We start from the raw sequence: 288358 nt of genomic DNA, 5'->3' as shown, positions 1-288358 counted from the left end.
GCAAAGTCGAACGTGTGTGTCCACACTAAGGACAGTAATTCGACTTTGTGCGTCCACACTAACGGTGAAAGCGTCGACATTCGAAGCGGTGCACTGTGGTCAGCTATCCCACAGTTCCTGCAGTCCCCTCTGCCCATTGGAATTCTGGGTGTAGCCGGCAATGCCTTCTGGGTAACAAAATGAGTCGAGGGTGCTTTTGGGTAACTGTCGTCATCCGTCCATCACTCCCGCCCTCCCTCCCTGAAAGCGCCGGCGGGAAATCAGTTCGCGCACTTTTCCAGTCATTGACAGCGCGGACGCCACAGCACTGCGAGCATGGAGCATGCTGCGACCATCGCTGCAGTTGTGGCCGCTCTCAACGCCTCGCAGCTTATCATAAAGGTTTCCCTGAGGCAGATGCAGAAAAGTCAGGCGAGGAGGCTACGGCACCGCGGTGATGTCCTGAAGTCTGAGAGTAGCACAGACCTCTCAGAAAGCAGGGGACCCAGCGCTGAGGACATCACGGTGGCAATGGGTCATGTTGATGCCGTGGAACGGCGATTCTGGGCACGGGAATCAAGCACTGAGTGGTGGGACCGCATAGTGCTGCAGGTCTGGGATGAATCCCAGTGGCTGCGAAACTTTCGCATGCGGAAGGGAACTTTCCTGGAACTTTGTGAGTTGCTGTCCCCTGCCCTGAAGCGCAGTGACACCCGCTTGCGAGCTGCACTGAGTGTACAGAAGCGAGTGGCCATAGCCCTCTGGAAGCTTGCAACGCCAGACAGCTACCGGTCAGTCGCGAACCAGTTTGGGGTGGGCAAATCTACCGTGGGGGTTGTTGTGATGCAAGTAGCGAAGGCAATCGTTGATGTACTGCTGCCAAAGGTAGTGACCCTGGGAAACGTGGAGGCGATCATAGATGGCTTCGCAGCGATGGGATTCCCAAACTGCGGTGGGGCCATAGATGGAACTCACATCCCTATCCTGGCACCGGACCACCAGGCCACCCAGTACATTAACCGAAAGGGATACTTTTCCATGGTGTTGCAAGCACTGGTGGACCACAGGGGACGTTTTACCAACATCTACGTGGGATGGCCGGGCAAGGTTCATGACGCTCGTGTTTTCAGGAACTCTGGTCTGTTTAGACGGCTGCAACAAGGTATTTACTTCCCGGACCACAAAATAACTGTTGGGGATGTGGAGATGCCTATAGTCATCCTCGGGGACCCAGCCTACCCGCTAATGCCCTGGCTCATGAAGCCCTATACTGGCGCCCTGGACACTGAAAAAGAACTCTTCAACTACCGGCTGAGCAAGTGCAGAATGGTGGTGGAGTGTGCTTTTGGCCGTCTCAAGGGGAGATGGAGAAGCTTACTGACTCGCTGTGATCTCAGCGAAACCAATATCCCCATTGTTATAGCAGCTTGCTGTGTGCTCCACAATCTCTGTGAGAGCAAGGGGGAGACCTTTATGGCGGGGTGAGAGGTTGAGGAAAATAGCCTGGCTGCTGATTACTCACAGCCAGACAGCCGGGCGATTAGAAGAGACCAGCGGGAAGCGCTGTGCATCCGGGAGGCTTTGAAAGCAAAGTTCCTGAGTGAGCAGGGTAACCTGTGACTTTAAAGTTTGTGTACTGAGAAGCTAAACCTGCCCCCGTTTCTTTACCCAGTTAATGTTGACTATCCTATCCAGTTACTATCCTATCCAGTTACATACCCCCTTCACCCCCCTTCCAACACACGTTTCGAAATAAAAATAGTTCTACTTTGTTAAAGCACACCATTTTCTTTAATACTGTTTTCGCGGGAATTTTTTAAAACTGGGACTCAGACTGTGGTGCGGAGCGGGTGTAGTGTAGTGACGCGAATGCAGCTTCTAAACTCAAGGATTGACAGGCTCCGCTGTGGTGGGATGGTTGTTTCAACGGAGCCTGTCACCCCTCCTGATCGGGACTGTGTGTATGGGGGGTCTATGTGACTTTGTGGCAGGGGGAGGACGGTTACAGATCCCCTGCTGTGTGGCTCTGTGATCCTGCCTAAGGACCGGCGCTTAAGATCTGTAACTGCCCTCCCCCGCCACAAAGTCACAGAGCAACCCACCCCCCCCCAACATAACATGAAAACAACCTCCCAGACTAACCAGGGTAACTAGTCACTGCATCACTGCACTGTGTATGTGCCCTGCTGCTGTGCCTGCCCCCGACTATGTACCCTGCCAAAGGTGACTGTCCTGTCCAATTACCAACCCCCTTTCCCCTCCTCCTCCAAAAGAACATGATTGAAACAGTAGTTAACAGAAACGTATTTTTTATTATCAACTACACATGGCATTGGGAGGTGAAACTTGGACGGGGGCTTGTGTCAGGCGGGAAGGAAAGAACTTTTCAAATTTTGGGAAATGAGAGCCTTCTGCTACTAGAGCTCTCTGCAGGGGTGGAGTGAGAGTTAGCAGGGACTCTGCCGCCTCTCCTTCTTTGCACTTTGGGTGAGGTGGGTATGGGACTTGGTGGCGGGGGAGGGCGGTTAGAGATGGACTGCAGCGGGGCTCTGTCCTCCTGCCTCCGTTCCTGCAGAACATCCACAAGGCGCCGGAGCGTGTCCGTTTGCTCCCTCAGTAGTCCAAGCAGCGTTTGAGTCGCCTGCTGGTCTTCCTGCCGCCACCTCTCCTCCTGATCCATGTTGGCTTGGTGCATTCGGGTCAAGTTCTCCCGCCACTGGGTCTGCTGTGCTGCCTGGGCTTGGGAACAGGCCATAAGCTCAGAGAACATGTCCTCCCGTGTCCTCTTCTTCCTACGCCTAATCCGCGCTAGCCTCTGGGAGTGTGATTCCAGGCAAGGTTGTGAGACAGTCGCAGATGGGGCTGTGGAAATGGGAAAAAGGGAGTGAATTCCTCAGAAAGATAAATGTAGTTGTGAACAAAGAACATAGTCTTTCTCTGTGAACAAGACCATGCACAGCACCTATCACATGCGCACTCAGCACAAGGTCGAATTCTCGGCCTTCGCATTCAGTGCCTGGGGTCTTGCACAGCACATTTGAGAAGCGGGGCAGGACAACGGAATTTCTGTTGCAGGCAGACATGGTAAGCCGTACACTTGTGGCAGTTTAAAACTTTTATATTACCACTGGCCTCATTTCACATTTAAAGCTATGTCAGTTCCTGCAGCCAGCAATCTGGCAAGCGGGAACTCTGCCCCTGTCCCACCCCCTCGTGGCTGTCCCCGGGAACGATCCCTGTAGGCTGCCCCTCTCCCGCCTCCACCGCGTGGCTACAAACCAGCGGTTACAGTTCTGTAAAGGAACGGGAAAGCAGTCCCAACACTAACATTCCCCTACCTAATTCAAAGCAGGTCACCATGGGCGACATCACCCTGATGAGGATCTCTGAGAGCGACAGAGAGAGAATGCTCCGGGAAAGCCTCCAAAGACCAGGGCCGTATGCCGCCCTGCTGTGCAGAGCAATGATTCCCGAGTACTTGATAGTCTCGTGGCGCGGCAACGTGTCGTACTTCGGAGGACCCAATAAGGCCGCTCTCCCCAGGAACCTCATGCAACGGCTTTCAAATTACCTCCAGGAGAGCTTCATCGAGATGTCCCAGGAGGATTCCTGCTCTATCCCCAGACATATAGACCGCATTTTACTGTAGCTGCAGTAGCAGGGAATAAACAGTAGAGCGGCTTGTGCAGGACAATCACTGATAACCGGACATTGCTAGATTTTTTTTCAAAACTTGCACTGCCCATGACTAAACCGTTAAGCGCCTAGGGCACACTAATCATGAACAACCCATTCTTTTAATTGTTAATATTCCTGTTTTGTTAAAAATAAATGTTTAGATGTTTACAACACTTACTGGCTGATCCTTCCCCAGATTCTGTGTCCGGGGTAACGGCTGGGGACGCTTCGTAGGGGATCTCTGTAAGGGTGATGAAGAGATCCTGGCTGTCGGGGAAATCAGCGTTGTGAGCGCTGCCGACTGCCTCGCCCTCCTCATCTCCTTCCTCATCTTCCCCGTCCCCTAACATGTCCGAGGAACCGGCCGTGGACACTATCCCATCCTCAGAGTCCACGGTCACTGGTGGGGTAGTGGTGGCGGCCGCACCGAGGATGGAATGCAGTGCCTCGTAGAAATGGGATGTCTGGGGATGGGATCCGTGCCTCGTAGAAATGGGATGTCTGGGGATGGGATCTGGAGCGTCCGTTTGCCTCTTTGGTCTTCTGGTAGCCTTGTCTCAGCTCCTTGATTTTCACACGGCACTGCGTTGCATCCCGGCTGTATCCTCTCTCTGCCATGTCTTTAGAGATCTTCTCGTAGATCTTTGCATTCCTTCTTTTGGATCGCAGCTCGGAAAGCACGGACTCATCGCCCCACACAGCGATGAGATCCAAGACTTCCCGATCAGTCCATGCTGGGGCCCTCTTTCTATTCACAGACTGCACGGCCATCACTGCTGGAGAGCTCTGCATCGTTGCCAGTGCTGCTGTGCTCGCCACGATGTCCAGACAGGAAATGAGATTCAAACTGGCCAGACAGGAAAAGGAATTCCAATTCAAATTTTCCCGGGGCTTTTCCTGTGTGGCTGGTCAGAGCATCCGAGCTCGCACTGCTGCCCAGAGCGTCAACAGAGTGGTGCACTGTGGGATAGCTCCCGGAGCTATTAGCGTCGATTTCCATCCACACCTAGCCTAATTCGACATGGCCATGTCGAATTTAGCGCTACTCCCCTCGTCGGGGAGGAGTACAGAAGTCGAATTAAAGAGACCTCTATGTCGAACTAAATAGCATCGCAGTGTGGACGGGTGCAGGGTTAATTCGATGTAACGGCGCTAACTTCGACATAAACGCCTAGTGTAGACCAGGCCTCAGTTTTAGTAATCTAAAATGAGTAATGCAGATGAATAGTAGTTAAAATTTATCAGGACCGGCTCCAGGGTTTTGGCCGCCCCAAGCAGCCAAAAAAAAAAAAAGCCGAGATCGCGATCTGCGGCGGCAATTCGGCGGGAGGTCCTTTGCTCCCAGCGGGAGTGAGGGACCGTCCACCGAATTGCCGCCAAATACCTGGACGTGCCGCCCCTTTCCGGAGCGGCCGCCCCAAGCACCTGCTTGCCAGGCTAGTGCCTGGAGCCGGCCCTGAAATTTATGCTCATGGACTTCAGTAGGGTCAGGGATTTCACCCAATGGGCCTGATTCTCCACTGCCTTACACTTTTGTGCAGTCCTTTATTTGGCAAAGTGGATGTAAAATGCTACTATTCTTATTTTGTGGCATGTTACACTCCCTTTGCACAAATGGCTACAGAAGGTGTAAAACAGTGAAGAATCATACTCATGCTTTTTAGCCTGCATTTGCAGTGGACTGGACTCGATAACCCAGAAGGTCCCTTTCAGTCCTGTATCATATGTTCCTATGTGTCAGTGTTGTTTATTAACATGAACAAAGAATGAAAGATAAAAATGTGAAATGCAGTGGAAAACCATATTTGAACAGTGATTTTGAAATCTGGAACACCTGGGGTTTTTTTAGGTGCTAGCTGGAATGTGAACTTTCAAGAATGAAATATTAAAATTTCATCAGTGTCTAGTGAGACATTGATGACCAACTCAATTTGGAATAATTGATCACATGCTCAAGGTAGTGGGCTTTGTGCCTATATGCATACTCTATTTCAAGGCAACATTTTTATAGTATATCCAAAGCTAGGTTAAGAATGTAAGGCCAAAACTCTTTTCCAAGTGACTGATTTGATATTCTATTGATTTGAAATCTGTTGATTATAGCTATTTTGAAGTAATTTATTTGTAATGAATCTGAATTTTGCAACAACAGCATGGCATCACTTGTAAACTTGATTCCTAGCCTACATGGTGGCTGCTTGACTGTCTTGAGGCCAATCTTAATTCTGTGATTATGTTATCATATTTTGAATATGAGGCTGCATTAATTTAAATGATTGGGGTTACATCACTCTTAACTCCCTTCTAAGGACATAGGTTAAAATCTTCAAAAGCACTGATGTCACTTAGGCTTAAAGTCTCATTTTCAAAAGTATTGTAACTTGGATACTTAGAAGTCTAAGTGCCCAAATCATTTCTGAAAATGGAACTAATTCACTAAGATACTTTGATAATTTTATCCATAGGTATATTTGCCCAATTTCTAATGCGACTATTGATGACCCAGGTTTAGAAAAGTGATAGAGCTGTAATCAAAAGGCTTTTGGGCATAGTCATATGCCTATTCCATCTTTAGCTTTTTCATATTGTAGAAACTACAGTAAATCATATTTGTGATGATTTAGGGCCTTCTCAATTTGAAACTGATGAGAAGTTTGAAATTGATGGGAGTGTTCATTTGATTAATTGTTCTGATTCAGGTGGACTTTGCCATAATAATACTTTTTTTATTCTTTATCAGCTATATTTGATATGTTCACTCAGTGGGTCATATTGTGATGGTTTGTGGCCTGATCCAAAACCCACTGCAATCAATAGGAAATCTCCCATTGACTTCAGTTGACTTAGGTTTTGTCTCTTAATTACAGAGTGAGGTTTCCATGAGCAGCTATTCTAGCTTTGATCTTATGTTGCAAAATCTCATCCACTGCAAGTGCATGGTTGCACTTTTAAATCGGGGATCACTCAAATGAGCACTGGAATGTTCTCCAGAGCTGAGTCTCAGGTTTCTCCCATACCTCAATTTTTTATTTTTACCTTTCATAAAGAATAGTTGTTATGTGAATTAAATCCAGATTTACTTTATTTTTTCTTCAAATATTCAGGGTGAAGACTCTTTTGCTGTTTCAGTGGCTGACTGAAGTAAATAACTAAATGTGTATTTTTGTATTTTATTTACAGAAGGATAGAGAATACACCTTCAGGAGAAGTGCAGAAGAAAAGTTTCTAGAGAAGTATGTGACAAGTTAGTTCCATCACAACACTGACTGAGAAGAAAAAATTGGACAACATGCACATGGCATTTTTTTAGGTCTACTTATTACAGCAAAATCAACCATTGTGTACCCTCTTTTTTCTCCTGTGGAACAAGCTATCCATAACTTGGCCCTGCGCTTAGTTAGCTGTGCTACCAACCTATCAGGAAGTTGATCTCAGCCTTAACTCTGCTAACATGCACAACCTTTACTGCCCACCAATCAGCTGCTTCCTCAGGCAGTTTCCTTCATGTTTTCTCCCTTGTGGTCCGTTGTGAATGGCAAAATCTCCCCCTAAAAATCCATAAGGCCATTTATTTATCCTCCTTGAAATCCTTTCTCAAGACTCACCTCTGTCATGCTGCCTATAATATCCTGACAACTGACCACACCTAGCCTCATTGTTAGCAATGATTAATGTTCACTGTACAATACTTGCTTGTGTCACTGTTATCCTGTCATCCTCTTCCTCCTCTTTTTGGAATCAGGGCTGGATTTATACCTTATGCATCCCTAGGCACAGCATCTTCAGCACCCAACTCTGCCTACAGCTGACCTTCATGTTTTCTGTAAAAAACTGTTAACACACTTTTAACTTTTAGGAGCTCCTAGGCACATGCCTACTGTGCCTAATTGGAAATCCGGCCCTGCTTGGAATGCATTAGATACACATTTTTATTAGAGAGGTGGAGATACTACTAGGAGAGAGGCTGTTCTAGATTTTATCCTGACAAACAGGGAGGAACTGGTTGAGAATTTGAAGGTGGAAGGAAACTTGGGTGAAAATACTCATGAAATTATGGAGTTCATCATTTTAAGAAATGGTAGGAAGGAAAACAGCAGAATATAGAAAATGGACTATAAGAATGCAGATGTTAGCAAACTCAGAGAATTGGTAGGTAAGATCCTGTGGGAAGCAAGTCTAAGGGAAAACTATTTTCGGGAGAGTTGGCAGTTATTTTAGAGAGACATTATTAAAGGCACAAAAGCAAACTATATCATGCATAGGAAAGATAAGAAGTCTGGTAGGAGACCACCCTGGCTTAACCAAGATATCTTCAACAATCTGGAACTCAAAAGGAGTCATACAGAAAGTGGAAACTAGGTCAAATTCCATCTGTACTAACAGCTTATTATTCATAGAGCCTCAGGCTATTTGAAATTGTTGGAATATTACACTCTGCATGGAAAGTCAACTCAACCTTAATTACAGGAGCACTACCTGCATTATTACAGTAACAATTTGCTCTGTGATTCTCTTCCCAATCATTTAAAGCTGTCAATCCATGGAGTTCAGAATTAAGTTAATAACAACATCTTACATAGCCACCTCTGGGATGAAGTCTGATAGTTTAACCAGATGCCGCAATGCTACTCAGCTATTTAATGCAAGAGTAAAGAAGAATATAATTTGTAACTGAAATTGTAGAAGAAATTTTAGAATTTAATTACCAAAAATAGAATTTGCTCAGGCCACAGGTGCTACATACCACCCTATTGTTACAAAAAAGTGCCATGGATTCCTTAATGATCACAAAAGGCCAAGACCTCAGTTTTACAGCTCATCTGAAAGACAGCACCATATTCCAATAGCTGTCCTACTGCTTTAATGTGGACTCAAATTAAAGAAAAATACCCAATGAAATATTAACATGTCATGCAGCACATAGGTGTTCCTGGAAGGTCTCTCATCTGAGCATTGAACAAGTCTGACCCTATTCCTCCTGTGACTCTCACATCAGTGAGGTACTAGGTCTTTCCCTTGTGCTGCCTCATTCCCTCCCAGGACAAGGTCTTGTCTACATTTGCTGCATCGTGTAGGGTACGTGTAGCTACATGGCACATTGAAAAACAGGCTGCATCCACACTGTGATGTGTAGCTTCACGTGGCAGTGAAGGGATCTGGCCGGGAGGATGGGGGGGGGGGGGGAAGGGGAGGCAGCAGGTCAAGGCTCCAGTAGTGGGATGCTACACTGCTTAAAATTGCAGTGTAGATGTGGGAGGCACTGCTTGCGCATGTAGAGAGCCATGTAGAATACATATTCTAAGGTTCGGGAATGTCTGTACTCCAGTCACCTAAGCAGTGCCTCACCATCTATGCTACTGTTTATACACGTGGTAGCTAAGTGTGCAACGTCTGTACTCTACACGCTGCTGTAAGTGTAGACATAGATACACTTCTCTTTACATCTCACTTTAAATCCTTCTGTTCCTCTAGAGGTTATGATTGTCTCTCCCTTTTATTTCATAATGTTTTGGATGAAGGAAGCTGTATGAAAATGTATTGTATATTGTAACATTTTTCACTAATGGAGGACCAGCAGAGCTGCACTCAGTACATAGGTTCATGGAGGGGCTACATTAAATTTGTGTAGGGATCAGAATTTCACTGCTGGTTGTCCCTTCCCCACAATGAATTTAGTGGGAAAGTCTGGTGCAGATGATTAAGGATGTTTTGACAAATTAAACTCAGATTTCCCCTTCTTTTGTGTGTTTCTCTCTTATGTGTAATGTCATGTTATTGTTGTTATTTGTGTTTAATTTATAATGAGATTACCACAAGAACCCTTTGGAAGTCCTTTTATGTTAATAAAAAGAGAATGTCTACAAACTGCAGTAAGAATAATTTTCACACCCAGGTGTCTTATGCAGCAGGTTCCTAACTACTTTTTGAAAAGATAGATTTTTTTGTACTGTCATTTCTTTAGAAATGGAATTCTTCTGTTCTAACTTCTATTAAGAAGCATGCTGTTTGACTTTCAAAACCAATGAAATTTATATCCAAGGAAGCATGATTTTTCATTTATACAATGAAAGCAAAAAACCCCATTTCCATTATTAACTCTTATTATGGGAAGGATTTGCAGGGGAAGATTGAGTACCATCATATTCTGCAACGTTGCATCTCCACACAACAGTTCGGAATTGTCCTTTAAGTGGTTATTTATTGTTTGTGTTATAGTATTGTCTAGAAGCCCACATCATGCAAGGCACTGGACCCACGCATAACAAAAAGATGGTCATGCTCAAAAGAGCTTACAATCTAAGTAGTGGGATAATTAAGTCAGTGGGGCAACTAAGAACAAATGTACATGAAAGGGGCACTTTCACTTAGCATCCAAGAAAAAAAAATATTGCCCCCCCAAAAGAGAAAATGTAATACCCTCAGAAAGTATATCCAAACAAAATTCTTCTTTTGCCTTATAAAGAAACAATAATAAATCTACAAATGTAGACTTCAACCCTACATTCCTTGCTTACCCCAAACTCCCATTGATTTCAGTGCAGGTGTAATGGGGTATAAGTTCCCCCCATCCTGGATCACTGCAGCAACCACTCAGACTCCATTCTTTTAGTGTCCACTCTGTAAAATTTATTCAAATCTCCTCCACCAACACCTGTACAGGGCACTATAACAATTCTAATACCTATGACCCTATTGCTTTCAACCCCTGTTCGTCAGGGCTCTGGAAGGAAAAGGAATCTCCCTTCCTTGGGATCTCCTTTAGTCTAGGCACAGCTAGCCCTGTCCTTCCATCTCTAACACGTCCTTCATGCCTTTTATCAAGCTAGTTACTGATGCACCAATTAATTCCTTAACTCGGCCAGCCTCCCTTTCTGATTGGCTAATTCCTCCCTAGTTCCTCAAACTAATTGAGGCCACAATGATCAGAGTGCTGATCCATCTGTTAGACCTCAGCATTCTGTCACACACTTCCCCCAGTTACCTAAAAGTGTTTTTTCCCTCTCATGCCCTCCCCTCCTTGTAGAAAGTGCTCGCTTGGTTACATTCCCATTTGTCCCCAGGGTGGTCTTGTAGGATCCCCTTTCTGGCTCCTTCCATCCTCCATCCTCAGAAATCATGTTTTAAGAGTGGGGGGATGTACCCATAATTTGGTCTCCCCCCACAGATCTTCATGCCATGGACACCTGTAGGCCAACTCTCCTTATCTTCTTCCCCCTTGTCTTGGGGTAGGGCCTGTTTTTGTCCCCTGTTCTCCTCCTGCCCTAAGGCCTCTGGTTCTCCCAGTCCCATAAACTAGCCTCTAGATTCCTACCCTTGCTGTGACACAGGTTCCCGGGCCTGTCCACCTCCTAGGACTGAGCTTGGGCTGTTTTTCCACATCTCAAGCTTAGTTCTACCTTTTCCTTTTTCTCCACCCTCTCTCCTGGGGCAGTTCTATTTTCCTTTTGGGTTGTATCATTCTGTCTAGGGTGGTCTGATTCTTTTAACATGGGCCCTTCTTCCTCCTTCCTCATTCATCCCTTCATTACCTATCTGGGGCCCTGGCCACCTGCTTTCTTTCTGTAGGGGAGAGGCTCCAATCTGTCCCCACTATGACTGGATGGGGTAGCCTCTTCACTACTCCCACCTGCTTCCAGCTAAAATTTCTCCTTTACTTCTAGGGGTACCTCTGCCACTGGGCAGTTTCCGCTCCCCAGAATGCATTCTAACTCTACAGTCTCCCCTGGGTAGCCTCCAGTGGGGCTTCACTAAAACACCCTGGATCAATGAACATCCTGAGGCCGTGTCCATGATCACCTTTTCCCACCTTTATATTGATGGCAGGTGTTTTCCTTTTTATCCCGCCTCGGAAAGTCCCAGAATTGAAACTCACATTGGAAACAATGTGGGAAACTCATTGAAGTCACAGTGATCAGAATGCAGACCCATCTGTTACACCTCAGCACTCTGTCACAGTAGAATAGGACATTTGTGACATAACAAAAGTAAAGAGTGTTAAAAGTATTTATGAACTGCAGAGAACTATTGGGTTGACCTTTGCCTTTCTATAAATATTTCTGTGATAACATAATCCCTGTATCATTTCTTTGGCTCTGGTCCTGCTCTCAGTGACAACTATAGCAAAACTTTCATAAAATTAAATTATGTGGATTAGGATCCCTTATGCAGAAGACATTTGGAATAAAAATATACTTGTTGGTTATGATTATGGCTTGATGTCCTACTGTAGATGTACCATCTTAACTGGATAATTGTTCAAGTGGAATATTTAATGATTGGGTGTTCTTCAGATATTTTGGGTGACAGCTGGTCCAATGTAATAGAGTATTTATATCGATAATTTTTTTAAGTAGGGTGGTATAAGAGACTCTGAGCTGGTTATAATTTTGAAATAAAAAATTGTTCCCTGTTATATAATGCATTACAAATTGTCAGTGCTCATTGCATCTATTCAGTCTTTCAGGAAAATATTATTCACGGTATATGCCAAAAGGAATTAATAATAGATAATCCATAATCTTAGCCATTGAATATTTTGTTGAGAAATGGCTTAACTTTCAATTTATATAGGAAAGTATTATCAAAATCCCCTTCATACAAATTAGCAAATGATGGTGTTACTGCAGTCTGACTATATTATCACTGAGCCTTTAGTTTGAAGAAAAAATCATTATCAAAAAGAAAATAATCATATTTAAGGACTACTTCTAACAACTCCATTCAAAATTCAGTTTCTATTTGTTCTTCTATTTAATGATGTACATGTAATATGAAGATCTTCACCTTGAGAAATATTAGTGTAAAGAGAAGAAATACCATAAGAATGGCCATATTGGGTCAGACCAAAGGTCCATCAAGCCCAATATCCTCTCCTCTGACAGTGGCCAATGGCAGGTGCCCCAAAGGGAATGAAGAGACGGGTTATTATCAAGTTATCCATGCCCTGTCACCCAATCCCAGCTTCTGGCAAACAGAGGCTAGGAATACCATTCCTGCCCATCCTGGCTAATAGCCATTGATGGACCTAGCTTCCATAAATCTATCCAGCTCCCTTTTGAACCCTGTTATACTATTGGCCTTAACAACATCCTCTGGCAAGGAGTTCCAGAGGTTGACAGTGCGTTGCTTGAAGAAATACTTTCTTGTGTTTGTTTTAAACCTGCTACCTATTAATTTCATTTTGTGGGCCCTTGTTCTTGTATTATGAGAAGGAGTAAATAACACTTCCTTATTTACTTTCTCTATATCACTCATGATTTTATAGACATCTATCATATCCCTCCTTATTCGTCTCTTTTCCAAGTAGAAAAGTCCCAGTCTTATTAATCTCTCCTCTTACAGAAGCCGTTCTATACCCCTAGTCATTTTTGTTGCCCTTTTCTGACCTTTTCCGATTCCAATATATCTTTTGTGAGATGGGGCGACCACATCTACATGCAGTATTCAAGGTAAGGGCATACCATGGATTTATATAGAGGCAATATGATATTTTCTGTCTTCTTATCTATCCCTTTCTTGATGATTCCCAACATTCTGTTCGCTTTTTTGACTGCTGCTGCACATTGAGTGGATGATTTCAAAGAACTATCCACAATGACTCCAAGATCTCTTACTTGAGTGGTAACTGCTAATTTAGATCCCATCATTGTATATGTATAATTAGGATTATGTTTTCCATTGGGCATTACTTTGCATTTATCAACATTAAATGCCATTTTGTTGCCCAGTCACCCAGTTTTGTGAGATCCTTGTGTAGCTCTTCACAGTCTGCCTGGGACTTAACTATCATGAGTAGTTTTGTATCATCTGCAAATTTTGCCACCTTATTGTTTACCCCTTTTTCCAGATCGTTTATGAATATGTTAAATAGGACTGGGCCCAGTACAGATCCCTGGGGGACACCACTATTTGCCTCTCTCCATTCTGAAAACTGACCATTTATTCCTACCCTTTGTTTCCTATCTTTTAACCAGTTACCAATCCATGAGAGAACCTTCCCTCTTATCCCATGACTGCTTATTTTGCTTAAGAGCCTTTGGTGAGGGACCTTGTCAAAAGCTTTCTGAAAATCTAAATTCACTATATCCACTGGATCTCCTTTGTCTGCATGCTTGTTGACCCCCTCAAAGAATTCTAGTAGATTGGTGAGGCATGATTTCCCTTTACAAAAAACATATTGACTATTTCCTAACAAATTATGTTCATCTATGTGTCTGACAATTTTGTTCTTTACGATAGTTTCAACCAATTTCCCCGGTACTGAAGTGAGGCTTACTGGCCTGTAATTGCCAGGGTCACCTCTGGAGCCCTTTTTAAAAATTGGCGTCACATTAGCTATCCTCCAGTCATTTGGTACAGAAGCTGATTTAAATGATAGGTTACAGTTGACAGTTAGTAGTCCTGCAATTTCACATTTGAGTGCCTTCAGAACTCTTGGGTGAATACCATCAGGTCCTGGAGACTTATTACTGTTTAGTTTATCAATTTGTTCCAAACCCTCCTCTAATGACACCTTAAGTTACGAACATGCTGAAGTCTGGAACAAGATAAAACTTATCACTAACAATGAACAGGAGTTTTCTAACAGGACAATATTATGTAGAATGGACTCATAAAGCTTATGACTACAACTGAGAAAATCAAGTAACTGCCTGGTATTCAGACAAACTGCTGTGAAACAGAGACCCCTTGGCAAAGGGTCCAGTTCTTCACAAAGAACTTTTACATCAGATCCAACAAACTCACTACACCAAACTCACTAAAAATAGAACAGAGCCCTGGCAGCGCAGGCTAGCTGCCCTAAGCATATGTACATCAGAGACTCTAGGTAAGTTCTTGGGGCAGCTAGCCACCCCTGCCTCTTGTGCTGCCAGAGCTTTGCTATTTTTAGCATGCTAGCTCAATCAGAGCCACCACAGGTATGTCTCCTCAAGCTGGGAATCAAATCCCCAGCTCAAAGTGTAGACATATCAATGATACTTTGGTACTTAACTCTGAGGTGCCACTGATATTCTCAAAACCACCACTTGTCAGGAATCAGGGCCTGCAGCAGGAGGGAGGGATAGCTCAGTGGTTTGAGCATTGGCCTGCTGAAGCCAGGGTTGTGAGTTCAATCCTTGAGGGGGCCACTTGGGGATCTGGGACAAAATCAGTACTTGGTCCTGCTAGTGAAGGCAGGGGACTGGACTCAATGACCTTTCAAGGTCCCTTTCAGTTCTAGGAGATGGGATATCTCCATTAAAAATTTAGTCTCCAGGCAGCCTCATCGATACAAGTGGCCTGCAGCAGGCTGCCTTATTGGCCATGCCATCTGATTGGCTAGAGGAACCAGCAGGCTGGCTCTTAGGCTGGCTGCTTAATGCTGTGATTGTCCCTGTATTACCTTGTTCCTGCTGCTCCTGCTTGCCTGGTGTGTTCCAGTTCCTGACCTATGACTCTGTTATCTAGCTCCTGACCCCTGGCTTGGCCCTTGGTTCCAGCTTCTGACTAGTGACTTTGGCTCTGACCCTAGGCCTTGGCTCTGACTACTAGGTCTGGTGCCTGCTCTGCTCACTAGGCTAGACTGCGTGGTTGGCTGACACCACTCACATGGGTTCCAGTCCCTATTCCAAATCAGGCAGAGTAGGCATTTGAATCTGAGTCTACCATGCCCTAGGTAATTGCCCTAACCACTGACCTATTGGTTATAATGGGGTAGGGTTCTCTTTCCCTTTTCTGTTTTTTCATGAAAAAAGGCTGACCTGACTTAGGTGCTTAATTCCAGGAAAGGAATTTCACAGTTTAGAATCTTGAGAGGAGATAGGCACCTGCCTCTCCCCTGTCAATCAGATGCCTAAGGCCCAGATCAAGGGGAGTTTTCTTTGCATTTCACTCCTGCTTGGCTTAGATGGCTCTGTGCTCATCTTACTGGTGTCTGAGGATCACTTTCTCAGGTGCCTCATTCTCCCCATGCATGCTATGGGGAGCTGGGGCCCCTAACTTGAGGCTCAGGATTACCCTAGGTGGCAGGGTGCCTAGGAGTTAGGTGGTGCAATGCTTAACTCCCTTTGTGGCTCTAACTCAAGAACACTAAACCTGAGCTGTACAGCTGAAGCTAGCTATGGAGAGACTTCTATATCTCCATAACGTAAGTCAGGGGTAGTCAACAGGTGGACTGTGGGCCAAATCCAGACTGTCAGACACTTTTGAACAGACCTGAAATTTTTAGTTACTTATTATCATTTTATTTTATTATTGTTTTCTTTGGAATCTGGACCTTGACTATACCTTGACTAAGAAATTTGGACTTGACAAAAAATAATTGAGTACCCCTGAAGTAAGTCATTATGCATTAAGAGAAATATGGTGATAAAGTGTCATTTTTTGAGGGGATAATGCTCAGTGTTTTGTGTTGGTTGGCTAAAATGCTTTGCTTGTGTAATAAGATATGGCATATTATATTTACATTTCTCATAGTAAAGGAGATCCATTTAGTACAATATGGGCAATTATACCAATTCGCAGCCAAGATAGCTAAGAAAAATAAAATATATATTTATATAGTGATCCTTAATGAATATTGACTTTGGCAAATTAACATTTTAAACTAGTTTTGCTATTTAAAAAGTAAGTCGATCACCACATAACAATCATATGTCATAAAAGCTGACAAGTTCAGTGTTTCAAAAACAGAAGCAGTGAAAGGTTAAGGAACTCCTGGGTGTCTTACAAACACAAAGCACATGGATAGAGGTGATGTCAAGCAAAAGGAGACTCAGAGTAAATCAAATAGCTGCCCACCATGTCCTATTTACCTGAAAATGTGAGTATATAAAATTAACATTTATTAATTTTCTTCTAATTTATATTAACCATAAAACTCCTTCTATACTTTCTGGGTGAACTTCTCTCCTGTACAAAGGGCCAGCACAAGGCCCATGCCCAGCTGCAGTCCTATTTAAGCCCTGTTAAGTGTTGCACTGGCCTTGGGTGGGCTCTGCCCCTTAACACACCTTCCCATAAACATCAGCCTACTAGCGTCCCCTTTTTTTCCATCAGCTCACATAAAGAACTAAGTCTTGGAGCATCCTCAACGTCAACAAACTTCACTTGTTTCAGATTAAGAATGTGAGTAGACTCCAAAGATGAGGGAGAACAGCCTGCTGATATCTTCTCTCTTTCATAGTTAGGGTAGAGCTGAGTGAATATGGATTTTTAAGTTTGTTGGCAATTCTGAAAAGTAAGAAAAAAATTGTTTCAAGTCAAACCAAAACAGAAATTTTTCAAAAATTTTGGCAAATCAAGAAGTAAAAAAATGTATTGACCCAAAATGAAATATCTTGTTTTGATTTTGACCATTTTTAACATTTAATTAAAAAAGAAATTTAGAAATGAAAAGTCACTTTGAATCAAGAAAATAAAACATATAGTTTAAAAAAATGTCAAAACATTTTGTTTACATTTTTTCAGAATTGTTTTTTAAGATTTTATCTTGACCAAAAAAAAAAAAAATTGGTGTCATACAAAAGTTAGCAAAGTGTTTCCATGTTGCTGAATCTGCAATTTTTGCTGAAAAAGTTTGTTGAAACACTTCGTCCAGTTCTGACCGAGGATGCTCCAGCTTGAGCACCAATGCTGATCATAACTCTGGCAGTATGGGAGAGGGATAACTGTAATAGGGAGGCTTTCAGGCGGGAATATGGTAAGTCTTTTATGGTGTAGCATCAAAGTCATATCACCAACCTGAATAAGGAAGGTGTAGTAGGGTATTAAAGCACAATATGCCTTAATAGTGTTTATCTGGAATAACTTCAGGGTTTGTGTTTTGGCTGGTGGTCCATATGTGATGGGCAGAATTTGATTTGTAGGATTATAGCAATAAATTTCAACCACCAAAGAAGTGCACCACTATTGCTGTTAGAGCAAAGAATTTTGTGGGGATGTTTAGAAAGTATCCTTCCAGTGGGAGAAGCAAAATGAAAAGGCAAAGATTTAAATACCTCTTCTCTACTATTGTTAATATATATATTGTTTGTTATTTTTAAACCCTTCCTCTCTTTTTTATGGTTCCTTGGACTGTTTGGACCCCCCTCTAACGTTGTCCAAAGAAATCCCCTTTCAGCAGCTGTGTGTGGCCCAGCTGTCAATTTAAACACATTTTCTTTTATAAGCTAAATTGAGCAGTTCCTAGTTATTTTTTCCTTTCAATGCAGTGAGGTGTAAAGTGTTTGCAAGGGCTACAAACTGCTGCTGCAAGGGCTGCTTAGCACTTTGAGGGAGGGAGTTTAAACTGTCACTTTCCTGCTTCAGACCCTCACTTTCTCCTGAACCCTCAAGCCATCCTCAAGCCACCCTCAAGCCTGGCATGGTGCAGTATTATCTCTGTCCTCCCCTGTTGATTTTCAACACCTCCCTCCCTTACGGACATAAGAGTTTTGGGGTGTTGGATTCAGTGATGAGGTCCCAGCTGTGTATCGTTGGGAGCTGGTGCACAGCTGTGACATCAAAAAGTCCAACCTGGCAATCAGAATGTGGCTTTGCACAGTCAGTGTCTGCAGCTATATTCTAATTGTATTTACAGAGTGGCAGTTGAGGGTTTGTGGTCTGTACTGGAAATGTGATAGATATATTGTGGTATGGCAGGATAGGGATGGTTATAGGTGAATACACACAGCAGGGGTTCTCAGACTTTTGGAGCCTAAGACCCCTTACCATTTGTTTCTAAAATTCAAGACTGATCTAGCTAATACAATTATGAATGTCATTAAAAGTGTGCACACGCACATGCACATTCAGCACACATGTATTCAGGCTAATGATAGTTCAAACTGTTTTTTTTTTCCAAGCTATGTTTTGCATCTGTAAAGTGGCCTAGGTGATATCTTTAAATCTGCCTGCAAGATACTGACTAATTTGCAGATGGGAGAATTAATCCATTGTAGAGGCATCTTGCAGCCTCTTTCTCTGAATATTATTTTTTAAAACCTGCTGTTCTGGGCAATTTTCAAAAAATAAGGAAAAAAGGTCTTTAGAAATATCTTCAAGAAATAGCAAATGTCAGCTTCAGCAGGGACAATTTTGAAGTATCTGGAGGAAGTGTTGGATTCCAGAAAATGAGGGATATTGCATGCAAATATACATTTAAACCTTGGGAGAACAAATTGGATGTCAGGAAGGCAGTGGGACCTCATGAATCATCTGACACCAGTTTGAGAGTCTGTGAGAGAGAAGATAGGTGCAGATGCATGCTCAAGATAAAGGCTGTTTATGGCACCTTTAACTATGACTTTCCAAACCTTCATATGTTTGCATTTTTAACTTCTGGCTCTCTACCTTTTTAATAACTGCAACATTCTAATAAGGCTTTTTCTTAATTAGTCAATGCATATTAATAACATTAGATGTATAAAAACTTTTTTTGTAGGAACTTCCTTAGTTTTGTGATTAAAGTTGTTATGGAAAAGTACTGATACCTTTGCTAAGTGGAAATAAGACTATACCCTAGAAGAAAGCTGTGTTCATTAGTATATTTTAGTTTCCAACTTCTAAGAACTGCAAAGTTTTTTGAAGTTATGTTTGTGGTATTCTAAAATGCAATCAATCAGGCTGGTTTGGGGTCTGTTACTGCAGGCTTCTTGAATTACATCAGGTTGGCTTGTTCGTCCCAAATTTTAAGAAGTCAATAAACTACTAGTCCTTCAAGCTGAGTGTTGCAGTTCACAGACTTCTGAGAAGTTCAAAGATCTGTAGAGAATAACTCAAACATTAACCATATAAGCTACCCACAAGGAACTAGTTCTCCTGCAGCACGTATAAATAAAATAAAATTAACGTTAATAAATGGAGATGAGATTCCTACATAAGTCAGGTTTATTCAAAAGTGAAAGATCTCATTTTTAAGTGCTACCATCTCTCAAATGCCTTGGTCAATTAATTTGAAACTTTCTTTAAAAAAATTCTTTAGCAACACAACACTTATGGGGAATTTTAGGCAGAACAGATTGTTTTCTTTGTAGGAATTAGAGAAGGAGGTCAAAAGTGGGTTTATAAGCTAGTTACAAGCTTCACTACAGAGTATGTACCATGATTCCATAATACTTCTGAGCTAGATCATGCTAGGTGCAGCAGAAAGGATGGTATGCAGCTGCATCACTGCAGGGGAAATGCCTCCCTGAACTCTGAAACACTCTGAGAGAGTGTACCCTGTGCAGAGAGCCAGCACAAAGCCTCAAACAGGAATTAAAATAGCTCTTGTGTGATACATAGGACTTGTGCTAGCCCTCTGCACTGCAGTACATTTTACTCAAGGAGCATGCCCATTACAGCATCTCTTTACGTGGTGCATTCTGCTCCTGTGTGGGTGCTGGCTCTGCTCTGTGGGCCATGGCCCTATCATCCCCCCGTCTCCTGTAGCATACTGTATGTCCTAGTGGGAATACATATCGAGCAGTCCCTGTGCTCTAGTACTGTTCTGCTTGATATAGGCCAAAAAGTGCGCTACACAAATTTGGGGAAGGGGAAAAATTCTGTACTTTTCCCTCAACTGTGTACCCACATAAGATTCAAGTAGAATCTGGCCCTTTGAATAAATATCTAATTAAATAAGAATATATATTAATATTGAATTTTCAAACCAGATTTTAGTCCTGATTTATGTTTGTACAGTTTATGTTTGTACAGTTACACAGTTACCCACCAGGGAGTCAATCCCATCTGACCATTTAAACTAGAATTCCAATCTCACTTACACCGGTGTAGATCAGTAATTGTACAGAAACCAGTAGATTTACACCACTGTAAAACTGTTGTAAGTGAAGGACAATCAGGTTCAGGAAATTTATCTACCATTTGAATTAATGTCTAGGCAAAGTTTCAAAGATGTTATAAGGTAGATTCAAACTTCTGATAAATTAACCAAATTAACTTAAAATTTATAATAACTTTGAAAGATTCTGCATTTGTCATGCATTTCAATGGAAGTAGCATTCCTTAAGTCCTACTCTACATCATTAGACTGTCAAAATGGCAGTTTCCTATTTGACTGTTATTCTTTTTTGTTGGGGAATACTGAAGACACTTTACATTTGTTTATGTAATTTACTCTTTGTATTTAGATGTAGTGGTTATAATGCAGTTTCTTTTAAAACTCAACATTTATATTGAGTGAGAGAAGCTCGTAAAATGACAACCTGCTTTTGATAGTAACAGCCATTTAGTTAATTCCTGTGCCATCAAAAGGGCAATAAGTCTTCTTTGTTCAGAAATCACACTGTAAAAAAAGGCAATATGCATATAAATAGTATTCCATAGTTACTGAAAAACTTGTAAAAATGCTTACAAGATAAACCTTTATTGTAATTCTCCCAGCAAAAACAGCTTACTATTAGAAATACAGAAATTAAAAAAAAAAAAAACTTGCAGGTTTGTATAGATAAGTATATGCTTATGAATTACTCATTTTTCTGTGTTGAGAACCGTTTCATAAATGTTTGACAGTCTGTCTGGTGGCTGACAAAGAACTGAGACCCTGGAAGTCCTGGGAATGCTGGCTTCCAAGTTCCAAGGTTCCTGTCTCAGCCAGTGCTTCTAGGGCTTCCAGGCTCCTGGCTCCCTTTCAGCCCACCAGGCAGAGTTTCATTTAGAACATGAGTTCTAAAACTTTATTGCACTGCGACCCCCTGAGTGGTGGGGCTCGGGCTTCAGCCCCAGGCCACAGCAAGTCTAATGCCAGCCCTGGGGACCCCGTTAAAACAGGTTCACAATTCACTTTGGGAACTGCTGGTTTAGAAACTTTTTTTGTTTTTAAACAAAAGTTTCCAATTGTGTTCAGAAAATTTTGAAGTTTTTGATTTTTGTTCCAAATCAGAATGAAATCAAATTTCAAAATTTGAAAATTCTCTATCAAACGAAACTACGGCTCTCTGAACAGCTCTACTAAAAACCCACCCTGTAGGGTCTTATTATTTTAATAAGGCCAGCACTTCAAATTAATTCTTTAAATAATTTTAAACATAATTTACCTTTGTTTTTGGACATATAGAAAAGTTCATAGTTGAATGGGGGTGGGAAATAGGGAAAAAAGGCATTATGCTTTTTCCCTACCTGTTATGCATTTACTTTTTTTTTCACTTCATCAATGTTCATCAACAATTTATGCCTCCATATTTTTCAAAGTATGATGCTATTCCTTACAAAAAAAAACTAGACTGAATGAACAGAAAGGCTGTGAAGTGAAGTACTCAAAGGCCCCGTCCACTCGGGTTTTCTGCGCAGTAAAGCAGCTTTCTGCACTGTAACTCCTGAGGTGTACACACTGCCAAGCCACTTAGTGGGCAGAAACTGTGCAGTTGTAGCACGCTAAAAAAACCACCCCGACGAGAGGCATACAGCTTTCTGCGCCGGGGCTACTGAGCTGTGGTGCCAGTATGGACACCGTGGTGATTACAGCGCTGCAATTGGCCTCCGGGAGGTGTTCCCCAATGCCTGTTCTCACCTCTCTGGTCATTGGTTTGAACTCTACTGCCCTGCCCTCAGGTGACCAACCATCATCCCCCCCGTACATTCCTTTGCAAATTTGACAGTCTCCTTTCTGTTTGCTCGGTGATGCGTGCAATGGTCTCAGCGCATCTTTCCAGATGGCCATACCTGCTCCATGCACCAGGCGATACCCCACTTGGAGCAATGCTGAGCTGCTGGACCTCATCGGCATTTGGGAGAGGAAGCTGTGCAGTCCTAGCTGCGCTCCAGCCATAGGAATTATGATACCTACATACAGATTTCACAATGCATGATAGAAAGGGGCCATAACTGAGATACATTGCAGTGTAGGGTAAAAGTGAAGGGGCTGTGGCGCGGGAGGCAAACCACCGCTCCGGTGCTGCACCCACAAGCTGCTTGTTCTACAAAGAGCTGGACACGATACTCGGTGGTGACCCCACCTCCACTGCGAAGGCCCTCGTGGATATTTCGTTGGCTCACGTGCCAGTCACGAGTGGACCAAGCCAGGAGGAGGAAATCTTGGACGAAGAGGGGGAGGGGGACCCAGAGGCAGAGGATGGCTTGGAGGCCAGAGATGCATGCAGTTAAGAGCTCTTTTCTACCCCAGAGGAGCCTCGCTAGTCATAGCAGTCAGATCTTGGTGAAGCACAAACAGGAGAGGAGGCCCCTGGTAAGTGGATCTGATTTTGGGAATTTCTGAAGTGACTTCTTGGAGTCAGGAGGATTGCAGGAAACAGGCTTGTCTCCCACCGCATACCTATTCTGAGCAGCAGAACAGGCTGTTGATAGACTCCCTCACTTCACAGGAATCTCCCTCAGAGATCTCCAGGAAACTCTTGTGGAGATACTGGGCAATCCACTGCTGCAGGTTCCTCGGCAGAGCTGCTTTGTTTCTTGCCCCATTAACGGTAACTTTCCCACTCATTTCTTGTTTCCGAGCCCAAAGGCGGCGTTCCACTGTGGTCAGCACCTCCATGAATGCCCCAAGCAATCTCGTGTCATAGCTTCTACGCGTGGCAAGATCAACGTTGCACTCTTCTTGACTTTGTAGTTTAAGGAATAACTCCACTGCCACTTGTGACATGTTGGTCAGAACAAGCAGCATACTGGTCAGCCATTTGGGATCCATTCCTGCAGCCTGAAAGAGGCAGCGCGCGCAGTACACAAACTGTTGAAAGATGGCGTCAAATGTGGACGGAAGCACAGGGATTGCTGGGATGCAAAGCAATGCATCACGAGGCATTGGGACTGGACTCAGGATGCCCTGCGACCCCCTCTGCCTTTTCACAAGTTTTAGTGGCAAAAGAGAAAGAGGTGCTCTATGGGATAGCTGCCCAGAGTGCACCTCTCCAAGTGCAGCTGTCAGTGTGAACACACAACAGCGGTTTTCCTTCTTCGCTCTCTGAGCGGCGCTGTAACTGCCAGCACTGTAACTTTGCCATGTAGATGTGCCCAAAATTAGGGAATGATAAAATTAAGATGGCCTTCACAACCTTAACTTTGCCAGCCTGTGTGCACAGTCTTTTATGACACCGTCTTGCTATAGTTTCACAGGACCTCTGCCTCATTCAACAGAAGATTTGCAGCTTTCAATTAACAAGGCAGTTCAATATTTCATTTTATCCTCATCATTCATTGCATGACCCCATGCATCATTTAAGGCCCCATCCAATGCCCACTGAAGTCAATGGGATTTGTTCCATTAACATCAATGAGTACTGGATTGAAACCAACAGGCTGTGAAATAGAGAGCACTCTGGCCTGGATCCAACAAAACACTTAAAGTGCTTAACTTTAGGCAACCTTGCAACATTGAGCTGTTACTGTGCACCAGCCAACTGACTTTATTTATTGGCTATTCATCATTATGATCCTGATTCAGGGAAGCATCCATATTCAGGACTTCAATGAAACATAAGCACATTCGTTTCAATGCTTAATGTTAAGCACCTGCTTAAGTGCTTTCCTGAATAGTGACAGACTGAACTACATCCTTAACTAAATCAGGGCCTATAAACAGCTTAATATCTCACAAATTTTGATGAATTTTTCCTTATAACATCCTGATGAGGTAGGGAGTATCATTATCCCCATTTCAAAGATGCAGAGAGATTAAATGACTTGGGAAGTCTGTGTCAAAGACAGGAATAGAACTCAAAGCCCTAGGGAGTCCCAGTCCAGTTCTTTAATCAGATGGCCACTCTTCCTCTTCTGGGGTATGCTGCTTAATTCACTGCATACATTCCCAACTACAGTGAGTGAGTGCATTTCTGTGAAAAATCTCCCACCACTGCACTGCCAGTGGTGTAGCTTCACCAATATTAGCAATGATTGGATGGCAAGTGTAAACAGGGTTCAGCCATTTTTACTACCATGGCATCTAGATGTCTGAGCAGGGTTAGATGACAGTGGCTAAAACTGGTGGTTGGTCTACATTATAATATAGCTCAGGGGTTCTCACAACAACTCGTGAGACAATTTTTCCTAAAATACTTAATTAACTTTAGGAAAAACAAATAAATATACACATATAAACATCCAAATCATTGTAATTTGTTTATGTAGGGTTATTTTTTTGCAGACAAGAATAGAAGCACAAATAAGGAGCTTTGATGTTATTGTCTTTTTCTTTTGCTTGTTTTAGTTGCTTGTTTTGACTTGCTAGCTAGTAAATCTGCTGCTGTGAAAAGTGATATTAACAAATATCACTTTTCACAGCAGCAGACTTGTTAGCCAGCTGGGAGGCAGTGAAAAGTAATATTAACAAACACACACAGAAATACCACTTTTCACAGCAGACTTACTCAGCCCTGGCAAGCTGGGGGACAAATTAAGCCCTGGATGGGGAGGTAGTAGAGAGGCAGCGGGGGGCAGAGGGCTGGGGGGGGGAGCTGGTGGGGCTCCAAAGCCCTGGAGCCAGGGACCAGAGCTGGAGGACACAGTGGGGACCAGGAGCAATGGGGGGTTAGCGCAGGTCAGAGCCTGAAGCTCTGCAGATGGGCAATGGAGCCCAACACCACACAGCTGGAGCCTGCAGGTCGTCACCCAGGGCTGAAGCTGGAAGCTCGCACCCTGCCGCTCCTGGGAAGGTGAGAACTTACCCGGCTGCCTGGTCCTCTGGCATTTGTGGCTCCAGAGGGGGGCAGGGACAAACTGCTTCTTCCCTGCACTCCCCCTCCCCCCCATCACCACCCAGGAGGCTGTGGCTGCAAGAAAATCTCCTGGTGGCCACAGGTGGCCATGGTGGCCGCATATGAGAAACACTGGTATAGCTGAACTAAAGGTAGCGATGGTGGGACGTTTTAGTCAAAAAGGCTAGTGTAGATGCACTCAATATGTCTACTTTGGACCCATGATCAAGTTGGTTTTTGAGTAACAATGCCTAAAATTAACCACAAATCCACTGAAGCAACAAGTGAAATGTGCGGGAGAGATACTAAAAGTGAGATGCAGATACAACGAGGAATATAAATGCCAAGAGTTAAGAACCTAATAGCTATCTTCATCCATCAGCTCATCAGGCCAGTGGGTAAACTGGCAGGAAACCTGGCAGGCAGACTGAAATGTGCCTAGCTGGCAGATTGTCAGAGCCCTGCCTGGGTTGTGTAAGATCTTTGTTGAAATCAAACAGTTTCCACCAAACTTTTCAATTTTGACAAATATGCATTCTCTGACAGAAAACTGTCCTGTCAGAATTTCTGACCATTTCTAGTTTCTTTGATCTTGTCACATGTACTTAATTGAAAGAGGGAGGCATTAATGCTGTCACAGACATCTCTCTTGAGTGTTGCTTTGACCTATCACACACACACATAACATTTGAGTCACTTTACTAGCTCCTTTTAGCTTTGTGCATTAAACTCAAACTTGCTTTCAAGGTCTTACATCACACAGCAACTGTCTCCAACTTTGATCTGGTCTGCTGTTGCATTTCTACTCCTTTCCCTCCCCCATTGGTCTATTTGGCCTTGCTGTAGAATCACCAACAGAATATGAATGTTTTGCGCTTTAAAAAACAAAACAAGCAGATTCATGGACTACACTGACATATATATGCTTAAAGAGTCAGAGCCCAACTAATTTTAAAGACGTATGTACACTTGCTTAACTTTGCACGGTATGACTAATCCCATTGAGAATAGGATTAGTTACAATGTGTAAAATTAAATGTGTGCATAAATGGTTGCCTAAATTTGTAATCATAGACCTATAATCTGTTTCTGTCCTTCCCTCTCTTCTTCCTGTAAATACAATGTCCTTCCTAGCCTGTTAAACCCATCATTTAGACTATACATTCTTTAGAGCAGGGAGCCTATCTTTTATTTCTTTTCTGTGGATGCTATACATTTATGAATATGGAAGTCATATGCTTAGCGCAATCAGAATTTATATACTTGATGCAGAAACTAGTGCCTGAAATTTGATGAGCTGTGTTATACAGGAAGTCAGACTAGATGATCATAATGATCCCTTTAGCTTAAAAAAAAAAATCTATGAATCTGAGGCATGCCAACAAAACACGCCTTCTCTTACCTTAATGCTGCCTGAGAAAAGGTTCTGTCGAGAGCTGACTAGAGGTTGACAATTCTGTTTTGTGGCAACTTTCAGGGTTTCAAACTTAGTTTTTGTTCCCCACTGGAATGAAAACAAAACCTTTTGAACATTTTTGTAAAAACAGAAATGTGTTGAAGTGTCCTTTTTCAGTTCAAAACCTGAGCTATTCAGGAAATGCATGTATGTGAGTTTTTCCATTTGAATCAGGCAGAGTAGGGACTTAAAGCTGGCCAGGACCCCCTAACCACCAGGCTATAGAGTGTGAGAGAATCTCTCCTTCTCTCCCATCCCTGCCTGATGAAGATTTTGTGGAAATGAGTACCTCTCTGTGAAACATTATGACTTTGATGAAACAGCATATTAAAGTGAAATTTCATTTAGTCAGAAATGTTTCAATCAGCTCAAGTTCTGTCCCTTGCTCTGCCATGTACCTGTGTGATATTGGACAAGGTGGGTGAGGTAATATCTTGTATTGGACCGACTTCTGTTGGTGAAAGGCAAGCTTTCGAGCTTACACAGAGCTCTCCTTCAGGTTTGGGAAACTAACTCAGGGCAGCTGTATGCTTTAAACGCTTCATCAGACCAGCTGCACCAATGCAGCTCTAATGAAGATGCTCTAAGACGATGAGAGAGAGCTTCTCCCGTTTGCATAGTTAATCCACCTCCACCCACATAGTTGCAGAAATTTAGTGCACTGGATGAGGTATACCGCATATTGTGATAGGCATGTATAGGACTGTAGCAGGGTGGCTACCCCACTCCTAAAATAGAAGGGGTTAAAAGCAGCCCTGGAGAGGGCTCTGGCTGGGGACGGCTGATCGGGGAAGCAGCTGCAGCTGGGCCACGCCCCAATCAGACCCCAGCTGGCCTGTATAAAAAGGCTGTGAGCAAGAGCGTCTCTCTCCAGGCTGGGAGAGAGTAGCGCCTGGCTGCCTGCAGAAAGAGTACTGGCAGTGAAGCGGGGCTGGGGAGCTCCAGGCTGGCAACTCCCCAGGCGGCAGGGCCTTGTCCAAAGCTCCATAGAGGTAATGGGTTGCAGAGAAAGGCAGCAGGTCCAAAACCCCCTTGCCTGTGATGAGTGGCTTATACTGCAGTCTGCCCCAGGGAGTGGGGGCTAGTTGGTGACTGGCAGTAGCCTATGACTGAGGTGAGGTGGGGATAAGGGGTGGGGGTTCCCTGGGAAGGGGAGACCCTGAGACTGAGGGGTGTACTGCCAGGGGGCAGCATCCCAGATAACAGGGCACCAGAGTCCTGGGAGGGACACGGGGCCAAGCGGCAGTGGGACACCAGCCTGCAGAGGGTGCTCCAGAGGCTGGAAATGCTAATTCCCTGAGATGACCAGCAGGAGGTGCCGCAGGGGTGAGTCCCCCCCGCACCGCTAGAAGGACCCATGAAATGTGTGTTGTGGGCAGTGTTGATCATTGTAGAAGTAGAGATAGGTTTGCAGGTTTTGCATCTGTTGTTCTGGCAGGGTCTGGTGCTGCTTTGAGTTGGTGTGTCCTTGTCTGTGGGTATCTTGCTTCTGGTGAAGAGGTTGGCGGATTGTTTGAAGGCCAAAAGAGAGGGTTCTGGAAATATTTATTTCAGGTTGAGTCCTCACTGAGTATGGGTTATAGTTGTTTGATATCCCATGTGGGTTCCAGTGCAAGATGGTAGGTAACAAAGAGGGGTTTTTATTTCTGTATTGAAGTAGGTTCTTTCAGGTTATTAGGATGGCCTGTTCCATGATGAGATCTATTTTTCTGGTACAGTGTCCTTGTTTGGTGAAGGCAGTTTTGAGTGTGTTAAGGTATATATCATGGACTTGTTAGAGCATATTCTGTAGATTTCTTGGTGTGTTTTGGGTGGTTACTTGATCTATGTAGGTAGATGTGGTGGTCCGTGGGTTTCTCGTATATGGCTGTCTGTAGGGTTCCATTGTTGAAACTGATTGTGGTGTCCAGGAAGTTGATGCTGGTGTGGAGGGTGTTCCAGAGAGAATTTAATGGATGGGTGGTGGTGACTGAAGTTGGGTGGAAATCTGTGAAGAAGTTTAATCGGTCTGTCAGAGGATGAAAAAATCATTGATGTATCTCAGGTGTATCATTGGTTTCATAGTGCCTTTGAAGAAGAATTTCTGGACAAGGAGCCCCATGAAGAGGTTGGGGTACTGAGGAAGTATTCTAGTACCTAGGGCTGTTCCCATGTGTAGTGAGATGGCGTGGCCTCCTTCCAAGCAGGAGAGAGAGGGACCACTACACTCCCCCTGGTAGGCAGAGCTAAATCCGCCTCGCTCCCCTACTGGAAGTCCCAAGGTGGGACAGGAAGTATAAAAGGATTCCTGTGGCACTCAGTTGGGGCTGGGGCACTGGAGGGAGCAGATGGCTCTTACAGGGAGCTGTGATCTCAACAGGATCCTGACCTAGTCCCCAAATGGAGCTGCGCTCTGCAGCCAGAGGAGACAGACGAGTGTCCTGAGGAGCTGCCAGGACCGCTGTCAGACAAATTCCCTGAAAAGCTGTGGGGACTGTCAGCAGCTGAGTAGCCTGAGGAGACCGAGGACTTTTGGACTACAGAGCCCTACACCCAGACTGTGGTAAGAAGTAGCCCAGGGGAACCAGACTCAGCTCCGATTCTGCTACCGGAGTGAGAGTCAGTGTGTTGCAGTGGGATTCCCCACTGACCCAGTAGCAGAACATTCAGCCAACCATTAAGGCGCAGGGCTGGGATGCATTGGAGTTGGGTGGGTCTGTGTCTCCCTACCCCCTGCCACCCCACCTCTGGGGTGGCAGCAACCCCACCTGAGGTCCAAGAGGCCTGTGTTTGTCAGCCATCTGCTAGAGTAGGGGTTGGCAACGTTTGGCATGCGGCTCGCCAGGGTAAGCTCCCTGGCGGGCCGGGCCAGTTTTATTTACCTGCTGACGCGGCAGGTTCGGCCGATCGCGGCCCCCACTGGCCAGTGGGGGCGGCAAGAAGCGGCGCGGGTGAGCGATGTGCTGGCTGCGGCTTCTCGCCACCTCCATTGGCCCGGGACGGCGAACCGCAGCCAGTGGGGGCCGCGATTGGCCGAACCTGCCGCGTCAGCAGGTAAATAAAACTGGTGTGGCCCGCCAGAGTGCTTACCCTGGCGAGCCACGTGCCGAACGTTGCCAACCCCTGTGCTAGAGTAAGGGCACCTGACTGTTTGATGCCCCACCCTGCCTGAAGGTGCTGGGCTATAGACTGTGCTCTGCCCCATCCAGGGAGCCAGAGCTCCCTTACAGACTGTTAAGTACTGTTGGCCCCAGCCAGAAGGTGCTGGGCTATAGACTTTTTGGCTCTGCCCCACCCAAGGCCAGTGCACCACTTAACAGGGCTTAAATAGGACTGCAGCTGGGCATGGGCCTTGTGCTGGCCCTTTGTACGGGAGAGAAGTTCACCCAGAAAGTATAGAAGTTTTATGGTTAATATAAATCAGAAGAAAATTAATAAATGTTGTTTTTTATATACTCACATCTTCAGGTAAATAGGACATGGTCTTGCATCTGATGAAGTGGGCATTCACCCACGAAAGCTTATGCTCCAATACTTCTGTTAGTCTTAAAGATGCCACAGGACCCTCTGTTGCTTTTTACAGATTCAGACTAACACGGCTACCCCTCTGATACTTAGCAAATTATGAATTTCTTGGCATTTGGAGTGGTTACTGGATCTATTAAGTTAAGTGTAGTGATCATGAGACAAGTCATTTAGGGCCAAATGATGATTTCACAGTAAATTTTAAATAGTCCCATTGACTTAAAAGAGAGCAGGATTTGACCCTTCCAGTGGGCCTGATCCTAAACACAGTGAAGTCAATGGGAGTTTTCAGTTGATTTCAATGGGCTTTGGCCAGGGTGTGTGTGTCATTTTCCTCATCTGCGAATCAGGGATAACAATATTTATCTCCTACAGAGTATTGTGCAGTAAACTCAGTAACATATGTAAAGTTTTGAAATCTTCAGGGAAAATATGCTGTTAATATGCAAGGGATTGTGCTTTTCATTGTTTATTAGAGAGTGCTGCTGAAATAACTCCCCTAGTTTTTGTACTTGCTAAAATAATCAAAAGAGAAAGTGAATATGTGAAGAGAGAAGGAAAGCAGACACTTGTAAAAGACATTTTTGTAATATAGTCATAAACTAAACTATTCAAAATTTTTAATTTATATTACAGTAATTGCAACTGTATAAGAAATAACCCTTATTTTAATGAAATATTAATTCCACTGTCAGAGAAAGCAATAATCATTACAGATGTTACATCTCCAATTCTAAAATTAATACTGAGAAAATAAACTACATTAATTGTAGAAACAATGATTGTATCACTGAACATTTCAGTTGAGTAATAATGGCTAGAATAAGCCTTCTAAATTGTATTTATTGATTATTGTAGTTAGAATAGTTATACATATGCAGCATTGGTTCAGGAATGCAATCAGAGGTCATTTGTCTATACAAATGATGGGATCAATTAAGCCTCCTAGAGCCAGAGCTATGTTAGAAAGAGGTAAGGTGCCTGAATGGCAGTGACTGGAAACATTACCCTTGGATGGTGAGGGAGTATGCATAGCACCTAGAGGAGTGCCAAGGCAATGTGCTAACTAGTGGCCCACACTATCTCTTTAGAAAAGATGCATCTTGTGCATCTCTAGTGCTGACTCCCACTGCTTGCTTTTGCATAGAGACAGTGTGTGTGTGTCAGAGAGCGAGCATTAAAATAGGTACCAACAGTGTTAGTGCTTCCCTCTTGCACTCAGGGAGCATTAGCTGCAGCTTTATTGCTGCCTTCTATGCAGCAGTGCTGGCAAACAAGTATAACAATAGTCAGTGTAGTAAAAGTAGATATTAACCCATTATGTCATTTCTTTTGTAATCCTGACCCATGCCATTTGCCAACCCCAAAATGTTCAGCAGCCATGATGGATGCCCGAAGAATCATAAGATTGGCTTAAAAATCATTATTCTAAAAATACATTTAGGATGTTTTATTTAACTGCTGGCTTTTGCAACTTGAGTTCACAATTGCAAGCTTTTCTCCAACCACCATGAGGGCTAGAAACATTTTTTGTTTAAAAACAAAAAAACAACCAACCCCAAAACCCTGAGATTCTGAGGTCTTCACATGAGTCCAGGGCTTTAAGAAAAAACACCAAATATTACAACTCATGATCAAATCATGAGAGTTGACTGTGACTATGAAAATAAAGTCACCCTTATCAGGATTTGTCTCATCCTTATTACATCTCCTAAGAAGACTTTGTCAATAATTAAGCAAATGAAGCTACCTGAATCCCTCAGTTTCCTGAAAAAAAAGTGGGATTGCACAGAAAGTTCAGAGGATGAAATCATCCATACTGTTGTTATATATACAAAACCTCACTAAGCTAGGAATCATCTGTCAGGTGAGACCATTGAGTTACAGGATTGTATAATAATGAAGTTATGAGAATTTGAACAGATAATAGATGGACTAATGAGACCAAATAATTTGTGGCATTACTGATAACCAGGTCAAAGCAAATTTATTGGAAGAAATGGACATGAATTTGCAAAGAATAGTAGTTATTTGCAGAGCTAGTGAAAATTATGCATCCCAAACAGTGTGAGCAAGCCAAAAGAGAACAAAAGTGCACCTAATTAAAAATGCACACCAAAGCATAAAAACAGAATACAAGGATAAATAAATAGTAGAGATGTGTTTTTAATAAGCACGGCGTTAAACACAATTTAACAATAAGGTGTCAAACTAAAGGAATGATGTGTGATAAAAGCAATAAATTAACCATTTTGGAGAACTATCAGCACAAATTGCAAAGAAATACAAAAGCAAAATTGTGAATATAGCAGGAAGACAAAGCTCTTATGATTATGCAAAAACAGAGTTCTTGGTTGAGGCTCTTAAGTTTACAAAGGAAGGCTTCTATAAGTCAATAGTTTTCCTGTCCTCTGAAAATCTGACATATCAAAAAAATAAAATTCCCACTTGAAACTGAGACAAAAAATAATAATCTGAAATTGTGATACAAAATCTGAAAAAAATAAAATTGACTCAGAGCAATCAAAGGTTTGTTTTGATTTCAGCCATTTAAATTTTTTAAAAATATAATTAGCTTAAATGTCTAAAGTCATCTTGAACCGAGACATTTTCATTTAAAAAATGTCAGGTATATTTTGAGAAGTGATATCTACAAAAAATTACTTTCAAGTGAAAATTTCTTGCAAAAAAGTTTTGCTGAAGAATTCCCAACCAGTCCTCTTTCAGGATACTGTCACAAATCTGTCCTTGGGAGAGCACCGCCATCAGGAGCTACAGGCAAACATAAGTGTGCAGGTCTCATTGCCACTGCCCCACAGGCACTGCAGGCTGTGTCTGTCTAGAGGAGCAGGCACTCAGCCCTCCAGCCAAAGCCTCCTGGATGTTTCTTCCCTTCTCGGGGTCCCAGGTGAAACAAACAGTCTACAGTCAGCAAACAAGGTTAAATAAAAGCATCAGGGAAAGAAAGAAAGAACCTGTAGGTAGCTTCTGTCAGGATAGTGGGCTTCTTACTTCAGCAGGCCTTGGAAGTATCATAGTTCACATCAGAGTCCCCTGGCTCCCTAGTAGAAATTGTAATGTCTTTCCCCTTCTTAGGCCAGAGGATCCATGTTCTCCTTTCTACAAGGGCAGGGGCCCTATTGGCTGTTGGGCTGCTTTCCCCTCCCAGCTTGCCCCCAGCTGAGTGGAGTTTTCTCCTTTGAATGCCTACTCTAGTCCTAGCATGATTTTCAAGTGCGGAGGGGTAGGCCCATGTGACCCAGTGGTGCCTGAGGCAGCCCTCACTGGAAATGTCAAGGTCAGGGCAGGCTGAAAAAGGGAGAGCAGATTACTCCCAAGACTGGCAGATAACACTGAAGTTAAACTCCTCAACCAGTCACCAACTGTGCTTCTGATCCCCCTCCTCTCCACTCCCACCCGGTTATCAAGAAGCAAAAAAGAAATCACACAGCCCTCTTTATTGCATTCCTGTTCTCTGGCTCCCATTCAGCACATGGGTCCAGTATAGTGAGAAGTTATTTAAACAACTATGCTCACATATACAAAATGTTCTTCTGACCCCAAAGGCTCAGCCACATTACCAGGTCAGTATAGGTTTGTATCTTACCCAAAATACCATGCTGCCAGCCAATTCTTTAGTGTCTAAAACTAAAGGTTTATTATAAAGAAAAAAGAGAACAAGAAGAGAGATGTTAAATGGTAAAACAGTCACATACATACAAAGACTTCAAAGTCCATATATCAGGTTCCTAGCAGTATTGGTGAGTTTGCTGGCATGAAAGTCCCTCTGGAATACATCCACAGCTTGGATGGGTCATTCAGTCCTTTGTTCAGAGCTTCATTTGTAGAAAGGTTACTTCAGAGGTAAGAAGCAGGAATGAAGACAAAATTGAGAAGATGCTGCTGCCTTTTATAGTCTTTTGCCATACAACTTGTGCTTCCTTTGTTTCAAACACAAGCTTCCCAGCACATGGCTTGGAAGCCTTAGAGTTCTTTTTGTAGGCATGCCTCTGCATGCCTGGCTGAGTCATAAGGTGTATCCCTTGCCTTTTCTCAATGGGTCAATTGTATAGCTGATGGTCCTTAATGGGCCACCAACCAGGCTATGCAGTACTGATGCCAAACTGTCTGGGGGTGTCACCCAGAAGCATAGCACAAGTTTTGAAATACCGACATACATGCATATCTTAACTCATAATACAAAGGTGATACAAACATACAAACAAGATTGTCAAATTTAGCAAATTATAATATTTCTGCAGATACCTTACACGGCACATCTGACATAACACATTGCAATTTTACAATATTGGTGTTCATAATATCCTAAAGTGTCCCCCAGATTCCATACAGCATCACAGAACCCCTAGCCCAAAGCAGCCCCTTCCATGCTAGTATAGGGTTTGTATATCTTGTCACAGAAACTATACAAGTACCACATAACTTCCCAGTAGCACTGAGAAACAAAACAAAAGCTGAACTTGACCAGATGGTAAAATTATTAAACAAATACAGCCCCCCCGATAAAAGCAAAGAAGTTAATGAATTATATATATCAAAAAGATTTGAATAAGACCATCAAACATGAATGCTATCCCATGAAAGCAGTTGAGGGGTCATGTATAGATTTCAAAATGCAAAAGTATTTTCACCTCTGGATGCAAGCTAATGATTTTGGGAGGATCAACTTGATTAAAAAAAAGTGCAAAATTATTCTGCACTCTCAACTCCCCTGAATGTATGTTTAAATGCATTTCCTTTAGGATTGCCTTGGCATTAAAAGATCATGACCTGAATCTTTTAGAATGAAAATAAGTGCCAGGTTGCTAATCCCAAATCAACAATGAGAGACTGTGTAATGTCCTGCAAAGTATGAAAGAAAAGAACCATAAATTGAAAAGATACAAATGCAAGATAGGACTGAACCAGTTTAGTTGTGTGGGACACATACTCAGGCTAGGTCTACACTACCCGCCTGAATCGGCGGGTAGAAATCGATCTCTCGGGGATCGAATTATCGGGATGCGACAATCGATCCCCGAATCGACGCTCTTATTCCACCAGCGGAGGTGGGAGTAAGCGCCGGCGACGGGGAGCCGCGGAGGTCGATTTTGCCGCCGTCCTCACAGCGGGGTAAGTCGGCTCCGATAGGTCGAATTCAGCTACGCTATTTGTGTAGCTGAATTTGCGTATCTTAAATCGACCCCCCCACTGTAGCGAAGACCTGCCCTCAGTAACACAGAAACTTAAGAAAGGTGGAGGCAATTGTACAACTGGAAAGACCCAAAAAGAAGGAAGCCCTCCAGAGCTTCATAGGACATATTAATACATTTCAGCAAATTCATCCATAATTTGCTACAATAGAGTGCTCCACTCAGAATACTGTAAGTCAGTACAAACTGATGCTAGGGTGACAAAAGAGACAAGCTAGGTGAGGTAATTTTTTTTTTTTTTTATTGGACCAACTTCTGTTGGTGCTTTTGAGCTACACTAGCTCAGGTGCGGAGGTGAAAGGTCTGAGAAAGATACTGGAGTGACAATTAAGAGAAAACCCTTGGGAAATTTAAAAAAATCATCACAGTAGCACCAATTTGGAAATATTTGGAAATGAACAAAGATACTAAAATCTCAGTCAATGCAAGCTCACAGGGGATGGAAGAAGTCCTGAAAAATGATCTCTCAGTGGTATATGTTTGTAAAGCACTGAGTAAAATAAAACAGAATCATGCTCAGATTAAAAAAAAAAAATTCTGGCAATTGTTTTGGTTGCAAGTGGCTTCGTTGACCTGTGGCCATTGGAAGGCCCATTACAGAAACCACTGTGTAAAACAACACCTATAGTTTAGAAAATGATGATGACATTGCAAAAGTACTTGTTAAATGTAAAATATAGGCACAGTAAGAGACTTCTATTACCAGACACGCTTTCAAATTTAACACCATTAATTTGGGCTTGAATAGGGACTGAGAGTGGCTGGCTCCGTACAAAAGCAATTTTCCCTCTCTTGGTATTGACACCTCCTCATCAATTATTGGGAGTGGACCACATCCACACTGAATTGACTCTGTCAACACTGGTTCTCTACTTGTAAGGTAACTCCCTTCTCTTCATGTATCAGTATATTTATGCCAGCATCTGTAATTTTCACTCCATGTATCTGAGGAAGTGGGTTTTTTACCCACGAAAGCTTATACCCAAATAAATCTGTTAGTCTTTAAGGTGCCACTGGACTCCTTGTTGCATATGATGGGATTCTGTACAAAGTACAATTTCAAATTTTGCAATTAACAGAAAATTGTTGTAAGGACACAATATAGTCACAAGCAATTTCATTTTCCTTCTGATTGTAAGCACCCTGCAGTAATTAATGCTTTGGCTTTATTCATCCAGATTGTCTAAAGGTTTCTGCTCTCGTGTGACTGAGCAAAGGGGCTGGAAAGCCACTAAATCTCCCTAGAGGAGGATTTCCTGGTATTGATAAGTTGCTTATTATTTACCATGCATTATTTTCATACTATCCTAATACAGACACACCCAACTTCCTGTTAAGGATTCTGGATAGCGTAGTCCAATATGCTCTGTCCTGTGCTAAAGATATACTATAATTAGAACTACACTGTGAGCCAGATTCTCATGTAGGTAAAGGCCTTTTCATTGCCAGAGAGTGTTGTAAAGGGGACTTCATGTACATGAGACTCATGTCCTCAGTGCTCAATTCTGTCTCCAATTCCACAGGTGCAACAAACTTCAGAAGTAGTTGCACCCAAAGGCACAACTCAGCCTAATGGCTCAGCAGGTGGTCTGAAGGGACTATTAACATTATGTCTCTTGTTTATCTGTATATTTAAAAATTAATCCTCTATTTTGCCATTCATTTAATTGGGGTTTAACATCCTAATGAAGGAAATTCAGTGCAAGAATATGGAGGTTTTCATCCATGCCTAAATCCAGTTTGTTTGCACCTTAAATTGCACCCAAATTTTTGAGCCCACAAATATTTTTGGAGTAAGACATCTGCCCTTTGTGTTTGCACTTTGGCAATGCTAGCTTATTTTCCCACACACTTTTTTATTTTATAAAACACTAACATTTGACTTGTTTGCTTGATGCCTTCCCTGTGAGTACCATGGCATTGTGTTGGGGATGTCATTAAATGTTTTGCGTGTACTAAGTGCCTCCTGGACATTTGTATTGCTCTGGAGATATGGTTAGGGTGACATATAAGCTGTGGGAAAAAAACAGGGTGCAGAAGTAGCAGCTATGAACTGCCATAGTAACAGCAGAAATAACATGTTTTCTACACGTTACATCAATGTTTGATTTTTGATTTTTATTTTCACTGGTATGGTGTGGTCCAAGAGTATACATATCATGCATTCCCCTATAGTTGTGTAAAATTGAATGCTGACATCTTAAAAACCTTTATATTTATTTAAATGGTAAGTGGCCTACCATATCCATATCAGCCCTTGACTAAGACAACATGCTACTGTCAGGAGCTTTTGCAAAGGAATTTCTGATTACAGACATTACTGCCATCTGCTCCCAATGAAATGACATATTGCCGATCATCGCTGACCAGGCCGGATATTTGCAAGTCATTTATAATAGGAGAGGAAGGCAGGTTCATCACCAGGGTGAATAATGAAAGTGATAAAATGTAATCTTGATAGATAATCCTGTTAAGAGGGAAATTGGAAAGTATTTAAACATCCTGCCTGGTATTAATAGGCTATTCTAGAGGATTAGATCTAAGATTAATAATCAGCATTTAGAGACATAACTTCATCAGTGAAGTCACAAACACTTCCTGAATCATGGGTGTTGGTTTTTTTCTTATTTGTTTTTGGTTTTTTTTTTAAGACTACAAAGACTCAGCCCTGGTCTACACTACAAGTTTAGGTCGACTTTAGCAGGGTTAAATCGAATTAAGCCTGGACACGTCCACACGACGAAGCCCTTTCTTTCGACTTAAAGGGCCCTTTAAACCAGTTTCTTTACTCCACCTCCGACGAGGGGATTAGCGCTAAAATCGGCCTTTGCGGGTCGGATTTGGGGTAGTGTGGACGGAATTCGACGTCCTCCGGGAGCGATCCCACAGTGCTTCATTGTGACCACTCTGGACAGCACTCTCAACTCAGATGCACTGACCAGGTAGACAGGAAAAGCCCCCGTGAACTTTTGAATTTCATTTCCTGTTTGCCCAGTGTGGAGAGCACAGGTGACCACGCAGAGCTCATCAGCACAGGTAACCATGATGGAGTCCCAGGATCGCAAAAGAGCTCCAGCATGGACAGAATGGGAGGTATGGTAGGGTTACCATATTTCAGCGAGCAAAAAAGAGGACGGGAGGAGCCCCACCCTAGCCCCGCCCCTGCCCCTCCCACTTCCCGCCCCCCCTGACCTCCCAACCCTCCCCCCGTTCCTTGTCCCCTGACTACCCCCTCCTGGGACCCCTGCCCCTAACTGCCCCCCAGGACTATCTAAGCCTCCCTGCCTCTTGTCCCCTGACTGCCCCAACCTTTATCCACACCCCCACCCCCAGACAGACCCCTGGGACTCCCACGCCCCATCCAACCACTCCCCACCCCCTGACAGCCCCCCCCCCCAGAACTCCCAACCCATCTAAACCCCTCTGCTCCCTGTCCCCTGACTGCTCCGATCCCTCTCCGCACTCCTGCCCCCTGACAGCCCCCCCCAGAACTCCCAACCCATCTAAACCCCTCTGCTCCCTGTCCCCTGACTGCTCCGATCCCTCTCCCCACTCCTGCCCCCTGACAGCTCCCCCCCAGAACTCCCAGCCCCCTACCCCCCCCCCGCTCCTTGTCCCCTGACTGCCCCCTCCTGGGACCCCTGCTCCTAACTGCCCTCCAGAACCCCACCCCCTACCTGTACCCTGACTGCCCAAAACTTTCTCCACTCCCCCCAAAAAGCCCCCCCCGTTTCTTGACTGCCCCCTCCAGAACCTCCCTGCCCCTTCTCCTGCCCCCCTTACCCTGCTGCTCAGAACAGGGTGTTGGGCTCTGTGCGAGCCGGACACGTGGCTAAGCTCCCCAGCACAACAAAACCCGGTCCCTGGCCCTGCACAACAAAACCCGGTCCCTGGTCCGGACCGGGTTGCAGGGGAGAGCTGCCCTTGTATCAGCACAAAGTGCTCTCGCTCCCGTTTGCTACGCTGCATGGCAGAAACCGCTCCCAGTTGCAAAAGGGGAGGGCTGCACTTTGTGCTGAGACACTTGCTCAGAATGCAGGGCGGAGCTCCTCTCCAGCTGCTCCGGAGTCCAGCCCGGGACTTTCCTGCAGCCCTCCCAGCCGCTCGCTCTGCTGTGCCGGGGGAGGGGGGAAATCCCGGACATTGTGAGTGCTTTACAAATTCCCCCCGGACGCTATTTTTAGCACAAAAAGGAGGACATGTCCGGGTAAATCCGGACGAATGGTAATCCTAGGTATGGGATCTGCTCGCCATATGGGGAGACAAATCAGTGCTAGCTGAACTCCGTAGCAGTACACGAAATGGCAAAATATTAGAAAAGGTCTCAAAGGCCATGAAGGACAGAGGCCATAACAGGGACGCACAGCAGTGCCGCGTGAAAATTAAGGAGCTAAGGCAAGCCTACCACAAAGCCAGAGAGGCAAACGGAAGGTCTGGGGCAGAGCCATAAACATGCCGCTTCTACGCGGAGCTGCATGCCCTGCTAGGGGGTGCAGCCACCACTACCCCAACCGTGTGCTTTGACTCCATCAATGGAGAAACACGCAACAGGGAAGCGGGTTCGGGGTACGCGGAAGATGATGATGAAGACAATGAAGATAGCTCACAGCAAGGAAGTGGAGAAACCAGTTTCCCCAATAGCCAGGATATGTTTATCACCCTGGACCTGGAACCAGTAACCCCCGAAATCACCCAAGGCATGCTCCCAGACCCTGAGGGCACACAAGGGACCTCTGGTGAGCGTACCTTTGTAAATATCACACATGGTTTAAAAGCAAGCGTGTTTAATGATTAGTGATTAATTTGCCCTGGCAATCGCGGCCAGTACAGCTACTGGAAAAGTCTGTTAATGTGTATGGGGATGGAGCAGAAATCCTCCAGGGACATCTCCAGAAAGCTCTCCTTCATGTACTCCCAAAGCCTTTGCAAAAGGTTTCTGGGGAGGGCTGCCTTATCCCGTTCGCCATGGTAGGACACTTTACCACGCCAGGCCAGTTCGTACTACTGATCTGCCTGCGGTTCCCTGCTCCGGAAAAACCATGTCCACTGTGGGTATTACAGGAATCCCAACCCCTTATCCCCTTTCAAAACCTCTACTGGTCCAGGTTGGTCCCCTTTCTGCGGATCATGCATTCCTTCTCTCTGATTCCACTCCAGTAAACCTTTTGGGTTGGGATCTGTTATGTAAACTTGGCTGTACCATTTACTGTTCCCCGGATGGTGTTTTTGGGCATGGCTGGATTTTGCAGGCAATGGATTCCCCAATATGCCTCCCTTGCAAAACCTCTCCAGGAACTCACTCAAGTCTCTGTGCCTGACCCCATGCCGTGGCCCCCTGAGGTTGACTCTGCCTTTGTTTCCCTCAAACAGGGTTTGGCTTCTGCCCCCGCCTTAGGGCTGCCTGACTATTCTAAGCCTTTTACCCTTTTCTGCCACAAACAATCTGGGTGTGCACTGGGAGTCCTCACTCAGAGGCACGGAGACAAAAACCGCTCAGTGGCTTATTTCTGTGCCACTTTGGACCCTGTTGCCCAAGGCTTACCCCCCTGCCTGCATGCTGTGTCTGCCGCAGCGCGCCTAGTCAAAATGTCCGAATCCCTTGTCCTCCACTCTCCTCTTACCCTCATGGTACCTCACTCTGTGGAAACTCTTCTGCTACAACATAACACAAGCCACCTCTCCTCCGCCCGCCTTACCAGGTATGAACTTTTACTGCTGTCGGCTTCGTATATCACCATAAAGCGTTGTTCTCAGTTAAACACTGCCACTCTCCTTCCTTTCTCTGATGACGGTGATCCCCACGACTGCCTTGCAACTGTCTCTGCTGTTACCGTCCCGCGCTCTGACCTTTCTGATGTCCCTCTCCCTAACTTCGACCTTATTTTGTTTAATGATGGTTCCTGTTTTCGAGACAACCAAGATCGTCTCCTTGCAGGATACGCTGTAGTGTCACGCTCTGAAACTCTAGAAGCTGCGCCTTTACCTTCTGTAACCTCAGCGCAAGTCTCCAAATTAGCAAGTCGCCCTCACCCATGCCTGCTTTTTGGCAGAGGGACACTCCGCCACCATTTACACTGACTCCCGCTGTGCTTTTGGGGTTGTACATGACTTTGGCACTCTCTGGCAAGCTCGGGGTTTCCTTACCTCCACTGGTACCCCTATCAAAAATGGCCCCTACATCGCTGCTCTCCTGTATGCAGTTTTACTTCCGTCTGCCCTAGCTATTGTTAAGTGCCCTCGCCACTCGATGGTGGATACTGATGTTGCTAAGGGTAACGCATTTGCTGACGCCTCTGCTAAACATGCTGCTGCCATAGAACCTTCCCCAGATGCATTTCTAGGTTCCCTTTCTGTTTCTATACCACCGCTGTCCCTCACTAACCTAACCCTGCTCCAAGACTCTGCCCCAGAAGTCGAAAAAGACTCCTGGGTTGCCCAGGGTTGCTCTCTACATCCTGATTCCCTTTGGCGTTCGCCTACTAGCGCTTTTGTGGCCCCCTTTTCACTCTACCCGTCGCTGGCCGTCCTGCTACATGTTGTTTCGTATGTTGGAAAGGAGGGGATGGTCTCTGCTGTAACTAAGGCAGGATGGTGGGGGCCCCCCATTTCAACTCTTTTGCAGCCCGCCACTGTGCCGCCTGTAGCACTTGCCAAAGCCACAATATTGGTAAACCTGTAAAAGTGGCTCAGGGGTTCCGGGGGCTGCCCCAAGCACCATTCTTGCATTGGCAACTTGATTTTGTACAAATGCCTAAGTGTCAACAATATGAATTTATCTTGGTTACGGTATGTTTATTTTCTGGTTGGAGTGAAGCCTTTCCTTGTCGCAAGGCTGACTCACTGTCTGTTGCCAAATGTTTGTTAAATCATATTATGCCTGCCAAGGGAATTCCTGCCACTCTGTCCAATGATCGGGGTACACATTTTACCGGACAACTTGTTCAACACCTGGATCGTGTATTACATATCACACACCTGTTGCACTGTCCCTACCACCCACAGAGCGCAGGTGCAGTTGAAAGATGAAATGGAGTATTTAAGAATAAGCTTGCTAAAATTTGTGACTCTATAGGGTTAAGCTGGCCAGCAGCTTTACCGCTGGCCCTTATGGAAATGCGATCCACTCCATCCCAAAGGCATAAATTGAGTCCCTTTGAAATTGTTATGGGACGCCCTATGCGAGCTATGGCTACCATTACTCCAGTCCCAGACTTGAACTTGACTCACAGTACACTCCTTCAATATTGCAAGGGATTAATGCAAGCCGTAAGTCACTTCCATTCACAGGTTCGAGCTGCCTGGCTGACGGAACCCACCTCTGACGCTTGCCATGACCTTGAGCCAGGTGATTGGGTCTACATACGGCACCATCATCGAAAACACGCCTTGGAGCCCCGGTGGAAGGGTCCTCATCAGGTACTGCTTACTACCCAGACAGCTGTTAAACTATCTGGCATTGAAGCATGGATACATGCTTTGCAGTGTAAGAAGGCACCACCCCCAGCGAACCAATCATCACCTCAGAGCCACGCAGAGTCAATTTTGACTCCAGAAGAAGATGTAGAGGAACAGCCTGCAATACCTTACAATCTACGCTCTCGTAAGGGTTGCCAGAAGCAGACGACGACCCAAAGCAAGACCCAAGAAGAAGCAGTAGCGAGCCTAGTGCCTGCTGCCTGGCGGACGTAAAACCGTGACTGCGGTTCCCTCGGTTGAGGTTGTCAGAACCAGAAGGGCCTTGCCTCCAACATGAGCCTCTGGTGGCACCTGTTCCTCAGCTGCTGGTGTCTTAAGGTCTGGGGAGTCCACAATGACAATTCTTTTATCCAGCAGCAAGTGTGGATAGCTCAGACCCTTAATATTTCTAATTGCTGGGTCTGCAGCCACATCCCAGCCCACTCTCAAACTGGTGTTCCTGTCATGGTAATCCCACTCAATTCCCCAGACCTCACTGGTGAACCTTGTCCGTTTAACAAAACATGGAACAGCAATGACATTTGGGAAGTGGTGGGAATAAATGTATCTAAATGGATAAGTGTGATGGAGGGAAAAGGTCATCGGTGTTGGGTGTGTAATGGGATAGGGTTGGATCTGGGAAAAAGCCATTGCCTTCAGCATATTGTGGCCAATGGTGTGTGGGATTATTCGAACAAAACTAAAGAGTGGTGGGCCGGGTATGGGGATATGAATTTTTTCTCGACCTGGGATCAAACAGAAAAATCAATCTCATGTTCCCCCTACAGTAACCTTAGTGAAAACAATACAATCTTTCAATGTCATGCAAATAACACCATTCCTCGTAAGGAGAATTACCCTGTGCCCTTTGGGGGATATTACTCCTCCTTTGCAGGCACCTATATGACAAATGGGTACAACTGACCCTTCCCGGCCTTAATAGGTCATCATTGGGTTTGTGGAACCAAAACTTATACTGCATTACCAGCTAACTGGTCAGGTATCTGTTATCCTGCCCGACTCTTCCCACAATTCTGAGTGCTAGAGTCCTTCCCACGAGAACGCCTCCATAATTTCAGGTGAAGAAGAAGGGACTTACCAGATGCCCAATGGTATGTAAATAACATAAGACCCTTAACCTGGGAAGAGGCAATTGGCAGTTCCCTTATCCCACTTTGGGGGAGTAATACACCATGCAAAAAGGCTCCTGAGGTTACAAGCAGTAGTTGAAATAATGGCAAATGAAACCGGAGAGAGTTTAAGAGCCCTGGCCAAAGAAACAAGGGCGATCCGACAGATGGCCCTCCAAAACTGTCAGGCATTGGACATAGTGCTGGTGGCCAAAGGAGGGACCTGTGCTCTCATTGGAAAAGAATGTGGTGTGTGTGTGTGTGTATATACCTGACGACACCAATGAGGTAATAGATCGCTCTAGCCACTTAGAACAAATCACATATCTTCCCCATGAAGAGCTGAGTTCTTTATGGAAGTGGCTAAGTAACCTGTTCAATTTCTCTGGTGTAGGAAACTGGTTGTTTCAGGGAGCCCTGACTATCCTGTTTGGAATCCTAATGATTTTTGTATGTTTTCAGTTAATCTCCTGTTGTATCCAGAATTGTGTAAGGTATGCCACCCAGGTGACTGCCCGAAAACAGAGTGCTAATATGATGATTTTGAATATCGCTGATGAACAAAGAGATAAAGAACGGTTAATATATGGAACCCAGTAATTGTTGTTCATTGTGTAGCTTGACCAAAAGGAGGGATTGTGAAAGTAGAATGAATTATATTGTAAAAATAGAATGGATTAAAGAAATGCTGTATGTACCTTTTAAGTAGAAATAAGGAATGTTGAAATACAGGTATCAGGAAAAGAAACATTAAGGCATAAACAATGAGTCCACTTAAGCTAATGGTGGAACATTAACCAGAGATCTGTAAAAGTTAGTAAGGAAATTGAATATGTATGTCTAGCCTCAGGTAAACTTGTCAGTTCTGCTTTCTTTGTCTTCTTGTTAAGTTCGCGCCCTTTTTATCTGTATAAAATAAGGTAGTGTGGGTCTTGCATGATGCTCACATTATCTGGGTGTATTAGCAGAGCGCTGTGCTAATAAACAGTGGTCTAACAAATTGTGAGTTCTGAATCTAACTTTGACAACGGCTGTACTGTCCTCCAGGTTTCTGTGCCTTGGGGAGAGCCAACTGCAGCAGGGGGCCCCTATACTGAACACTGTCCCCACACTTTCCACAGGAGTTCATCCTGGAAGATATCTCGCTGTTGAAGGTGACCTGGGAAGCAAGGGAGGTGTGACGGGTTGGATCACAGAAACCCCCTTGGGAGCTGCCACCCAATGTACCAAGACTACTCCTGCTTCTGTTTTCCCTGCCAGCTCAGGACTCCAGCACCCTGTCTTGCTGAGCCAGACACTCCCGTCTGGCTCCAGACACAGATCCAGGGTCTGAATCTCCTGTCCCAAAGCTGCAAGTTTACCTGAAAACAGCTCACAGAAGTGTGTTTGTCTTTAGCACTCAGATGCCCAACTCCCAATGGGGTCTAAACCCAGATAAATCCGTTTTACCCTGCATAAAGCTTAGTTATGCACAGTTGTTTGCTCCCCCAGTTATGCACAGTTGTTTGCTCCCCCAGGTATTAATACATACTCTGAGTGAATTACTAAATAGAAAGTGATTTTATTAAATACAGACAGTAGGATTTAAGTGGTTCAAAGTAGTAACAGACAGAACAAAGTAAGTCACCAAGCAAAATAAAATAAAATGCGCAAATCTATGCCTAATCAAACTAAATACAGATAATCTCACCCTCAGAGATGCTTCAGTAAGTTTTTCTCAGACTGGACATCTTTCAGGCCTGGGCACAATTCTTTCCCCTGGTACAGCTCTTGTTGCAGCTCAGGTGGTAGCTAGGGGATTCTTCATGATGGCTCCTCCCCCTCTCTGTTCTCTTCCCCCCTTTATATATCTTTTGCATAAGGCGGGAACTCTTTGTCTCTCTGGTTTTCCACCCCCGTCACTGGAAAAGCACCAGGTTAAAGATGGATTCCAGTTCAGGTGACATGATCACATGTCACTGCAAGACTTCATTACTCACTTGCCAGCACACACATATACAGGAAGACTCACAGGTAAATACAGCCATCTGCAGACAATGGGAGTCATCAAGATTCCAAACCATCATTAATGGTCCACACTTTACACAATTACAATAGGCCCTCAGAGTTACATTTTATATTTCTAGTTTTAGGTACAAGAGTGGTACATTTATACAAATCGGATGATCATACTCAGTAGATTATAAGCTTTGTAATGATACCTTACAAGAGACCTTTTGCATGAGGCATATCCCAGTTATGTTACATTCACTTATTACCGTATTTTCTCTAAAACTATTTCAGTTACATTATATTGACTTATTATCAAGTTTTTATAAAACCATATAGACTGCACAATGTCACAGGAGGGTCTTCTACTGCAATGCAGCTTCCACCCTGACCCTTATGCAGCTTGCCTGTGTGCAGCAATGGTCCTCCCGCCCCTCAGTTAGCCTGTCTGGGACAAGGACCACAGTGGCTTTCCCGAGAAACCTGCGCAGGCGCATTGCCCAAGTTCTGGATGAAGCCTTTGAAGAGATTACGGCGATGTGAGAGAGCATATCAATGCCCTATTCCGCATCTAGGCATGCATGCAGCCCTAACCTTCCTCGCCCTAAGAGCCCCAGCGAATAACTTCCTTCCCAAAATAAAAGCCGCTTACCGGGAACCTCCTCTGGTGTTTGTCCTTCCCCAAGCACTGGCCACTGTGACTGGCTACCTTCCTCCTGGCTTGAGAACAGCTCCTGGCTGCATGCATTTAGGGATTCTAGGGTGTCTTCCTCCACCTCAGCACCCTCGCTCCCACTTTGCTCCTCCTCCTCCTGCCTTGTTGCACTGGGCTCTGAAGTGTCCATGGTGGTCCCTGGAGTGGAGGTGGGGGTGTCCCCACCTATCGCGTCCAGCTCTTTGTAGAAATGGCAGGTTGCAGGGGCAGCACCGGAACGGCGGTTTGCCTCGTGGGCTTTGTGGTAGGTATTCTGCAGCTCCTTTACTTTAATCCTGCACTGCAGTGCGTCCCAGTCATGGCCCCTTTCCATCATGTCCCTTGATATCTGCCCAAAGGTATCGTAATTCCTACAGTTGGGACTGGACAACTTCCTCCCCCCAAACACTGAGGTCCAGCAACTCGCCATTGCTCCATACTGGGTTCCCCTGGCGTGTGGAGGCATGGTCACTTGGAAAGATTTGCTGATAGCACTCCACTCCTGGCTGAGCAAACAGCAAGGGATTTTTCAAAATTCCCAGAGAATTTAAAGGGCAGGTCTGACAGTTGGTCACTTGAGGTAGGACAGTAGAGTTCAAAGTGATGACCAGAGTGGCTAGCACAGGCATTGTGAGACATTTCTGGAGGCCGATCAGAGCGCACTATAGGACCAGGGCGTTCACACTGGCGCTGTGGCGCTCCAACGGGGGCGCAGCAAACGTTATTCCACTCACCGAGGTGGAGTACCAGCAGCGCTGTAGCCGCAGAGTCAGAGTGCTCTTCGTGCCTTGCCAGTGTGGACAGGTAGTGAGCTAGTGCGTCCCGGGCTCCTTTATTGCGCTGTAACTCACAAGTGTAGCCAAGGCCTTAGCTTGAGAATGTTTGCATTATGTGGGCTTTGGCAGCCATTTGAAAGACACAATTGACTTTCTTTTAAAAGCTGATCAAGTTAACTCCTTAGAATGCTAAAGGAGGTCTGAGTCTTGTAGCATTTCTATCAGTTGTACTGACTGCACAGCACTCTTGTCACGGAGCAAAATTGTAAGCTGTCTACTCAGAACTTGATTCTCATTGGCCCTTACCCACTTGTACAGTGAGGTAGAGCTCAGGGAGCCTCCCTGCCTTGCATGGTACACGTAAGGGCTAGGCAGAAGTGCAGCCCTTGCACTCTCAGGAGCTCAAGGACTTCTTTGCACTTACTACTTTGGATGTACTTGGTGTCCCGAAAAGGGTGGAGAGAGGTAGGTGGGAGGCAAGTCTAGGGCTCCCTGCCTAGGCACTAGCCTATGGAGAGGGCTAGTCTTGTGGGACATAGTGGAGGTTGCATTGCCTCTGTGGACTGGGGAGCTGCAGGAAGTACTGTGTCTCTCTCTCTCTCAGGAAAACTCCCCTTGTTCCTCCCAATGGGGTGTTATAACTCTGCAGTCAGGGCCGGCTCTGGCTTTTTTGCCGCCCCAGGCAAAAAAGCCTCCCGCCGCCCCCGCCCCGCCGCCCCCCCCGGAGCGCTGGGGGGAGGGCGGCGAGCCTGGCCGGGGCTCCGCTCTCCCCGGCGGACAGAGCGCCGTGGGGAGGGCGGCGAGCTCACTGCAGCTCTGCTCTCCCTGGCGGCCGGAGCCGGAGCACCGCGCCGCGCCGCCCCCCTCCAGGTGCCGCCCCAAGCACAAGCTTGGTGGCCTGGTGCCTGGAGCCAGCCCTGTCTGCAGTGACTCTTACTATGGGCTGTGCCTAACACGCACAGTTTAGCCCTCAATGTTATTTTAAACTCAGCTAGGTGTATAACTTAAGCCTTTCTGCATGCACTGTTATTGTAGCCCTATTGGTCCCACCTTAAGCCTTTCTGTTTAACTTATCTCAGTGCAAGATTAATAGGTAGACATATATCAGATGAAAAGTATCTACAGAATTAAACTGCAGATAAGTATTTCAAATTACCACATTTTTTAGTGGTCATCTGATAACATCAGCTTGAACTTTGAAATACACACTCTGAATCAGTGCTGCTGAGAGTGATTAAGACCAACATTTTAGAAAGGTGGCTCTCCCTTTTTGCAGGTGTAATTTATGCAACTGGATTACCAGCAAAAATCTGAGTATTTATAGCCTCATTGCCTGACTGTGGGCACGAATCAGGTAGTTAGAAGTGCAAGTACTCAATCAGATAGACCTGATCACACAAAAGTTTATGCACATGCTTAACTTTATGCACTGTGAGTAATCTCATTCACTTCAATAGGATTATTCACAGTGTGTAACGGTAAACTCTTGTATAAATCTTTGCGGGATCTAGATCATAGGCTGCAAAGTGGGAAATAAAAAGAGGGACTTTGGAGGAGCTCAGGTAGTAAGATTGGGGAGTAGGAGATTCTCACAGTAGGAATTTGAAGAATGAAATGAGAGTTCTTTGCAAGAAAAGCAGGAGGCTGTTTTAAGTGCAAAATAGGTGCAACTGATATCATTTAGACATCTAATATGGATAACTAGAAGTATTAAATGTAACAGCTTTGTATAAGAAAATATTGAATAAATGACAACTTAAAGGAAGAACAATTTGATTATAGATGGGGACTGCTCTTGTCTTTAATTAATAAGTAAAGAATTTACTCCACCACCTCCACTCATTTTATCTTGCTCTTTGTTTTTGCTGTCCTTTCTGCTTTTCTTCTCTTTCATATTCACTATGTGGTTTAATCCCTAATAATTTTACTATACATGTGTACCTCTTTGGCATTCTATATTCCCTTTACTGTGTTAATATGTAACTTCATATGCATTTTTACTTAGAACAGCAACAACTCAAAATAACAACAAAAAAGCATCTGTAGTAATAAGCGGATTGAGATCTTGGAACTGATGTGAGATTTAGAAATATTTGGACTGAGTATCCTCAAGGGAAAGAACATTGTGAATCTGCCCAGTTTCATGGAAAGACTGACTCCTAGATTTTTAAACTGGATATCAACAATAGTCATCCATATAGAGAAAGGAGGTACAGTGTAGACTCACTTTGTGGGGATGTTTTCTACAGAAAAAAAATAAAATCTTTACTTGCAGTCAAAAAGGACATTTATTTTGATTAAGGGATGATAAACAGAAAATGCAAAGCCTCCATTAGAGAGTACAGTGTCTCTCTAAGATCCTGGGACTGACATGGCTACAACAAAATGTCATTCACGCTGACAGCAGTGATCTTCAACTGCCAGCAGACAATCAGATACTCAACGCATTTAAAGGTTTGGTACATTGAAACAGTCATAAGTTACCCAGCAATATACATCCCAGTAAGGAAAAAGTTTGGCAATTGCTAATAATCATCATGAGTCCCTTCCATTGTGCAGTATGAAACTGACGATAAGAGCAATACAATCCTTAAGAGCAAACTGATGCATAAAAATTGCAAAGTCTATTTTTTTTCTAGATCATGGAAGCCAAGAGCAGATAGTTTGGTTCTACACCTATTTCTGTGCAGAAAGGGAGAAATGAGTTTTAAGGTGGGTTTTGAAAGAGGCAGGATGAAGCTGCTTACTGCATGGGAAGTGATAAATTGTTCCAAACATCTGAAGCAATCGGAGAACTGTCACTGAATTTGGAAAGAGACAAAAGAATTGCTAAAAAGGGGATTGGGAAAACATTGGTAATACTGAAAAAATGCATACAAATAAATCAAGTCTAAAATATTTTGGCCTCCTACCACAAGAGACTTCAGCTACTTCAACCATTTATTTTTAATTCATATCTTGAGGTCAGAAAATAACATTTATTTATTTGTTGTGAATTCTACAGCATATAGCAATAAGGAACAAGACAAAGAAGCATTCATAGCATGAATGAAAGCAATATGGTTAAAGAGATAAGTAAACAATTTATATACCCAATATAAAATGACTCATGCCCAACAATAAATGCAGGAAAAAACCCAACAATAAACCAAGCTGGCATGCCTAAAACATATTAATGGATTATTTCAGTTCTCAAGTGTATGGCTCTATTGAGTTGGAGATCTCACACCTTCAGGGGAAACTGGGGCATGGATGTGGGGGGATAAGCACAGGATTTGATAATTATTTACTGAAACACTGATTAGTGGGGAAAAAAAGTATGTAAGATGCGAATGTAAGCTAAGACAATGCTGTGTCAAAGTCGTACCAGATGTTCAAAGCAGGGCACAAGGACTGTATAATCAGTTTCTAATGGTATCTAAAAATCAGACAGTTACCATACCAGAGTCAAAGAGATAGCAAACTGAACACCCCCAAACTCTATTGGAGCTGCTGCATTCTTTTCTCTTATTTCTAAGAGTACTGTCTCTGCAAATGGCAACTGGAATGCTGCTATGTTACCAGAGTATGGGGACTGTGATATCAGTCCCCTCTTTTACAAATGGTACGATAACACAGTTATAATATAGGTCACAGGAAAAAAAATCCCCTTTCCTTCCCCAATGGGTAGGGAAAATATGCTAGAACTGTCTAGCAGTTCTTTCTAGTACTGTTAAAACCACTGTGGACCAGCTCCTCAGCTGATGTTTAGTTCCACTTAAGTCAAAAGAGCTGTGCAAAGGGCTTGATCCCAGTATATGGGTAGGGCCTTAGAGTCGGTGCCAATCAGTTGTTTGGCATGTTTGCTTTTGATGAATGATATATGGAATTCCCTTCTCCTAGATGTTAAGCAGTCAGCCTCTACATCACATCCAGCCTCAGACAGTGAGAGACTGGCCAGGCTATGGCTATACTACAGAGCTTACAGCAGATTTGGGGCCTGACAAAGTGATTGTCTGAATCATTTACAAAATCTTCCACAGTATTTACTGCTTGAATTACTTCTAGGAATTTCTCAGGTTCTGTTTCATCAGTCTCAATCTGAGTAAGTGATTAAGGAGATTCTGAGGAGTGGATTAAGATTACCTACTTTTATTGTTCATATTTCAATAGTTTTGCTTGTTTTCAGCTTCTTTACATTCCCTAAGCCACACTAAAAAAATCACTAAGACAAGTAAATGTCAAGAGTTAGTAAAGTATTGTTTGGAAATTGCTGAAAGACTTTTTTAATACAAAGGTTTAGCAGGATTTAATTTCCAGAAACTAGAAGTTGTTAAATCACCATATGACTTCACTAGCATATATTAAACTGTTGGTTATGAATAATAAAAAGAAAATGACAATGTCTGAGGAAGCATTTCAGAAATATAGAATATTGCAAAACTGGTACAGAGGCAGGGCGGGAAAGAAGTGCTTTACATTCTGCCAAAATGTAAGTTTGCTTATTCATTCAAAATGAAAGAAATGGGAAGAGACAGGATATGCCCAATTTTGTTCTATGTTTTGTTAGTGTTCACTGTTCTCCTCTCTTATTCTTATTGTAAGAATCAATGGGAAGGAAAAAAGAGTGGAGGAAGTTGCTGCAGAAGCAAATTATGACCAACAGAGGTGAAGTGGCTCACAGCACAGGGATACACAGCAAGTCAGTGGCAGAGCTGAACTAGAACCCAGGTCTCCATATTCTCAAACTAGTGCCCCATTCACCATGTAAATCTAGAGTGACACCACAGACATCACTGAATGTAGAGTTCAGTCCAACACTGGGAGAGTCTGCTCTAGTGCATTCTGATACCAGATCAGGGCCTCACACCAATGTAACTGAGATCAGAAACTGTCCCTATACTTAGGAAATTAGTAATTTCTGACTTGATAAATTGTAGTTGTCACAGTTAATTATGTAAAGGCCCACTTTGAGAATGTTTGGTTTCCAGATCAATAATAACTCAGCAGACCATAATGACTCAGAAGCCATTGCAATCTATGGATCAATAGCAGGGCTGTCTGCTGACAGACTATAATGAGTAGTTAGGAGACATTTTCGTCTGTTGTGGCAAAGATGATTTAGGAGAATTCTGAGACTGCAGATTATTGACTTTATAAACTTCATTGAGATGTTATTTATCCAGTCAGTAGGGATGTTACATATTAGCAATATTATGTCTCCTAAAAATACTTGCACTTTTTCAAAAGTAAGACTAAGGGTAGTCTACATAGCAATTAAACATTTCCAGCTTGAATGTGTCAGCTGGCTTGGGCTATGGAGCTGTTTAATTGTAGCGTAGATGTCTGGGCTCAGGCTCTGGGACCCTTCCCCCGTATAGGGTGCCAGAGCCTGGACTCCAGCCTTAGCCTGAATGTCCACACTGCAATTAAACAACCCCATAACCTGAGCCCTGCAAGCCTCAGTCAGCTGACTCAGACCAGCCACGGGTGTTTAACTGCAGTGTAGCCATACCCTTACTTCACAGAGCACAGGATGTCCTTAACTTGTGCATGTGCGAGTTCAGTATCTTAGGGATCTCCAACTACCTCGCTGACCCTTACCTCCTTGCTTTTGGCTGAGGATGGGAATGCTGCTCCATATGACAGCTGGTAGGCATTACTCAAAAGTGATTCAAGATGCTCTATCACTTGAGGATTTTTGCAGCACTACCAGGAATGCCTTGCTTGAGAATTGAGGTACCTAATTCCAGATTGTCAGGTACTGTCAGTATAACAGGTGGCTTTATGTGTACAGATGTCTCTCTTTCTGCCTAGTACTGAAAACACATACAGGAGCCTTTTTCCTAATTAGTTTAATTTTTTCAATTAAACAGCAGGTACCTAGAACAGAAGCTGGCAGTCTTAAAGAGTATGTAATACATAGACAGAAAATCAATAGTTTAATAATAAAAAAGGCATATTAAGTACATTGCACACCGAAACTTTGTTTTAAAAGATCATAAGGGATATATAATTTAAATGGTTTTCAATACAAGATGTTATTAGTCCCTAATTTAAAAACAAGGGTACAATTTATTTTATGTTTAAAGATTTATAAAATGTATTTCATCTATTTGCCTCAGGGGCCTGTGAACAAATTTATAAATCACATCCACAGTGCCTTTTCTAAGGTGGGAAAATGTAATCCTTCCAAAAGAAACCAACGCCTCCCACGCAGTCCTCTGAGAAAAGAGAGTTCTAGCACAGAGTCCCAAAGTTCAACAAAACCTTGGGCTCTATCATACCAGTTAAGGGAGAAAATTCCAGAGTTGAAGGTCCTCTGCTCAGAACAACTGACACCATCTCTAGATGTTTAAATAGGGAGACTGTTTTCTTAAGCTCTAGCTGATCTCAACTGCTGTGGTGGGTCGGTGGCAGAGCGATGATCTCTTACGCAACCAGCACTGAAACCATATAGGACTTTGTAGGCTGAAGTCTGCATGTGGAGGCAAATATGCACCAAAGCAGTTACAATCAGCTGAAGAATTGGTGTAATGTTTTCCCATTGGTAACCATCACTTAGTGGATAGTTAGCCATGTTCTACCACTGATGCATTTTCTGAGTTGCCTTCATTGCAGTAATTCAGTTTGAGGCTTGCAGAGGTGCAAATTACTGTGATGTTTTAGATTGAGAAGAAAAGCTTGCAAACAAATCAGTAGATGGGGTGGGTGGGAGTGGGGGTAGAAAGTGCCATTTGCAGTTCCAGAAGCAAGTGAGAATCCAAGAGTACTTCCAAACCACCAGCCTCTTGAGCAGCGAGTAATTGGAGCAAAAACCACTCCTGTCAGCCTAAGATACTGGTCCCCCAAATGAATGTCATCACTGCTATCTTGTTTGGATTGTGCTTCAGCTATCTTGTACCTCACTCATCCCTGTGTCCCACCACCAGAGTCAGGGGAAATACCCAGTTGGCCAGCTAAAGCCAGAATTTGTGCTGCCTGAGTAGTATGAAGGGGCTGTGTTATATCTGAGAATCCAGCCTGGAGGCTTTTGCCATTCAAATGTTTAATATGGCACAAGCCATCTACATACCAAGGTCAGGTGGCGTACAAGGATGATTCATAGGGAGAGAACTCTTAGGAGACAGAAGATTGATAGTTTAGCTATTCTGCATCTCATCCTACCAGTCAGACTCCAACTCAGGAGTACAAAAGGACTGAGAGTCTCCCTAAGGTGAAGAGGAATTAAGGAGAGGGTTAGATCAATCCTGTCAAGAGAAACTTTAGAAACAGTGAAGGTCAGACCAAGGTTTATGACTGTTATTTCACTTAACAAGTAAGGCAAACCCTATGAAGGAAGGAAGCTTGGACCCTATTACAATGGCTAACAGGGGTCAGGCTAGAGACTCTTGCCTATATGCTCGGGGTCGTACTGATCGCCATATTTGGGGTCGGGAAGGAATTTTCCTCCAGGGTAGATTGGCTGAGACTCTGGAGGTTTTTCGCCTTCCTCCGCAGCATGGGGCAGGGATCGCTAGCAGGAGGGTCTCTGCCGATTGAAGTCACTAAAACACAGGATTGGGGACTTCAACGGCAGAGTCCAGGGAAGGGTAGGGACGGTTTTATGGCCTGCAGCATGCAGGGGGTCAGACCAGATGATCATAATGGTCCCTTCTGACCTTAATGTCTATGAGTCTATGAGTGTGAGCATGCTGTTAGGAATATGGGAAAACTCATACTGTTTATTTAGACAAGTTCTGAAAAATGAATCCCAGGGATTGTGTGCAAAAATGTTTATGCTATTCAAGTCTGTTAGTAAATGCAGATATCACAATTGGCTGTACAACTACTATAATTGTGCAAGCCAGTGACTGGTCAGATTACAACCACGTGAATGTACATTAGCAGTAATTGTGTGTGCGGCTATGGTAATTACCCATGCAAATATAAACAAGCTATTATGTGCACAGTAGGCCAATGACCAATAAAAATATGCTTGAGGGTCAAGTGTGAAGATAAATTGATCCACCACTTCCATAGGTGCTCTCCTACAGGAAAGGAGAGAGGTGTTCCACTCAGAATTTACCTGAGCTTTATTTATTTTTAATTCACAGATCTCTCTTTAATGGTCTCTCTTATATTCCTTTAATTTTTCTAAGTAACTTGATACATTGTTTAAAATATCTCACTATCTTCATCCCCAGCTACACTTGACAGAAGTACAGATCTCTTTCCATAAAACATCCATTGACTTTTTTTTTTGTACTTTCACTCTAATAATTTAATTTATAACAAGGTCTCAATTTCCCCAGCCTCTGCCTCCACTTTGTTGGCTGGAGACAAGGACTGGAGCCATTGATGAAATCTGTGGTAGAAATAGGTTAAGCAATGTTCTAGGACACTAACACAAATCAGTGTCATCATCCTAACTTTTACCTTCTCTTCTAAAAACCCAGTGGGTGGGGGAGAGAAGGCACAACAGGAAGTTTTATGCTGATTAGTGGGAGGGGTCCAGTCAACAAGTGAGCTACACAGGAGAGAAGGAAGCTGACAGGTCAGGTGGACATCTGTGTGGGATCAAAGGGCATTAGGGATCAGGAAATCACTTGCACCTTCTAGGTTTTCTTCCCTGGAAGCAGACTACAGGCTCCCCTCAGTGAGAGAAACAAGATTTACCTCATCGGGGAAAGATACTGTACCAGGACCGGTGCTATATAAAAAGCTAACATTGGGTAGTCCAGGCAATGCTGCACAGCCTATGAGAAATGTGTTCAGGTAGGCTGAGGAAGTGGCTAGGACCCCACTGCTACTCTATACCAACTAGCACTAAGAAGACAGCAGAAGATACACAGTACATTCAATGGAATGTGCTTTGACCAAAGCATCTGGAGATAGTGTGCTGTACTCAGGCATAATGCCTCCCTTCACTACCACTTGGAGTTACAACTGATGCAAACAGGAGCCGTGAACAGGAGTTTTGCAAGGAAGTTTTCCAAGTGAAAAAGAGATTATGTGACAGTGATGGGGTGTCCACACATGCAATCCCTGAGTGGGTTAATGTGGTCCAGAAGGGGCTAATTAACCTTGTATGCTGCAGCTGGAGGGAAGCCAGGGCTTGATGAAGCTTAGTTACAGATGAAAGTCAGCTGAGGGAGGAGTGAGGCTAGGAGTATGAAGTCAGGAAGGGGATGCAGGGAGGAAGTCTTTAGTCATTCCATAGAAGCAAAGGGAGTTGGCTAGAGAGGCGCTGGAGTTGGGAATTTGACTAGCCAAGATGAGTGAAGTAACTGAGGAGTGGAGGAAGTTCTAGTGGCAAACCCAGAGATAGAGAGGTGGGTAGGAAAAAGCCTAGGGAAGTAACAGGAGGGAGTAGCTACTAGTAATAGGGGTCCTGGGCTGGAACCTAGTATAGAGGGAGGTATCTGGATAGCTTGTGTGGTGGGACTCTGTTACCCTAGGAGAAGAGGCCTGTATAGTGACATGGTTGGAGGGCTGAGTCATAGAGAGAAAGGGGCCATAATGTGAGTAACGAAGGGAAAGGGGTACCAGACAGAGCAAGAGCTAATTTCCAGACCTCCCCACAAAGAGGTGCCCCTGAGGCAGTCTGTCAACTTGTTTGTTGTGTGCTTGTTTGCATGCCGTGTGCTTGTTTAATTAGAGTATGTTATTCCCTGATAACCAGCAACTTCTATGTTCAAACTCTGTTCACTATTTTTTTTTAACATCATCTTAATAAAAATTTTAAATCTGGTCTGTTCTGGGCAGTGTGCTGAGCCAAGCAGCCGACTAGGCTGAGAACTTACTAATGAGGTTCTAGCCTGCCATACTTTGATCCCTAATGCCCTTAAGAATCCCTTGATGGGGTGCGGGCTAACTCAGAGAGAACAAGGGTTTAAAATGTCAGCTCCTAATTGACCAAGGGAGTGAGGCTGATACACCTAATAAACATACTCTAAATCTAGACTAACTCCTCCCCCCGCCCCTCCCCACCAAAAACAAACAAAATCTTCCTGCATTATTTTTACTCTTGCCGGGGACGTCCAGTAGCAGAGTGGAGGCTATCCATTTTCATATACTGAATGCAGTGTGTGCAATTATCTGCCTCATGGGCAGATGGCAGGTGTACATTTGGTGCAAGAAGATCGTGCCCCTCAGACTGAGTATGGGCTCTTGAGAGCAGAATGGCTGAACTGGAGGAGCTAAGGGATACAGAAAAGGGACACTAATAAGATTTTTCTTGGCCACAGTAGAGAGGTCCCACCCCCAGTCTGACAGCCTTTGTGCTGTTGAGGAGGATGAAAGTCTCAGGGAAGGAGAACATTAAGCTGGAGTGGAGAGAAATAATTTCACAACTGGGATCCTCCTTCTAGATCAGTGGAATTCAGCCAGGGGTACACTTACCCCTGGGTGTACGCAGAGGTGTTCTAGGGGCTACGTTAGCTCATCTAGATATTTGTCTCATTTTACAACAGGCTACATAAAAAGCACTAGTGAAGTCAGTACAAACTAAAATTTCATACAGACAATGACTTATTTATACTGCTCTATATACTACACTGAAAAGTACAATATTTATGCCAATTGATTTTATAATTATATGGCAAAAATGAGAAAGTAAGCAATTTTTCAGTAACAGTGTGCTGTGCCACTTGCATTTTTATGTCTGATTTTGTAAGCAAGTTGTTTTTAAGTGAGGAGAAACTTGAGGGTACACAAGACGAATCAGACTCCTGAAAGGGGTACAGTAGTCTGGAAAGGTTGAGAGCTACTGTTCTAGATGATGTCATGATATCCTCTTGCAATGAGGATATCCCTCTGGGAGAGCAGACCCTAGTTATTTGGAAAAGTCAGGTAATAGAAATGGGGGATTTGATTATTAAAAATATAATTAGTTGGATTTGTGATGACCAGGAAAATTGAATGGTGAATTGCCTGCTAGGTGTGGAGGTTGTAGATCTCCTGAGGCAACTAAACAGACTTGTGTAGTGCTGGAGGGGAGTCAGTGATGGTGGCACATGTAGGTTCCAGTGACACAGTGTAAGTTGAGAGAGGTCGTGGAGGCCAAATTTAGGCTTAGGAAAGAGTTTAAAGTCCAGGATGTCCATGTTAGCATTCTCTGAAATGCTTCCAGTTCCACATGCAGGGCCAGTTAGGCAGAACTGCAGGGTCTCAATGTGTAGATGAGATGATGGTGCTGTGAGGAGGGATTTAGGTTTGTGAGGAGCTGGGGAACCTTTTGGGAAAGGAGGAGCCTATACAGGAAGGATGGATGCCACCTAAATCAAAATGGAACCAGATTGCTGGCATGGAAGATTTAAAAACTTCTCTGACCTTTTTAAACTAAGGGCTTGTGGGAGAAGCAGACAGGTGTGGAGGAGCACTCTGTTCAGACCAACATCCCTTAGGGCAGGATTTATTAAAGGGGATATTCTATATCCTAGTAAAGAGGAGAGAACATAAGAACGGCCATACTGGGTCAGACCAAAGGTCAATCTAGCCCTGTATCCTGTCTTCCAACGGTGGCCAGTGCCAGGTGAGGATAGAAGTTGATAAAGTTACAGATACGAACTGAAGAGAATCGAAGGAAAGAGTCCTATTCAATTACATCACATGAAGCTAGACAACTTAAAAAGTGACAAGTTTTACAAGTGTTTATATACAAATACTAGAAGTCTAAATACTAAGATGAGAGAACCTTAATGCATTGTATTAACTAAGGATATTGATATAATCATCATGGAAATGTGATGGAATAGTGGTAAGCAATGGGACATGGTAATATCCAGGTACAAGATACATAGGAATGACAGAGTAGGTCCTACTGGTAGGGGAGTGGCACTACATATGAAAGAAAGCATAGGGACAAATATAGTAAAGATCTTAAATGTATCAAACTGTAGCAGACTCTCTATGGATAGAAATTCCATGCTTGAATAATCAGAGTATTTCAGTAGGAATGCACTACTGACTACCAGACGAGGATAATGATGGTGAAATTCTCAGGGAGATTACAGAGGCTACAAAAAAAGAAAACCCAATAATAATGAGAGATTTCAACTATCCCCCATGTTAACTGGGTATATGTCACCTCAGGACAAAATGCAGAAATAAAATGATTAGACTCCATTAATCGCTCTTTCTTGGAGCAGCTAGTCCTGGAACACACAAGGGGAGAGGCAATTCCTGATTTAGTCCTAAGCAGAGCACAGGAGCTGGTCCAAGAGGTGAATATAGCTGAACTGCTTGGTAATAGCAACCACAATGTAATTAAATTTAACATCCTTGTAGGGAGAATAAATACCAAAGAAAACCACCATAGTAACATTTAACTTAAAAAAGGGGAACTACACAAAAATGATGAAGTTAGTTAAATGGAAATTAAAAGGTACAGACACAGGAGTGAAATTCCTGCAAGCTGCATGGAAACTTTTAAAAAAACACTATAATAGAGGCTCAAACTAAATGTATACCCTCCTGCCCCTTCCCCCCGCCAAAGGGGGTGGGGGGAGACCAAAAATGCCAGCCTGTCTAAACAGCAGAGTGAAAGAGGCTGTTATAGGCAAAAAGGCATCCTTTAAAAATTGGAAGTCCAATCTTACTGAGGAAAATAGAAAGGATCATAAACTCTGGCAAGTCAAATGTAATGGTATAACTAGGCAGGCCAAAAAAGAATTTGAAACGCACCTAGCAAAAGAGACAAACTAACAGCAACGTGTTTTTTAAGTACAGCAGAAGCAGGAAGCCTGCCAAACAATCCGTGGGGCCACTGGACAATCAGGGTGACAAAGGAGCACTCAAGGAAGACAAGGCCGTGCAGAGAAGCGAAATGAATTCTTTACTTTGGTCTTCACTGAAGAGGATGTGAAGGAGATTCCTGCACCTCAGCGATTCTTTTTAGGTGACAAACCTGAAAAACTGTCCCAAATTGAGATGTCAAAGGAGGGTGTGACACACTACGTCAAAGTAGCACCCTGTAACCCCCATATTCCTCATTTGTATATAGTTGTGATATTTCACATAAAGCATGCCATAAGAGATATCATATGAAAGGTAATGATCTGCTGAAACCCATGGTTCTGTCAAAATAAGTATATCATTAGTATGTATGAAGTTATGAGATTGTTATATGGTCATTGTTGAAATATGTTGTGAGTTTGGGAGTTGAACTGCTAGTTTTCCAGTGATGACAAAGGAGGTAACTCACACCCAGGTGAGTGTTAAATGACCATTAATCATTAGAGGAGTTATAAACAAGGGATTTACAATTCTGTAAGAGTTGCACAAGCAACATAGTGGGGATTGCTCAACTCGATGACTCAGGGCTTGGCAACAAAACAGCGATAGCATACACACTGCAAGGTCACTTTTTTGGGGGGTGGGGGGGGGAGCCTAGTTTTGGTGACAAAAAACTTCCACCCCTGTGAGAGATTTTTGCCTTTTTCCCTCCCTTTATTGTCGACAAACAGCCAGTGTAGACACCACAGTTTCCCCCCCGCTCCCCAATTTTATTGGCCTCCAGAAAGTATCCCACAATTCCCATGCTGCCGCTCTGGTCAGCAGTTTGAACTCCGCTGCCCTGCAGCCAACCCGCCCCTCCCCCTTGCAAGCCCTGGAAATTTTAAATTTCATTTCCTGCTTGCTGGCTTCCCAGAGGAGCTTCCCAGGTGAGCATGACTGGCTATCGTACCAAACGCGCTCCCACTTGGGCCACCGCTGAGTTGTTGGATCTGATCAGTATATGGGGAGAGGAGTCTGTTCAGTCACAGCTGCAAGTGACCTGTAGGAATCGGGACACTTTTGGGCAAAATTCTCGAGGCTTGTGCGAAAAGGGCTATGATCGGGACACGCAGCAGTGCAGAGCGAAGATAAAGGAGCTGAGGCAGGCATACCTTAAGGCACGGGAGGTGAACCGTCACTCCGGTGGTGCACCTAAGACCTGCTGCTTCTAGAAGGAGCTGAATGCTATCCTTGGTGGTGACCCCACCTCCATTGCCAATTGCCCCGTGGATACTTCGCATGCAGCTGAAAGAGGGGTAACCTGGAGGCTGAAATTGTGGATGAAGAAGTCGAGCTAGAAGAGCATGTGGTGTTCTCAGCGGGGTCGCCTGGTGGGGCAGGCAGCCAGGAACTTTTCTTCACTCCAGAAGTGCTCAACGGGGAGCAGGAAGCAGATGAGACTCCGGGTAAGTTGCTGTGGCTTGTGTAGGTAACCAGAAAGTGGGAGGCAGGTAGTGTTTTCTGTGAGCTGGACATTGCCCCATGTAGCTAATCTGCATGGCCAAGTAGGGCATCGATGGACATCGAGACCTGTAGGGAATCCTCCAGAGAGAAGCTCTGGAAAGTTTCCAAGAGGTACTTGTTAATCCTCTGCCGCAGATTCCAAGGGATTGCAGCCTTTTTAGTTCCCCCATTGTAGGAAACTGTACCATGCCATTTAGCAGTCACTGGAGCTGGGACCAAAGTGACACATAGCTGAGCTACATATAGACTGGCATTCAGCAGCTGAGCCCTGGTTTCTCTGGTCACTCTCAGCAGCGAGATGTCAGCCAGCAGGTTGGCCACCTGTGAAAAAGTGTGGGATAATTTTAGAATGAGTTCCCTGAAAAGCTGCCCTGCAGGCCATGAACTTTTTGTCCATAGGCACAAACCGTCTTCCCTCACTCCCGAAACTCACCATGATTGGGGTGCTCGCGGAGCTGTGTGCCTGCCTAGAGTCTCAGAAAGAATGTGATTTCTACTAGCAAAATGCCCTTTTTACTAAAATGTTTCAATTGTTTGCTGGAATGTAACAATCCCTCTTCTGTTCAGCACAGACCTTGAAGAATACATCACGCACCCCTGCGGACCGGTTTTGGCAGATAAGAAAAAACCCTAGGCACAGCAAAGACGACATGTTCCGCGAGGTGCTACAGCGTGATGAGAGACAGACCAGGGAACAGAGAGAGCTGGGAAGCCAAAAGGCAGGACAGAAAAGAGAATGCTGGTTTTGCTAGGCAAGCGACAGAGTGGATGATAAAAGTTATGGAGGATCAGACAGGGATGCTCAAGTCTTTGATACAGCTGCAGACTGAGCAGATCCGAGTTCGAGCGTTACTGCAGCAGATGCACAATTCTTTGCCAACCCCACCCCCCTCTATGCCCACACATTCCTTTTCACTTCACAGCACTCCTGAGTTTCCTCATCACTCCACCCCCTCTCACAGCTTGCATAATGATAGTTGGAGCTACACACAGTTGTGAGGTTTTACCCTTTTTAAAAATAAATAAAGGCTAAGGTATTTAATGGTACAGTGTTTTTATTCTGTGTTCTACAAAAGCATATAGCAATCAATTCACTCTCAGGAACAGGCTTCTAGAGCATTGTGTTGCATGGACCTTGGGCCCCCAAATTGTACATGGATGCACCAGGGAAGCAACTCCAAAGCAGACGTGTTACTGCCCCTCACTGTCAAAGTGGTTCCTCAAAGCCTCTCTGATGTTAATAGCAGCCCTCTGGGCTCCTCTGACAGCCCTAGCATCTGGCTGTTCAAACTGTGCGGCCAAGTGCTCTGCCTGAGTGCTCCACAATAGAGCAAACATTTCACCCTTAGATTCGCACAGATTATGCAAAGTGCAGCATGCAGCTATGACCACGGGAATATTATCCTCGGTAAGGTCTAGCCTGCCATTTAAACACCTCAAACAGCCAAAGGCACATTCAACTACCATGCAGCACCTGCTCAGCCTGTTAAAATGCTCCTTGCTGCTGTCCAGATGCCCTATGTAAGGTTTCATGAGCCAGGGCTGTAAGGGGTAAGCGGGGTCTCCCAGGATTACTAAGGGCATTTCCACATCCCCCACTGTGAATTTGTGATCTGGAAAGAAAGTCCTAACCTGCTGCTTTATGTACAGGCCACTGTTGCTGAAGATGTGTGCATCGTGCACCTTTCCAGACCAGCCTGCACTGATATCTGCAAAACACCCCCAATGATCCACAAGCGCCTGCAACACCATGGAGAAATATCCCTTTCTATTGATGTATTCAGAAGCAAGGTGATCTGGTGCTAAAATTGGAATGTGTGTGCCATCAATCACCCCACCACAGTTAGGGAAACTCATCTCTGCAAAGCCATCCACTATTTCATGCACATTTCCCAGAGTCATGGTCCTATGCAGCAGGATGCAATTTATTGCCCTGCACACTTGGAATAATACAGCCCCAACAGTGGACTTTCCTACTCCAAATTGATTTGTGACTGACTGGTAGCAGTCTGGATTCGCCAGCCTCCACACAGCGATTGCAACATGCAACATGCTTCTCTACCGGAAGGGCAGCTCTCAATCTGGTGTCCTTGCACTGCAGGTCAGGGGACAGCTCAGCACATAGCTCCATGAAGGTTGCTTTATGCATCCTAAAGTTCTGTACCCACTGGTCATCATCCCACACCTGCATAACAGTGAGATCCCACTAATCAGTGCTTGTTTCCCTAGTCCAAAAGCAATGGTCTACCGTATGTAGCTGCTCTGTGAATGTACAAAGCACTGCTGTCCATATCACACTCGGGTGCCTGCGATTCATCCTCTGCTAACTTTGCGAGTAACTCTATGAGTAACTGTGCTGCCATGCGTGATGTCCTCACGACAGCTAACAGCGCATAGGAAAGAAGTGCGGGATCCATCCTTTATCACTGCAGATTCTGGTGTGCACTACAGAAGAATGACAGTTGGAAAAATGGCGTGAAAGGAAGTCAGAGACCTTTGGAGGGGTGGGACACAAAGAGATGCATGACGGTACATTTTGCACATTCCAGGATGCGCCGCGCTCAGTTTCCGCATTCCCACAACACCTACTGATGGATGGTGTCACCAGGCACTGTGGGATACATACCCACAGTCCATTGCTCTCGCTGTTGACAAAGGTGCCCTGAATATGGACACCATCTGTTGACAGGGGGAGCAAATGTAGACATGCTTTGGCGACTTTGCTTTTGTCAATTTTTCTTTGGCGACATTAGTTTCATTGAAAAAAACTTGCCAGTGTAGACAAGCCCTCAGTTGCACAAGACCACCCTGGGGATCAACTCTGACTCAACAAGGCCCACCAGAACATGTCTGGGCTAGTATTTTCCAGGCACATGGACTGACGGTATAAAATAAGGGACAGTGGCATCATGTGATTACCTATCTCCTCCCCTACCTACGCTGAAGGCAACAAGAACACTGGGAAGACAAGTATTTTGAACTGAGGAGACTGGTCCCAGGCTGAGAAGGAAAGTTTTAAGAGCTGTAGCCTACCTGCAACATCCAGTGGGGTGAGAGAATCTGCTTGACCCAAATACTGCTTACTCTAATAAGGTTTAAGATTTAGTCTGCGTGTTTACTTATTTTCTTTAAGGTAACAATCTCGGACCTCTATGCCTACCACTTAATCACTTACAATCTATCTTTCTGTCGTTAAACTTAATTTAATGTTTTATCCTTACCAGTGAGTTTGTCTAAAGTGCTTGGGAAATCTGCTTAGGTTACAAAGGTTGGTGCATGTCCACTTTCCCTTTGATGAAGTGGTGAAATAATAAGTGCACTGTTCAAGAGAAAGTCTTCAGCAGTGTAAGATGGTATATTTCTGGGGTGCAAGGCTGGGGGCTCACTGTGTATTGTTCAAGAGTGGCTTGGGGTGTGCTGGATATGCCTATGCATGCTGGTGGCTGAGTGAAACAGCACCTGGACGGCTTTGCTTCTTGTCACTGACAAAGCACTGTGACTGTAAGGGGGCACAGCGGTCCTACAGTTCCAGGTTGTACCCTTGGGGTCCCTGTCACAGAGGGCTTTGTAACAAATAGATAAATTAAACAGTAATAAGTCACCAGGATCAGATGGCATTCACCCAATTGTTCTGTAGGAACTCAAATATGAAATCGTAGAACTACTAACTGTGGTATGTAACCTATTGCTCAAATCAGCCTCTGTACTAGATGACTGGAGGGTAGGCGTGATGCATGACCAGAAAGGGTTAAGCATCCTGTAGGATAAAGGACTCAAATTCAACCCTTAAAGCCATACGGGGAGATGTTTTTGTGTATCTACATATATATTGGTAGTGGTCAACAATGTAATCAAATAGTCCCTGTCTATGCTGTATTCTATTAATTCAGAGATCACAAGAACAGCTTAACATTTAAATGAACTGTAAATATAGGTTATCACTGTATTCATTTTTGATATGTACAGCAAATTATCTGTGAATGGTGGAAAAACAGGCAATTGCCATATGTGGATCTGTGTGAATAATTACCTGCAATGTTTAGGAAATGAGTGCCTATTGATCGCCGAGTGACTCCAAGCTGTCAAAGAAGGCCTGAAACTCTATAAAAAATGGCTTGGGTCTTGATCCTGTTTAGCTCAGACCTGCTTGAGGCTTCATGCAGGGTTAGCCTAAGTCATAAAGACTGAAATCCCAGTTCTGACTGGACCGCCCTGAATATAAACATTGGACTATAACCTATGGACTATTTCTGAAAGAACTCTTTGCATCTACAAAACTCTCCATCTCTGCTATGAATCTGAATCTCAAGAATGACTCATGTCTGTATGTATACTGATCTTTTAACCAATTCTCTCGCCCTTTTCTTTTTTTAAATAAATTTTACTTTAGTTAGTAAGAATTGGCTGTAAGTGTGTATTTGGGAAAGGTCTGGAATATTCATTAACCTGGGAGGTAATGTGTCCGATCCTTTGGGATTGGTAAAACCTTTCTTATATGATTTTCAGTAATAATTTTGACTTGGGTGTCTAGGTGGGGGTCTGAGGCTGGGTTACTTTAAGGGAATTGTGTAGTTGACTTCTGAGTAAGAAGTGAGGTATAATAGAAGTGGCTTTGTGCTGACTTGGTAAATCTAAGTATTGGAATATCCATCAGCTTTGGGGATTACCTGCCCCATTCTTTGCAGTTCACCCTAATTGAGTGACCTCAACTGGATCCTCTGGGATTCCGGTCACAATAGGTAATGCTGATTTTTAAATAAGGCTCCAGGGGTGATCATGGCAATTATGGGCCAGTAAGCCTAACTTTAGTACCAGGAAAATTGGTTGAAACTATAGTAAAGAACAGAATTATCAGGCACACAGATGACCATGATGGGAATAAAGGAGGGTGGGTTGACATTGCCATATCCGAGGTAGAAGCCAAACTCAAACAGCTTAATGGGACTAAATCGGGCGGACTGGATGATCTTCATCCGAGAATATTAAAGGAACTGGCGTGAGAAATTGCAAGCCCGTTAGCGATAATTTTTAATGAATCGGTGAACTCGGGGGTGGTACCGTTTGACTGGAGAATAGCTAATGTGGTTCCTATTTTCAAGAAGGGGAAAAAAGTGACCTGGGTAACTACAGGCCTGTTAGTTTAACATCTGTAATATGCAAGGTCTTGGAAAAAATTTTGAAGGAGAAAGTAGTTAAGGACCTTGAGGTCAATGGCAATTGGGACAAATTACAACATGGTTTTACGAAAGGTAGATCATGCCAAACCAACCTGATCTCTTTCTTTGAGAAAGTAACAGATTTTTTAGATAAAGGAAATGCAGTGGATCTAATATACCTCGATTTCAGCAAAGCGTTTGATACGGTACCGCATGAGGAATTATTGGTTAAATTGGAAAAGATGGGGATCGATATGAAAATCCAGAGGTGGATAAAGAACTGGTTAAAGGGGAGACTGCAGCAGGTCGTACTGAAAGGTGAACTGTCAGGTTGGAGGGAGGTTACCAGTGGAGTTCCTCAAGGTTTGGTTTTGGGTTCGATTTTATTTAATCTATTTATTACTGACCTCGGAACCGAATGTAGGAGTGTACTGATAAAGTTTGCGGATGACACAAAGTTGGGAGCTATTGCCAATTCGGAGAAGGATCGGGATATCCTGCAGGGAGATTTGGATGCCTTGTAAACTGGAGTAATAGTAATAAGATGAAATTTAATAGTGAGAAGTGTAAGGTTATGCCTTTAGGGATGACTAACAAGAATTTTAGTTATAAGCTGGGGACGCATCGGTTGGAAGTAACGGAAGAGGAGAAGGACCTCGGAGTCCTGGTTGATCGCAGGATGACTATGAGCTGGCAATGTGACGTGGCCTTGAAAAAAGCTAATGCGGTCTTGGGATGCATCAGGCGAGGTATTTCTAGTAGGGATAAGGAGGTGCTGGTTCCATCATACAAGGCACTGGTGAGACCTCATTTGGAGTACTGTGTGCAGTTCTGGTCTCCCATGTTTAAAAAGGATAAATTCAAACTGGAACGGGTACAGAGAAGGGCCACTAGGATGATCCGAGGAATGGAAAACCTGTCGTATGAAAGGAGACTCGAGGAGCTTGGTTTGTTTACCTTAACCAAAAGAAGGCTGAGGGGGGATATGATTGCTCTCGTTAAATATATCAGAGGGATAAATACTAGAGAGGGAGAGGAATTATTTCAGCTCAGTACTAATGTGGACATGAGAACAAATGGATATAAACTGGCCGTCGGGAAGTTTAGGCTTGAAATTAGACGAAGGTTTCTAACCATCAGAGGGGTGAAGTTCTGGAACAGCCTTCCGAGGGAAACAGTGGGGGCGAAAGACCTCTCTGGCTTTAAGATTAAGCTTGATAAGTTTATGGAGGGGATGGTTTGATGGGATAACGTGATTTTAGTCAATAGGTCAATAACATGCCATCGCTGGTAATTAGTAACAATGGTCAATGATGGGATATTAAAAGTTACTACAGAGAACTTTTTCCGAAGGGTCTGGCTGAAGAATCTTGCCCGCATGCTCGGGGTTCAGCTGATTGCCATATTTGGGGTCGGGAAGGAATTTTCCTCCAGGGTAGATTGGCAGAGGCCCTGGAGGTTTTTCGCCTTCCTCCGCAGCATGGGGCAGGGGTCGCTTGCTGGGCAGGGGTCGCTAGCTGGAGGATTCTCTGTGACTTGAAGTCTTTAAATCATGATTTGGGGACTTCAACAGCTGAGTCAAGGGAGAGAATTATTCCAGGAGTGGGTGGGTCAGCTTTTGTCGCCTGCATCATGCGGGAGGTTAGACTAGGTGATCATAATGGTCCCTTCTGACCTTAAAGTCTATGAGACCATGATATATTGGATACAAGTCAATATGGCTTTTGCAAAGGGAAATCATGTCTCACCAATCAACCAGAGTTCTTTGAGTGTGTCAACAAATGTGGACAAGGGTGATCCAGGTGCTAGAGTGTATTTGGACTTTCAGAAAGTCTTTGATAAGGCCCCACACCAAAGGCTCTTAAGCAAAAGTTCCTCTCATGGATCAGTAACTGATTAAAAGATAGGAAAGAAAGGGTAGGAAAAATGGTCAGCCCTCACAATTGAGTGGTAAATTGCAGGTCCCTCAAGGATCTGTATGGGGCCCTGTGTTGTTCAACATCGATAAATGATCTGGAAAGGAGGTTAAACAGTGAGGTGGCAAAGTCTGAAGCTGATACAAAATTGTTCAAGATAATTAAGCCCAAAAGTGAATCTAACAAAAGAATCTAACAAAACTCACAAAAAACAGCCAACAAAAAGGCAGATGAAATTCAGTGTTGATAAATACAATGTAATGCACATTGGAAAACATAATCCCAACTATACATACAAAATTATGTGTTCCAAATGAGCTGTTACCACTCAAAAAAGATCATGGCATCATCATGGATAGTTCTCTGAACACATCTGCTCAATGTGCAGTGATAGTCAAAAAAGCTTACAATGTCAGGAACCATTAGGAAAGGGATAGATAAAACAGAAAATATCATAATGGTACTCTATAAATTCATGTATACCCATACCTGTAATACTGCATGCAATTCTGTTCAACCCCCCCTCAAAAAAAAAATTATAATTGAAAAAAGTACTGAGAAGGCCAACAAAAATTATTAGGGGTATGGAACAACTTCCATATGAGGAAAGATTAAAAAGACTGGGACTGTTCATCTTAGAAAAGAGATGACAAAGGGAGGATATGATAGAAGTCTAAAATCATGAATGGTGGAGAAAGTGAATAAGAAAGTATGGTTTACTCCTTCTCATAACACAAGAACCAGGTCACTCAATGAAATTAATAGGTAGCAGGTTTAAAACACACACAAGGAAGTATTTCTTCACATAACACAACCTGTGGAACTCATTATCAGGGAATGTTGTGAAGGCCAAAATTATAACTAGGTTCAAAAAAGAATTTGGTAAGTTCATGGAGGATAGGTCCATCACTGGCAATTAGCCAAGATGGTCATGGAGGGAACCCTATACTCCATGTGTCCCGAAACCTCTGATTGATAGAAGATGTTCATTCCTTCTGAAGCATCTTACATAAGAACGGCCATACTGGGTCAGACCAAAGGTCCATCTAGCTCAGCATTCTGTCTTCCAACAGTGGCCAATGCCAGGTGCCCCAGAGGGAATGAATAGAACAGGTAATCATTAAATGATCCATCTCCTGTTGCCCATTCCCAGCTTCTGGCAAACAGAGGTGAGGGACACCATCCCTGCCCATCCTGGCTAATAGCCATTGATTGTACCTATCCTCCATGAATTTATCTAGTTCTCTTTTGAACCGTGTTATAGTACAGGCCTTCACAACATCCTCTGGCAAAGAGTTGCACAGGTTGACTGTGCATTGTGTGAAGAAATGCTTCTTTTTGTTTGTTTTAAACGTACTACCTATTAATTTCATTTGATGACCCCTAGTTCTTGTGTTTGAGAAGGAGTAAACAACACTTCTTTATTTACTTTCTCCATACCAGACATGATTTTGTAGTCCTCTGTCATATCCCCCCTTAGTAGACTCTTTTTCAAGCTGCAAAGTCCCAATCTTATTAATCTCTACTCATATGGAAGCTGTTCCATACCCCTAATCATTTTTGTTGCCCTTTTCTGAACCTTTTCCAATTCCTGTATATCTTTTTTGAGATGGGGCGACCACATCTACATGCAGTATTCAATATGTGGGCATACCATGGATTTATATAGAGGCAATATGATATTTTCTGTCTTCTTATCCATCTCTTTCTTAATGATCAACATTCTGTTCGCTTTTTTGACTGCCGCTGCACATTGAGTGGATGTTTTCAGAGAACTATCCACAATGACTGCAAGATCTCTTTCTTGAGAGGTAACAGCTAATTTAGACCCCGGCATTTTATATGTATAGTTGGGATTGTGTTTTCCAATGTACATTACTTTGCATTTATCAACACCGAATTTCATCTGCTATTTTGTTGCCCAGTCACCCAGTTTTAGGAGACCCCTTTGTAACTCTTCGCAGTCTGCTTTGGACATAACTATCTTGAATAGTTTTGTATCATCTGCAGATTTTGCCACCTCACTGTTTACCACTTTTTCCAGATCATTTATGAATATGTTGAATAGGACTGGTCCCAGTACAGACCCCCAGGAGACACCACTATTTATCTCTCCATTCTGAAAACTGACCATTTATTCCTACCCTTTGTTTCCTATCTTTCATCCATGAGAGGACCTTCCCTCTTATCCCATGACAGCTTACTTTGCTTAAGAGCCTTTGGTGAGGGACTTAACACTGCCACTATTGGAAGACAGGATCCTGGGCTAGATGGACCATTGGTCTCACTCATCAGGGCTGTTTTTATGTTCTCCATCTGTACCCTCCATCCCCCTTCTTGCAAGAATTGAATTCTTAATACACTTTTTATACCAACAAAAGGGGAATTAATCTGGTAAATTGTTCTTGGTGATGTTAATATACTGACTTTCTGATTTTTGAAGATTCATCTCATACTCCAAGCTATCCAAAAAGTTCAAAGTTATCCTTTAAGACTAACTTAGATCTCCTAGGATTAGCAATGTCTAAAATACATGTATAATATTGATGACCAACTACTTCCCAGGGTATTTGAAAAGCAGGATCCCCTTTTTTCCCCCTTAATATTTGTGCTAGTGATTCAGTAATTACAGAATCAGAAGGGATGATTCACATTCCTGGTAGGTGCCTCTAAAAGCGATGAAGGCGGATCAAGCTCCATTAAGTGTGATTGATACCCAAGGCTTCTCAATATGATATTGCCCCCTAAGAGCCAGAGATGTGGTGCATTCAGCATGGCAACCAAGAATTCAGGTGTAAAGACTTAAGCTTTCCTAAATGTGGCCCAAATTAAATCTTTCTTAACTTGTGTCAAGGGGCCAGTACCCCCGTCACCCTGGGATGGGGTACATGTGTGGTAGCCCCGCAGTTAAGTCAATATAGTTGCGCTCAGCCACCAGGCTGGATAGTCCAGGGGCCAGAGTCAGTAGGGGTTCCCTTGTCTGCAGGGAAGTGTGGCCCAAGGGCCAGAGTCAATACAACCACCCTCGGATGGTGTGGCCTAGTGGCCAGAATCAATATAATCACCCTCAGAGACAGGTAGGGAGACCTAGTGGCCAGAGTCAAAACAGCCACCCTTGACTATAGGGTAGGGTGACCAAAGTGTCCAGTGTCTGGGGCTGTCACCAGGTTGGTGGCGACCCCAGAAGAGGGGCTTCGGCCCACCTGACTCCACCTGGCCCCGACCCAGGGCCCTCACAGCAGTGGAGTGGTCTACCACTGGGTCAGCAGAGAATCCCACCAAAACATGCTGACCTCATGAGGGTGGGAGGTACCACTCCCTCACCCTCCCTGGGTCACTTCCTACCAGCTTTCCTGCAGCAGCGGTCCACAGGGTATCAGGGCCTCCAGGCTCCTCGGCACCAGACGCTCCTTGGGGTTCCAATAGTGGCAGGCCTCTGGTCCAGGGCTCTTCGTCTCCCATAGGTAAGGCAGGGCCGGCTCCAGGGTTTTGGCCGCCCCAAGCAGCCAAAACCAAAACAAACAAAAAAAAGCCGCGATCGCGATCTGCTGCGGCAATTCGGCGGGAGGTCCTTCACTCCCAGGCGGAGTGAGGGACCGTCCGCCGAATTACCGCCGAATACCTGGACCTGCCATCCCTCTCCGGAGCGGCCGCCCCAAGCACCTGCTTGAGAAGCTGGTGCCTGGAGCCGCCCCTGGGTAAGGGCTGTAACGGTTCCTGGGCTGGAGCCTCTACCAAGCATCCTTCCTCCTTAGCAGTCAGCCCAGACTGAGCTATGCTGCTCCCTTTTATACTGCAGCAGCAGTTGGAGCATGCCCAGCAGGGTCGAGGGGGTATGGCTTTGGCTGCTGAGAGCACTGCTTTAACCCCTTCAGCTCCAGTCCATCCCGTCAAAACTTGCAATAAGTTATCTGCCTCTGTTCTATCGAAAGCTATTTCTGCATCAAATGAGATAAATGTGATTTCCTAACATCCATTCACAGCAATTCCATGGACTCTACTTACTTCTAAATGTAAATTTACAGCAGCTCATGTTGTTTGATATTTAGATTTTTCCCAGCTCTTTTAGCTTTTAGAGTCTAGCAAATAAAATTGCTCTAGAAAATGTTTGTGTTATGGATGTGGCAAAATGTGGCAGTAGATTGCTAGTAACATATACATTTAATTTTCAATTTTGGTTACTTAGCATCACTATACATCATAACTCCAATCCTCTCTCTCTTTTCAGTATGGGCTTCAGGCAGATACAGGTGAAAATTAAGGTTGTCATTTAAAAATAAAAAGACATATGGGTCTTACTGGCACTGTCGGAAAATAGTAATTAAAATGTTTGTTAGTGACAAATACAAGAAGTGGTAAAGCACATTCTGGTTGGGGCAGGTGGAACATTTGCAATATCATTGTGACCGCTAAAAAATCTCATTAATTCACAAAAGGGACTAACTGTACGAAATCTAAGCATTTGATTTGACATTCTGTAAAAGGCCTGTTCATGTGGCTGGACCTGATTAAAGCTCAAATCACATTATTCTGGCTATTTTTTAAACACCATAGGCTGCTGCATTATAGCAGGAGTCTTCCAATGGAAAGGCCAAACAAAGGGAGATACAAGCAGGATTGGTCTTAGGACTTCTGGGACCTCATCTGAGTTTCATTTATAGTGTCCTATATTGTGGTTTATCACTTCTATTACACCTTACAGAAGTCTTCTGCTGCTGAAGGCCACCTCCTGCCTTCTGGCTATGGAGAAGAGGTGTACTATGTCTTGTAACTACAAAGAAATGCTATCCTTTCAGGCCTCATGGAGTGTGTAATGACCACTGGAGTGACTGTTTCTTCACTTCCCATCTCCTGCAGCACATATCCATAGCAACAATAGGATGCTGACTTGCATGTATAAACCTTGGAGATACAGCCAGAGCATAGCCTTCTTGCAGTCTGAGGTAAAATAATTCATTAACATTAGTAAACTGATTCATGATCCTCAGCTGGAATACACAAAGTTTTGTAACAAATCAGTGACCACCTTAGACTCCATGGCTATCACTATACATCCTGGCAACTCAGAGCATCATGGGTAGGCGTGGCAGAATTCAATTTTTATTTTTGCATAGTTTTGACAGATAATATCAATGTTTATTTAAGTGTTTTTCTCAATTTTTATCAATTTAATTTTTTACAGTTGCAGGAAATTATGGGGGGCTTCAGGCAATAGGGAGATCAGACAATAATTATGTAATGAGAGTAGATGTTGATATGCAAAAAAATAAAGCTTTATAACTATTAAAACACAAATTGTCAACATCACATATCAAATTAAACAAAGTAAATTGCCTTAAATCAAACTCAAAGTTCTCAAGCATTATTTTTCTTACTTTGCCTATTTGTAAATTTTGATTATTATCGATGGAAATATTTTTATTGGTTTGTGTGTGTATGATGAAATTGAGATTTACCAATAAAAATCTAATCCTTCCAAGTCAATCAGGACTGGAAGGGACCTCGAAAGGTCATTTAGTCCAATTCCCTGCACTCATGGCAGGACTAAGTATTATCTAGATCATCCCTGACAGGCGTTTGTCTAACCAGTTATTAAAAATCTCTAGTGATGGAAATTCCACAATCTCTCTAGGCAATTTATTCCAGTGCTTACCCAACCTGACAGTTAGGAAGTTTTTCCGAATGTCCAACCTAAATTGCCTTTGTTGCAATTTAAGCCCATTGTTTCTTGTCCTATCCTCAGAATTTAAGGAGAACAATTTTTCTCCCTCCTCCTTGTAACAACCTTTTATATACTTGAACACTGTTATGTCCCCCCTCAGTCTTCTTTTCTCCAGACTAAACAAACCCAATTTTTTCAGTCTTCTCTCATAGGTCAAGTTTTCTAGACCTTCAATCATTTTTGTTACTCATCTCCAATTTGTCCGCATCTTTCCTGAAATGTGGCACACAGAACTGGACACAATACTCCAGTGAGAAGTGGCTGGTCCCGCCCCTTCTGATTGCCTATGTCTTTGGAGCAGGGCTGTCTTTTTGTTCTGTGTTTGTACAGCACCTAGAACTATGGGGTTTTGATTCAGACTTGGAGCTCTTAGGCTCTAGAACAATAAAAGAACAATATAATAATAAAACAAGAATTCCAAAGAATTCATGAACTCATGGTAGTGCAGTGAGCAATACAATCAAAAACAATGAACTCCAAAGCTGTACTCTAATAGCTAATTGAAAGTAATAAGCATCTTATTTGTTATCACACATTAGAGGCCAAATTCTAGCTAGTGGGGAAGATAAGGATCTGACAGAAAATAATATGGGCCGAAGGGGAGCACAGGATAGATGGATGTTTCTTCTCCAATTTTTGCTCTTCCTAAAATTCTGCATAGATGACTGGCATAAGGAGACCCTGTTATCTCAGGATCCATGAAGGGACACTTTGATTCAGGGCCTGAGGATCAAGGTGTGTGATCTCCAATTCGAATGATATACTCTTTAGCCCCAGCAGATGATTCAGGCTCCCAACAGGAATAATCTGCATTGGGAAGAAGAGAATGTTTCTGGTGAGATTTTCAGTGCCTAATTAAACTACATTGAAAGTGTAGGTCAGCCCTTGAGGAGCAATCTAGCATATTCTTACTCTTAAGGATCAGTCCTCTGTAAGGAGGGGCTGTTCCTGCAGGATTTAGAAAAAGTGAATGCTAGGAGAAAGCAATGTTAAAGGACCCAGATACTTATGAAGGATTTGCAACCTGAGTCAAAGGGCTTGTCTACAAGAATCTTTAGTCTGCACCACAAGGGTGTACATTTTAGTCTGTACTATTGTGTTGTGCCCTGAATGTCCCATGTGGGCCCTGCTGATGCACACTAAAAGTTCCCTAGTGTGTGTTAATGTAGTCCCATTTAAAACAGGACTATGGAAATGCACACGAGGGAACTTTTAGTGTGCACCAGCAGGGTCCACACAGGTCAGTTAGTGCATGGACTCATTAGTGAGGACTAAGCACCAGAGGGATGTAAATTTTAGTCCTCACTAATGAGTCGTGCACTAACTGACCTGTGTAGACCCTCCTGGCAAATGGCCCTTTAAAGCTGGGAGAGACAACCACCTGCACAAGCTCAAAGAAAAACTAACCCCCTTAGGGTTGCAGATGGTTGTCTCTCCCAGATTTAAAGGGACATTTACTGAGAAAACATGGTGGGAAAGGCTCCTCTGAAAGAATAAACACAAAATTAGGAATTTAATGATGGCAACTAATTCAGAAACTAGGTAGTTCATAGAAAAAGGGGACTCAATTTCTTTCTGAGGAGTAGGATTCTGGGTGAAAAACAATCTGAGATTTTGTGTGCTAAGTATTTGTGTTATTTAGGTCTTTCCTTTTGTGTTTCTGGATTATTACTGTGATTTTAAGCCTCGGTTCCACAAGGTGCTTAAACAAAAACCTAACTCTAAAGCACCTGAGTTCTCATATTGACTGCAATGGGAATACTTGGGCTTACAGTTAGGCATGTGTGTCCAGTGGATCAATATAAATACCTCAGTCCCTTGTGGACATCAGTTTCTTAATTTGCTGGAGGTTTTTCATCACGGGTACATGTCATAAGCTTCTTGGGGCAGGAAATATAAACTATAAGTTCGTAAAGTGCTGTGTAAAATTATGATTTTACACAGTTAAATTTTTTCTTCTATCTTTTTCTATGATGGAAGATGTTACCAGTTCCAGCAGCATTATAAGTATTAAAAACATCTGCTCAAACTGGTTAAAATGTTTAAATTTTGACTCCTGTGTCATTTTTATAAATAATTGTAATTAAGGGGAATCAATTCTGTCACCCTTCTTAGATTTAATACCTTGCTCAGAAAGTTGTCTATTCAAGTGAAGCATAGTCACACACTACTCAGCATGATTAAGGGTGGCAAAATTGGGCCCTCAGTCATCATCTGTTCTAAATATCCAGATTCTTTCTGATAATGAATTGCCTACAATGTATATCTTTATTCATCCATAGCTTTCCATGAAGGCAATGTTTCTAAAAACTTTTATTACTTACAGGATCTTTAATATTACCGCTTGTTCTCCCAAAAGAGACTTTAAAAACTGGGTCCCTGTCAGATTTGGGGAACCCTAAATCAACAACATTTGAAGGGTGTGTGTGTGTGTGTGTGTGTGTGTGTGTGTACACACCATGAGAGGACTACCACTCTGTTTAAACTGTCCAACACTGCACCCAAGAGGTTAGACAATATTGTCAGCTTTCTATTTTGAAAGAAACTAAAGTGTAACCAATCCATTTTGGGCCTTCAGTATTCACTAAGGTTTAATAACAGCATAAGAAATTTTCCACCTTACAGTCTTTGTATTATCATGAAGCATTTTGCATAGCTATTATGGATAGGATATTTATTTGAAGAACTTATATTTTAACATTGAAGAGACAATTTCACCAGCAGGAAGACTATCATCAGCTGGTACTAGCTAACTAAAAGTAAGGACATGCTTTGGAGGTGTGAAAGGCCACTCACTAACCTCTCTACCTGAGGGTACCTCTCAGCTCTATTTTGACTGTTGGCATTATTTGTTTTAATATTTAGGCAAGTTCTGGTCTTCAGTGGGTGTCTCTACATGTCTGCTTTCATTGCATTTTATTCTTGTGAATTGAAAACAGATGCAAGAGAAAAGTGGCATAAAGAATATATACCAGATTCATCCTTGAGTCACAGCAAGTTTTGCCAGTGGTACCCAGGCTTTGACTTCCAGTGATGGAAAGTCCACCAGAGTGAGGCTGCAGTGCCACAATCCACTTGCAATCCTTGCTTTACCAGGGGTGCAGGGCCTGCCGGTACAACTTACACAGTGGATGTGATGGCTGGGGTGAGGTGGTGGTTTTGGGCTCACAGTTTTGCTGAGTCAACTCAGTACAGCTCACGGTGTGTCTGCTTTTGGTCTTCTATAGATGTTTGGAGTTTAGTGTAGTGTCCTTCCCAGGTGATTAATGCTCCTGAGTGCAGCTGTCCCCATATATGAATGGAGCAAATATTGTGCACACACTATACAAATGAAGTTCTCTAAACCGAATTTTATCAATGAATTGCAAGCATGTAATTACTATAAATGATAACCCCACTAGGGTTTGAGGAACACTAAACCGTTGGTGCTGAACACAGGGCTAAATTCTACTTTTGTTTAAACCAGTATAAATGAGAGAAAATTGTGTCCCATAGGCTATGATTTGAGTACAATGCAGCCTCCATTATTGATAGCAAAATGAAAGCGTCACATGAAAACATTATTGTGGTTGATAAAATAAGTTGTAAAAGAAGCATTGTCTAGTGGTCAGAGCAAGTAGGCAGTAGATTTGTGTTTCTGTTCCTAATCTTGTCATTGATTCACTGTGTGACTCTGGTTAAAACAATTTGCATGCCTCCATTTTCTCACATGTGAAATAAGGCTAAAAGTATTTACTATTTTTGGAAAGTGCTTTCGGATCCTGGGATGCAGATGCTATCATTATTATAGCAATTGTCTTTGAGAATTCATGGAGGATGAGTGAGGTGGCAGTGGACTGGAAAAGGGGAAACATAGTACCTGTTTTTACAAAGGGGAACAAAGAGGAACCAGGGAATTACAGACCAGTCAGCCTAACTTCAATACCTGGAAAGCTACTGGAACAAATCATTAAACAATCAGTTTGTAAACACCGAGAGGACAATAGGGTTATAAGGATTAGCCCGCATGGATTGTCAAGAACGAATCATGACATACCTATCTAATTTCCTTCTTTGATAGGGTTACTGGCCTACTGCATGGTGGAGAAGCAACAGATGTGATATATCTTGATTTTAGTTGGGCTTTTGACACAGTCCCACATGACACTTTCATAAGAGATTTAGGGAAATGTGGTCTAGATTAAATTACTATAAAATGGGTGCACAACTGATTGAAAGATCATACTCAAAGAATAGTTATCAATGATTTGTTATTAAATTGGTAGGGCTTATTGAATTTGCAAGTGTTATTTTTGGATCGAGACTTACTCAATATTTTCATTAATGACTTGGGTAATGGAGTAGAGAGCATGCATATGTAATTTGTGGGTGACACCAAGATGGGAGGGGTTGCAAGCAGTTTGGAGGACTGGATTAGCATTCAAAATGACCAAGACAAATTAGAGAATTGATCTGAAATTCAATAAAGACAAGTACAAAGTACTTCACTTAGTCAGGAAAAATCAAATGCACAATTACAAAATGGGGCTAGGGTGGTAGTACCACAGAAAAAGGATCTAGGGTTTATAGTGGATCAATGTGATGCACTTGTGGAAAAGGCTAATATTCTGGGGGTGTTAACAGGAGTGTTTTATGTAAGACACAGAAGGCAATTACTCTGTTCTACTGGGCACTGGTGAGGCCTCAGCTGGAGTACTGTGTCCAATTCTGGGCACCACACTTTAGGAAAGATGTAGTTAAAATGGAGAGAGAAAGAGAGAGGTGAACAATAAAATGATAAAAAGTTTAGAAAACTGTCCCATGAGGAAAGGTTAAAAAACCTGAGCATGTTTAATCTTGAGAAAAGATAACTGAGAGGGGACCTTGTGATGGGGGCCCTGTTTGTCGAGCCAGGTTGCCCCAGTGTGGGGTTGGTACACTCTGTCACCCAGTCATTGGGATCCCTGTTAGATCAGGTGATTGCAGCAAGGCATGCTCTGGACCCTTGCAGGGGCAGTGTAAACAAACAGTCTGTAGCCTCTGAGCCGGGACTGACAACAACAATTGGAGTTCTCGCCTTCTGGGCAGGGCAGGACAATGATCAGCCTGTAGCTCCTGGGCAGGGCTGGGCAAACAGATGGTCTATGGTCCCTAAGCCTCTGGGCTGGTGCAGACGGTAGCAATTGGGGTTCTGACCCTCTAGGCAGAGCAGAACAACAATCAGTTTGCAGCCCCTGGGCGTGGCCGAACAAACAAATAGTCTATAGTCTCCTAAGCCTCCTGGCTGGGACCGAGAGCAAACAGCAGCCACGCCTAGTGGCCTGTGGGGTGTGGTAGGGGAACCCAGCCCTTCCTGCTCCACTGGGTTCCAACCGAGGGCCCTATGAAGCTGGGGACTTCCCCACTAAGTGTTTAGTCATCAGCTTCTACTACATCCCTGCGGTCACTTCCTACCACAAATTGCATCACAGGCATCTCCTCAGCTGGCCGCGGCTAGGTGTCCCCGTCAGTCTCCACAGTTGGTGTGTCATCCACAGCATAGTCTGGGTCCACGAGTTCTGCCGCCTGGAGCATCATGGCACCTCTGGAGGACCCTGAAGTACAAGTCTTTCCTCTTCCGCAGCCAGCCCCGATTGAGCTGGGCTGTCTCCTTTTATCTGGCTCTTCCACCTGCAGCATGCACAGCCAGGGAAAGGGGGCGTGGCCTCCTGGGACCACAGTAATTGGTCTGTCCCTGTTTGGCCCAGTGCAGGGTTGGTACATTCCATCATAGACCTGATAAGTCTTCAAATATATTAAGGGCTGTTATAAAGAGGACTGAACAATTGTTCTCCTTGTCCATTGATGGTAGGACAAGAAGTAATGGACTTAATCTGCAGCAAGGGAGATTTAGGTTAGGTACAGTAGATGCTTGTTTGCAGCCACACCTTGTAAGATCAACTGCCACTTACAAGCAATATTTCCCTGGGAACACTTTCTCTACCTTGAATTGTCCACTCGGTAACATCAACAGAGCCACATTAGAGCAACATTTGTGACATTGTAATGTCACACCCTATGCTTACTTGCATCATTGTTTTTTTTGTGTGTGTGCAAAAACAGACAAAATGCCAAGAAGTCTCTCCTGAAAGAAAAAGTACAGATTATCTGAGACTGTCAAACTCCAGGGACTACTCAAAACCAAGATCCAGTCAAGTGGGAGTTGCACAGGTTGGTTGTGTGCAGTATGTGGAAGCAGAAGGATAAGCTTTTGGCTAAATACGAAGACATCCAGTTGAATAGCTGCCGTAAGAGTGGGCATGAAGAAAAAGCCCCTCATGTCCACCAGGCTCTCTTTATATAGTTCAAGGAGAAGAGGGCACAGGGAACACTGTTTGCTGGAGCTACAGTCAAGGAAAAAGCCCTTGAGCTTTTTAAGGCAAATGACAGTTGGTTTATCAGATGGAAGAAATGCTTCAATGTCACTTTCAAAAAAGAGCATGGCAAAAAACCATCAGCTTAGCAGTAGCAGTGCAAAAAAATTCCTCATGTTCTTGAAAAGTTTTCCCCACCGACATCTACAGTGCTGAGGAAACAGGACTTTATCGAAAGGCTCTGTGACAGAGGACGTAGAAAAAAATGAAAAGCAAGAAGGAGAGAAAGCTTCTAAGGACTGTGCCAACATGGATAGGAGTGACAAATGCCCGCTGTTCATGATTGGGAAGTTAAAATGACCTAGATGTTTTCTGAAGGATTTCAATAAACTTCCCCTCAGTTATGTCAGTTCAGCGACTGCCTGGGTGACAGGTGAGATTTTCATCAACTGGCTAAAAAAGTGGGAACATCAGCTTTGCTTGCAGAGCCGTAAGATATAGCTCTGACTGGATAACTGCTCTGCTCCAAGGAGTGGTTCTCACCAACATTCAGCTTGAATTCTTAACCCCTAACACTACATCTTTGATGCAACGTATTGATCAAGGTGTGATTAAGAACTTCAAGGAACATTAATCCGGTTTGTGATTTTTGATCAGTACTGTTGCTCTTGATGTGGACTCCAATGCTGATGTTCAGACAGTCCTGAAAACTGTAAATTTGCTCAAGTGCACTCATCTTGTTGCTGAGGCATGGCAAGATGTAAAGCTGACAACAATGTCCAACTGTTTCAGGAAAAGCAAATGTGTTGTGCCAGTGGAAGGTGTGCAAGAGAAGGATATTGAAGAGTTTGACAACCCCTTGAACAATGTTCCACTTCCAGTCAACATGGAAAAAGAGGACTTAGTGGCTGCTGTACATGAAGATTTGCTCACATTTGGAGAGCTAACTGATGAGGAATTGTCAAGTGCTGCAGCTGTTGCAAGGCCAGAGAAATGAACTTGTGTTGATGAAACATAACATAATCAAGAGAGTGAGGATGATTTTGATGAAGTTCCACCTCCGACAAACTCTGAGCTGTTGAAGACCTCGAACACACTTTTTGGCACTTTTCACAGCTAGAGGGACTTGGTGACAGGGTCCACAGATCTCTTCTGGGACATTGTATCCCATCTTGAAAACAAAATTATGATTGAGAAGAAGCAGAGCAAATTAACAGAGTTCTTTCAGCTGAAATGAGTGAATTTTTGTATTCTTAATTAATTTACAAGTTGATACTGTATAAATATAATACACTGATGTGGAATAAAACTTTAATTTAGGTTATTACAGTATTATTATTTATTTGCTTAGCAGATACCCTTATCCAGGTGACTTACAGTGCATACAAAGTATTATTTGTAAACATTTTTTGTACTCACATTTAACTGTAAGAGCAAAAGGTTGTGTTTGTTGTCATGGTTGATTGTTCTTAAAACATAAAAATAAAACTTGATACTTTTATAACATTAACTCAATAAATACTGCTTTCTTGATATAGAAGTAGGCTATAAATGCAGAACAGAGCACATGTGTAAAATGTACAGTACATATACTAATGTAATACTGTAGCAATAATAAACATACTTTGCATTGTTACAATTATAGATTGTTAGCATGTACTGTAGCTGTTTTATGAAACAGAAAAAGCAGGCTACCTTTGGTCAGATAACACTTCCCATAATAGCAACAGCCGCTTAGGAGCAACTTAGCAAAAGGACACCGATATGTTGCTACTGACGAACATCTGGTGTATTAGGAAAAACTTTCTAACTATGTGGTAGTTAAGTTCTGGACTAGGCTTCCAAGGGAGGTTGTGGAATTCACATCACTGAAGGTTTTTAAGAACAGGTTGGACAAACACCTCTCAGGGATGGTCTAGGTTTACTTGCCACTGCTTCAGCGCAGGGGGCTAGAATTGATGATCTCTTAAGATCCCTTCCAACCCTACATTTCTATGATTCTATGATTACTACTAGGGCTGTCAAGAGATTAAAAAAAATTAATCACGATTAATCGCGCTGTTAAACAATAATAGAATACCATTTATTTAAATATTTTTGGATATTTTCTACATTTTCAACTATACTGGTTTCAATTACAACACAGAATACAAAGTGTACAGTGCTCACTTTATATTTATTTTTATTACAAATATTTGCACTGTAAAAAACAAAATAAATAGTATTTTTCAATTTCCCTCATACAAGTACGGTAGTGCAATCTCTTTTTCATGAAATTGCAATTTACAAATGTGGGGTCTTTTTTTTTTTTGTTACATTGTTTTGGTTTTAAGTGCAGTTATGTAAAACTTTAGCACCTACAAGTCCACTCAGTCCTACTTCTTGTTAGCCAATTGCTAAGAGAAACAAGTTTCTTTACATTTATGGGAGGTAATGCTGCCCACTTTTGAGTTAACTACATATCTGTCTTCCACTCTGACAGATAAGATATTCTTATGTCTCACATTGCCCCACTCCAACATCATTCCCTTAATACAACTCTCATGTCTCACATGGACTTCAACTAAATCCTTGGGCCTAATTCTCCTCATTTACACTGGTGTAAATCAGGAGTAACTCTACTGAAGATAAATTATACTTCTATTTATAAGTATAACTGGTGTAAGTAAGAGCTGAATCAGATCCCATGGGATCTAAATTTTGGAGATTTTGAAGTGTGGATCTAGAACTTGATACTGTAACCTGGGCCTGTCAGAGTGATGAGTCTTAAGTGAATTTCTGGCCCCAGTTGAGCTGCATGACGAATATCAAATCTATGTAAATACTGGTTTTGCAGCCCATCCTGCTTTCTTGATTATGGTGACTGGCACCTTCCTATAACCCCAGCATTCTTTTTAAGGAAGAATCTGAGTGCCATCTCTTCAGCCTTCTCTAAATGGCATTTCTTGATAATGCAGTCTCAGGGCTTATCTTCACAGAGAGGTAATGTGCTCTACTGGGGAGTGATTTCTAAAGTGCACTAATGTGTTGCGTATTAATTGGTACATGTAGACCTTGCTGGCGTCCTAATACATAGAGCTGTTTGAAACAGTACTTCATTAAAGCACACTAGAGAATACTTAGTGCCCACCAGTAGGGTCTACACAGACCAATTAATGCACAACATGTTAGCTTGCTTTAGAATCACACCCCAGTAGAACACATTACACCTCTGTGTAGACAAGCCCTCAGTCTTTCTAGGGCCTAAAATGGAAATCAAACTAGTCACTGCTTACAAGAGAAATAAAGTGATGATTTAAATCAACAGCAATGGCCAATGCATATTTTTCCATTTTTTGTAAAAATAAACAAAACCCCAAACTTCACTGCACTTTTTTAGGCCCCAAGTTTCCCAATTCTATTCCATCCCTTTCTTTCCATACACAGCATCAATTTCCCTGCTCCCATCTGAAAAGTCATCTCTGCAATCAACATAAGATTTGTTCTGCAAGATAATGTTTGGGTGCACACTGGTTGAGATTATCTCTGGATATAAGTATCTTTACAGAGGCAGCAAAGGCATCACATGCTTCTGTATTTGATTGTTGCAGATCAATAAAAGTTAGAAATTAAAGATTACATTTTTCCATCAGTTACACTGGTGTCAATCCAGGGTAACTCCACTGAGATCAATAGAGGTACTCTTGTTTTATAATTGAGGGCAGATTTGGCCCTGAAGAAGTATATCTTATGTCTAGTGGGAGCATAGCCTGGGGAGTGGGCAGTCATTGATCTCTCTAAATATCTTCACAGACCCTCTGGAAAGTTAAGCACACTGAAGGGAGTGCATATTTAAAATACACAAAAGAGCCATAACAGAAATAAAAGAAATATATAAACAGGAAGAAACTTATCTGAGAGCAAAAGGGGTAAGGTAAACAGGAAAAGGGAGATACTGCAGAAAGAGGCAAATAGGAAAAATAAGAGGAGATGGGGCAATTACACAGTCAGATGGAAAGAGGCAGAAGGAAAGGTGACAGAAAGAGCCAGGATATTCTAGAAGTGTTTGGGAGGGGAAAATGTTTCCCAACAAATTTCACTGCAAATAACCACCTCACCTATGGACGCAGGTGTCACAACTCTCCTCAGTGGGACTCCTATGCTTCCCAGACTCAGTTACTTACTACTTTCATCCCCTGATTATCTCATCAGGATACAAAATCAGCAATTAGTCATCAGCAGGAATTGCTGCAGATGCCCTGTTTTTGTCAGACCCCTGAGAGCCTTGATTGTCATCTTTAAAATATTCCTCTCAGTCCTTTGTATTTTTACTTTTGTATATTGTACAATCACCTTCTAAAATGCCCCATCAAGCCCATTTCTTGTTCTCTTTGGTCATAGCATGTTGGATAGACTTGAGGAAAAAGTATTTTTAAATATGCAAGATTTTTTTGTCCTGGAGTAAACTCGATCATGTTATAGCAAAGTTTTGTAAATCAACCTTATTTCATTGCCCTCTGGTGGTGTTTCTAGGTAATTTAAAATATTTTCAATGTAACTGGAAAATATTTGCTTGTAAAGCAGAGTAAGGAATTCATAGGAGAAAATTCAGTTAATCAGTCAAGGATATTACAGTTCCCCTTCAGTATGAGATTAGCTAATCAGGATTTGTTGCTCTTTCTCTGAAGAAAATAACCACGCAGCTAAATCAAGATTCTGTTCAGCTGAACTCCATTACAAAAAATAATTTTAAAAAATTGTGATAAGTTGTTTACCATTTGGTAATGCCCTAAATTTTGCTTTTGTAATATGATGATGATTTTAAGGGCATGACTTTATTTAAAAGACCAAAGTAATTGTTTCAGAAGAGTTCTTATGCTCCAGGGCAGAATATTACAAAATGCATCCTTGTCATGAAATGTTATTAAACTTAACTAGAAGAGATTTAAGCAGTAGGTATAAAGGCCCTGATTCTACAGTGAATCTTATGCAGGCAAATATCTCCACCCATGCAGAACTGATTGTGGGACTAGGTTGTAAGACTATACTGTTAATCAGCGTTCAGCTTTATGATTACAGGGCCAGTATTATAAGCAGTTTTTAAAATGTACATGTGGAAAAAAATCATATCCACACAAGAAATAATAAATAACCAATGATAATCTTTCATATTTCCCCCTAATACTATATTATTAATTATACTGCAGTAGTGCCCAAAATGTGTTAGCTGGTGCACAGATGTATAGGAAGACTCAGTCCCTGCCTCAAAGAGCTTATAATTAAGAAGTTTGTATAAATTATTATCAAATTCCCTATCTGATGATCAAATTGAAAGAGAATTATTTGCTAACATTTGATATTGTTCAAAATTAAACATGCTTTTATTGTACAAATATATTTTCAATTACTAGGCATGATTCTCCTCTCACTTACACTGCTTTTATATCAGTGTTAATGAACTGGCTTCTGTGCAGTTACTTATAATATACACCAGCATATGGGAGAAAAGAATCAGTCATACTGTCTTCTCATTCTATACAGTGGAATTACATTGCTGGAATGAAAACAAGTGGATTGCCAATATAAGCCCTGAGCTTTCAATCCCTTATGCAAGTACTTAACTTTATGCACATGCTTAACATGATAGCTAGGAGAGCATTAGGCAGCCACAGATATAGGAGTCACTACTGGTCTGTCTATAATATAGGTTTATATAATATATATATTTATCTTTATATGTGTATTTCTGTGGAGATGGATATATAGAGTAAACACACAGTAGGCCAGATCTTGGCCCCCATTCCTCCTTTGTGGTGCTTCAGAAAGTCACCTTAGCCAGCTGTATGGTGATTTTCCCCAGTATAGGAAAATCCCCAGCTGGCCCTGCCATAAGAGGTGTATTGAGAGTGTGGCCATGAGAAAGGAGGCATGGCTTGACCACTGATGCACTCTTGGCTATCCATGACAGTTAAAATGGCCTATTGAGAGCTGTTGTAGCCACATAAGGCTGCTCTAAGTTGGGCATGGGTCTGAACTGACACCCAGCTAGCCCCAGTATCACTGAGAACATAAAGATGGCATTACAGCCATCTTCGTTCTTCCCCTTCCTCTTCCAGTTACACCGGATGCAGTTGTAGCTGGTGTCATTGACGATCTGGTCTACATTTTAAAAAAATATTCAGTCTTCTAAAATATATAACAATATTCAGCCAATTTTACTAAATCTTAACACTGTTACAATACCCTGAACCTTTATAGAACTTAAAACAAACTGGACATTTGTAGGGCATTTTGAGACTTTTGTTGCTATTGGCAATGGGTTGATCTTTTTCTTCAACAAGATGATCCATGAACGGTATAACGAATGTGGAACTGTTTCAAGACATCTAGAATTTAAAAAAGAAACAAAACAAAAAACTCAACCAAAAAATCCCTGGTTAGTTAGGAGTGAAAGTGAAACCCTCAAAGGAATCAGACAAGCTGACATTGATCTATACTTTATATAAGTTGTATGTATTTAGAATATCATATTACAGAACTCAGCAAGTTATTTTTTCCTCCTAAATGAAATAAAAACGTCTGTGTTATCACAGAAGGTGAAAACATCTGCTCTGGTAACACAAAGTATTTTTTTTATTTGGTAAATTGTAACAGAATATCTTTTAGTCATTTCTTCTTTTGTGATCATATAGATAAGGCCTTTTAGTATGTGGCACTTAACAAAAAAAAATCCAAGGCCTACTTCATAGTGTGCCTCCGAGCTGGGCTCAACACAGCTCAGGAGAGTGGGCAAAGATGACTTTAAGCCACACTTGCACTCCTCCCCCTGATTGCGGGGCCAGCTAGCTGCTGGTGTCAAGCAGAGCTGCCTCTGGTTGGTTTACTTTGTGTGGCTGTCAATAGGCCCTGATGGCTGTTCTAGGGATTTTATAGAGTTGCCCTAATCATGCTACTTTGCTCCTGGTCACACATTCTATGCTGGGGGCCAGTGGAGGACATAGGAGCTGTTACAGATGCTCGTCATGGACCAAGAATTTTCCCACACAGGAAGAATCCTCAGGATGCTGGATCTGCTGCTTTTATAGTAGTGCAAAGAAGCGGGACCAGGGGCTAGGATCTAGTACTAAGTATTTCCAGCATTCTTACTGAAAAACAGCTAGCAAAATACTAAAACAATAAAGATACTAAAATAGCCACAACATATTTTCCAGGCATTTGGTGGGGCCATATATTTACATCTTTTGTAATTGTTTCATGTCTGCAAATGCATTTCCTTCTATCTGTTGCTGTACAGTTGATAGGCATGAGTGTGAAGTTGAATATTACAGTGGTGCAGCCAGGAGTGAAAATATGAGACCTGGACTTGTCTCCCTTCTCCCCCTTACGGGTTTCACCTAGGGAGGTTGGTGTGAAATTACATTGCAGATTTAAAGGCCTGAGACAGGAAGAGAAATACAGTGGGGTTGCCACAGGTCTAACTGGACTAGAATTTGGTGCAATATTTACCATGAAGCTGATTGTTTTGGGGGAGAAGCTCTGTAACAAGAATATTGGGCTCTGCTCTCACTCAGAACCTTGCAGGGTCAGCTCCTCAGGCAAGATATCTGACTCCTTCTACTGGAAAAGGAGAACGTGCCAAACAGCAGAAAGATGTAGCTTGCAAATTTTTTAAAAGGAAATATGGGCACAAAATAGACCAAAATAAATGTTTCTGTTTGTGCCGTTTGTTACATTTTGTCTAACACGCCTCCCCCTTCCCTATCCCACCTCTGTCCCCTCCACTCTGTAACCTCATCACCCTGACTGCTATTGGGCTGGAAGCCAGGATGAAACTTCTATTGTACTGGAATCGGCTACATTCTTCCAACTTGCCTCCCCTTTATTTTTAATGAGTTTTGCTTTGCTTACTGAACACTCTAAGCTTCACTGACTACAGAGCAGCAGAGGATGTCCCTGGCCTGCCCTGCAAGACAACAGTTCCTAAAGCACTCCTAGTACAAGCTGGCCTGATTCTGACCCTTGTAATATTAACAGTTAAAATAACCCTGTGTCTAGACAGCACTGGAGAGAACCATGATTTACTACAGCATAAAACTGATTTTGTTAATGAGTGGAAAGATTTTAGGCAGTTGGATGTTCTGTGATAAGCAGTATGTCCAAAATCAGCGTAATAGTTATTTGGCTAACTGCCTGGAACTGGAAGGATCAATAAACTAAATGGGCGATTTTCTAAATTATTTGGGCTTTTGGAGTAGGTACTCACACAAGATTCAAATAAACAGGCCTTCACCCCCACAATCCACAACTATTCTATGTCAAAGTAAGGCATGATGGAGTCTGGAGTCACTGGAGAGCACATTGATTTCTTTCTCTAGATGCACAGATGAAAGAGCATGCAGACCTTCTCCATGAAAGATCAGTGATGGAATGGATTCTGGATCTTGTGAATGCTGATTGCTTAGAATTCCTGCTGACTTTAGTTTCAGCTGGGAGTTCTCAGCACCTTGCAGCATCAGGGTCTGGCTTTATCCTGGAAACATAGAATCCCAGATATAACTGAACAAGTTGATGTAGGGCACACTATAAACAAAATCAAGAAAAAACAGCTGTTCTTCTTTGCAACTATTGTTTCTGGAATTTAATCAGAATGGCACAACAAAAAGAATGAGACATGACATGCATAAATTCTTTATTTTGATCTAAAGTACACCTGGGAACTTATTCTCCTTTACATTGCTAGAGTTATTATAAATGAGAATCAGACACTTTGACTCTATGTTCATATGTAATTTATGGAGCTCTCTTTTCTCTTTACATGTTGTACTGCTATTAGTATTTGTGGAAATACCTAGGAACCCCAGTCATGGTCCAGGACCCCACAGCACTCGGGGCAGTGCAGACACAGAACAAAAAGTCAACTCCCACTCCCCAAAGAGCTTACAATTTGCTCTGCTTGTAGTGTTCCTCAGACATGCGCAAACTGAGGTTCCTACTGGTCTGTTTGGTGTTTTCTTGAAAATGGAAAAACAAAAGTGTGTGTATGTGGGGGGGGAGAGCGGGGTGAAGTGAGAACATACTATCCCCAAAGCAAAGAGAATATTACAGCTACACATTACTGTTTTAGTTCCAGGTGCAACCTTTTAAAGTATTTTTCAAGTAACTTGCTACTGTGAAAACAAGAATTTAAGTTTTGATCTCCTAAAAATGCTTATTTTTGGAAGAAGCAACGTAAAGCGACCAGTGCAGAGCAGCAGACGCTCACTGTGAGTTTGTCTCTTTGAGGAAGAGCAGTCTCAGCATTGTCACTCCTGCTGCTGCCAGGCAACTTGCACCTTGCTGCTAAATGAGATCTTCTGGAAGTTGCACCCACCATAAACCACTTCTAGGACACTGCTTTGGAGAGTAGGGGGACAATGTACACAAGTAGCAACAATACAAAGCCATTAAAATCTCCTTTGGAGCTGAACTGGGGCTGCGGGCGGTAGGGTTTATTCATCCTATTTTATGGCAGCTTAAGTTCAGTAATTTGCAAACTTGTAATTATCTTTTCTAATGTGCTTGAACTCGATTACATCTAGTAGTTGTCAACTACTTAAAGACCATTCTATTGTAGCACCCATTTAGATATAAAGGGGTGAACTCTGTTCCCCTGCACAATACCAAGCAAAGGCCTTCAGGCAAGGTATATATTTGGCGGTGGGGGGCATATAGATAACTAGATAGACATAAAAATGTAGAGTAATTACGGCAGATGTATGCTGGGTACAGGAAAGCTGGAGGTTTACATTTTATTATTATTATCTGAGCGACCAATAAAGCCAAACCCCAGGTAGAGGGTATATTTGGGTGACATATACTGTGTCCATTCTGAGTACATTGGGAACTCCACCTGCTTCCAGAGTCCTGTTCAGTGGTTAGACTGCAGGGTGCAGAAAGGTGCTTATCTCATTATTTAAACCAGAGAGGTGCTTCAAATACCTCTTAACAGGCAGAATATATACTGCAATCCCACTGAAATTACTACTGGCCATAAATGCTGATTTAGAGTACTATACCCTCCCAATTAAGTTAACATTCTATACCTGCAATATTCTAATCATTCAATTACAAGGAGCTCTTTTAACTTTAGACTCCATAATTTCAAATTGCGTGCCTCATCTGCTGACAGGGCTTCAATTCCCATCTTTATTCTGATGGCTCACAAATCTACCTGCCCACTCCTGATCCATCTGCCTCCTTGCAATCTGTTTATTTCTTTTATGGCTTGCCATGAACTTAAATGTAACATGGCCAAACCTGAACTCTTTATCTTTCCTCGCAGGCCCTCTCCACTCTCCATATTTTCTGTCATTAACAACCCCACCATCCTCCCACCTGAGTCATCTCTGACTCCTTTCTTTCCCTTATCCCATACATCCATGTTGTCTCCAAATCTTGCAGTTTCTTCCTCCATAGTGTCTCAAAGTGCTGTCCTTTTCTTTATGTTCAAATAGCTAAAACTCTCATTCAGGCCCTCATCATCTCCTGTCTTGATTACTGCAATCGCCTTGTATGTGGCCTCCCCTACATCAATGTTGGCCATCTGCAGTCCATTCAAAAATACAATTATTAGGGTCACCTTTCTTGCCTGGGTTTCAGGTCACATCACACCCTTCCCTCCCTGTGAATCTATCCACTTGTTTCCTATTTTCCCCCACAAAGACTTTAAGCTTCCGGTCATCACATTCAACACCCTTTGCAACTCATCACCTCTCTAATTACTTGCTCTTGTCTCTTATTATGTCACCCCTTCTCCAATCTGCTGATGCCTTGAAGACTTCTGTGCCTCTCTGATAACCATACTTTCCTAACACAAACACCTTGCCTGATAAATTCTAGCATCACATTAGCCTTTTTCATGGCCCATCACGTTGCTTGGCTTATGGCCCCAAGGGATGTTCTGACAGTCAGACATAGTCACAACCCCTCTGAACTCTGGCCAATCCTCCTTTCCCCCAGGACACACCCATTACACTGGCAGGTTCAAAACGTGGTGGTCCAGAGTGACTATGTTAGCTCTAAATCACCTGGGAATTCCTCATGCACTGGGGAAACTGGTGTGCTATACCGTGAGGTTTATTGAAATCAATGGAGTTATCCCAGGGATGAATTTGGCTCTGTGTATATTTATGAATGAGAGATTTAGACTGTGCGGATAACTAGGATCTCACAGCTGGAGAGCAGTAGGATGCAGGACAACTGAATAATATGAACTGTGCTGTTTCCAAAGACACATTCATTTACAGTTTCTTAACATTTAATTTTCTAGCAAATAACTGGCCCCTTGTCCCTGGGGAGTAGAAGTAAATGGTGCTAGGATCATTTGTATCCCTTGGGTGCCAGGGAAGCATGCTGAGGAATGTGACTGTTCCCTTTACCCAAAGACCCCTCTCACTCCCAGCTGCTCCCCTGGCCCTGAACATGCCAAAGTAATCCCAGAAGTGATTTCAGTGGGGAAGTATGCTGCATTATCTCTACTCTCCTTTACTGCTGCTTGGGGCTTTCCTGCCCTATTTTAATTTTATTTACTCCCATCCACATCTCACACCAGAAGGGAGTAGAACAGCCTTAATCAATGTTTGTAAAGCTTTTCAAAGATGAACACCAGTAAGTATTATTGCTATTATATGTATACAACTTTAACTGCCCCCTCCCAGGCATGACATGTTCAGCATCCACCTGTTTAGGAGTAGAAATCCCAACCATCCCCAGAGCCTGGCCCTCCTGAATCACAGTGCACGGAGCTGCTGCTGCCCTGTTGGGCCTGCTTAGTGAACCATTGCTTTTTAAATTCTAACTTATGCATATTTATCCCAGTTCCAATGATATTAAAATTGTGCTAAACAGTGTGTAGCAGAGCTTTCTTTCTTTAAATTAGCATCAGATGCTGTGAGTGTGCAGGGAAAGGGTGGGCAGGAGGGAGATTATTTTGTGTCATGCGATCCCCACATCATATGATACGACAATAATAAATGTCTTGGTGTCAGGAGCTGGATTCTTGGCAGGGTTTCCCAGGCCAGCAATGGAAGCAGCTGGCTTGAAAACATCCATGGAAAGAGCTCACTTCTGCTGTCCTTACTCAGGCACAATTTCCTTTAAAGCCAATTAGATATTTACCTGTGTGAGGTCTGTAGGCTCAGACTCAAAGGGGTTTTCCATTGCTTGCAAAAATAGATTACCCAGAAGTATCCAGTCATTTTGAGACACCTGTTTGTGGATTCAGACAGAGGATATTCTTCACTTGATATCTTCTGTAATTAATGCCACTTACTTCAAGGGGAAAAAAGGGAAGAGCTCTGAAATGAGCAAACAACCTGTTCAAGCAGCCAGACAGTTATTGCTGGGTAGGCCAACAAATACTTCACTGAGGACCTCAGAAATCTACTTAGAAAAATAAATCACTGTTGTAACGCTACATAACACTCACTTGACAGAAACCGGTATTTCTGATCTCCAGCATAAATATGAGGAATGATGAGGGCATGTTGCATTTATACCCCATCTTAGTAAGATACTTAAGATCACATCTAATTTAAGCAGGTGAGTTGTCCCACTGACTTCAGTGGGGACTAACAGGCCAATCCTGTGAGGGGCTGAGCTCCTTCAGCTGCTAGGAATGTCAGAAGGAGAGAAGGGCACTGGGCACCTTGGAGGAGGTGCTCAGCTCATTGCAGAATCAAGCTTATTTGTTCCCTGTAAATACTACTCACTTTTTGAATTGTGACCAAGCATTTGATTATGTGAAGGGAATTCCGTGTAGTCCAGTTTTGGAGATGGCCTTACTGTAAAAGCCCAAATAAAAAGTATTTTAATCTTTTGGGCTTTTCACAGGCTGTAGAGTGTCCTGAAAATAACTCTATACCCCATCTCTCTTCTACCACCCCTCTCCGCTTGATACTGGACCCAGCTTTAATGAATATGCTGCTGCCAGTAGAATGGCAGCTGTAGTTGTTTAATGAACCCAATATGGGGTTTAATTGCTGCATTATTTCCTTTGTCAGCACTCTGGATAACAAAGTTATTGGTATTTGACCAATTTTTCATGCTTGACTTACAATATATCAGTAAATATGATGTCAGCTTCAAAGAGGAACTACCAGGCAAACTATGGGGATTTAAGAATTGCTTCCTCCCCACCCCCCATGAGCAGTAATTACTGGAGGTAAATGAAATGTCTGGAAACTGTTATTTCAAATTGAATTTTAACTGCTTGCTTCCTAGTAGGAAAAACCTAAAATACATTGTTTGAATGAAGCAGAAACAAGGAAAAAAGGAGGAGGTTAAGGGAGGTGAGTGCTTGGAAGTTTGTGTAGAATAATAGTTTTTAAGACAATATATTTGGGTAGCAAAATCCATGTATTGAAATGATTAATAAGATCAATTAATCTCTACTAACGTAATGTTTATCTGGAGGAGGGTCTTCCCTTCCTGTAGGGGAAAGGCCCATAGAGCATTGTGTGAGGCTCACCTCTTGGAATTTCTTTCCTGTCCTCCTTGAATGAGGGAAGGATGCATAACCTGGCCCTGGGGAGAGTTGACCTAGGACTCCATCACAGCCTTAGGTTCCATGGAGAAAATGTGCTGAAATCCCATGGATATGGGAGCTGTAGAGCAGAGAATGTCTCACTCCTTTAGCATGGCTCCCTCCTACACAGCACACACAGGGGCTTGCTCAGAGTTGAACAGGCACTTGACAGCTGTTTCCATTCTGCAACCTCCTCTCCAGTTCCACCTAGTTAGTTCCCTCTGAGCAGTGCAGTGCTATCCATAAAAGAGATACTTACCTGGAAAACAAACATGGATTAAAGTGCAAACTGGGCTCCCCATTATACCTGTACAATCCTATTATAGTCAATGTGGCCGCACAGGTGTAACTGAAAGTAAAATTTGGCACTAATTGACATTAATCAAACATGATTAAAATAGCAATTAAATTCAATAAAATCATGAATGAATAAAACCAGGCCAGAACTGGGTGCTGAGCTGAAAAAAAAAATACATTTTCAAGCAGGGCTCGTCTCATGACAGAAAGGAGGGGATTTCACAGCTCTTTAGCTGCAGAGGCAAAGATAGAGAAAGTATCCCTCCCTCATGCCCTTGCAAGTTCAGGCTCCCACAACCCTATTCCCTCGAGAAATCATATAGCAGGTTAGCATAAAGCACCATATAGCAAGGAGCCAGAAATTCAGAAAGGTATCTGGGACTGAATGCATCCACACTATGTAATCTGTGATTGCCACTGGACGCAGACCGTGTGGATGCAATACATGTGCTTTTCCAGCTCGTTGTTTTGCTGTACTATGCATCAGAAGGAAGGTAAGATTATAACAGGTCACTGAAAATACTAGTGCCAAACTCAGAATAATGTGTATCCTGAAGAGTCTGCAGCATGCTCTGCTACTAACAGGTTAGCACTAAGACATGGTGAATCAACTTGATCAGCCACTAGAGGACTAAGCTCTTGCATCAGATAGTTAGGCTCTTTCATCACACTGGTCTGACAATAAGATTGGAATCCAAGCTTGCAGACTGATGCAATAGTACTTATGGAGCTGGTAGCAAGGGAGTTAGTTACCCCTGTGACAGAAAGGACCGAAAGGAAAATTTATAAACAAAATATCCTTTAGGCTCTGAAATAAAAAATGAAGAAGCAGATCTCCTGATGTAAATCAGCTAATACTTCAAAGTAAATGTGAGATAAAGTGACAGAATTGTGCAAATGTCTGCTGTCAAAATGATACACTAATTGACCTTTAAAATGAGTACAATAATATCTAGAAAGTCTGGCTTCTTTATTAAAGCATTTACACAGGAAAAGCCTACACATGGATCTTTAGTTAAACAACAAGTGAGATATTGGAATAGAGCACAAGTTCCCATGAAAAGTTTTAATGGGTCTGTATACTTAGAAATATCTATCTGTATTTCTATGTTCTGAATCTGGCTGAAAATGCTGGGAAAAGGACTTGGGGTAAGCTATCTTGTAGGAAATAGGGGAATGCCTTCTGAGTTAAGTTCGGGCTCTAGAAACATGTTATAATGTTGTTTTATATTTAACCATTTGTTTCCAATATTCTTACTTTCTATTACTTGAATATTTGTTCTTTGATAATAAACTTATTCTTGTTTTCACTTGATAGATAAGTGTTAAGTAGAGTGGTGTTTCTGAAGTGACTCTGATAAACTGGTGTGTAAGATTCCTTTAGGAATAGTGAATCTGAAAGGTCTGTGAGTGTTCAGGGGACAGGGGTGGCTCTAGGCATCAGCACAGCAAGCACGTGCTTGGGGCAGCCTGTTTGCAGGGGCGGCAGGGATCCAGCATGGGAGCTGAGAACCAACAGGGGGCCATGGGAGCTGTAGTTCCTTGGTTAGCTCCCTGCCTATAGAGCCAGCCCTGGAGCAGGGAAAGAACTACATTTCCCAGCATTCCCTTGGCCACTACCAACAGGAAAGAGGGGGAGGGAGTGAGGTAGCTGAGACCTCATGCTGCAGCTTGCTTTGAATGGAGAGCTGCACTCTGAAGGGTAGGGATACCATATGTTAACATTAAAAAAACAGGACACTCCACAGGGAGGGAGGGTAGCCCCACCCTGCTACCATCCACCCCCTCCGACTGCCCCCCACAGAAACCCCAACCCATCCAACCCTCCCTGTCCCCTGATCACCCCTCCTGGGACCCCTGCCCCTAACTGCCTCCCAGGACCCCACCCCCTATCTAAGCCTCCCTTCTCCTTGTCCCCAACTGCCCCCTCCTGAGACCGCCCCAACTTCCCCCCAGGACCCCACCCCCTACCTGTCCCCTGACAAATCTCCAGGACTCCCAACCACTGCCTGTCTCCTGACTGCCCCCCTGACCCATCTAACCCCCCTTTCTCCCTGCCCCTGACTGCCCCCCCCGAACCTCCGCCCCATCCAACCCCCAGCCCCCTTACCGTGCCACTCAGACCAGCATGTCTGGCTCCACGCAGCACCAGACACACTGCTGCATACATGCTGCCGTGCTCCCCCGCAGAGCCACAGCTCCCCCTCACCCCCCCAGCACCTGCCTTCCAGACTTGAACACCTCAAAATTCAGGAGTGCTCAAGCTCAGTTTGGGCAGCTGTTACTTCATTTCTCCCAAATCAAATATATTGATCCACTGTAACTTGCTGTAGAAAAAGTAGGATAAAATTGAGCAAGAAATGCTTCCCAGTGGTTATTAGGACTGGAATTGCTATTTTCAACAGTCATTGCCTTTTTGTTTGTTTGTTTGTTTGTTTTGTTTAAAAGGAAGACAGTGATACTGCATTGGCAAATTCCCCATAGAAAGAAAGAGTGGAACAAAAGAATAATAAAGGCACCTCAACTTTTCCTCATTTATGTAGGAAAGTCTTATAATATGCATCCAGATATCCTCCAATCACACAAGCTGAAAATTGGTCCACTTTACTGCAGTTCTGTAACCATATGGGAATCAATCCTGTCTGTGTTCTGTGCACATCTAAAATTCATGCTGAATGACCTGCTGTGGGAGCGAGTTACCAGTGACCCAGGGCTGCAGCGGAAGGAGGGTGCAGGTGGGGAAGAGAGCCCAGGGCTGGGGAGGCAGGGGGTGTGGGTGGGGAGAGCCCAGGGCCGGGGCAGCAGGGGGGTGCGGCAAGGAGCCCAGGGCTGGGACGGGGGGCAGCCAACATTTTTTTTGCTTGGGGCGGCAAAAAACCTAGAGCTGGCCCTGTCAGGGGAACAGGGGCTGGGCGCTCCAGAGGGATGCTCGGAGGACTCAGAGGTTGATGCATGCCTATCCCTAACCTGTACAGAGAGAGCAAGGCCTGCAGAGGCCTGGAAGGCAGTGCTTGTGTTGCCAGAGGCTGGTGGAATCAGGGAGCTAATCCATAGCTGGCACAGACAAGACTTTCTCACAGTAAGGGCAGATGGTGTAGGTAGCAAGGTGCCTCACGGCCCTGGGTACTCCTGGGAAGTGTCACAGCCACCAAGGTTAGGGAGAGCCTGCTTGAGGCCAAGAGGCCAGCTCAAGCGAAAGGGAAGACCATCATGGAGACTGGCATCTCAGGACCCTAGGCATGAATCTGCCACCCTCAAAATACTCCAGAAGGTCTCAGGAAGGAGAGTGGGGTTTGCCTCCTGGGGAAAGATCAGCCCAAAGCATTGGCCAAACTCTGTTCTCATCTACCATCTGCTTTTCAGGGGGCACCCTAATCATCTTTGCGGAGACTATCCATACATGGAATCTTATATCTTATCTTATCCCTCCAACCATACTTAAAGTACAACACTGTGGGAAAATCACACCAAAATGAAGATTTCTTTTCTTGGGGAGGAGGGGGAAGTTGACACCTGCTGACAGTACCTCGGGTACTGTCTTGAGGGGGAGGGTGCATGATGGGGTATGTAAACCCCACAGTGGCCAGGAAAGTGTTAATGAGCTGATGTAGGCTCAATCAGCCCAGCTCTGCTAAACCTGCAGTTGGTATCAGGCTTGGCGGGATGGCTTATAAAGAGAGAGTCTGGTTTCATTGGGTCTGACTGGGAAGGGAGCCATATTTCTAACTCTCACTTGTGAGGGAGGCCTGGCTGTGGCTAGGAACAACTTGAGAGAGTGCAGACTGCCAGAGCCTCCCTGAGGAAAAGTAGGCCTGAGTGGGATTACAGCTTGATTTGTTACCAGTGACCTACCCGCTCATGCTGAGTAACTCTGCTGCATGCAGGTGGTACCCTGCCTGAAGGGGGAAACCCCTACCTAAAATATCTTTTTCTTAAACCCGACCAGGGGCCTGGCGGTGGTTTGTCTTGAGCCCATAAGTGCTCACACCCTGCTTTTGCTGACACCTGTGCAACTCTTCAGAAATTATCTTCCTTTCCCTAAGAAAAGGGAGTTGCTCCAGTGTATGTGACCACCTTTGCTGTATTTTAAGGGACATTTGGTGCCTATTGTATTGCAACCAGTTCCCAATTGGCAGTTATTAAGAGATATTAAATCAAATGAAAGTATATTTTCAAATATTAATCATGCAAAGGACAATATGGCCAACTCCCAAGCATTTAAAAATCATGGGTCGGGTCTCAAAAAAATCATGATATTTGCTTAAAAATCATGAGGGTTTTTTTTTTAAATAAATTATAAATGTGAGGTTCTTTTTATTGGCTTTCTGCGTCTTTAGGTGTACTCTGGTCACATTTTCAATTTTTTTATTTGCAGTCATGAGGTCTAGAAACTTACTTTTTTAAAATGAAAGCTGAGATTCTCACTTGATACCAGGAGCTGGGACTGTATTTTAAAAAAAAGCTAATGTCATGTTCAAAAAAACCTAACAATGTTAGGAGCCATTAGGAAAGGGATAGATAATAAGAGAGTAAATATCATAATGCCACTATATAAATCAATGGTATGCACCCACCTGGACTACAGTGTGCAGTTCTGATCACCCCATCTCAAGAAAGATATATTAGAATTGGAAAAGGTACAGACAAGGGCAACAAAAATGATTAGGGGTATGAAACAGCTTCCATATGAAGAGAGATTAAAAAAAACTGGGACTGTTCACTTTGGAAAAGAGACAACTAAGGGGGAATATGACAGAGGTCTATAAATGATGAATATTGAATTCTCAAAAAAAACCAATAACAAAACTCAAAACTTGCAGTGAACAGTTATGCAGTCTATTGGCTGGAATTTTTTCACATAAACATTCACTGAACAATTCTAAACAGCAAATATATTGGTAAAAATTTCAGCCCATTCATAAACAAATGTAGAAGAGAATAAAATGCTAAATTTACTTAATAAATGATTTGGTCAGCTCCATATATTCCTTTTTCCAGTATAGATTTATGCATGTGTGTAACTTTATTCACCTGAGTGGTCCCAGTGAATTCAAATAGTCTACTTATGTGAGTAAAGTAGCTCATGTGCTCAGTAGGATCAGAGCTTTAGATACTAAGGTGATATGAACATTATAAATATCTCAAGTAGGCAGTATGTGTGTGTATTGCTCAATGAAACAATGGCTATATGAGGTACCACAGAATTATTCATGCTTGGAACAGGAATAACAGGACTGTCAATAATATACTGTAAATAATAATAATTAATAGGTTAGGACAAACAGCTTAAATATTTTAAAAGTTGCCATTAAAATGTAACTTGATATATAATTGCACAGGTGTGTTTGAGATGAATGTAGTGTGCATTCATATTTTCTGTTCCTTAGCACTCTTTTCTATGCAGCTGGGGAACTTAGGAACATAGGAATTACCAGACTGGATCAGATCAGTGATCCATTTAGTTCTGTATCTTGTCTCTGGCCAGTACCAGCTGCTTTAGAGGAAGATACAAGAATCCTGAAGTAGACAGTCAGGGAAGAAAACACCCAAAAGGAAAGTTTCTTCCAACCTGCTTCAGTTAGAGGTTGGCTTATGCTCTGAGACACAAGGATTTATACCTTTTTCCAAATCCTTTTTGTAAATAAGCCTATCTAATGTACTTATGGATGTTTTTATTATCCATATAAACATCCAGTCTTTGTTTTTAAATCTGCTGAACATAATGATACTGTGGCAATGATTTCCACAGGCTAATTATGCATTATGGAAATTTGATGCCTTTCGTTTCATCGAATGCACCTTGTGTTCCTATTGTGAGGGGGTAAATAGAAGCACCCAATTTGCCATCTCCTTACCGTTTACTGTCTATATTGCATACCTCTGTCACATTTCTTATTTATCTCCTTTATAAACAGTCTTTTCAATCTCTTTTCATGTCTCTAATCACTTTTGTTATCTCTCTTTGAATGCCCCTATGTCCTTTATGGATGACCAGATACAAACACAATATTGCAGGTGATAGGATACCATTTAGCTATTTAACAGCTTTTCACTATTTTCTCTGATATCATCCATCTATTACTTATGTATCTTGACCTGTTTGCTTTTTTGACTGATCTGGCACATTCAGCAACCGTTTTTGGCATCCACGATGATGCCTGTGTCTCTTTTTTGAGGTGGACACTAAAATGTCATTAAGAAAATTAAAGTTGCATGGTTAGACACATAAAAGCCAGGAAATGCCAAAATAAAAAGTTGTACATTTTATTTGTGTTAAAATGGTATAAGATAGTATTGTTATACAAGAAAATCAGTATCCTGACTTATTTTTAAATATGGTACTGTGACAATGCATCTCTTTCATCATGTCAGGACTCAGCTTTTCTCCCATGGGTGTTGAGGAGGTCTGGGGTAAATCAGTCCCACTCCAGAGGTTTAATATTTCATGTTGGTTTATTTACAGTGTTTTACAAGGTAAGCCTTAGGGCTGGCTTGAGGGCTTCTTTAAACAAAAAATTACATTTCCTAACTCCCACTGGAGTACTGCCTCTGCTTATGCTGGCTACCAGTCCCCAGCCATTCTCTCTAACCCATACTGTGATATACCAATAGAATAAAAACCAGCAGGATCTTATTAAGAGGGATAAGGCAAAGATGCCACATTTATTGTAAATATAATGATAAAGCAAAAGATAAAAGTAAACAGCATTGTTTTGACTACTTATTCCTATTACTACTTATTTCTTACACACACACACACACACACACACATATATATATATATATATTCATTCACACAATCATTCATTTAAGTTCTATATAGGTGTTATAGTTACCAGCCTAGAAGTTGCTCATGCCAAGTTACTGGCCAGGTATCTTGGTCATGAGGATGGAGCCGAGTCCGTGTCAGGTGCACCTGATGCTCCTGGAGGCTGGCAGCAGAACCAGAGACTCAAAGTCATCAGTCTTGAGAGTCCATTCTTATAGGAATTAATTCCTATGTTAGTCTATGGGAGCTGTTTCATCCTGCTGTTGCTGACTCAATAAGCGGATGGCACATTCCTGAGCACATTCCTGGTGGCTCCACACTGTCCAAAGTTTGTGTTTCTCATCCTTCCAGGTGATGGGGTGGATCCCAGTTTACCCTCCGGGGGTTCTGGTGGTCCACTTTACACATTCTTCAGCCGATGGATACTCCCTTTTTAGGCTGGCACCTCCCTAACCATTTATGTACATCAAGCATTCATCAACATACATTCCATATCTTAACCATATTTTAATTTACTGTCTCCACCACTTTCCGGGTGTGTGCTAATTCATTTGAGACTCCCAGTCTTTTAATCACAGAGGGTGGGGGTCTGTTCCTAGGAGCCATTGCTGTTACAATGAAGTGAAAGTCACTTAACGGCTTATAGCGTTTGTTTACATTAAAAAGAAGAACAGGAGTACTTGTGGCACCTTAGAGACTAACATTTATTTTAGAGCATCTAATAAATTTGTTAGTCTCTAAGGTGCCACAAGTACTCCTGTTCTTCTTTTTGCGGATACAGACTAACACGGCTGCTACTCTGAAACCTTTGTTTACATTGTATCAATTACTTTCAAGAACAAAGTCAATGAACTTGTTTGTAAGTTTTACATAGTGATAAAGTATCTTTCACAGGACAGACACAATCAATGGTTTCTACAGACAGTAGCTTACAAGTTTTAACAGAAGACCCAAGAGATTTTTGTACTTGTTGAAACTGTTGGATTTTAAAGTGTGTAGGACAAATTATGGGGTGTTGGATTTTAAAGTGTGGGGGACAAATTATGGGGGGCGGGGTCACTGTCACTTGGATGGAATCACTGTTAATACCTTCTTTAATATCCTTACAACTGGGCTTCTCCCCAAAGAGAAATAAACACAATATTTCTCCTTACAGGGGAAAACAGCTCTTTAGCTAGAAGCAGTCTTTTCTCTCACTTCACACCACCCTTCTACACTTGCTTCCCAGCCTTTCTCTTTTCTCTCTCACTGAAGAGGTTTTTAAAGGTTACAGGCTGCCCTTGATTAGACACAGGTGTCCATCATTAACTTGAAGTAACCTCTTTCAGTTCATAGGAAAAAGAGCTTTAACCATTCTAAGACTGATATACCGGTTTCAACCACCCTTCCAGAACTGTCAGGTCTGACTTTGTCACAATACAGTATGGATAGATATTATTTCACTTTTCATGTATCCAGAGCTGCTTTGGTTTCCATTCATGTGCATGTGTACCTTGTGTTTCTGTTTTGCATGGATTTGCATTCCCCAGAGTTTTAGTCTAAGTTTTTGGCTTCCTTTGAATTCTAAGTGCCTGAGCTGAGGGCAAAAATATAAAAAAAAACCCACCAAGTTTCACATGGTTTCAGACTAAAACTATAATTCAACACAGGTTTATGTGAAACTCAGTGCAAGTCCAATGTCTCCTGATTTCTAGATTTAATTATGAAGGCTTTACACAGATCTGCATCCATTCACCACATCACTGAATTTCCTCACTTGATCAATCCTTATTCCCTATGTACAATTTAATGAAATCTGTAGGAAACTTTCCTATAAACCTGTATTTTAAAAATGGGTAAAACTTGAAACAAAAATAATTTGATTTGTTTAAAACAGCTTTCTACTCATGTCCACTAGATGTCAGTGGAAACAAAGAATTTGCACTTCATGAGTTAGGGTGGACTTAATCCTTACCTACTGGGTTGGTGCAAGGCCTGGGAACCCTCCTAAACATAAAGAGGGAGATAAGGGCATGGTCTACACGTAAAAGTTAGGTCGACGTAGCTCTAGTGCTCAGGGGTGTGTGGACCTAATTCCCGGTGTAGACACAGCTAGATAGATGGAAGAATGTTTCTGTTGAGCTAGCTCCCATTGCTCGGGGAGATGCAGTTCCTACAGTGATGGAGAAACCCTTTCTATCATTGTAGGAATTATCTATACTATACCACTACAGTGGCATAGCTATAGAGCTGTAGCTGTGCTACTGTAGCACCCATAGTATAGATCTTAAGTCATTCGATTGACCTTCTGCACAGGGATCCAATTCACTCATAAGGCACACGTGCCACATCTCCCCCAAACACATCCAATATTTCAGTGGTCGATATGGAGTTCTACTTTATTATTAATGATAACAGTAATAATTATATTTATTTTACAGGTAATCTTAGGAACCTTAATCAAAGATCAGAGCCCTATTGTGCCAGGTAGTGAGACTTTCTAATCTGTACCCTATCAAATGATGCCATTGTAAAATACAATATTGCCAAGTCTGAGTCAAAAAATCATGAGACTAGCTTGGGGGGGGGAGGGAATTTGTGGTTCTTTCTTTCTTTCTTTCTTTCTTTCTTTCTTTCTTTCTTTTCTTTCCAGACTGTCCTCTAAGCCATTGGGGTTTACTTGGGTCATATTCTGAAGTTTTTCTCTGTAACCAGGAGAGCTAGAAACCTATTCTTTTTTTAAAATGAAAACTGAGAGCCTCACGTTCACAGGACTCCAGGAGCAGAGGCTTTCAGAACATCACTAAATATTGAGAGACTTGGGATAGATCCAGGGCCGGATCTGGCTTTTTTGCTGCCCCAAGCAAAAAAACGGCCAGCCGGAGCAGCAAAGGGCGGGGGGGAGGGGAGGAGGAAAACAAACCTGCCCCCGGCTGGAGCAGTGAAGGGAGGGGGAGAGAACAAACCCGCCGGCCGGAGCAGCGAAGGGGGAGGGGAACAAACCTGCCCCCGGCCGGAGCAGCAACTGGGGCGGGTGTGAACAAACTGGCCGGCCAGCTGGAGCGGCGAAGGGCGGGGGGGCGGGAAACAAACCTGCCCCCATCGGAGCGGCGAAGGGGGGGGGGAAACAAACCTGCCCCCAGCTGCAGCAGCGAGGGTGGGGGGAACAAACTGGTTGGCCGGCCGGAGCGGCGAAGGAAAGAAAAAACAAAAACAAATACCTGTGGGGCGGCGGGAGCGTGGCTGCAGGGGGACTCCCGGCCCTGCAGACCCCGGGCAGCGAACTTCGCACCCCGGCTAGCGGTGGGGGAGAATGAGATGGGGGGCGGCCTGGGCTTCCTTAAGTGGGGTGCTTGCCACGTGGCCCCTCCCGCTGCGCCACCTGCTGGGAGGGCTCCGCGCTGCTCCGGTCGGCAAGCAGGGTAGGACGCGGGCTGCCCTGCCGGGCTTGCTGCAGGGCGCTCCCCTCCTCCGCTCCCTACAGGGCGGCGGGAGCAGCAAACCAAAAAGAAAAAACCTGCAGGGACGGCCAAAGCGGTGAAGCGCAAAACAAAACAAAACATAAAGGATTGGGCGGAATGCCACCCCTTGGAATCTGCCGCCCCAAGCACAAGCTTGCTCGGCTGGTGCCTGGAGCCGGCCCTGGATAGATCACAAGAGTTGATAACACTAAAAATGATTGTGTAAAATCTTCATCACAGGGCAGAATTATTTTGTGATCATAGAAAACAGGAGGTTCAACTATTTCTTGACTTACACTGGTGTCATAATTTACATGTCATAAAGACCACACTCAGAACTTTTCACATCCTGTCACATTTATTACAAACACTTCAAATGTATTTTGGAAAGACATCACTGTAACAATGCTAAATTAACAACAACAAAAATCTCATGCTTCAGGATATAAACAGGTCACTGAGACTGGTCACAGCAGGAGCTGGGAAAGAATCTCCTCCTTCCCCCACGTACAGTATCGGCTGGGTGCAGCATGAAAATGTTTCATTTTCTGCTCAACCATCAGGACAGACAAGTCCTGTCCATCCCTCCAAGAGCACAGAAGGCCTGATAGGCAGCAAAATAAACATGCGTTCGCTGTGCAGGGGCAAGAAGGAGATGAGTGGAGCCCCTGCAGCAGGTCCAAAATCCCTCTATATGTAAGAGTTTTGCTTTACAGGAGTTCATAGCCTTATTTGATTGTGATGGGGTGATCACCCCCACACCAGCCCTGAAAGCATTAAGGAAGCTGAGAAAGGGCCAGTTAGCTACACATGAGGGGTTTAGGCTGGGGAAGCAACCCTGATTGGAAGATGGAGCTCAGCTGAGCAGGTTTTGGCAGGCTAGTATAAAGCCAGGGAGCTGGCAACAGAAATGGCTGTATTGAAGAAGTCTGTAGCTATCCTCTGTGTATTAGAGAGGGAAAGAGGGAGCTTAGGAAAATAATAGGACCCCAGGAGCCTGGCCCTGAGGAAAGGAAGTACCCTGAAGAGACAAGGGTGGAGAAGAGAGCTTGTGGGGAGGTGAGTAGGAAACAGGTCAGTCAGAGAGCAGCAAGGCTGGGGCCTGAGAAGACCTTGGCTGCGTGTTGTAGGGTCCCTGGGTTGGAACCCAGGATATTGCGTGGATCTGGGTTCCCCTACCAGCCACTTGGCATTGCCTGGACATTAGCTCCAGTGAGACTCTATAGCCTGAAGGGGAAACCACTTAGTGACCTGGGTGGAGGGCTGAGTCATGAAGAAGCTGCAGCTCCTAGTGTGAGAGAAGGGCTGTAGAGTGAGTGAGAGAGAGAGTGATACTGAGTGCAACTGCAGGAAGGGGTGTCGGCCTGGCAGAGCTAATTCCCAGAACAGTCAGGAGGTGGTGCTGCCTAATGGTGAAACACATATCCCTGTCACAGGGGTGCTCTAATCTGTAGTATCCAGAGCTTTACTGCTCAAGATCTTTATTGCCATCATGTATTCCCCAAAATACATATAGATTCAAATCAAACTTATAGGCCTGATTTGCAATTTAGCATTCAACTTCCACAGAAGTTGATGGTAGTGCAGAGCACTCAACACCTTGCAGGAGATAGGTTTTGGTCAGAGGAGATTTAAAGATCTTAGTGTAGCACTTACTTTTATATGCCCCACCACTGAGTTTTCTAGGTAACTAGCTTTAGAATAATGTTTCCTTTAAGTTGGCTGCGTTAATAACAAAAGTGGTAAAATCAGTTTAAAAATTGCCATAAACACAGATTTTGTGCAAACATTTCAATTATTTTTAACTGTTCTTTTAAAATTAATATAGTTTGATGGTTTTAAAGGAGCACTCACCACACTTTAAGTGCATACCTCTGGCATGACAGAAGAGGTCACTGAAGAACTGGTGAGAGCACATCCCTCTTTCACAGCTGAAGGGGTCTCTGCAGAACTGGCAAACTCTTAATGCAGTGTTATTTCCTCAGAAACATTACAGAGTTTTGTTTGCTCGAGCAGGTTTTGATGGGCCATCTACTATGGTTCAGTATCACCAACCACAAGTGTTCAAAACTCATAAGTCAGGCCTCCCAGAATTTTGAGACTTGCTTAAAAATAGTAAATTTGAGCTGTTGCTTCTTTGTCTTGTGATTTCTGAGCCTTTAGCTTACACTTGAATTATATTTTCAGGCTCTTCTCTGTAACCATGAGGGCCAGAAACTAACTCTTAAAAAAATAAAAACAGATTCTCATGCAGTCACTTGAGTTTGGAAGTTTGAAGTTTGAAGAACAAACATCTACTTCCATAAGAGTTGGCAGCACTGAAAGAAGAGGCAACACAGGCCTGTCCTATGATCCTGTACTATGCAGTGGCCACTTTGCACCAGCACAAAGCTATAGGCAATGGATCTAGCCCTAGAATAGCTCCCCTGTCCAGGGGAAATCTCAGGTGGGCCTAAGTTTCTTTGCCACCTCTCTCCTGGCTGCCAGCATGAGGGATGCAGATGGAGAGGAGGGGTGGTGATCAGGGTCTTCTGTATGCCCTGGGGATACCTGGCTGCCTTCAGGGGCCCTTGGCAGTTGGTGGAGGCTAGAGCAATTCTCTGTCCCCCTTCCCTTCCCTCAGGAGAACTACTCTCACGGGGAGGGGGAGGAGGGCTGTGGGAGCTAAAGAGCCCAGCAATGCAGGGCAGTACTTCTCCCTCTTCCCTCCCCGCCTGAAAGCAAGGGACTGCTCCTCCTTCCCTGCAACACTCAGCCTGGGAAGGGGGAGAAGAGGAGCCCCTCCTCCCCCAGGCCTGGGAAGGGAGGTGAAGAGCTCCTATAGCTTCAGGAAGAACGGAGTTGAGCGTAGAGGGCAGATGGGGGGAGGGGGGACACAACAGATGTGGTGATGTTTTCATTTCTGTGTTTGAAAAAAATTGAGGTTTGTTTTTCTAGAATACTTTAGGCACTGGGGCCCAGGACTGGGGGAATGAAAAAGGCCTTTGTACTTCTCTTCCTCAGATGCACTAAGTGGTCCTTGGCCACAGCTAAAGAATTGAATCTTAGTTTATTGATTCATTACTAATGTGAGGATTTCTGTGAAAAATCTTTACAGTTGGTCAAGTAGAAGCCTCTGCTTCTTTGCTCCTGCTCCTTGTGGAGGCAGTGTGTAATTGTTACACCTTGTTTTCAGCGTTTTGCCCCTTTCCATCTGTTAGGACTGTGCTGCCTGCCGCAAACTTCTGCTTTGTGTATTTCAACCCGTTCCAGAAGAAAGACACTGTATGCTTGCTAATGAATACATCATCCTTGTTCAGTCTTATCTTGTTCTCTTTATATAAATAAAGTTTGTTCTGTCTAAAAGTATATGGAAACGCTTGTATTTTTGAAAGCAAAGCAAATGGTGGTTTTTTTGTTCTATAGGAATAGGATTGGGCCCAGTCTCTAAAACACCAGGATTCCAAATGCAGAAAGTTTCCAGTGCTAAAATTTTCATTTAGCCTCTTCAGTAACAATTGACTGACAAAAGCAAGCTTGTTTGATCATTATAGAGTAAAACTGAGACTTTGAATGAGGCTTCCATAGGTGCTGTTGCATCTCCTAGCTTGAAGTGGTTTCCATCATATACAGGGCTTACAGTTTGGTTCAATGGCTCTTGGCACCCTGCCTCTCACTCCCCCCCCCCCCCCCCCAATACAAATTGTTCCAGCACCTCTGGATGCTCAGCTATATTGTGTTGGCTTTCAGTGCTATTACATATAGCAATCCTCCCATGTGCAATCATTCTTCATAGTATCTGACTCAGTGTTTCTCAGACTGTCATCTGAAGGCCTTGTTCACTTCTGAGAGAGGCTCAAAGGAAACAAGGTAAAATGGACACACACAGAGAAAGAAAGTGTTTTTGCTCATGTTTCAACAAAACCAGAATGTGTTTCCACAAAGTGTATCACAACACATCCTGACCAGGGATTCTGAGAACTACCCCAGAATTAATAATTAATAATAATGCTAATTAAGTGCTTTCCCTTGATTTTGCTACATTTGAAGCTAGCACATTAACGAGTATGCAAAGTTGTTCATTTGATTGTTTAGTTTTGCAAATGGGGGTGGTGTGGGCGGAGAGAAAGGAACATGTTTACTGTAAAAATAATCGTTGCCACATGATGGCAGCAGAATCCACCCTGACCAAATTTGGCTGTCATTGCTGGGAAACATTTACAGCTTTTAGCAAGCTGATTGATAAAGAGCCACAGTACATCAAAAAATGAAGCACTGGCAGTATTTGAATAGCTTTTTCTCATTGTGGGGGCTAAGTGGCACAGTGGGTTAGTGCCATAGTCTTTTTCTTCTGGAGACCTGGGCTTACATCCTGGCTTAGCTCATAAATGAAAGCAAGTTGGGTGGTCTCATCCTAGTTCCCATGTGTGCATATCACAAAATCTGCCACACAATTTGGCACGACTGGCAGTCTCCGCTTGGGAGAGGAATAGGATTAGAATAGCTGGGGTGCCACAGCTCAAGAACAAGGTGAACTGGCACAACTGCATGGGGAAACTTGTACAGCACCTGTTTACACTGAGCTAATGATAGGCACATTTTGTCTTTGGTACTAAGTTCACTCTCAGTTTTAAAAACACTTTCATTTTGGTTTATCTTCTATGAGCCAAGTCCAATGGTCTTGGGTTTGTTGTCGCCCCAGTTGACATTAATGCGAGTTTTATCTGAGTAAGGAATGCAGGATTTGGCTCTGTTTTCATGCATAGCAGCAAAGAACAAATTAATTTAAAATTTATTTTAAAGTGAACTTAGTTTAGCTGTTCATACATAGAGCACCAATAGCACAGTCAATGGCAGGTCAGGCCCCCTAAGCATCTGCACTAGAGGCACCACCTCTCTGGAGGGTTTAGAGCAGGGGTCGGCAACCTTTCAGAAGTGGTGTGCCGAGTCTTCATTTATTCACTCTGATTTAAGGTTTTGCGTGCCAGTAATACACTTTAATGTTTTTAGAAGGTCTCTTTCTATAAGTCTATAATATATAACTAAACTATTGTATGTAAAGTAAATAAGGTTTTTAAAATTTTAAGAAGCTTCATTTAAAATTAAATTAAAATGCAGAGCCCCCCGGGCTGGTGGCCAGGACCCGGGCAGTGTGAGTGCCACTGAAAATCAGCTCGCATGCCGAAGGCGGCACGCGTGCCATAGGTTGCCTACCTCTGGTTTAGAGGGTAGTCAAGGCTTGAAGTAGGTATTTATATCTCCTTTATTACCATAGTAGCTGAGTACCACACAATCTTTAGTGTATTTATCCTCACAACATCCCTGTGAGGCAAAGAAGTACTACTATCCTCATTTTACAGATGGGAAACTGAGCCACACAGAGGCTAAGTGACTTACTCAAGGTCACACAGGCAATTTGTGGTGAAGAGAATTGAACATGGGTTTACCAAGTCACATTCGAGTGCCATAACCAGTGGATCATCTTGCCTCCATGTCCCAATCAACCTTTGGCTTCTCAATCCAGGACATTAATTACAATAATTTATATGACATTAAAAAGTTATAAGTCGGACTCTATCTTGTATGGTATGTACAAAGAAGAGTTACATATGTAATCCAGCATTTGCCACACAAAAAATGAATGCTCTCCAGCAACAGTATTCTTCTTCCTTTCTCCATATTACATCATCATCTTCTTGGACTGTTATGTCTCTCTCCAAACAGCCATAAATCAGCAGAACTTGTCATTCCTGAAGAGGGTTTGTGTTACCAGTGTAAGAGATGAACGCATGCCCTTAGCTGGAAATGTTCCCTGCACGCTTTACAGGTTCTTTGTACATTTGAAAGTTCATATCTTTAAAGAAGGAAGAATTGTATTTTGTATCTTTCTCCAATTTTACAAATAAACAAAATATGGCCAAACTTTTTAAAATCAGAAGTAGTTCTGGTATCATGCACGTAGATTCAGAGTAACTCCATTTGTTTTGGATATCAGAGGAATTATGGGAATTAAGGGAGAAACTAAATTGAAACGAGATGTTTCCCTTTGGGAAACAAAGACTTAGAGCTATTCTGATGAGAAAAGAGAGGCAACAGTGAGGGAGTTTGCAAGAGAGGGAAATTGGAGAAATTGAAGAGAAGAGCAGAGAGAGAAAACAGGAAAAGGAAAGGGGAATATGAGTAATGGAGAGGCATGGAAAATAAAGGAGGGATTGAGAAGAAGGAAATGATGGAGGAATAGACATAAGTTTTTGTAGCCATATAAATAATAGCTGGCTAACAACAGGGAGAATATCAGGAAAACAGGAAGTTACTTATTGCCATTTCTTAAAGGAGTCTTGAGAAACTACTGAAAAACCAAATGACAACACAGAGAAAGGAAATGAGAAATAGTAGCTATGGGGAAATCAGAAATACAAGGTGCCTGAAGAAAAGAGGTTGGGTAATGAGCCATATTGCCTGTTTTCAGAGGCAAATGTTCCTGCACTGAGTTTTGGGAGTTTCACACACTTCTTCCGGTGGATGCATTTGGGAGATTTCTTTGTAAGGGCTCAGTCCACCAATTGTGTGTATTGGGATTAATGTTTCCTCCGTTAGGACTGTGAATCTTGCTGCCTTTGCTGATGTCCTATTTTTTGTTGCAAGTCTGTGTTTCTGATGTTGCATGATGCTACACACTGTGCATCCTGCTTTCTCTTTCTCTCCATTTGTTACTCCATAGTTGCACTTTATGCTAATCTTTCAATACAGTGATGCCATTAAGTGCTGCAAGGTGCTTAGCCATCCAGCTCTCATTTATTCTATACTGGGAAACAGTGCAGTTTGATCACACTGGAAGTAAAATGTGCTGCTGAATAGATGATTGGCCCCAGGCACAGTGTAACTTGCTATTTTATGAAGGATGTGGTATTGTGTTAGTTGAACAAAATGGCATTTCTCATAATGGAGTACAAACTTCACTGTGGAATTTGTGTGAGTATTTGTGTGAGTACAGTACTTCAAACAGGGAGACAGAAGCGCTTTGCTCTGCCCATAATTGATTTTCTACATGAATGATCATTTTCCTTTATGCTGCCCACATGCTGCTTCACAGACATAAGCTCTTGTCTCCGAATAGGGTGTTCATTATGTACCCCAACTCTCAAATAAAAGAGCTATTGAAAAACTGTAGAATGTCAGGGCCCTTTACAGTGAAGGAGGCACTGTTTAACAGGTAGAGCAATTGTGTGGGTAGGATCACCAAGTGATAAACTAAACCCTTGTCTTTAGCTGTGCCAATGGTGATAGTAACTCCAGAAATAACAGGCCCTTTAATCAATCTGTAAGCCTGAATATAATGGTTTATTACATAAAGTAGGAGAAATCTCACTGGTTCAGTTTATGTACATGATCGCTCTTTGCACTTCCTAACACCTTTCAGCCAAAGTGAACATATTTTACAGTCAAATTAAGTTCTACACCCCCCCTCCCCCATGAGGTAATTATTATTTATTACTATGAACACTACCCATTTTACCGATGGATAAACTTCACTAAGTACAGAGAGAGTAAGTGACTTGGCCAGTGTCACACAATGAGTCAGTGGCAGGACTGGGAATAGAAACTGGACTATCCCAGACTCAATCCCTCTTCTAATAGCATTCCAACAGCAAAGGCATTCCCATGAGTAATGTATCCAGAATATCTATGTGCATATGATTCCTTCATTAACAGAAAAAGTTCTTAGCAAAAAAGGGAAGAGGCACAATTATAGTTGTAGGTAGAAAATCCTCTGGTTCCCCCCTGTTGGAATTCAGGCACACAATCCTCAAGGGGTCTTCTGGAGGAGTAAGCTATATTTAGGATGAATCCACAGTGGTTCTGAACTTTTTTGGGCTCAGGACTATTTGTAAATGTTTATGGCCTGTTGTACCCCAGTAAATAGTCTGTGGGTGAGGGCCCAGCTGCGGTTTTGGTCAAATCCTGCCCCCCGGAGGGGATTGATCCTGCCTGGCACTCCCCCCACTCCTGTGCTGTGGGGCTGGCTGGGCTTGGCTCTCCGCTCCAGGCGTTGCAACCTCTGGGGTTGCAGTGCCACTCAGATTTGGCCCTGCCCCTCTGGCTGGACCAAATTTGTGTGAGTGGAGTTGTGACCTGGCTCATGGGGTTGCAGTGCCACTCACTCAATCTGGCTTACTCAGACTCCCGTCATCATGACAGCTGGGCCAAACCCGAGTGGCGTTGGGACCCAAGAGGTTGCAGTGCCTGGAGCAGGGAGGTGAGCCCAGCCAGCTCGGTGGGACAGGAGCTGCCACGCGACCCTTTGAATCATTCTGGTGACCCAATTTTGTGTCCAGACCCACAGGTTGAGAAACCTTGCTCTAACATAGTCTGAGAAACTTTTTTTTTCTAGCCCCACTGCATGTGCTTTGGTCAGCATCATTGGGTCAGAGCCCTGGCCCTGCTACAGCTTCTTTGTGATGTTCCAGAGCTACAAACAGCCTCAAACTTAAGTTAGAGGGCTCGCTGAGAATTCACCCTACATAGGGGAGTACCTATATGGCACAGCAACTCTTATACCAATCTATTCCTGGCTCCTTAAGCAGGGGGTGTGACTAGGGGCATAGGCAGGGCTACATTGTTAGACAGTAATATGCTAATGTTAATGGGATCTGGGGAAAAGTTTGCAGCAGAGTATGAAAGCTGGGGAAAGTTGGGAGAATTTGACTACTGTGTTTTTTTCACTAGCAAATCATACAGTTGCACTGATGCAAACTTCTAGTGTAGACTTGCTGCAATGGTGTAAAAAGTGGTTTGCATTGGTGCAGTTTACCTCTGCCAATTGGGGGCTGTTTTGAGCTGGTGTAGTTGGAGCAGCCTCGGTGCTGCTCTAACCTGTGGTGAGGCCAGTGCATGTGCACCAGGAGAATGAGAAAGCTGTTACCAGCTCCTTAATGCCCCCACCTCCTCTCCTGTACCAGTGGATCTCTGCACAGGAGACAACCCGAGTCACTACATTTATTGCCACTACAAACTAGGCATCAGTGTTTGAAATGTCTGAAGCAGTTTTTCAAGTTCACATGCAAGAATTCACCTTATATCTGTTAAACAGCATGAGAGGAGTAGGGATGTTGGTTTGCAGTCTTGTCTATTAGATACTGTACAGCTAATAATGTCAGATGCTATGTTACTTTTCATCAAGACTGTCTTCCCCAGAAGCAAACACAGAAGTTAAAATTTTAATTAAAATTTCAAACCCATTTTACAGCTTATCGTAGTGACAAGTGCATCTCACCATGTTAACATTCAGGGTAGCATACTAAGGGCACGTCTTCACTACCCGCCCGGATCGGCGGGTAGAAATTGATCCCCGAATCGACGCGCGTACTCCACCTCGTCAGGAGGAGTAAGCGGCGTCGATGGGGGAGCCGCGGCGATCGATTTGCCGCTGTCCTCACAGCGGGGTAAGTTGAATAGGATACTTCGACTTCAGCTACGCTATTCGTGTAGCTGAATTTTGCGTATCTTACATCGACCTCCCCGCCAGTGTAGACCAGCCCTAAGAAAATGAGCACAGACATTGTTGTAAAAGGAAATTCTGACAATTGTGGGACTGCAAAGGTAACCTACTGTAATATTCTGGGTTCTGTTGGGTTTAAATTACGAAAGAACAGTCAATTGAAGGAAAACAATTTTGAGGACCTTTTATTATGGCCTACAGCTTAAGAGGTCATTGTGGAATATTTTTTTTTAGGACCTAGAGGCAAGATGGGGTGGGGGAACATCAGACCCGAACAAACTTCGTGAAGGAGGAGTGGTGTTCAGCCACTCATCACTCCTAAAAAGACATCAAGGAGGAATTATCTAAAATTTGAGATCTGGGTGGAAGGACAAGAGCATCCCAAAGCCCACTCAGTGGTGTCGAAGACCCTGATCCTGCATTATTAAAGTCAATGGGAGCCTTTTTATGGACAAAGTGCAGAGTGGACTTCCTTTCTCTTTTACTCCCGTCTCTTGTAGCCCTTTAGACTGTGTTAGGGATACATTTGCAGTTTTGTGTATTAAATATTAGTTTCATTTTTTTCTTGTTAATGTGTTGTTGCTTGTTCAGTTCAGCAAATAAGTAGCCTAAATTTGATCTACCCTTGACATCTGGTCATGTTTCAACTAATACATGAGAGACTAGGGAGTTTCCATTCTGCTCTGAACAGTTACAAGTTAAAAAAGTGGGTGATGGAAGCTCCTTGGCTGTGGATGAATTCTCCAGTTAAGAATATGTCTTTGAAAGCCACAAACTAGAGGTAATCTAATTAGGGAAACACTTTCCATGCACAATTCTAGTTATAGTTCTAATGACCAATCATGTGGCATTACATCTAGAAAAACTCCCTACTTTGACCCACCAAAAGAAGTAACTATTTTTGTATTTTAGGGCATGAAAACTAAACTAGACAGTAGAATTGTTGAAATAAAGCTAATACACCCATCAGTCAAAATGTAATTAAACCACTTCTCAATTATGTTGTAATTCGATGGGATTGTAAGGCAGAACTGAGTTCTAACCATCACATCATACTCTTTTTCTTCAGATTTTATTTTTCTTTGCTCAGTTGTGGTGATACCCTAATTAAACCTGTAGGCTGCGGTGGAATCAGTGTTAGAATTATATTTTCTAAATGATTTCTCTGCATTGATATATGTAATTTACAAGTCATATGAAAGCTCTTATACTGTATCTTCAGATTCAAACATCTATATGAATTTGAATTTGAACCAAAATAAACGTAACTTGAATTAACATTTCTTTCTGGGTTTTTTCCATATTTTTTTTCCCTTTGTCACATTTTTCTTCCTTTAATCGCCTTTTGCATTCTATGGAGGCTAACCGTTTTATTCATGTGAGAGTTTAAGAAATGGGCATTTGAATTCTTGAGAAGTACTGATGCATTAATAAGCTCCTGCTGGGTAAAAAGTACAGGATTTCCTGAAACCCTACAATACAAGTTCAAATATTTGGCGTGTGTTTGAAGATTTCCCCATTACAGAGAATTTGAAAGAAATCACACAATACGGGAATAACATAAAACTATTTTTATTGAAAATACATCTACAAAGTAATGTTTCTCAATCCACATTGGGTGCAACCAAATGCAGAGCCAATGAGAGATGGGGAATGGAATCTTTCTATAGTAATTGATTTCCATAAGAAACAAAGTTAGTAAAAAAAAAAAATCACAAACTTTGTGACACAATTCATTTTTCTCAACTTATGTCATAGAAAGACAACCATTTACATTAAGTCTTTGCAGGGTATTTCCAAATAGTCTCTCAACAAAAATTAAACTGTTACTCCAGACATTCTAAAGTTAACTTTTATAAACACACATTGAATACAGGATCTATATAAAAATATCTCTAATTACATATCCAAAGATGCCTGTCTGCATTCTAGGTTTTCATTCTGTTAGCAAAAAAAGTTCACACTTTATCACTTTCAGTCAGAGATTCATCTAGAGCTTTGAGGTGATTAAAGCACTGACTGCTGAATACTCTTGGCTAAATTCTGCTCACTTCACTCATGAGCTGTTCCTGCTCACATTGACTGGGATTTGTCTTTCTTGGAAATGAATAGGATTTGTCTTTCTTGGAAAAAGAAGCCTTCCTTGTTGCTTTAAAGTGGGAAAAGACTGCCCTCAATTATCACACTCATATTTTCACCAGTTACATTGACATTTACACATCAATTCTTATGGTTTTCTAGAGACAAAAGCTACAGATGTTCTTAAATGTTTGGCAAGTGGCAGTTGTGGTATGACATGGGAATGTCTCAGTTCTGTGTGTGTGTGTGTGTGTGTGTGTGTGTGTGTCTCTCTCTCTCTTTTTTTTTTAGTTCAGAACAAAACCAAACGTTTTCAAATAAAATAGACCACTCAACCAGTTTTGTACTTGTGGATTCGTATTCCTCAGCTACCTATCTCTAACTGCACCATAAATCTTTCCAGTTTGACTCCTACAGTAATACAAGGAGTGGAAAAGGAAAATATATACAATTAATATTTTTCATAAAAGGGTTTCTTCAGGGAATAATCTTGAAATGAACAAAAAAAAGCCATAGGATTCGGAGTGTATTTCTCCCCCCCTTTTTTTTTCTTTCCTTCTCTGTGACTTGAAGGAGATCTACAATATTACTCTTAAAAATCTTTTCTTATTATATTTTTAAAATTTATTAAATGTATTTACTATTCTGCAGTTTATATATATATTTTTCCTAGTAAGTAATAGAGCACCCATTAGTTTTGCTTTCTAAAAAATTATTTTTTATATTTGAGATACTGCTGGTAAACCCACAAAGATATGGGAACCTCCCAGTGGGATGGGGAGTTCTCTCCCCTATGTAAAATAAGGTACATTTGGCTAATAGTTTTGCTACTTATTCATGGAATGACACCAGGCTAATTGATTACAAGATTTCCATTTTTTGAAAGTGACCTCTTGGTCACAGGACTTCCAGCAATGAAATTTCAGCAACACAAAGACAGGTTTAGAGCCCCATCCAGTTAGGTTCTGCGCATCTCTTGCCAGGTATGAAGTACCTCTTGCAAAGTGCTGGCCCTCTCTGCTATTTGTATTACATATTATTTTGATTGTGAATGCACCCACAGTGTGCTATGTGCCTTCTGAGCACAGATGAAGTACACTTCCCACCCCAAAGAGCATACAATCTAGGGCCCTGATTCTTCAAGCACTTCTCTGCATATGTGTAACATTGCTCATGTGAGTAGTGGCATTGAAGTTAAGGGGACTACTCAGGTGAGTAAAAATACGCATATGTATAAGTGTGTGCTGGTCAGTGGGAGCTGAAAGTGCTAAGCACTTGTCAAGAACTGGCCCTCACTGACCCTAAAGTGTCCTATTAAGATGAAATCACCTCCTCAGAAATGACATTTCAGCTCAGCTGATAAAAGTGCTGATCGTGGATATTTTTTTTACCTGAACATCTCTACTTTTTTTTAAATTTAAAAGTCCTCCTTTTTATTGTCCTGCTAGTAATAGGATAAAGAAATAACATATCACCAGAAGGGAAAAAAAGCAATCCTGTTAATTTCCTTGTTTGGGTGCAGTTGTCAAGTTAAAAATGTTGATTTGTGTGCTTACTGATGTTAAGAAATGGGCAATAGGTATTTAAAAAAATAAAACCCTTTTCAGGCTATATTATCTATTGTGACTTTCCAGCTTATAAAAACAAGATCACATTTACAGGATTGAGTAACATATACACTGGTATGTTTTTTAATGATTTAATAGACACTCTCCCTCTTCCCATCCCTGTCCCCTCACAGTTAGCACATCTCCAGCAGGACCAGTATGATAACTCGTTAATTTTTTTTAAAGTGGGACGCAAACACATACCTTGGTCACTGCTAATTCAGAATGTTTTTGATTAACTCTGTTCCAATGCTATCATATGGGAGAAAGCAAGATATAAATGGACTTCTTGAAAACAAGATATAAATGGTTGTAGAAAGTATATTTCCCACACTTCTAGTGTTGGACTCATGCCTGGTCTATCCTACATCTTGGTTTCACTGTCTAATGGTTTTACGCTCTCATTTTCCTGTGAGATCAATTGGTATGGTTTTTTCATTTCATTTTCCTCTATCACAGAATTACCCATCTCAGCATCCCTGATCTTCAGCTCATTCCGTGACAAATGTTCAATAATCCCTGCACCAATGGAGTCACCCAAGACATTTGTAGTGGTACGGAGACGGTCCCTGTGGAAAATAATTGAGTTAGTCTTATTTTCCCCACTTGTTTAAGTGAAACATTCAGAGTCTCTGTGTTAAAATAGCTTTTGAAAATAGCCATGAGATGATTCAATACTTCTGTGTATTAATTTATCAGAAATGTTAATAGCATTATTCCATCTTTGCGGAAACTAACAATTGTACCAGAATTCTAAGTCTAATGCAGTGACCTGAGACATAATGTTACTAGCCATTTCACAGGAGGATATGATTGCTGTGTTATGAGGTGATCCGAGCAGAGTGGGCTTGTGGCAGTTCATGTTTGGGGGCTTGTGAGTATGTTACAATAAGTCAGCTGTAATGACCTCCTGATATCTGAATTGACTGAATGTTGCCTTCTTAGCTGTCATTCCCAGAATGAAAATAAACTATTGTAAATAATCTAGGGTGAGATTCATGCGTGGTGCAAAGGTTCAGAGCAAGGGCCTTTGTACTACTTAAGTCCCCAAAATGGTTGCACATGGAGACTGCAGGCATGCAGCCTGTCACTGGGTGACTAGCCCCTTTCTTTAAGAACAGATGGGCCCAGCCCTGCCTGTGACTGATCAGTTGCATCCCAATTGAGGTTTTTGAGGAGCTGGGTGCTGGTCCATATAAAGGCTAGCAAGAGCTCAGTTGAGCTGTAAGATGGCAGGAATGCTCCTGTATGAGTCCCTGTGTTAGGAAAAAGATCTGGAGTGGCTGAGATGTGAAGGAAAAGCATCTGGGAGTTGTAGTCCTTAGTGGGCACAGGAAATAATTTTTGACATTTTTGCTTAAGGTTTGGTTCAACCAATACTCTGTTGTGACATTATTTCTTCTTGGGCTAGTGGACAGCCCAGCAGCTTACCCAGCTCTGCAGGGGTGTAAATATAACCCCTACATGCTGTGAAAGAGTTGCACAGAAGGCCCCAATGGTAAAGGGCTGGAGGAAGGTCCACAGAGGAGCTACTGAGACATGTTTATGTAAACTTAGTGACTCCCAACACAGTCCAGGCTGGAATAACAGCTGGAGAGGAAGAATGCACAACAATCTTGGAGCCAGGCTGGGACTGGATTTCACCTTCTCATCACATCCACCTGCCTAGACCTTAAATGTTTGGGATCTATGCACATGGTGAGAATTTCACAGAGTTTGTGATACCCTTAAAAACTGAACATTGTTGCCATAAGTAACATTACTGTTGGGGTAAAGTTCAGTTTTCTTTCTGGTACTCACTGAATCACAACATGAGCCATGGTGCTGCTGTATTTTCAGTCCTAGAAGTAGCACCATCCATAGGCAACCCTGTGAGGAATAGCGTAAAGTGTAGGGATGGGCAAATGATCCTAGTATTGGGGAACTGTTTAAACCCCCATATATCTCATCTGAATTCCCTTGTACTTCCTCTCAATGGGCTCAAACACTTCGCTACACTTACTTTGAGCTGCTATAAGGAAGTGGGGGTGGTGGTAGGAATGAACAGCTAGGTGATCTCTCATCCCTGTATGAATGTCTTCCATGGGAGAACAACAGCCATTTCATCTCTACTCTGCCTTCTCACTTTTAGCAGCATTCCCCTTTACCCTGCCCAGATAAGGAGCAGGACTGTGAAAAGGACATAACATAAGAATGGCCATACTGGGTCAGACCAAGGGTCCATCTAGCCCAGTATCCTGTCGTCCAACAGTGGCCAATGCCCGGTGCACCAGAGGGAATGAACAGAAAAGGTAATCATCAAGTGATCCAAACAAATACTCTCTGAAGAGTTGGGATGGAGAAAAGGGGAAAATGGCTGCTATCCTTTCTTGACAGACATTGACATGGAGTGGAGGTACACCTACCTCTTCAATTACCCCAGCCCCACAAAGGCATCTCCAGGTAAGTGGAGCAGCCTGTCTGTCACCCTTATTTGCACTTGCAGACATGGAAAGGTTCCTGGCTTCTGCTCCTGACAGTGATGCTGTTCTATCCCAATAACCATGCACAGAGAAATGCAGCTGGGCCTAAGGGGATTCCACAAGTACTTACAGATGTAGGAATGCTGCTCAATGTTCTCCTCCTCTAGCACAGTGGTTCTCAACTGGGAGTCCATGGCAGCTGAAGCCTGGAGCCCTGAGACAGCCCCCCACTCCCTTTCTCTGGCCCTGGAGTTTTTATAGCATGTTGCGGGGATTTCAGAAAGAAAATGTCGAGAACCACCCCTGCTCTAGCAGACACAGAGGTGGAGAAACAAATGAGTCAGCCACATTAGCCAAATATCTGGCCATATTCAGATGGCTGATAATGCTAATATGAATATTATTCAGAAGACTAATTATTCAATTCACCCATCCTTAGGGAAAGCACACAAACCTTCACTGGTCTGTACAGCCAGAAGGGTTGGGATAAATCAGCTCTGAACTGAGCCACTGAATTTTCAGACTTTGAGCCTCCTTCGTGGTAGGGTAAAACTTTATTCTTCAAAGTAACCACATTTTTCAACTATTTTCAGTAAAGGAATAAGCCAACTGATCACATGACTTGCAGGTTCAGAAATTATTAGAATGTCCCTGTCCAATGTATTTTATAATATGCTATAGCCCTTTAAGGACTCTGTAAGAAATACTCACAAGAACCAGTCCACTGCAATGATAAGAGTGATGTCCTCTGTAGGCAAACCAACAGATGTCAACACAATGACCATGGTGACCAGTCCAGCCTGAGGAATTCCTGCAGCGCCAATACTGGCAGCTGTAGCTGTGATGCTATGCAGAGAGATGACAGTGAAGAAATAAGTCAATTTCCAAAAATAATTCTCCTTACTATTTAGTAAACATTTTAAAAGTTATGAAGACTATTACTGACTTTAGGATGAATACATGTTATAATTATGATAGCAACTAGCAGCCCCAGGGATGGAGCAGCACACCATTGTACTAGGCACTGTACAAACAAAAGAGGAAAAGACAATTGTTCTAATTGTATAAAGGCTCTAGAGAAAAATCTGAATCAAGGCAGGCATTCGAGTGGGTAGTTTTCTTTCTGATTTTTCATACAATTTCACATTGTTGGAGAAACACATGATGCAGAGACCTAAGGGTTCTTTAAGTAGAAATGCCTGTTTTAGAGATGGGTCTGATCTAAATCCCCAATCTGAACACATGCAAATTTTATGAAAGTGTGGATCTGGATCCAAGCTTCATAGTTAGCCCTTATCTTAATAATGGGTCAAACTGAAACCCTGGATCTAAGCACCTTTTGGGCTTTAGAGAAATGTGGATCTCGATCTGAATTTTCTTGATCTCAGCTCATCTTTGTTTGATAAATAATCTTCTGTATCTTATGGAGGAATCAAGATTTAAAGCACAGATCTAATGATAACACATCATTTATGATCCCTATGTAATACTGGAGAACTTAATATGAAAGACAGTATCCATATAATCCATGGCAAGTTTCATATATGTACTGGAGAGCAGATATCCAGAATCAAAATGAGTCATGAGGCTTTTGAATTTTGAAAAGCAGAATTTTCCCTTGTCTTGATTGAATATTGAACTAGGATGACCATTTTTAAAACTAGAAATGCTTTACAGCACAAAGTTCATAATGAACAAAATTTGAGATTTCTCCAATTAATTTGTATTCCCTTAGCATTGGTATTGTAGCATGTTACTGTGCTGATTGTTTATGGTACGTACTTAACATGCAGATGAATCACAAATAGAAACAGACAATTAGACAACACCAACTACTTTGCTATATCTCAATAACACCATTTCTGCTTCTAGCATTCTTCATAGTAATAACTTTCTCTAACACAAGTTGCAACTGGAGTATGCACCCACTGGACAGCAGAATATAAATCTACAGCTCTTAAGTTCTGCATAGACACTCAAGCTATCTAAAGTAAAATACTTTTAAAATTATGGCTATTGCTGACCCTCTTAAATGCAATGATCAGTTGTTCACATCATTGTTATTTAAAGGCACCTTGAATCAAAGTATATAGAAAATGGCTTCTGTACCTGATTGTGATAATCTGCCCAAAGTTCAGTTCAAAGTTGTTAACCTGTGCGATGAAAATTGCAGCCAAAGCCTCATATAAAGCAGTCCCATCCATGTTAATTGTAGCACCCACTGGGAGCACAAATCTTGTAATACGCTTGTCCACTCCATTATTCTCTTCCAGACATTTAAATGTTATGGGTAGGGTGGCAGAACTAAAACAAGAAAAAAGACAATATAGATACATACTCATTTATATAATAATCTTCTATACAAGAGAGGAGTAGGCCTGAAATAGTGTCTAAAAGCATAAAAAATTAGTCTATGACAATGAATTTATTCAGTTATATCAGCCTACGTTGTTTATCATACCAATAATATTATAGCATAGATTTCTCAGGTTTAGATACAGATCTGTCGCATCTTAGGCGCATTTAACATGTGCGATTTCAGCTTTATGAGGTCGGCAAAAATCAAAAAACCAAAAAAACAAAAAAGAGAAAAAAACAATTTAAATTCTGTTTGTGTAGTGCGGGCAATTCCACCCGCCATTACACCCAATGTAATTTTGATTATACGCAATTTTCGCTTTAGGCGCTGACTGCGGAACGTAACCGCAGCGTAAGATGAGACAGACCTGTATTGTTTTAACTTTGTGGCCATAGTAATTACAGCAGTACATCCAGTGACATTTGTAAATTTCTTCATGGCAGAAAACCACCTTTTAGAATCATAGAATATCAGGGTTGGAAGGGACCTCAGGAGGTCATCTAGTCCAACCCCCTGCTCAAAGCAGGACCTAATCCCAAGTAAATCATCCCAGCCAGGGCTTTGTCAAGCCTGACCTTAAAAACCTCTAAAGAAGGAGATTCCACCACCTCCCTAGGTAACCCATTCCAGTGCTTCACCACCCTCCTAGTGAAAAAGTTTTTCCTAATATCCAACCTAAACCTCCCCCACTGCAACTTGAGACCATTGCTCCTTGTTCTGTCATCTGGTACCACTGAGAACAGTCTAGATCCATCCTCTTTGGAACCCCCTTTCAGGTAGTTGAAAGCAGCTATCAAATCCCCCCTCATTCTTCTCTTCTGCAAACTAAACAATCCCAGTTCCCTCAGCCTCTCCTCATAAGTCATGTGCTCCAGCCCCCTAATCATTTTTGTTGCCCTCCGCTGGACTTTTTCCAATTTTGCACATCCTTCTTGTAGTGTGGGGCCCAAAACTGGACACAGTACTCCAGGTGAGGCCTCACCAATGTCGAATAGAGGGGAACGATAGGGTTACCATCCGTCCGGGTTTCCGGCTTTAAATGGCCATCTGGGGGGGGATTTCTAATAAAGTAGAAATGTCTGGGATTTCCCCCTTCCCCTCATGCAGAGTGTGGCGTGGCTGATTGGATGGCTGGGCCTGATTGAAAACCACTCGCAGCCACTGGGGCCTCTAGCAGCCAGAGTGCCTCCCCCTCCCCTGCTCCCTCCTCCCCCGCAGAGCAGCGCGGCACAGTGTTTGGGTCCACGTGGAGCCCGCAGCTCTCCCTCTGCTGGGTGAGTGGGGGAGCAGGGCAGGCGGGGGGTGCAGAGGCTGCAGGGCGAGGAGGAGCAGGGCAGGCAGGGGCATAGAGGCTGCAGGGGCATAGAGGCTGCAGGGGCAGGGCAGGCGGGGGGCGCAGAGGCTGCAGGGGTGGGGGGGGTGCAGGGGCTGCAGGGCGAGTGGTGAGCAAGGCAGGCAGGGGCATAGAGGCTGCAGGGGCAGGGGGGCGCAGGGGCAGGGCAGGCGGAGGGGTGCAGAGGCTGCAGGGCGAGGAGAAGCAGGGCAGCCAGGGGCATAGAGGCGGCAGGGTAGGCGGGTGGCGCAGAGGCTGCAGGGGCAGGGGGGTGCAGGGGCTGCAGGGCGAGTGGGGAGCAGGGGGCACAGAGGCTGCAGGGGCGGGGGGTGCAGGGGCTGCAGGGCGAGGAGGAGCAGGGCAGGCAGGGGCATAGAGGCTGCAGGGGCAGGGGGCACAGAGGCTGCAGGGGTGGGGGGGTGCAGGGGCTGCAGGGCGAGTGGGGAGCAGGGAAGCACTTAGCAACCCCCAACCAAGATCAGAGCGGGAGGGAGGAGGGGGAATGCGGGGTGCTCAGAGGAGGGGGCAGAGTTGGGGCAGGGACTTTGGGGAAGGGGTTGGAATGGGGGCGTGGAAGTGGCGGGGTTGGGGCGGGGCCGGGGGTGGGGCCCTGTGGAGTGTCCTCTTTTTTAAATGTTTGAATATGGTAACCCTAGGGAACGATCACGTCCCTCGATCTGCTGGCAATGCCCCTACTTATACAACCCAAAATGCCATTAGCCTTCTTGGCAACAAGGGCACACTGTTGACTCATATCCATTTTCTAATGCCTCATGGTATTTGTGTAGACTAAGGCCCTCTCATTGACATCCGTTGGAAATTTGCATATGGACTGCAGGATTGGAAACATTTTGGTCAGATTTTATGTATAATTGGGACTTAAAAATTTCATAGCGTACCTTGAAGATGTTCCCAAAGCTGTGATCAGTGCCTGCAGAAGTCCTCCAATAAATACCCAAGGGTTCTTACGAACAACCAGGAAGTAGAGTAGTGGTAGAACAATAAGAGCATGAATGAGCAAACCAATGATAACTGTTACAGTGTACATGGCAAGTTGTCCACCAATCACACCCATATCTTCCATCTCAACAATTTTCCCAGCAATCAAGAACATGATACCAAGTGGGGCATACCTACAAATAAGTAAGCAAATCAATATGTGCTGAACAAATAGATGTTTGTTTACAAAGTTATACTGATATAATGACCATAAACATCCTGGACCCAATTCAAGATCCTGGGCAGTGACAAGTCAACCTGGTGGAGGCTACAGCAGTGAAAGTGGCTGCAACACTTGTGTGGCTCTGCTGGGGTCAGGGTCAGCAAAAAGGAGGTCAGGAAGAGAATGCAGTCAGTCCATTTCCCAGCCATCTACAGCTGATGGACTCCTGTGGAGTCCTGACTGCCATTTAAAGGCCACTTTAAAACAATTCCCTGAGGATTACCTCTGTGTAGAGGAATGCCTGGGTTGTGTAGGGCTGGCGTGGTGGCTTCTTTGCCACCTGCATTCTGGTTCCCAGTGCTGAAAATGGTTGGGGAAAGGGGTACAGCCAGAAAGCTGATGCCAGGCTGCTTCAGGCCATAGGCAGATGGGCATAGGATAGGTAGAGCCACCTGGAGGCTGCTTTTATGATGGAGACTATGCACAGGGTTGGGGCTTTGCAAAAGTAGCTTAAACCACTTTCCTCAGCTGTGCCAAATACTACTCAGCCAGAGCTGAGGTCGGGATCTAGCACTCAATACGTCAACCTGCTAGTTAAGGTATATAAAAGATAATCTTAATTGCAGCTGGACTTTTCACAGGGTCTTATTTACAAAGTTGTTACCTGTCATTTTACTACACTCATGTAAAATAACATAACTTGATTATTACATTGATTATAACATGACACTCAGCAGCCATCAAACCCACCTTAAAGTTTTCCCAATGTAATAATTCTCACTCCATATTTTAAATTCTCAAACATTTCCAGGATAATAATAACAATTCATAATTAATAATGTTTAGAAATGTGATTGTAAAGGACAAAATGTTTGAAAAAATATTAGAAATTATTAGAAAAAATAAACTTCTTTATAGCTTTTCATCCATTACTTAAGGAGTTTCCATGACACTAGAGATGTATATGTGTTTGTGTAAAATGATCAGCTGTAGCATGTGAGGGAAGATGTCATTTCATAAATGAATTGTTGTATTTGACCTCTGACTGAGAAATGTTGCATCTTAGACTTTGTAAAGATTTTATGGTAACCCTTCTGAGCAGGGATTTCATTGTCATTTGTCTGTAGAATACCATATAAAAACTAACAACAATTCATAGGCGAATGAACATTTGTGAATAGCAGTGACATATTCATATGCTATGCACATTGGAAAAGCAAATAGTGTTCTGAACTAATGAAAATAATGGGCATACTGTTGATAAATGGGACATTGACATGGTGGCTATGTCTCCCTCCCTATAGAGTTAGAGGGAAGGAGTGATAGGAGTTAGCATATGATAAGAGGATCTTTATAGCCAAGCAAACTCTGTCATTGACTCTAGAGAGTATATTTACCTCTTAATGGTAATGACAATAGGAATTACTCACATGCATCAAGAGATGAATATACATTAAAATATTTAGATCCTTTTCAGATTATCAGTGTGCAGAACTCAATTTTAAAACACCATGTTTAGATAGAAATAGCTAAACAGATATTATCCTTCAGGACTGGATCCTCAGCAGCTGTAAATGGGGGTAGGTCTAGTGAAGTCAATGGAGCTATACCAATTTTCAGCAGCAGAAGATTCTTAGATTCATAGATTTTTAAGGCCAGACGAGACCATGATGACCTCACTGTACATTAAGCTGTGGAGGCATTGTCTGGCTTGAAGGAAAAGGTGTGTGGCCCATTTTAGGCTGGAAAGGCTGCCCCCCTGGAAAAGACTGCTGAGTGTGACAGTGACTTGCTGCAGCAGCTTTAGACCAGGTCAGTGTGGGGGATGCTGACCCATTCCCCGCCCCTGGTGACTGGAAGAGGGGAGACTATTTAGGTCTGCGCTGGTTCAGGAAAAGCCCTCTTTTTACCTGGATTAGGTAGAGCATCACCAATCCTCCCAACCTCAAGAAATAGTTAAATACCAGGTTTTTCATGATCTGCTGTGGGGATTACTCTAGTTGCTCCTTTCTCAGGGGTCTGGGAAGGCATTTTTCCTATACCACCAGATTGGCCAAGGCAAGGTGGGTTTTTTCACCTTCCCTACAGTGGATTGGGGGCTTAGTTGGGGCAAACATGAAATGACAGTTAGGTTACGATGTCGCGACTCATTATGTCAATGTGGGTGGCTGTCTAGTGCAGGTACTCCATAGGGAAGGGATACAGTGATCACATAAAATGGATTGGTAAAGGATTTAAAGGAGATATTCTTTAAATGAAGAGAAAGGAGGCTTCAGGGCTTCTATGACTGGCACAGCAGGGAGCCAACCCCACCTCTTTTATAGCCCCCTTAACCCACATTTGAGGGGGGCAGGTGGTGAGATTACAGCAGCGGATTGGCTGGGGACCAGGATGAATAAAGGGGGAGGGCTGTTAGCAGCCCCCCCCCCAGGCATATGTAAAGGATTATGGAATTACCTGCATTGTACACTTTTATCTGCCAGGTACTCACTGACATTTAGGAATAAACTTGTGGCCTAACAAAATCACAGCCAGTCTTTCCTGTCCTCCTTCCAGCAAAGCTGAACAATGAACTTCTAATCTGACCTCATACAAAACACAGATCCTCAGTATCCAGCACATACTGGTGCTGAATGTTCAAAACATTTTGACATAATAATTTAACATAGCATTTAACAGAGGCACTTACCACATGATTAGAGCTACCAATCTCATGATAGCTTCATTAAGGCTATCAAAGAAGTGTCTTAATGGCTGCCCTTGCTCCTTCATGTTCCCAATCACCAATCCAAAGCTTATTGAGAAGACCACCAGTCCCAATGCATTCACTCCATTGACGGCACCTGGAACAGGGATCACCTCCTCTTTCATTCGAGTTAGGGTTTCCATTGCCTCTGATACATTGTTTATTACGGAAGCCACAACAGATGTTTCATTGGGTGGAATTGCTACTCTAAACATTCTCTTGTCATAGTTCGTTTTGAACTTAAAAAAAAGAAGAAAAGACAGAAAACAGAGTGACTTACTCTAAAAACAGACAAGTACACTCGTCATTTATCACTCTTGTGATACTAGCATTATTACTTCCCCATTTTAAAATGTCTTTTGAGTTATTAGTTTGTGTCATATTTAGGGGTAAAATAAAGTTTTAGGGTGAAATTCTGGATTCCCCTGAAGTAAATGGAAAACCTTGCATTGGCTTCAATGGGGCCAGCATTTCACCTTTATTTTCAAGAATTCATGTGCTCCAGATTAATATTTCTCATAGTCATGATCAAAGCTGTATGTTTGTCAGATATATGATTTTTGTGACAAAAATGTGTCTTTTAGTTTGTGTTTTTATAATGAGTCATGATTTTTTCACTGAGTTTGCCTACTACTCAGCAAGACTTTTCCATTAATTGGACTTTTTTGGCTCTTTATATGCTTTTAAACTATTGATCACAGATATTTCACACTTTTCTACTGGAAAAATAAATTTAAAGATAATATAAGTATCATGTATCATGACTTTTCCTTTGTTAAATACTGAAATTAGGACTTTTACATATTTTTTCCATGACAAAGCCATGAATTTGTCTCTCTCTTTTAACCATTTGTTATTGATTTACCTCTTTGTTTACAAAAGAATTCTGTCTCGTGTGACCACTGACATCAAGTGGACAAATCAGATTCAAATTCTCAGCGTTCTCCAAATCTTTGCTTTGAAAACAATATTCCACAATGCATTCATTTCTATTTTTCCCATGATAATTTCATATCCTGCATATTTATATCTGTACCAGAAAACAAATCACAGCCCTATCCTGTCTAAACACAAGGAACCTAATTCTCATTTACATAAAGGCAACCTTTACACCTCTCTGGGTAAAATTTTTTAAAAGCACCTGAGGCCTTGGCTACACTCGGGAATTCACAGCGCTGCTGCGCGAGTGTAGTCGTGCCGCCAGCGCTGTGAGAGCTCTCTCGCAGCGCTGTATGTACTCCACCTCTCCGAGGGGAGTAGCTTGCAGCACTGTGAGCGAGCGTGCAGCGCTGCAGGCTCTGATTACATTGGCGCTTTACAGCGCTGCACTCGCTGTGCTCCGGGGGGGGGGCGTTTTCACACCCCTGAGCGCAGCAAGTTGCAGCGCTGTACAGCACCAGTGTAGCCAAGGCTTAAGTGACTCAGGAACTTTTATCTCATTGCACCCAATGGTACTTAGGCATCTAAGTCACTTAGGTGATGTTGATAATTTTACCCCATTACACCTACCCACTGATAATGAGGATCAGGCCCAAAGAGTTCAGTACTATTACTAATCGTTCAAAACTATTGCAAGACTCTGGAAGTTTTTAAGTGAAATGAATGCACAGTTGGCATTCTTGTGACTAAGAACAGCAACCTGAGTGTAGGGGAAGAAAAGAGTTCAACTGGTCTGAGGTGTGGTTGGATTCCATACATCAGACACAAAGTCTTGATTCACTGCTCAAGAGTATTTGCTTAACCATTGCAGGCATAAAGCTGGATTCAGTTCTTAACTCCCGGTGGAAGTACCATTTCTCAAATTCCATTTCAATATAGGGAAAGACTTGATCCTTTATTAGTTAATATTATTTTTAAGGGCATGAAATAGGGTATCAAGTTCAAGGACCTTACAGAGAGATTCAGAACTCTTCTGCTGATTCATCCTGATGTCAGGCACTAGAACCCTGCACAGATGTAGAGCTTTTCTGCTGACTCACCCTGTCAACAGATTATGGCATCCTTTTAATGCTAAACCAGGATATGAAAGGGTCTGAGTTGATAATGGGTGTCATTCTGAGGCACAGAAAACTAGGGTCTAGGACACAGTATTAGTGCAGGGAAGAATTCTAGTTGGTCTCAGGAGAAAATATAGGCTGAGGTTTATATTTTGTTGTTGCTTTTTAGTTTGCAATAAAGGAAATCCCAAGAAGGGCGTAAGTTTGGCCTGCAGCCAGTGAGTGTATTGTGTTAGGAGCAGGGTGGGAACTCCATCTGCTTACAGATAGTGTCAGGGCAAGATGAAACAGCTTCCTAACAAAGGGAGTAAATGTATTAGGTCTTGAAATCGATGATTGAATTGCTGAGTCAACAACATCAACCCCAGGCTGCTTTTCAACAAGTCTTGCTGCCATTTATGTAGGAGTACCAACAGCAGCCACATTTCCAGGAGCAACTGCTTTGAAGTCTCTGTGATGGACGGTGTTAGTTGGTGGCATCACCTAGTGGTTAGGGGGCTAGAAGGCTGTGCTAGGAATCTATTAGAATGTCATGAGTGAGAGAGAATACGGGGATTATGAAGAGAGAAGAGTTTGAATAAATTTATCTAAGCATCAGATAAGCACCCAAGCTATCTGGATACTTACTGGAACTGAATCATTTGAGTTTCATCCACTGCTAATAGAAATCACAAAAACAAGTTGTCAATGTACAGTGGAGTGAAGACTTTGACACTTATCACATGGATGGACACAACTGGTGTAAAGACTCACACAATTTAGTTTAACCCTCTGAGGCTAGCAGTGATCCAAACCTGTTACTGATGCACTGGAAGAGATCTGAGAGAGACAGGGAGGCAGTAGTATATGTGTTCTTCCATAGTGGGAGAAGAGAGTAACACAAAAATTCCCAGGCAATTCCCAAACATCTAAAGAAGTGTATTGCCTAGCTTAGAATGGGACGTTGGTAGTGATGATGAACTGCCTGAGGAAAAGCAGGGGACTAGAGGTGGTAAAACTGATTTATTGGGGAGGGAAAGCACTTTAACTTTCCTGACAAAATCTATCTGTCAGCACCTTTCTTTCCAGCTTGACACACCATGGCAGTGTGGGTCTTTGTCCCTCTCTAGTGCCTGGTCCAAATAAAAGTCCACTATAGGCTCCCTCAGACTGTGGGGCTAGATCCCAGTGGTGGGGCCCTAACAACCTTGTGCTACTTTTTTGCTGGGAATTTATTGGCAGGGTTTTCCCAGCTCTGACAACAACCCTCGCATGCACCCAGTGGGGACTGAGCAGGCCCTTTTTACCCTGTAGTGACTCCCCCTTCCCACCAGTGGCTGCTGTGGTGCTGGCGCTGAGTGCAGAGAGACTGTCTGCTCCACCACTCTCAATGCTCCTCTTGCTGGTGCAGTCCTTGTGGAGATTCCTCCTACCTGCCAGCAGAGAGTGGGAGGGCAGGGAGAGGAGGCACCAGCTTGTTGCCTCAGGGTTTTGCTGATAGAGAATGGAGGGGAACAGAACAGAACAGGAGGTGGGGGTGGTCAAAGGGTGGAAAGGGAAGTGGAAGCAAGGGCAGAATGGGGAAGACTGCTCCAAGATCCTGCCTGAACAATCCCCAGGGTTCCAGGCTCTCCCCTCTCTCCCCTCCCCCAGTAACCCACTCCAGGCTATCCCAGGGTCTCCCTCCTTCCCCCAGTCTGCCCTGACTCCTTCCACTACCTTACTACCCACAGTTACTCCTGCTCCCCCAACTCCCCTGGCTGCTGCATTCCGCTCCCCTTTCTCCTACTTTCCTCAGTCATGCAAATGGAAAACAAGTGTCCACCTCAAGGAAACGAGTCATGGTAAGGACAATATAATGTCATATACCACAGTATTGTAGCATACCATTAATAGTTGATATATATGAGCATGGGCTGTAGCACATGGGAGGATGGAGTACAAAATTTGGAAATAACTGGTCTGCTGCTGCTTAATAGAGCTACTCTTTTAATTCAAAGGTAAAGGCTCATGTTTCCAGTGCTGAAGGTCATAGATTCAAACCCAATGATTCAAACAGAATCATAATACTTGTATGTAAGGGCAGGAGAATAAAACCTCAATATATTTCACTACATTATTTCCTGTGTGGGCTAGCAGGATAAAGAAAGAAAAGGCTCTAATGCATATTCTGCAAATCTCTTCAAGCAAATATATTCGTTTTTGAAGGCAACAACAGAGCAGAGAACCATGTCACCGCAGAATTTACCACATAAGCATGTTTTTCAAAAGATTATCAGAACTGCTTGATTTTGATGCAGATTTGATGGCAATTTGGATATAGAGCTGATGGCAATTGTGGTTTCCATGTTTCTGCAGCCATACATCATTGTAATCTCTTGGGAACAAAGGATTATGAAATGTGTGTCAGAATTTTCAGTCTTTATGCTAATTCTTAGAATGTTAGTGAACCAGACTGTGCCAGTTAAATAATACCTTCTTCACAAGTCTTCTGAGAAACACACTGAAAACCTTAAAGTAAATTTTTGAAAAGAAGGCTACAGGGCCAGGGTATTTTGATGTCTAAAGACCTTTGTAAATCTGGCCCATAATTATGTCTGCTGTGAAATGGATTAATATTTTATATTACAGATTTGATGATAAAATAATTTCTAGTTTTTAAAAATCCCATTGTATTTTATTTATCTTACTTAATTCTAAGTTCAAGGTATGATTTAAACATTAATAATGCCGAAATGAACAGATTTAAAGAGATGCTTTCTCAGTAAGCACAGTCTAATGATGAAAGGGACCAGCCAGAAACAATTGTCCCTAAATATCTCCTATTTATTCAGCTATTTCTGGCAATTCTTCTATTCTGTAAGGTAAATTGAGAAGCACAGAATGTTTGTCAACAAAACCTACAGAACATTTTTATTTGCATAACAGTTCTTGCATTGTATAGAGTGGAAATTGTGCATTTAAATAAAAATTTAACTCTCATACTAAGGTAAAATCTCCTTGCATATACTGGGTTTAAAACAACTAGTATGAACTACTTTGCTGTTCACTGCTATCAGTCATTTAAACTGGCCTCATTCAGGTGTTTGTTCAGAACTCTTTTCCATGGTAGCTTGGAGTGTTACTGAGACTATTTAATAAGACTAGACCCCCTGACTACTGAGCACTTGAAGGTGAGACATTTTAAAGATATTGTAAGGCATAGAGAAACCTCAAGATACAGCAATGGCTCCAGGCAAAGTTTCTGATACAGACACTAATGAATGGTGTATAGCATCAGCTAAAGATGAGAAACTATAGTATCAAAGAAATAATCATATTCATAGCAACATACATATATGTAGAAGGCTTATTATATTCATGTATTGCCCTCCAAAGTTTTTAAAGGGAATTTAAAAATCTTATTAGTGTCTTTTGTTTTTCCCTTTTAACAGGAATGTTGGTTAGGGCTAGACTACAGGTGGAGGATCACGATAAGTAACAATTAAGTGGCATTCCTGCCTTATCATCAGGCAGTAAGTAAGAAATACAAGCAATACTTTATAATAATTAGACCTATATGCTTTGCCTTTGAAGTATGCAGAGTTGGCTCCTCTACTTCCAACCTATGTTCTTTGCAGACTTCCCATGTGATATTCCTGGATGCGTTCCAGCCTTTGTACCAATAGTACATTGATTATTCACCATGTCCTCGTCCCCCTGAGCCCAATATTGTCTTTGAAAAGAAAATTCTCCATTGATTTTCATTAAGCATGCCTTAGGCTCATGAATCAGGAAGATCTGGAGAAGTTTTAATTTTTGAGCTTGCTGGCTTAAGTGGGTTTTCCCAAGTTCTCACAGCAAGTACCACTGTACAAATGAATGAAAACAAATGTCCATTTTAGTTCATTTTCTTTAGCTGAAAAATAACAGTACATGTAAGGTCCATGATTGCTGTAAGGACAAGCAAAATCATTGGCTGTTCCTTAAAAAAACATTAATAACATTTCAGTCTTTAATTTACTACATGAAAGATACCATATTGGAGTTTCAGTTAGAAATAACAGCACAGTTTTACCTGTTTAAAGCAGGCTTCCACCAAGTTTGGAGGGAACATGTTTCTGTGAAAAAGAGATAAAATGTTAGAAATATTAATCACGTTCTAGCAACAAATTAACCAGTAGCTCAGCTGATGGGGATAAACTGATTACTAAAGGATCACTAAGATGAAAAAATACATGTGTATATGTTACACTGAATAGGGCTTCATTTATAGTATTACCTTAAATTTTCAAGAAAATTTAGGAGGGATGCTTTGGGCCAGTGAGTAAAGAACTGTATTTCAAATCCTACATAACAGGCCTGGCCATGAAACAGAATGTTGGTTGGTTTGCCAAATGAACATGATTAGAGGGTCTGTACTGACTTTTTTGGTATAGGTATTTATTAAAATGATCTGGATACAGATTAACTTTGCTCAATATGTAATGCAGCACCACTTATTTTCAAATGAAAACTGCTGACATTTTGATAGTCACACAATCTAGTGTATCTTACTGTGATTACTAAAAGGGAATAGTCAGTAAGTTTTCCTAATTAGAGCTGGATGAAATTTTTTGACCAAAATATTTTTTTCAGCAAATGATGCAGATTCAGTGACACTTAAACATTTCACACATTCATGTCAATTTTGCCAAATTGTTTCAGTTAAAAAAAAAAAAACTAACAAAATTTCCCCAAAAATATTGAAACATTTTGTTTTGACACTTTCAAAACAGTGTTTCAATTTTTCGATTTGAAAGGACTTTTTGTTTTGAAAGTTCCTTTTATTTTACTTTTTTTAAATTAAAAAAACGTTAATGATCAAAATTGAACAAAAATGTTTCATTTTGTTTGACCCAAAGCAATTTTTTTTATCAGTTTGTCTAAAATTTTTATTTTTCATTTGATCCAAAACAATTTTTTTATTATTTTTTGAAATTGCCATCAAACTGAAAAATCTGTTCATACAGCTCTCTTTCTAATGTTAAAGTACATTTGACATGGCATAAAGTATTTTAAGGTAATATTTTATATGTATTACAAGTGTTTTTTCCACAACGCTGAAATTCCGCAAGGAATAAATGCCAGTGTGCACCTAGCTGATCTTGAAGAATTATCTTGAGTGAAAGCCTCTTCTTGCTCCATTCTGGAGCCCACCTTCCTGGCAGAATGGCTCTTGGAGGTCTCCCTCCGTGTCTGTGCTCTGTGACCCCCTCTGCTGGAGTTAACAAAGCATGAACTTCTTCTGAATTCCTTGGTGGTAAAGCCATTGGGTTCACATTCATTATCTGCTTCCCCACTTCCTGGCACACCCCTGTGGAACATCAGTTGGATAAAAATGGCACTGCAGAGTTTCTTTTAGCTTGGAGGAAACAGGCTACATTGCTTCTGCTCCATGCTGCTTCATGCTTTTTATCTACTTTTCTCTGGTTTCTCTCTCTTCTCCATGCAAATTGAGCAAAGGTAACCATATGGCCCCAAAGCAGGGGCTGCCATGTAAAATAAGATGAATGACTAAATGAATGGATTCAGGTGGAATGAGATTCTTGTTGGAGTACGGGGTAAAGGAGAGGAGAGGAACTTGGTGTTAGAAGTTGTAGTTTTGGGGGGAGAAGAGGAACATGTGGAGGCAGTAAAGCAGGTTTCTGAACACAACATTGCTTTGAATTTTAAAAGCAGTTTCTTTCCTTGACATTTTGTTCAGCTGCTTATTTGAAAGTACTTACTGTGCTAGTTCTGTATTTTGTAATGACACTATTGGCATCACCAGCTTCAAGTGAAGTTTGGCTAGTTTAGCTAGTCACTGTCCCAGATTGTCTATGTTAATTTTCCTTGTGATGTACATCTAAATATTGCTGCTGTTGCCACTGCTACAGAAGATGTACAATATAATATCCATACCTGATTAAATCAAGAAAGGCATCTGCTGCTGTCACTTTCATAATTTTGCCTTCTCTGTGCATATTTTCCTTTGTACCTTTCCCAGGGTGGATGATGACCACAATGATTATACCAATAATTACAGCAATGATCGTAGTACACATGTAGTAGACTATTGCTCGCATTCCCATCCTCCCTGATGCTTTATTATCCAGGGCAGCCGTTCCTAATAAATTTAAGCACAAGGACATTCACCTCATAAAACTGTGAGTAAAGATTGTAAACTCAGCAACCTGAGTATGGCTTTGTGAGAGGAGTTCTGATAACAAGTACATTTAAAGAAACCCAAGTTATACTGGCCTAGTAAAACGACTCTGTTCCTCTTCACAGGTAGTGCTGCTATTGTTGCATCCCCCGCCCCCCATGCTTGTTATTGCATAAATTGTCTCTACGGAGAGCTTAACTCTCCTCTGAATTATCTGGTGTTAGCAACTGTTGGAATCAGGATACGGAACTAGAGTAACCATTGGTTTGATCCGATGTGGCAATTCCTTTGTACCACAGAGATAATACATTGAGTTTTGGTTGACAGATTAAGCATAATCCAAAAATGCTTCATAGAAATCTGCTGCATTTAATCTGGAATGGCAGGGAAGAAATCACAGAGTACCTTTAGACAATATTGACTACCTGATGTGTTTATAGAGGTGTGTGTGCATGGAGGGCCTTTCTTAAATGTTTAATGCAATGACCTGGGTTTACCTCTGGCCCAAGCCATGGGAGATTCAAATAGATTAAGTGACATTAGCTTAATTCAGAAAATCCTTGCGATTGTACGAATTAAACATTTGGAATCTTTTGTAGGCGTCCCAAACGTTTGAGACATTAATCCTAACACTTGGCTGATCTTAGTACAATTCTGATTTAATGTGGATCCCAGGGTGCCCAATGTGGCATCTACTTAATCATTTGTTCACTAGGTTGCACAAACAGGGTCAGATTGTGGTTTTCAAGTGGAGGAGCCTTTCTGTAATAGGAGACCCAAGAGGAACTCTGGCTCTCTAAGTATGAATTTCCCAAGGATCCTAGGAAATGCACTGTTGGGGTGATTGATCCATCACTCTATAAACAGATATGGTTAGTGCTCCTCTTGTTACCACTTTAAGGGGTGAAACACCTTCCCAGTCTGCATTTGGGATGCTAACACAGTTATTTAAAATCAGTCTTTCTCGGTTCTTATATTGATACCAATCACTATAGTATCTGAGCATTGTCTTTTCATTTATGTCTGTCTTTGAATTTATGAAGTACAGTGAAAGGCACCCATTTTGAGAACCTATCTCATAGGTAAAACATGCAACATATAAAAAAGGACTGCCATGAATATAAAGTGTCTGAACATAAATAATATGCAAACCTAAAACAAGAACCATGACCTAGTTAAATTGATTTGTTTTTGTAAAATTTATTATACATTGTAATTGCTGTAAATATGCACTGTTTAGAGTTACAAGGGTATTACCATAGATGTACACTGATGTAACTAAGATCAAAAGAGACACCTGGGTTCCATTCCTGGCTCCGCCATAGACTTCTGGTGTGAATGTGATCATGTCACTCAAGCCTTTCATTTGCACTCCCTTTTTGTGTAAAAATTGTACCCACAAAATGATGCAGAAGGAGATTGCTATACTGACATCTTTAACTGCCTGTTTTAAACTTCTACTTCTAATGCAAGGGCAAAATTTTACAAGCACAAATTTTATTGTCAAATGGGAATCCAACCTTTGGAATATATGGCCTGTAACTCCTCTGTCCCTCAGATCATTCATCTGTAAAATGAGGTCATCGTACTTGCCACGGTAGCTCACTGTGATGTTGTGAAGTCTAATTCCACGTTTGTTATGTGCTTTGAGATCCTTGGATGTTATATACAGTACTAGTGAGTGCAAAGAGGGAGTAGTATTTTTTTAAACAGGAAGTAAATCATAAAAACCCTTTTATCTTTTTTTTTTTCAAAGATAAACCCTTTTTTTTTTTTTTTTCCAAAGTTCCACAAAAGAATTCAAATATTCACCCTACTTTACTAATATGTCTAAACACAAACTTAGTAATTGTTGGCCCTTTCTGTTCCATAATGAACACGTTCAATTTTTATACCAGATGGGATTTGTTAGGATTATATTTTTAGTTCTTCAGCATGATAAAAAAAATCTATAATTAACAAAGATAGAAAGAACATGTGAGATTAACAAAATCAAGAATAAATTTATATTCACTTTTCAAGTCAATTTGTTCAAAACTTTGCTTATGAATTTTGAGTTTAAATGATCATATGTTCTTATTCCCCTTGTACTATATTGCTAAACAAGTAGCAATATGCTGTGTATTTTTTTCCTCTGCATTTTAGCTAAGATCAGGTATAGTCTCTGTTATGTCGTCTGTCAGGAGATACTGTCCTGCTCTTGCCAGGTGACTTGGGGGCTAATGCTGAGTGCCCTCAACTCCTGGAGATTTTGTAGGTTTGGCCTCTTGATGCTTTTATAGGTTTTACCATCTCCTTGTACCACTGGCCAGATTCCCAAAGTCTGTGGGAATTGGGGCTGCTCAACACCTCTCTGGAAGTGATCAGCACTTTTGCAGAATCAGACCCTATGATCCTATTTCATTGTTGGACTGGCATGGGGGTAGTGTGATGAGCTGGATTTGTTGTCTTACAGTACGTCTACACTCAAATAAAAGATCTCTGGCTCAGCTGCAGCTTGACCAGGTCAGCCAACTCTGGCTCATGGAGTTTGGGCTGCCGGGCTATAAAATTGCAATGTAGGCATTTGGGCTTGGGCTGGAGCCTGAGCTCTGGAATGCTCCCCTTGCAGGTACTCAGAGCCTGGATTCCAACTCAAGCCTGAATGTCTATACTGCAATTTTATAGCCCTGTAGTCCAAGTCCTGTGAACCTGAGACAGCTGACCTAGGTCAGCTCTGGGTCTTTTATTAGTATAAACATATCCTAAGGTGCTGATCCAGAGCCCAGTGAAGTCAATGGGAGTTTTTTTTCCATTGGCTTCAGTGGGTTTTGGATGAGACCCTGAGTAGGTACCAGGAGTCATACTCTTTTCTTACTAAGCTGCTTTCCAACTTGGCTTCCTATTCTGCGATCATGCTGTGATGTTGCCTTGTATTTCAGTTTTTCTGGTCTTATTCCTGCTTTTCTTCTTCAGACAAAGGATTTTCTAGTTTGAGGCAAGGAGGGGCTGACTGCTCTGCCCCCTGTTCTTGACTGTTAAGAGTGCTAAAATAAATATTCAAGATAGAGTGTTGAGAGCCAAATATTAACAAAGGATCATGTTTTGCTATATGAGGAGGAGGCAAATTTCCACCTCACAGAGACTGCTCCTGGGAGGTACTGAGTATCCTCACCTCTTACTGAAGTCATTGGCAGCAAAGGGCACTCAGCGCCTTACGAGAAGCTGTTGGCACTTTGCAGGATTGAGCCCAAAGCTTTCAACAGCTTTCATTGTGTCAACACTATAAAAAAATTATCCAAAAAAATCCAGATTTTTTTAAAACAAGAAAGAATGAAAGGTTTTATTTTCTTAATTATTTTTAAGGGTTGATGAGACTTCTTAGGGCTGAATGGGTCTCTGGCAAAGTCCTTAATGGAGAAGCAATAAAGTTAGCTCTGAGGCTTTTATGTGTCACAGGCCATTGTGTACATATTCTTTTCTTCCATAGAAAGCCAGCAAAAGCTCCCATTGTTCTGTGGAGATGTATGTGCCCCTTTAATCCTGCTCGCAGCTTGCTCTCCCACATGGCTGCTGGCTCTCAACTACTCTGCCATCTCATTCATCTCTGCTCCATCTTCTTCTTCTTCGTGTGCCCTCCCCTTCCCCATGGGCCTGGGAAACTTGCAGGCCCACTGGTCACCGTAAACAAGAATGCCTTGCTGTTGTCAAGACAACCATGAGCAGAGTGCCTGTAATTTTTGTATCCACACACACACAGGATGAATGGGAATCATGTTTGGGGGAAAAGAGGTTTCTAAGATTCAAAACAAACCCAAATTCCACCGCCCTCTTCACATACTCTCTGCCCCTCTTCTCCTGAAATGAGTGTGAATCAGTCATACTGTGGCTGAAATAAAGACATAACAAGCAGTTCTCCAGAGTGCTTGGGACAAAGGGCAAAGCAGTACATCGCTCCCTAACAAAGGTGCTAGAGAGGAAATTGAACAAAATGTTTTGAGAACTAGGAAAGGTAGCAACAAGAACAGTAATTGAGAGAGAGTGCAAAGAGTTGTAGTTAATTATGGGCATACAGTAATTACAGACTGCATCTTACCAAAAATGATTGACTACCAGACACTATTTTATTCCTTCCCAACCAGAGCACAGCCATACAAATTAGCCTAGGGCTGTGATATGGTGATTTTCTTGAACCCAGTTGGATTATTATTATTATTAATAATTATTATTATTTTATTTTCTTAATCATTGCAAACAGGGCTCAGTAAAGTTGTTCTGAGATGGTATAAGCTAATTTGTAGTTTTGTGTTGTGATAAGGTAAAGAACTAACCAGAGACTGATGATAAAATATGTGATTTTTTTTGTACTCCTAAATAACACCAGGAATATAATCCATAGACATTTTCATCATAGCACTTAAAGTCAGTGGCTTTGGAGCTGCTGACTGCTCCAGGGTATAATCTTAAGAGGCAAGCCTTCTCCATCCAGTCCTGCAACTTTGGAATGCACTTCCCTTTGATTAGAGTTGGGGTCAAGCTGAAAAATGGGCATCCTGATCAAATGATGGATTTTAGACACCCCAAAGTCAGGGGTAGTGAACTTTTCAAATCTGGTTCAAGCCCACATCTACCTTTAATATGCCAGTACATCATAGTCCATCAAGGATATATTTCTGCCCTTGACCTTTTAGCTTTTCTACATACATGAGCAGAATTTAATAAAACAGCTGAACAGAAAAGATTACACAGCTAATGGCACATTGCTGATCAGCAGCTAGAGACCAGGATCAGCAAACAGCGGGGTATTGTGAGGGAGTTTTCCAGGTGAAGGAGGAGCAATTAGATGACCCTTGGAGGGAGGGCGGGGGGGGGGGGGGGGAGGTGTTTGTTGTCTATTTGTGTTCTTGCTGCTTGACTGTAGTATATAGTGTGGTCTGTTTGGGGGCCTGTGTGCTGAGCCCCTAGCGGCCTGCTAGCAAATCTAAGAGCTTCTTAACAATGCTTTGATCCCTAATCTCTTTAGGAACCATTAACCAGCAGGTGGGGGCTAACTTAGGGAAAACAGGGGTTTAAAAACCAGTTCCTAAGTGACCAGCTAGCGACCAGGAGCAGCAAACAGGAGTTTTATGAGGTAGTTTAGAGAGGGAGCGAGAGAGCAAGATACACCTAACATTCTCTAAACTTAGGCCAATAAACACTGCCCTGAAGCCACCCCCCCAAAAAACCAAACCAAACCAAAAAAGCTGCAGGAGTTAAAAAGAGTGCAGGCAGAAGTCCGGCAGCAGAGTGGGGGTTATTTGGTTTATTGCACTGAATGCAGCTTGTATGATTACCTGCCTTTTGAGCAGGTCACATATGTGTTGTATTTGGTGCAAAGAGAAAAAGCCCTCAGAGACCGAGTATGGGCTCTTGAGAACAGAGTGGCTGAACTGGAGGAGCTAAGGAGACAGAGCGATACGTAGATGAGACTTTCTGGGACACAGTAGAGCAGTCCCACCCCAGTATGACAGCCTCTGTGCCATTGAGGAGGATGAAAATCTCAGGCAAGGAAAACATCAAACTGGAGTGGAGGGAAATGATCCCATAGTTGAGACCCTCCTTTCAGATGATGTCATGGTATCATCTCACACTGAGGATACTTCACCAGGAGAGGCAACCCAGTTATTAGGAAGCAACAGGTAATAGTAATGGGGGATTTGACTATTAAAAATATAGATAGCTGGGTTTGTGATGACTGGGAGATCCGCATGGTGAATTGCCTGCCAGGTGCAAAGGTTGCAGATCTCTTGAGACACCTTGACAGAGTTATGAGCAGTGCTGGGAAGGAGGTGGTCATGGTATATGTAGATAACAATGACATAGGAAAAGGTAGGAGAGAGGTTCTGGAGGCCAAATTCATGCTGCTAGATAAGAGATTAAGGTCCAGGACCTCCAGGATAGCATTCTCTGAAATGCTTCCAGTTCCATGCACAGGGCCAATTAGACACACAGAACTGCAGGGTCTCAGTGTATGGATGAGACAATGGTGTAGAGAGGAGGGTCTTAGGTTTATTAGGAACTAGGAACACCATCCCTGCCCATCCTGGATAATAGCCATTGATGGACCTATCCTCCATGAATTTATCTAGTTCTTTTTTGAACTCTGTTATAGAAAACTCAATAATAATGGTGGATTTCAACTATCTCCATATTGACTGGATACATGTCACCTCAGGACAGGATGCAGAAATAAAGTTTCTAGACACCAATAATGACTGCTTTTTGAAGCAGCTAGTCCTGGAATGCACAGGGGAAGAGGAAATTCTTGATTTAGTCCTAAGTGAAGCAAGGGATCTGGTCCAAGAGATGAAGATCAGTAATAGCGACCATAATGTAATTAAATTAGCATTCTTTTGGGTGGAAAAATACCAAAGAAACCCACCATAGTAGCATTTAACTTCAGAAAGATGAACTACACAAAAAAGGGAAAGCTAGTTAAATGGAAATTAATAGGAACAGCCACAAGAATGAAATGCCTGCAAGCTGCATGGAAACTTTAAAAAAATACCATAATAGAGGATCAAATTAAATGTACATCCCAAATTAAAAAGAATAGTAAGAGGACCAAAAAAAAAATTCCACTTCTGTTAAACAACAGAATAAAAGAAGTGGTTAGACACAAAACATCATCCTTTAAAAATTGGAAGTCAGATCCTACTGAGGAGGGGAAAGGAGCATATACTGTGGGAAGTCAAATGTAAAGGTATAATTAGGCAGACCAAAAAAGAATTTTAAGAGCAACTAGCAAAAGACTCAAAAACTAACAGAATTTTTTTTTAAGTACATGAGAAGCAGGAAGCCTTTCAAACAAAGGACGATTGAGGTGCTCAAGGAGCACTGAAAGAAGATAAGGCTATTACAGAGAAGTTAAATTAATTTTTTGCTTTGGTCTTCACTGCAGAGGATGTGAGAGAGAGAGCCATACTTGACCCATTCTTTTTAGGTGACAAACCTGAGGAAAAATCCCAGATTGAGGTGTCAGTAGAGGAGGTTTTGAGGAACTCAGATATGAAATTGCAGAACTACTAAGTGTAGTATATAACCTATCACTTAAATCAGCTTCTGTACCAGATGACTGGAGGATAGCTAATGTGACGCCACTTTTTAAAAAAAGACTCCAGAGGCAATCCTATCAATTACAGCTGATAAACCTAACTTCAGTACCAGGCAAATTGGTTAAAACTGTACTAAAGAACAGAATTATTAGACACGTAGATGCAAACAATTTGTTGGGGAAGCGTCAACACAACTTTTGTAAAGGGAAATCATGCCCCAACAATCCATAAGAATTTTTTGAGGTAGTTAACAAGCATGTGGAGAAGGGTGATCCTGTAGATGTAGTGTATCTGGATTTGCAGAAAGCCTTTGATAAGGTCCCTCTTAAGGCTCAAAGCAGTCAAAGGCTCTTAAGCAAAGTAAGCAGTCATGGGATAAGAAGGAAGGTCCCTTTGTGGATTAGTAATTGGTTAAAAGACAGGAAACAAAGGGAGGAATAAATGGTCAGATTTCAGAATGGAGAGAGGTAAATAGTGGTGTCCCCCAGGAATCTGTATTGGGACAAGTGCTGTTCAACATATTAATAAATGATCTGGGAAAAAGGGATAAATAATATGATGGCAAAGTTTGCAGATGATACTAAATTACTCAAAATAGTAAACTCCAAAGCAGACTACAGAGAGTTGGGGATCTCACAAAACTAGGTGACTGGGCAACAAAATGGCAGATAAAATTCAATGTTGATAAATACAAAGTAATGCACATTGGAAAACATAATCCCAACTATACGTACAAAATGATGGGGTCTAAATTAGCTGTTACCTCTTAAGAAAGAGATCTTGGAGTCATTGTGGGTAGTTCTCTGAAAACATCCGGTCAATGTGCAGCAGCAGTCAAAAAGCTATCAGAATGTTAAGAACCCTTAGGAAAGGGAAAGATCGTAAGACAGAAAATATCGTAATGCCACTATATAAATCCTTGATATGCCCGCACCTGAATACTTCATGCAATTCTGGTCTCCCCATCTTAAAAATATATACAGTAACTCCTCACTTAATGTTGTAGTTATGTTCCTGAAAAATGCGACTTTAAGCGAAACAATGTTAAGCGAATCCAATTTCCCCATAAGAATTAATGTAAATGAGGGGGTTAGGTTCCAGGGAAATTTTTTTCACCAGACAAAAGTCTATCTATCTATCTATACACACACACACACACACACACACACACACACACACATACAGTATAAGTTTTAAACAAACAATTTAATACTGGTACACAGTGATGATGATGGTGAAGCTTAGTTGAGGTGGAGGAGTCAGAGGATGAGATTTCCCTTACTGCTAAATGATGAACTAGCAATTGGCTGAACCCTCAAGGGTTAACTCTCTCACTCTGCAAGGCAGTAGGAATGGAGGGAGATATGCGCATTTCCCTTAAATACACTGCCTTGTTAATTAGATCAGCTTGCTGAGACTGCAGCTGCTGCAAGCTCCCTCCGTCCTGAGCCCTGCTCTATGGAAGATGGGGTAAGCGGGGTGCAGGAGCAGGGGGGAGGGGGACACCCTTACATTAGCCCCCCTCTTCCTTCCCTCCCCCCAGCACAGCAAGCAGGAGTATCGGGGAGCAGCTCCCAGGCAGAGGGCAGGAGCAGCACATGGCAGTGTGGGGAGGGACACAGCTGAACTGTAGGCAGCTGCTGCACAGGGAATTTAGGGGAGCGGGGAGCTGATATGGGGAGCTGATGGGGGCTGCCGGTCCACCCTGGTTCCAAGCCCCCACCAGCTAGCTGCAAGGGGCTGCTCTTCCTGCAAGCAGGAGACAAAGCAGGCGGCTGCCAAACGTTAGAAGGGAGCATTACACAACTTTAAATAAGCATGTTACCTAATTGATCAGCAATGAAACAACGTTAACCGGGATGACTTTAAGTGAGGAGTAACTGTATTAGAAATGGAAAAGGTACAGAGAAGGGCAACAAAAATGATTGAGGTTATGGAACAGCTTCCATATGAGGAGAGGTTAAAAAGACGGGGACTATTAAACTTGGAAAAGAGATGAGTAAGGGGGATATGGTAGAGGTCTATAAAATCATGAATCGTGTGGAGAAAATGAACAAGAAAGTGTTATTTACCCTTTCACATAATACAAGAACCATAGGTCATCTGATGAAATTAATAGGCATCAGGTTTAAAACAAAAGGAAGTACTTTTTCACACAACACACAGTCAACCTGTGGAGCTCATTGCTGGGGTGTAGCGGGGTGATCACTGAAGGGCTTAAAACCTCCCTGGGAGAGAGCTGCGGTGGTATTGGCACTGTCAGAATACAGGATACTGGGCTAGATGGACCATTGGTCTGACCCAGGATGACCATTCTTATGTTCTTATGTAGGTAGCTTCCCTACTTGGGGTTTGCCATATGATGTTAGTGAAAGCAGCATTGTGCCCTCGGTATAAGTACTTTTCTTCTTTAATTTGGGAATTTGGGGTAATCTCTGCTCCTGATTTCACCTGTTAAATCACACTTTCAGAGTTTTTCTGCCTCTCTCTAACAGTACCCATTGGTGAAAATAAAAGACTTACTTCTTTGCTCTTCTACAATAAATAAATATTATCTGAGACAAAACACCGCAAAGATTTTGCCCCAAACTCTTTACAACTTTTTGTTGCTTTAAAAAAACAAAGCTGTTGTAATAACATAGTTTTGATGTATAATTATAAAGCACTTGATGGGATCTGTGTTTAATTTTTAAAATTATAAACTAATATCCAACTGATGAGTGGTTATAGAGCAAAGTGATTTATGTTTTTCATGAATATTTAATATGGTTGATAAATAGAAAGTGATGACTAGGAGCTATTTTAAATTAATACTAGCTCCACATTTTGGCAACAAAATTGGCAACAAGCTCTTTCCAAAATACTTTTTTACATACACTTCCCTTGAAGGTTTCAGTCTGTTTTTCAAAACATGACATAGAAAACAGAATCTTTATTGCTAATTATTTTCCTATTTATCCTTTTACAGACTCTTCGTTATGAGGCTGGAGTTGCTAGGTAAAGTGTCCTAGGGTAGAACAGTGGTAAAGCCTACTGTTGATTCATGAATGTGGCCTTAATTTAATTTTGTTTTTTAAAGTTGTCTTTCACTCCCTAAAGAAACAGTCTTAGGCTTCGCCTACCGTGCAGAGACTGTATCGGTAAAGCTATGGCACCATAGCTATGCCAGCTTAACCCCCTAATGTAGACATAGTAGACAGTGACAGAAGGGGTTTGTCACACTTCAAGGCAACTGCTCCTATATTTCCCCTCAGTGGTCTAGCAAGGGCACGCACTCACAGGCTTTCAGCTCCCCAGAATGGAGACATGCATGTGACTGGGTTATTTCCAGGCTGCACAATTCGCTGCCTTCACTAGGTTATTCACAGCACAGACAGGTTGCTGAAGGGCACCTGCTTGCTTCCTCTTCAGAAATGAGTAACAGCGTGACTGCCCACAATTATAGTTACCACACAGGTCTTTCTGAGCAAGCCTACTTTAGTCTTGAGGTAAAAAGAGAAAACATACTAAAAATTAACAGAGAAAACATAAAAAAGGAATGAAAGAACCTTCACACACGCTAATGCACTTATCAGAGGAATTGCCCCCCCCACCCCAATTCTAAGATGGATTCTAGGAGGAGCAGTCCTTCAAATCCCCACCCCAGAGGATTCCTTGTGGTTACAAGTTCATCACAGCACCCTCATAATAGGTTTAGTTTTCCCTTTATACAGTTCAGGGGGGTTTGATCTGAAGTTGTCAGGAGCAGGTCATTAGAAAATACATTTTCCTTCCCAGAGCTTAGCTTCAAAAGGGTGGATTCCAGGTACTTCCCAGGAAATCCACTTCACAGGTATTGTTCTAAAGTCTTTTGAAGTTCCTAATACCTTCCAGAAATTGCATTAGTCAGTCTCTTACAGAAGGTGCATACATACAATCCCACAATAACACACACACAACTACATGTTTATCATCAGGAATGGTAACATACAAAAGCCAGTAGGAGAACACTTCAATCTCCCTGGACATTCAATAACAGATTTAAAGGTAGCCATCCTTCAACAAAAAAACCTTCAAAAACAGACTTCAAAGAAAAACTGCAGAGCTATAATTCATATGCAAATTTAACACCATTAATTTGGGCTTGAATAGGGACTGGGAGTGGCTGGCTCACTACAAAAGCAATTTTCCCTTTCTTGGTATTGACACCTCCTCATCAATTATTGGGAGTGGACCACATCCACCCTGACTGAATTGGCCTTGTCAACACTAGTTCTCCACTTGTAAGGTAACTTTCTTCTCCTTATGTGCCAGTATATTTATGCCTGTATCTGTAATTTTCACTCCATGCATCTGAAGAAGTGGGCTTTTTACCCATGAAAGCTTATGCCCAAATACATCTGTTAGTCTTTAAGGTGCCACTGGACTCCTCAATGTTTAATACAATATACCCCAAAAGTATTAACCCTAATTCAATAAGGTTTAATTTAGTTCAGTAAAGGTTATCTTGATTTTTTTGCCTCTGTCTTCACGCACAAGGTCAGCTCCCAGATTGCTGCACTGGGCAGTACAGCATGGGGAGAAGGTGACCAACCCTCTGTGGAGAAAGAAGTGGTTCGGGACTATTTAGAAAAACTGGACGTGCACAAGTCCATGGGGCCGGATGCGCTGCATCCGAGGGTGCTAAAGGAGTTGGCGGGTGAGATTGCAGAGCCATTAGCCATTATTTTTGAAAACTCATGGCGATCGGGGGAGGTCCCAGATGACTGGAAAAAGGCTAATGTAGTGCCCATCTTTAAAAAAGGGAAGAAGGAGGATCCGGGGAACTACAGGCCAATCAGCCTCACCTCAGTTCCTGGAAAAATCATGGAGCAGGTCCTCAAGGAATCAATTATGAAACATTTAGAGGAGAGGAAAGTGATCAGGAACAGTCAGCATGGATTCACGAAGGGGAAGTCGTGCCTGACTAACCTAATTGCCTTCTATGATGAGATAACTGGCTCTGTGGATGAGGGGAAAGCAGTGGATGTGTTATTCCTTGACTTTAGCAAAGCTTTTGATACGGTCTCCCACAGTATTCTTGCCGCCAAGTTAAAGAAGTATGGGCTGGATGAATGGACTGTAAGGTGGATAGAAAGCTGGCTAGATCGTCGGGCTCAACGGGTAGTGATCAATGGCTCCATGTCTAGTTGGCAGCCAGTTTCAAGCGGAGTGCCCCAAGGGTCGGTCCTGGGGCCGGTTTTGTTTAATATCTTTATTAATGATCTGGAGGATGGTGTGGACTGCACTCTCAGCAAGTTTGCAGCTGACACTAAACTAGGAGGCGTGGTAGATACACTAGAGGGTAGGGATCGGATACAGAGGGACCTAGACAAATTAGAGGATTGGGCCGAAAAAAACCTGATGAGGTTCAACAAGGACAAGTGCAGAGTCCTGCACTTAGGACGGAAGAATCCCATGCACTGCTACAGACTAGGGACCGAATGGCTAGGTAGCAGTTCTGCAGAAAAGGACCTAGGGGTCACAGTGGACGAGAAGCTGGATATGAGTCAACAGTGTGCTCTTGTTGCCAAGAAGGCTAACGGTATTTGGGGCTGTATAAGTAGGGGCATTGCCAGCAGATCGAGGAACGTGATCGTTCCCCTTTATTCGACATTGGTGAGGCCTCATCTGGAATACTGTGTCCAGTTTTGGGCCCCACACTACAAGAAGGATGTGGAAAAATTGGAAAGAGTCCAGCGGAGGGCAACAAAAATGATTAGGGGTCTGGAGCACATGACTTATGAGGAGACGCTGAGGGAACTGGGATTGTTTAGTCTCCAGAAGAGAAGAATGAGGGGGGATTTGATAGCAGCCTTCAACTACCTGAAGGGGGGTTCCAAAGAGGATGGAGCTCGGCTGTTCGCAGTGGTGGCAGATGACAGAACAAGGAGCAATGGTCACAAGTTGCAGTGGGGGAGGTCCAGGTTGGATATCAGGAAAAACTATTTCACTAGGAGGGTGGTGAAACACTGGAATGCGTTACCTAGGGAAGTGGTGGAGTCTCCTTCCTTGGAGGTTTTTAAGGCCCGGCTTGACAAAGCCCTGGCTGGGATGATTTAGCTGGGAATTGGTCCTGCTTTGAGCAGGGGGTTGGACTAGATGACCTCTTGAGGTCCCTTCCAACTCTGATATTCTATGATTCTATTATTCTAATTCTGTAAGGTTTGTTCAGGTTATTACAGGATATTGTCAGTGTTGTATGGTTTTTCTGTTGTTGTAGAAACACAACCTCTTGAGTGGCGGAAGGTAGGTTGACAGAAACATTTCTCATATTGACCTAGTTGCCTCTACGCTGGGGGTTAGTTTGTCATAGGTAGAGCACTGAGGAATGTGGATTTTTTCACACTCCTAAATGCCATAGCTATGTCAGCCTAAATTTTACATGTAGACCACTCCTTACTACCACATCCTTTTGAGCACTGCAGGATGAGTAAACTGACATCTTCAGACTATAAGAATGATTCCCACTCTGGGTGACGATGAGGATATGTGGAATTAATAACAAGATCAAAGCAAGTATCTGCCTGGTAAAGTTCTAAAGAAAAGTCATTAGTTAGCTGAAACCAGTGGGAAGTTTTGTCTGACTGTAATCAACATGCTTGGGCTCAGAAACCCTGATCCTCAGGGGCATTGAGTGTCTCCTGGGAGGTACTGACCACCCTCCACTGTCTCTGAAGCCAATGGGAGTGGAGGGTGCTGAGCAGCTTATAATAAATAATAATAATAAATAATAACAATATAATTATTTTATGCTTGCAAGATCAGGCCCTAAATTAATACAGAGTTAGACACAACTAAACTCCAGACTTAAAAAAATTAATTAATCAACATAGAAGGAGATAATGCAATAGCAAAGAAGTACAACATTATTAATGTTTGCAGATACTTAATACTGTAGCTTCACGTTAACTCAGCAGTGCGAAAATTAATACAGTTGATGACAACCTGAATTTCACATAAAAGATGTGTCTAAAATGCAGCATTGTGTGATGTTTTGCTGTGTGGATCTGCTTCATGGTGAGAGATGTAGACAGGACCCTTGAATTTCTCAATTCCCCTTATCTCTATGTAGCTAGAAGTTTTAATAATCAGATTACACATTTTAATAAGCTTTTGCCAGCCTTATTCAAACACTGGACAAGAAAAAACCTTATGAAAAAATAGTATGAAAGTAATGTATCAGAGGGGTAGCCGTGTTAGTCTGGATCTGTAAAAAGCAACAGAGTCCTGTGACACCTTATAGACTAACAAATGTATTGGAGCATAAGCTTTCGTGGGTGAATACGTCCGACGAAGTGGGTATTCACCCACGAAAGCTTATGCTCCAATACATTTGTTAGTCTATAAGGTGCCACAGGACTCTTTGTTGCTTATTAAAGTAATGTAAGTAAATTCAATCCACACTTACATGGTTGTGACTAATTCAGCTGCCCATCTAATAACCGTGTGCAGGGTTGCCAGTGAAAATCCCACTGCATGTAAGAAGAAGTCCCATTGCATGAGACAAAGAAAGAAAAGACCATAAGAAAACCATGGGAATTGACAGGGCCTGGAAAAGCCCAGATGAGCAGCTGAGTAGAGTGATGTGCTCTAAGTGACTCTCTGAGACCCTTTGTTAAACTTCCACCACCAAACTAAAGGGATCATTGGGATGATTCCCTGCATATGATGGAGTGACCCCCTCTCTGGAGGCTGCTAAAATCATCCCTCCGAGAGATGACTAATCCCTGATGATTGTACAAGCACTTTTGAATAATTCATTTTAAATACACAAGATTGCACTAAATGCCAGATATTTTTGCCAGCAATGGATACCTCTGGATATTTCTACAAAGTGTATGTACGCGTGCGCACACACCATTTCACATGACACAAGTAGGAAGAACATTTGCTTTGCTATCAAGAGGTTCAGTATTTTTTGTCAGAAAGTAAAAGTACTGCTACAGTAGCAAGTATGCCAAATATAGGTTGGTTTGCCAAGGGGTGTTTCATTCATCCCTCCTTGGTTATTGCTATGAGAAAATGTTTAAATAGATAAACATCTGAATAGATTTCCCAGGCCTCCATACCTCCTGTCTGCAAACACCTGCACTCCTGGTTACACAGAATTTTATTATGGGAAGGAACACTTTTGCAGTAGCCTCTTAAAATATTGAGACATCAGTGACTGAATGGACACTGTAGGCACTAATAAAAATCTCAAGTGGTTTTATGCTGCTTTTTACATTTTGATACTTTATACCACACCAAAATTAAATGCTATAAAAGTATCTTTTGTTGTTGTTGACCATTAACATTTAACATTGTTATTGCTTTCTTTTTAGACTGTAAATCTTATAAAACCATGTTTGGTGCCAATGCAATAAAACCACCAGTTTGTCATGTAATATAGTAATTTACAATGGCACTAGTGCGTGATTTGCTTGAAAATGGTTTCGATTTGAATATTGCAGCTTCTTAATTAAATATTCTTTCTATTTTCCCTGCGTGAGTTGTGCATGCTTTACATAAAATAAATAAGGAACTATTTTTTTGAAGTTCTTTGTTATAAATTCATCAGGACAGAGTCTATTAATGAAGGCAGGGGAAAGTTAAATAAACCTCTCCAGGGTATGACACGTATTACTAAGTAATTAATCTGAAACTAGAGTACTGTACTTCCCAGTTAAATGAAAGGTATACGGTATATACAGTGCTCTCAAATGCTGCATCTCATTGTATGTAATTCCTGTTACTGCGGGAAATTGCAGTGCAACTGTTGCAGGAATATATTGTAGTGTTCTGCAGACCAGAAATGTTTTACTTTGAAATGCTGCAAGGTAACAGGAAACTTTTGGATAACCAAATGCCAAAGTAAATTTCCTGAAACCCACATCTGCCAGAGCAGGGCCCTGCTGTGGGGCTGTTTAGATACCCATTTAACTCTTCGCATTATTCCATCCTTTCCTCACGGTATTGGAATGTGCTAAACAATATGGTTTTTGAAGGGAAACTAGGGAGTAATTTATCTTCTTTATGTGTGCTAAGCAGAGCAGGAGGGAGAAGCAAGTAGGGATTCACAGCAAGCCATGAAGCAGTGATTAGTAACAGCTGACAATCTCAGACCAAGACTCTTTTTTTCTTTGGTTACTTCATTGTAATAGCAGAGTACAAAGGACTAACTGTCCCAGTGCCAAGAATCAGAGACCCAGGAACACAGAAAATAGCTGCTCAAAATGTTTGTTGTTAACAAAACACTGCTGCTACCTGCGTAGTGCAGTTCTAAAAAGCATTAAAGACAAGACTAGTATATTCCCCTAGAAATGTGATTTTTCTGTTTAGGTTTAAAGCTTCCCATTCACTAGAACAGTGGCAAAAAATCAACCAGAGAATATTTGCTTAAGAAAAAGGATTGCCAGTTGATGATTTGCTTGGCTCTACTAATGTTAAATAAGCGTGATGTAACATGGTAAATTACTTCAGTTTAATTAGAAGTAAGTTCATAGTAGTAACTGGCAAGGCAAAGCACATTAACATAATCTGAAACCCACAAAGTTTGTAGTTATAAGACAAAAATAAATATCCCAGTATCTAAAGTATGAAAAATAACCAAATGAAAAATATTGCCTTCCATTTATTCTGTAAATCATTGCCAAAAATAACGCATTTATATTCTGGAAAGATACTACTGTTCAAGAAGACGTAGGCAACTTGCTTTCCCAGCTGTGTTAAGAATATTCCACCTGTGTTCCACAGGCTCCACTGGCTTATAAATGCAGTTCAAGGTATTGGATTTAATCTATTAAGACTTTGATCTGGATTCTGACAAATTAAGGCCCTGATCCTTCAAAGACATATGCATGAGCTTAACTTTAAGCATGCATGTAGTCCCACTGAATTTGGGTTTCAACAGGTGAACCTGAAAGTGTGAAGAAAAAACTTACTTTGCAAGGAAAATTAAACACTTATGATACAGCAATACATTCTGTACATATGAAGCATGACATTCTAGGAATAGGCAGTGCATATGTTATCTGACTGGATAACTCATGATGAAAATCACAAAATGTGACCATACATTTTGAATGCAATTGTGAGTTTAACGTATTCCTAAATTAATAGTACTTACTGTATGTCTATAGTATAAAAGTATATTTGCTTTTAGATCTTTATTTTGTGATACATATTAGCATACATTTATGTTAAATTTCTTTAAAAATGAAACAAATTCAGTTCTTCTCAGAAAGGTGCTAGTTGAAAGGAAACTGAGATTCTCTTTCTAAAGAAAAGATATATATGGTGTACAGGCATACAAGATTTCCTATACTCTATCCTAATTTGCCTCAGCTCTGACCTGAGGGACCACTTTAGGGTTGAGAAGGTAGTTCAGTCTCTTGGTCAAGTCAGTCTTAATCTTCTTTGCTGAATCTTCCAGTTGTAGTGATAGTTTCCTTGGTGAAGGTGCTTGTCCACTGGGAACTGGATTGACACCACTAAAACTCATTTTACATAGTTCACGGAACAGCCATAGATTGGATCTTTTGCTCAGTCACAAGTGACTTAATCAGGATTTGAACAAGTAGAGCAGGAAGGTTCTGTATCTCATCAAATGCAGAGCCATTTTTCCCTTTTAAGCTAATTAATGTCAATCATGAAATTGTTTCTGAGTTACACAAAGGACAATTTTAGCATCCAAAAAGTAGACACTCCACCCAGAAGCTAAGTAATTCTGGATCTTCTATATAGGGTCAGATTCTGATGTCACTTATCCTGCTGTAAATTGGGAATAAATCCACAAACGATCTAATATGTGTTGGTGTAAAACTGATGTAACTGTGATTACAATTTGGCCATAGGATTTCGACTTCCAGAGTTTAATTCTTAACACAACTAATAAAGCTCTGAGATGTCACCTTTCTTCTGTAATTTAACAATATTAAGATGACCTGAAAAAAGAAGTGTGCTGCTGAGAATTGTATATGTATTCTCCTATTACGTTTTCTCACAAGGATGTGTTTAATTATTGTGTAGTGAATCCCTAACCCATGTTTTCTTGTGAAAATGTCTTTATTAAATCCAACAGACTTGAGTCTTGGATTCTAGTAATTGCTACTCAATGAGGAATCAAATATAATATAAAGATTTTTAATGATGTAATTATAGTTTCTCATCAGTACAGGATTTGTTAATACATGAACGTATGCTATACCATTCCTTGGGTTTTGTTAACTTGACTCATGTTATATTATGTAAATTCTTAGGGATATATTTGTCTCTTCTCTTTCATTCTGTCCTCAGGCTTAGGCTCTCACGAAGTCTTGTTGCCTCTCCCTCTCTATAACTTTAAAAATCCACCTCTTCCTCATCAGCCCCTCTTCTGAAACCCCGGTTTACGACCTGGTTCTCTCTCTCTTGGACATTTATAACTCTCTGACCTGGCTAGCTCTCTCCTCTTCAACATTCAGTAGTCAGAATAAAGTTCCTTTCATACTGCTCTGAGCATGTCATCCTGCCCACCTCAAGTCTCTGCACTAACTTTCAGTGATTTTCTAAATTCTATACAAATTCCTTATCCTCATTTTAAGTCTAGGCACAGCTCAACATCTAATATGCTGCTTCTCTCCATGTCATATGAGTACATCTCATCTCTCATATGCTGCTTCTCCCCATGTTACCTCCTGTACTCTGCCCACTCCTTATATCATGTTATTCCCTTTGTTTCCTCCTCCCATTCTCACTTTCAAATCTTTCTATCTTAAGAGATGCAGCACAGAACTTGCAGCTCTTGAGGAGGGGAAGCTAAGGTGGGTTTATGTCCTAACCTTTATGTCCTCTTGATCCTGGGCTACTCCGGAGGCTGGAGAGGCCCCTAGCATAACTTAGACAGCTCTGGGGTCCTGAGTTACAGCAGTCTCCCTGCACTGTTCTATGGGCTGCAAGATGTAGCCCTATGTCGACGTGCCCTTCCCATCCTGGCACAGCCCTTACATCGGGGCTTGCAATGGGCACCTCAGGAGGCAGCCTTAATGGAGTCTTTCCATTGACTTCAGTGAGCTTTGGAACAGGTCAGTAATGAAAAAGGGGAATATATCACATATTTACAATTGTTCTAGATGACATGATTGTTAAAATGACAGTGGCTGCTGCCTTGTCTGCACTAGGATACATTGTTGCCACCAGTTGAGCTACTCTAGTAGTAGTAGTAGTAGGCATCCTTTAGTCTCGAGAGACCATGGATATGTGGCCCCTGAGAGGAAACAAATTTATTCAGCTAGTCTTATGGCAACCATAGCTGTGGCTGAAGAGACACACTCGAGAGAGACAATCTCTGCCGCGTTTGTCACATTTAAAGGTGGTGTTTCGACCCTTTGGGCTCTGCCTTCTGCAAGCTCTTTTCTCCTCTGCTAAGCTGGACAGCTTCCTCTTGTAACTCCAGAGACCTTTGTTAAGCTCTTGTTTCCAAAGGCTGCGGACCTGAGTGTGATCTTGCCAGTTATCCACATCCATATCCATTTCTTTGAGATCTCACTTGCACACATCCTTGAAATGCAATTTTGGACATCCTTTGGGTCTTTTTCCAGATGCCAGTTCGCTGTAGAGGATATCCTTTGGGATGCACCCATCATTCATTTGGCACACATGCCCAAACCAGTGGGGGCATCTCTGTTTGAGGAGTGTTTGCATGCTGGATATACTGGCCCGCTTGAGCACCTCAGTGTTGGTGACTCTGTCCCTCCAAGATTCGATGAAGGAACACACATGAAAGCTGTTGAGCCTGTTTTCCTGATGAGAGTATACAGTCCATGACTTGCTCCCATACAAAAGTGTGCTGATAACATGCACAATACACACAGATCTTTGTGTGTTCTGTCAGTTGGTTGTTTGGCCATACCCTCTTGCTCAGTTTAGATATTGTTGTGGCAGCTTTTCTGATGTGGATGTTGAGTTCCATTTTAAGTGACAGGTTGACTGTGATAGTGGATCCCAGGTACGTGAACTTGTTCATCACTTCAAGTTCATTGGTGTTGATCCTGATGGAGGGTGGTTCTTCAACTCCTTAGCACATTATGTTTATAACCTTTTTTAGGGTTATGATAAGCCCGAAGTCTTGGCAGGCTTTGGAAAAACTGTCCATGAGGTTTTGGAGATGGGCTTCTGTGTGGGTTGTCACTGCTGCCTCATCAGCGAAGAAGAGGTGTTGGATGAGGGCCTCTTGAGTCTTGGTTTTAGATTTGAGTCTTCAGATTGAACAGTTTTCCATCAGAGCTTGTGTGCAAGTAGATTCCCGCAGTTGAGAAACCAAAAGCTTGTTTTAGTAGCAAGGAGAAGAAGATCCCAAATAGAGCTGGGGCAAGTACACCCCCTTGCTTGACCCTGCTACGAATCTGGAAAGCCTTGGAGACTGAGCCATTGTATTGGACTGTGCCGTACATGTTTTCATGGAAGGACTGAATCATGCTTAAGAGCTTGGTGGGACATCCAATCTTTTCTAGAAGTGCAAATAGTACACTTCTACTGACAAGGTGAAAAGCTTTTGAGAGATCGATGAAGGCTACGTAAAGGGTTTTTTTTATCTCTGCATTTCTTTTGTAGTTGTCTCAGCAAGAAGATCATGTCGATGGTAGACCTTTTGGCTCTGAAGCTGCGCTGTGATTTAGGATAGATTCTGTCTGCAGGGGTCTGAAGTCTGTTCAGGATGACTTGGGCAAAGGCTTTTCTCATGATACTAAGAAGGGAAATGCCATGATAGTTGTTACCATTGCTCCTGTCACCCTTGTTTTTATAGAGAGTGTCTCCCATTTCTTGTGGTACTTCATCTTCTTTCCAGCACTGGTAGAACACTCATGAAGGTGTTGCAGTAGGATAGGTTTTCTGCATTTTATGACCTTTGACGGTATGCAGTCTTTTCTTGGGGTTCTTTCCATTGGAGAGGCCATCTATGGCAAGGCTAAGCTCCTTGACTGTTGGTTCATCATTGAGTTGGTTCATAACAGGCAGGGCTTTCGATGGTGCCAATGTCTGCATCTGTAACAATATTTTCATGAGAGTAAAGCTCACAGTGTTCTACCCAGTGATTCATCTGCTTGGTGCAGTCATTGATTGTTTCCCCTGTTGTTGATTTTGATGGGGCTGTCTTCTTTGAAGTTGATCCAAAGTTTTCTTGATCTCAGCATATATGTTTCTGATGTTGCCTGTATCAGTTGCTACTTGGATGCTTTTGCATAAGTGCAGCCAATAGTCATTTGTGCAACGTCAAGCAGTTTGTTGTACCTTGGTTCTTGCCACTCTCAGTGGTTGTAAGGTTTTTTCATTTGGGTCTCTCTTGTAGTTGGTTTGGGCAGTGTTTTTGGCCTCTATGACTGGTGTCATCTCACTCGAATGTGTCAAACCAATCATTAGTATTTTTTTCCTTCTTCCCAAAGACTGACAGAGCTGCATCTTAGATTGTATTTTTTAGTTGCTCCCATTTCTGCTGGGCACTTGTGGCACAACACTGAATCAAGGGCTTGTTGTAGTATGTTCTTATACTGCTGTGACTTTTCTTGGTCCGCTATGTTACTGATATTAATATGAGGACATCCTTTTGCTTTAGATCTGTGTATTTTCTTTGGTTTAAGTCTAACCTTGTTGCATACCAGAGAATGGTCTTTGTCGCAATCAGCATTTGATAACTGTGGGTAATGAGGATGCTATTAAGGTTGTTACGCCTTGTGATGATAAGATCCGGTTGATGCTAGTGGCCAGATCTGGGATGTTTCCAAGACACTTTGTGTTGTGGCTTTGTCTGGAAGAATGAGTTTGTTACACAGAGGTCATAATAAGAACAAATTCTAGCAGTCTGATTACATTCATCTTACCAGTTCCATGTTGACCAAGACAGTTAGTCCATGCTTCATGATCAGCTCCCACCCTTGCATTGAAGTCCCCTAGCAGGAAAACATATTTATGTTTCGGAATCATGCTGATAGTGGTGTTCAACTGGTTGTAGAACTGGTCCTTGAAGTCCGAAAACAAGGAGAGTGTTGGGGCATACACGCTCACAAGGTTGACTGGGCCCTCAGATGTGAACAAGCATAGTGCCAAAATTCTCTCTGATCCATTTGTAGGTGACTCAGTCATCCCCAGAAATGAGTTCTTGATGGCAAATCTGACTCCATGCTCTTGTGTTTTTTCAGCAATTTTCTCCTGCCAGAAAAATGTGTAGTCTTTCTCCCTGAGAGATCCAACTGATACTAGCCACATTTCTTGGAGGGATGCGATATCCACATTGAGTCATTTCAGCTTATCATTGATCACGGCAGTTTTACGTGCATCATGATTTGTTGGAGGTCCTCAAATAATCCGGTTGTCATGGTAAGAACGTTCCAGTACCCTATCTTTAAGGGTGTTACTTTTCTTTTGCTTCATTTGCCTCGTGCATTGGTTAAAGTCCACTTGTCAAGTTATAAAACTCTAAGCTTCAAGCTGTCCTAGTCCTCAGTGAAATGGTGTGAAATTTGAAGAAAAAAAATGTACTGTAGAGAAGATTTATGTACTTTAAAGTTTATTACCAAAGACAGTTGGATAACAAAACACTAGTTCAGATCCCTGAGTGGCTGTTCTTAGTAGTAAATAACCAAGATGTCCTGCACCTAACTAATTTTTTTCTTTTTCCCTTCCCCCACCAGCCCACATAAGTAAATTACAAATACAACCCCACTGCATTTTCAACTGATAATGATCAAATGGGATTTAGAAGAAAATTGTTTCTTATTTCAGTGATTAGGATCGTCTGACAATGTGCCACAGTAATACTAAGGTGTCACGTTGTTTTAGCTGCAATTAACTCATTACTTTTCTAACAGCACTTATATTTCAGTTATTTTGTAACTCAGTAATGTTGTTTATACTGTTAGCAGAACTCATTACAAAAGTGCACGCTTGACATTTCTGTGAATGGGCTTTTGTTTTCATTTTTCCCTATTCTTTGTTCTAGTGACCCTTGAACTTCATGTCACTAATGCAGTCAAAGCCTTACATGATCAAAGACCTACATTTTTGCTTTATCTTTCTGCACATGCTTGTAGGAGGCAATGGAAAGAAATGAGATTTTCTCCAGAATGCATGACAGTAGCATTCAGTGCTTTTTAATGGTATCATTCAGCTCCTTTCCAGGTCCTGACGTTGCTAAATGGGGCTGAAAAATATGTTTTGGCTTACACAGTTCATGTGATACACAGTTGCCATGTGTGCAGGACCCAGTTAAGGCCAGAGTAAAGGATCAGAAGTTCTAGGAAGTCTGAGGTCCTCCCAAAAAGTTGGTGATTTTTGAGGAAAACAGATGAAAGAGAAGATATCTTTAGAACAATATTATTATTAGATTCTGTAGTTATGCAGAGCAGATAGGAAGACTTTTCACATATTTCAAGATATTGAACATTAAAAAGCAATATTTATACATCCTATCTTGATTTTGAGGCCCTGATTCTCTCCCAAAATCCCCCCCTCCACTTTGTATCACTTGAACAGTGCAAAGGGGCAGATATTAGCTACATTTAGTCAGTTGAGACTTCTCCAAATCAGTTGTTTTGAGTGATTTAAGGGTTAAACTCACTGCAGTTGTGAATATGAATAAAGTAGACTACTGGAGTAAGAACATTTTGTTAATAAAATGGCCATTCATTAAGTGAACTTTTGACCGAAACCTACTTTATTCTAGCTCTGAAAAGAGTCTCTTTTCATTGGAGAATCCCTGATACTATCAAAATATTTGCATGTACACCAGGAGTGGGTGGGTGAAATGGCCTTAATAATGTAATTATTGAATTTTGCTTTATTAATTGTGGTGTTTCGATAGGGTAAAGATAAGTATTGGTGCCCAATGTGATGGCGTCACAGCCTTTTTTTAAACTACCACCAGTGAAAAGTGGTGATATTGGATAACCAACTATTACCTCCCACTCTGCAGAAATCTGAGCACTGATTAAGTTTGACCACAATTGTCTGTGGGATTACTATAAGATAGGGCCCTGAACCTGCAAACATTTACTCACATGCTTCAAGTTAACTTGCCTGTAAGGCCTGGTCTACACTGGGGGGGGTGGGGGGTGGAATCGATCTAAGTTATGCAACTTCAGCTACGTGAAGTCGACGTACTTAGATCTACTTACCGCGGTGTCTTCACTACGGTGAGTCGACTTCTGCCACTCCCCCGTCAACTCTGCCTGTGCCTCGTTGAGCTGGAGTACAGGAGTCGACGGGAGAGTGCTTGGGGATCGATTTATCGCGTCTAGTCTAGACGCGATAAATTGATCCCCGCTGGATCGATCGCTGCCCGCCCATCCGGCCGGTAGTGAAGACATACCCTAAGTGTTTTCAGGATCATGGCCTAGGATATTCCATAAAATTAAAAAAAAATACAAACATATATAGTACAGTATAATCACACACCCTGTTTCATATATCAATGAGAACAGACCTGTGAAATACTCTTTATTGTTGCTGAATTCAAGTGTCCAAAAAAAATCACTGGAACATTTTTTTTCCAGATAATTAGCATTTAGTTTGGTGCCTCTTTAAGTATTTCTTTAACCAGTGATCCTCCTAGAGGCTCATGTATGTGACTTTTTCATGTACCATATGCAGCTCTTGTCAAATCCACATTTGTTTGGTCTTCTTTCACTCTGCTTGATCTCAAGCAGAATAAGAAACATACTGAGCCTCTTCCTGCACTCAGTCACAACCATTAAGCTGAAGAATAACTCTACTGAAGAAAATGGGGAAATGGTGGTGCAAAACTGGCATTCTTTTTCTTCTAGCATTTGCAATGCTCGCCAAGTCACCCGATAGCACCTTCATCAGCAGAACGAAGGGCCCTAAGGCCACCATGAAATCTAGTCAGTTGACAGTTGTCGACAACATGCGCCATTGACTAATGGAGCCTGCATTGACAAAGTGGGTTGTTGCACAGACCATATACATAGAGGTTAGCTGTGCATATTCCTTGGCCAGTTCGGAACTTGTTCAGCAGCGTCCAAAGGTGACGTGGCAGGTCAAATCCTGGCAGTCAAATGGTTAGATCAGCAACAAGGAAACATTCCAAAGGTCTTTAGCCAACCACTCATCATGCCATAGGGGTGCTGCTGACAGATTCAGGTTTGGCAGTTGAGACCACTATGAACACCTCAATGCAAGTCATGCTCGGGAGTGACTGAAAATGTCCATGTACAGTGAGAAACCTGGATTGGCACTTAACTTTTCTACCAGTCTGGCTGTAGACACTCTGTGATGAATGTGTGGAGGAGCTTTGTCGCTCAGAATTGGTAGCCATGGGATAGGAGTGGGCGTGGGTGCCTTCGATAACATGCATGATCGAGTTCAATTCAACATCTACCAATTTAGTGTAAGGCGAATGATGCCACACAGGGGCACAGTTTTCCGCTGAGGAATAGCACAGTGCTAGAGCTGCTGTGAGAAGTGTCTATGTGCTTGCACCCCATGTTGAACTGGCTAATTTGCTGATTAGATTATTCCTGGTCCTGACTTTGGTAACAGTCTTTTTTAGATGATAGTGGAAAGTCAAAGAGCAGTCCAGTATGACACCAAGGTAGACCGGTTTTGCCTCATGTTTCAGTCATTTCTGTTGAGGAAGATGTCTAACTCATGCTTGTACTGTGGAGGTGGAAGATGCCTGAAACTGTCTTGGTCACACTTGGTTGAAGGCACCACTGTAGGCTGCCATCTTAGTCAGGTCAGCATTCAAGATGTTCTCCAATTTGATGAAAGAGCGCCACTGGATAGTGCAGCAGATGTCATCTGCATAGATAAACTTGCATGACTGAGTCAGTGGCAGGTCATTTGTGTACAGATTGAACAGATGGGCACAAGCACAGATCCTTGGGGTAAAGAATTGGATTGTGTTCTCCATGCACTTGTTCTATCACCCATATGTACATGAAAATGGCTGTCATGAAGTAGAAGAGTTCAACTATGTCTATCACCTATACTGGGAGAGCTCTTGACATTTTTACCAGAAGACCAGTGTGCCATACTGTATCATAGGCCGCTGTCAGATCCAAGAAAACAGCTCCTGTCTTCAAGTTCCGTTGAAACCCATTTTCTATATAGGTAGTGAGGGCTAGGACTTGTCTTGGTCATTCTGGAAGCCAGCTTGATTGACACCGAGAATTGTCCCCACTTCTGGAGATATAAGGACATTAAAGACGACAGATAGCAGAGAGATTGGTCGGTAGCTTGCCGCATTGTGTGGGTACTCGCCGAGATTTAGAAGAGCGATCACTTTTGACATCCTCCAGATGCTTGCAAGGGGGCTTCAGGGGAAGGGGCCAAACAGGGCTGGGGATGGAGCATGGGCACAACTTCCGAGGGAGGAGGCAGAGCATGGGCGGGGCCATGGTTCAGGAACATGCAGCCTCCCCAAATGGAGGAGTCACGCACCGCCCATACGTGGCAGGCTACCCGCATTAACAACCCATATCAGGAATTTGGATAACCATCGATGGGCACTGATGCCAAGATGTTTCAGAAACTCTGGCAAAATATTCATAGATTCTAGGACTGGAAGGGACCTCGAGAGGTCATCGAGTCCAGTCCCCTGCTCACATGGCAGGACCAAATACTGTCTAGACCATCCCTGATAGACATTTATCTAACCTACTCTTAAATATCTCCAGAGATGGAGATTCCACAACCTCCCTAGGCAATTTATTCCAGTGTTTAACCACCCTGACAGTTAGGAACTTTTTCCTAATGTCCAACCTAGACCTCCCTTGCTGCAGTTTAAACCCATTGCTTTTTGTTCTATCCTTAGAGGCTAAGGTGAACAAGTTTTCTCCCTCCTCCTTATGACACCCTTTTAAATACCTGAAAACTACTATCATGTCCCCTCTCAGGCTTCTCTTTTCCAAACTAAACAAACCCAATTCTTTCAGCCTTCCTTCATAGGTCATGTTCTCAAGACCTTTAATCATTCTTGTTGCTCTTCTCTGGACCCTTTCCAATTTCTCCACATCTTTTTTAAAATGCGGTGCCCAGAACTGGACACAATACTCCAGCTGAGGCCTAACCAGAGCAGAGTAGAGCGGAAGAATGACTTCTCGTGTCTTGCTCACAACACACCTGTTAATACATCCCAGAATCACATTTGCTTTTTTTGCAACAGCATCACACTGTTGACTCATATTTAGCTTGTGGTCCACTATAACCCCTAGATCCCTTTCTGCCGTACTCCTTCCTAGACAGTCTCTTCCCATTCTGTATGTGTGAAACTGATTTTTTCTTCCTAAGTGGAGCACTTTGCATTTGTCTTTGTTAAACTTCATCCTGTTTAACTCAGACCATTTCTCCAATTTGTCCAGATCATTTTGAATTATGACCCTGTCCTCCAAAGCAGTTACAATCCCTCCCAGTTTTGTATCATCCGCAAACTTAATAAGCATACTTTCTATGCCAATATCTAAGTCGTTGATGAAGATCTTGAACAGAGCCGGTCCCAAAACAGACCCCTGCGGTACCCCACTCGTTATACCTTTCCAGCAGGATTGGGAACCATTAATAACAACTCTCTGAGTACGGTTATCCAGCCAGTTATGCACCCACCTTATAGTAGCCCCATCTAAATTGTATTTGCCTAGTTTATCGATAAGAATATCATGCGAGACCGTATCAAATGCCTTACTAAAGTCTAGGTATACCACAACCACAGCTTCACCCTTATCCACAAGGCTCGTTATCCTATCAAAGAAAGCTATCAGATTGGTTTGACATGATTTGTTCTTCACAAATCCATGCTGGCTGTTCCCTATCACCTTACCACCTTCCAAGTGTTTGCAGATGATTTCCTTAATTACTTGCTCCATTATCTTCCCTGGCACAGAAGTTAAACTAACTGGTCTGTAGTTTCCTGGGTTGTTTGTATTTCCCTTTTTATAGATGGGCACTATATTTGCCCTCTTCCAGTCTTCTGGAATCTCTCCCGTCTCCCATGATTTTCCAAAGATAATAGCTAGAGGCTCAGATACCTCCTCTGTTAGCTCCTTGAGTATTCTAGGATGCATTTCATCAGGCCCTGGTGACTTGCAGGCATCTAACTTTTCTAAGTGATTTTTAACTTGTTCTTTTTTTATTTTATCTGCTAAACCTACCCCCTTCCCATTAGCATTCACTATGTTAGGCATTCCTTCAGACTTCTCGGTGAAGACCGAAACAAAGAAGTCATTAAGCATCTCTGCCATTTCCAAGTTTCCTGATACTGTTTCTCCCTCTTCACTAAGCAGTGGGTCTACCCTGTCTTTGGTCTTCCTCTTGCTTCTAATGTATTGATAAAAAGTCTTCTTGTTTCCCTTTATTCCTGTAGCTAGTTTGAGCTCATTTTGTGCCTTTGCCTTTCTAATCTTGCCCCTGCATTCCTGTGTTGTTTGCCTATATTCATCCTTCGTAATCTGTCCTAGTTTCCATTTTTTATATGACTCCTTTTTATTTTTTAGATCATGCAAGATCTCGTGGTTAAGCCAAGGTGGTCTTTTGCCACATTTTCTATCTTTCCTAATCAGCGGAATAGCTTGCTTTTGGGCCCTTAATAGTGTCCCTTTGAAAAACTGCCAACTCTCCTCAGTTGTTTTTCCCCTCAGTCTTGATTCCCATGGGACCTTACCTATCAGCTCTCTGAGTTTACCAAAATCTGCCTTCCTGAAATCCATTGTCTCTATTTTGCTGTTCTCCCTTCTACCCTTCCTTAGAATTGCAAACTCTTTGATTTCATGATCACTTTCACCCAGGCTGCCTTCTACTTTCAAATTCTCAACGAGTTCCTCCCTATTTGTTAAAATCAAGTCTAGAACATCTTCCCCCCAGTAGCTTTTTCAACCTTCTGAAATAAAAAGTTGTCTGCAATGCAGTCCAAGAATTTGTTGGATAGTCTGTGCCCCGCTGTGTTATTTTCCCAACATATATCCGGATAGTTGAAGTCCCCCATCACCACCAAATCTTGGGCTTTGGATGATTTTGTTAGTTGCTTAAAAAAAGCCTCATCCACCTCTTCCACCTGGTTAGGTGGCCTGTAGTAGACTCCTAGCATGACATCTCCCTTGTTTTTTACCCCTTTTAGCCTAACCCAGAGACTCTCAACACTTCCGTCTCCTATGTCCATCTCTACCTCAGTCCAAGTGTGTACATTTTTAATATATAAGGCAACACCTCCTCCCTTTTTCCCCTGTCTATCCTTCCCGAGCAAGCTGTACCCATCCACACCAACATTCCAATCATGTGTATTATCCCACCAAGTTTCAGTGATGCCAACAATGTCATAGTTGTATTTATTTATTAGCACTTCCAGTTCTTCCTGCTTATTCCCCATACTTCTCGCATTTGTATATAGGCATCTAAGATACTGGTTTGATCTTTCCTCCCAGTTTTGTCCTGACCCTCCTTTCTCTCTGCCAATATAGCCCACACTCCCTCTCGTTTCCGACCCATCTCCCAGGTCTCCATGTTCCCCACTTACCTGTGGGCTTTGCTCACCTGTCCCCGTCGAACCTAGATATTGTCATATCCCTCCATTGTTCTGGGGTTTGATGTTCCTCAGTAGAATTCTGACAGAAAATTCTAGACATAGCTAAAGTTATGCCCTATCCTACTCCTCCCTGTCCATTTTGGAAGTCTTTCGCTAGTGATGACCCTGCCATTCAAATCCCAAATGCTGCTGGCCCTAGAATACATTTCAAATCCCATCAAATCTCATCCCTCCTTCTTCTTCTTCTTTTTTTTTTTTTTTTTGAAGTTCAGGTGTCCCTGACCTGATCATCTCCTTTTCTCCTTCCTTTCTTCTCCACTCAACACCAGGACACAATGATTTCTGTAATATGGCTTTCAATGGTATATACCTTTTCTACCTTCATCAATTTTGCCCCCTAAACATATTCAAGAAACTGCCCATAAGCAAATAAATTTCCAGCACTTCTTTCAATCTGCCTATAATTCTGTTGTATTTTAAGTCAGTGCTTTGGAAGTATATGGCCACTGAGTGATGGGACAGCCCTCCATTCATGCCCGCTTGCTTTGACTGAGATCTTGGGCTGTTTGTTAATTTCCAAATATTTCAGTACTAGTGCTTCTTGGACTCCTTTTTAATTCCCCAAAGCTTTTATCTTGCCATTTTCTACCATTGTCAAGCAGCACTCTGAGTGAAACACTTGTGACAAATTAAGGTCATCTTGGGATTTTCATTACATCATTATTAAAGTTCAGCACCCCCACACCATGCACAGTACTGCACAAGTCAAGAGGTGCATTGTAGGATTTTGGGGGTTTTGCCTGTCTCTGAAACATCAAATCATTGCTGGAGACAGGTTACCAGATTTGATGCAACTATTGGTCTAAACAGGTATTGCAAACCCCGTATTCTTGTGTAATTTTGCCCATGGAATTTCATCCTTCTGACTTCTGTTTCCATGGAAATGAGATCCAAAAGGTTGCTTATACCCAGCAGGCAGTCAGAGTGTAAGAAGTCAGCTGCTGACTGTCAACGCAAACCTGCTATAGAAGCGCTAGTTTGCAAAGAAATTGCTACAGAGCATGGACCCAGTCCTAGCAACCTTTCTTCACATGGGTTGTTCTTATTCCCACAAATAGTCCCATTTAAATAAAGATTGGGAGTGGGTCCTTTACAAACAAAAAGATTTGTTTTGCCAGATTTTTACCTGGCTTCAATTTTGTGCAAATGCAGGCATTTCTGTGTGTGCACAAACAAGCATTTGGACAGTCAGATCAAGTAGTACAATTGTCCAGTTATGCAAACTGCATGAGTAAATGCTTGTGCACATACAGAAATGGATATGCCCCTAAAATGTACAAGTGCACAAAACAGAAGCTGCCTGACAATTTGGTTTCTACAACTGTGGAATACTTGGGAATATACTGATATTGTAGCGGTGGGGTAGGCAGAAGTTAAAAGTATATTAAATACCCTATGTTTTTGTTTTCTTAAAACACATTTTAAAATACTTTATTGTATATTAATTAATTTACAGTGTGTTAAAAATGAATACACTCTAAGTTGGACATTTTTTGTGGATACTGACATCTAGTGTGGCTGAATAGTCTGTAGACTTGGGGGTCTGCTATAGTCTCAGACCTTATGTCATTGATTACTTGTGGTGTCAGTGGGCTGATTAAGCTTACTTTATAAAGTAGGCAGACAACACAAAACACATTGGGAGACCCAAAGGAAGGGTTAGTTATAGGGTCAGAGCCTGCTCTTAGAGCTGGGTTAAAAACTCAGCAGAAAGCCTATGAGTTTCAGGCCCTAAGACACCACTGTAAATCTGGAGTAGATCTGGTAAAGGCATTGACTAAAATCAGAATTTGACTCATAAAGGGATTTTTTTTCTGCTCTCACTCCCTTCTTAGCTATAGTGGGTCACAAGATTAGCATTAATGGGCTTTGTGGAAGGATGTTAAAGAAGACTGGAAGAGCACCAGGGATGACATGCTAAAATACCAAAGATAAGAATGAAACAACGAGACAGTGAGAAGTGAGGCAGGATTCACTAGTGGAATGATTGTAACTGGAACTTCTGAGGCAGCAGTTTGGCAGCTGGGGCTGCTGATGAATGAGAGTAGAGATGTAGGCAGAGGTAGTGTTTTGAAGGGCTTTGTAGGAGAGAAAATTATGTTTTGTATTCTCTGATTCTGAATGCAAGAAATCAAATGATTTGAATAATCGTATAAGTGTATAGATTAGCACCAAGATTCAGATGTCCAGAATACTTTCCAACCTGACGTTGATAGGGGTACATATTGTAGGAATACCTGAGTTGTGTAGAATCTCCCCCACCCTGGAAATTCTCAGCTGGCTGATCAAGCCAACTTTTTACATGAGCAGCACAGTACAAAGGGTTTTCGGTGGGGTCTGAATCTGACCCAATATTTTAAATTCTAAAACCTATGACATTCCAGACGGCTGTAAATTATGGGATTTTTGTCTTTCCTCTTCCTAGATGGGACCAGGATGTAGATCATAAAACCATATTAATTTCAAAGAGATAATTCATTTCAGTAGAACTTGCAAACATTCCACATGCTGAAGCAAAATAAACAAAATTAACAGCTCTTATATTATTCTGATAAGTAAACAATTGGATTTCTCTCCCAAGTATTTTATTTCTCAGTTGACTCTGCACTTAGATATTAGTTTGTTTAGAGCCTACAAAAGAAATAAGAAGTCTGTGAAATATATATCACTCTTATGACCTACTGTATAGGGCAAAATATTACCCAGGTGTTTCTCAGTTTTCATATATGTACTGTATGAGCTGGAGCAGGAATGTTAGCTTCTCTTAACCTGAGACATAGAAGGCCAGGACAGACTGGTGCTCCAATATTTTTAGCTTCCATCTCTACTCTCAATACCCAAACTGTTGCATGTGTAGTATACAGAGCCAATGGAAAGAGCTTTATTGCAGTGCAACGCCTCCTTCCTTCATGTAAGAGGAGGAATGTTGGCTGCATGGCCCTGGATCTCCCTCCCTGAAACCCTGTGGATGCCATTCCACTGATGCTCCTGGAACTGGATGTTTATGGAGTTTTGGAGCAGGCACTATTCTCTGTTCAATCCGTGGATTTACATATGGAAATCAAGGAGGGAGTTAAAATCTGTTTTAAAGCATTATTATTTCTGCCTCCTCTAGCACTCAAGGATGTTACCGCTTAGGAGGGGGGGAATCTGTTCCTTTACGTTGTCTACTAATACTCATGTCCGTGTGTTAGAAAAGGATATTTATGACTGTTAGAATTATAAAAATTTACTAAAGGACTGTCACAGGGCACCTCCATCACTACCTGGTGAACCACACTTCCTAGCCAGTTTAGGTAGTTTCACAGTTACAAACACACACTGGGTTTTTTTTTTCTTACATAGTAACGCAGTGCAATGCAGATTTACAGCAAGGGTAGGCTTCCCTGCAGCCCTCACGCCTCAGTCTTGGCTCACTCTCTGAGCCTCCTTCTGAGCTACCCCTTGCTTCCTGTTTCATCCATTTATATTCTCCCAATTACCTTGTTAGCTCAGTGATTGCCACCCAAGTGCTCTCAATCCCCCAACAGAAAGCCTATAATTAATTCCAGCTGGGCCTGCAACCTTCTTCAGACTTCAGCAATGTCCGTGTCAGGGTGCTGCTGATAGTGCACACCTCCCCTTATTTCACCTGAGGCCTTTTCTTGCCTCTGAAAGAGGTCCTCTTTGCTGCCCATGCATTATCCTCTTTTTGGGGTTGGGATTCTACTGGGGATGTCAGTGCCCTTTGGGGATAGCCCTTCATAGACTACCTGTGAGGGTCTCCTGTCTTCCATCAACAAAAAGTACACTTTGACAATGGAGGTTATCCCTACAGCTCTGCCTCAGCCCATAGGTCATCGCACCAGTCACATCCCACAAGCCTTTGCTCCAGTTTACTTGGCTCTGGACTTATATCTATCCACATGAATTGTCCCTCTAGGGCCATCATTTTGGGATCCCTCTCTTCCCCTGCCTTATCTTTCCCCTGGTTTGGAACTGCCAGGGTAGGTTGGCCCACCAAGGCTTCCTTGTCAGGAACCCAACCCCCGTCAATTCAGCTTGTTCTTCTGGGGGACAGGGGGTTCAGCTAAGCTTCCACCCTCTTTGGCCTCTAGGTGTCACTGCTTCACTGTCCTCTCACATTTCTCCTCCCCCCAAGTCCTCCAGTGTATCATTTCTTTCTGAGCCTGTTTTCTTATGTCTAGGGTTATCACACACTGGACCTGGAGGACTCCTGGAGGGTGTACACTCACAAGCTTCTCATGCTGACCCACCAGTTGGGTCCCTTCTCCCACTTTCTACCCTTTCTACATAAGAGGAATGGGGTCCAGTCAGTTCCTAGCATTACTGTGTAAGGCAATGACTTTACTATCCCTACTCACTGCCATCTAAACTTCCCTGATACTTCCAAGGAGATAAAGGCCATGGGATAAATACTCTTTTCCCCGTGTATACAATAGATCATTATCATTGCCCCCTCCTATCGCCACTGCAGTCTTACCAGGGCACTCCATACAAGGGAACATGCTGCCGCTGAATCCACAACACCCCTTGTCGTTGTTCTGCCTACTTTAATAGAAATTGTTCTTACCCCATGTCCCCTTTTTACACCTGTCCACTCTCAGAACCTATAGTCCATATAGGGACAGTCACTCTTTATGTGTCCTTTACCCCCACACTGGTAGCAGACTACTGCGCAGGCATCTGAGGCACCATTGCTTGCTCCCCACGTTCCTTTCTTGTGCTTTGCTGTATGAGATTCTTCTGCCTTCTTTTCCCCACCTTTGGTCATTGGGATACACAGCTCTTTTTGCGGAAAATCCACTTCCACATACTCATGGTGGGGTGGCTTCCCTGCAGCCCTCACGCTAGTGCAGCCTGGCAGCCAATAAGAGAAGGGCTTATTGGGAGCCAATCAGGGCCCGGATTGGAGACAGCCAATCAGGGCCAGGCTCAGCCCTATAAAAAGGCTGCTCTGAGAGAGGAGAGGCAGTCTGTCCCAGACCTTCAGGGAGGAAGAAACCAATTTGGACAGAGATGCAGCAGAGCTGGTACTAAGATACACCAGGACAAATTCTCGGTCATAAATAGGTATAACTCCATTGATGTCCATGGAGTTTTGTTCGCTTACACGAGCACAGAAAATAGCCCATCAACTCTAGATAATTTGAGTAAATACGAAATGAGATAGCTCCTGAGCACAGAACTAGCAGCCTTAAAAATTATACCAATAAACTGCAAAACCAAAACCACATCACATACTGATATATGAATTGTTGTCTACTGTACAGAGTGAAATGTGAATGCTCCCTTTTTTTTACTTGAATAATATGAACATATATGAGCTTATGTGCCAAACCATTTGAGAGCATTCTACCTGTTTGCTCATCACATTTGTTCAGGTAGTCAATTTGTTTTGGAATTTGAGTACAGCTAACAGCAATCATGATGATTATGTATGCTTGGGTAACCTTTCCATGCCCAATCTTCTACACTGTATTGTTACATAAGTATCTTTGGGTTAAGAGAATTCGACAGCATTTGGAGAGACATTTTGTTCTTGTGGAGAGGGCAGTGGGACTGGGAGTCAGGAGATTTGGTTCTATTTTCAGTTTTGTCATTGACCTGCTGTGTAATGTCAGGCAGACTCTTCACCTCTCTGTATGTCTGTTACCACTCTATCTTTGTTTGTCTTATTTATTTAGATGGTAAGTTCTTTGGGGCAGGACTGTTCTTCAGTACTTGTTTGTGCAATGCCTAGCACAGTGAGGCCCAGGTTTTGGTTGGGGCCCCTAAGCTCTACTCTAACACACACAATAAATAATACTAAGTGTTAGTGAAAGATTGCGAAGAGTTAGGCATGTTGTTTAAATCTACAAGTGCCATTCCTTCTTTAGATAGCCATATTGCTATTGCATATCTTCTTGTATCTGGACACTAGGGTGACCAGATAGCAAGTGTGAAAAATTGGGACAGGGAGTCGGGGATAATAGGCGCCTACATAAGACAAAGCCCTGAATATCAGGACTGTCTCTATAAAATCGGGAGATCTGGTCACCTTACTGGGCCCACTCATTGCCACCCATGTGTCCAGGATAGGATACTTCAACATGGGAGGAAAGGGAAATCTATGAAGAAGATGCTTGGAAGCCCATGGTAGCAGAGGACCAGTTCCCAAAATACAACTTGTGATCTTGCCTTGAAGTTACCAAACAGCCAAAGAGTCGTAACCTGATTTGTCTTGATTGCTTCTTGTTGGCTGTTCTTTCACAGTCGGAGAAAGGAAAAACAAAGTTTGTACATGTTCATTCTGTCTAATTCTTTCCCAATGCTGTTATTTTGTGGGGCAAATAGAAGAGAGGTCAAGCTACACTTAAAGTGTCTTGTGAGGGTGAGGAACGGAAGGACACTTTTCTGACCATCACAATCCACAATTTGGAAATGCTTGTTAGCAGAGCCTTTATATGTAATTATAGGAAACTGTATGTGGCTCATTAAGGGCAAATGACTGCAGTAGTGTTGACATCCTGGGTTTTCTTAGAAGTACATGTTCAGTTCAATCGCAAGTATGTTTGTACAATGCTGTACACACTGTTGTGATCATGAAATAATTGCGTCATCTGGTGTTAGTAACCTTCCCCGTATGTTTGCTGAGCCTACCAGTTCTGTAGTGTTGCAGCAGACAGGGACATGAATTTTGATTCCTGATTCCATTTTCTAGAATCTTCAAGATTAAGGCCTACAATACCATAAAAGCCTGATCAAAAGCTCACTGATGTCAATGGTAGTCTTTCCACTGACCTCCGTAGGATTTGGAGCAAGTCCAAAGTGTGTAGACTTGTTGAACTTTTGCAGAATCTAGAATTGTTACCTTTAGAAAAAAAACTTTTTTTTCTTAGTGCTTTTTTAGTATTTTATCATCACTTTTGATAATCCCTAAATAAATTTAGAGAGCTGCACAGATTTGTCACTGGGTGGCCAGGGGCGGCTCTAGGCACCAGCAAAGCAAGCAGATGCTTGGGGCAGCCCATTTGCAGGGGCAGCAGCCGGCAGGGATCCAGCATGGGAGCTGAGAACCAACAGGGGGCCATGGGAGCTGTAGTTCCTTGGTTAGCTCCCTGCCTATAGAGCCAGCCCTGGAGCAGGGAAAGAACTACATTTCCCAGCATTCCCTTGGCCGCTATCAACAAGAAAGGGAGGGGGAGGAAGTATGTCGCTGAAACCTCATGCTGCAGCTTGCTGTGAATGGAGAGCTCACTGCTAGAAGTGGTGGTCCTGTGAATGGGGAACAAGTGTGCCCAAGGAGTAGAAGGCTTTGCCCCAGAGATCCCCTTCAGAAGACACCCCCAGCCTGGATTAGGGATACTGCTGTGACCTTACCTTGCAGCCCCCCCAAAGAAAGAATTGGGTGGACTAAATGGACAGTGCACCTCTCTATCTGAAGCCTAGCAAGGAAGGTACGTGGATCCCACTAGAATTTAAAATGAAAAGTAAGGGAGGGGAGGCTCTGCTAGAGGACTTGGGCAGCTTTAGATACAGTACCAGGCTCATAGGAGGATTTCCATTTCTGAGCCATGGAAGCAGAAATTGACTTTTCCTTTCCAGATTTAGCTAATATTCAGAAAGGGAATCTAGCACCTGCCTTCCAGATTTGAACACCCTCAAAATTCAGGCGTGCTCAAGCTCAATTTGGGCAGCTGCTACTTCATTTCTCCCAAATCAAATATACTGATCCACTGTAACTTGCTGTAGAAAAAGTAGGATAAAATTGAGCAAGAAATGCTTCCCAGTGGTTATTAGGACTAGAATTACTATTTTCAACAGCCATTGCCATTTAAAAAAAAAAATTAGTTTTATTTGTTTAAAAGGAAGACAGTGATATTGCATTGGCAAATTTCCTAATAGAAACAAAGAGTGGAACAAAGGCACCTCAACTCTTCCTCATTTATGGAGGACAGTTTTATAATATGCATCCAGATATCCTCCAATCACACAAGTTGAAAATTGTTCCACTTTACTAGAGTTCTGTAACCATATGGGAACCAAACCTGTCTGTGTTCTGTGCACATCCAAAATTCCTGCTGAATGACCCACCTTGGGAGTGAGTTACCAGTCACCCAGGGCTGGGGTAGAAGGAGGGGGCAGTTGGCGGGGGAGAGCCCAGGGCTGGCAGAGGGTGTGGGTGGAGGGGGGACACCCCAGGGCTGGGGGAGCAGGGTGTGTGTGGGGGAGTCACAGGTGGGGGGGAAAGGGTAGGGTTACCATACGTCCGGATTTCCCCGGACATGTCCTCCTTTTGTGTGCTAAAAATAGCGTCCGGGGGGAATTTGTAAAGCACTCACAATGTCCGGGATTAGCAGAGCGAGTGGCTGGGAGGGCTGCAGGGAAGTCCCGGGCTGGACTCAGGAGCAGCTGTAGAGGAGCCGGATCCGCCCTGCATTCTGAGCCAGCAGCTCCCTTGCAGCCCAGTCCGGCAGCACTGTGCAGGGCCAGACCGGGTTTTGTTGTGCAGGGCCAGGGACCAAGTTTTGTTGTGCTGGAGAGCTCAGCCACGTGTCCGGCTCGGCTGCACAGAGCCCAACACTCTGTTCTGAGCAGCAGGGTAAGGAGGTCAGGGGGCAGGAAGGTTCTGGAGGTGGAGGTCAAGAAACGGGGGGGGCTTTTTGGGGGGAGTGGAGAAAGTTTTGGGCAGTCAGGGTACAGGTAGGGGGTAGGGTCCTGGGGGGCAGTTGGGGGGGGTCTTAGGAGGGGGCAGTTAGGGGACAAGGAACAGGGAGTCTTAGGTAGGGGGTGGGGTTCTGGAGGGCAGTTAGGAGCAGGGGTCCCAGGAGGGGGCAGTCAGGGGACAAGGAGCAGGGGGGGAGTGTTTGGGAGTTCTGGGGGGGGCTGTCAGGTGGCAGGGGTGGGGAGATGGATCGGAGCAGTCAGGGGACAGGGAGCAGAGGGGTTTAGATGGGTTGGGAGTTCTGGGGGGGGCTGTCAGGGGGTGGGGAGTGGTTGGATGGGGCGTGGGAGTCCCAGGGGTCTGTCTGGGGGTGGGGGTGTGGATAAGGGTTGGGGCAGTCAGGGGACAAGAGGCAGGGAGGCTTAGATAGGGAGTGGAGTCCTGGGGGGCAGTTAGGGGCAGGGGTCCCAGGAGGGGGCAGTCAGGGGACAAGGAACGGGGGGAGGGTTGGGGGTTCTGGGGGGGCGGGAAGTGGGAGGGGCAGGGGCGGGGCTAGGGCGGGGCTCCTCCCGTCCTCTTTTTTTCTTGCTGAAATATGGTAACCCTAGGAAAGGGAGGAGCCCAGAGCTGGAGCAGTAGGGGGTGCAGGCGTGTGGGGGGAGAGCCCAGGGCTGGGGCAGCAGGGGGGTGTGGGTGGGGGGGAGCTCAGGGCTGGGATGGCAGGGAGGTACAGGTAGGGGGGGAGCTCAGAGCTGGGCAGCAGGAGGTGTGGGTGGGGGGAGAGCTCAGGGCTGGGGTGAGGGGGCAGCCAAACATTTTTTTGCTTGGGGCAGCAAAAAACCTAGAGCTGGCCCTGTGGGTGGCAATGGCCCTTTGGCCCTGCTCCTCACCTGTGACTGGTCAACTGACCCCCAGGTGAGCTTTAAAAGAGAGCACCTGGGCTTAGAGAGCGCGAGAAAGAGAGAGAGACCGAGACCTGATGAGGGGGAGCTTGAGAGACAGTCAAGAAAGGGGTGCAGAGAGCAGACATGGCCTTCGCTGCCTGCTCTTTGGGAATAGGGAGTCTTGAAGAGCAGCAGGACTGTCAGAGTCTCTTGGGAGGGAAGGCTGGGAAGCAGAAGCAGCTGTTCTGTTTAAGGACTTAACAAGGCAGAAGGAATCTGAGAACTAAAGAAGGAAACACTCTTGGGAGATGTAGCCCAGAGTGGGCTGAGAAACACTGTTTTTGGTGATTTGATCTAAGTTTGGACATAAAACCATCTGGACAGAGACTGTGGGCATGGCAGTGAGCAGGGGAAAAGGCCTGTCTTGTTACAAGGATTTAGTCACAAAAAACACTTTTAAAAATCAATGATGTCTGTGTAACTAAATCCCAAACTACTATCCAAAAAAAAAAAGGGTGTTCCAGAGGCTCCACCAGTTTGAGATATGATTAGATCTGTGCAAAAGATTGCAACGAAATTTTCACAAAACTCCCTGAATTTCAAATTTTGTCTCAAACTCTGCATAGAGACTATGTTCTTAAAAAGACTGCTCATGAGTAATTTGGGTGAATTTTTGCTCAGAAATGTGTGGCTTGGACATGAAACCATACCTCACTATGACACGATTGCACATTGAATAATTGTCTCCCTGTTTGAAATACTCAGACAAATCTTGCAGGGCAAAGTTTAAAGCTTTATATTTCAATGTATGCATTTTAATTGCATGGTGATCCTGATGTAACGTCTCAAAAATGTTGGTACATAATCTTCATAAAAAGTAATGCAAGCCTAATGACCCTTGCAAAGTATATGGTCAATAAAATTGCTTCTAATAAATCCATATATGCTTATTTCTGTTAAATATTATAATAGCCAAAGAAAAGGAGGCCCTGAATTGTTTCTTTTGGAAAAAGACCAAAATAGTCTAGGGATGTGAATGTACAGCCAATATGTTGTCTTAAACCTTTGACGTTTATTCTCCCATGAATTTATGTGATTAACTTTCAGAATTGTGCAGATGTATTGACAGAAGATTAGAACGCTTCACTTTCTGAATTCATCTAGTAGCTGTGTAATAGCCAGCAACTATTGTGTAGTTATGACTCAGTTGTACACTCTTGTAACTTCTTCCACATCACATGAATCCTCAACAAAATTAAACAGCCCCAATCTATTCTAGAGTGGATATGGGCAAATAGGTCACCACATACACCTTCTGGGATTGTCCACACATCCAAATATTTTGGTCACACAGAGATAAAAGCTTGCAGAAACCCAGAACATTAAGTTCTGTGAGACTCTCTCCCAAATCTACAAAGAACAAAGGTATACATTCAAAATATTAACAATAACAGCTTGGATTATATGGTACCAAGACTGGTTTGAGAAGCATTAGGCTTTTAGCTAGTGAGTTACTTATAATATACAAAATCTGAATTTAATTAAAAATGACATCATACTATCTCTAGAAAGATGATAATCTGTCATTTATAAATTAAATTCTTACTGCATGCTTACCTGAGTATAACTCTGCACCAAACCCCCATGTGTGTATGTTTATAAAACCTCTATGCCAACAATTGGCAGAACTATCAGTTTAGATAATGTAGCACCAAATATCTGTGTTTATAGTTATTTGTAACAATAGAGCACCAAGTAGTATCACTGCGAAAGTTTAAATCAGTGGTTCTCAACCTAGGGGCTGCAGTCAGCTGCGGCCTATTTGACATTGTCAGAGCCAGATAGGTACTATATATATTGTGTGGATGAATATTGTCTCCTGGGCATTATTTCAAAAAAATTAAAGGAGGGCAAAGTTGTGTCTGCATACCTACTTCTACCTCCCTGCTGAGGCTGTGGCTCATTGTAGGGAGTTAGCAGGCCATTTCCATCCGGGAGGGTCTCTCATTGATGGCTGTTCCATGGCAGAGTTTGGGGCCTGGGTCACTCTGTGCTCAGCTCCAGCCCAGGCCACCGCGGCTGCTGCTTCCTGTCTGGCTAATGGGGAGAGTGGGGTGATACTGACATCATGGAGATTTGACCTCTGGTCCAGCCTGTCCCACAGCAGCTCTCACGGGCCCGGGGAGGGAGACATGGCAGTGCCGGCTGGCGAGGAGCTATGCAAAGTCAGGAAAGGGGGTCACTCCCCCTTTGCCCCATAGCAAAAAACACCCATAATTCTCTAGCACTTGTGAAGGTGGAGTCTTTGCTCATTTGCTTTCAGAAAAGTTTGTCCTCGCGGTAAAAAGTTTAACAACCACTAGAGCAGAAGATTGTTGTACTCAGTGTATGGATAGTGTGACCAGACGTCCTGTTTTTATAGGGACAATCCCGTATTTAAGCCATCCTGAAGTTGTCCCAACTTTTTCTTTAAAACGGGCAAATTGTCCTATATTTTCTGTCTCCCCCTCAGCCGTACTAGCAGGTCCTGCTGCTGGCCGGATCCCTGCTCGCCAGCTGCCTGCCCACTAACGGTGAGTGGCGGGGGTCCAGTGGCCAACAATGGGGGTAGGTGTGCAAGGCTGATGGTGGGATAACGCTGCAGCGTGTAAGGCCAGCCACTCCCCCTGCTGGTCCATCAGTGCAGCCCCCGCTGCAGGCTGGCTCTTGGCCAGCACGGCCCTGTCCCCCATCCCGTTTCTGGCCGGCACTGGCTGTGAGCTGCGGTGGCTGGTGCGTGTGGGCAGGCCCCAGGCAGCGGCCGGTTATGTCTTGCCTGTGGCGCCCACCCATCGCCCCTTTGCATGTTCTCCCTCTCGCTGTCCTCTCTCTGCTTTGCCCTTCACCCCCCACCCCGCTGCTCCTCCATATCCCCCCCGGCGGGGCACATCCTGCTCCCGGCGCTGTGCGGAGAACCAGCCCCTGGTGAGAGCGCTCAGCTCACCAACAGCTTGGCTGGCATGCTCCTTCCTTCCCTCACTGCCTCTGGCTGGGCCAGCGCCCCGGGAAAGCCCAAGACCCTCCAGCCCAGGGCGCTGGCCAGGAGGAATGAATCCGGCACAGCGCTGGCACGGGGAAGCCTCTCCACGCCTCACTTAAGCTCTGGAGTGGCAGGGGGATGGGGGGAGGGGAGCGATTTCCAGCTTGTTCGCGCCCTGACCCTGCAGGTTCCACAGCAGCCCCTGGGCAGGGGCTTAGCACCCTCTTCACCAGCCCCTCCACCTTGCCCTGGGTCCTACCCCTAGGGAGTGACGGGCTGCTCAGTCCCCTAGACACCCATCCCTGCTCAGCCACCTCTCTGGCCGGGTTCGCTGAAGCCCTTGCAGTCAGGTTCCCTGCGTCCTGGTGCACAATTCATCCTTAGGGCTTAACCCCTTCCTGCTCATGCTGTAGCTGGGGGACAGGAGACGGCTGGGTTACTTCGGTGCCCAGTAGCAGCCTGAGGTGTTAGCTGCCTTTTGAAACTGTACGGACAGGAAGGGACAAGCTGTTTCCAGCCGCAGGGAAGTGGGCGAGGGGGGTGGAGGGGTGGGAAGAGATAAGCTCTGCAAAGACATGGGCCAGGTCGTCCCTTCCCCCCTCCCCACCCCTGTGGCTGGAAGCAGCTCCCATCCCTTCCCTCCCGCACAGTACCAAAAGGCTGCTGCTGGCCACATTCTGGTGTGAACCCTGGCAGAAATCTGGGGAGTGGGGCATGTGACCCTGCATGAGTTGCCTCTGGAAGATGTAGCGCCAGGTACCAGGAGAGGCAGGTCTGTCCCAGGGGCCCAGCCAGGCATGGAGGGCAGAGAGCACAGGGCAGGGAGGGTCAAGTTGGTCAGTTACCTACCCTGTGTGAGAGAGGTGTATGGGAGTGTGTGTTTGTTACCTCTCCCCGTGTGAACCTTAAAGATAAGAAGGTAAATAAAAAGAATCCTGCTACGCAGGATTTCTTTTTAACAAGGTCTCAATCAACTTGATGTTAATTTGAATGTTTGTACTGCATATTTCTGATTGATTGCCATTGAACTCACTTGAATACGAGTAATTTTACCAGGTGTCCCGTATTCAGCATAGGGAAATATGGTCACCGTATGTATGGATCTTATAGCAGTAAAGCTACTGTGGCCTAGTGCTTAGCTCATAAAATGGAGTCATATGTTCTGGGTTCTATTCCTAGCTGTGCCACTGAGTTGTGGTGTAAATTTGGAAAACTTAAACCTCTCTATTCCCCAGTTTCTCCATCTATTAAATGGGGATAACAATACTTTCCTACCTCACAGGTGTGTTGTGAGCCTTAATTAATTAATGTTCATCCTTGTAAGAAAGTCACTAGAAAAGGACAACACATTATTTATTTTTATTATTCTCCTCCTCATCCGCAACTTCATCATCACTAGCTTGACTAATACCCGGAGCAAATTAATAATGAGATCTTGAGGCTTAGAAGAGCCTATTGGGTGGAAAAGGTAAACCAGAAATGAAGGAGAAGTTCCACAAGTGATGGAATGGAGGCTGAAGTCTCTTGCACAACAGATACATATTTTCCTGGCCTCCATCCTGCCACTGAACAGACTGGAGGTAGACAAGTATGTGACAGAGGAGTGGCAGAGGTACCTGCCCAAGCTCAGCACAGAGTAATTTAAATCTCCAGTGAGTCTTGGAACAACAGTGGAATACAGACTATTCTCTTACCCTTGATGGCAGTAGGACATTATGGAAGACAGTTTCTGGGTAGGATGTAAGGACAAGGAAGAAGAGTACAGCCAACTGCAATTTTATAGTAGATATGTTGTTTTATGTAGTTACAATGACTTTGGCATTTGAAAAATGTTTTTGGATCATTTCGCTGTTTTTTGAGTGTGGATCTACTTTTTTGTGAGCAATGCCTCATGTTGCAGGTTAGTATAATTTGTTGTATAGCTTTGCAATGCCATGTCTGTCTAGATTATGGAGTGCACATTCTTATGACTTCATGTTTTTATCTTTAACAAATTCATGGAGAGGAGAGAACTTTTTAAAAAGTTGATTAGGCTTTTGTACCTGTAACTAAACTGGATACGATGAGTGGTAGGACCAACATCTGCAACATTCTCATCAGTAGTTCTCCTGGAAAGGAAAAGTACTTGACTTCCCGGTAGGTCATTTTGTATGGTCGGAGACAAAATCCAAGGATTATGCCTGAGGGAAACAAAAAGCATAATTTACTTTTCTAGGTTAAGCACTAGTAACATAATATGAACATAAATGTGTGTGCAGTAGTTGCCGTTAGGTGTCTCAGTACAACATACAGTGTTTTTATGGACCAGATTCTCATATCCTTACTCACATTAAGTAGTCCCATTGAGGTAAATGGAAATTGCTTCTGAACATGAGTAAGAGTATCAGAAGGTGGTTTATTGTTTGCACTATAATTTTATTTATTTATTGGATTTATAGAAAAGATTTTTCAGTCATTAGGTGCCCAGTTAATGCTCCAGGTCCCTTTGTAATATTAAAATATACAATTTCAAATAAAAAACAGTAATGCACTGGTCATATGGCCTGGGGAGAGAAGGAATCTGTGAGGTTACCAGGTCACAAAGCACGTTATAGAGCCGGCACCTTGCTCTGTGGATGGAGCTGTCCTTAAATTCTACTGCAATATGATTGTGATTGTTCTCTTCAGAGGCGATGTGTAGGGGGGACATGTGTGGGTCAAGCACCTCCTCAGATTAGCCTGCTGGGGGTGGGAAGGAAGAGGGCTCGGTCGTTCTCTCTCTGTGCCTCCCTCCCTGGCAGCTGCGTGGGGGGCGGGATGGAGCTGCTTCTGCCTGAGTCTGGCTGGGAGGCAGCGGTGGCCCGCTCCCTACCCGGGCTCGTCTGCCAGGGACAAGGGACAAGCATGCCAGTGCGGGTTGGGGGCGGCTCCAGTTTGCTCGGCCCTTGTCCCCCGGCAGCAGGGCCCAGCTGGGAGGTGGGTCCCCACTGTCTCCCAGCCAGGCAGAAGCAGCTCCATCCTGCTCCCTGCCCAGCTGCCAGGGAGAGCGGCCAAATCTGCCAGGGGGAAGTGCAGGGAGAGAAGGACAGAGCCCTCTCTCCCTCAGGTAATGTGGGGCGGGGAGAACATGGTGTCCTGGGCAGGGCTCAGGGTGGTGGGGGGTGTCACTGGGAGAGGAGACACATGGGGCAGTCATGTGTCCTCACCTTTAAATTGTGCCCCAACCCCAGTATAGAGAGGCATCAGTTGTCTATGGTTCTCTTCTTTGTATGGGGAACACAATTCTTGTGCATAAAGAATCCATTGGAGTAATGTATGTGGACACTTCATTTCTGCACTTAATAAGCACTATGCTGAATAATAAGCAAGTAAAATAGACCGGCTTCTTACTTAGGCTCTGATCCTGTAATTATCTTCAGATGGATGCATCCTGTTGCCCCACTGAAATCAGTAAGGGTCTGTTAGCCTGTCAGGATCCAATCCTTATACTGTGTTATAAGGGCTACATTTTCTGGTCCAGTCAGGCCATTTTTTGCACATAATGGAGAATTGGGGCCCCACTATGTGCCTGCTTCAGTGGATAGTTCTATGAATATTATCTGAATGTGAAAGCAAGTTACTGCAGCTCCTGAAACTTGAGATGCCAAGAATTTCTGCAGATTTTTCAGTTTTATTTAATATGCTGTTCAGTAAACCACTGTATGCAGTATTACAATGGTTGTCCAGCATTCCATAGTGGAAGGAATCAGAACTTCTGAGATGCAGAGAATGATCTAGAGGGCTGAGCAGAGGCCTGGGAGCTATGAGCTGAGCTCTAATCTTTGCTTTGCCAATGACATCATGTATGGCTGGGGCAAGTCATTTAACCTCTCTGGATCTCCGTTTCCCCTCTTGTAAACTGGTATAATGATACATAATGTCCCTGCCTCAAAGGTGTGTTTTGAGGATTAATTATGGTAAGATAATGATATTAGCAATGCAGGAAAGGATTTAAAAGAATAATTCCCTCCAGTGCAGGAGTCACTAACAGGGCCGGCTACAGGCACCAGCTTGGCAAGCAGGTGCTTGGGGCGGCCACTCCGGAGAGGGGCGGCACGTCCAGCTAATCAGCGGCAATTCGACGGAGAGTCCCTCGCTCCTGCTCGGAGCGAAGGACCTGCCGCCGAATTGCTGCTGCAGATCGCGAGTGCAGCTTTTTTTTTTTTTTTTTTGGCTGCTTGGGGCGGCCAAAACCCTGGAGCCGGCCCTGGTCACTAGGTGAAATTTTATGGACTGTGCTGTGTAGAAGGTCAGGCCAGGATGATCATAATAATCCCGTCTGACCTTAAAAATCTATGAAAAATAAAAAAGATATTTAATATGACTTTAGTAGTGATTTTAAATATTTAAATACCACATTTTATATCCTTGCTAAAGAACATATTTACAATTGTTTTTTTTTAAGTGACTAATGAGTCTGAAAAAGATATGGCAAATTTTCTTAACTTGTTTCAATTCAGTCTGTAGTGCTAGCTTTTAAAAATCTTCAACAATAAGACAAATCAGCTTATTGATGTAGTAGATCTTTAAAGATAAAGTATAGTGATAAGGCTATGTATCAAAATCAAATCAGGAAGCAGGACCTGATCTAGTGTTGCTGTGAAGCAGGGTGCTTAACATCTCTTAGCAGTTGCTACCGGTAGTACCCTGCAGGATCAGGCTTGAAGAGGCTGAATGCTGGAGCTGGCCTTTTTCAGTAAGAGTTTCAGGTTTCCGATTCAGTCTGAACATTGTACTGAAACAAAGCCTCACATTAAATGTTCCCACAACCTGTTGCACGGGTTTTTCCTCTATACAAGTAAAGAGCAAGCAATCTATGATATCAGAAGCCCAACTTTCTGAATGGTGAAATAGTGCACCACTTCTGCATTGTAGTGGAGAACCATTTTGTAACAGAATCTTTTGGCTTCTTCAAGACAAAAATCAATACTGTTTGTTAAAGTCAGTGAGTGGAATTTTAAAAGATAACTGTGGTACTGCAACAAAACCAGACCCTTGGTTGAAGTGTACACTTATTCTTGTAAACCGAAAGAACTGAGGTTGGGAATAATCAGAGACTGGTTTTAGGATGTACCCGTCACAGATGCAACTGAATTCCTGGAAAACTCCCAGCTTGTGGGACAGTTCCAATGGTGGAGTATTTTGTTGTCTTTCGTGCATCGATTGACATTTTACTAACGGACTAGCATTAGACAGTGCTAAAAGTGCAGAGGACAGTGTGATCTCTGTTGGCCAACTGTGAGAAAACACCCAGCTGCTAGAACTTCTTCATTTATTTGACTAGAATGTGGGGATGGAGGGAATTTGATGCTGTGCCCCAATTTCCCCTGGGACACATGAGGAAGGGTACATTTGAAGAAAGGAGATACAAGGTGTAAACATAGTTGGGAAGGGAGGAAAGAGAGGAAATCTGCCATGAAGAATGTGGGGCTTCCAAAATCCTAGACCCAGCCTTGGGAATATTTTATTGCAGTTTTTTTAAGTGATTATATTCAAATGAGATTCAGCATCTTTAAACTCAATGGACAAAATGGTCCAAAACACAAATTATTCATAGAAAGAAGAAATTAATAAGGCTGGCAGTGGCATAGGGATGAAAGTGGGTAAACAAGTTAGATGTGATCTTATAATACATATCACATAAAAAAAAAAGGCAAATGTGCTTTGGGATTGCTTATACTGAGCCATGATATCATAGGACAAGGAGAAGCATGACTCTAGTGAAACTAAAACTGGAATATTGCATTCAATTCTAGACACTTTCGCACCAAGAAGATGTAACAAATTTAGAGTGCCCATTTTCCCCTATTCATATCTTGGAAACTATACCTGTTTCTCTAATGGCTAGAAAACATGATAATCGTCTATAATTATCCGAAAGGTATAAACACCAGGTGCAGAGTAATTTAGTGTGCTACAACTAAACTTTCTGCAAGAAGGGAGACCAAAATTAATAAATTGTAACGAATTTTTGAGAATAATTTATTTATGAAGATAATTCTTATTCTTTTTCCTTTGAGTAACAGTGAATATAAATGATGTATTTTTCTATGTGGGCACAACAAAAGGTGTCTTCTGAGATTCTACGAGAGGAATCTAAGCACCAGCAGTTTATTTTGAAAGATAAAATATTATGCCTCATTTTGTAAAATGAATTTTAAAATGAACATAAAAATCCCCTTATCGAGCAGATAAAGAACTTCTTAAAATCCTGTCTATACTACAATGTGGGCTTGGTCTTGAAATGGTAGAAAACTGTTCCAGGACCTGGCTCATTGTGTTGTATAGATGGGATGGATGGCAGGCCACACACCTTCAAATAGGCTTTAGTTTCTACATCAATAGAACCATCTGGTCACAGTTAGAAAATTAGCGGTGAACTCTAACCCAGAACCAAGCACTTTTGAATTCTAGGGGAAATTTAAATCTAATCTCCTCTTTAGTGCTGATTTTTTCCTGGGCTCATCACCTTGATATCTGAACTTTGTGGCTGGGTCCTTCACTAAGTCTTGTGGCTTCAACAGGTTTCTTCCCCTGAAATAACTGAAATGTTGAAACTAGCACAGAAATTCTCAAAGATAAAAAGACAAACCATTTTGAAATGAACAGTAACAGGAACTCTGTTTTGTAAAACCATTGAGTTACCAGTTTTTAAAACTAATCGTGAATCCCTAACCTGTTTCTCTATTTCAGAAGCATGCAGTTATGTACATAAAGGACTACAGATTTATTTACAGTGCACGTTTCTTAAATAAACTTTCTTTGCAGAATATTTCAGAACAAAATATATAAAAATAAATTATTTTTATTTTTGACATGATCAAAAGCCAGACATAGCTGTTTCAAACTGAAAACATCAACATGTATTCCACAAGAAAATTACTAGACAGTGCTTCCATTACAAGGTACAAGATCTGAATTTTCCTTACTGGTGCAAACAGAAGACATCAAAACCTGTCACCTAACTGAGATAGAAGTTCTTACTCTTCCACTAGGTAAAAATAATGCACCAAACTGAGGGTGGCTATTAATGCTGATTCAGCACCAGTCCTGCACCAATCCTGGGAATAATGTTCTGTTTCAAATAAGACATAATGAATAACTGGATGCCACTGATTTACATAGGTAGTAATGGAACCTGCCAGGACAGATCTGAGCACTTGTCCAATTGTTCCTCACAATGACCAGACACAGTTGCTTCTGAGGATGGTACAAGTTCTTAATTAGAGACATATATGGAATGCAATAAGCTTCTTTCTCACTCTAAAAAGTTAGTGGTTGGCTTATGCCCTGAAGCTTGAGAGTTTATATCTTTTATATGACTGTGGATGTTCCCATAATCCATATACATGTGTAATTTTTTTGACTCCCACTAACCTCATGGATCTAATGATATCTTGTAGTAGTGAGCTCTATACACAGATTATGTATTTCATAAAAAGTTTTTATTAATAATTTTTAACGTGTCTTTCATTTTTGTTGAATATTCCCTTGTTTTTGTGTAAGGAGCACTTGATTTACTATCTCAACACCATTAGAAGCATTTGATTATTTTCCCTACACCATTCATTATTTTATATACCTCTACTCTGTCCCTCTTACTCATTTTCTCTCTGAACTGCACACTAGTGTTTGAAAATCTCCATGGCTCTAAATAATTTTTATAGACCCTTTCTATACATATTTTACTATTTCTGTAACCTGAGCAAAGCTTTCACATTAGCTGTCCACATTCACCGCTAGACCTTTTCCCTTGGGGCTTACAGACTTCAAAGAGAAACAGCAGAACTAAAATTCATTTGCAAATTCAACACCATTAATCTGGGCTTGAATAGGGACTGGGAGTGGCTGGCTCATTACAGAAGCAGCTTTTCCTCTCCTGGAATTGACACCTCCTCATCTATTATTGGGAGTGGACTACATCCACCCTGATTGAATTGGCCCTGTCAACACTGGTTCTCCACTTGCGAAGTAACTCCCTGCTCTCCATGTGTCAGTATATAATGCCTGCATCTGTTACTTTCACTCTATGCATCCGAAGAAGTGAGGTTTTTACTCACGAAAGCTTATGCCCAAATAAATCTGTTAGTCTTTAAGGTGCCACCAGACTTCTTGTTGTTTTTGTAGATACAGACTAACACGGCTACCCCCTGATACTTGACTGAATTTAGAATTAGCAATGAGTAGTTCACATTATTCTTTCCAATTACTTTGCATTTGTCAGCAGCTAAATTTCATATGCCACCATATTGTCCATTCACCAAGATTTTGTTAAGTCTTTTTGAAATCCTCACAGTTTTCTCTAGGTCTGTCTATCTGATATATTGTAGTTCACTCCCTTTTCCAGAGCATTAAAAAGTATAGTAAACAACACCAGTCCCAGTACAAGATGTTGGGGCACCCTCCTGTTAATCTGCTACTTTATTGAAAACTGACCAATTATTCCTACTCAAAGGCTTTTGAAACTTCAGATGAATTATATGTGCTATTTCCTCTCCTTTAGCATGTGTAAGGTTTTCTAGTTGATTTTCCTTTACTAAAGCCATACTCGTTTGTCCCTGTCCTGTCATGTTTGTAGTCTGGGAGTATAATGTAGTAAAATCTCATTCCATGGGCAAGTTATTAATAGAAGGGTAAGGGAGGTGTCATTTGATTTGTATGCATCTACAGAATCATAATTTCAATGGTGTCACTGTCTAGGGCGTGGCAGGGAGGACTTGCTGCCTCCCAGTATTGTGCACCTCCGGCTCCCAGCTCCAGGTCCTCCAGTTCATAGAAATTTTGATAATACAGTAATTGGAAATGGGTTGAATTTGGTATCATTTGAAAGCCCTTTCTCGCATGAACACAGTGGTACCAAACATGACAAACCTAAAACAATTATGTAGATATATATTTGAAAAAATATTTAAAAATCAACTTTTTAAAATTGTGTACTTTAACACAGGGTTGCATTGCTTACTTAGAAAAAAAAAAGATCTTTGGTAATCCTAGAGAAGCCTTGACAAGTAGGACTGAAAACATTTATTCATGAACATTATCATCAGTGTCATCTCCGTCTACTGCATCACTGCTAGACACATTGTCACACTAATCCTTGTCTGTGCTACACTCACACAAGGTCCGTACAAGGTAAACATTTGCTGCATGGAGAGCATCTGGATTTGATTAGCTGCAGGATTGATTTGGAAGCACGTGGTATTTCACACATAACTGGTGTCATTGGTCCATCTTCCAAGACCCATCCATGCCTGATAGGGGAGGATAGTTTTGGATGAACTCGATAATCCTGGAGCCATTCCATTGCTGGATAACTTGCCCCCTTGAAGCAGGTATAAATGCATCCCTTGTTGGTGGCAATTTTGCTGAGTGAACTGAGCCATCAGTGGGACTAGCAGGTATGATTGGCAGGATGCATACAGGTAATTTGCTCTGGTACCTCGTATAGTGCTGAATTAAAGGCTGATCAGATTGGAATGTATCTTTCTCCTGAAATGGTTTGGTATGGTATCTCCTGGGTGTCTAGATCATTTGAGGGTACGTTTTCTGTCTCTTCAGCTGAAGCCATACTCAATTATTTTTAACCTCTGGAGGGCATCCCAGTTTTGCACAATAACCAAGTGAGGTCAAAGATAGCAAATATAGAAAACTCTATTGCAGTCAATTTAACTGCTGCTTCAATGAAAACTGGACTTCTTGGCTTCAGATTTTTTGGACCTTGGTAGGAAAGTGAGTCATTAAGTCAGGAAGCTCCTTCAAGGAATGGTTCTTTTGTTGGTCCAGACAGCACTTGAGGTTGAGACTGATTCCCATTAATATACTCCTGACCATAACAGTAGGATAAAGAGTACCGTTGCCATCAGCTGTATCTTCAAGGAAGTCTAAGTTATCGACAGCACAAAATATAAACTTACCCTTGATAAGTTCTGGGGGAATGGACAACCCTTCATTCAGTTCCATGTAGCAAAGAACTTTGTTTGCAATTGCAGTCTCCTGGTAGAATGCTTTGTTACAGTCAATGGAGAAGCCAATGCTGTGCATATGTAACACCGATAGATCTCTCTCCCCGCCCCCCCTTGTTAAACCAATAGCTACTTGTCATGGTAGACTACACATATGCTCCACAGTTATTTATGTGTTGGAAACCTGCCTTGCATTGAAGCACTTGTATATAAGGCTTTCTGATAAAATGGCAGCCTTCTTCTCTGCTTGCTTATTTTCATTCTCATTGGTGCTGACATCACTGCAATCACCAATGCACCACTTAAAGAAGTAGTACATGTCATATGGTATTATTTTTCAGGTTTGGCATCAGCTTTGGATCCCTGAAACTCCCACATACTGCAGGACAAAAAGCTTTTCCACGAAAATTTATTAGCTGCAAACAATCTTCATATTACTGTTGACATCAGTGCTTTCTTCCACTTTTGATAGAGCCACATCTTTTGTAGCTTTTAAGGATATGCACTGTGATTCATTTCTGCAGATAGGATTGCTAGAAAGTACATCCATATCCCACAGTTCATCTTCAATAAATGCTGTAAGAGCCTTTCTTGTAAGCATTTGTTTGTCTTCAATGCCATTCAAAGCACATACTTCTCTGTACTTAGCTTCTGCATCAGTTATTGACACCACTTCCCCATCCATTTGAGCCTTTGCAAGGCAATTAATGAATTCCAGCCGTGGTGCAATAGAAAAATGGGTATTGGTTTCTGTTGCTTTTTACCTTTTGACACAACCCATTACATGCATTCTTGGTGTAGGATTCAATGTGATACACAATGTCATATGTGTGGGCATCTTTTGGGTCAATGCACCCACTTAACTTTACTTTCCATGCAATGTTCAGGAAAGCTCTACAACCTCATCCCCTATGAACCCATCCCAAGGACCTCCTACATGCTTCCCAAGATACACAAACAGGAGGACCCAGGCAGACCCATCACATCTGGCCACAGTACTCTAACTGAAGGAATATCAGGAGTCCTAGAAACCATCTACAAACCATTCTCTGCACAAAGGCCCAGCTTCCTCCAGGACACAACCGTTTTCCTCCAGAAACTCTGCAACATTAACAACCTCCCTCAGAACACCATCCTTGCCACCATGGATGTCACCTCCCTATACACCAACATGTCTCACTATGATGGCATTGCTGCCTGCCTCAAATATTTACAAGGTAATGGACAACCTTCAGACATCCGCCCCAAACACATTGACAAACTCATCCATTTCATCCTTACCCATACAAATTTTACATTCAACAACAAACCATGGGAACAGCCATGGGTACTAGGATGGTTCCCCAATATGCCAACCTCTTCATGGGCCTCCTTGAAGAAGAATTTCTGGACAAATGCACCACATAACCAATGATATATCTGAGAAACATCGATGGTATTTTCATCCTCTGGACGGATTTCAACCACAACTTCAGTGGCCACAACCATCTATTAATCCCTCTCTAGAACACTCCCACACTAGCACAACTTCTCATACACCACAATCAGCTTCATCAATGGAACCTTACAGACAACTATATACAAGAAACTCACGGATCACCATCCTTACCTTCACAGATCCAGTAACCACCCCAAACATGCCAAGAAACCTGTTATCTACAGTCAGGCACTCAGATACCACAGAATATGATCAGAGGAGAAAGTCCGTGATATACACCTTAACACACTTAAAACCGACTTCACTAAACAACGCTCCATGAGAGAAGTAGATTGCATCATAGAACGGGCCACCCTAATGCCCTGATAGAACTTGCGTTGATACAGAAATAAAACTCCCTTCAGCTGCACACTTCTGGTTGTCACCTGTCACCCCATACTGGAACCCATACGGGGTATCATCAAACAATTACAACTTATACTCAATAGGGACCACATCCTGAAAGAAATCTTTCCTGGACCCCTCTTTTGGCCTTCAAATAACCTCCCCCCCCCCCAGCCTTGCCAAGCTCATCATCAGGAGCTAGCTCCTCACAGACCAGGACACACCAACTCAAAATGGCACCAGAGACTGTCAGAACAACGAATGTAAAATCTGTAGATCTATCTCCATTGCTATGATGGTCAACACCCCCCACAACACACCTTTCGAGATCCATGTGTCCTACACATGCCTATCACCACATGTGGTGTAGCTCATCCTGTCCACTAAATGGCCCAATAACAACTAGGTGTGTGAAACAAGATGATTGCTATGCTCTCAAATGAACTCACACAGTCTATCTGACCTCTCAGTCCTTATCCTCAAAGGAAACCTGTGCAACCCCTTCAAAAGATGAGTCTGGGAGCTTAAATTAATAACTTTGGTAGATACTAAAAGTCCTGGTCTGAATAGATTTATGGCTTATTACAACAATCTATGACCCACTTAAACCCTCCCCCCAGCTTTCTCCCCCTTTTTCTCGCTTATGACTGGAGAAGTGTTAATGGGCTACTTCACCTTGAATGGTTCCTTGCATTAACTACTTATGCTAAGCAATCTATTCAATCTTGTATTTAGTTGTGACTCTCCGAGTACCTTTCCCAGATCTGAAGAAGAGCTCTGTGTAAGCTCAAAAGCTTGTGTGTCTCACCAACAGAAGTTGGTCCAATAAAAGATATTACCTTATTCACCTTGTTCCTGGGACCAACATGGCTACAACAACACTGCATATAAAGACTTTGATTAATTTACCCTTTTTATTTCCATCTTACATGTTATCTGCCCTCGTTTATGTTCCTTTCTATTGGCTTCATATGGGTTTGATTTTTCATCTAAAATGACCTCCTGTACCTTGCCATTTAACCCCATTACTACTTTTCTTGCCTTCTTGTTTCCTTTGTTATTTAGGGGTAAGCATACTTTCTGTGACTCCATTATGATATACTTAAGTAAATGCCATGATGAACCTATGGATTTTAATATACTCTTTACTTTAGGGTCTTTTTGACTAGATTCTCACCTCCAGATGAACTTGATCATATTGTTGTCAGTACTGCTCAGTAGTTACTTCTTAAAGTAGTAGTTACTTCTTAAACCAACTCTAGTTTTAGTCTTAAAGTCTCTATCTTAAACCAACTCTTACTCTTCTTACTTCTTAAACCAACTCTAGTTTTACTTAGGACTCAGCTGAGTGTAGTCTTGCCTCTTGTGTGCATGAGAACTAATTGTTCCATCATGCAATCATTTAAATTATCGAGAAATTGATTCTCTAAACCTTGTTCCACTGTGACATATAACCACTTTATATGTGGGTATGAAATCATCCATTATTACTGCTTTATTATGCCTCTTTGATTTTCCTTAATATTGTGTGCTCAGTGGGGGAGATTCTAACCCCATTTTCAGCCCCTTCATTTCAGGTAAAAGGGGTGAAATAGTCTAAACAGGTTCTAAAAGTCCTTATTCTAGCCAGGGGATAATTCCCTTGGTGCAGGAGGATGCTGTCTTCCTTCTACAAGCTGTCTTCTGGAAGCTCTGGAGTATGAGGCATGCCAGGGATTGGCTAGGAGCAGGAGGGGATTGTCAGGGGTAGGGCTGTAGCACATAGAGTTTCTGGGCTGCACTGATGCCTACTGCAGTAATTCACACAAGCCCCAAGGACTAAGTTATGTTGGGGTTTATGTCAGACCCTGGAGCAGCCCAGAATTGGGAGGGTGTTAAGATAGCTTAAAGCCACTTTAATTCCCATTCTCTTAGGCTAAAAGATCTGTGTGTTTTCTTTTAAAGATGCAGCACAGAATATCATCCAATATATTTTTCTTGGTAGTATAATCCTCCTAATTTATCTGGGTGTAGTCCCTTACCAGTTGGGGACTTGATAGAAGCGGCTCCCAGCACTTCTTACAGACAGCAGCACATAGCAGAAACTGGGGGAATTGAAACAGGGACTGCTTGCTTCCCCCTCTGCTTGAGAGACAGAACCAGTTTAGGGTCAAACCAGCCACCCTATGGACAAGCCAGGCACCCAACTGCAGGCCCCAGATAGCCTGCAAATGGCTAGGACTGCCCCATCTGTGAGCTGAGCACAAGCAGGAACAGTTTGTGGAGATAGAACCGGCTGCAAAGTGACAAGTTACAGCAGTTGGAGGGGAAGCAACCCAAGGGTTGCTCAGTGCAGCAGAAAGTCAGATGCTGTTTTGTCTCTTTCAGCCAGGGGAGCTGAGACTGACCCAAAGCCCACAGCTCCACACGTAAGAGACTGAATCCTCTCATTCCACTGCCTGTGAGGACTGCCTGCCACCCAAGCCTGCTAAGTTTCCTCTGAACTAGAAACCAGGGATGGCCAAGGCTTGTGGCCACCAAGGACCTCTCTTCCAGAAGGAAGAGCTAGGACACCACCAGCTTTTTAGTTCTCATTGATCTCCAACTCCACCAACCAACTATGGGCTGTGGGGAGACTATGAGGGCATTTTTGTTATTTTTACTTCGTTTGTGGGCATTTAGTGTTTATTGCTGTGGGATTGGTTGGTTATTCATTTGTATGACATCCTTACTTCCCTTACTTGTTCCTTTCCCCTTTACTAACCTCTACATGTGAGAATGTCTCATCTGAGATCAAGAGCATGTCTCATCTTTTGCAGATTCCTCCATGATGAGGGCATAAAAATCATTAGAGGCTCAGGTTCCAAAAAATGAAACTATCTGGTGGGACATCAGCTATCACAGATATGACCTTTAATTCCTGATTTGATCGGAGACTCTTCCCACAATAAATAAACCAAAACAAACACCACCACCCCCAACACTTCTACTCTTAATACTGTTTGACCTTCTGCATGTCTGTGCTCCCAGAATCACCTGGATGCTTTCTTATAACATATACATATATTTGAAATCTTCCCTAATATCAAATGGATGATCTCAAATTATCAAAATTTCATTCTTTCTATTCCTGGATCTGTGGCTCTGAGGCAGCCCTGCCATATGGACTGCCTAAGACCCTCAGGCTTACTGATGATTCGGGCTGCCAGCTGGCCTGGGAGTCTGGAAGCCTTACTGTCTTTGGTCCGGGGCAGCTCACATGTCAAGGTTTCCCCAGAGCCACAGACCCTGGGAGCTCCAGGCAGCTGCTGAGTGAAACTATCAAGGACATCAATTTCACTCAGTGGCTGTCAGAGTCCTTGGGAGCAAATTTAGTTTCAGAAACGCCATGTCTTGGTGTTTCTGAAACAAAATATTTTTGGAATTTTGGTTTTCACGAAATTTTAAAATAGCAAAATTTCCTGTAAACCTGAACTCATGTTTTGGCCAATTCTATTTGTATTGGGTGATATTGCAAGTGCCATGATAAGGCTAATTACTTGCAAGCTGCAACTACACCTCTACCCCGATATAACACTGTCCTTGGGAGCCAAAAAATCTTACCGCATTATAGGTGAAACTGCGTTATATTGAACTTGCTTTGATCCACCGGAGTGCGCAGCCCCACCTCCCGGAGCACTGCTTTACTGCGTTATATTTGAATTTGTGTTATATTGGGTCACGTTATATTGGGGTAGAGCTGTATAAACATTTTAAAAACAATCACTGTCAACCCTTTGCTACCTTCAGATATTCCTTATCTACTGAGTTGTGCTGTACATTATTGTTTACCCTCAGATCTCTCATCCACCTCACTCTCCTTACTTTTTGGCTTCAGTATTTCTTTTATGGTACCCTATATACTTAGAACTTATATACTCTCTTGCTTCTTAGCCACCAAATGCTTTCTCTGTCATTCTTCAAGTTTCTCCTTAAAACCCTTTTCTTCCACGAATCCTTCTTACATTGGTTTCTCACCATTGATTTCTCCTTTACTTGAACTACAAGGAAAGAGGGTCATGTGGCTAAAGCATAGGATTGGGAATCATCAGATGTGGCTTCCATTCCTGGGACTGTCACAGATTTCTTGTGAGTCACATGACTTCTTTGTATCTCAGTTTCCTCATCTGCGAAATTGGGATAATAATGCTGTAACTACTGTACCTAGCCAGTAGACTTGTGTGGAGAAGATAATTCCATTTCACAGAAAAAACAACGAGGAGTACTTGTGGCACCTTAGAGACTAACAAATTTATTTGGGCATAAGCTTTTGTGGGCTAAAACCCACTTCATCAGATGTATGGAGTGGAAAATACAGTAGGATGATATATATATACATAGCACATAAAAAGATAGGGGTTGCCTTACCAATTCTAACGAGACAATTCAATTAAAGTGGGCTATTGTTAGCAGGAGGAAAAATCACTTTTGTAGTAGTAATCCCCATTTTTTCATGTACTACGTATATATATCTTCCTACTGTATTTTCCACTCCATGCATCTGATGAAGTGGGTTTTAGCCCACAAAAGCTCATGCCCAAATAAATGTGTTAGCCTCTAAGGTGCCACAAGTACTCCTCGTTGTTGTTGCTGATACAGACTAACACGCTACCACTCTGAAACTTGTCTCCATTTCACAGGGGATTTCAATATTTTGAAATTTGATTTTGTTCCAATTAGGAATGAAAACCAAAAATTTTGAAAATCTGTGTAAAGGAAAGTCCTGGAGTCTGTGTCTCCAGGGCAGTCCACCTGGGTGGCTTCCTCAGAACTGCAGACCCTAGAAGACCTGGGGTCCCTGACTCAGGGGCAGTTCATTTGTCTGGCTTCCTCTGAGCTATGGATCCTGGGACCCCAACTCTGGAGCAGGTTTTCTGGCTGGCTGCCCCAAGGCTGTAGACACTGGAAGCCCTGGGACTGAGAAGCAAGCTGGCAGGAAACCAGACATGTTTCAAAAGTTGTCTGGCAGGCAGAGTTCCATTGGAACTTTGTTGAAATAGAATAAACTACACAGGATGTTTCAATTTTGATGAACTGAATAATTCTGTCAGAACTCTCAGGGCTTCTATGAAACATAGTTCATTAATATGCATTGAGATCCTCAGATGGAAGTTATTTAGAAGTGCAGAATAATACTGTCCTATTTTTAAAATCTGTTTTGAAGTAGAGGGACAGTTTTTAATGTCAGTTATGCTGATGTAAATCCTAAATAATTCTACTGAAGTCACTGGAATTACACCAGATCACTACTAGTGTAAGCAAGATCAGAATCTGGCTCATGGATTATATCCCATTATATGTGTTACAAAGTTTTATGTACAATTAAGGTCCTGTTAGCCACTTTATAGTTGTTATTATTATAATTTTTACAATTATCTTGACATACTTTTCTGTCTGGATATCACTCCTGCTGCACCCTCTTGACAAGTGCTCATATTTTTGGTCCCTAAAATAATGGCTTCCAACAGATAAGTACGTTATTCTCTCTTAAGCAGAATGGAATATTGATTTTAATATACTGGTCAGTTTGCAGAGTTTCTTTATTAACTTTACATTTCTCTCTTTTCCAGTTCTCCCTGGATTGGAAGTTGACATATTCTCTAACAGTTTATGATTCTTTCCCATTTACTGTACAACAATTTCAAAATATCCACATCCATTATAATCTTTCCTTTATATTGGTGAGGCATCCAAAGGCCACAGTTAGGATCCAGGTCTCGTATATGAACACCCAGGAACACACTTTGTCCTTTCCCTAAAGAGTTAACGATCTAATTTAAGAGATAGTCTTATATAAGATTTTATAGTGTCTTGTATTTGTGTTAAAATATCCCACATCATTTTATCTAAATGTATGAACAGTGTATCCATAACTACAGGTAGGAGTCCTTCCCACAAAAGATACACATGTTTTGGTTCTGTTTAATACCTGTTTTACCTAATCAGTACATCTTAGCTTTGACTTCTTGGATGTACAGTTGTGCATGATACTTTGTGGAAAGTGCCCACTTTCATAAAATCATAGAAATGTACAGCCAGAAGAAACCTTGAGAAGTCACCAAATCTAGCACCTGGCACTGAGGCGGACCAAGTAAACCTAGACCATCCCTGACAGGTGTTTGCCCAATCTGTTGGAAGACTTTTATCAGGTCTCCTTCAGCTGTCTTGTCTCAAGACTAAACATGACCAGCTTTTTCAATCTTTCCTCATAGGTCAGGTTTTCTAAACCTTTTATAATTTTGATTGTTCTCATCTGGATTCTCTCTAGTTTGTTGCATCTTTCTTAAAGTGTGGTACCCAGAACTGGATTCAGTACTCCGGCCGAGGGCCTCACTACTTCAAGATAGAGTGGGACACTTACCTACCATGTCTTTCATATGACGCTTCTCAACAAACCCCAGAATTGTATTTGCCTTTTTTACAACTGTATCACATTGTTGAGTTTCATTCAATTTGTGATGCACTATAATCTCTGGATCCTTTTCAGTAGTATTACCACTTAGCATTATGCCCCACATTGTAGTTGTGGATTTGATTTTTCCTTCCTAAGTGTTGTACTTTGCACTTGTCTTTATTGAATTTAATCTTGTTGATTTCAGACCAATTTGTCAAGATTATTTTGAATTCTATTCCTGTCCTCCAAAGTGCTACTAATCTCTCTTATCTGCAAATTTTTTAAGAACACTCTCCACTCCAGGTCCAAATCATTAATTAAAATATTGTATCATTGGATGGTACTGGAACTAGAACAGACCTGTGTGGGATCCCACTAGATACATTCTCCCAGTTTGACAACTGATAACTACTTTTTTGAACCAGTTTTTAACCCACTTTATGGTAATTTAAACCACATTTCCCTATTTTTCTTATGAGAATGTCAAGAGGGACTGTGTCAAAAGCCTTACTAAAATCAAGACATATCACGTTTACAGCTTTCCCCAATTCATGAGGCCAGTAACTCTGTCAAAGAAGGAAATCTAGATTGGTCCTTGACAAATACATGTTGGCTATTACTTATAACCTTATTATCATCTAGGTGCCTATAAAATGATTATTTAATAATTTATGCCAGTATCTTTCTAGATATCAAAGTTAGATGACCAGTCCCTAGGTCCTCTTTGTTCCACTTTTTAAAGATAAGTACTATGTTTGCCCTTCTCCAATCCTCAATTATCTCAAAGATAATTGCTAGTAGTTCCAATATTGCTTTAGCTTCATATCATACTTCATAAGACATCAAGCTTCATATCATACTCTAACTCCTATCACTCATTCCTTCTAACTCTATTGGGAGGGAGTCATAGGCACCATGTCACAATCCCATTTATAAATAATATGCTCATTATTTTCATTAGTTCCTGAAACTGTTTGCTCTAACATCCAGAATACATGATCTCTATAGTGACCTATCATAACTCCTGATTCCTGCAATGACCACCCATTAATGTATGAAATCTAGTACTTGGGTAGTCTAATTGTGTAACTGAGGTGTCTGTCACAGTGCTAAACAAATGTTTGTTGAATCAAACTCTGCTTGTGCCAAAAGTATGTTATGCCTGTAAACACTAGGGAGTAAAGATGTTTCATTTCATGCAACATAGACTCTTGTGAGGGACATTGTCAAAGGAGATTTGAAAATCCAGTTCAATTATATTTCCAAGTTCTCTTTTATTCAACATTTCTTGACACACACAAACAATCTAAGTAGGTTAGAGCAAGGATTTCCTGTCACAAAAGTCAGGCTAGTTTGTTCCTATTATATCATGCTTATTTAAGTGTTTTTATAATTTTTAATGATCATTGCAATCATATCTCCTGGTATTGAAGTAAGACTTTCTGATCTGTAATTCACACGATCACCTCTAGCAACTTATTAAAAGATAGGTAGGTTCCTGTACAACACTTGCAACCCTCTAGCTCTCTGGTATACTAGCTGATTTTTAATAAGTTGCATATATTTGCTAAGCCACTTCATTCTTAAATTTCTTAACAATTCTTGGATGAATACTGTCCAGTATTACTGAGAGTACAGTCTGTTTAATGTATCGATTTGTTACAGCACTTCTGTTAACGTTTCAGCCTCAGAGTCTCTCATCTGTATCTTCCCAGCATTCTCTTTGGTGCTCAACCTCTTGAAGGATCACACCTCTAGGAAGGGTGGTCCATGAATCCTGTAATCCTGTTGCATACAGGATTAATGAATGTATATTCACATCACCTGCAGATATGGCATCTACAAATAAATCTCCTGGTCTGTTAAACGTTTTTCAGAAAGGGCTACAACTCACTCATCCTAAAGACTACACTAATGGCAAAAAAGGCTAGGTGAAAATAATTGTAAGAAACACCAAAATCTGTGCACTAGACAGTGTCATCTGTGAGTTGCCTTTTCGGTACTTCCAATAATATCTGATTAAGTAGAGTCTTGATAGACTGATACCCAGACAGGTGTGTGGCATTTTTTGTTTGGATTGTAAAGTTGGTCCTCATGAAATTGAGGAACGGCTATAATGAACTAGATGCAGTTAGGGGTATAAGTAGACACATGTAACCTTCTCTGTATACAGTATTTCACCTAAGGCAGATCAACCAGGATGCACAACACATCTCTTATTCAATCTTACACCTTTCTTGAACAAACATTGTGTCAGTTCTGCCAATTTGCAAAGAAATGTGGAAGCCATGCCAATATCTAGTAAGAATAAGTATAAGACCATCTGACTGATTTCTATTTATGACCTAGAACCCATCCCAATAGCCAATCTCCAGATTTGTAAAAAACAAACAAACAAGAACATTCACAGAAAACACACCTACTTCTTCTATACATGAAGGTTTAATGTTAATTGTTTGAACTACCTCCAATTCCCTTTGTCTCTTCTCCTACTTACAACCCTGCTCCTCTTTCCAGGTGTACTTTTCACCTAGAACTATCACCTCTTTCAAAAAAATCCTCAAAATGCAATTATTTTGGATGTCTTTTTACTCTTAGTTAACTATCACTGGCTGTCACTCAGCCTACCTTATGTAGCCAAGGATATACCAGATAGACACAGAAATCTAACAATTTTCTTGTTCCTTTTTTTCATGATTCATACTAAAATCCTTAAAACCAGGAGCCCTTTATTTACTTTCCAAAATACTTTCCCTTACAATTCATCTGTAAACATAATAGCTACATATAAAATGTTACTTAATCTGCCATATCATGGTGTCTTTTGGAATTACCCTGAAATATGGTTTAAATATTAATATAATCTTTTAGATTCCAGGTTATGTTAAAGAAATGATAGTGAAAATTTCAGCCTGAAAGATGAAAGTTTCAGAAATTTGTAAGCAACTGAATCATAGATTAGAAAGGGTCAGGCAACCTTAACAATAGTTTTTACAATAGCTCCAGCTAAAATAGTGTTTTTAATCCCCTTTAGGCATATGCTGGGTGTCATGAAAATATACAGCCCATAAAATGACCTTCAGACAAAGTTCAGGTCACCCATTCTATCTATTGTAACATATTTTTTTTCATAGAGCCTTTGCCCTGTCCTGTTATCTTTTCACATAGAGAATTTCTTATTGAAATCATAGTTAAAGCCACACAAACATCTTTAATGCTGTGCTCATGTCAACTTCTCACATTCCATGCAACATAGCCTTCAAATCTAGTCTGTAAGAAGTAGTCTTAAATCAGCTTTAAACAACTTAGAATGAGTTTTTAGAAGGTCTCTGATATCTATTTAGAAAAAGTTATGATATTAGTACAATTTGTATGTAGAGTGCAGTAAATGTGTACTTCTGCACACAGATTTTATGACTGCTCCAAAATGGTATTTTTCAGCACTATTCTACCCTATGATAGTTCCAGAGTTTGGAGCATAGGAAGTGTGTACATATAGTTATTTATCTAAAAGCACTTGTACCTTGGTTGATCTGTCCCCAATATGTACATTTTGATTCCCAAATTGACCAAGTATGTGATTTCTCTGTACTGCATGTGGCTTTAAATAAAATGGTAGTCATTTGAATTTTTGGATTCTGTTTAGTTTCAAAATATGAGCGTGTGTAGTAACTGTAAAATTAAAGGAATGGTAGTATTGTAAGAAGTAGTAACTGATAAAGAAAACTTGGTACATTTGAACTTTCAGGTTTTGTTCTGTTGTAAGAAAATTAAAGTGATCTTTTATATTTTTTTCCCTTAGTGATTTTTTTTTCAATGTTAACTCCAATTTCAGTGTTTGTTTGGGAATATGCTTGAGGCATTTTTGAAAAGTTTGGAATTATTCAGTGAGAGGAGTCAGTGAACTGTGCAGGTTCTTCAGTGTCTTCTTATATGTCTCTGTCCCTTTTGCTCACTTCCAGGTGAACCCTTTGTGCCCTATGTGATGTGCTCATGCCTGCTCACCTAAAACCACACCTTGCTGTGGTTCCTTACTATCGTAGCCTGATGTCATGGTCCCATGTGAATTTTAAGCTCCCTACCTCAGGCACTGTGGCCATGTGCACTTACGAAGTGTATATTGGGGTCATGTGCATCTTACATGGGGAAAATTATATCCCTCTTCTCGGGCTAGAGAGGGCCCTTGAGCAGCAGAAGAGGAGCAGTTTCACCACACCAGGGAGGTAAAATTTGGGTACACCATGCTGGGGTGCACATCACCTGTATGGCTCAGAGTTCTACTCTTTTGTGGGGTGAGGCAGGAGAATCTTCTGCTGTGCACATGCTCTGGTCCTTCACTTATTCCAGCCATTAGGCTTAATTAGCAGTAACAAAGCAGCACCGTTTTCACTCCATGGACTGGGGAATGGATTCCTTCCCTTTCCCCCATGGAGTGTCCCAGTGCACAACTAGATTAGTTAGACTGGGCACTGTGAAAAAATTTTAGCTAGAGAGTTCATTAGGGTCATGATCACCTCACAAAATATGCAGGAACTATTGCTTATCTTATGTACTCCCCATTCTTCTTTAGCACCACTGGACTTCTCAGTTTTAGTAGTGCTCCCCTGTGACCGGCTTCACAAGAGTTCTACTCATAAACTCTATGTGACTTAAGCTTTTCCCTTGGGTAGCCACCAAACTCCACTGGAGTTCCTGTGGCGTTTCGGAGTTCTTCTGGAAAAAATCTGGACTCCTGTGAAGTTTTGAAAACTGGGTGGTGGGCAACAGGAATCAGGAGAGACTGTACAAGGAGGGAAGCATGGGGGAATGGAACAGCCGTTGAGATTATGCCAAAGTTTTTGGTGAACATTTCAAAGTCTGTAAGACCTCCTGCAAACTTTCCAAAAGCCATCAGGACCTGCAGCACACCTTAGAAGTGCTATTGATCATTTTGTCATACTCAATTCACTAGTGAACAACTCCCCAAATATGCCTTTCTCCATCTCAGAATAGGTTCTGGACCCTAGATCTTGCCAAGATTCACTGAAAAGCTCATAAAGTTTCTAGACAACTCATTTTGCAGACAAAAAAACTTACAGAAGTTTTCAAAACTTTAGAATGACCTATTTTTTCCACATCATATTTCTCGAAGATAGCTTGTTTGAAATCAGCTCCAATTTTATAAAAATATAATAATAGTAATAATGAGTCACAGACCATACATTTGACACCAAAAAGAACTTTCTTGAAGGTTTCAGAAAAGGTGCCAAAACCAGGCATATTATAGAAGTTAGTCTCAGCTTTAGCTCTGGAGAAACTTCTGACATCTCCATATCAATAGCTTAATTTTTTTACTTTAATTGTTTTTATTGCAGCAGCCACGGAAGCCTTTTATCTGTACCCTAGGGCAATTGATTCTGTGCTTCCCCCTCAAAGATAATTGGCACTTTGCATTTCCTTCTCTCATGTTTCATGCTTTGCAATAGCATGTATACACCCATCCTTTTTCATCAGTTCTGTTCATTCTCTTCAATTTTCATTGCAGTAGCACCTGAAGTTAGAGGTAACAGATACACTTCCCCTTATCTTGTGAGGATCATGATGCTATTTCCCTGTGCACTATGCTCTTGCTTATAGGTGAGTGCTAGGTAATGTCAGTTAAGTCAACAAAATATATGTGCACAAATCATATAAATGTGTATTCACTTTCTATGAGCAAATATGTATCTATGCATTCATAACAATTGTTACATGAACTCAGATGCCCATTTGAAACTATGGTCCTGAAATTGTGGGCTAAGACCTATGATCCTACAAATTTAATCTCTACCAGAATCAGTCCTGCTTAACAAATGAAGTGGGAAGTGCCATATTAAACCTACTTTCTCACCTTGACAAAATGGCCTGCAGGAAAGTCTTGGTACGTAACGTTTGATTTTACTATTAGTGAATTGAGTCCTTTTGAAAGCTACTGTACTGACAGCCCTGGAAACTAAAGCCCTTGGTTTATTTATCTAATTGTTAGAGCCTGGGCTGTCAGCAATGAAAGCTTCCTCAAATGTGCCCTGCCTGCTACCCCTTGGTGATGTTTCAATCCTGCCATGGCACAAAAACACAGTTCAGTTTTCATGTTCATTCAAACCCTGGTCCTTTTACTGAGACAGCCAACAAGGTTGTCAATTCGTGCTATTGGTGATTAGTTTTGTGATGTGGACTACTGTCCACTAGGAACTAGACCAAGCCCACCATCTGATTTTATGTAGATTGCCAAACAACTGAGAGATGGTAACAAAATTTAGTCGTTACCAACCTGATTTAGAGTGACAATTTAGAGGTGTTCATACTGTTAAGCCATCCAGTCCCCTATTAATATATATTTCTACCTCAGCATAGCAGTAACAGGAGGTCTACTTATTTATAACCACTAAAGAGTGAAGTTGCTTTTTTGAGAGCCATAGATATGACTCCCCTTTATTTGTGCATATACTGTAAATTTACACATCATTTTGCAAACATAGGCAAATTCTGCTCTCCATTGCACTAGTGTATTCAATGTAACTCTTCTGAAGGTGCTGGAGTGAGATGTACTCCAGATATACCAGTGTATGAGTAGTCAGAATTTGTCACAATGGCCTTTTCTACATTGGGAATTTTCAACAGTTCAAGCATCATTGCTACTCCACCAGTGCTAGCAATGGTGGATGTGCTAGTGAACATGAGAGCCTATATTAATATTCCCACCATTGCTAGTGCTGGGGGAACTGCACCAGTGCTAGATCAATGCTGGGAGAATTGCTAGTGCCTCAGTGTAGACTTAATGATATACCCTGCTGTGAGCAGATTACAGTCTAAGAATTAGATTGCTTTTGAATTAAATCATATTTTTAACTTCAGATCCTATAATGCACCTTCCTTAGTGGACAACCAGTTAAAAACACTTTATGTTTTACGTTACTGATATTAATTAATTTTTTGTTGACTGTGGCAAATTCTTACTTAGGAATCAAAACACTGTTAACCAATTACTGTTAATAAAAAGCGAAAAGGTGCTATTTCTGTTAGGGATATAAAGTAGGTACTGTATTTGGCCCCCAGACTGCATTTTCTGTCAGCGAAAAACCACCAATAAAATGGGACTTCTTACAAATAATCCTACAGATATGAGGAACTGTAAAAGCAACAATGATGTCTGATTCCTAAGGAAGCTTAGGAAATGAAGCAATCAAATCCACATAAGAAAGCATCATTACAGCAGTTTCTACAAGGTATTAATGGGACTGCTCACCCAAGCAGGATTTGGCCTCATTTGTAAACTCTAAAATGTGGCATGTGGGTGAGCGGGTTAATATGTTTAGGCTTGAAATTAATCTGATCACAATTTTTTTTATTATATAACCAAAATCTACTTGCTCCACAATAGAAGGAATTGTTTTATTCAGTGCAAGATGATATTGTTTAGATAGCGAAGTTCCAGTTAAGAAAAATAACAATTATGAATAATGATAAAATATTTCTATATAGATCACTTTTTGGTGAAAATTCATTGTCTTCAGATAAAAAGTCTTTCCATCAAATCAATCTTTTATGTAGCTAAAAATATTTTAAAAGATTTTTAAATTTTGGCACATTCTAAATCCAGCAATGCTCATTTTGCGGGCCAGACCCCCTCCGACTGAAGTCAATGGAAGCTGAAAAGTTTGAGCATGCTATTTGATCTACTGAATTTCCACCATGTATAAAAACAATGTCTAATCAGGCACCATCCTGCAGTCCTTGAGCAGGTAGAACTCTTATTGCCTCTCAGATTGTATCTGAAAGATGCAAGTGTAAGAATAAGAGTAATTGAGAAAGCATGACCTTGGATTTAGGTTTGTGTTTTATTTTATATTCGTCAAGGGAAAACACAAAAGGTTAAGACTCTGGGTTCTGATCTCTGATATTTGGCTTGTCTGAGAAGCAAATGACCCTATAATTAATATTGGGGACTTCTGTATCTCATTTCAACATGTTGATTGTATGGGTTAGTGGAAAGTGACATTCTGGGGCATTGTATTGCAACTGCTTTTTGGCAGAAACAGATTTTGTATGATTATTCAGTCCTTTTGATTCTGTTATAGTAGGGTTGATTCTTAAACAGAGGAATTAATAAAACAGCTGAATTAATGTCCTTCACCGAAATGATTCACCTCTTTGAATACTAGAATAACTAAAATTATACTTTCTCCAAAACTTCAACATACACTTTCATAGCCAAAAATGCTCCAAGCCAGTAAGTTATTATCAGTGGAGAAGAATTTGGGATCTCTTTCAGAATGCTAATTGCTGAGGCCAAGTGACATTTTCTAAGGCTGTCAAATGCAATGGAGAAACAGAATATCCCTATTGATCAAATTACTCACCAACAATGACACCAGTGACGGTGAAGAGCACAAAGGCATTCCTCACTAGGTAACCTTTAACATCATCCTTAGTTATGCTCTGCACCTTCTTCTTTGCCAGGAGTGTACGTTTCCGTACTCCTTGCTGAAAGCGCTCCATCCTATTTCCAGATCTTGGATCTTCTCCGTTACTTTTAGTCATCTATATTTTGAAAAGTGATTTCTTCTTTTATAATTTACTGCTGTTAAAATCTCCCCAGAAAGACAGAAGATCTTCTTCCTTGGGAAGTGCAGGAGGAAGCTAGAAGACAAGATATGTCAAATGTCACAATAAGTTAAACTTCAGAGGAATGATTAGTCATATCTACGCATGCAGGCAAATACTCATCATATAACAATCAGACTTGGATTATTTAGATTAATTAATTGATTGCAGTATGTGGTAAATAAGTGCAACGTTTGGTGGAACCCTGATTTGAAAATACAGATTTTGTTCAGATCTGTATTTCTGCATCTGCAGGGAGTGGGCCTGATTCTTCTTTCACGCTGGTATAAATGAGGAGTAACTTCACTGCAGTCAATGGAGTTACAATAATATAAAATGGATGTCACAGGAGAATCAGCTGCTGTATATCTATAACTATTGATCATGCCTCATTTTCATGTATTTAGCAGGCACACATTTATCTGAACAGAATCTGCCTATCCCACCTTTCCAATGAAACTTCTGATAAATAATATCTTTTTAAATCATAGCATTCAGAATATTATGTATTTCAGATGTTTCTAGATAATTTTAATGCTTTGTCCTGCATTGATTTCTCTCCTGTTATATTGCAAAACACAGCAGGAATAGTTTCTCTCTTTACTTACTACTCAGGAGGTATGTCTTTGATAGTAACATTCATCTTTGAAGTGTGTAAGCTACTCTGAACACATCTGTAAAACATCAGAAGATGTAACCCAGTTAGCTTGTTACTTCATGTTTATTACAAGTTCACACTACAAGATAATGCTTTGCATTGACTGGCAAAGCATTGATATGATCTGATAAAAATCACACTACAGATTTGGCTTTAAGATTTTTTTTTAAAGCTTTCATTAAAATAGTTGGGACATGTTCGCAAGATAATCTACTTTTCATTTCAAACACGCTGTAACTTTTTTGACCACTTGAAATTAATTTATTCTGTAATTAAATCTGTACAAAACTATTTTGCAAAGTGGGAATCTGCTTTTCCATAATGTTGGATAACACAACTATGCCTGCTATCTATTCCAGTATTTCTCTGGTAGGGTCACAAATTCATGAATGGATATAGCTGGCTGCACCACTGAAATCCATTCTCAATTATATAGATCATTTGTCTTTCTGCCTTGCTACATCTATTGCCTAATGAGCTTTGCAGAAAGCATTTAGAAAGTTCAAGTTTTAGAAGAAGGATGATTGAAGGGGCTATCATGTTATTTAAAAAGGCAAGAAAATGTTTTTGATGGGATTTGGTCTTGCTTTTGAAGTTAAATATATATTTAAAACTAATATGTTAATATACTGTTCTCCCTGCATTTTAATACATTGTAATATATTTTTAACAAGATTGTCTATAAACACACATTTCCCATTCCCCCTTTCCTGTCTCCCCTCTCTCCTTTTTTTTTTAACAAATGTATATTTTAAATTGGAAAAAGCTATAATAGTTAATTAGTCTTTTCTTAATTGGCTGCAGAGTAGGGGAAAAGTTCTTAGGCTGAGCTAAATTTATTGTGTATGGTATTTTTGATCTTGGAGGCATGACTGCTGTGTGTTTGAAAGATTTTTCTTAGGAAAACTAGTTTGGAGTATTTTGTAACAAGCTTATAGATTCACCCAACCCCCTTTCCCCCCATTTAACACAATATCACCCCAATCTGCGCTTTTTAAGTAAGATTAAGATCAAGAAAGAACATTCAGTATACCCCCAAAGCATCATTATATCAAATGACCTAGAAAAGTATTTTACAAAGGAAGAGAATGAAAAGCAAAAAACACCAATAAAGTAAACAAGCTCACCTTTTCAAATTCTGCAATGTTCCCAGCACAAAAGGCAAGCAACAAGGTAAATTTCCCAGTAGGTACAAAAAAGATGAAAAATTCAGTGAGCAAGAGAAGGAGAAGACTGACAATATGCATGTGCTCCGGATACTGCAACTTACTATCACTGCAATTTAAGAAAAGGGGAGGAGACTATTAATCCAACTCTGGAAAAAAATAAAAAACACAACTGAACCGGGGGGCGGGGGGGGGGGAAGCTGAGCTTCTGGAATATTGATTAATCTTGGCACAGTGAAAACAGGGTTGCTTTCTTTGTTTTCCCCCTTTAGACCACTTTCACGCTTTGTCAGTTCAGCTTCATTAGAAATGCAAAATCAGGACTCAGGAAGAATTGAAGAATGACACACAACACAGAAGGCTGGAAGTCTTTGTGATTAGAGATTCCAAACCAGGAGTCTGTAAAAGTTAAACATAATTATATAACATTATTCCACTACCTTTTAAAAAAAAAAAACAATGGTGAAATATCTGAGGATGTTAGTCTACTATAAGTGTTTTGATTTTTGGTTCCAAAGTGTTTTCTAATCCTTAATGACAGTTATTTAAGGAAGCATCTTTCTGTAAGGTGGGAAACAGCTTTACATTTCTCAGGAGTAACTGGAACACTATCAAGAATCGATCAGAATATGATGAGACATAGTTCTTTGTAATTTTCTTGTTACTCGAAAAGCAAGATGAGACTTGTCTGTAGTTCAGTAATTTAAACTCTTTTAGAGTCAACCCAGTTCAGAAAAGTTTGTCTCAACAGCACAGTGTGACTAATAAAGGAAAAAGTACAAAACATCCAGCTTTTCCTAAAAAATAAGTGTCCCTTTTTGCATTTAAAAGATTGCACCGTTGGAAGAATATTTTGCAATAAATAAATAAAAAAGCAGCATCTTTTACCTTTTCAGAATATGAATTTTGATTTTAAATGCTGGTTGAGTAACTGACAGATGCTGGGTGATAAATCATGTTGTTTAAATACTAGGGTCTTACATTTTAGCATATCTTTCATCAGATTCCTGAGATGTGACTCCCTATTGAGAATTATAGATGAAAAGTGTTAAGTATACTATGTACTAGGTGCTAATATTATTATTACTATTTCAGAGGACAGGACTTTCAGTTAATAAGCTTTCTGTAAAAAGAAAAAATATTAAATGTCACAATCATCATACAAACTAGACATAATAAGGATAAATTTAGAGAATAAATTTGATAGGATTAGAATTATTTGCCAGAAATCACACCAATGTTTCTGCTTTCTTATTTAGGGAGTAAGTCTATATTTACCATGAGTACTGTGCCTGGTTTCAGCTGTATTCTAAATAAAATGAGGAGTACATAAAAAGATCTCCATAAAAACCAGGTAGAGTCAATGGATAATTACTGTCTACTCTGCTTAACAATGTTGCTTTTAGACATAAAGAATATTGGATTAAAGAACAACATTTGTAGTTAATTTAGGTCCAAATTCTGAGTAAAGACTGAAGAATCTGGTACTTAGATATTTAAGATTGAGTAAAGAAAACAAACATCAAAATTGAACTCATTTTGAACTGCCAATGAATTGGATGAATGCATATATAGTTTATTGAATTAAAAATTACCTTATATACTATCTATTTTAATAAATGAGCAAGTGATTATAGACAGACTGTAATGTTGCAAATTTATTTTCTTTAACTGTACCTGCTATACTTTACATTCCTGCCTAAGGGTTCCTATTTATCCCATCAATCAACAGAATGGTATTTTTCATGATGCAGTTTTTAAATGCTTTTGCCACGTAGCCTGAAACAGGGATTTGACCTTTTAGCTGACCTGTGGGCCTTAGTGATCTGCTTGTTTAATTTTCCCTTGGAGGCTGGCAAGCTTTCTATGGAACTTCCCAAATAAGGACTTAATCCTGCCCTCATTGAAATCAATGTTAAAGCTCCCATTGAGTTCAGTGGGAGAGGATCAAGTACCAAATCAGGTGATTTGCAAGTATTTCTTCATTTAACTACTTGTAGATATTGTGAGAATGTAGTATTAATACAATTTTTAAATCTGTTCTTTTCTTGCGAAAGGAAATGAATTTAACATTGAAACCTAATGAGAAAAGTTTAGCATTTTAAATTCAACCTATCGTTCCAGTAGTGCAAGAGTTTTTAGTGTTTCTGGGGAAAGGTACTTAAAACATGATAATGTTAGACTGAAGTTAATCAACAAATAGAATATAAGAAAGAGAAGGCAGTGTGTCTTGTGGCTAGAGTAGGGGAATGTGAATTAAGAGACCTGTAATCTATGCCTGTCTATGCCACTAACTCACTGTATGATCTTTTCAAATTGCATTAACTTCTTTATGCCTCAATTTCTCTAGCTCTAAAACAGAGATAATACTTATTTCTTTGTCTATGTAGGGTTTTACTGGCACCCATCACTGAAGTATCTGAGTGCCTTTGTGAAGCACTGTGATGAGAGGTTCTATATAAATATGAAGTATTGTTATTATATCTCTATAGATACATCAAACTATTAAACAGCAACCAAGCCAATCCAGCTGTATAAAACATAAGAGATGGAAATTAAGTAATACATAATAAACTTCAATAAGACCATTTTTTGGATGATAATAATCATATATGTAACACAGATGAGTGCATTGATCCCAGCTGAAATATGCATTTTAACCATTCTTACCTCTAAGCAAATGATCACTGTGTGTTAATGCTGGGTGAATCTCAAAAGTTCTGAGGTTTAGACATGCTCATGAGCAGCCTATCAAAGTCTTACTCAAATTATCTTTTATCAGAAAACCTGGTATGGAAATCTCATGAGAACTTGTTCTCATATATGGTTTTTGATATGTCCTGCCTTTGATCCAGTGGGACAGAATGCACTTAGCACTCATCCATAGGCCTCAGACAACTTTAGAAATGTGGGTAAGTATCATTATCCCGTACTGTACTGGTGGAGAAACTGAGGTGCAGAGAGTTTACATGACCTGTCCAAGGTGACTTAGTGAGTAAATGGCAGAGCTAGGAGACAGATGAAGGCCTCTAGCTTTCCAGTCTCATCCCCTATTCACTAAATCATGGTCCCTCCCATGTTGTGAGAATAGTTTCTCTTGGAATATTTTGGCAGCTTTGTTTCCAGTCTAGGTGAGTTAATGGAAGGGGTAGGATTTTTTCAAGGTTTGGTTTGGTTGGAAAATTTAGGGCTTTTTTTTTTTTTTTATCCAAATCAGTTCACCCATCTCTGCTTATCACAGTGGATTCTAATGTATCTGATTTTTGGCTGATCAGATGTGAAAAATGTACAGTACTGGTGATTAAGGGCCAAATTCTGATCCATTTATAGCCAATGACAAAATTCTTATTAAAGCCAGTGGGACCTGAAGATGTCCAGGTCCATTTACTCATATGTGCTCTGCATACCTTTAAGAATATATTAGCAAAGATCACCTAATTCTTTATAATGACTGAATGTTTTTCTAAACAAATGCTTCAGTGCTGCTTTTTCTAAATATTGCCAAGGAAAGAATGAAACAAGGAATACAATTTAAATTCATACAGAAAAACAACAACAACAGGCTAAGCTTACTGTAGAACCATTCTGGGTTTTCTTTCCTGGATAGGAGGTATGGTATGATCATATTTGAAAATGTAAGGTGTCCCCTAACAAGGTGTAAGTATATGCAGAGAAAACTATATGAAGTTTACCTAACTATCCCATGTCTTATAATTGAACACACATGATTCCAGGGAAAATTAAGTTATGGACAAGTGCCAGTCTTGTTTCACATAAGAATTGCTTTAATGTACTAGATACAGAGGAAGCCATAAAAGGCTGATATTTGCCAGTTTTTCACCCCACAGTTGTTTCAGCTATCTCCTATAGCTCAGATACCACTGTGTGGTAACTATTGGCAAATGCTGACTTTTTAATGGCAATCATATGTCAGATTATTTTAGAGCTCCAATTCTGACATGCAGTAGACATGGCTGCATCTGTCTGTGGCTTGTGCCAGGTACACGCTTTTACAGGTATGCTGTAACATCAGGAAAAAGAATGTGTGGCCATTGCCATTCCCTGCAGGAGTGGTTTCAAACCCAGTCCTGTGCTTATTACTAAGCTGTATGTGGTAAAGGGAAATCCAATATTTTCCTCTATACTGTACAGTTATAAATAACAAATTACTAGTTGTAGCATTTTGATGGCTGTTTATCAACACCAGTGCAAAATTACATTATCAGACGGTGTCTCCTTTCACCAAATGTATGAATGTGTTTGAAATCCAGCATTCCCCCTTCCATTCAAATCATCATGAAGGGCTAGATCAGCGGTGGCCAACCTGAGCCTGAGTAGGAGCCAGAATTTACCAATGTACATTGCCAAAGAGCCACAGTAATATGTCAGCAGCCCACCATCAGCTCCCCCATTGTACTCCCAGCACCTCCTACCCACTGGCAGCCCCTTCGATCAGTGCCTCCTGCTCCCTCCCCCACCTCCCGATCAGCTGTGGCATGCAGGAGGCCCTGGAGGGGTAGGGGAAGGAGCAAGGGTACTGCAGGCTCAGGGGAGAGGGTGGGAAGGGATGGAGTGGGGGCAGGGCCTGTGGCAGAGCCAGGGGTTGAACAGTGAGCGCCCCCCGGCACATTGGAAAGTTGGCACCTGTAGCTCCAGCCCCGGAGTCTATGCCTATACAAAGAGCCGCATATTAACTTCTGAAGAGCCGCATGTGGCTCCGGAGCCACAGGTTGGCCATCCCTGGGCTAGATTGTGCCCTGCTTGTCAATGTAAGGGAGCAAGGATCCTTTAAGATACTGCAGCATGTTCCTGTGCTGCTATAGTCTGCGCTATGAGCCAGTGTGAAATGGGGGGACAGGGCCCTCATTCAGTTCTAATCTGAACAATTTTCTTTGTAAAATAAAAGGCGGTTTCTTTCCAATAGAAGGTACTCTTATCAGCTCCTGTGAGAGATAGCATGGATTCAGCAGTTAATGAGTACATGGAATAACTCTGGTGCTCAAGATTTCGCAGATGCTGTGAGGAGGCAAAGAACCTCTTCTTTGCTAAGCCATGGCAAAAGATCTTCATGTCATAATTGGTCATCAATGTGAAACCTCCTCTACTGGCAACTTCAGCCATCTCTTTTCACTTCATCGGTTGCAAATAGTCAGTAAGCCAATGTGATTTATGATGGGGAAATTGTGGAAGAGAATGCCAAGGGGCAACTCTATTGATGATGGAGTATAAAATATTATTATAAAATCCTTCTGAGCCCCCAGAAGTGTGATGTTTTGGAAGCACATCTTCTCTGATATTAGGCAAAACAGTTGCTATCTGGTCCGCAGGACTCATATTTTCAGTGATTTGTTTCTAAATTTGTATTTGTTTTCGAATTACAGTGGTGGCCGTTCCCTTGCATTACTGTGTTTCTGCTGACTGTAGCCGGCAGACAAATCCTCTGATTTTGTTTTTACTTCTTTTCTCTAAAAGCCATTTCATTTTAACTAGAGAACATTAAAAAGGTTTTTGCCATGAATATAAATTGTAACTTTATGCTGAGATTTCTGACAGCTTTAGACCTAAAACTGCAACGTTCCTCTTTGCCCTGCGAAAGTTCTCAGCAGAGAAACGTGAACCTCCAATATTGCCATTCAACATCATAGATTGACTGGACCCTCACATACATTGTATGCATGACTGTAGCTGAAGAGGCAACCTTGTTTCCTTTAAATATAAGGAGACAGATCACCACCTCCTAGGATATGCGGGAGGAAAACGTAATGGATTTACACAAGTAGAGAATGCAACTTGTGGCTTTTTCCCCCAGAAAGCATTACATCAAGGGAGTGTGTGTGTGTGTATACACAATGTACAATGAGGTAGTTTGCCCCATAGAACAAGCCGGGGGGTTTGGCCTCCATGTATTAGGGATCTTCTGGAGGTCTCTACAATGGCTGGGGGAGATTTTGGTTCCAAGCTGCCTTGCAGTGTCTCCACCACAGCTTCTGGCAACATTCTGCCTCTTAATGGGGTTCCAAAGCAGCTTCAGGACTAATTAGGAAAGGGGGGTGGGGGTGGGAGGGACTGTACTGCAGCCAGAATCCTGCAGTCTCCTCCCTGTCATGTCACTTAATCCCCATTCTGTTTTCCCTTACCTGTTTTCTTAAGCTTCTCTCCAATCAATTCTAACCTTAACCAGTTTGTTAATTAACTGAACTACTGAGAGTCCCCAGGAAAAGTTCTGCCTGGGAAATGCACACTGCAGTGCCAGCTGTACCCTTCTAGGTCAGTGCTGGCCAAGGTGGCAAGGGAACAGAGCCATAGTTCCACTCCTGCCCCTTCCAGGGAGAACAGTGCTATTGATGGAACCAGCATAGCTCAGTGCATGTATTCCTTTGCTACCCCATAGCAGGCCTCAGTGCAAAGGCACAAGGCTTCTCACCCCCTTTACCGTGGGTGAAAATACCTGCTTGGGGCTGTGCTAACTTCTCTGCAGATTCCTCACAGGATTAGTAGGGGACAATGTGCATTTCCTGGATCCTGCTGCTCACCCTCCCACCTTGAGTATCCCCCCATCCATGGGATATAGAGACAGGAGTCATATGATGCTGTGGAGATAGTGGATGACTTCTCTTCCATGAATAGAAATATCACCAGGGCATGATCTGGCCCATACAATGATCACGGTCACTCTGGCTCCTTCTCCCTTGCTCTTTCCCTCTGTTTCCCTCTGTTTTCTGCCCCCACGAAAGCAGGACAGACCCATGAGAAGCATGATTAAAGGAAATTATTATTTCTAAAATGGACTCATTCCAATAACATCTCTGTATGAAGCCCGTATTGTGTACACACTCTCATTTATGCAACTGCATTTTACCTATAATTAAATGACTTTGTCTAAACTAAATGAATTCTGGGTAGTTTTTACATTAGCAAATAAAATACAAATACAAAGAACACCACTCATTTAAATGAAGCTCAATTAGGGAAACTCATTTATGTGGAGCATTATGTTAATGTGAATTTTTTCATACGTTTACTGTTATAGAATCATAATTATAGCAATCAAGACCACATAGAAATCTTTTGAAAAAATAATTATAATTTAAAACACACTGCTCAAAGTGCTGTTATAATGACTATTATAGCAACTGTTTAGCATTTGGACTTTTTTGGCAGGAGGGCTATGCATTGTTTATTGTGAGAAAGAAACAAGCTCTGAGAAAATATGCAAATTTTTTAGCAAGGGGAAAATGCAGTTTCAAGTTTAGAAAACTGAATGGCAAAAAGTCTTTTGTGTTACTGTCTGTGTATATAATCAATCCATAACGACTGAGATGATTTCAAGTCATTATGTTCTGCTAGTTGGTCTCTGTTTCATATAACACAGGAGAGAACTCAAAATGCCATTCTGCTTCAGAGTATCCTTGGCATCTGCCATTCATGCTATGTGGTAGTCATCCTTTTTTTCTCTCTGAAAGCCTGTCCTCTGCTGGGGCCTGATCCAGTGCCCATGGAAGACAGTGGGAGTCTTTTCATTGACTTAAAAGGGCTTTGGATCAGACCTTTACTGCCCAATACCCTTTCTCCATCTCAAAAGATGGTCCGAGGGCAGCCTTCGGACCCTATATGAAAATTAGGCTGGTAGAAGAGCTACACAGCACAGTGGCCAACTCTTTTCAGTGGAAAGCTGACATGTCACTTACCTGAAATGTGGTTTCAGCTTGCTCAGCTGGGTGACACTAGGTGTTCTTTCTTTCAATACTCATGTCAAGTGTCAGAGGTGACATGAGTATTCATGGAACAGACAAGATGTATTTTAGAAAAACTACAGATCTTTAAAGTGTTGTATATTTAAACTTTTGCTTAGAGGGCAACCATATCAGCAACTGTGACAGCTACATTGTACATTATTTATTTAAATCCATTCACTAATAAATAAAGCACTATTAATATGTTATAAACACAATTGTAGGAACAAGAATAAAACCACTCCAAACCAGACAATAACCTACCAAGAAATGAAAATCAAACTCCAAACAGTACCGTGTCCTACCCAAAAATTTACTACGGCCAGCAACAGATGTGACTGACTCCCTCTGCCACACAGATCAGCGGAGAAGCAGTCATTGGTTATGCTTCTGTGTGAAGCACATAGAACAGCAGAGACCAAATAGTTTTTTATTTACTTTATGTACTAATTAGATGTTATTTCTGCCCTATAATCCATAAATGGTTTCCATATGCTCTTGTGCTGACATACAACCCTATCATAGTTGCTCTGAAGTTGTATACAAAGTTTGCACAGAGCAAAATCTTACAGGATCAAAGCTTGGATGTTTGTCTGACTTTTTTGTTCTCGTTTCCCATGTAGCCTTAAATTGTACTACTAGTTAAATCTATCAGAAACTTGCATAATCTGCTTGGTGAGCAGCAAGGGTGATTTTTTTCTAAAGCACGTCCAAGTCTAATAGTTTCTGTAGGTAACTGCCTTGCCATACATGGCTTTTAAAAATAAATAATAAAGTTTTGGTCTGATCTTTCTGTAAGCTGAAAAAAAAAGCCATATTAAATATTTATAAACGTCATAAAGATCCTTAGTACATTGAGTGGTGTCTGATACCCAAAATATGTGGTGGGGATCATAGTGCCATATGCTGCTCCTCCCTTATTTGTGTATGGTGATCAGATTTTCAATGTGGAAACCCCCTTCCCTCTCCTAAGTTAGCCACCCTATTCCCTTATCTAAATGCTCACTGTATTGCTTTCATTTTTCCACTGGTTCATTTTCCCTCACTTACATCTGTTCTGTATTTCACTCACCCTTTCTCCCACACAGTTGTCCAGTCACTCATATGTGCACTCACTTATCTGCTCTCTCACCCTTTCACCCATTCCTTCCTTCCTGCTGCCTCTCTCACTTCTGTTGCTTTCCCTCTCGCAAGTAGGTCTCTCACACTTCCTCCTACGCTCCCTTCTTTGGTGGAGCCACAACTCCTCACTCCCTCCTGTCAGCCTGGTACAGTGATCTCCTTCTCCCAAGTGCACCCATTGACTATAGTTCCATCTCCACCTCTTTGTTCCCCCATTATTTTCTCTTAGCTCCATTTTTTGGGGGACAGACTTCACTCTCATTGAAATGCGATGAGAGTTTTACCAGTGACTTAGGTTGGAGATTTCAGGCTTTTTAACCTGTTCTCCATTGATCTTTGATCATTCTTGCTCCTTGACCCCGACTCCCAGTCATACCTTATTTTGTGCTCCTTCTGGATGTATCCTTTGTCCAGAACTGCTGGAACAATTTGTCTAGTGGGGGTGCTGAGAGCCATTGTACCAAACTGTAAACCCTGTATATAATGGAAACCACTTCAAACCAGGGGGTGCAGCAGCACCCCCAGTACGCCTAGTTCCAGCACCTGTGCCTTTGTCCTTCTGGTTTTTGTTCCTTCATTTTTCCCTTTCCCCTCTATGTCTCCACAACTCTGTCCCTTTTCCTTCCTCCTTCCCTCGCATCCTCTGTTCTCTGTCTTTAAAGCCTCCCCCTTTCTCTCTCTCTTCTCTGTCCTCTCTTTTACCCGCTACACCAGTGTCTACAAATTCCAGACTAAGGCAGGGAGAAGAGAAGGGCTGGAGCAGTACTGGGCCAGAGAGGCCCTGCCGCTCAGGCAGTGCTGAGCATGCTCCTGGGAGAAGACCAGGGTAAAAGGAGCTTCAGCAGCCCCAGAGGGAGAACGAGGCCATTTCCAGGAGGAAAATTTCTCTGCAGCAAAAGAAGAGGATGCTTCTACTGAGGGAATCTGACTGTGAGTCTCCCTCCAACCCCCTCACAAACCGGATGCCCTCCAAGAGGGAGGGAAAGCCATGGGCAAGGGCTTGACAAGGCTGCAGGTGTCGGCCCTAGACTATGGGCTTTGGAAGTAGACTTTCAGGTCATGTCTACACTTACAAGCTTACTCATGTAGCTGCCTTATGCCAACAGGAAAGAGCATTCCTAGCGACATCATAAAACCAGAGAGCATCTCCTGTCAACATAGTGCTGTGCACACGAGCACTTATGCTGGAAAATTTGTTGCTCAGGGGTGAGTTTTTTCACACCCCTGAACGACAAAAGTTTTGCTGACATAAGTGCTAATGTAGACATGGCCTAAGTCTGCTGTGACCATACCCTAAGCTGAGATGCAGTGTCGAAAGTGGCCATGGGGAAGATGCGCAAGTGGGCTGGCCAAATTTTGGCAGTGCACACTGCTTCAGTTTCAGGGCCATGGGCTGGAACCTGGTGGAGAGGGAGAGCCCAGGTCCCTCTACCCACCCTGGGGCTATGCCTCTGGCCCCAAGGAAGGGTTACAATCAAAGAGGCCAATGTAGCTAAGGCCTCATCCGGAGGGCAGGGACACCTTGAAATAACAGTGAGGCTGGAGTTGGAGGCCCAGGTCAATAGGTCTGCTGAGCACCCAAAGTACCCCGCTATAGACTGATAGGACTGGAGTCAGAGGCCCAGACAGTAGGACTGCTGGCCGACTAAACCACCCTGTGACAAACTAATAGAGAGACTGGAGTCAGAGGCCCAGATCACTAGGCCTGCTGACTGAACAAACCATCCCACAACACCCATTCTCACCAGGGTCTGGATATAAAGTTGAAAGTTCTACTCCTGCCAAGCTATGGGCATGGAGTCTTTGCCACTCTATTCCTGCTACCACTTGTATCACTTAGCTGCAACCAGCAACAGATGTGACTGACTCCCTCTGCCACACAGATCAGCAGAGAAGCAGCCATTGGTTATGCTTCTGTGTGAAGCACATAGAGCAGCATAATGGGAATAGTGGAGGTAGGTGGAAATCCCCTAGGATGATCAAACATGCCTGGAATATATTGAATCTGAAACAATTTCCCATTTTCAGTAAACTAGCAAGGGACACAAGATCTGCTCCTCAAAGCAGGGACATCCCGTTAGCCTACAAACGGAATGTAAAAAAATCATCATTTTAATTAATTTGTTAAACTCAAATGACCTCAAGAGCAAACAGCCAGATACCTTGCAAAACAAAAATTTTAAGGCTGATATAAGGCCAAACAAGTGAATTCATTTAAAATGCCACTTTATACAAGTCTTTCACATAACTCCACAAAATGCCTGTATTTCTTCCAGTTATGTCTACCACCTACCGTTAACTTCAAAATAGTGATGTATTGGGTGTCTTACTTAGCTGCTCTGTGAATGGGCCCCATTCAGCATTGCTCCTGACTCATTCCGCATGCAGGCAGAGCTCCCACTGAAGACAATGGGAGTTCAACACTCCTGACCCACTCTTTACTCAGGCAGAACTCCCATTGTCTTCACTGGGAGCTTTACTTGCATAAGGAGTGAGTCAGAAGTGCTGAATAGGGGCCTGAGTCAGTTGTGTCTTGATTTCCATTTCCTGATGATGATTCATTTAGCCTCTAAAATCACTATAGAAACCCTTTTTGTGCCATTAACTCACACTTTCAATTCATTCCATAATCTTGAAACACATCATCTAGGACAGGGCTTTATACTGGTGTATAATGTGATTAAGGCATGATCCCACAAGGTGGCTGCATGCTTCCTGAGAAGTGTTGGGTGCTCTCAGCTCCCAGTAACTCCAGTGCAAGTTGAGATCACTCAACACACTGCAGGCTCAGGTCCCTAATAAATTATCACAGACAGAACTCCAACAATTCCAAAACTCATGGTAGGAGAATTAGATGAGAGCTGTATACCATGAATTTATTAATATCATCAGCATTGTTCATGTTGCCTTCAAACAGCTTTAAACAAGATTCCAGGGGCTTCGTATCACTATGAGCTATTAAAGTTGTATGTAAAATTTTATTTAAAAACTGAAAAAAATAACTATTTATATAACATATTTAGAAAAATTGAAGATAGAATATTATCTGTACAGTTATTTAAACTATCTGCAGTCATGATGACATCTGTGCAGGTCCGTTGACAGCAATTCCGGGCCCCAGGGCAGAACAGTCAATGGGCCCCCTTGAAAGGGATGGCCGAGGTTCACGACACTACTTTTTATCCTATTGATAACACATTAGAACCCAATATATGAAAGTTGTGGCTTTGCTTGATGCAGTTAACTTTTTTTCCCAGTTACAGCACCAGTATTAAACAAATTGTGAGCTTACATATAAAATGTAGAATTTGTTATTTTGCATGATATATTTGAATTAAATAAAAACATTATAGAATGAAATTGGAGAGAGTCCAGCGGAGGGCAATGAAAATGATTAGGGGGTTGGGGCACATGACTTATGAGGAGAGAGTGAGGGAACTGGGCTTATTTAGTCTGCAGAAGAGAAGAATGAGGAGGGATTTGATAGCACCCTTCAACTACCTGTTATGAAATTAATTCTTTATAGGATATGAAGGATTGCATGCAGTACATATGCTTTGGAAGAGGAAGTTGAAATAAAACATACAACATAAATGTTCATTGCTAGGAAAAATATTGGACTTTATCTAATCGTGAGAGAAAAAGTCATTTGTATGCATGTGCTGAATGTGGGGCTTTGTATCTTTGGACAGAGGCCAATCTTATTGATAGTGATATACTGAACTGCCTGAAAACATCATAGCCAAAGATGCCTTCCTGAATATTGCTAGATATTTTTTTAAGATACAAATATGTGAAGTGATAATGGCATTCACTGAATTTGTGTGTGCGATGCTGCGCCTGAACTGGCTGGTGCACAGCGAGCTGCGCTGGCGGCTGCGCTACTGGGCACGCTCTTCTGGCATGGCCAGGACTTCCACATGCCTGCCTGGCTGCCTTCGCCGCCGCAGGTACCACCCCGCCCTGCGGCCCACCTGGGCAATTTAAAAGAGCCCTGGGCCCTTTTAAATCGCCCAGGCCCCTGGGAAATTGCCCCCTTTTCTCCCCACATCAGCGGGCCTGCATCTGTGTACAGAATGAAGGTAGAATATGGCTCAGTTTCTGTTAAAACATTAGTTCATTCTTTTCCATTTCCCCATTCTTTTGCAGATTCATACACGCAGTGGCGGCTCCAGGCACCAACGCTCCAAGCGCATGCCTGGAGTGGCAAGCCACGGGGGGGGACCTGCCGGTCCCTGTGAGGGCAGCAGTCAGGCAGCCTTCGGCGGCATGCCTGTGGGAAGTCCGCCGGTCCTGTGGATTCAGCGGCGGGTACGCCGAAGCCGCGGGACTTGCGGACCTCCCGCAGACATGCCGCCGAAGGCAACCTGCCTGCTGTGCTTGGAGCGGCAAAAAAGCTAGAGCCGCTCCTGCATACACATAGGGCCTGATCTTTTCCTGCCCTGAACCCTATGTAGTCATTTGCATTAGTGTAAAATGCTAATACTCTAATCTGGTAGTGTTTTACACCCACTCTGCACTGGTGTATAATGACTACATAATAATCCTGAATAACATTAGTGGATATTTCAGAGTAGCAGCCGTGTTAGTCTGTATCCGCAAAAAGAAGAACAGGAGGACTTGTGGCACCTTAGAGACTAACAAATTTATTAGAGCATAAGCTTTCGTGGACTACAGCCCACTTCTTCGGATGCATATAGAATGGAGGATTTCCACTCCATACGGCTAAATGCAGTGCCTTGCATAATGTCCATTCTATATGCATCCGAAGAAGTGGGCTGTAGTCCACGAAAGCTTATGCTCTAATAAATTTGTTAGTCTCTAAGGTGCCACAAGTCCTCCTGTTCTTCTTTTTGCGGATACAGACTAACACGGCTGCTACTCTGAAACCTTTCATTATGCAAGGCACTGCATTTAGCCGTATGGAGTGGAAATCCTCCATTCTATATGCATCCGAAGAAGTGGGCTGTAGTCCACGAAAGCTTATGCTCTAATAAATTTGTTAGTCTCTAAGGTGCCACAAGTCCTCCTGTTCTTCTTTTTATTAGTGGATATTCTACATGTAAATAGAGTTACATTTGTACTCGCACATATGCTGTGCACTACAGAACAAACCACCAAACAACTATGAACATTCAATTTTATTTTAGTTTACATGTATTAATAGAAATATATGGCCACATTTATTGTGGCACAGTACTATTAAGTGGAATTCAATTCCAGTGAAGAGCACCAAAAGCCTTGAGTTGCTTTAACCTAAATCAGTGCACCATTGTGGTATAGGGTAAAACTCTGTGGCTATGGGCTGTTATTGAAAAGTGGAAGGGAAATAGCCCTTTGTTTGTGGTTGTTTATTGCCCAGCATGTGGAGTCTGTAGTCAGGAGTCCCTTCCATGACTACTTAGTTGAGGATGGGCATGAAGGTGACCCTATGGGGTGACAGTAGACAGTACATCTGACGAAGTGGGCATTCACCCACGAAAGCTTATACTCCAATACATCTGTTATTCTTAAAGGTGCCACAGGACTCTCTGTTGCAGTAGACAGTACAGGCCATGCTTAATTAGTATGGGAGCTGTAGAAGCACAGGGAACTATAGAATCTGTGTCCAGAAGCATCAATAAAGACTCCCACTTTATAGTCATTACAAATTCCATTGATTTCAATGAGAGCTGGATCAGGGTCTTTGATATTAGTTGGACATTAAATATAATCTGATAAGAGCTTGGAGTGTAACTACTTTTTTCCTGTGGTACACCAAAAACAAAAGAATAGGTTGGAAAATTGTATCTAGCCTCAGACAACAGAAAAGAAGTATGAGTTGATGGACCAGGCCTGTCTGTCCCCTTGGCAGATTGACCAGAGAGTGGCTGTCTGGGTTTGGTGTTTAAACTTCGGCATAGAAATCATCTGAAGCTGAAAGAGTTACGTTTGTGGTGATGGAGACCATATAACTGGACTGAACCCAAATTGAATATAAAATATTCTCTAGTAGAAGCAAGTAAGAGATTTTTTCCCCCTCTGCACAGGTGAAATTTACTGAACCATTTCCCTCTGAACTGACACTTGACCATTGCACTTTTCAGAAGTATGGAGTAGGTTCCAACCTTCAAATTTTCCCTTTTAGTGTGGCTACAAAGCTTACAATAATTAAGCCTTGCTGTTTGAAGACCTTTTCAGCTTCCCCTTGATTTTTTTTTAATTACTAAACTGTTTTCCCAGAGGAGGTCTGCTACTCTGGTCTTCCAAGCAGTGTTAGAACAATTCACTGTTCTATTCAGTTTCTATCTGAGTGCTCCAGATAAGAGCTCCGGAGAAGGGAACATATTCACTTCCCGCAGTAGGGTATCGGAACATTATAATAGCCTCTCCCATAGTTCCAAAATCTCAGAGCTATTCACTTCATACAGGCACCTTTAACACAGTACAATAAAGGGGACATTCAAAATCTCTGTGCATTACTTCCCACTAAGAGCTCAGAGCTCAGGGTGCACAGCAGTCTTCAAAAAGCAAGAACAATTCTATTATAATCTTCTGTTTTTTATAGCACATTTCTGTCCAAACTCAGCAGGACAACTGTGCAAATAAAAATGTTTTCAAGACATTTTATGTTTGTTTGATTCTCTTGACACACAAATGCTCCCTGTACATAAACACATATGTGTGTGAAAATTCATGTATAGTGTACACACAAGACCAGCTGTTGACTTCAATATAGCTATTCCGGTTCATCCCAGCTGATGATCCAGACCACATTCTCTGTAAACTTTATTATGTATTACAGTATTCAGAGTGTAGAAAATTGATCAACTATAATTGTTAACTTCATAAGTTTCACTTGCTTTTATTTTTATATCCTTTCATATAAGAATATTTTCTACTGTTTGACCATTATAATACATGATAAATTTATTTCAAAATAAAAACTGAAGTTGCAGTTTGTGGCACCGTGGTGTCTTTTTTTTCTTTAACAGGACATTATGTACCCTTTATATTACTAAACAATTTTTTGTCAGTAAAACCATCTATAGAGAGAGTTAACTACACATTATCCTTTATAGAATATGCTTGAAAAAAGATATCAGATTGCTTTCAGAGTTTGGATATTTTTAAACAAACTTTTTAATTGCAGCCTGAATGGGAATGTAGCATCCTTATACTATTTTTTGTTGTTGATATTCTAGAGTCCATGCCATCCTTGCTTGTGAAGAGTTGTTCAATGTCTCAGTTACCTATGGCTTTTCCTTGACGTTTTTCTTTTTAATCTTGTTTACTTTACAGGTGAAGCCAGTTAAAACATTTGTATGGGTTGAGCAAAATGGTGAATTTTGCATTAATTGCTGAGAAGGAAAATTAGGGAAACATTTCTGAATGGGATGATAGAATCAAGTATTAGAAGAAGTCTTCAGTTGTTGCAAGTATTGAATGTGAACAGTTCATACATGTTGTTTTGCTCTTTACACAATAAATGTAATATGGAAGACCTAGGTCGGCACAGTGGGGTTCAAATAACTGTTTACTCACTGTACACAGCAAGCAAAGCCTAGCTACATATATACATACTGCCGGAGGTGACTTTGGAGGCCCATGTGGGGTCATGTGCCCCTGCAAATTTGCAGCTTGGCTTGTACTGACCATGCTCACATGAACTGAGCATGCTCAGTAACACTGCTGAAGCCGGCTGTCCTCACTCTGTCCCCTCTTCCCCACTATCAGCAAGCACACTGCCCGCTGCTGCTCTGGCAGGTTTCTAAATATAGAAGACAGAGCACCAATAGTAGAGTTTAGGGAGGGGAAGCATATTATTAGGATAGCAATGCAGGCATGGTAGAAAATAGCATATTCAGGTAAGGTTGTTTTGGCTATATATCTCTGGTTTTTCTACTATAAAGTAAAATTTGCAGATACTGCTGGAGTGAAAAAGCTTCAAAGCATATTTTTAAGGTTCTCAGTAGGTGGGGACACCCTCATGATTAACACATATCAGGGGTTATTTCAATATAAGAGGCTAGTGTGTGGAGTAGTATCTTCACCCATTATTTGGCAGTGAGCCATGGAGCAGGTATTATTGGCTATTCCTCTAACTCACTTGTTGCTTGGACATGTATTGGTCATGGCAGCTAGAGATGAAAAGCACCCTGAGAACCTCCAGAAGGGATCTGCAAGGCTGTCTGAGCAGGGCTACACCATTGACAGATATCGTTGTATAAATCATAAGACAAAGCTGAAGTTATCCCCTCATCACAGCCACAAAATGTGTCATAGTTACGTTCTTTTCTGTGGATGGGCAGTTATTTCCACAGGTTCCTGCCTAACATGACAACAGTGTTATAGCCTCTAAATAAAGTGTTACACAATGAACGGGAATGGTGTTAATATACTATGTGAACCAGAGCTTTTGATGATGCCAAGAAGCTGATAACATCTGAAAGGGTCCTTACACACCGTAATGCACCTTTGCCTGTAAAATTAGCATGTGACACTTCCCCCTGTGGAATAGGAGCAGTAATTTCATATGTGATGGAAGATCATATTGAAAGACCTATATTGCCTTTGCTTCTAGATCTCTGTAGAACATACCTATGGTGAAACTGATAATGAAGCTATCTAAATTTAGTCTGGGGGTTAAAAAGTTTAATCAATTAATCAGTATGGGAAACCCTCTGGTTACAGATCATCAGCCTCTAGTTTCAATTTTGAACCCAAAGAAGGGAGTACCAGCAATGGCTGTAAACACAATTACAATATACTGTATAGAAGTGACTAAGTCATGACAACTTTAAACACAGTTACTTCAGTGTTTTGGGCCATTAGTATAGAACAGTGGTTCTCAACCAGGGGTATGCGTAGCTCTAGGGGTACGCAGAGGTCTTCCAGGGTGTATATCAACTCATCTAGCTATTTGCCTAGTTTTACAACAGGCTACATAAAAAGCACTAGTGAAGTCAATACAAACTAAAATTTCATACAGACAATGACTTGTTTATAAGAACATAAGAATGCCCATATTGGGTCAGACCAAAGGTCCATCTAGCCCAGTATCCTGTCTTCCGACAGTGGTCAATGCCAGGTGCCCCAAAGGGAATAACAGAACAGCTAATCATCAAGTGATCCATCCCCTCTTGCCCATTTCCAGTTTCTGGCAAACAGAGGCTAGGGACACCATCCCTGCCCATACTGGCTAATAGCCATTGATGAATGGCTATCCTCCATGAACTTATCTAGTTCTTTTTTGAACCCTGTTATAGTCTTGGTCTTCACAACATACTCCGGCAAAGAGTTCCACAGGTTGACTGTGTGTTGTCTGAAGAAATACTTCCTGTCATTTATTTTAAACCTACTGCCTATTAGTTTCATTTGATGACCCCTAGTTCTTGTGTTACGAGGAGTAAGTAACACTTCCTTATTTACTTTCTCCACGAGTAATGATTTTATAGACCTCCATCATATCCCCCCTTAGTCATCTCTTTTTCAATCTGAAAAGTCCCAATGTTATTAATCTCTCCTCATATGGAAGCCGTTCCATACCCCTAATCATTTTTGATTTATATTGCTCTATATATTATACACTGTAAGTACAATATTTATATTCCAATTGATTTATTTTATAATTATATGGTAAAAATGAGAAAGTAAGCAATTTTTCAGTAATAGTGTGCTGTGACACTTTTGTATTTTTATGTCTGATTTTGTAAGCAAGTAGTTTTAAAGTAAGGTGAAACTTCAGATAAAAAAAGAATAACCTGAACTTGAACTGAATATTTCATCATGATGGAAAATGGTTAACTATTTCCCTCCCAAACATGCTTCTACAATTCCTTCTTTCAACGCACCAGAAATAAAAACAGTGAAATTAGAAAGATTTATTTTTGCAGTCTTTTTACGTCAGCTACAGCCAGGAAATCTTTCAGAGAAGATGATTCTGATAATATCTCCAGCTCAGTTTTTAGAACAAAGAGGTTCTGATGGGTTCAGAAGAGTATCTAAACCTCTGAAGTTTGGAGTGTTCACCCATCGCTAATTATTACACATACCCCAAACTTGGGGTCAAATTCTCTGAATTACACTAGTGTTACCTTGTTGACATCACTCTGCCTGAATGTTCAGCCTGCTGCCTTGCCACTTCCCTTTGTTCACAAATATGGAAATGAGTAAAATCATCTTGAAATGAATGTACAGTGACCTCATATAATAAATGTGAGGTTGTAGTCTTCTTCTGTATTGTTTTCCTGAAAAAAATCGGAAATTTGATCTCGAAGCTTTCCTCCTCCGGGCACAATACTCATTACAGTGGCACATATGGATTCCTTGTGAATGAAAAGTGAAATATAGACTCTTAGAGCTTATGCAAAACTTGGTGGTTCCAGCTCAAATGCGGTTCAGATAACTTTTTGTTCTTGTGATCTAACCTTTGGTTTTAAATAAATGTGGAATCTCAAAGCAAATTCATAATAAACTACAGAATTTTGAATGGCTTAGAGTCTAAGCCATTGTGACATACCAAGGTACACTCCTGACCAATGTAAGGGTTGCAAGCCACACTCTGAATGTTTGTGCGTAACTGCAGCCTACCAGCCACACTTGGGCTACACTCTGGTTCTCACCAGCTGTGGTTATACAGCAGGGTCTGTCCCAACACACTCTAGTCTTAAATTTTCCTTCAGAAATACATGTCCTATGCTGCCCAACCCTCTCCTGAACAGTACAAATATTTTAAGCCCATTATTCCCGGAAGGGAATAATATGCCAGTTTATTATTTCAAATAGTTATTCAGACACTTCAGTTAAAATACACTGGATTAGATAAAACCGTAAAACAAGTTTATTAACTACAAAGAGAGAGATTTTAAGTGAGTACAAGTATGAGGCATAAAAGTCAGAAATGGTTACAAGAAAGATAAAAATAAAATGTTTACTAATGCCTAACTTAACAATTTAGATTCAAGCAAAGTTTCTTACCACATGCTCCAGTAGATTACTGACCAAATTCTCAGGTCAGTCCCCCAGAGTCCAATACCTGCTTCCTTGTCTCTTCAGGTGCAGTGAATGCAATAGGCGGGAAATGGGAGGTTGGAATGTTTGTGAATTAAGCAGAGCAAACATTCCTTTGTTTAGGACAGACCTATTTGACAACTTCTGTTTGGGCAGGGCAGGGGTTTGAAACATGTGCTAGTAACACCATACAGGGGAATCTCATAACTTCGCATACTATTTTGCCACACATATTTTATCAAGACAATACTGACCAGGAAATTATGAGTTTTAGTGTAGCAAATCAGTTTTGTGATTCCCAAACTGTTTTAAATAATTGCAGCTGTGAAAAGAAACGCTGTTGAATGAATTAAAATACATCATTAGAGCAGTGTTATTGATTGAAATTCTATCCCCAAGCTACAAACTTTTCATAATGAGCATGAGTTTGAAAGTTTTGTAACCTTCTCCATGTCAGGAAGTTGGTAATTGAAAAGGCGAGTGGTGATATGCCCGAAGAGATAGCACCAAAGAGCTAATTCCAAGCCCCCAAAGAGGATGGCTCCCTTTTGACAAGAAGGACTCAGACTCTGGGGTGAGTTACTTTTCATTATTTATTATTATTTTATTTTATTAATCATAATACAGTATAGTAGGAAAATAAGAATAAAAAAGCAAACAGAGTAAAGATATATTCTTCAATATTTTTCCCCATTGTATACATTTTTACTTAAAAAGTATTCTCAGTGCACTAATGCATTTAGAAATGCCTAAATTTGAAGGAGAGTGACAATGGAGCTCCTGGCAAAGATCATTTTATTCAGAGCATATGCACTTGAATAATAAATGCTGCATGTATCATTGGCATAATATACTCTTGCCTCTACTTATTTTTCATTCAGTACTTAGTTTACAAAGGGTGAAGAGTTGGCACTGTAGGAGTCTGCTGTTTACCCTCCAGTTAGATACCATGCTGTATGATACAGGCGGCTTCATAGGGAGCTCCTCTCAGGCCTTAACAGTAACCTTGACACCTTGACCAGAGAGGAATACTCGCTCCATGGGTGAGAAGTAATTCAATCTCCATGCTAGTTCTGTCTGAGCCTAGGGAGATGAGCAGTCTAAAAAACACCAGTTATATTTGCATGGTGGTGTGGTAATTCTGCACAGAACTGTGTATTTATGAGTCAGATACTCAAAGGGAGCTCAGCATGATCTCTGAAGTTTTTTTACATGTACAAAACTTCACATTTGAATGTGCAAATTTCATTGTTTGCTATCTCATTGCCTGAGCAGTATACCCCAGTCTGTGCACCCCATTGCAGGATATTGTGACAGATACGACAATTTCCTGCAATATCTTTGAGAGATCTTACTGTGTTAAGTTTATGTATCATTTATGTTTTGCATTTACTATATGAGGTCATTGTACAATTCAGTGGTTCTCAAACTTTTGTATTGTTGACCCCTTTTACACAGCAAGCCTCCTCTTATAAATTAAAAACACATTTTTTATATTTAACACTATTATAAATGCTGGAGGTGAAGCGGGGTTTGGAGGTGGAGGCTGACAGCTCACGACCCCCATGTAATAACTTTGCGATGCCCTGAGGGGTCATGACCCCCAGTTTGAGAACCTCTGTTGTACATTCATTTCAAAAATACTTAGCATGGGACAAAGCAGGGAGGTGCTTAAGGGAGAAACCGAGAGGTAGGCGAGAAAAACAGGAACTGCTGGCAAAGCAAAGGTAGGGTCAACATCACGATAGACTACTAGATCAACTAGGTTATGAAGGACCGTAAAGATATAGACAAGAATCTTGTATTTGATTGGGAGGTGATGGGGTGCTAATGTAGGGACTTTTGAGGTTGACGTGGTCAGAATGAGAAGCCAAGATGATAATTTTAAACACAGCATTCTGAATAGACTTGAGGGGAACAAGGTGGTTGTAGTAAAGGCCAGAAAAGATAAGGTTACAGTTGTCAAGATAAGAAATGATGAGGGTTTGGAAGAGAGTTTTGTTTGTGTGGACAAGGTGACTTACTATTTAGAAAAGCTGGACATGCACAAGTCCAGATCTAAGGGTACTGAGGGAGTCGGCTTATGTGATTGCAGAGCCATTGGCCATTATCTTTGAAAAATTGTGGCGATCGGGGGAGGTCCCAGACCATTGGAAAAAGGCCCATATTTAAAAAAGGGAAAAAAGAGAACCCGGGGAGCTACAGACCGGTCAGCCTCACTTCAGTCCCCAGCAAAATCATGGAGCAGGTCCACAAGGAATCCATTCCGAAGCACTTGGAGGAGATAAAGGTGATCAGGAACAGTCAACATGGATTCACCAAGAGCAAGTCACGCCTAACCAACCTGATTGCCTTCTATGATGAGATAACTGGCTCTGTGGATATAGGGAAAGTGGTGGATGTGATATATCTTGCCTTTAGCAAAGCTTCTGATACGGTCTCCGACAGTATTCTTGCCAGCAAGTTAAAGAAGTATGGATTGGATGAATGGACTATAAGGTGGATAGAAAGCTGGCTAGATTGTCAGGCTCAATGTTTAGTGATCAATGGCTCGATGTCTAGTTGGCAGCCGGTATCAAGTGGAGTGCCCCAGGGGTCGGTCCTGGGGCCGATTTTGTTCAACATCTTTATTAATGATCTGGATGATGGGATGAATTGCACCCTCAGCAAGTTCGCAGATGACACTAAGCTGTGGGGAGAGGTAGATATGCTGGAGGGTAGGGATAGGGTCCAAAGTGACCCAGACAAATTGGAGGATTGGGTGAAAAGAAATCTGATGAGGTTCAACAAGGACAAGTGCAGAGTCCTGCTCTTAGGAAGGAAGAATGCCATGCACCGCTACAGGCTGGGGACCGACTGGGGGTAGTCAGATCCTACTGAGGAAAATAGAAAGGAGCATAAACTCTGGCAAGTCAAATGTAAAAGTATAATTAGTCAGACCAAACAGGAATCTGAAGAGCAACTAGCAAAAGACACAAAAACCAAGGGCTTGTCTACACTGGCACTTTACAGCGCTGCACCTTTCTCACTCGGAGTGTGAAAAAACATCCCCCTGAGCGCTGCAAATTTCAGCGCTGTAACGTGCCAGTATAGACAGTGCACCAGTTCTGGGAGCTATGCCCCTCGGGGAGGTGGGTTTTTTTAGAGCGCTGGGCGAGCTCTCTCTCAGCACTGCGCCGCGACTACAAAAGCCACGTTAAAGCACTGCCGCGGCAGCGCTTTAATGTTACCAGTGAAAACGTGCCCTAACAGCAACATGTTTTTAAGTACACCAGAACCAGGAAGTCTGCCAAACAATCAGTAGGGACAGTAGGTGATTGAAGAGCTAAAGGAGCACTCAAGGACGACAAGGCCATTGCAGAGAAGCTAAATGAATTCTTTGCATCTTTCTTCACTACAGAAGATGTGAGGGAAATTCCCACACCTGAACCATTCTTTTTAGGTGACAAATCTGAGGAACTGTCCCATATTGAGGAGTCAATAGAAGAGGTTTTGGAACAAATTGATAAATTAAACTGTAATAAGTCACCAGGTTCGGCTGGAATTCACCCAAGTGTTCTGTAGGAACTCAGATATGAAATTGCAGAACTACTAACTGTGGTATGTAACCTATCACTTAAATCACCTTCTGTACCAGGCAACTGGGGGATACTAATATGACACCAATTTTAAAAAAGCCTCCACAGCTGATCCTGGCAGTTACAGACCAGTAAGCCTAACTTCAGTAGAAGGTAAATTGATTGAAACTATAGTAAAGAACAGAATTATCAGGCACATAGATGAACACCATTTGTTGGGAAAGCATCAATATGGCTTTTGTAAAGTGAAATCATGCCTTACCAATCTGTTAGAATTCTTTGAGGGGATCAACAAATATGTGGATAAGGTTGATCCAGCTGATATAGTGTACTTGGACTTGCAGAGAGCCTTTGACATGGTCCCTCACCAAAGGTTCTTCAGCAAAGTAAGCAGTCATGGGATACGAGAGTAAGTCCTCTCATGGATCAGTAACTGCTTAAAAGATAGGAAACAAAGGGTAGGAATAAATGGTTGGTCTTCAGAATGGAAAGAGGTAAATAGCAGTGTCCCCAAGGGATCTGTACTGGGACTAGTGCTGTTCAACATAATCATAAATGATCTGGAAAAAGGGGTAAACAGTAAGGTGGCAAAGTTTGCAGACAATACAAAATTATGCAAGATAGTTAAGCCCATAGCAGAATGTGAGGGTTCCAAAGGGATCTCACTAAACTGGGTGACTGGGCTACAAAATGGCATATACAATTAAATGTTGATAAATGCAAAGTAATGCACATTGGAAAACATAATCCCAACTATACATACAAAATTATGGATTGTAAATTAGCTGTTACCACTCAAGACATAGATCTTGGAGTCATAGTGGATAGTTCTCAGAAAATATCCATTCAGTGTGCAGTGGTGGTTAAAAGAGATAATAGAATGTTAGGAACCATTAGGAAAGGTACTCCCACACTTTTAATACCATGTGCAGTTCTGGTCACCCCATCTCAAAAAGATTTATTAGAAACAGAAAAGGTACAGAGAAGGGCAACAAAAATGATTAGGCATATGGCACAGCTTCCATACGAGGAGAGATTAAAAAGACTGGGACTATTCAGTTTGGAAAAGAGGCAACTAAGGGAGGATATGATTGAGGCCTATAAAATCATGACTGGTGTGGAGAAAGTGAATAAGGAAGTGTTATTTACCCCTTCACATAATACGCAAACTAGGAGTCACCTAATGAAACAAACAAAAGAATATACTTCTTCACACAATGGACAATCAACCTGAGGAACTTATTTGCAGGGGATGTTGTGAAGGCCAAAAGTATAACTGGGTTAAAAAAAGAATTAAATAAATTTATGGAAAATAGGTCCATCTATGGCTTTTAACCAAGATGGTCAGGGATGTGGCCTCATGCTGTGGGTGTCCCTGAACCTCTGACTGCCAGAAGCTGAGACTGGATGACAGCAGATGGATCAATTGAGAATTTCCCCCATTTCTGTTCATTCCCTCTGAAGCATCTGGCACTGGGTACTGTTGGAAGACAGGATACTGGGCTAGATGGACCATTGGTCTGACCCAATATGGCCATTCTTATGTTCCTTTGACAAGGAAAAGGCTGTATTTTAGAGATACAATGTAGAAAAATCAGCAAGACTTAGAAATGGCTTGAATGAGTGCCCAGTTAAAGAGTCAAATCAAGTATGACACCTAGTTTATGTGCCTCAATGACTGAGAAAATTGTGGTGATGTCCATAGTGATATAGAAAGCGAGAAGAGGGGAAGGCTTGAGGGAAAAATTCAAATCTCAGTTTTGTCTATATTGTGTTTAAGATGACAACTGGGCATCCAAGAAGAAATATCAAAAAGATAGGCCAGGATACTAGACTGGATGAAAGGAGATAGCTCATCAGCAGAGAGGTAGATTTGAGAATCACCTGCATAAAGGGGATAAGAGCACCTAGAGAGATAGTGTAGGGAGAGAAAAGAAGAAGGCCAAGAATGGAGCTTTGAGGGGCACTCACAGAAAAGAGGGGAGAAGGATGATTGTGATAATCAGGGTCCAGACACCCCAAGGGGAAAACAGAAGGTCTAAACCGCCAAATAAACAGTTAAACTGTGTTATTATACAATAAAATACATTGATTAAGGTCTTTTACGAAAGCTTGTAATGTTTTGAACTTGATAGTCATTATGACATGTATACAGAGCATGGTTATGATTTTATGTAATTGTGCATATAGAAAAAAATGCTCAAACTTCAACTCTACCACACAGCAGGGTGGTGAGCAGTCAGGCAGGGAGGGACATCTCCCAAGCCAGTTGTTTACATGAAATGGGCTTCAGGAACTACGCGTTGTCCAGCCCAGAAACAGAGTAGTAAACCATTAGAGTTAGTGTCAAGACATTGAAAAGAACATCCTGGCTCCAAGCATCAAGTCATGAGGGAATTTCCCCATTCTGAATAATCATGAGTCACCATGGACTGAGAGAGGGGGATAAAAGGAAAAAAGCCTTTTAAAAACAGGTTTAGGACTGAGGTTTTTATCCAGAAACAGTCTCTAGGCTGGAAGCTGTCCATGAATGTTGGCTCCCTTCTATAGCTAGGGGGTACATAAGAACATAAAAACAGCCATACTGGGTCAGACCAAAGGACCATCTAGCCCAGTATTCCTGTCTTCTGACAGTGGCCAATGCCAGGAGCCCCAGAGGGAATGAACAGAACAGGTAATTATCAAGTGATCCATCCCCTCTCGCCCATTCCCAGTTTCTGACAAACAGAGACTAGGGACACCATCCCTGTCCATGCTGGCTAATAGCCATTGATGGACCTATCTTCCATGGACTTTAGTTTTTTTTGAATCCCGTTATAGTCTTGGCCTTCATAACCTCATCTGGCAAGGAGTTCCACAGGTTGACTGTGCATTGTGTGAAAAAAATACTTCATTTTGTTTGTTTTAAAATCTGCTGCCTATTAATTTCATTTGGTGATCCCTAGTTCTTGTGTTTTGAGAAGGAGTAAATAACACTTCCTTATTTACTTTCTCCATACCAGTCATTTTATAGAGCACTATCATATCCCCCCTTAGTCGTCTCTTTTCCAAGCTGAAAAGTCCCAATCCTATTAATCTCTCCTCATATGGCAGCCATTCCAAACCCCTAATAATTTTTGTTGCCCTTTTCTGAACCTTTTTCAATTCCAATATATCTTTTTTGAGATGGGCCGACCACATTCGCACGCAGTGTTCTGTATCTTGATTTTCTTTATCTTAGACCAGAAAATGTGTTTTTAAGTAAATTAGAGATACAGGTTGCATCATTAGAAAACTAAAAGGCTTATCCAAAGATAATAGCTGTTGGATTAAGGTAGATTAGAGTTATCCCTACTGAAAGATAAATTTATAAACCTCTTTGATGGTATAGTACCAAGAGGAATGCTGATGAGGCAATAGGCAGGGGCCATATGAGCACCTCTGACAGTGTCTCACTCAGAAAGCTGAGGAAGTTAGATCAAAGTAAAAAAATATATCTCAGCTCATTCAATGCCCCAGATTGTGTAGTGCACACCCGTATATTCCAGGTACAAAGCAGAAGCAGCAGTAGCGCTTCAGTGAGCACAGCCTGGCTACCATCGCAGAACACTGACTGGTGCTTTTCAGCATGCTTGTGAACTGGTGGGGTGACTTATAAACAGGACATTAGTAAACAACTGGATTGTTCTGCAGAAGCAAATCTTTATCAACATTAATCAAAACTACTTATCATAAGAAAAACAAGATGGAGACCTGCCTTCTGATACACTCACCAGCAGCTATTCTCATAGCTCTCACCCAAATGTCTGTGTAAGGGCAAAGTGAAGCTGGAGTTATCCTTTTCTAAGTTGAGTTAGAAAGCGCTGGTTTTACTACAGTATGTGCTATGTACATCCAAAGGCACCTTTGAATTCAACAGGAGATGTGAGGGAGCTATAATTAGACACTGACTTTGTGTCCTCTTGCAAGGACCCTGCACATTAACATATCCCCTGGTGTGAACAGATTTGGATTTTCAAGGACTTGCTTATGCTAATGATACATAAAATCCTTGAAAATCTAAGATCAGGGTAATAAGTGATTGTTGCTTCTGCAGTGTTCTTCCAAAGTGGATGGAGTTGGTGAATCTGTCCTCGCTGTTGATGTCTTCACTGCACTGCATTGATTTCCGCACAGGCGCAGAGCCTGTTTCTTTCCATAATACACTCCCTAAATATGTCTGCCTGCAGTTGTCTTTGGGGCTGAGTTTAAGGTGCTCACATATAGCAGTGATGACGGCACACGAGTACCTAGGTATACAAACTGTGCTGATCTTTCTGGTCAGTTTTCAGAGTAGCAGCCGTGTTAGTCTGTATCCGCAAAAAGAACAGGAGTACTTGTGGCACCTTAGAGACTAACAAATTTATTAGAGCATAAGCTTTCGTGGACTACAGCCCACTTCTTCGGATGCAATATTTATTCCACTCTGTATGCATCCGAAGAAGTGGGCAGTAGCCCACGAAAGCTTATGCTCTAATAAATTTGTTAGTCTCTAAGGTGCCACAAGTACTCCTGTTCTTTTTTCTGGTCAGTGCATCTTTGACCATTTTGTCTTCCCATATCTAACCAGCTCTTTTTTTCTGGGTTATTTTTTCCTTGGCTCTTCTCTTGGCAGAGCAACTGTTTCTCTCTGGGCCACTGGGTCCAGACTTATTTTATTTATTGTTGTTGCTAAGTTTTGTAGCACAGCCAGTTACATGGGGATGGGTGTTATATAACAATTACAGTAAATAAAGGCCTGTACAGGGCCGGCTCTAGGTTTTTTGCTGCCCCAAGCAAAAAAATGTTTGGCTGCCCCCTACCCTAGCCCTGAGCTCCACCCCCACCTGCACCTCCTGCCGCCCAGCTCTGAGCTCCCTCCCCACCCGTACCCCCCTGCCACCCCAGCCCTGAGCTCACCTCACCCACCCACACCCCCCTGCTGCCCCAGCCCTGGGCTCTCCCCCCCCACACCTGCACCCCCCTGCTGCCCCAGCCCTGGGCTCTCCCCCCACACACACCTGCACCCCCTGCTGCCCCAGCTCTGGGCTCCTCCCTTTCCTCCCCACCTGTACCTCCCCCACCCACACACACCCTGCTTCCCCAGCCCTAGGCTCTCCCCCCTCCACCCACACCCTCCTTCCACCCCAGCCCTGGGTGACTGGTAACTCACTCCCAGGGTGGGTCATTCAGCAGGAATTTTGGATGTGCACAGAACACAGACAGGTTTGGTTCCCATATGGTTACAGAACTCTAGTAAAGTGGAATAATTTTCAGCTTGTGTGATTGGAGGATATCTGGATGCATATTATAAAACTGTCCTCCATAAATGAGGAAAAGTTGAGGTGCCTTTATTATTTTTTTGTTCCACTCTTTGTTTCTATGGGGAAATTTGCCAATGCAATATCACTGTCTTCCTTTTAAACAAATAAAACTAAAAAAATTTAAAAAAAAATGTCAATGGCTGTTGAAAATAGTAATTCTAGTCCTAATAACCACTGGGAAGCATTTCTTGCTCAATTTTATCCTACTTTTTCTACAGCAAGTTACAGTGGATCAGTATATTTGATTTGGGAGAAATGAAGTAACAGCTGCCCAAATTGAGCTTGAGCACGCCTGAATTTTGAGGGTGTTCAAATCTGGAAGGCAGGTGCTAGATTCCCTTTCTGAATATTAGCTAAATCTGGAAAGGAAAAGTCAATTTCTGCTTCCATGGCTCAGAAGTGGAAATCCTCCTATGAGCCCGGTACTGTATCTAAAGCTGCCCAAATCCTCTAGCAGAGCCTCCCCTCCCTTACATTGTAAATTTTAGTGGGATCCACGTACATTTCTTGCTAGGCTTCAGATAGAGAGGTGCACTGTCCATTTAGTCCACCCAATTCTTTCTTTGGGGGCTGCAAGGTGAGGTCACAGCAGTATCCCTAATCCAGGCTGGGGATGTCTTCTGAAGGGGATCTCTGGGGCAAAGCCTTCTACTCCTTGGGCACACTTGTTCCCCATTCACAGGACCACCACTTCTAGCAGTGAGCTCTCCATTCACAGCAAGCTGCAGCATGAGGTTTCAGCGACATAATTCCTCCCCCTCCCTTTCTTGTTGATAGCTGCCAAGGGAATGCTGGGAAATGTAGTTCTTTCCCTGCTCCAGGGCTGGCTCTATAGGCAGGGAGCTAACCAAGGAACTACAGCTCCCATGGCCCCCTGTTGGTTCTCAGCTCCCATGCTGGATCCCTGCAAATGGGCTGCCCCAAGCACCTGCTTGCTTTGCTGGTGCCTAGAGCCACCCCTGGGCCTGTAGGGGTTCGCTCCCCTCTGGGGTGGCTGGGAACCAGGCCGCCTCACTACTTAGGTCCGGTGACTCGGGGAATTAGCCTGGCTGTGCGGCAAACACAGGCCCTCAGGCAGGGGCTGAGCGAACAGTTTAATATTAGCAAGCCCCGGCCCTGGATCAGGACAGGGCAACAAACAGTCAGTAGCTCATGCCCCCAGGCAGGATGGAGCAAACAGTTCAATATGCAGGCCCGGACCCTGGGTCAGGGCGGGGCACCAAACAGTCAGTGGCTCAGGCCCTCAGGCAGGGGCTGAGCAAACAGTTTTAGAACAGCAGGCCCAGGACCTGGGTCAGAGCGGGGCAACAAACAGTCAGGGGCTGAGCAGACAAATAAGTTTAGGAGGCCCAGGTCCTGGCTTCGAAGTACCTGGGAGAGGGGAAGACTGCTACCTGCACGTTGGGTGGCAAGGGGGACACAGGCCCACCCACTCCACTGCGTCCCAGCCCGGGGCCCTAGCAGCGGCAGAAGACCCGCTGCTGCGTCAGTGGGGATCCTGACCGCAACACACTGACATTGGCTCTGGGTGTGCTGCAGCCAGACTAGGGTCAGCTGCCCCTGGGCTACTTCCTACCTCTCCTTCTAGAGGTACCTGCGTCTGGACGGAGTCTTCCAAGGAGTCAAGCACCATGGCAGCTCCTCTGGGTAACTTGCCACAGGCAAGTTTACCAACTTCTCTGGGATCTGGTCAGCGTCTGGCCAGTCCTCGGGTTGGCCGCAAACTGCAGAAGTCTCCCAATCGGGAGCTAGGCCACAGACGTCTGGCTTCTCCGGTGGCCGGGCCTCTAGTGAGCTCTGGAGTTGGGCTTCTGTACTTCCTATCCTGTGTCCTGACTTCTGGGGGGCGGACGCAAGCTCCACTGGCTCCGCCCACTTTGACGTCCAGAGGGGCTCATCCCCCTCTAGGGCGGTTGGGAACAAGGCTGCCTCACTACAAGGCCCTATTTTCAAGGTTCTTGCTGTCTGGAGGGAAGGCTGTGGTCATGGAGAAAGGAGCTTGTTGCACAAAAATGCTCTTTCTGATCTTAATTGGGGCAAATGGCTAAAGAACATAAGGGGTATTTTGGACATGTTGGTTGGGAGCTGTATGTAAAATTAAATAGGTAATCAGGTAATTTAGGGACAATGGTAAAATTGTCAAAAGTTTTTGTTGTAAAACATTTGATGCATAATAATAATGTCACTGGCACTCACAATTAAATTCTTGACCCTTCCCCATTTCAAATGGCTGAAATTCAGGTTGCTGCTGGCACTAAGTACTGATGAGCAGTGCCAGATTCTTGACATATTATGGAAAGTTGATTATTCAGAACCAAGGATCTGACCAAGGATTTGCTCACTTCAAGCACTCAGCTGAGTTGATTTGAAACACTGGGGAATATTTTATAGCATTTAGGAATAAATGGAATTTGGGGAAGAGAAGGAAGAGCAGATCAAAAAGGTCTGTTTTCGCAGTAAGCAGTAGGGCTTAAGAGAGGCCATTGCTAGTGTTGCCACCTTTCCAATATGCTTAATAAAGGACCAAAGACCTTTGCTTCTCCTACCCTCCACTACTATTGTGTCTCACTTCCACTTTTCCCAGCTTTCTCCTCATCTCATTCTTTCCAGTCTCTTTTCCTTACCTCTTACTCCCGTTATTCCTCCTCAATATTTCTCATGTCTTCTTCTCTTCCCGCAAACTATTTATTTTTTCTTGTCTCCTTTAACTGGATTAATGGACAGTATGTATTGTATTGTTCCTCTGGGAGAAAGGAAAGACATAGGCAGTTTGGGGAATGTCTTTTATTCTGAGCTGTGAAACAAGAAAGAAACTATTACTTTTGCATGTTTGAACATTGAATAAGAGAGCACTCCAGTCTAGCACTTACCTTTAAGCATCTCAAGAGAACAGGAGTTTTGTTTTCATCACCCAGAGTGTCAATCCATTTACAGTTTCAGTGCTGTCAGTGGTAGCATATTTTGACAGACTTCGGGATTATGGGCATTACTATGGTATTCTCACTAGAAGGTGATCATACAAAAGCTGAGAAAGGCAGTAAGTAGGAGCACTGCTTTACACATACTCCTTGGAGATAGCTTGCAATCTGTATCAGGAATCAGGAGAACGATCTTGGACTGTGTTTCTTTTTTAAGTTGACCTGGAGGTCTAATGGTGGGTATGTGCACTGCTATGAAGAAGGAGACAGATTCAATTTCCATTTCCAGTCCCATGTTCTGTTATGGCAGCAGGATGCCATGAGATGTCAAAACATCGTATTTAGCCCCAACAAGAGCGTATGAGGGGATTGAAAGCCTCACATTGCTCCATAGTCCTTCTGGAAAGTTGAAGAATGGTATAAAAAGCAGCCCGAGGCAGTAAGAATAATGCTGGTTATGATACAGAGCCAACTGTATGGTGTTAATGCAAGGAGGAATGAAGATGTTCATATGGCTTCTTCTTCATTGTAAATGTTAAGTTCAGTTTCCACCATACACAGTCCAGCACACAAACCAAAACCAAGATAAATCTATTGGGCACTCAGCAATAGTTGAAGAAAAACATGATGAGTAAGTTTGGTCAGAAGGGGTCTTGTGATAATAAGGAGATTTGTTTACAGATATTCAAAGTATACAGTGAAACTTGTTTTAAGAGTTCACCCAGAATATTAGCAAATATTAGCTTCTGAGGAAAGATCAGCCTTTAGCTAAAGGTTGTTATGACCCTCAGACTTCTATTGCCCACTGGCATAGGGTACACTGTCTCTCATTAGAGCCAACCAACTCACTACACCCAACATCCTGTTGTCATTGTATTTATCCAAAAGGTACCATGTAAGGTATCATATAAAATCCAATACCTTGCTGGTTATTAATATCCTTGTAAAATGCATGTATGAATGTTATAGGTGAAGATATGAATTCCCTCTGTATGATGTTACTAGAATATGTTTAAGACAAGACAGCTTTGCCTAGGTAAAGGTGATAAACAGGTCTGCCCAAGATAAAGGAATGTGGGTTTACCTCAGTTTGTATAATAGCTGTATACAAAGCCATCAAGCTAAACCAGCAGAAGTTATCCTGATTCTAAACTCAAGACACTGAGGGCATGTCTTCACTACCCGCCAGATCGGCAGGTAGCGATCGATCTATCAGGGATCGATTTATCACGTCTAGTGTAGACGCGATAAAATTGATCCCCAATCGCTCTGCCGTCGACTCCGGAACTCCACCACAGCGAGAGGCGGAAGCGGAGTTGGCGGGGAAGCGGCAGCGGTTGACTCGCCGCCGTCCTCACAGCCAGGTAAGTCAACCTAAAATACGCAACTTCAGCTACGTTATTCGCGTAGCTGAAGTTGCGTGTCTTAGGTCGACCCCCCCACCCCCCGTAGTGTAGACCTAGCCTGAGAATTAACATGGCTCCTGCACTCCAGAGAGACACAAGAGACAGAATACACAGAAAGCCTTGCTAACTTGTAAGACAAAAACAACCTCTTTGGGAATATAAGGAACAGAGAGAGACTCCATCTTTATCTTTCACCTAGGAAGACAGGGAAACTGGAACCTTGTACTTCTGTGGAAGGTCCTGACTGAAAGAAAGTCAGACATGACTAGAAAGAAGAAAGATTGGTAGGAAATCTTCCTTGAACAAAGACTATAGCTTATTAAATTAAGTCTTAGCCATTAGATAGACGTGCTGGCTGCACTTCCCGCAGCTCCCATTGTCCAGAAACTGCAAACCGTGGCCACTGGGAGCTGCGGGGGACCATGACTGCGGATGGTCAACATCCGCAAAATGTCTCGCGGCCCGCAATCAGCTTACCCTGATGGCCCATGTGCCGCAGGTTGCCCTCCACTGCTCTACATTACACCATATGGGAGTGTCTCACACTGTATGAAACTGCGTAGTCTTAAGGATGGTGAGGCCATCAGGAATAAGATTGTGAATTATTTCATAAATACATTTTTTCCTCAAAAGGAAACAGAAATAAAGTCCTAGTTTTCTCGCATTTTTAAATGTCCACCTTAATGGTGCAATTACTGTGTGTATCATGTTGTGAACATTCTAGCATTGTTTCACTAGTCCTGTGCAACAAAAACACAATCTGTATGTGCCAGGAACATCTAAACAAAATTCAAGCTATTTACATTTTTGGTTAAAACATAACATCAATTTCTGTACTTGGATCACTGAATGCTATTTTTCAAAGTCCATTTACAATAGCATACAGCTAGGACTCAATCCTGAGCCCAAAACCAAAGCCAAAGAAAAAGACTTTGCTATAGAGGTGGAATTTTAACCCCTAATTTGGAAGCAAGGCAAAGATGGAGCACATGCATAATTGGGCCACATCCAAATACTGATAGACATTTGAGATGGAGGGGCTTGAGGGTAATAGATACAACTACTGCTTCTGTGCTATGCAGGTTTTGTGCCATTTGGCCTCATACCAGTCATTGACCCACTGACCATGCCTCTGAAAACCAACATCCCCGACTCCACAGAGAGTCATGAATGTTTCAGAGGTGTACAAGTGGCTGTGGAGCATCCTTGCACAGGGCGTCTACTGCTTTGAAATCCCATATACTCACACATACTACTTTTAAGGTGCAAGAGGCCTTTACATGCCTGTGTGAGGCATTTCAAGACTAGGTCTTCTATAAATTAAGTTCCTGATTGGAAAAATAATTCATATATTTCAATGTCTTGGGAACAAAGCCTATAGATTCCTGGTCAGGACTTTGGAACTACAACAAAAAATGACTCATCTCCCTTCCTGGGTTTGTCCTGGATCTAATTATGCCATAAAGTACACCCAAGTAACTCCCTTTGAAGTCAATGGAAGTTGTGTTTATGGGATGACAGAGTCCTGGAAGTTTCATGAATAAATACTCGATGTGTGAATACTCAATCAAAGCAGACATGATCAATATAGCTCAGTTATCCTCTGAGTTGCAATGTCTAGATTTATGGAGCTCCTTATAACTGAGAATGTGATATCTGTGTATCCATAGCATATATGTGACCCATTATCATGCTTTCATGGAGTTCTCTTAGATACATTTCCAGTATACACTTAATGACTTCAATTCTGAAAAAGGAATAACATGAGGCTAAAAAATCTGAGTGCGATACAAAACCTGTATTGGGCATGCTAGGATTCAATGGAGATAAGGAGGTGGATAGGTACTAGTCTTGACTGGCAGTCACTCCAAAAGTTGTTCGGTTTTGTCTTTTTCTTCCTTCTGATTTTGTTAGCTGTGTGTGCAAGATTGTTACAGGGTTGGGAAGGGAAGTGCCTGGTATTGTTTCATCCTGCTTCTAGTATTCTTACAATGGTTACTGCAGTTTTTCCTGGCTCTCTGTACTGCGGAATGATTCATACTAGTATAGGGGCAAAAGCTACTTTCTTAAACTGGAGAGGCCACCTTTTATGCATTATAATGGGCAGTGCAGGTAATTAACACTTGCAAATAAATGCAAGATGTTTGTTCATTTCTATTTGACATATCTCACAGTTAACTTTCAGCTCTGAATAGTAACAACCTTTTTTACCATGTTATGGATGCATGTATGGATAGGAGTCAGGATTTGGCCAAACACGCCTATAAAATGTCCTCAACTTAAAGTAGCTCTTTGCCAAAATGTAAGAAAGAAAGCTTTTGGGGAAACTGCCCATTTCATCTGGCTTCAGTGCCATTGACACAGCTATGGTCAAGCTTCCCTTTGTTGGACACTCATCAGGCTGCTGTGTTTGGATCCCAACACTATATCCATGTGCTTTTAACTTGCACTGGATCTGAGTAGGCTCCAGGCACTATCTCTTTCTTCAGCTGCTAGGCTCACTCCCTTGACATAGACTCTCTGTCTGGCACCGCACTTTGGAAGTGGGACCCTACAGTCCAGTTGTCCTGGACCCAAGACTCTTCAGTAGCTTAAGCTCAACTTCTCCAGAGCGCCATCTTCATGCGGTACTCTGGTTCACAGTTTACCCTTTCATATGATAGTTGAAGCAAATAACACAGACTATGTAGAGCAGGGGTTCCCAAACTTGGTTCGCGGCTTGTTCAGGGTAAGCACCTGGCGGGCCGCGAGACACTTTGTTTAACTGAGCGTCCACAGGTACGGCCGCTCACAGTTCCTAGTGGCCGCAATTCACCATTCCCGGGCAATGGGTGCTGCGAACGGCCATACCTGCGGATGCTCAGGTAAACAAAGCGTCTCGCGGCCTGCCAGGCACTTACCCTGAACAAGCTGTGAACCAAGTTTGGGAACCCCTGATGTAGAGGGATTTGTAAACCAATCACTCTTTATGTTAGACAGCACAAGAGATATACAGAGATGCAAAAAAAGGAACACTTATTATATGCCATTCCCTGCCACAATTTTCTCACTACTCCTGAGCATTCTTTGGCATTTGGACATAGACCTTTCAGGGTTCCAGGTCCCTTCTCCTGGTCCTCACTTTTCCAGTTCAGGCTTGTCCTCTGGATCATGGCATCTCTTCTGTGACCCCAGAGCCAGCTCCCTTTAGCTTCAGTTGGTGCAGTAATCAAAATGTCCTTGCTTGAGAAGCATGCCCCTTGGTTTCTCAACTTTTCAGTTTTTGAAAGCCACTTTTAACACCTGGTTTCTTTATTTCCCTCTGGGGAGTTTCCACTCCTCTAACCCCCTCTCCCTGCAGACCACCTGGAATAAATGGATTCTTCTAGCTCAGGCACCTTCTTTAGCATAGTCACTGTCATGACAGAGAACAGTTGTTACATATTAATGACTTCTTCTGTTTGTTCTGTAGCTTCTTCCAAACAGGGTGTGTGATATGTGGTACAGTCCTTGTCAGCCCATGTCTGATTACTACACATTGAAGATTGGAATTATACATAGAGTTAATAAAATCTATCAAAATTTGAAAATTGTACATAGACAGGTTATCCAAACCATCATGACCTTAATATTCATGCCTTGATAAAATCAAGACATGTCAGGATTCAGCTAGATGTCTGTTGCCATTGAGCTTCATTTGAAGTTCTTGAAGAAGATTGCACATAGATGAAATCCATCATTAGGATATATATCCATATTCACATTTTTCATAAAACTAGCTATAATTTTGTCCCATTTCTTGTTAGTGTTTTTGTAAATAAGATCTTTTATTTTGGAATCACATAAGAAACCATATGGAATTGTGAATAAAAATGCAGGGAAAAAACTCATCCTGATTAATTGGGTTAGAAGGAATTCAAATCACTGGGCCAAGCTACAAAAAGGTAGGAAATTGTCACCTACTCCCTGTGCCACATAAGCCCCTTTCATCAACTTGAGGGCAGGGTTCTGCCTTCCCTTAATTTTTGCAGAGGGGACAGGCTTTAACATCTACCTGAAATTGTGCATTCTCTGCTGCCCAGGTCACTCCCCTTCTTCAGCATACACTGTCCATTCTTTATACTGTACCAGCCCCAATATCCTCTCCCTGAAATGTGTCACCATAACTACAGCCCTTCGTAGATTATGTGCCACTGGGCTTCTCCCCCTGGGTTGGTGCCAGCAGACCTCCACAATTTCCAGCCACCCTTGAGCAGTTAGCATATGCTATTAATATTCTATTTATTTCAGATGTGTACAGCAGAGGGAGCTAGTCTTGGTTTTGGAGTAGAATGAATTTAATCAATGACTCACCGAATAAAATATGTTGGCTAAATGATTTGCCAAACACTGTTAAGCCATCTATACAGCTGATTGAGTGATAGAGGAAAACTATTTGTCAATAATGTATTTAATGAAAATATCTAAATAATTCAACTAATTCTAACTATAATACTGAATTGATCATATAATTGATAGAACTTCTTATTAGTAAATAACTATTGAAATAAATTTGAGTATTGATATTTAAAGGATCACATTTATGAAAAATTAACATGACATGTACTATAATAGGACGCAGATAAAACTACCAGATATATTGTGGGAGAAGATACTCTGAGGTGCATAATTGATAATTCTTACACTACATGTTGGTAGGAAGTTGTGACTCCCATGGGTGTTGTTAATCCTCAACATCTCATCCATATAATAAATGGATTTGGAATTTTGTTTAAGTATTGTTCCTATTTGGAGTACATAGGCTTGGTTTACTGCTGTGTGTTCTAAATGCTAGTGTAGTAGGTATTCAGACTGGCAGTGTAATCAGAATTTTTGTTCCTCTACAGAGTGACTGTGGGAGCTTTCAGCCTTTGTGTGAAAGCACCACATTTTTGTTTTCATCCTACAGAAGATGACAGGAAGGAGGAGGATGACTTAATGATCCAGTGAGTATAAGCCACATTGTTTTAAAATATGTTTAAAATATTAAACAGTTTTCCAGAGACATCCTGACTGAAGAACAACACTTGTACAGTCAGAATGGTTAAATTACAAAGTGAAAACAGGTACATCAGTAATAAGGACTCAGTGCATTACTGATGGAAAGTTCCTAATAAAATTTTTCTCACTGTCACACTAAAAATCCAGTCACAAAGTTAATTAATAGGAGATAGCATCTTTTGATCCTGAAGCCTCTAAAAAGTCTAACAAAATTCTGACTTTTCCTATTGCTGAAGTGTGGCCATTGCTTGAATGAAATATGGCAGCAGTGTTATATCTATGGACTTGTCTAGATCAACATTTAATGCGCAGCAAGCTAGGGTGTAAATCTGCAGTACAATAGCAGGGCGTTCACTATCTCTCTGTGTGGACCAAGCTTCACACACTAAAAGTTCTGAAACAGGAGTAGGTCAATGCGCGCTAGGGAAATTTTAATGCACAGCAGTAGGGTCCACATGGACAGTTGGTTGCACGGAATGCTAATGTGCTATAAATTGACACATCAGCTGACCCTAGCAGTTTATCTAGACTAGCCTTCAGAAAAACAATTTAGAACAGTAAATGAAGAAGAATACTGTATCCGGTTGAAACTGCAGGGAGAAATTTAGGTGTGCAAAATGTAAGTACCCAGATTGGAATTTGACAAGAATTTGGTCATAGTTAACACCTTTATTCTTACCAAAAAGTGCCATGGGATGTTCAATGACCAGATTTGTTCAGGATTTTGGCTTTATATCACATGTCAAGGATGAATGAGAAGAAAGAGCACAAGAATCACTTCCTTATCTTGAAAATACTGATCTCGGGAGGTTGCAAACAGCATCCCACTAGACACTCTTCATCACAACGCAGAATTGCAGAATTCAAATGGAGGGTTTCCCTTAACCCGATGCAAAGTTCTTATTCATAATGTTTGGCAGCATAAGGAAAGGGATTTTTTTATCTAAACATGGTGGTTTTTTTAACTGTGAGAACTCTACATAGCCATTTTATGAATGCACTTTGCATAGGTATTCTGCAATATTTTAATCTGGCTGTTTCAAACTAAGAGTACATTCTGTTCTGTTACAAGAATGGATACCTTCAAAAAGATTTTTTTTGGATTCTGTCCACTTCATGTGGTACAGCTATGACCTTATCTTCCTGTTCTTTGGACCATTACTTTAGCTTGGATACCCAAAACCCTGAATGGTGAGTACAAAATAGCTTCTCTTCTTTTTACTTCCCTCAGTTTTGCAACTTAATATGCAACATTAGTTAGCCCTGTAAACGTTTCTCCAGGTTTTTTTTTTAAAGCATTCAGTCCATTGCCTACTTATTGTTAGAAGTCTTTAAAGACATCCAAGTACTAACAATTTAGCAGCAAACAAATGCAAAATAAGAGAACCTACTTTACATGTAGCCAGAGGAAAACTTCAAACCAAAGGAAAAGGAGAAAAAAAGAAATATTTGTTCAAGGTTCTTTAAATTTAATTGTGAACGTGACAGTTCTAGCAATGGTATTTCCTGCATTTTCACACAATTCCCTCATTACAGTTGGACCAGTTTATATGTTTATGTGAAATTAGAGTTCACAGTTTTTATTAATGCCTTAATCATGTTACCCAGATACTAAAGTCACAGCCTTTGTGGCTTCTTATTCCATCCTCTTACAGAAAGGTGAGTTCAGACATAAATAAAATAAATCCAGTTTCTCAGACATGTTTCATGCTATAGAACTGTTTATTGTCCTATTTATGCCCCTGAGGTTAGTTAGAGGGCTATAGAGCCAGGCTTAGAATTTTGGGGTGGGCCCATAAAACAATGTTTACACTCCTGCTCTTCCTCTCCTGTCCTGTAAATAGTTCCTGTCCATCATGACCACCCTGGTCTGTGCAATGAGTGTTTGAGAATTTGAGGGAAGCTCAGTGAGATTTTTTTTAGGGAGAATTTTGAAGCTTTGCTGGCTTGTTTTATATAAAAAGGGCTCGGAAATCAGAATACCATCACTATCCTCCCACTGCAGGAGAAGTGGGGCCCAGGTTATTGTGCTGGGATCTACGCAGCGCTCACAACAATTAGAAGACACTTTCAAGGAACAATTTAACAAATAAGCTTCAGGTATGGAGGCCAATAATTTATACCACTGTGTGCCAGCCTTTCTGAATTTCCAGAGTGATTCTAATTCCTTCTATGAACTCGGCACTCTTGTTGCTCATAATAAATTACAAGTAGGGTGATTTGTCTCTCTGGGTCTTTTAGTCACAAGTCCCCAGGTCATCCTGCTACTTACATAGACACTAATAAAAATTTAGCACCAGTAGGGCTAAGCCTTTAACAAACTTATGGTTTGTTTTATGCAAAGTGAGCATGAGGATGTCTTTTGTTCTAAGTTTTGTGCTTAGACCACGAATCCACACTATTGAGCTACCTACTCATGTTGGCCACTCAATAGAGAAGCCAACTCAGCTGACTGCGAACTCCTAGAGTTATTGAAGTCAATGGCAAAATTCTCATTGGCTTCGGTAGTGCTAGGATATCACCTCTAGTGTTGAAGATGGATTTGTGGGGGCCTTCTTTAGCGATGGCCCTGAGGCACTGTGACTTGGTTTGGGATCTCCCATAGAGCTGAGGAATACGAGGGAGATTTTCAAAGGTCCAAATGGAAATGGGGCACCCAATCTCCATTGATTTTCAATGGGAGTTGACCACCTAAATGCCCTTTGTGCCTTTGAAAATTTCCCTGTAGATAGGTCCCAAAAGCAAATCCAACACTGATCATGAATAACCTGTAAGTTTCTGGAAAAAACATGATGACAAACTTTCAACCACAGTAACCATTTTACTTTGATTTACATTTTCTAATCTGTCTTTTGCAAAGTAAGAGCTAGCAACTTTTCTCAATAAATGAAAACTGAGTTTATCTCCAACACTTCTAGGTTTCTAAAATCAGGGAGAAGGAGGGGCAGAGACAGAGGCTTCATTGGCCCCAAAGACTATCTCTGGATGAGTAAAAAAAAGAAAGATCAGTCAGGAGGCTTTCTTGAGTCAGGCCTCCAATTAACACTCCAGGGAGAGCAGATCCTGTGCTGGGAGCAGGGCTGCAGCCACAGAGCCAGAGGGGCCAGAGAAGCAGCCCAAGGAGCTGGAGGCAGAGCAGCAGCATCAGTGTTAAGGCAGAGTGGAGCCAGAGCTAGTGCTGAGGCAGAGTGAGCTCCCAGAGGAGCTAGAACAGTGGGGCTGGAGCTGGAGCAGTCTGGAGCTGGGTGCAGTGAGCAACTGGGGCTAGCCAAGGGGGGGACCCTGGGCAAAGGGCCCAGCGCAGAAAGACACCCCCAACCAATGGTCCTTGCAGGCCAGACTGGGAGGGGGATCTTAACCCGATGAGGGGCTGACGCTGGGAAGAAGGGTCCCACCACCCAAAGCCCAGAGGTGTGTGGCCACCACCAGAGCAAGTGTCCAACCCATAGCATCCCTGCAGCACAGCCAGGGTCTGAGAAGGAGGCCTGGGACCTACAAGGAACAGACTGTGAACTGCTCTGACATTCCAGAGACACTGTTTGTAATGTTCTCTGCCACAGAGCGGGGTGATGTGTTTTCCTTTAACCTTTCCCATTTTTCCTTATTCTTTTTAAAATTAATTGCTGATTAAATAAATTGTATTTGCTTTAAATTGTATGTAATGATCAGTGGGTCAGAGAGGTGTCCAGTGCAGGGAGAGTATTCTGGAGTGGGTGACCACAGCAAGGTTGGGGGTTGAGCCCCCCAGGAATCTGGGCCCAGCCTTGTCGGGGTTTACGAGGACTCTGCCAGACAGGAGAGTGGAAGGGGAGTCCTCGAGGGCAGGGAGGCCTCTGGGTAAAGGAAGTTGGAGCAAGGACTCAGATCCTTCCGCTAGCCCATTTCACCGGGGTAGTGCAGAAGCCAGGAAAGATCCCCACAATAGCGAGACCATTCCCCCGCTTACAATTTGAAGACATCAAGAGATAGAGGATCTACCACTTTCCTTGGTACTTTGTTCCAATGGTTAATCACCCTCACTGTTACAAATTTGTGCCTTATTTCCAATTAGAATTTGTTTGGGTTCAGCTTCCAGCCCTTAGTTCTTGTTATGTCTTTTTTTGCTATATTCAAGAGCCTTTTGGAGTTACTTATACACTGTAATCAAGTCATCTTCTTTTTGATAAGCTAAACAGATTGAGCTCTTCAGGTTTCTCACTGTACAGCAATTTCTCCAGCCCTCGAATAATTTGTGTGGCTCTTTTCTGACTCCTCTATAATTTTTCAACATCCTTTTTAAAAAATGGACACCAGAACTATGTAGTATTCCATTATCAGTCTCACCTATGGGGTATACAGAGGTAAAAACACCACCTTGCTCCTGCTCATTATTCCCCTATTTGTACATCCAAGGACTGCATTAGCCCTTTTAGTCACAGCATTGCACTGAGAGCTCATGTGCAGTTGCATGTCCACTTGGACTCCTACCTCCTTTTCAGAATTACTGCTTTCCAGGATACAGTTCCCCATTCTGTAGGCATGGTCTGTATTTCTTGTTCCTAGATGTGTAACTTTATATTTGGCTCCATAAAAACATTTTTCTTTGAATGTGACCAGTTTACCAAGCGATCCAGATAGCTCTGTACAGATGTCCTGTTCTCATCATCAGTTACCATTCCTCCATTCTTTGTGTCATCTGCAAAGTTCATAAGCAGTAATTTTATATTTACTTCCAGATCATTGATGAAAATGTTGAACATTGTATCAAACTCTGAGGTACCTTTCTGAAAACCATTCGATAATGCTTCCCCAGTGACAACTACTTTTTGAGATCTGTCGGGTAACCAGTTCTTAATCCATATACTGTGTGCTTTATTGGTATTGTATTATGCTAATTTTAGTGATAATGTCCTGTATTACTAAATCGAACACTTTACACAAATCTAAATGTATAACATTTATGCAGTTATGTTTATCAAGCAAGCTTGTAATCTCCTCAAAGAATAAAATCAGGTTTGCTTGACAAGACCTATTTTCTATAAAACTATGTTGACTCGCATTAATTATATTTTCATCTTATAATTCTTTATTAATTGAATTACATATCAGCTTTTCCATTATTTTTCCTGGTATTGATGTCAGGCTAACTGGTCTATAGTTAGCTGGGTCATCCCATCTCCCTGTTTGATATTGGCACAACATTAGCACTATTTCAGTCTTTGGGCATTTCCCTGTCATTCCAATATATTTTTTTTAAATTAACATTAGTAGGTGTAGTCGGGCAGCTGCCCCACTCCTGGAGAACAGGAGTTAAAAGCAGCCCTGGAGAGGGCTGCGGCTGGGAAAAGGAGTAAAAGCAGCCAGGCTGGGCTGATTGGGGAAGCAGCCACAGTTGGGGCCATGCCCCAATCAGTCCACACCTGGCCCTGTTATAACAGCTCAGGGAGAAGCTGGAAGTCTCTCTCTAGTGGTGGAGAGAGAAAGACCTAGCTGCCTGGGAGCAGGGTACCAGAGGTACAGTAGTGCTGGGGAAAGGCAAGAGGAGCTGGGGAGCTCCAGCCTGGCAACTCCCCAGGCTGCAGGCCTTGTGCAAGGCCTTAAAAAGGTACTGGGGCTACAGAGGTACAGCCTGGGAATAGGCAGAGGCAGCTGGTCCTAACCCCTTGCTGATGATGAGTGGCCATTACAGACTGCAGTCTGCCCCAGTGAGAGGGGGCTAGATGATGACTGGCAGTAGCCACTGAGGCAAGGTGGGCTTAGAGGGTTGGGGGTTCCCCAGGGGAGGGGAAACCCAGAAAGTGGGGGTACTGCTGATGCAGAACCCTGAGGTAAAGGGGCACCAGGGTTTAGGAGGGACATGGGGCCAGCGGCAGGCGAGACACCCACCGGCAGAGGGCACTCCGAAGGCTGAAAAAAGCTAATTTCCGAGATGACCAGCAGGAGGCGCCGTGCCAGTGAGTCTTCGTCTCGCTACAGTGGGTCAGAGATTTCCTCAGCCAGATATTTTAGGACTCTTGGGTGCAAGGTATTCTCAGCATTTTTATGAAGCTCTTATACATGGGGACAGATTTTCAAAATTGTTTGCTTCGAGTAACTTTCTTCTACAATTGCCATGACTGCTCACAAATCATAAATGCCCATTTAGATATATAGCTCACCATTTGTGCAAGTAATTAACTTATTTTTATATGTAATTGCACTAATGGTGAATGCAAATTAAGCTTACAATTGTATTCACATTTTTGCACAAATAACTGTAAACATGCTTCTCAAAATCTGGATCTAAAATCATAGAATATTAGGGTTGGAAGAGACCTCCGAAGGTCATCTAGTCCAATCCCCTTCTCAAAGCAGGACCAACACCAACTAAATCATCCCAGACAGGGCTTTGTCAAGCCAGGCCTTAAAAACCTCTAAGGATGGAGTTTCCACCACCTCCCTAGGTAATCCATTCCAGTGCTTCACCACCCTCCTAGTGAAATAATGTTTCCTAATATCCAACCTAGACCTCCCCCACTGCAACTTGAGACCATTGCTCCTTGTTCTGTCATCTGTCACCACTGAGAACAGCCTAGCTCCATCCTCTTTGGAACCCCCCTTCAGGTAGTTGAAGGCTGCTATCAAATCCCCGCCCCCTCACTTTTCTCTTCTGCAGACTAAGTAATGCCAGTTCCCTCAGCCTTTCCTCGTAAGTCATGTGCCCCAACCCCCTAATAATTTTCGTTGCCCTCCGCTGGACTCTCTCCAATTTGTCCACATCCCTTCTATGGTGGGGGGAACCAAAACTGGATGTAATACTCCAGGTGTGGCCTCACCAGTGCCGAATAGAGGGGAATAATCACTTCCCTTGATCTGTTGGCAATGCTCCTACTAATACAGCCCAATATGCCATTGGCCTTCTTGGCAACAAGGGCACACTGCTGACTCATATCCAGCTTCTCATATTTAACATAAGAACGGCCATGGGTCAGACCAAGGGTCCATCCAGCCCAGCATCCTGTCTGCTGACAGTGGCCAATGCCACATCTTTCTTAATGATCTGGATGATGGGATGAATTGCACCCTCAGCAAGTTAGCAGAGGACACTAAGCTGGGGGGAGAGGTAGATACGCTGGAGGGTAGGGATAGGGTCCAGGGTGACATAGACAAAAGTCTGTACTTAACCTCATACACCAGAACCTCAGGATTTTGGCCCTTGAAAAAGTCCAAGCCTCCTTTTGGTGGAAAAATGAAAGACTTGGTACTGTATTAGTCACTGAGCATTTATTAATATGAAATAAGATAGCCAGGAGAATTGTTCCACAGGCAGGAGGAGACTGTAATCATGAAATACCAACCATTGCATTCATCTGCTTCCTGCACCTTCTTGAAATTATTCTGTACTTTCCCACTTTCAGTTGATAGTTTTGCTGTCTGATCTGCCATCTCACTGCATTTGGAGGTCAAGTATCATCTAACAATGTGTGTGTGTGTGTTTTTTCTGAGGGCTTCTGAAAGGGAAAAAGCATCTGGAATTGTACAGGATGTTTTCTGCTTGAAAGACACACTCTCCCTTGTCTTTGTGAACTCTGAAGGCTGCATTCCATGGTAGTGTTTATCCTACTGATGCTTGAGAGATTTATGCAAGTAACATGCATGTTTAAAAAAAATTGTACATGTAAACCACCTGATAGGAGTGTGGACGCCACATCTTGTGAGACATGTCTGCTAAAAGAAAAAGCACCGTGTACTAGCTGGGGGGAACAGCTCAAAGGCATAGAAAGTAAGATTGCAAGAAAGAAGCTTTCACCCAGATGGTCCCCTCCAACAGAAAACCCATAGGAGGGTGTTCTGTGGGAGAATATCCTTGTGAAGATCCCCAACATCATTCTGCTGGAGGTGGTATGGTTTGCTCCCCAGTGTAAAAGGCTGCTGGTCCTGTTTCCCAAACCTGGTAGATCCACAAGTGGAGTTTCTGTGTCTTTGCACTCATACTGACTGTCAGTGACTCCCCTGCTTTTGGGCAGCTTGGTGACACTGGAGTCCCTCCTCTCTGCTCAGGTCTGCTCCATGGAAAAGATAATCTAGACCATGGGTGTTTTATTGTCTCTGGGAACTCACCACAGGATGGTGGGGGAATGATGTGCATCTCACACAGTGCTTTCCCTAGCCTATTCATTTTCCACTACCCTCTCCAGCATGTATACTGGACCTCTGGGGAGCCCTCCACTGGTTCCAGAATAGGTTGAGGTGGTGCTATGGGGTGGTGCTACGGCAGCCAAGTACCCCCTTCTGTGTGGAAGGGAACCTCTCCATGTACTGATCTAAAGGGGAAGATCTAATCCATTATAACTAGAGTAACTTTATTCAAAGTGAAGGATAGGGCCATTAAAAGACCCTCCTTAAATCACAAGAGGGTGTGTGTTAAGAGCCTTTGTGAATTATATGAGAATCTACAAAATGCCCCAATAATCTATTAATACCAACTTGGCATGGACCATTGCTGCTAGAGAATTTTTTTTATTAATATGGTGATATACCTATCTCCTAGAACTGGATGGTATCTTGAAAGGTCATTGAGTCCAGTCCCCTGCCTTTACATCATGACTAAGTACTATCCCTGATAGATTTTTGCCCCAGATCCCTAAATGGCCCTCTTAAGGATTGAACTCACAACCCTGGGTTTAACAGGCCAATGCTCAAACCACTGAGCTATCCCCCAATGAATGAATTGTTACTTCAATAAATTACTTAATTTCTAATCAGGCGTGGCTCCAGGCACCAGCGCACCAAGCGCGTGCCTCGGGCAGCCTGCCGGTCGCTGTGTGGGCGGCAATCAGGGAGCCTTCGGCGGCATGCCTGCGGGAGGTCCGCCGGTCCCGCGGCTTAGGCGGCAATTTGGCGGTGGGTACGCCGAAGCCGCAGGACCAGCAGACCTCCTGCAGGCATGCCGCCGAATCCATGTTACCAGCTGACCTCCCGCAGGCGCGCCGCTGAAAGCCTCCTGACTGCCGTGCTTGGGGCGGCAAAATACATAGAGCCACCCCTGTTTCTAATATTAGTATTTTTTAAAAACCAATTTTGGGAGGGGATTTAGATTATGCATCCTTCCATTCTGAAAATAAAATGAGCTCATAATAAAAGGATGAGAAGAAGGTATAGAAAGGAGTATAAACATCAATTCTGGCCATACTGATTATATATTTATTTCATTCTAAATCTCCCCCGCCCCCCGCCCCCCCCGGGTTTCATGGAGCTGGGGACCTGTTTCTCTCAGAAGTCTGCCTTTCAGCTCTTAGTTCAATTTCCTACATAAAATCTGCTTCAATGTGGCCCATCTGTTTCTCAGCCATTGCTTAGTGTTGTGGCAGGGCTGTAGCAGTGGTTTCCCCCTAAAGCTTGCTGTTAGCCCTCCTATAGGCAGCTCTTGTGGGTGATCATTGCCTTGGTTTATGACCTTTAGAATTTGTCATGAGTACAAAGTGACCCAACGTCCTGCTGCCCAAGATGGTGTCAGAGTTTAATCTATAACAGATCGCAGCCCTTTAGGTCCTCCAGGTCAAACTGGATATGGACCTTTAGTTACTTTGGTGAGTTAAATCCTTTACCATATTATCCTGGTTGTTCATAGAATGTGCGGATTCTTAAGAGGAAACAATTTTGGTTCAAAGATTGTCTGAATCTTTGCACTGTTGTGTTATCACAGTGTCAGAAAGCTCTGGAAGTCTAGCTGCCTCAGTAATATTTCTGTCTTTTAGATTTATTCGATTGTTGCCTGGAATTTGATTCACACTTTTATTCTCAAGACTGTATCTGAATCAGGTGTCCAATCTAGGAAGGCATACCTTCAGAATCTAGTCAGTAAAGCACTCTCCAGCATTCCTTCTTGGGTTTTGACTACTACTTAATCTACAGAGGCAAATCTATGAAGGAGAAAGAAATACTTAGCAATAACTGGGCTCTTCAAATGTATTATCTTCACAGATCCATCTTCCTCCTTTGACTCTTCAGAGTCTTAAATTAGATATCAGACAAGCCAAGAGGAATAGAAATCTGTTAGAAATGCAAGCTTTTCAGAGCCTTGATTAGAATGCTTACATATGAGACCCAGGGACAATTCGGTGTGGTGCTCCAGTTGTTCTCTACTGCTGATAATACATCCAGGAAGAACTTCCTTGAAGGCTGGCACCTATGAATAGTTCATGTCACTGCTGTCTTGTTTCTCTATATTGTACTCTTTAAAAAAGTTTTGATTATTTGTCTCTACTTTATACTTTAGAGAAAAAATAAATTATACAATAGTAGAAATAAATTACAACAAAACTTCTATAGTAAGGAAGGATGATCCAGTGGCAGGGGTACTAAACTGGCACCTAGAGACCCAGATTAAATTCCTAGCTCCACTGCAGACTTTCCCTGTGATTCTGAGAAAGTCATGTAGTCTCTCTGTGCCTCACTTCTCCATCTGTAAAATGGGAATAATAGCATTTCCCTACCTCCCAGGGCTGTTGGGAGGATAAATATATTAAAGATTGTGGAGTGCTCAGTTACTATAAGACCCACATTACTACATAGATAATAGTAAATAAAGGGAATGGTGGATTTAAAAACATGCCTCATCTAAAGAAGTTTCTTTCAGTCAAAAAAAAAAAAAAGAGAGAGAGAATCGAAAAGAACTACACAGAAATGGGAAACTGAAAACAAATTACAGCTAGATTCTGATATTCTGATTCTAGCTTAGTAGTACTGGGAGTATGCAAGGAGTAAGGTACTATTGAATGTGAGAAAGGAGATCAGAGTCTGCCCTAAATTAATTAGGCTGAAAATCTAAAACGTTTTATCTTCCAGCAATTTATTGTAAAATGTCATTACTCTTTCTTGGTTGTATTTTTTCCTCAGTGACAGTTTATTAATAGTTTCCATAGCACCCATTGTTGCCATAGTAATTGTAAACAAATGAGTTATGTGATTGAAGCTGGGGGGAAGGTGGATAAGAGATGCAGGCAGCAGTGCTGTGGGCCATTCCTGTCATTAGTGAAGAGTGAAGGGAGCTTTTTTTAAAAAATGAGCGCTCTGACGTCCATAAAGGGTGCACAAAAAGAAGTAGGTGCTTTGGCTTCTTTTTCAGAGTGTCATAGTCCTGGATCCAGTTAAGTGCAATGGGTATCATTTAGATGCAAATATTAAAACTTCCAGACATTGTAAAGCCAGTCTTACCTCCAGTCATTTTATTTTGCTGGAATGAATAGTTATTCAAATCTGTTAGTAATGCACCAGTGCACATTGAAAAGCTAGTTATTTGAAAATGCTCTGAGCCAAGTTTTTCCCTTCATTACATCTGAGTGACAGGGCAGAATATGCAGATCTTGCAGGGGTATTTTAGACCCACATTTTTCAGGTTGTAATTTTTTCAATAGAAAAACAACCCAGAAAGATTTCCTCCCCTCCCCCCCTAGCATTCTGTGTTGAAGGTATTTATGCTACATTGACTTTATGATACCTAGAGTTTAAATGGGTTTTTAAAAAATCAACTTTAAAGGTGTATTTTTTTTATTGTACAGATTTTGTTGTAATAGTATATTTGTATAACACAAAACTAGTATTATCCAATATCCTATCTGATGCATATAGAATTAGCAATCTGTTGTGCTTGAAACACAGTCTTGGATACAGGCTGACAAATGTACCTGGGAGCTCTGAGACACAGTACATCACTGAATTCTCTGGCTCGTAAGGGGAGCATATTATTTCGGTACTTGAAAGCTTTGTTGGCTGCTGTGGAGGAGCAGTAGGAGTTGTTAAAGCCCAGACACCTTCTTTCCCCCTTTGAGCAGGCTTGTGCCCATAGGGGCAGTAAGAGGAACTACAGTTGGGCCTGGTTCCTGCACTTGGGTGTATTCTAAAAGGAAAAAAATATAGTATTTATGAACCAGGAACAAGAGCTGTCTTTGGCAGGGATGATTTAGTAATACTCGGAGTGGAATGAACTCTGCCAAACATTAGGAAATCCACCCTATCCTGCTCATTAATCTGAACACTTGCTATCAAGTGCTATAGTACAAAGTAGGTTATTTCAGCCATTTTGTCCCAGTTTTTTCCTGCTATTGAAATTAAACTTAATAAGCATAACCATTAAATAAATAAATCACAAGGCTGACAGTGCAATGAAATTCGTAAGAGAACACAAGCTCCGACTTGGAGAAGTAGGCGTGCAAATGGGAGACATGCCCCAACGTGCTAACAGTGGCTTTATAAAGTGAATTCTCCATTTATGTGGGAAATCTGAAGTATTGTAGAGATGTAAAAATATCCAAATGTCTTACTCTGTCTGAGGAGACTGCTTCTTTCCTCCTGCCCTTACATCTTGCCTCCAATCATCAGTTACCAAATCTCCTACTTCTGAGCCTGACTCCAGCTTGACCCCTGGCTCTGGTAATTGGCAGTTCACTCTGGTGCTGATCCTGGGCTTCAATCCCCAACCTGCACACCTGCTTAGCCCACTAGACCTGACTCCTGCTCTGACGTCTAGACCAGACCACCGGTCGAAAAGGAACTCTTCCCAGCCAAGTGAAAATGAGCAAGTGAGGGTGAGGGAGTGAGCGATGGAGGGGGTGGGGATGGAGTGACCAGGGCAGAGCCTCGGAGAAGGGGTGGGGCAAGGGTGTTCGGTTTTGTTCAGTGCTTTGTTGAGTAAAGATGGTTTGTTGAATCGGGGCCTTACTCAGGGATTACATCTGGGACTAGACTGACTAATTGAGGAAGAACTCAGCTACTGAAGATGTTGGATTGTCATCAAATAATATTTTTTTAATCTTCTTCCTCTGATGCATCAGGGAGGGCCGCGGATGGAGATAGGATACTGGATGGGAAGGGTCAGGGCTCTGAGGTGGCACCAAGTATTCTCTCTACCACTGCCTGGGTGGCTGGTTGGTTCTTGCTCACGTGAACAGGGTCCAACTGATCACCATATGTGGGCTTGGTAAGGAATTTTCCTCTAGATCAGATGGGCAATGACCTAGGTTTTTTGTGTGTTTTGTTTGCCTTCCTCTGCAATGTGTACATGCCAGTTACTTGACACGATTATCTGGGTATATCTCCTTTAATCATATACCTGCCATTGCAGAGGCCTCAAGCACTGGTGCAGCTTGGTCCCTTCTATTCTCTGCCTGTGGTACCTTATAGTCTAGTTTCCCAGTGGTCTCATTTACTTTGGTCTCATTTTCGTTGTTGGGTTTAATATGTAGGTGCTGGGTGGCATCGGTGAACTGTAATACACAGGAGGTCAGATTAGATGATCTAGTGGTCCCCTTCTGGCCTAAAGCTCTAAGGCTCTATTGCTGCTATACAATCAGAACACAACAGACTTTTTAAAGTAGGCTTTTTTGGTAGATTCTTCTTGAGTTATTTCCCATGAGTAATAGCTTCACTAACAAGATTTAACAGACGTGCAGTAGTGAAATATGGTAAATACTTACATTACTAAAATGGGTGGACAAAATACAATGTTGCAAAGCCTTTAAATTCCATCACTTAAGAATACTGCATGGATTTGTCTGATAAATTATTTATTTTTAAACAAGAAATTCTAATGGATTTTAACTTTAAAACTTTGTGCTGTAAGTCATAGAGAGAGACAAATAAATGACATAAATACAAACAAAAAGTGCCTGACAAAACCCCAGCCTCCTAAAATTAATCTGGCCATCTTCCACAGATGCTGAGGCAAAAAATCTTGAAATTTGATAGTATGGACACAGAAAAATGTGGATAACCCCAGTTCTAATTCTAGCTTCCAACTCTGAATTGAAATCTCTCTACTATGTTTAGTGACTTTAATATCCCTGGCTCTCCACACAAAATGAAACTGAATGAGCATTGAGTTGGCTGACAAAAAAATACAAGATGAAAATAAAAGGCATTTTAACATAAAAGATTTCAGATTGTTCTCTGCATCCCTAGTTTTATTTCTTATTTGTACAACAATTGCTTATATAACCAGTAGTTCTTCCTTAGTGGGCTGTTTTGTTTTGTTTCTGTTGCAATTCTTTATACAAGTTCAGGAAAGACCCTCCTGATTTATCAATATGTTTGGTCAATGTATACATTTTGGGGCTTTCTTCCCCATTCCTCACCCTCTTTGGTATGGGTGAGTGCATAACTCCCATTAAAGTCAATGGGAGTTGGGTGTGTAAATCTGAATAGATTTCCTCCCTAAAAGCTAGATTAAAACCCCAGTGAAGACAGTGATAATCTGTCCATTGACTTCAGTGAGATTTGGATATATCCTGAATATTATAGATCACTTGGGGCAAGTTCTGACCTCAGCTGCATGAATGGGCCCCTCTAAAGTAAATAGGATTCATGTGCCTGCATCCAAAGGCAGAATGGGGCCTATGTCTGTCCTCTTTCAAATTTAGTAAACCTATATTGGTGGGCTTGGTTTTATTGTTGACACTGAATAAAAAGGGGTAAAATATGATTCTTCTATTAAATTACTGATGAGAGCTAGAACAACAAAAAACTTTCTGTTCTATTGGATGACTCCTTAAACAAAGCAGTCATCCAAGAGAAACCTCAAATGCATCTTCTCTATGAGCAAAGTGTCTATGAGTCATAACTACTGCTCCTGCTCAACTGATTGGGCTGTATGCTTTATGCTTTTTTTAATTCCTTGCTAGACTCTGTAGCAATCTGTTTGAAAGTAACAGTGTAGAGGAGGGAGAATGGTCTTGTGGATAAAACATAGGAGTAGGAGTCATCAGATCAGTGTATTGATACTGGATCTTTCACAGATTTCCTGTGTGCACTTTGAGAAGCCACTTATGACTAAATTTTCAAAAGTGTCCACTAATTATTTATGGGCTACTTGGGAAACCTATTGCTTGATTTTCAGAAGAGAGGAGCATCTATACCTCTCAGTCAAGGCAAAAGAAGTCATTGGTATTCAAAACCCCTGGAAATCAGGCCTCAGATGTCTTGGGTTGGCCACTCAAGTGCTTAGATACTCAGAACTAATTCAGACACTTTTGAAAATATAGTCCTTAGCGCCTCTATGCCGCAATCTCTCCATTTACAAAATAAGGATAAAAATACTTCCTTACCTCAACTCATTAATGGAAAGTGCTATATAAGTGTAGATCACTCTGATTAATATGGACACAGAAATCCATTCCGCATAACTCAGATACATGCATTAATAGCAAATAGGCTAACCAAACAAATATGAGCTGGATCAATGGTTAACTCTTAAGTTTGCAGAATGAAAAAAAGAGCTATGTAACAGCTAGAATAAGTGAGTAGCATTGTATCAGTCTGCATATTTGCAGCCAGACTGGCAATATAAACCAGTCCCACACGTCTCTAGAATAACCTGACAAAAAATACAATTATTGACATCCTATATGAGGGTTTGATCTTTAAAATTAATCACTACTACCATGCAAATGCCATATTATCCTAGCAGCTGAATCATTGTATCTCTGTTCTGGACATTAGTGTTTACATATAATAAACTTTAAACACATGGGAAAGAAACTGAAGCTTTGTGATTCTAATACAATTTATGTCAGCCCTAGATACCAACAAAAGAACTACTGTGCACATTCTATGACCATGCCAAAACTCTATCACATGACAGTGTCAAATTTCTAAAGGCTGATAACGAAGAGTCTTGAAAATTAAGAACTCTGTACAGTTTCAGTACTCTGCTTATTTTTCTCAATGTTTATAACTATGTAACATTTAACTGCTCCTGTTTTGAAGAAATTAACTGAACACAAGAACAAATAAGCACTTTTACTTCATGCATTTGAAAAGAATACAAGTTAAAATGAAGTATGCCACAATGTAGATGAATACCAATAATTTTTCAACTACACAGTTTAAAAAGTCTCTCCCCAGCCTCTCAGACCTTTCCAAAGGAAAGAAAATTGTCAGATTTATATCCTATAATTAAATCCTCTCTTAGGCTGTGATCACAGCAGGTATCTCAAAATAAGCTTGGTATGGTCAATATTTGAATGGCAAACTTTGAAAGAGGGCACCTTTTGTGCTGGAGTCAATGGTACTGCTGATTCAGTAGGGGGCACTCTCCTATGAGTCAGTACTGAACCAGTCACTCATTATGGTGACCACTGTGCTGCTGGAGTTATTTGAATGAAATGTAAAATCAAGTTGCTGGCCACAGTTGAACAGTAAAGATCCTTACCGCACTATTTTAAAAAGTTCTCTGAGTACCTTGGCCAAAGTCAGACTTACTTAATTACATTCTGCTCACTTAAATTTCCATGCAGTTTCATCTGAATAACTGTCTTTACTGCCCATCCTCAACATATGTGCAGTGTTGCTGCAGGTTGTTGATCAGCTGCTGTGCTGCCCTTTAGAAGCGACTGCATTTCAGTGGTGGGTGAGTTGACTGACACAGATTACGTAGTTTGCAAAATACTTTGGGATCATTTGAGTTGAAAAGCAAAATATACAAAACATAAATGTAAGATACTATTATCGTATTTTTAAATTCACTGTTATATATTTAAAAGAGGAAAAGGTATTTAACAGGAATTTACTTCTGATGTCAAAGCAGTCTATGTTGATTTCTGTATTACAAGATGATAGTGACAATGCTTTATGTTTTTGAAGAAGGATGGTCTTGTGGGCATGGTCTGGGAACCCCCCAGAAAATCTGGACTTCATTCCTAGCTTTGCCACAGGCTTCCAGTGTGACTTTGGATAAATCATTTTACCTTTCTGTGCTTCAGTTTCCTCACCCATAAAATGGGACTAATACTAGTTGTTTTCCACTTCGATCACATTTGTAAAATGCTTTGAGTTCCAAAGTGAGATAGAAGTGCAAACTATTATTATTATATATTGTCTTTCCACTAGGTAGATCCCAAAGCACTTTGCAAGCCACATACATTGAGATTACTTCGCCCACCAAGAAAATACATCTTGGGAGAAATTCAGCAGATATCAACAGTCCAGAACACAACAGTCCAGGATGGTGAGTGAGAATACTTTCCATATTTTTCCAACTGAAACCATATGGGGAATTTTAGGTAGGTAAAATATAATTATACAAAAAGTGGAATTTGGTCAGAATGTTTGGGCCTAATCTTACAAGAACTATGTGGACTATTTACAAATGCACCATGCTGGGGGTACAGGTTCAGTATTGACTCCAAGAGAAGAGAGATGCATACTGAATCATAAATATCACTTTCATCAGCACCTGAGTTTTCACTGTAGGCAAATCTATACCAAGTACTGACCAACCTTGTCCTTCCTTAGCATATGATATCTGATGAGATCACAGTTTACGGTAGAATGGCTGCCTAATATAATAATAGGTTTCAGAGTAGCAGCCGTGTTAGTCTGTATCCGCAAAAAGAACAGGAGTACTTGTGGCACCTTAGAGACTAATACATTTATTAGAGCATAAGCTTTCGTGAGCTACAGCCCACTTCTTTGGATGCATATAGAATGGAACATATATTGAGGAGATATATATACACACATACAGAGAGCATGAACAGGTGGGAGTTGTCTTACCAACTCTGAGAGGCCAATTGAGTAAGTGAAAAAAACTTTTGAAGTGATAATCAAGATAGCCCAGTACAGACAGTTTGATAAGAAGTGTGAGAATACTTACAAGGGGAGATAGATTCAAAGTTTGTAATGGCTCAGACTGGGAATGTAGCCCACGAAAGCTTATGCTCTAATAAATTTGTTAGTCTCGAAGGTGCCACATGTACGCCTGTTCTTTTTAATATAATAATTACGTCAATGTGCATTTTATTTATAGGGAGATATACTAAAATACCACATGATGGTTTGATTTGCATATTTTCTTATAGGAGGATTCTTTAATTGTACAGAAATGATTTCATGCCTGTGGTACAAACACTGTTACTTTTGGAATCTACTTTCTCACACCTCTAGCCCAATTCTAGTTCAGCCTCTAAAGCTTTATTCAGAAACTAATGATGAGCTTAAACCATTAAGATAATTATTTCAATGTTTTAATTGTGTAATAAAAATTGTTGCCTTTTTTCATAAATGAAATGTTCTCAGTATAAATCCAACGCCCTAATGATAAAATAAACTGTTGAAAAGCAAAATAAAATTAAAGTAACTAAGGTCTTTTTAAATAACTGTACTTCATGAAAGTGCGTGTTTAGAGTCCCAATTGCTGTTGGGCTTTGTGCTAACAATTTAAAGAACAATTAGCAGTAAAATAGCCAGTTCTTAAGGCCACCGATAAATTAAAGTTAGAAAACAATGGTGACTTGTGCTTAGTATGCGGATCATATAAACCTAAACTGAAAAGAAGGGCATTAGGATTCTGGACACCTGGTCTTCTCTTGCTGTGGATAAAGAACAGGGTTGAATGTTGGAGTTCACTCATACAATTCTAATAGTTAATCCTGTTTGTAACGGTCGATTTACATGTTAGAAGATCTAAAAGACAGGAAGTACAGAGTCTGCCTTTGAATTTGAGTCCTTGGAGTTTTCCCTGTTAATCTTTCTGAGACAAGAATCACAATTTATTACCAACAATTTTTTGGCTTTCAACACAAGGTTTCCGTACACCTTACAATAACGTAACAAGTTAAAAGAAAAAAAAATCATTTTTGCTTAGTACAATATATTTTTCCACATTTGGTAACTGGGTGAATAATTAATACATATATATTAATCTAATAAACAGTGAAGAAATATCAATTTCAAAAATAAATAAGTTTGATTAATGCCATTTTAAAATTATTATTCAGTCAGGTCTGTTTGAAAACTGCCACCCCAACTCAGCCTCATCTTTAGTACATTTTATTGTGATATTAATATTTTGACATATATATATTAACAACTAATATAGATGTGTTAAATAAGAAGCATGGAGCTATTAGTTTCATAGCACATTACCAGAAAATTCAACGTTTATTTATTTATTTAATGTATTTACTGTTGATAGCAGGAGTAATATTATGAAGATGTGTGTGCTGGAATTAAGGAATTTCACAATTTTTAAGATAAACCATTAGTAAATTAATCAGTAGATAATATGCCTGTATCCTTACTGCTGAACATCTGCTGATTATACAGGAACGGGATATGCAGGGCCCATCTTTAATAGGTTGCCAATTTCCAAAGTGCGTGTGCAAATCACAAACTTGTATTATGCAAGCACACTTGAAAATTTCAGCTTGAGTGACGTGCCCAAGGTCAGGTCTCCTGACTCACAGTCCCATGCCTTAACTACATAACCATTCTTCCCCCATTGTTTGTATTTTATCAGTGTACATGGGTTTGGTAAGCTTTAATTGATGGCACTAAAAATAAAAAGGAAACAGAAAATTTAAAGAAACAGATAGTAATTTTAACACATTTAGTGTGGAAAAGAAATAAATGGAAAGGACATAGTAATAGGGAATAGGATAGGATTTTGTAGTGCTGAATCAGTCAGAGAAATACTTCTTAGAAGTTTAAGAAGTAACATGGCATAAATCTACAAAACAATGAGCTCACTGCTAAAAATTCCTTTCAAAACATCAGTAGCCATCACATCGAATTTTGCAGAGATTGTTTTATTCACTTTGAATTCCATAGGGCCTGATCCTAAGCCATTACTATGATACAATGGAAAATTGTCACAACAATCCTCACCTTAGATGGAAGAACATCAGGATGGATGATGGAGGGTATAAATGATTTTGGATTAAAGGTGCCAGAGGGAGGGTTTGGGTTCCTCAAAGCCAACACACAACTTTATAATTGTTTGTGATTTCTCTTCACTTTCACCAGGCTCAGAGCCAGACAAAAATAAGGAGGAAACAAACATTTTTACTGATTGGGCCCGGGTTCCTCCTCAAAGTTTAAAAACCAATCTTCTGCATTTTAAAGATTATCAAACATTTCAAATAAAATCTTTCAAAATAAGTAAACCTACCTGATATTTTTTTATCTAGAATTCTATGCTAGAATAACTTGTCAATGTAAATTCTACACACAAACTCACAGAGCTCCAAATGTACACTTTTGTATTTTGCATGTGCAAAAAATATTTGAATATCAAACTAACTACTTTAAAAAAAAATTAATGTTGCCTGGTTAAATGCTCAGAAGTAAAGAAACACCAAAATTATTTTTCCATTTACAACATTAAATTCTGCTTTCTTACACATGGTAGGACACTTGTAATTACATGAGTACATGCACTTTCAGAGAAATTGTGGCGGATGCCCTAATCCTTAATAAAACAGGTTCTGCTGGACCAAGATGGAGAGGCATTTCCAGAATCTAAGACCCTTTATAGAAAATGCCATGCCATCTGCTGCCTTCCTTTTAATCCGGGGTTGGGGGGTGGGGTGTCTGTTAGCCCAAGTTCCGTAGCTGATCACAACTGTGCCAGTATCGTGTTGGAAGAGGTGAAGTCTTCTAGGTATAGTCACGTCCCAAGCCACTTATATATACACACCAGCATTTATGGTACTTAACACTACACTATTATACTAATATAGGGGACATCTTGGGCTTTAGCACAGCCCAAGTGATCTTTGAAAACATTTTTAGTGCCAATATTCTCTCTGACTACTATTACAAAATGTTATAAGGCAGAAAACCTTTGACATGGTCCCACAGCAAAGGCTCTTAAGCAAAGTAAGCAGTCATGGGATAAGAGGGATTCTCATGAATCAGTAATTAGTTAAAAGACAGGAAACAAAGGGTAAGAATAAACGGTCAGTTTTCATAGTGGACAGAGGTAAATAGCAGGGTCCCTTAAGGATCGTTACGGAGACCAGTTCTGTTAAACATATTCATAAATGATCTAGAAAAAGGGGTAAACAGTGAGGTGGCAAAGTTTGCAGATGATGCAAAATTACCCAAGATTGTTGAGTCCAAAGCTGACTGCAAAGAGTTACAAAGGGATCTCTCAAAATTGGGTGACTGGGCAACAAAATGGCAGATGAAATTCAATGTTGATAAATGCAGAGTAATGAATATGAGAAAACATAATCCCAACTGTACATACACAATCATGAGGTCTAAATTAGCTGTTACCACTCAAGAAAGAGATCGTGAAATCATTGTGGATAGCTCTCGGAAAACATCCGCTCAGTGCGCAGCAGCATTCAAAATAGCTAACCGTGTTAGAAAATATCATAATGCCACTATATAAACCAATAGCATGCCCAAACCTTGAATTCTGTGTGCAGTTCTGGTCACCCCATCTCAAAAAGTTATATTAGAATTGGAAAAAGTACAGAGATGAGCAACAAAAATTATTAGGGGTAGGAAACAGCTTCCCTATGAGGAGAGGTTCAAAAGACTGTGACTGTTTAGTTTAGAAAAGAAATGACTAAGGGAGATATGATAAAGGTCTATAAAATCATGAATGATGTGGTGAAAGTGAATATGGAAGTATTATTTTGCTCTTTGCATAACACACGAACTAGGGGTCACCCAATGAAATTAAGAGCCAGCGGGTTTAAAACAAACATAAGGAAGTACTACTTCATACAATAAACAGTCAACCTGTGGAACTTGTTGCCAGGGATGTTGTGAAGACCAAAAGTATAACTGGGTTAAAAAAAGAATTAGACTATGTCTACACTAGAGAACTTACAGTGGCACTGCTGTACTGATGCAGCTGCGCTGCTGTAAGGTCTCTCATATATGTTTTTTCACCCCCTGAGCCACATAAGTTTTGCCGACATAAATGGTAGTATAGACATGGCCTTAGATAAGTTCATGGAGGGGACGTCCATCAATGGGTAGCCAAGATGATCAGGGATGCAACCCCATGCTCTGGGTATCCTTAGACCTCTGACAGCCAGAAGCTGGGACTGGATGACAGGGAATGGATCACTTGATAAATTATGTTGTTTATTCCCTCTGAAGCATCTGACAACAAGCATTGTCAGAAGATAGGATAGTGGTATAGGTGGACCATTAGTCTGACCCAGTATGGCCATTCTTATGTTTTTATAATCATCCAGGGCTTGCTTAGAATCAGTGGAAAGGAGATCAATATATTTTTAATTTATGGAGATAACTTTCCATTAGCAAAATGCTTGTACAAAGATACAAATCCTATACAGAGAAGTATGGAAAACATATTTAGCAGCTTATAATACTTTGGTATGTTCACTAGTCTTTTGACTTATTAACGCTCATGCAACTCAATCTCCATACATAGGAGAAATCTCTCCATCAGACATGAAGTACTTGAACAGACCTAGATGTGTTTATTTCAGCATTTCTCAAACTGGGGTCTGCAACCCTGGAGGTCCCCGAGGATACACCGGGGGGTCCGCGGGCCCCGCTGATCAACTCCTCTCCCTCCCTCCCAGCGCCTCCAGTCTGCAGGAGGCACTGAGAGGGAGGGAGAGGAGCGGGGACGAGGCGTGCTCAGGGGAGGGGACAGAATCATGTCCAGAGCCACCAGCCCCACTGATCAACTTTTCGCCCTCCCTCCCAGTGCCTCCTACACACCACAGAACAGCTGTTCCCCAGCGTGCAGGAGGTTCAGGGAGAGAGGGGGAACAGGGGGAACAGGGGCACTTGGGGAAGGGGGCGAAAAGAGGCAGGGGTGGAGCGGGAGTGGGAAGAGGTGAAGTGGGGGCAGGGCCTGGGGCTGAATGGGGAGCTTGGGGGTCCTCCATTTTAAATCAGAATGGGGGTCCTCGGGTTACTAAAGTTTGAGAACTGCTGGTTTATTTCAAAAGTTATAGCACTTTTCTGCCAAAAAAAATTCTGTATACCTCTCAATAGGCAACCTGCCCCAAAGCAGATTCTTATGTCTGGCCAGGAAATGTAATTGTTTGGGTAAAGATGACAGTTTCAGTGTCCATGTTACTTCTATCTGTTCAAATATAGCAAGGCACAGTCTCTCATTTGGAGATCAGTGCTGTCTGTAGCTCATGAGTGGCATTAAGCTTCTAAAATATATTGTTATGCTGAAATTTGGATGTTATCTTTGATCTATAGGCACGCACAGACCTTGATAAAGCAGATGGATGTGCGTGCTAGCCACTTTCCATTCAGTTATTTGTTTAGTGATAGCTGAACCAATGGAAGCCTCTGTCCAAAGAATAGATTGAATCATAGGCACCAACTCTGTGGGTACTCTGGGGCTGGAGCACCCACAGGGGAAAAAATCCCCCTATCAGCTCCCTCTTTCCCCCTCCCACTGCCTCCCACCTGCCGGTGGGCCCCGCAGATCACCTCCTTTCCCCTCCCTGCGCCTCCTGCCTGCCGCAATCAGCTGTTTTGCGGCATGCAGGAGGCTGGGAGGGAGGGGGGAGAAGCGAATATGCGGTGCGTCGGGGGATGGGGTGGAACTGGATGGGAAGAGGTGGGGCAGGGGTGGGATGGGGACAGGAAGAGGCAGGGCGGGGTGGGGCCTTGGGGGAAGGGGTGGCGTGGGGGCAGGGCCTGGGATAGAGATGGAGGTCAAGCATCCCCCGGCAGTTTGGGAAGTCGGTGCCTGTGGATTGAATGCAAGTGCAGGAGTTGGGGATTGAGGCCTGGTCTACACTACAGGGCTAGGTTGATGTAATCTGCCTTGTGTCGACTTAGCTGTGAAAGTTTCTTCACTTAAATTTGGCTGCCTTCAATGTAAGTGCCTCTCTCTGCTGATTTAGTAACACCACCTCTCCGACTGGCATAGAATCATGGTCGATGTAATTAGGTCGACCCAGTGTCAATGTAGACACTGCGTTGCTTACATTGACTGTTACTGGTTTTCAAGAACCATCTCACTATGACCCATACTGACAATATGATCAATACAAGTGCTCCTAGTGAGGACATGCACTGCCAACACAAGGAGCCAGTTGTGCACACACACAAGCAATTTAATAACTGCAGTGGCTCTATGCCAACGTAAATTAGGTCAATATAATGTTATAGATTTTGTTGTATCTGTCTGTCTGTGTGTGGGTAAAAAATGAACCAGAAAGCAGGTGAAGCACTTGTAGTGTGGCCCTCAGAGAGGGCTTTATGGTCAGAATGCTGGCTGGAAAGGCAGGCTTGGAATTGTGAGCAAGGAGACTACCTCCCATCATTTGATCCTACGTGATCCTGGTGCTCCACTCCCAACCTGCTGCAAAGCTCCAGGAGCTGGAGAGGCAGAGAGGTTACAAAGCATGAAAACCACAGGAGAAACAACTATGGTCATCTGTTAATGTTATTTTATGGGATATAATTGGCAGGATCGCTCTTCTTTTCTTTTCTGAAGATCAGTATGAGTTTTGCTTTCTTCCAGTCTTCTAGTAGATACTCACTCACTTGTCATAGACCTGTCCAAAATAATTTTCAGTGATTGCCACAAAGTAGACAGAGGAAAAAAAGAGAACCTGCCCCAGTGTTTTCTTTTTCTGACTCCCAAACCTTCTTTTACACTGATGGATTTTAATACTTTTCCTATTGACCCCCACTAATAGGTTTAATTAGTCCCCAAACTAGCTTTACTGAATTATAACTTCCTTTCACTGCAGCATTCTATATTGCCATTTCTGAGTATGCTAAATACCAATAGCTTGTAATCATTTGTTCCAAGCTTCCCCATTATTCACACATATACAGTAAGTGCTTTCCTATCTGTAAGAAGCTGATTCAAGATGAATTCTCATTTTGGTTGGGGTTTCTCTGCTTTCTGGAACATAAATTGCTTTATAGGTAATGTCTAACTTTTTAAAGTTGCTTTTTCAGTTGTATTTATTACTAAATATACATGTAGATAGTTCAAATTATCAATAAGTTCAGTATCTTGTGGCTCAGAGCACCCTAGAAGTAGTTCCAGTAAGCTGTCATTCATATTCTCTTCTTTTCCTTGTGGTCAGTAGGAGGTGCCCATAATTGTTTCTACTTTGGTTTTCATTCTTTATCTAAAGAACTTCTCATTTCTTCCTTGTCAGACAATAGCTCCTCACCATTGTTAACACTTGTAACTGATATATCACAACCTTTCCAGCCCTTTGTCCTTCTCTCCCTCTTCTATATAGGTTTTACCCTCTGTAAATGACATTCCAATTATAAGAATCTTTATGCTCCCCACCTCTCCTGAGAGTGGAGGAAGCATTTGGTCTTTAAATTGTTGGCTCTTTGGTGCAGGACTGAACATTTGTCTTTCTCTTGTACAGGCTGAAGCATATTGTTGTTGTTCAATAAAAACAGTAACAAAGGGATAAATGGAGAATGGGGTGAATATTCAATATGATGCATAACAATAATATAGTGAAAAATACAATATTACATTTGCTCTGATATGCCACTGATTTGTTTTGTATTTAACTGGCACTAGTTGAACATATAAAACCTCTGTATTAGACAAAGATGTTGTGTACAGTACATTGCCTTTATACCAACAATAGTGTGTATAGAAGTCAATAATATTTGAACAGAAAAGAAGTACATCAAATGAAAAATCAATTACAAAATGCCCCTACTTATTTAAAAAGATTTAAAAAATCTACCACAGTCCTTATTCTACAGCTTTTTCTCTTTGCTTTATGTCCCTATTTTTCAATCTCAACCATTTTGTAAAAAACAAGTACTTTCATTACCTTAGCAACCACAGAAACATGTGGTACTGTATGTATGCAACCTTTTAAAGAAAGTACACAGCACCATGGGAACTGAGCTGTTGACTCCTGTGGAGGCAGCAAATGGTAGCAATAGAAGCAATTCAAATGCACTATTCAAATAAATGATAGAAGTTTCACACCAGTGATGTAAGACAAACAAAAACTGGGGCTTCTACACTCTTGCAAGACCCTTTGGATATTGCCCATTATTTCTACAGAATGGGAAGTTGCATACATCCTACTCAGTGGATGGAACATTAAGCTACCTCTGCAATACAGAATATCTTCCTAAACCTACAATTTTTACGGTAGTTGAAAATAAAAAAGTGTTTCCAATCAGTAGCCTCCTGTCTTTCAAAACTTCTGGTCCACTGTAACCTATGGGTTACAGTGGACAAGAAGCTGGATATGAGTCAAGTGTGCCCTTGTTGCCAAGAAGGCGAACGGTATTTTGGGCTGTATAAGTAGGAGCATTGCCAGCAGATCGAGGGATGTAATCATTCCCCTTTATTTGGCATTGGTGAGGCCTTATCTGGAGTACTGTGTCCAGTTTTGGGCCCCACACTATAAGAAGGATGTGGAAAAATTGGAAAGAGTCCAGCGGAGGGCAACAAAATTGATTTAGGGGGCTGGAGCACATGATTTATGAGGAGAGGCTGAGGGAACTGAGATTATTTAGTCTGCAGAAGAGAAGAATGAGGGGGGATTAGATAGCTGCTTTCAACTACCTGAAAAGGGGTTCCAAAGAGGGTGGATCTAGACTGTTCTCAGTGGCACCAGATGACAGAACAAGGAGTAATGGTCTCAAGTTGCAGTGGGGGAGGTTTCGGTTGGATATTAGGAAAAAACTTTTTCACTAGGAGGGTGGTGAAGCATTGGAATGGGTTACCTAGGGAGGTGGTGGAATCTTCTTCCTTATCGGTTTTTAAGGTCAGGCTTGACAGAGCCCTGGCTGGGATGATTTAGTTGGGGATTGGTTCTGCTTTGAGCAGGGGGTTGGACTAGATAACTTCCTGAGGTCCCTTCCAACCGTGATATTCTATGATTAAATTATTTCTGGTAGACACAGCTGATTTCAGACAATGTACTGTATGCTACTGCTAATAGCTTTGTGAGTATAAAGGCACATGTACCCAGATGATTGTGGTGAACATATAGTTGAATGGAGCAAATATCAGGCCAAAGGCCAATCAGTTAAAAATTGTTGGATTACATGAGCCATGTGCAAAGAGTATTTTACAGATGTTTTTGCTTGGATTAAGGACATGGTTATTCTCAGGTGCTTCACCTCTCTTTTTAAGTACAGATACATTTCTGCCTTGTGCTGTGTTGTGCAGCATAAATACATGTGTTATAAGGTGACATACTTTTACCAGTATCAGTATCAGGAGTAAACAGTCACCATTCTTGTGTGCACTACAGAACCTTAGTTGGGCCCAAGGGTCTTCTCAGTCTCATGTATCTAGCTAGGTACTCATATGGCTCCATCAGCATAATAGCTAGGCATCTCACAATCATTAATGGCTCACAACACCTCTGAGACAGCCACATTTTACAGACAGAGAACTGAGGGCAGATTAAGTGACTTGCCTAAAGTTACACAGGAAATCTGAATTAAACACATTTCTTACATCCCTGTTCAGTGACCTATCCACTAGATTGTATCCAATCCCTTCTGGTCATTCGGTGCATTGCATTACAGTCTCCTTAGATGAACTTTTAAGAGTTGCCATGTGGTATCAGAAGAAATTGTAAGAGTGTCCCCTATATTAAAATGGATTTTTTTTCCATTCAGACATCTTTCTTATGTGACATAGAGTATTTTCACCAAATTCAATAGCCCCATTGTATGTGCATGACATATCCCCGGGGTACCATCTGGAACTATGGGACTGCTTTGCCCCCTTTATTCTCTTCCCTGCGCTGTCTCTTACATTGCTGTGCTAGTGACAAGCAATAAACCCCTCCAGGTGCTGTGATCACTCAGCTAACAACAGGCAGGGACACACTCAGCTAAGTTGCATGAATGCTCCATAAGCCACTCATGAAGTATACAGAGAGAGACACTAGCAAATCTCCCCAGCCTTGCACCCCAGTGATGTCTTGTCTGACACTGCTCAAGACCTTCTCTTGAACAGTGGAAGCTCATTAATTAGTTCACCACTTTGTCAAAGGAAAATGCACATGTGCCAGCCTTTGTAGTCTGAGCAGATTCCCCAAGCACTTTAGACAAACTCACTGGTAAGGATATAACATTAAAATAAGTTTAACAACTACAGAAAGATAGGTTTTAAGTGATTATAAATGCTGGGCACGGAGGTCAAAGATGGTTACATAAGAAATAAAAATAGGATCACGGTCTAAAGTCTAACTTTAACAGACTAAGCAAGATTTGAATCAAACAGCTTTCCTCACTCCACTGGATGTTGCAGGCAGTTTACAGTTAATACACAGGCTGAGTTCCCTTCTCAGCCTGGGATCAATCTTCCCACTTCAAAATTTTTGTCTTCCAAACAATTCAAGGTGTTGAGGTGGGGAAGGAGAGAGGCCAAGTGTTGATGTCATCAGCCTTATACATTCTCTCCAAGTGCTAGAAAGAGTCTTGCTGTGATGTGGAGGCTAGGTAGCCCCCATTATGTACATGCCCTCTCTGAGGAGTCTCTGGGAGAGTGAATTCTGGTCCTGATGTAAATCTGTCTTGTTGATGTTAGTTTCTCCTTTGTTGCCAATGAACAGCTAGCTGTGGGCATTTCCACTTACTATATATTTCAGTAACAAATGTACAGCACTACTTAATAACTTCACATACAATGATAGTACATACAATTTAACAGGATATTAATGTTCAACAGATCAAGACTTTTTAAATGATACCTCACAAGGCATATTTAGTACAAAACATATCATAATCATATCACAGTGGTGAATATGGGAGTTCCAGGGTGCTATTATGAGGTACATACTATTTGCTTTATTCTATCACAGTATAATTTCAGGCCATTCCAATTGCATGGCTGGGGAGTGCTTTAATAGCACCACTGTGTGAATGGGAATACTTGATGTTGGTGAAATTGCACCATTCACATATGCCCACGTTTGTCAGAGTTTCAGAGCAACACAACCTACAATACTTAAATATGAAAGTCCACTCTTTTTAAACTGCTAGAAGAGGGCATCATCCTCCCTGATTGAACTAAGCTTGTTATTTCTAGGCTGATTCTTGCCTGTATATTTATACCTGCCTCTGGAAATTTCCACTAGATGCATCTGACGAAGTGGGTATTCACCCACAAAAGCTTATGCTCCAATACGTCTGTTAGTCTATAAGGTGCCATAGGACTCTTTGTCTCTTTCTAATAGTAAAATATTAGGGCTGTCAAACAATTTTAAAATATAATTGCAAGCAATCGTGAGATTAAAAAAATAGTCACGATTGATCACTGTTTTAATCACACTGTTAAACAATAATAGAATACCAGTTTAAATTTATTGTTAATATTTTTTGATATTTTTCTACATTTTCAAATATATTGATAACCATTATAACAGAGTACAGGACGAAGCATGAAGGGGCATATGAATATTTAGCATATCTGGCATGTAAATACCTTGCAACACAGGCTACAACAGTGCCTGTGAACACATGTTCTCACTTTCAGGTGTCATTGTAAATAAGAAGCAGGCAGTATTATCTCCCATAAATGTAAAAAAACTAGTTTGTCTTAACGATTGACTGAGCAAGAAGTAGGACTGAGTGGACTTGTAGGCTCTAAAGTTTTACCTTGTTTTGTTTTTGTGTGCAGTTATGTACAAAAATAATTCTACATTTGTAAGTTGCCCTTTCATGATAAAGAGATTGCACTACAGTACTTGTTTATCTATACTATTACTTTTGTTTATCATTTTTATACTGCAAATATTTGTAATAAAAATAATATAAAATGAGCACTGTACACTTTGTATTCTGTTATAATTAAAAACAATATATTTGAAAATTTAGAAAAAATCCAAAAATATTTATAATAAATTTAAATTGGTATTCTATTATTTAACAGTGTGATTAAAACTGATTAATCGTGACTACTTTTTAAATCTAGTTAATTTGTTTTATGTTAATCGCTTGTGTTAGCTGTAATTGACAGCCGAACATAAGAACGGCCATACTGGGTCAGACCAAAGGTCCATCTAGCCCAGTATCTTGCCTACCAACAGTGGCCAATGCCAGGTGCCCCAGAGGGAGTGGAACCTAATGGTAATGATCAAATGATCTTTCTCCTGCCATCCATCTCCACCCTCTGACAAACAGAGGCTAGGGACACCATTCCTTACCCATCCTGGCTAATAGCCATTAATGGACTTAACCTCCATGAATTTATTTCATTCTCTTTTAAACCCTGTTATAGTACTAGCCTTCACACCCTCCTCGGGCAAGGAGTTCCACAGGTTGATTGTGTGCTGTGTGAAGAAGAACTTCCTTTTATTTATTTTAAACCTGCTGCCCATTTATTTCATTTGATGGCCCCTAGTTCTTATATTATGGGAACAAGTAAATAACTTTTCCTTATTCACTTTCTCCACACCGCTCATGATTTTATATACCTCTGTCATATCCTCCCTTTAGTCTCCTCTTTTCCAAGCTGAAAAGTCTTAGCCTCGTCAATCTCGCCTCATATGGGACCCGTTCCAAACCCTTAATCATTTTAATTGCTCTTTTCTGAACTTTTTCTAATGCCAGTATATCTTTTTTGAGATGGGGAGACCACCTCTGTATGCAGTATTCAAGATGTGGGCATACCATGGATTTATATAAGGGCAATAAGATATTCTCCATCTTATTCTCTATCCCTTTTTGAATGATTCCTAACATCCTGTTTGCTTTTTTAACTGCTGCTGCACACTGCGTGGACGTCTTCAGAGAACTATCCAGGATGACTCCAAGATCTTTTTCCTGATTTGTTGTAGCTAAATTAGCCCCCATCATATTGTATGTATAGTTGGGATTATTTTTTCCAATGTGCATTACTTTACATTTATCCACATTAATGTCCAAGCACTATGCATTTACCCCAGAATAACTAAAATCAGAATTTGCTACAAATATTAAATTCAGTGCTGGATAGTAAAGCACTGTGATGGGGTGCCCAACCCACCAAAGATTGGAAGGGGTTAAGATGGCCAGGCAGGCCAATTAACTCCACAGGCCACACCTGGAGAAGGACTCAGGGAGCAGGGAACTATTTGGAAGAGGTTCAGATGTGCAGGAATAGGAGGGGCATCTAATAAGGCCAGGAGTTGTGAGCAGTAAAGGGGATTGCTGGGAAAGGCTGCAGGAGGGCAGGCAGCAGTCACTCCCTGAGAAGAGGGAGGCGGGTTTGGAGTTGCTATACCCAAAGTGAGAAGAGGAACCAGATGTGGTAGGAAGCAGTCCAGGGATGGAGGAGTGAGGACTGAGAGAGGAAAGCCCAGAACTGCTGAGCTCAGTGTCCCTGGACTGGAACCCAGAGTAGAGGGCGAGTCTGTTTCCCACTACCAGACACTGAGGCAGTGGCGCCATGGGGCACTGAGGGGGAATACTGCCCAGGACTGCTAGGGAGAAGGGACTTACTACCCTGAAGGGGAGAACACTGAGTGACCCGGCTGGAGGGCCGAGTCACTAAGAGGATGCTGCAGATTGTGGGATGAGAGAGGAGTTGAAGACCTGTGAGGCATATAAGCTGCGGAAGGGGGTGTTGACCTCAAGAGCTAATTCCCACAGTGACCAAGAGGAGATGCCAGACTAGCGGTGAGTGGTGTACCTGGTGACAGGCACCAAAGATAAACTAATGGCCAGATCCTGCTCCAGTGTAAGTTCCACCTTATGGTTTTGGACATTCCAAAAGCTGGTTTTGCATTTAGCTTTCTGATAATTTCATTATTTTCCAAAGAGACACATGGTCAGGAAGTAATGTTTGTTCAGTGGTTTAACTAAGTCTTCTTTTCATAAAAGGAGTGTGGGGAAGTGGATGGGGCACTGCAGTGTAGTGTTGTTTTTATTGTGACTATATCACAGTCCTTTTGCTAAAATGCAGTCCTTCCTTTCCTCCTTAAAGATCTGTGTTTAATGAGTAAAGTGAAGTTTGTTGTTGAAAGCGTGGTGTCATGCAGCTGAAAAATAAATTGGTTTTCTAAAGAATAGAATGTTAACTGCAGTTATACATCTTAAAACTGAAAATGTGTTAGAGATGCCTTTGCAGACAATGGAGTTTATCATTAAAGCCGTTGACTTCAATGAAATTGTGATTTAGGTCCAAAAAAACAAGTTTCCTTCCTGGTAGATTTTTTTTTAAGAAAAATGATTTAAATTGCATCATTCTAACTCCTGCCCTATCACTTGGTGTTCTGTGAGACTTTTTGAACTAGGTAACACAGAAATGTAACACTGCAGCATTCCAGTTGCCTGTAAGTAAATCTTGCATCTATTATTAAATCTTTCTAGGCTTCTGAAGGTAGATTAGGGAGTGCTCATTCTCAGGGGGTTACCTGCATTGATAGTGAGTCATGGGATATGAACCCTGAAGGGTCACTCTGAGGACAAAAACAATACAACACATTGGAACCAGCATTGTAACTGTGATTCTCATGGATTAAACTTCAAATGAGCCCTTCCGTTCCATTCAATTATTGTTGACTGCAAATGGCGACAGCCTGTTTTCATGTCTGAAACAGAACAAGATCCTATTTTTTTGGGAGATAACTGCTCGGTAACTTATATTTGGATTTTCCTTTTTGCTAAGACAGACGACAAATGTGGATCATTTAAAAAAAATTAGTTAAACACACAGTAACTGTCATCCTTCTCTGCACCAGACGCAGAACAAAGACTCCACAATGAGAGAAACAGCACAAAACTGGAAAGGAGGAAGCTTGGAATGGTTTAGAGTCAGTAATAGGTGCAGCATTTCAGAGATACTTCTAAATAATTCAGGGAGAATAGCACCAGGTCTGAGAGAAGGGGGAGGTAAATATCAGTAAAAAGAGAGGGGGAAAAGACCATCTATTCCAACAAAAAGTTTCAATAGTTTATGAAATGGGTGCTGTAGATGATGCTGTGTCTGCATGTTTACATGTACTATTGCTCCAATTACATTTACCCCCACTTTAAGACCAGAGTGGTGTGAAGTGGTCTTGGTGTAAATGAGAATCTGGACCCATGTTTAAGGTTGTCCAACACTTTCCATTAGAAGACCCTATTTTCAGTTGCTTACAATTTTGCAAACTGTAGCCCTTTGGGCTGGAATTTTCCTCAGCCTCAGGCTGAATTTTCTTGGAAAATTTAAGCCAAAACAGTTTAGTCATTTCTGAGAACAAGGCACAGAGCATGCCTACCAGATTAGAGGATGTCAAGTATGTGAATCCCAACGGGCCTTAGATGTCAGTTAGGTGCCAAGCTGCTCGGCAGTGTCAGGATTTAGGTGGCTGTGCATACACCCACACTACTGGCAGAAACACAGGCACCTGAACGACTTTACAAGACTTGAAATAAGGCATAAGTTTTTAATGGTGAGAGTAATTCACCATTGGAACAATTTACCAAAGATCATGGAGGATTCTCCATCACTGACAATTTTTAAATCAAGATTGGATGTTCTTCTAGAAGATATATCCTAGGAATTATTTTGGGGAAGTTCTATGGCCTGTGTTATACAGGTCAGACTAAATGATCAGTGGTCCCTTCTGGCCTTGGCATCTAAATATCTATGAAAGTGAGGAATGTAGGAATTTTAGGCACCTACAGTATTACGCAACTGCTAAGTGGGAGTTTTATGATGCCAGTGGTGCCCAGATGTTGGGACCTAGGTGCCTAAATGGGTAGCCAGGTGCCCAAGTCTCCCTTGTGAAGCTAGCCCTGTAAGTTATTTGAGCAGCTGACTTTTAAAGTACCATTCAGAAACCAGGCACCATAAAATAATGTGGCTTCTAGCATCCTAATTATCCTTCATCCTTGCACAGTCATGCTAATCAACTTTGTGGTCATATGAACCCATCCAAACGCTTTTCTGGATTTGGGAGGAGAGGGAGATTAATACATTTGGAGTTTTTCAGAACTCAGCAATGAAGTAAATAAATTAAGTCCAGATAATTTCTTCCAGATGGTAAGGACTTGTCTAAACTTAAAACATTACAGTAGCACCCCTGTGCTGCTGTAGTGCTTCAGTGTAGACAATACCTGTACAGACAGGAAGATTCTCTCATTGGTGTAGGAAATCCACCTCCCTATGAGGCAGTAGCTAGATTGATGGAAGAATTCATCCATCAACCTAGCGCTTTCTACATGGAGACTTAGGTCGGCTTAACTACGCCTCTCAGGGCACGTCTTCACTACCCGCCGAATTGGCAGGTAGCAATCGATCTATTGGGGATCGACTTATCGCGTCTAGTGAAGACACGATAAAATCGATCCCCGATGGCTCTGCCGTCGACTCCGGAAATCCACTGCGGCAAGAGGCAGAAGTGGAGTCGACGGCGGCGCGGCAGCAGTCGACTTGCCGCCGTCCTCACAGCCAGGTAAGTCGACCTAAAATACGCAACTTCAGCTACGCTATTCACGTAGCTGAAGTTGCGTATCTTAGGTCGACCCCCCCCATAGTGTAGACCTAGCCTCAGGGGTGTGGATTTTTCACACCACTGCCCAACATAGTTAAACCAACCTAATTTTCTAGTGTAGACCAGGCCTAAATCCTTTTCATTTACCAGACAAGGATACTCCACCAGGTTCTAGATATAGCTTTTTAAGGAATGAAGGTTTTAGCTCGAGCAAGTAAAATTCAGTGTGAAAGATTCTTTTTCAACTTTTCAAATTAATTTTATGCAATGTGACATTTTCTAAAACATCATATTTGAAATCATTACCTAATCTGTCATAGTCTGTGAGAAATCTTTCCATTTGTCAATGTGTACTATCTTAGTGATCTCCTGACTCCTTATGTGTTAGATCAAACTCTGTGGTTTTATGGGAGTGTGTTCTGGTTTAGCAGTGCAGCTGGCATTTTGCATTTAAACCCAAAGGGGCAAATTCTCAACTGGTGTAAGTCAGTTTAGCTGTACTGATTTCAGTGGCCCTAGGGCCAGTTTATATCATCTCACTATCAGGCCTAAGAAATTAGTTTAGATTTGATGGTTGTGACTATGGGGCCCCTTGGACCTGAAATTCTCTTATTTATTCCAAGAAACAAATACTAACTCGGGACCTCCTTCTCCACCATTGAACTCAGCAGCAGTTGTACATTTGACTTCATGAGGGGCAGAATTTGGCCCTGGTTAAGCTTTTAAGGTTAAGCTTAAGACTATTTGTTTTCTATGGCTCACTTAGTTCAAACAGGGTTTTGCTTTTCAGGGTTTTTAAAATAAATATATGGCTTATGAAGTACCTTGAGAAGCACTAAAAGATAAGTGTAGTATAAAAGCAGCTTGTATTATACTGCAAAATATTGAACTGTGTGGTGTTTAAATCCTTGTATGAGACTTGAATTTGCAATTTCCTTGGCCCCTAGTAAAATCTGCATAACAAACTATAAAAGAGAAACAGCCATGAGTGTTCATGTCCACAGACAGTCATGGGCAGGATCAAAAGGCAATCATGAGAATGTGGTGGAATCATGATCTGTGGTGAATTTTCTGCAATTTGCTATTTTAAATGGTTCATTTCTCATAGATTTAATGGTAGAAATGAGTCTTTAGGAGTGATCAAATTAGGCAGAGGTGTTGACTTGCTGAAGATGTTTTGGGAGAGCATTGGGGGTGGGAGACATGGAAGAAAACATGGAGAGGTTTGAAGAAGAAGGTGCTGAAAGTGTCAAGGCTGGCATTTTTGTTGTACAGAATAAGGTGGAGAAGAGCATGAAAGGAAACAGGCCCGAGTCTAGTAAGCAAAACCTGATAGATGTAGAGCCTTGAAAGCAAAAACTAGTAGTATGAATTTTAATATGTGGATTGCTGAGGAGAGTGGAAAGCTTCAGATGCATCACAGTAGTAGTCAAGAAAAATATTTTGGCAGCGGTATTTTGACAGACGATCTTACATTTGTACGCATAATATATTTTTGCATGGGATAAGGAAATATATCTTTTGTCCACTCTATTATGGGGTGGCTACATTTTACATTTTTTCCAACGAGTCCTGCACTCTCACCAATACTCCTCCTTAACACTTGAAACTATGGGGAAAGGGAAAGGTGCATGGAGAAATTACACTTTTGTAATATACTAGGGAACTTGGTTATGGGTGGGAGTTAAACATGGAAGTATAGAGTTCCTACAGTGTGTGTACAGAGAAGGGTATAATCTTCATTAAAAATTAGAACATAAAACCAATGTTGACACTTTTTTTTTAGAATATTTTAATACTTTTTGTCTGATAGGAAGTATGAGTGTGTTTAGGGTTCAAGATTTATGGTATAGGTTCACTTCTGTTGTAATAACATAACTTTCTACCAGCTAGTTATTCTAGAATTTCAAAGCAGGTAGGTGTTGGTATTATTAATTATATTATTATTATTACTACTTTGCCTAAAAATTTCCAAAGTGCAGGAAATTACACCTGGTATTTCAAGAATACCCCTAGCTCTCCCATATCACTCCTGAGCTTCTCCAGTTTTGTTTGCTTAGCTACTGGCCTGGGAAAGTATTTAATGCATAATTGTAGTTTCTTTTGATGCAGTTTAGGCATTGGGAACAAGAAGTGGCACCATGTGATAAGCTAACTGTCCATAGATGGCTGTGAACAGTAGTTTGAGAACTACTGGTTTAGAATACAAAGGTTGCTGTATTGGAGCAGACCTTTTGTCCTTCTAGTCTGTTTCAGATCAAGGTGGAAGAAAGCCTGTAATGCAGGGGTGGCCAACCTGATCCTGAGAAGGAGACGGAATTTACCAATGTACATTGCCAAAGAGCCACAGTAATACGTCAGCAGCCCCCCCATCAGCTCCCCGCTCCCAGTGCCTCCCGCCCACCGGCAGCCCTGCTGATCAGCGCCTCCCCCTCCCTCCCTGCATCTTCTGATCACCTGTTTCATGGCATGCAGGAGGCTCTGAGGGGGAGAAGGAGGAGTGAGGGCATGGCAGGCTCAGGGGAGGGGATGGGAAGGGGTGAGCAACCCCCGGCACATTGGAAAGTTGGCGTCTGTAGCTCCAGCCCCGGAGTTGGTGCCTATACAAGGAGCCGCATATTAACTTCTGAAGAGCTGCATGTGGCTCAGGAGACACAGGTTGGCCACCCCTGCTGTAATATATGAGAATGCAATGGTCAGGCCCATCAGGTGTCCATTATAAAGTTTAAGGACGTTTAGTGAGGATTCCGAGTGATAGCCTAATTAGAAAAATGCTTTGTAAACTCAACTCTCTAGACTCAGAAGCCCTCATTGTTTCCTTTCACGTGATGATGGAAGGCCGAAGTTTTATGACAAAAAGGATATTTAAAGATCTCACTGAGATCCTATTGGCTTGAGTGCTTATGTTTCTACAATAACAAGTTTCCTTTCTCAGCCTTTTGGAGATCTTCTTAGGATCTACTTTTGCCTGTCTTCCTAAACTCTTTCATTTTCTAACCCCAAACACTAGTGATTTCCCCAAACCCATTTGTCCTTTGTAGGAAACTTTGCCCAATCACAAACTTCTTGTTTTGTTTGTTTTTAAAAAAACCTCTTTCTGCTTCTATCCTGAGCTCAAGTTTGAAAGTCTGAAAAATCTTTATCTATTAAACTACCATACATAGCTACTTTATACTCCCTTGTAACCTCTTGCTTAGGATTTCTCTCTTAACTTTTATCAGTCACATAACACTATGGTGCTTTCAGTTTACTCACAATTTTTTCATCAGATGTACACTGCTACCTCCCTCTTCTATGCTAAGCCTTTAGGCCCAAATCCACAAAGAGACTTGGGTGTTGTAACTTCTAACTTCTAGGCACCCAGGGCTTGACTTTTAAAGGTATTTAGGTGCTTAACTCCTGTTGATTTCAATGGGACATAAGTGTCTAAACACCTTTCAAAATCTGGTCCCTAGCCATCCAATGGAATCCACAAACCCTGCGTTAGGTATGTAGGCTATCTGTACAATGCATGAGGAGAGATAGTTGCCTAAGAATGGGATCCATATAAGCCAGCACACTAGGCAGAATGGTACCTAAGCTAGGCAACAGCAGATGCTGATGAGAGGGATGTGTCCAAGCCCCATCCCTCTCACCAAGTTTGGCATCTAAGTCCTGGCTGCAAGAAGGCACCCATCTGTTTGTGATCTACAGCTCGGAACCCTCTTCTGGAATCAGGTGCCTAACTTTTTTGCAAGAACAGCAGTGTACACCCAACTCCTGACAAAGTGGGAGGGAGCTGAGGCTTAGGTTTTTAGAAAGGTACCTGTGTGAGCTGAGACAGCAGTGAGCACACCCAGGGGCAGAAACTCAGGCAGCTAGGGAACTTTTAACCCAGTCATTAGGATACTCACCCAGGATGTGGGAAACCCTGGTTCAATTCCCCGCCTCTGCCTGAGGAGGAAAAGGGGTTATCCCACCTCTCAGGTGAGTGCCCTCAACACTGGACTGTACAGTTTCTCTCTCTCTCTGTATGTGTGTGTGTGTATATAATATATATATATATAATATCCCAATAAGCAAAGTGGAGCAGCTTCTACAGGAAAGATTGAGAGAGAGACCAACATCAGACTATCCCAGAGGTGAGGACACTCATCTGTTGCTGTTGCTGTTGTTGTGATGCTGTTGCAAAAAAAGCAAACATGATTCTGGGCTGTATTAACAGGTGTGTTGTGAGCAAGACACGAGAAGTCATTCTTCCGCTCTACTCTGCTCTGGTTAGGCCTCAACTGGAGTATTGTGTCCAGTTCTGGGCACCACATTTCAAGAAAGATATGGAGAAATTGGAAAGGGTCCAGAGAAGAGCAACAAGAATGATTAAAGGTCTTGAGAACATGACCTATGAAGGAAGCTGAAAGAATTGGGTTTGTTTAGTTTGGAAAAGAGAAGACTGAGAGGGGACATGATAGCAGTTTTCAGGTATCTAAAAGGGTGTCATAAGGAGGAGGGAGAAAACTTGTTCACCTTAGCCTCTAAGGATAGAACAAGAAGCAGTGGGCTTAAACTGCAGCAAGGGAGGTCTAGGTTGGACATTAGGAAAAAGTTCCTAACTGTCAGGGTGGTTAAACACTGGAATAAATTGCCTAGGGAGGTTGTGGAATCTTCATCTCTGGAGATATTTAAGAGTAGGTTAGATAAATGTCTATCAGGGATGGTCTAGACAGTATTTGGTCCTGCCATGCGGGCAGGGGACTGGACTCGATGACCTCTCGAGGTCCCTTCCAGTCCTAGAATCTATGAATCTATGAATCTGAGAGGTGAGAAACCCTTGTTCAGATCCTTTCTCCTTATCATAGAGGGGAACTGAACCAGCGTGTCCCATATGACCCCAGCCATTTTGTGTACAGTTAGACATGCTCAGAGCATGGGTACAGGCCCCACAGGCATGATTGGTAGGGAAATACATATCTTCACCTGGTGTGAGGATCATGCTGGGGCTTAAGCATGAAATAGAAGTCTGGGAACTTGCCTGAGCTGGACAGCAGTTTGCCAGTCCAGAGGCATAAACTTAGGTGTCTAGGAAACTTTTACATAGAAATTTAGGTGCCTAGTGAGTTTAGGTGCTTCCATGGGTAGGTAGCAGCTGAGTAGGGGTTTTATGGATCACAGTAGCACCTAAACCTTTAGGTGTCTGTCTCTCTTTGGGGATCTGAGCCTTACTTCAGAAGGCTCACGTGGAGGAACTCACCTTCCCCAACCCAATCAGTCTTTGTATCAATTAGGTAAATTGGCAAGTAGCAGGTTAAATGTATGTCCCAATTACAAATGCAAACATTTGACTGGAAGAATCAACCCCAAACTTATAAAATAATCTGTATGAAGGCAAAGCTCTGTAAAGAAAAAGAAGAGGAATACTGAGTATGGATGCTTAAGTGGTGTGAGTCCTGGGAGTCATACTGGTCTCATCACTGCTCCACACACACAACAATCACAGATTGCCATGGTTATGTGGAACACTTGAAGAAGGATCTCACCATTTTGATGTATGCTTTTGTCTCCTCCAAATTAGACTACTACAGTTCACTCTACTTGAGCTATTTGTAACCACCACAGAACGGCTTAAGTGGTACAATATGCAATAGTTTAATTCACAAGCTGCAAAGGCCAATGCCAACACATTATACCTGGCTTCACAAACTCCACAGGCTATCCTTTCACTTCAGGACAGAATTCAAGTAACAGGTCATTGCAGATTAGGACCATCCATGTCAGCTGTGCTCCACGGGGATCATGCAGATGGAGACACCCAAGTTTAGACTCAGGTGCTAGGCATTTTTATCTGCAGGACCCTGATTAGGGAACTCCTTGCTGGAAGAGATCACACTCATCCCACATCAGATTAAAGTATAAAATGCATTTTCAATAAGCCATTCCCCAAGAAGAACACTTGTTAAGTAAATAAATCCTTGAGTTGAACGTATACATTCATACTTCCCTGTAATGGAATAAAGAAAAAAACATTTGTTCTGGATTCTTTTGCTTCTTCATTTTCTTTAGCATTTGGATAGCTGAGATCATAGGTGCCTAATAAGTACCCTAGATAGATAGGAAAAGGGAATAGGGCTGTTTCCAAAACAACCAAAGCTTCTTTATTTCTCTCTTTCACAATCTTTACAAATACTTTGAAAATCTCTTGTTGTTTTGCAGGCAGTAAAGAAGATATTTTAAAACCTTTTTTTGCTGTAAATTGTACATTTCTAGTACTCTCACTTGTAAACCAAAAACACCCACTTAAAATTGGTGTTTCCACAGCAGTCTGGAGATTGGTTGAGATGCATGCAAAAGAGGCTCTTGGTAATTTCCATACGAGGTGGAGCTGATGCTGTGCTGGGAACTGGTACTTTCAGTTACATCCTTGCTGTTCGGGGAGGGGAGAGGCAGAAATAGCAAGAAGTACTTAAGTGATTAATTAAAAGGATTAAGGGGATTACATTTGTTAATGTATGTAAAGTGTTTGAAGACGAAAAAGAGCTGTAGAAATGCTAAGCAAATGTATCGGGGTAGCCGTGTTAGTCTGTATCCACAAAAACAACAAGGAGTCTGGTGGCACCTTAAAGACTAACAGATTTATTTGGGCATAAGCTTTTGTGGGTAAAAAACCTCACTTCTGCAGATGCATGGAGTGAAAGTTACAGATGTAGGCATTATATAATGACACATGAAGAGAAGGGAGTTACCTCACAAGTGGAAAACCAGTGTTGACAGGGCCAATTCAATCAGGGTGGATGTAGTCCACTCCCAATAATAGATGAGGAGGTGTCAATTCCAGGAGAGGCAAAGCTGCTTCTATAATGAGCCAACCACTCCCAGTCCCTATTCAAACCCAAATTAATGGTGTTAAATTTGCAAATGAATTTAGTTCTGTTGTTTCTCTTTGAAGTCTGTTTCTGAAGTTTTTTTGTTCAAGAATAGTGACTTTTAAATCTGTAATAGAATGACCAGGGAGATTGAAGTGTTCACCTACTGGCTTTTGTATGTTACCATTCCTGATGTCCGATTTGTGTCCATTTATTCTTTTACGTAGGGACTGTCTGGTTTGGCCAATGTACATGGCAGAGGGGCATTGCTAGCACATGATGGCATATATAACATTAGTAGATGTGCAGGTGAATGAGCCCTTGATGGTATGGCTGATGTGGTTGGGTCCTCTGATGGTGTCGCCAGAGTAGATATGGGGACAGAGTAGGCAACCAAGGTTTGCTACAGGAATTGGTATCATTATTATCATTAGTAGTTAAATGGCAGGCACAAATATGTAAAACATTATGTAAACATAGAAGAGGTGTTTGGCAGTTACAGTTGTAGGACAGAATATTCTTGTAATCTTTAGGATGCTGTGACATGGAATCATGGGAATATAGAAGTAGCTAGCTTCTTTAAACTAGTCTTGGGAAACGCCTACAATTAAGGATACACTGGACAAAACTATTTTCAAACAAAATATTTTTATCCAGAAAATAATGAATTTAGAACATACCCTGTGATAAAGAGCTTACATTGATACAGAGCCTTTCATCCCAAAGGATCCCAAACTCTTTGCAAATGTAACTGATGTATAAATTATACATAGCGATCTCTTTGGCTTGTATGGAATTGCAGCCACTTCAGCGTGAAATGTGGCAGTGGTTTAATAGAAATAGGGCTTGTCTGCATGGGCAAAGCTGCGGCATAATAAGATATTTTTCTATAGCTATTCTGGAGTAGCTCCCCATATGGACACACTATTCTGAAATAAAAGTGAGTATAGGCTAAGGATTATAATGAAGGTCCAACCCCTCCCTCCACTCCCCATTTTGTGGAGTTAGGGTGGTCTCTGAGCACACCTACCAGTCGAGCCCCACTCATGACTTAGATGGCTGAATACCTATCTTTTCCCCAGTTCAGGAATTGCACCATAGGTGCCGACTTCCCCTCTGCCCGGTGGGTGCTCGACCTCCCCCGCCCTGGCCCCACCCCTGCATGGCTCTCGCCCCACCACCATTCCACCCCTTCCCCAAAGTCCCCACCCCATCCTGCCTTTTCCCACCCCAGCCCTGCCCCCTTCTTGCCCCCATTCAACCACTTCCCCCAAGTCCCCGCCCAGGGCCGGCTCCAGCATTTCTGCCACCCCAAGCAAAAAAAAAAAAAGCCGTGATTGCAATTGCGACCGGCAGTTGGGGGGGGGGGGGGGAAACAAAAAGGCCACGATCGGCGGCGGCAGGTCCTTTGCTCCTAGAGGGAGTGAGGGACCTGCCGCCCCCGAATTGCCGCAGGTGCTGCCCCTCTCCCTTGGCCGCCCCAAGCACCTGCTTGTTAAGCTGGTGCCTGGAGCCGGCCCTGTCCCCGCCCCTGTCCCGCTTCTTGTCTGCCTCCTCCCCTGAGCGCGTCACATCCCCGCTCATCCCCCTCCCTCCCGGAAAGTCCTAAGCGCCACCAAACAGCTGTTAGGTGGCGGGGAGGCAGGAAGAGCTGGGGGTGGGGTGGGGAGAAGGAAGCGAGGAGGGGAGAGCTTGGCTGCCAGTGGGTGCGGCGCACCCACTAATTTTTCCACAGCCCCGGAGCACCCACAGAGTCGGTGCCTATGAATTGCACTGGGGTTTAAGTGGGAGATAGGTGCCTGGGCGCCTAGAGTGAAGCAGCAATGCATATGTCAGAGGCAGAAACATAGAAGTTTAGGGAACTTTTACTGCAAAAATTTAGGCATTGAGTGACTTTAGCACCTACAGTATAAGCTTAGGCAGCAGCCAAGCAGGAGTTTTGTGGGTTGCAGTGGTGCCTAAAAACAGGACTTAGGTGCCTAACTGCCTTTATGGATCCCACCCAGAGTGTCCACACTGGAAACTATTCTGGAAAAACTATAGCCAAATTGCTTCTTCCACTGTAGCTATACTGGTCAATTTTCCAATGAAGACAAGCCCTAAGGCAAGAGCTATACAACAATTTACTGCAGTGAACAGAAAATCTTTTTCTGGTTGAATCTACAGGTGAGATTTAGGTGAGTAGAATGTAAATACCGTTTGTTGACAAGTGTTTCTGTAAATGTT

The 288358-nt window shown here is 42.2% G+C and overlaps 1 protein-coding gene and 2 long non-coding RNA genes across 4 annotated transcripts; 1 reads left to right on the top strand and 2 right to left on the bottom strand.

The window, feature by feature from the left end:
* Positions 1-82649: 82649 nt before the first annotated feature.
* On the bottom strand, positions 82650-94598 carry LOC135984224 (uncharacterized). 2 transcript variants are annotated; one of them, XR_010602139.1, is made up of 3 exons: positions 94297-94598; positions 93539-93610; positions 82650-89319 (listed from the first exon to the last, which is right to left on the bottom strand). It is a non-coding gene; the product is annotated as an uncharacterized LOC135984224 (long non-coding RNA). The 2 variants fall into 2 exon arrangements; XR_010602140.1 differs by lacking the exon at positions 93539-93610 and adding an exon at positions 92946-93035.
* A 21295-nt stretch (positions 94599-115893) lies between these two features.
* SLC1A3 (solute carrier family 1 member 3) lies at positions 115894-207213 on the bottom strand. Its single transcript, XM_005306904.3, has 10 exons — positions 207042-207213; positions 205013-205292; positions 180463-180600; positions 135984-136188; positions 134119-134161; positions 128029-128324; positions 125077-125310; positions 122595-122789; positions 121197-121331; positions 115894-118592 (listed from the first exon to the last, which is right to left on the bottom strand). The coding sequence occupies exons 2-10, from the start codon at positions 205191-205193 to the stop codon at positions 118388-118390; spliced, it is 1632 nt and encodes a 543-aa protein (XP_005306961.1). The 5' UTR covers positions 205194-205292; positions 207042-207213; the 3' UTR covers positions 115894-118387.
* A 1784-nt stretch (positions 207214-208997) lies between these two features.
* On the top strand, positions 208998-262130 carry LOC122174684 (uncharacterized). The gene is made up of 4 exons (XR_006176842.2): positions 208998-209043; positions 227385-227501; positions 245016-245114; positions 262012-262130. It is a non-coding gene; the product is annotated as an uncharacterized LOC122174684 (long non-coding RNA).
* The last annotated feature ends 26228 nt before the right edge of the window (positions 262131-288358 follow it).

The sequence above is a fragment of the Chrysemys picta genome, chromosome 6 (genome assembly GCF_011386835.1).
Source record: "Chrysemys picta bellii isolate R12L10 chromosome 6, ASM1138683v2, whole genome shotgun sequence".
In the NCBI taxonomy this organism is placed as follows: domain Eukaryota; kingdom Metazoa; phylum Chordata; order Testudines; family Emydidae; genus Chrysemys; species Chrysemys picta.
This window is presented reverse-complemented; position numbering and strand designations above follow the sequence as displayed.

Bases quoted from the DNA above. Each gene is read 5' to 3' on its own strand.
- SLC1A3 (XM_005306904.3), bottom strand. From the start codon at position 205,193: ATGACTAAAAGTAACGGAGAAGATCCAAGATCTGGAAATAGGATGGAG. The intron at 136,189-180,462 runs GTACAAAAGCCT...TAAATTTATTAG, and splicing joins CGTATCCAGTTTAGTTACAG to GAACGGCTGCCCTGGATAAT. The intron at 125,311-128,028 runs GTAAGTGCCTCT...ACTTATTTGTAG, and splicing joins TTGGTAGCTCTAATCATGTG to GTATGCCCCACTTGGTATCA.